We start from the raw sequence: 274,267 nt of genomic DNA, 5'->3' as shown, positions 1-274,267 counted from the left end.
TTTTTTTTTTTTTTTTTTTTTTTTTTTTTTTTTTTTAAATATTTATAAAAAATAAAAAAATTTCTATTTAATATTTTATAAAAAATAAAAAATAATATAAAATTTTTTTTTCTCTTTTCTCTTATTATATGGTTATATATTTATGTTTAGGTTTATATATATATATATAGTTTTTTTATATATGTATAAAAATTTTTTTTATATATATTTATATAGGAAGAATTAATTAAAATTAATCATTCTATTTCCCAACATGACGTTGCCGCTCGGATGCTGGGGCGCATGCGTGCTCTCTCTCTCTCTCTCTCTCTCTCCCCCGCTCGTCCGCTGGAAAGTTCCAGAAGGATCTTGACCGTTGGTTGATACACAGCCGCGACAAACAAGAAGAGAGCGGACATAAGAAAATACATTTTGTTGAAAAATAGTAACAATCTTGGTTGAATATGTAAGTAAATACCTTCCCTTTGTTACGGAACGATCGTTGAATAATTAAAAACAAAAAAAACTTACGGAGATTATTAATTAAATAACTAGTTTTCCCACTTTTCCCACTCGAAATTAGCAAAAAAAACTGCCAATTGAACATGGAATCCGGCCCGGGATTTGATCACCCCGGGTGGCCGCCGCTGAGGAGGGTGTATGGTGTTATCCACGGCCGAAACACCCGTTGATCCAGCGGTACACCACTGATGAGCGGATTCTAAAATTTAGATACTTAGCTACGTTTTAACGTCGGGGCGGTACCGCCGAACCGCTGTTAAAAACGTTATTAAAATATGGAGACAATAGGCTAATTGGTAATATATCTCTCTCAAAAAATTAAACTAAAAACAATTAAAATAACTTAAGTTAGATTTTTAACCTTATTATGACCTTGACCCTAAAACATAACCAGCTAAACTTGGAAACTTATCATAACCTTTGATTCTAAACCTAACCAATTAAATTAAGCCCTAAAATTCGCCTTAACTGTTGACTCTAAACCTAATTAATTGGGTTCTTGAACCTCACCATACCCTTTAACTCTAAACCTAACCAATCCAAGTAAGCCTTAAAATTCGCTTTAACTGTTGACTCTAAATCTAATTAATTGGGTTCTTGAACCTCACCATACCCTTTAACTCTAAACCTAACCAATTAACTTGTATGGTTGAAACTCTTGACCTTAAAACACAACCATTTAATTTTGAAACTCATTATAACTTTTATTCTAAACTTAACCAATTAAATTTGGCCCTGAACCGCATTATAATTGTGGACTCCTAACCTAAGTTTTTAGTTTTATTTTTAACTTCACTTAATCCTTATCTTTTATCTTTTATTGATTTATTTATATAAAAAAAGTTTTTTCTTCTTTCCTGTACAGTACATGACAATACACTCATGGTTTGGTTGGGCTTGTCCCACTAAACAGGCATCCACTTTGCACTTACACAGCACATCACAGATCAGGTTACTTGTTAACAATTGCACATGAACACCTATAAGACAGGGTCCAGTCATCCCGGCTAGCTGTATGATCTCGAGTGAGAGCGCACTACCTTGGATGAACCAAGATGACCGTAGGCCGGTTTATGGGCGTAAGAGAGCGGTTCAAACAAGGATCAAACTACAACCTATATCCTATTTTTAAGCCTAAGTTTATGTTGTTGTTAACCCAAGTTTGGTGATTTTTAGTTGATTGTTAATTTAATTTTAAGGAAAGAGGAAAAGAAGAAGAGGGTGCTTAACAAAATTACAAAGAAAAACAAAGAGACAGAGTAACAAAGAAAAAGAAAGAACAAAGAAACAGAAAGAACAAAGAAACAGAAACACAGAAACAGAAAGAACAAAGAAACAGAGAAACAAAGAAAACGCCTGAAGAAGACAAAGAAATGTCGAAACGTCGCGAAATAAGCAAAATGAAAACAAAGAGAAAGCAAGAAAGAAGACAAAAAGAATTCCAATTAGTAGAAAGTAAGGGAAAGAATATAAGGGGTGCCTAAAAGCTAAGTATAGTTTTTTTAAATTCATGTAAAGCACACGGCTCAAGGGGCAGGATGGCCAGTGCACTTCCAGCCTTCCACGTGGAAGGTTAGCTCTCTCCCCACACCCATCAGGGGTGGGCAATCCTGGTCCTCGAGGGCCGGTGTCCTGCAACTCTTAGATGTCTCCCTGGTCCAACACACTTGAATCCAACAGCTGAATCACCTCCTAAATACAGTCAAGTTCTCCAGAGTCCTGCTAATGACCTCATTATTTGACTCAGGTGTGTTGAAGTAGAGCTGCATCTAAAAGTTGCAGGAGACCGGCCCTCGAGGCCTGGAGTTGCCCACCCCAAAAATGTATATATGGCTCCTACAAATCTGTTAAAACTGTTTGGGTGTCCGTAGTTGTTGTTTGCCTTAGAGTCCTAGAAACCTCGCATTTTGACAACTACCTGCTGTTTCGGGCATTAAATAACTGATTTAACCAACCACTGCTACACATTGGATTGGTGTGGCCATTTAAAATGAAGCTTACTGAAAATGTGAAGATAAAAGCCTCAATATTCCTATTAAGTTAGTGCACCATGTTACCCTTTGCTATCTTGTTCTCTAAGGCTAGTGCACTAGTGCATGAACATTAGCACAAACATTAGCAGTGCACTGCCCCTCCCCCCACTAGTGCACTGTCTTGCACTAGTGGGGGGAGTGGGGCATTAGCACTAGGCTAATACTAGTGCTCTGCCAGGCAATGAACTAGCAGCCTTTTCCCTAAAATAAGTGTTTAGCTCTTTTTCTTGTTAGCCATGTTTAGCACACTGAATGTTAGATTACATGCTAATGATAACCCACATGCCACTGGCAGCATTTAGGCTAACATTAGCATTTTGGCTAATTTTAGCTCATACAATAATTTTAACATACTGAATGGCATAAGTCCATGTTAGTCAACATGCCTGTGACTCTCCATAGGCTATTGACTAAAATTTAGCTAAACTTAGCAATGATGCTAATTTTTAGCATCAGAACGCCGGGTTCCAACCGATGGGCACACGTTGGCAGGCCCCGGTTAAATTTCTTCAGAAATGTTCTAATCTTAACTCTGTTGTACTTTGCCATACACAAGTTTTAGATCATTTTTGTACCACTTGATAAATGAAAATTTAAAGCTTAATATTCTACATTTTAAGCAGTATAATTGTAAAATGTTTTATCTACCTTTTTTAGGTTTTTACAGTGACTAGAGTTGATTATCTTAACATTTCTGTTGGAGGTTTCACATCCAAAACGTCTCCAGTTGATGGTGGAACTACGACTTCCATCTTCCTGGTCTTCCAAGTTGTGGTGATGAAGAGAAGCTGGGAAGGTCCGGCTGTCAGCCGCTGTGATTAATGGCCCAGCTGAAACATTACAGCTCCAGGTATCTCCCAGAATCCACACAGGCTCGCTTCTTTGTTCTGATGGCAAATGTTGTCAGGCGCTTGCTGCTGCTCGCCCACAAACAGATAAAAATTTACTGTCATCAGAGGCCAGATTAAAGTGCACACAAACGCAGACATTGATTTCTAGGGGAGAGTGTGTGTGTGTGTGTGTGTGCGTATGTGTGTGTGTGTGTGTGTTGGGGGAACGACACATTTTGGGGAGGAAACTCATTCCAGGGACGATGGAGATACGATCAGCTTATTTGGGAGGTGGATAATGTGGAGCCCTCTCCAAGAATAAACTTTGAAAGAAATAAATTGTAAATATTGATTTGTGAAATGAACTGTCAGTCTCACTTTTTGAGATTACTGGTATCATCTTGCTGAGCGCAAAGCAATAAATTCAAGCACAAGGAGGAGGGGGGGGGACTCAAAAACAGCTTTAGCCACTTAGTGATGCTTGTTCACTTCCATCAGACTGCAGCTTGGTTTCAATCACAGGTAAAAAAAAAAAAAAAAGATCATCTGTGACATTCATCCAAATTGAAGCTCAATTGACAAGAAGATAATCTGAATATCAGATCAACTGTTTTCCTTTGATGTCTGAATGACAAAGCTGGGTATAAATGATGTTTTTGGTGGCTTCAAATGGGTAATAAGGTTATAGATGTTACACAGACTGAAGTCAGACACATTTCTACAGCATTTAGTTACTTTCACTTTCATTTATCTAGTTTTGCATTGAAAACCTGTTATAAAAATAGCTGTAAATCACTGTATGACTATTGGCTTAATCGATCTGTCTGAAGAAGTTGTCTATCAGTAACTAAGATATAAAATATATTTTTTCTGAGACTAAATGTTTATGGGTTAGGGTTAGAAGAACAGTATTCACTGTGTAACCTGAAATCTAAAGAGGCTTAAAGTCACTGTTGTAGAAAAGGTTGTTGACTAGTTATCAAATTATGTATTCTGGTTTCCAATACCAGTCTGTCTCTTTCTGTCAGGAGTTTCCATCTTCTCTCAGGCAGGACCTACTTTGTATGAGGAGAGAAAGGGGAATCAAACTGCATAAAGCTATTTCCTTTGAGAGTTTGTGACTATCAGATGTAGTTTTATGCTTCAGATCTAAATTATTATGAGACTTTCTGAACTTTCCACATGATTAGTGAAAGAAGAAATCTAAACACAGATGGACAGAAACTAGTTTCAGGAAGTTTAGGGGTTAAACAAAATGTCACACATTTTGGGGTTTTGTTCTCTTTGGAATATCCATGCTGTTCTCTCAGACTACAGATTATTGGCCATGAAAAATGAAATAAGTCCGTCTGATGTTCCTACAGCAATATCTCTTTTTAATGCAGGACCAGGTAGGGGGACTTGCACCTGACTTAGTGTTTATAGCAACTGTCAGTCAATAATAAAATCCCCTGCTGTATTCTTCCCATTATATATTGATTTGTATTCCATGTCCTTTTGGTATGTTCTGTTGTTTTATATTTTTTAACCTTTGGTACTTTGTCTTTTAGTTTTTATACTTGCTGTAACATCAGTTGCCCATTTGGGATACGAAGAAATCTAAATCTGATTCACTGACTCTATTTTTTTACAAGCAGATTTTTAACGCACACCATCTTAAATATTATAGACTAGTAAGAACTGCTTTGTGACGTTTCATTCATAGATTTAATGATGACAGTAAAAGGTGTTGTGCAGCTCAAGGACATGTTTGGATTTATTTGATACAATATTTCTGTTTATAAAGAGTTGTGTTAGAGAGTACAGATTAAAATCATAATATAATATTAGCAGAAAAATGATGTCTCACTTTGTTCCTTTTATTTCTGTTTATACCCAAACCGTCACTAGATGGCAGCACACGTTTATGAAAATCCTTTAAAGTTTCTCTCTGCTGCGTTTTACTGAGGAAACCAATCAGTGAACATTTGGTTTGTTCCTCCTCTAAACTCATCTTCGATGATGAGAAAGTAAAACTGATGCAGCTCGTTTCCTGCTGCATTCAGTTCAGTTTGCCATTCGTCTGGCGTAGATTAATAAGCGATGCCTATTCCTCACTTCTCACATCCCCATTTAAACCTGCAGAGGTTTGAACATGGAGGTGGTCTCTAACCACTTTGATCACTGTTTCCATTAAATTAATTAAAGTTAATTGATTAAATGGTAAGTGGCAGATTTTTCCTCTGTCTCCCTCATTTTGACAAATAAGAGTCAGAGGCCAGAGGCTCCCAGCAGCTGGGTCCGTTCCTACTGAAACCAAGCGAGGACAGCGCCTGCAGCACTTGGTGTCCTTTAATTGTATTTACATAGCAGGATAATCATTATTTTTTATGTCCCCCATTATCAGCCTGCTGCTCTGTCTGTCTGCTGAAGCAATGAGCTTTTTGTAAGGCCAACGTTCACATCACTAAACTATTTCAGTTGTTTAAAACATGGAAAGATTGCACTCATTTAATACATTTGTTTCTTATTTTTGTTCAAATTGTTCTTTTATAATATTTATATTTTTTTTTTATTTGCTTTGGTTTTCAGCAATTTTTTTCTTACCCTTCCAGGGGTCTTTGTGGCTCTAGTGCCCCTTATATGACAGTAGGCTGACAGGAAACAGGGAAGACATGCGGCAAATGTCGTCGGGTCCGGGAGTCGAACCCGCGACGGCCGCGTCGAGGACTCAAGGCCTCCAAATACGGGTCGCGTTAACCGCTACGCCATCATGGCACGCCCCGGTATTCAGCATTTTAAACGCGCCAAAAAGCACATCTTTTACAAATGACCCTATTTTGACCTCCAGCAGAAATGCATTGCTTATATTTTCTTATATTGTAATCTTACAGCAGGGGCGTCTACAGACACAATATCCTTCATGTTTTAGCTGTTTGTGCTCCAAAACAGCTGATTCAAACTCCGTCTTCAGTTTGTCAAATAGCCGCCGATTCCTGCTAAAGAGCCACCATTTGATTGAACCAGGAACTGAAATAAAACATGCAGGACTTTGACCCTGGAGGACTGAGGTTGGACACCTCAGTCTCAACCAGCAGTCGTCCAGTTTTTAGATGCCTCTGCTTTAGCAGAGACAGCTGCACTGCTGCTAGTGAGGCGGTCGGGCCTTTTCATTCAAATGTGGAGGACAAATGTCAAATCTAAAAGTTACAAGACTCATTTAAAGAATACATAAATACACCCCCAGAGTTAAAAACACAGGGGGTGGAAAAACAACCACATACAGAAGCAACCCACCAACAGACCAGTTATGTTGTACAGGAGAATGAATCCAACACAAAGAATAAATAGAAACTAGAAGAACTAAACAGAAAAAAGTCTGATCTCATCGAAACAACAAACTATGGGATCCAAAATAATTAGAATGAGACTAGAAACAATGATCAAACCCCACATAATTTATTTTGTTATTCAATCAAGTACTATTATTATTATTTGAACATCATGAAGATAGAAAATACTATTATCAACTTTCTGATTGTCTATGCAGGCAATGTTGCTGTTCTATGCTTGACTGAAAGCTTTTATTGCCCTGATGAGGCGATTAGACCAAAATGTGAGAAACAAGTCAAAGTATTATGATCCAGTCAAGCTGCTTTTGTTTGTCTCTATCCAGGAAAATGAGAATAAGATATATTTTATAAGCTCCATTACAATTTATTTTCAGTTTTTTGACATTAAGTATCAACTAAAGAAACATTATAAACTAGAAGAGGAAATAACTCTGACACTGCAGAATGAGCAGACCTGCAGTAAAAATAAGAAATGAACATAACTAGAAACACAACAAGAGGCTGGGAGAAAGGAGAACAAGATCAATCTAACAAAAATAAGCAATATCCAATAAAAAACTAGAATAGAATATAACCGATAAAATTGAAGAGGAACAGAAATAAACAAAGCCAAACACCCAGAGTCTTGACAGTCACAGATTCATATGTTACAATATTAATCACCAATGTTCATATATTTATTTTTGTTTTAAACTCGTCTAAATGTCGAGGGATTCCTGGTTATTCTGATCTTTTCACACTTTTCTGGAACTGCTTTTCCTCCAGCAGCTGTTCCTTTCTGCTCTCATCTGAGCTTATTAAGCTCATAAAGTTGTATATATTTATATTTTACATTTTGACTTTTGTATTGTTTTTGTCTCAAATTTATATTTTGTCTTCATAATTCCTGTTTTCCTAGTCAAATAAAATCATTTTCTGGAACAAGAAAAGCAACTTACCATAAGCACTTTTAAAGTGTTTTCTTCTTATTTGTGCATTTTGTGACTTTTACTTTTAAATAAAAGTCAGATCCAAAATTCAGTGGAACCATTTAGAATATTTTTTGATAATTGCAATTTCAAGGATGATCAGAAATCCTGATATGTGATGATTTGAGTCTAAATAAGATCTGAATCAGTAGAAATCATTATATCAGATCATGTCTGTATTGATTAAAACGTTTGGTTTAACAGTCAAAGCTGTTGCTTCTGTCCAGCAGTTCAAAGTGGATGAACTCTGAGCCCGGTTTGGATCCGTACCCGGCCCGATTTATCCACGCTTCACAGAGAAATAATGACAAATCGTCTGATGTTTGCTAATGATTAGCAGAGATTGTTTCAGCTCACTTGTAAAAGCCGTGTTTAAGAGCGACATTTATTGTTCCATTTGCACATTTTGTGAGCGTGTTTGAGAGAGAGAACTAATCGTTATTAATTAAGGTCATTGTTCTGGTGTGTGTGTGTGGGTGGGTGTGTGTGGGGTGTGTGTGTGTGTGTGTGTGTGTGAGTGTGGCCTGCAGCCTGCAGCCACTCTCTGCACACTGTGACAAAGGTCCATTACCTTGTCTGATCACAGCAGCCTGTGATCTATTAGCATCGACTAAAAGCTGCATTAGGATGAAGTGGAGACTCTGGTCAACCAGCGTTCTGATCCGGCCTCTTAATGGCTCCACTGGTTTTACTGGGATTTTTCCCGGGTTTGTAGGTTAATGCATTTTCAAGTATCCAGCAGAAAACCCTCAGCTAACAATGAGCCAGTTCATCAGCCATTTAGAGCCAAGATCCACCAGCAGCTGCTCGTCAAAACCACAAGAGTTTTATTTGAAACGCGGACACTCATTAGATTCATACCTGTTCAATATTTTATGGAATAATAACAAGTTTTAATGTTTTAATCATTGATTCAGTTTTTTTTAGGTTAAGGACATAAAATCACACACCATCACCCCTCCACCACCGTGCTCACAGCTGGTCTCAGGAACTGAAAACCAGATGCTTTCTCCTTCAATGCTTCCAAGCAGCCATACTGGTTCAGGGTCATGACCTTTGACCTTTAACCTGATTCCTTGTGGCCATTTCTCTGAGCTTCAGACTCTGAATCAGGCAGCTGATGAGGAGATTTCCTCCTGAGGATCAATCAATCAATCAATCAAATGTTATTAGTATAGCACATTTCAGCAGCAAGACATTTCAAAGTGCTTTACATCATTACAAACACAGAAACACAAAGCAACATAGAATCAATCATTAAGTCAAGTTCCATCAATAAATTTGTAATTGATTACATTTCAAATACAATCCTAACCAGGTGGGTTTTTAGTCGAGAGTTAAAGGAAGTCAGTGTTTCAGCTGTTTTACAGTTTTCTGGAAGTTTGTTCCAGATTTGTGGTGCATAGATGCTGAAAGCTGCTTCTCCTCGTTTGGTTCTGGTTCTGGGGATGCAGAGCAAAACCAGAACCAGAACCTGAGAGGTCTGGAAGGTTGATACAACAGCAGCAGATCTTTAATGTATTGTGGTGCTAAGCCGTTCAGTGATTTATAAACTAACAACAGTATTTTAAAGTCTATTCTCTGAGCTACAGGGAGCCAGTGGAGGGACTTTAAAACTGGTGTTATGTGCTCTATCTTCCTGGTTTTAGTCAGAACGCCAGCAGCAGCATCTGGATCAGCTGCAGCTGTTTGATTGATTTGTTGGACAGACCTGTGAAGACGCTGTTGCAATAATCAATACGACTGAAGATGAAGGCATGGATGAGTTTCTCTAGATCTGGCTGAGACATTAGTCCTTTAATCCTGGAAATGTTCTTCAGGTGATAGAAGGCCGACTTTGTAACTGTCTTTATGTGGCTCTGGAGGTTCAGGTCAGAGTCCATCACTACTCCCAGGTTTTAGCCTGATCACTGGTTTTCAGTTGTAATAACTGAAGCTGTGCATTGACTCTAGATCTATAGCTCTAGATCTATAGCTCTAGATCTATAACTCTAGATCTATAGCTCTAGATCTATAATTCTAGATCTATAACTAGATCTATGACTCTAGATCTATAACTAGATCTATGACTCTAGATCTATGACTCTAGATCTATAGCTCTAGATCTATAACTCTAGATCTATGACTCTAGATCTATAACTCTAGATCTATAGCTCTAGATCTATAACTCTAGATCTATAACTCTAGATCTATAACTCTAGATCGTTCCTCTTTAGGTCCAAAAATAATAACTTCAGTTTTGTTTCTGTTCAGCTGGAGAAAGTTTTGGCACATCCACACATTTATCTGTTCTAAGCTTCTGTTCAGTGATTGGATGGGGTCAAAGGTCACCTGGTGACATCGTAATGTAGAGCTGTGTGTCATCTGCATAGTTATGGTAGCTAATATTATTTCCTGTTATAACCTGAGCTAGTGGGAGCATATAAATATTGAATAAAAGGGGTCCTAGGATTGAACCTTGGGGTACCCCACATGTGACCTTTGACCTCTTTGATGAAAAGTTTCCAATTGAAACAAAGAAATCCCTGTTCTTTATGTAGGATTCAAACCAGTTAAGCACTGGACCGGAGAGTCCGACCCAACTCTCCAGTCGACTCAGTAATATGTCATGGTCAACACTGAGGTCCAACAGAACCAGCACCGTGGTTCTGCCACAGTCCGTATTTATATGGATGTCATTGAACACTTTGACTAGGCCAGTCTCTGTGCTGTGGTAACCATGGAAACCAGACTGGAAGGAGTCAAAGCGGTTGGTTATAGTTAGGAAGCTAGTTAATTGTTTAAACAGCTTTTTCAATAACTTTGCTGATGAATGGGAGGTCAGAGGTCAGAGGTCGGCCTGTAATTCTGCATTAGTGATTTGTCCAGATTGTTCTTTTTTATCAGTGGTTTGATTACTGCTGTTTTCAGAGCCTGGGGGAAAACGCCTGATGAGAGCGATGAGTTACTATCTGGATCAGATCAGCAGCAATAACAGGCAGGACTTTCTTAAAGAAATGTTCTAGAGTTATAGATCTAGGACATCCAGACAGCAGGAACTGGAGCTTATTTGACTTATAATTTCCTGTAGGGTTTTATAATTAAGTAGTTGAAATTGGGTCATTTTTCCTGTATTTGTTTTGTTTGGGCTCAGCATTGGTTCTGACTTTATAGTGGATGTTCAGATTAATAATCTGATTTTATTAATTTTCTCTGAAAAGAAGCTGAAAAACTGGTTGCAGGCGGCAATACATTGGAAATCAGGCGGTAACGTCACAGGAGGGTTTGTGATTCTGTCAACTGTTGCAAATAAAGCTGGAGCATTGTTAATGTTTTTGTTTATGACATCTGCAAAGAAAGCCTCTCTTGCATGTTTTAGTGTTAAATGATAGTTACGTAGACTTTCTTTATAGATGTCACAATGAACGTGGAGTTGAGTTTTACGCCATTTTCGTTCTGCCCTACGGCAGAGTTGTCTTGCAGATCTAACTGTTTGTGTATTTCTCCATTGAGATTTCTTTTTACCAGACACAACCTTCATTTTAATGGAATCAATAATATCTGAGACTTTAGACTGAAAATCTTTTACCAACTTATCTACATCATTACAGCTTAAGGGTGAGGAAGAAGAGTAGATTTGATGAAAAGTTTCTGCTGTGTTTTCAGTGAGAGAACGTTTTGTGATGGTTGCTGTTTGTCCAAGTGGGTTAAAAGATAAAGAACTTTCAAAGATAACAGGAAGTGATGCGACAGGCGACATCAGTTACAGAGACATTGGAAATATTCACAGCCTTACTGATAACCAGGTCCAGTGTGTGTCCTTGAGTGTGTGTTGCTTGTTTGACATGTTGTGTTAAACCAAAAGTCTCTAAAATATTAGAGCTTTTTTGCCCCTCTGTCTTGGGGGTTGTCAACATGAATGTTGAAATCACCGACAATTATTAAACAATCATAATCAATACATATAAGAGATAGAAGTTCATTCAAGTCAGTAAAGAAATTTTCCACAAAAGTTGGAGTTTTGTATAAAGTTACAGTCAAAGTTCGTTTGTGGCCTTTAACCTCAATTCCAAGATACTCAAAAGAGGTGAAGTGACCCAAAGAGATTTTACTACAATTTATGGTATTCTTAAATATCGAAGCCCCCTAACCCTAGCCAGGATGATGGACTACAGATGGTTTGGCGATGACCTTTGACCCTTCCCAGGTTGGCGTCCTGACGCTCGCCTGGAAGCTCCAGAGCAGAAAACTGTGAATACTGTTATTGTTGAAGTGAGAAAGGTTTCAGTGGTTCTACAAGCTGATTTTCTGGCCCAGGTTTTATTCCTCCAGCAAAATGTCCAAGCTCCTTTTGCACATCCACCTCCTTCAAAGCTTTTAACCCGAAGGCCAACCTGAATGTTAATGACACCTGCAGACTAATGCATGAGCTCTAACACATAAAAGAAATGTTGGGAAGGGAGAACATCGCCGATATCAATAGAACAGGCTTGAAACACGGCGGAATACATTTACAGCAACAATAAGCAGAACAGCAATTCATATCTGCTGCATGAAACCCATTAATTATTTTTTGCATCATTTCTGAGATCTTTTTGAAACTATAATAGTCGGATGAGTCTTCAGATGCGAGATGAGATGAGTTCAGACGGTTGTGTTTTTGATATGCAGAGCGGCAGAAGCCTTATTGTGTGTGAAATTAGAGAAACCCCGAGAGATCAGGCTCTGAGCCGAGAGCTGCACTTTATAGGAAATGCAAATGGCTGTCGGAAAATTGGATTCTCATAAAACATAGAATACAGGAAGTGTCAAAAAGAAAGAAAAGAAGCTGGCAGACACAACAATGACATAAAGAAGTAAAAGATGGAGAAAGCTGACAGCTCTGGCTGCGTGACAACGTGACAGACGGCAAAAGCCGAGGAGTTTGTGTTTTACTACGTGTTCAAAATGAAGCGTCCAATCAGGACTCACCTGGAGATGATTTACGCTTTGGCTTGATTTGGGCTCAGTGACGTCATCAGCCAACACTTCTCCTAATTAATAAAGAAAAGCTGTGCAGGGAAATGGAAAATAATTTTTATTTGACCTCTTTGTTGATGATAGGTATGAAGTGGAAAACAATTAAAAGGAAAAGGAAATTAAAGGAAACTTTCATCAAACTGCAGGGATGTAATTTATTTGAAAGGAACAGAAATACAGCAGAATGATGAGTTTCTGATCCCAGTTTGTTTTCAAGCCTTCAGCAAAGAGGTGAGAAAAACGCAGCGACCAGCAGAACCAGGAACAGGATCTGATGTTTCTGATCTGTGAGGAAATTAATCAGATGTGACCAAATCTATAGAAATGTTACTTTAATGCTGGAGAAATGATTGATATTTGCTGCTGGGTAGAAGTTTGACCAGTAAAACTTTCATTAATTTACAAATGTTATTTCAATAAACCTTTCAGTAATTCAGTTAAAAACTTTTATTCTATAACTATTTTATTCAGAAGATTAAATCAGAGCATTAATGTGGCTGTTAAGCTGCTGTATCCCAGAACATTAATGGAAAGTTGAGTGAAAGGAAAAAGTGTGACGTGTAATGACAGCTGTGGACTCTGGGTGAACTTCCCCAGGAACGGGACGAGTCTGGAGTCAAGCCCAATTGTAACAGCACCTCGTTTGGGCCAAGCAGAACCAGAACCAGAACCAGAACCTGGCTGCTGCTCAGGGGTCCGAAGTCTCATTCAGGTAAAAGTTTTAATTTCTTCATCAAAGAGAGGAGAGAAACATTTCATCATGTTTCTGCTGAACATTTCTATCTTCCTTGGTTCTGGTGGAGTCGGCGCCTCTGGCTGTTTCCGACCCACATGACCGTCCAGCGGCCGGCCGGGACACATCGGGTCTCAGAAGTTTCTCCCATCACTTTTTGCCACTTCCTGCTTCCTGTTGACCCTTTGACCTCACTCTTCAGATCAACTTTGTTTGTTTTCAGCATGAAAATTTTTCATCATCTCTGTTTCAAACCAATTCCTAAATAGTTCCTGTTTTTGCATGATTTCCATAAATACTCTTCAAACAATAACTGCAGCAGCACATTTTATTTATTATTAATAATTATGTGAGCTAATCTGTAGCTTCTGGTGCTCTAGAAATACGCAGTTATTTTACTTAAATTGTTGTTCAAGATGCATTTTTAATTTTTTAGGGTTTTGTTGTTTTTATTGTTCTGTCATTTTTTTAGTGTAAGTTATATTTGTTAGCCTGGGAAATAACCGGAGTTCTTAATGTTCACAATTTTATATTCAGTGAAGAAAACGAAACTAAAATGTCCTTTTTGTCCTTTTGTCCGACAGACTTGGACCCATTTTTCACAAAGACTCACCTGGATGGGAGCAGAGAGTTTTCACTCCTCACCAGCAGGCGGCGCTAATGCTCCATTAGGGGTTTGCCAAGAACCGTTAGACAGCGGAAGAACCAATCAGAGAAGACAACACCACGCCTAGCAACGGGGTCAACCACGCCTAGCAACGGGGTCGCCTCCAGCTCCTCTCCGGTTTGGTTCGGTTTACGCTCTCTGGCGCCGGGGTCAAAGGTCAGAGATCTGAACCCAGAACTCCACTTACAGAAAAAAAGAAAATGTGACAAATTTACATAATGAGCCAATTTATAAAACAGAACATGTAAAAATAAATAAACAAGTTAAGTAACAGACTGTGGTCTCTGAATGAGTCGATGTTTGGTGTGAAGAAGTTTTACACACTTTCAGATCTCAGCTTGATGCTGGAGATGATCCACAGCAGGTCCAGGTTTTCTGCTCCATCCTGTCAGGGTTAAAATGCTCTCTGCTTAACACTGATGTGAACGTACCAACAGAAGATTCAGTCTTATTCTCAGGGTTCCAGATTCATCTTTGCCTTTTCCATGAGTATGTGTGGAAAACCTGCGCTTGCTGCTGCGTGTGTAGATGTTCGCTCTCATTGGACAAATCTCCCTAGCTGCATGCAGTAATGCAGTAATGCAGTAATGCATGCATGGTGCTGTGCAGCGACTGTCGCATGTGACTCAATCTGTCCAACTGCAACCAGGAGAGTCAAAGGATAATCAGTGAAAAATATCAATTTATCATCCAGCTACATTTTATATCATTTGTTCGATTTCATGTTTCTTTATGGTTGTTTATTTTATTGCTTATTCAGTGAATCTATTTTTCTGTTTAATTTCTTTCTTCGTTTCTTTTCAGATAATGAGTCTCACATTTAGTCTCTTCTGCTTCCGGAGAAGTTTGTTTCCTTTCTCTGACTCTAGATCCGTCATTTTGACCTGATCGTGTCTCTTCCTCCCGTTGAACATTTGCATCATAATGCAAGTCAGAAGTTGTTCAGGTTTTTTCCCCATCCCGGGTTTCTTTCAGAGCCTCATAGAAACGAGCGGCAGCTGCCGCAGTTACAAGAAGCTAATTGGGACAACATGTTGGATAAACCAGGAGCCGGACGCCGCTCCTCTGATCACTTTTTAAACGTCTCACTTTGTGAGGAAGAGTCTGTTCAGACGGATGAAGCTGTGAAAAGCTTTAACCTTCAGGTTTGGGGCAGCTGAGCAGTTAATGGCCCAGAAATCTCCTCACTGGGTCGATGCCGGGCTCTCTGCCAGCACCGGCTCCACAGGGCCCCGGGCTTCGTCCCCCGTCCCTCACCAGATGCTGAGAGGAGAAATGTGGAAGCTTCAGGAACAACCAGGGGCTGAGACGGGACAGGAGAGACGGGACAGGACAGAGACTTTGCGTCCTTGATGGAGACGACCTCACTTCCTGTTGTCTTTCTTGTTTTTTATAGATTTCATAGAAGCCTGAGATTCCCATGACTTCATATTTCTTGATCTGACTTTTTCTGAGTCCGGCTAAAATAACATGTTGAATAAAAGAGTAATAAAAAATCTAACTACATTTTTGTTTTTCATCCGTGTTAAACATTGATTGTTAAGATTTGAGCTTTTTGCTGCTTCACCCTCACAGAGTAATGAAATGTAAGGAGCTGGTTGGTTAGTCAGGCTATCAGCTCTGTTAGATTCGTCATCAGCTATGAACCTTCCTGTAGAAAACATCATTATCTTAAAAAGACAGGTAGGGGGCGCTGCTTTGCTCATCACACCGTGTCTGTCCATGTTTTAGTCTAAAACACAATCAGCCGATGGTTCAGTCTGTTACCTCAGTAAGTCCAGAACAGGCTGGTGTCTATTTGGGCTCGTTTGCTGGTAACAAGCTCATAGGTTTCACTGAAAATGTTCACAGCTCTCTGAGCGTCACTGGCCTGAAGTGAAAGTCATGAATGTGAGTCTGAGTTTACGATGGGAACCCGAGGGACGTGTTGGATGTTTTCCTTCCTCTGACACGGAAGCGTTCCTGTAGTCGCTGCTGTTATCGAGTGTGGAAAGTCGACGGTTGGCTCCTTTCTGCCGATGACAGATGGTTCCACGTGTTTGGTTGCATTTTTACGGTAAAAGCCGTCTGGTATCCAGCGTTGATGATCCTCGGTCTTCCTTTGGGGTTTTTCAATCAGCTGTTTTGTCGGAGTGGTCTCGTTCCCAGTTTACTGCTCCTGTTTGTCTCAAGCTAATATGGCCGTCCAGTCAAAACCTGCCTCAGGTTTCTGAAGTTCTTCCACCTACTTAATCAGCCTCACCTGTTCCCGTTCCCAGTAATCACTTCCTACTTCCTGTTTCATCCTTCCTCTCCTGTCTCCATGCCTGCTGCACATATTCTGTCTGCACCAATCAGAGAGCGGAAGCTCCTTCAGCTCTGACTGCTATCTTTCGTTAAATAGATTTCAATATTCACATTATCAGAAACTATGGTTGGAATAAAAATGCTCATGTTTGTCTCTTTCTCTGTTTATCTGAGATTCATGGAGAAAGCAGACATTTTTCTGATCTGTGAGATTCTCCTGCTTCCTCTGATGCTTCCAGGTTTTCAGCAGAACCTCCTGATCTGATGGACCGTCATATTCTCCCTCCCCCACAAAAGAAGCTGATTGTTTTAGCTGCTTGTATCCAGGATCCGGTTCTTCCAGTCCTGGTCCACATCTCAGAACCAGAGCTCGTCCTCCTGCTCCACCTCTTAGAAACAAGATGGCGGCTCAAACCCATCCGTCACCTTTCAGGAAAGAGCCAGCGGTTTTCATTTGAATCGGCACGGCCCGGTTGTGTTGAGGAACCGTTTGTTGGGGTTGAAGCTGTTTGTGTGCTGAAACGCTGGAGCGTCTGCAGAGCTGCAGATCAGAAACATTTGAAACGGAGCAGGATGAGTCTTTGTTACTGGGGAAAAGTTCTTAGTCGGAAGAAAGATGCCAGAATGTGGGAAATTTGGGTTGCTCTGCGTTTGCTGCAGATTCACAGGAATAACTTTTAGACTTCCTGGGAAACATCCCATGTTTTCTCTCTACTGAAACCGATTTTTTCTGTTTTCAATGAGTCAGAAGAAGCAGAAATGTGGGAACCAAGATGATTATAAATGCAGATTTATTCCATCGATCTTACATAATCTTTCAGTCTCGTTCTTTTTGTTTTTAACAGATAGCTGACGGGGGCGATGGGAGGTTCTGGGGGGGACCTGTGGATGATTAGCTTCTCTTTGTCCGCTGTTTTCTTTTTTCTCTGCTTTATTTTCCCTGAGAAGATTAAATATTTCTGCTTGAGAAAATCTTTTTAAGCTGCCACTGACTGCTGTCCCGGCCCCCTGCGCCCCTCCGGAGCCCCCCCAAAGAAAACCCACAGTTCTCCCCATTTTGTCACTTGAAAATGTGCTGAAAAAATGTAATCTTCTAACAAAGAACAGAAAGGGGCGGCTATAGAGGAATTTTTTCCTTTTTTCCGCAAGTGGCCTCTTTATTGAGTGGGGGTGGGGGGCTTCTTCAGTATCCACACACAACGGGCCTCCAATCTGTCAAATAATTAGCCAGTGTGGGAGGACAAAGGTTTTTATTTGGCTGAATTTCATACATCACTGCGTGAATACATCATCACTGTATTGTGACGGGTCATGGGAACCTCTTAGACGGGACTGAAAAGACGGAGGGAGGAATCAACTCACGCAGACGAGGATGTATGATGACTTATCAGGTTCATTAGGGATGAAAACTATTCTGAAATGAAGAAAAACCTGAAATATTTCAATGTGTTATAGCAAAAATGTAGCTGAAACGAGTATTAAACAGCTGTGCTGCAACATTTCTGTGTCCTGATGCAGCTGTAAAAAATTGCTTTGGAAGCTGAACTGAAATATAGTTTGTTGAAGAGTTTGGATGTTTTTATGTTTTCTAGAGTAAAACATGAAAATAGAATAAAAGCAAAAACTAGAAAGTAGACATGAAATATATAACAGAGCAATTAGGTGAGGCAGCACTCACCTTCATGTAGGTATAAATAGGACCAACAACGATCAGAGAAAATCAATTTGTTCACTTGATTTTTCTATAAACATAAATTGCTGAATTGATGCATTTCCTGTTCAAATAAATGGAAGAAAGCTGGGATGAGGCAATGCTGTGTCTGACCTCTGGGGGCGCTGTGTCACACATGCGGATGTTCCATTATGTCTAGTATAATATTTCAGGACATGTTTAATGTTTTGGATTGGCCATAAACACGAAGAAAGTACTGTGCCGCCCTGGCAGGGGGCAGCACTGAGAGGCACAGTGGGTTACAGCAACTTTTCTTCTACGAGTCTAAAGACTGAAAACAATCGGAAAAATAGAATCAGAAGAGAACAGAGAACAACTCTCGTCCTTGGATCTGAAAGCTGCCAGACTTGGAGATGAAGCCAAACTGTTTCTGTTTTTAATAGAGATCAGAAAAAATACTTTATTTTTCTTGCTGTTGTATTGATTAAATCTTAAGTAAAAGTGTTTAAACCAACAAAAAATGTTTAGGGTCAAACTGAAACCAAAGCTTCTATTTAGGATTTTATTTGATGGAGAAGAATCTGATTTTTGATTTGGTTTTAAACTTTTAGTTTGTTTCCCAAGAGGAGAAAGGAGGAAAAACTGATGATTAAACACGTGGACAACTTGGTGTTGCTGTTATTGCTGCTGCTGTTGTTGCTGTTGCATTTTCTGGCAGATCAGCTTCTTGTTCCTGCTGATGAAAACAAAGTAAAAATGCATTTAATGAGTGTGTGTGTGTTGCCGTGTGTTGATGTGTTGCCGTGTGTTGCCGTGTGTTGATGTGTTGCCGTGTGTTGCCGTGTGTTGATGTGTTGCCGTGTGTTGACGTGTTGCCGTGTGTTGACGTGTTGCCGTGTGTTGACGTGTTGCCGTGTGTTGATGTGTTGCCGTGTGTTGCCGTGTGTTGACGTGTTGCCGTGTGTTGACGTGTGTTGACGTGTGTTGACGTGTTGCCGTGTGTTGACGTGTGTTGACGTGTGTTGACGTGTTGCCGTGTGTTGACGTGTCGCCGTGTGTTGATGTGTTGCCGTGTGTTGACGTGTGTTGATGTGTTGCCGTGTGTTGACGTGTTGCCGTGTGTTGCCGTGTTGCCGTGTGTTGCCGTGTTGCCGTGTGTTGATGTGTTGCCGTGTGTTGCCGTGTTGCCGTGTGTTGATGTGTTGCCGTGTGTTGACGTGTGTTGACGTGTTGCAGTGTGTTGATGTGTTGCCGTGTGTTGACGTGTTGCCGTGTGTTGACGTGTTGCCGTGTGTTGCCGTGTGTTGACGTGTTGCCGTGTGTTGATGTGTTGCCGTGTGTTGCCGTGTGTTGCCGTGTGTTGCCGTGTTGCCGTGTGTTGATGTGTTGCCGTGTGTTGCCGTGTGTTGACGTGTTGCCGTGTGTTGCCGTGTGTTGACGTGTGTTGACGTGTGTTGACGTGTTGCCGTGTGTTGCCGTGTGTTGACGTGTGTTGACGTGTGTTGACGTGTTGCCGTGTGTTGACGTGTCGCCGTGTGTTGACGTGTTGCCGTGTGTTGCCGTGTGTTGATGTGTTGCCGTGTGTTGACGTGTTGCCGTGTGTTGACGTGTTGCCGTGTGTTGACGTGTTGCCGTGTGTTGCCATGTTGCCGTGTGTTGCCGTGTTGCCGTGTGTTGCCGTGTGTTGATGTGTTGCCGTGTGTTGACGTGTTGCCGTGTGTTGACGTGTTGCCGTGTGTTGCCGTGTGTTGCCGTGTTGCCGTGTGTTGATGTGTTGCCGTGTGTTGCCGTGTTGCCGTGTGTTGATGTGTTGCCGTGTGTTGACGTGTGTTGACGTGTTGCCGTGTGTTGACGTGTTGCCGTGTGTTGACGTGTTGCCGTGTGTTGCCGTGTGTTGACGTGTTGCCGTGTGTTGATGTGTTGCCGTGTGTTGACGTGTTGCCGTGTGTTGATGTGTTGCCGTGTGTTGACGTGTGTTGACGTGTTGCCGTGTGTTGCCGTGTGTTGCCGTGTGTTGACGTGTGTTGACGTGTTGCCGTGTGTTGACGTGTGTTGACGTGTGTTGACGTGTGTTGACGTGTTGCCGTGTGTTGACGTGTCGCCGTGTGTTGACGTGTTGCCGTGTGTTGCTGTGTGTTGATGTGTTGCCGTGTGTTGACGTGTTGCCGTGTGTTGACGTGTTGCCGTGTGTTGACGTGTTGCCGTGTGTTGCCATGTTGCCGTGTGTTGCCGTGTTGCCGTGTGTTGCCGTGTGTTGATGTGTTGCCGTGTGTTGACGTGTTGCCGTGTGTTGACGTGTTGCCGTGTGTTGCCGTGTTGCCGTGTGTTGCCGTGTTGCCGTGTGTTGATGTGTTGCCGTGTGTTGACGTGTGTTGACGTGTTGCCGTGTGTTGACGTGTTGCCGTGTGTTGACGTGTTGCCGTGTGTTGCCGTGTGTTGACGTGTTGCCGTGTGTTGATGTGTTGCCGTGTGTTGACGTGTTGCCGTGTGTTGACGTGTTGCCGTGTGTTGATGTGTTGCCGTGTGTTGCCGTGTGTTGACGTGTTGCCGTGTGTTGCCGTGTGTTGACGTGTGTTGATGTGTTGCCGTGTGTTGATGTGTTGCCGTGTGTTGATGTGTTGCCGTGTGTTGACGTGTGTTGACGTGTGTTGACGTGTTGCCGTGTGTTGCCGTGTTGCCGTGTGTTGCCGTGTGTTGACGTGTTGCCGTGTGTTGATGTGTTGCCGTGTGTTGACGTGTTGCCGTGTGTTGATGTGTTGCCGTGTGTTGCCGTGTGTTGACGTGTTGCCGTGTGTTGCCGTGTGTTGACGTGTGTTGATGTGTTGCCGTGTGTTGATGTGTTGCCGTGTGTTGATGTGTTGCCGTGTGTTGACGTGTGTTGCCGTGTGTTGACGTGTTGCCGTGTGTTGACGTGTTGCCGTGTGTTGCCGTGTGTTGACGTGTTGCCGTGTGTTGATGTGTTGCCGTGTGTTGACGTGTTGCCGTGTGTTGATGTGTTGCCGTGTGTTGCCGTGTGTTGACGTGTTGACGTGTGTTGCCGTGTGTTGCCGTGTGTTGACGTGTGTTGACGTGTTGCCGTGTGTTGACGTGTGTTGACGTGTGTTGACGTGTGTTGACGTGTTGCCGTGTGTTGACGTGTCGCCGTGTGTTGACGTGTTGCCGTGTGTTGCTGTGTGTTGATGTGTTGCCGTGTGTTGACGTGTTGCCGTGTGTTGACGTGTTGCCGTGTGTTGACGTGTTGCCGTGTGTTGCCATGTTGCCGTGTGTTGCCGTGTTGCCGTGTGTTGCCGTGTGTTGATGTGTTGCCGTGTGTTGACGTGTTGCCGTGTGTTGACGTGTTGCCGTGTGTTGCCGTGTGTTGCCGTGTTGCCGTGTGTTGATGTGTTGCCGTGTGTTGACGTGTGTTGACGTGTTGACGTGTGTTGACGTGTTGCCGTGTGTTGACGTGTTGCCGTGTGTTGCCGTGTGTTGACGTGTTGCCGTGTGTTGATGTGTTGCCGTGTGTTGACGTGTTGCCGTGTGTTGACGTGTTGCCGTGTGTTGATGTGTTGCCGTGTGTTGCCGTGTGTTGACGTGTTGCCGTGTGTTGCCGTGTGTTGACGTGTGTTGATGTGTTGCCGTGTGTTGATGTGTTGCCGTGTGTTGATGTGTTGCCGTGTGTTGACGTGTGTTGACGTGTGTTGACGTGTTGTAGTGTGTTGATGTGTGTTGCCGTGTGTTGACGTGTGTTGACGTGTTGCCGTGTGTTGACGTGTTGCCGTGTGTTGCCGTGTGTTGATGTGTTGCCGTGTGTTGCCGTGTGTTGCCGTGTTGCCGGGTGACTCGTTGACATTCTCCCGTCTGGCTGGGGTTTCTGCTCCATGCGAAACAATGGCAGCCTTGTTTGCTAAATGGGTTTAGCCTTAATGGAGACTTATATTTCCAGGATTATATCTGTATTCAGTTGCAAATGATTGGGGGGGGGGGGGCATCGGGGGGTTGAATTAAGTGGACACCTGGTGCAGCGGCTGCGGCTCCGAGGCGCGCCGTTGACCCGCCGCCGTTGCCAACTTCCCTTTTTCCCAGCCCGGCCTTGTTCGTCCCTCAGCCTCCAGTTTCAGCTCAAACTCGTAACTTTAGTTTCTCCTAAAAGGTAAAAAAAAAACTTTGAGAGAGGAAAGAGGCTGGGGGGGGACAAACTCTTATCAATCTCCTCTTAGGTTTGGCCATGTTGGTTTGAAGGCAGCGTGTCGAGTTTCAGGGAAACGGTCCAATTAAATACTGTAAAAAGATAAAATGACAGAGCTGCAGCGTTCGCTCTTAAAGCCCCTTTTGTTGATTTATTGTACGTCGACCACTGAGCCATGCAGGGAAGAGGACATTTCAGAGGGGATTCTATTTGTATGCATCCTGCGTCGGCTCTGCACACAATCGGGCCTGTATTACGTTCTGCAAATTTATACCAGGATGTAGGTTTAGAGTGTCCCCCCCTCCGCCTCCCCCGCCCTGAAAGAAAAGGAAAGTTTTTCAAGTAAGTGTCTGCTTTCATGAGCACAAGTGATGGAGGCTCACAAACAAAGCTTTGTTTCTACACTCACAGATGTACGGCCCCGCTGCAGCTTTGTCCCGCGGCTCCGAGACGCTTTCACAGATTGCTGTGAGGGTCCAACGCGGGCTGCCGAGATGCTCCTGCAGCCGCCATCCCATAATAAGCACAGCTTTCCCAGGCCGGTTTTCACCCAGGAGGAGGAAGTTCTTTCTGACCACAGATCAGATAAAGAGGAAGAAGCTGTTTGTCTTTTCAGAGACATTGAGCAATCGTTTCTGACTCCTGTTTAATATACAGAGGAGTTACATTAATTATGTTTACATGAACATAATTAATCTTTATTCCAAACACAGAACAAACATAGAAAATGATGATAAGTTTTCCTGTTCACTAAATATGTCAGTGACTCCAAAACATGGAGGTAAATCTGACTTCACTCAGATTTAGCAATGTGCTAAAATTGAAAACTTTATTGCATTATAAAATCCAAATTTTGTCACCAAGCAGTGATTGCTGTTCTACACCAATTCATTATTTTGTCTTTAATCTTTTACCTGTAAATCATCTCACTGATTTATTTGGTATTTATGGAAGAATTTGTATAATCTTTTAAAATCATTTTGCTCGGCACCTGTTGTGTTTTGATTGCAGTGAATGTTAAATGAGCAGCAGCAGCAGTCAGTCAGGGAGGGAGGAGGGTGTCGCTGCAGCGAAGCAGGAGCTGCAGCAACAGAAACTGCAGGCAGCAATTCCTCTCTGGTTGGGCCGTTTTTGTAGATCTTCTTTTCTGTTTAGTAATAAAGAATCCTAACTTGGAAGCATTTTGACGAGTTTTTCTAGATTAGACAAACATTTCTTCCACTTTCTACATCTCTGCAATAATAATCATATTCAGACTTTATGCTGATGTGCCTGCAGCTCCAGAACCAGTCGGTCTCTGATCTTTCAGTCTCGCTGGATGACAGAGGAACAATTATGGCTCTAATTCTCTTGTCGATAGTTATGTCTCATGAGGTCGATGGACGTGTCGTTGTTGTCGCTGATCAATACTGAGACACTTCATAACCCGTTTGAGTTTGATAGGAGCTGATTTCTGCCTCCTGATCTCCATCCGGCTCTGATTGCAGGCGCTGGTCCGAATCCGCCGGCCACTCATGGATTAGCTGCTCTGGTCTTTAAGTGGCTGCAGTCGATTCCACGATGTGATGGAATCAATGATCGTCTCTTTCATTTGTTCTCGTTTGGCTGCACAGCAGAAGTGAACAGAGCGTCGCTCAAACACCAAGAATAAATTGTAAGTTCAAAGATAATGCAGAAAAACGCCGTCCTCTGAAAAACAGGGATTTTTAGAAATAAAAATTGGGAAATAACTGAGGAGGAAGGTGTGAGACATACTTATTATTTTCTAAATGGATCATTTAGAAATCAAATTTTATGTTTTTGGAGCTGAAATGATTCAGACAACTTCTTTATTTATTCTGAAAAAGTTTGAAGTTACTTAATGTCAAATTGTTTTGATGATTGGAAACGGCTGTTTAAAATCTCTGAAGTTTATTTTAATGAATGGCTGGGAACAACCTAAAGATCATTTCTTTTGTCCAAAATATTTTATTGTCGTAAACAATCATGTTTTTAAATAATTTTTTCTCCAATTTTTTAGGCTTTAGTGGCTTTTATTCAAGAGGAAATATGCAGAGAGGAAGACGCAGCAAATGTCCTGCGACCAGGAATCAAATGCAACTGCAGCTCCTGGTGCTTCAAACTTTAGATTAGGGTTTTTATTTGTTTAGCATCAACGATTTTGTATTTTCATCTATTAAAATTTTTAGCTATCTTAATTGTATTTCTCCTTTTGTTTTTGTTCAGTTTTTAGATTTTGATCAATTGATACTTCCCATTTATTTACTTCCATAAAGCGTATATTTGTCTTTTTATTGCAGGAAATCCTGAAGCCTGAAGAGCCCAGAGTGAAAGATTAATCAAATAAATGACAAGACCAGGAGCCAAGGCATGAGAGCAGCAGCTTAACGGAGTTCGAATGCTTTTAGAAAGTGACCTGACCAGAAACCAGGAGCAGCTGTGAGGGGAGACCAGGCAGGCAGGCTGGGGGAAACGTAAAACCATTCAGCCGGTTCACAGAAGTAGGACTCAGAAATCCAGGATGAGAGATAAATCCTGGCTTCATCCCGACCCGGGCTCAGAAGGAGCAGCCGTGTCGATCCGGACTGAAATGATTCAGGTTAACGTGAATCAAGAGACTTTCTGCAGCAGACCGATGAAATCGATCACAGATTCACTGGTTCTACGCTAGACAAACTGCGACAGCATGTCAAGTAGCATCACTTCTAGGCCTTTTAGTTTTCCAAGATGCATTTTCTTTCAAATGTTTTACATACACTCTTCAAAGAAAATGCACAAATAATTTACTTAAGTTCCATAGAAAGTGTGTGAATGTGGAGAATCGTTCTTTAGAGCAGAAATGTTCTGCAGTACTCCAGTCCTCGAGGGCCGCAGTCCTGCAACTTTTAGATGAGCCTCTGCTGCACCACATCTGAATAGAATAATTAGGTCATTAGCACGGCTGGGAGAACTGATCTACACAAGGAGGAGGTCATTAAGTCATTTCATTCCAGTATTTTGTACCTGTGGCACATCTAAAAACTGGAGGACTGCGGCCCTCGAGGCCTGGAGTTTGAGACCCCTGCTTTAACACATCAGCTGAAATAGTGATGAATGTGTTGTTTGGTTCTGGATGGTTGGAATTCAGTTTTATTTCAGTCATTGTTGTTATTGTCATGCAGGATTGAGAGAAGGAAAATTTTCCTTTGTTTTTCTGCAGCTGTTCTGTGATTAGTTGGTTGTGGCATCATTTCAGCAGAAACTCAAACATGGAACTGAGGATCTTCAATGAGTCAGAAAACAGGAATCTCCCCCCGCCCCCGCAGGTCCAGAACTTTGTCTATTGGATATTTGTTATCATTTCTCACACCTTTGTGAATTTTCCCCGTTCTATTTCAACCTGAGTTGAAAGTGATCTCGTTCTGCTTGTATCACGGCCTTCCTGGGCCGTCATGTGAATCTGTGAAGGACAGAAGGTAATAAGTGGGAGAAAAGCAGCAATCTGCTGAAGAGTTCTCCATTCACTCCTCTGTCCTCTTATCCAGCCTGGAAGATAAAGAAAAAAATCAATAGAGAAACATGGCAATAGATAAAAGCAGAGGAGCAGACGGCGAGCCCAGGGTCGGGAATTAAAACCATCAGAAATTTCCGGGCCGCTCAGCTTTGGGTCTACATAACCTAACAGGTTCTGTCGCTCTGCTGTCCGTCACTCCGCTCTCTGTTAACTCCTGCTTTGTTCGCCTCTGATTTCCTTCTCTGCTCGGCTTTGTGTTTGGGGATGAAGAAGCTGCTCCCATTCAGCTCCAGTAAGTGCTGACTGAAGGTTTGGGTTATTGGATCAGGGACCGGTTCTGATAAACCAGCCGTGGATCATTAGGCCTGGAACTGAACCAGACAGAGAGAAAACGGAACATTTTCTATTATTTCTAATGAGCTGAGTAGTGTCTCTGTAAAGGGGAAGTTAGTAGCACTGCTGCCCTGCAGTTGGAAGGTCTTGGGTTCAAATCCCACCTGGAGTCTCTCTGGGATTAACTGATTGCTCTAAACCTGTCCAGGGTGAACCTTGGCTCTGGTCCAATGGCTGCTGGAGACGCCTCCCCCCTGCAGGGTGGGGCCTCCTGCAAAGGTCAGGTGGATCCTTTATGACCTACCAGATGGATCATAATAGATCAGTCTGACCCTAACCGGCCATTTGGGGTTTAAAACTAAAAGAGCCAATCAGAAAGAGCTGTGGGCGGTGTCCAGGAAGAGTTTAGTTTACTCCAGGTAACCTTTGACCTTGTTGGAATATCCTCAGCATTGAATTCAGATGGGAATAATGTTGTTATTCGCAGCCACTTGGTCCGTTTTGGGTCGGTCCCATCCTGCGGTTCTGGTCAGAGACCCAGAGGTTCTGGTTCTAGGCCTAACTGCCCATCGCCGCCCACCATCCTGCATGTTTTTGATGTTTTGCTGCTGCAGCACAGCTGAAGCAGATGACTGCATCATTTCCTCTGCATGCCTCCAGTTGCTGCAGAAGCCCGTTAATCACCGTCATCGTTTAAGCCAGCTGTGCAGCAGTAGCAGCAGCAGCAGCAGCAGGGAAACACCTGTAGGATGGGTTTGGGTTGGAACTGCGCTGCTGCACGGAGCAAAAGCCACCATGACTCTAGAGGCTTCCTGGGACGTTGACGCCACTTTTCATTCAGTCTGGAGGAGAAATGGGCTTCACTGATTCAAACTGTCTGAATACAGGAGCAACGTTTCAGTCTCTGATGGTGAATACAGAGTGAAATGTAAAAAGAAAAGTGTTTCCTCTTGAAGTTCAGCTGCTTCTGGTCCACATGCATGGTGTCTCGGCCATGAATTGAACACATCAACATGTCTTCAGTCGTAGCCGCCGTCCGGGTAGCGTGCGGCGTTTTAAACTTGTGTCTCATGGCCTCAGCGCCAGACTGTCGACACGTATTAATTAAAATCCAAAGGTTGTATTGATTGTGTTATCGGGCGAGTGCAGGGCCGCCTGGCCGTATCGATCCAACCTGTGATTCATGGTCATTTTCTAGAAAAATCCTTTTGTGTGATAATATGAGAACCTGAGATACTAAAGATTTATTTAGTATTTAAATAACTTTGATTTGTTGTTTAAACCTGAACAGTTTTATTCTCAACATTTTTCTGGTTTTCTTTTAAATCACATTTAGATGTCAAACCCTCAGATTATTACTAAACTCAATTTAAAGTCTCCAGTTGTCTAAACTAAAACAGTTTCCTGGTTTCATTTGATGAAATCAAATAAAAGTCCAACATGATTTGGACTTTTATCAGGTTATGTTCAGATTTTGTGCTGAAACGTTAAAATGTTTCCAGAGAAAACCGATCAAAATAATAAAAATAACTAAAACGCATATTTTAAAATGTAAAATACACTAAAAGGAATAAAGTTACAACTAAGACAGAAATATTTTATGTGATGAATAAAACTGAAGGCATTTTTATGAATGAATAAATTCAGACTTATGCCTGGTTGTGGCAGCCAGAGTCTGGACTCAGAGCTTCTGCAGAGCTAAAGATTAGGGTGATGGCCAGGAGACCTGCTGTCCCAAACCAGTAAAGCTGTTGAAATATTAAAAGCCGAAATCATTTCTATACACTATTTTTAACAAAATATTACTAAAAACTCTGATTTTTCTTTGTAAGCTGATCCTACTTTTCTATTTTCTTTTGAGAGAAATCTATTTCAGAAACAAAATTATTGGTGACAGAATCATTGAAAGTCTAAATAATTACAATGATAATAAACTTTATTGTCATTATAGAATCTGACAGGGTGGGAAGAATTCTGGGTTAATGTGAAAACAAAAAGCTGATTTTTACATGAACATGTGCAACGATATGAGGTTATTAGTTGTCTTGTCGAGTCCCTGATTGGTCCCACCTGTCTCTTGTTCCCTGCTGGATCCTTCTTGGTCCTGCATTGTGTGCTGACCTCACTTCCTGTTTGTCTCACCTGTGGTTCCTCTTTCATTAAACCCATTTCTCCACTTCATCCTGGGTCTGACCCACAGGTGTCAAACTCCAGTCGCTGTCCTGCACGTTTTAGATGAGCCACAGGTACAAAACCCTGGAATGAAGTGGCTTCATCACCTCCTCCTTGTGTAGAGCAGGTCTCAGAGCCTTAATGACCTAATTATTCTGTTCAGCTGCTGCAGCAGAGGCTCATCTAAAAGCTGCAGGACACCCTAACCCTAACCCCAAGCCCCAACCCGTAACCCCTAACCCTCCAGGACTGGAGCTTGAACCCCCTGGTTTTACCACTTCAACCCTCATCTTCACAAAACTGTTTCATGACAACATGAACAAATATGTGAAGCATAATTCATGTCTCACATTTAAACACAAACTCAACAAGTTTTCATATAAAGTGTTGTGACACTAAACTGGAGGAGTTTCTTCAAAGCTGCATGAAAAAAATGCAGAATATTCAAAGTTATCAATTTTCATGCAATCAAGTCAATCAAATGTTTAGTTTATTTGATTTGTTTAAGATTATGGTTTCATCTTCTGCAAAGTAATGTAAGGAAATGTATTTCTTTCAAAATGGGTCCGAGAAACCTTTGGTCAATGCGCCGTCCAGAACCTGTTTCCAAGATCTGGACACAGAATGAATGATTTCAAATAGAAACAGATTTTATTTTGTGTATTAAAGTCTTTGTTCTGAGGGTTTAATGGATTTTTTTTGTATGAAGTCTTCCAGCCTGTGCAGTTTGATGATCACTGAACTCATCATCAAATCTTCTCATTGCCTCTGATTTACATAATTCAGTCATTATTTTAATCCATCTCCTGAAAATAAAACTTCTCATGTCTCCAGACTTATTGTTGCTTTGTTGGAGCGTCAGTCTTCTGGGAAAATGTCTTACAAAGAAGAAGAAGTTTATCAACATGATCTAAACCGAGCCAATCAAAGCTCTGCTAATCACCGTCATTCAACCAATCAGATTCATTTCCTCCAACAATCGGTCTTGTGAATCAAGCGTTGCTGCAGGAGTCAGCGTAGGATCTGGAAGAGATCATGGACAAGAAGCTTGGTTTTGATTGTGGGGGCGACGCCTTACAAAGAATCGATATCGAATCAAGGAGGGTCGAGTTTCCAGATAAGCTCTGGACGCTCCGGCTATTCATCATAAGTCTGCAGGAACCGGATCGGTCAGAAGAAACGATAATCCAGCAGGAGAGACGACCTCCTTATCTCCTCACAGCAGGGAGCAGCAGACGTGCGATTGATGCCAGGCTGCAGCGCAGAAACGCCAATTATCAGCAGCTGATTCTGTCCGGCATCTTTTAATGCAACAAAATTACAAGTTTGGGAACAAAGTCAGTGAAAGAGGATCCCAGCGCTGAAGTATTAGCAGACACTGTGTTCATATTGATTCAGTGATGATAGCAATGAGATAAAAATGAAGATGAATTATCATGTCTGACAACTTTTGCTCCTTAATTATTCATCTTTTCATCACATCTGAACTGGAACAAGATTCTGTTTTTAAACACATTCTAACTTTCTCAGACTAAATGCAGAAAAATGATTTCAACATAAATGTCTATGACTCATTCACCTCCAGCAAGAGGCAACATCCTTCAATCTTTTGTGGATTGAAACCAGACAGAAGTCTGAAACCTGGGAGTAGTGATGACCTCTGACCTCTGCCCTGACCCTCCAGGGGTCTTGTATATTATATTATATACATATATAATCCATTCCCTAACATTCTTGTTTATTCTGTATAATCTGTATAATATGTGCATATAGCTCCCATATTTATATTTATACACAATATCTATATCTCTTGCTATAACCCCTTATAGTCCATACATACATAGTCTTGTACATCTGTAAATAAATATCTATATCTCGTAGAGCACTTCTGGATAGATGCAAACTACATCTCGTTGCTTGTACTTGTGACAGTGCAATGGCAATAAAGTTCAATTCTATTCTATTCTATTTTATTCTATTCAGAGCCACATAAAGCCGGTTCCACAGTGGTTCTTCTCCAGCTGCAGAACATTTCCAGGACCAGAGACTAAAGTCTCAGATCAGAGAAACTCATCCAGACTTTAGTTTCTCTTTAGTGGCTTTGATTCCTGCAGCAGCGTCTTCACAGGTCTGATTGACAACCCAACGGTCCAGAACGCTGCTGCTGGGGTTCTGACTAGAACCAGGAGGATAGAGACACCACCCGGTTCTACAGTCCTTCACTGAGAGACTTTAAACTGTTAGATTTCACTGAACGATTACAGGTCAGCACAGTGGTGCAGTTGGTATCTCTGCTGCCTTGCAGCAAGAAGGTCTGTGGTTCGAATTCCGACCCGGTCTGCCTGTTCTCCTTGTGGATCAGCGGGTTCTCTCTAGTTTTATCAATCATTGCTTAATTAATTAGCCTGGTTTAAAAGTTGCTGATTGGACATTATTATTATTGTTATCCCATTTAGTTGTGCAAATGAGGGGCCGCATTCAGGCTGTAGGGGGCAGCTGGTGGGAGTTGGTGTGAAGTGAAGCAGCGGCTCCAGCAGCCTATCGCAGCCGGCCTCCGAAGAGCTAATGACGGCCTGGAGGCGGGGGCAGCGCGGCCCGCCGGAGCCTCACTCCCCCCGGGCTGCAGTCTGGGATGGGATCCAGCAGCGGACTGAGCGCCTCTTCACCCAGCCAGTGAAACCTGATCAAGTCAGTAGCTCCTGTTTGGTTTCAGGAGATTCCGGCCTGCTTCAGATGGGAATTGTTCTGAGCTCCGACCCAACCGTCCGGACCCAGCCGTCCGGAGGGCTGCGTCCCGTTTAACTCCGGCAGCTCAGAGGAGAAGATCCGGCTGGAGTTCAGTAGGAGCCAGAAGCAGGACAAAGGTTTGACCTGCTGAGGAGTTCGGGTCCAGCTCGGAGTGACCCGGTTCGGAGCCCCGCGGAGCAGTGCGTAAAACCCGCCGTGCACCGGACAGGAAGTGAACTAATTATGATCAAACCCTCATTTCAATATCTGCCGTGAGCTGCATGGACCGCAGCCAATCACCCACCGGAGGGCAGCTGCAGCCGCAGCCAGCATGATCCCCCCTCCATCATAATTACCCTGACATGCGCAATCTGCTCAGCGGCCGCCGAGCGCGCAGCCTATTTCACCGACCCCGCTGGCCCTGAAGGCGCCCAGTCAGCGCCCCATGCTCCGGCGGGAGACGGCGAAGCGCGCAGCATGTCCCGCCGAAAGCAAGCCAAGCCGCAGCAGCTCCGCTCCGAGGAGGAGGAAGAGGAGAGCCGGGGCGCAGCGCGCTGCAGGACGGGTAAGAGTCCGGGGCAGGAGGGGTAAGAGTCCGGGGCAGGAGGTCAGGCGTTCATGCGAAATGTTTCCACTGCAAAAAGTGTCAGAATAACAAACGAATCCATTATTTCTTGACTTTAAAAAGTTTTTCTAAAAAACTTGTTTTCTTCGATTAACTGATAAACTCGTTGCTTTTTCCAACAGCAACATTTTACCAGGACAATTAATGCTACATTTAGTCCTTTATTAGTTTTAATTTTCTTTCTTTTCTATCTAAAATGTTTGTCTAATTTGTAAAAATAAATAATTAAAATAAAATAAATAAAAAAGAAAGAAAAATGTTTTCTTTCTGAAAACTGATTTCAGTTCCTCCGCTGAATAATTAACGATTCTCTCAAGTAAAATGAAATTAAAATGTGTCTCTGGTTACTGTTGTTTATTTACATTAAGAAACAGATTAATTTGCTAATAATTACACCTCACTATTTACAAATGATTAAATCATTTAAATTTTTTTAATGTGGAGCAGTTTCAGTGACGCTGGATCATATTTTAAACTTTGGAGTACAAATTCATAAAAATCTGATTAAATTGCATTATTTATATTAAATTATTTAATTAATCTGCTAAATGAAACAAACTGTTTAAATTTCAGAAACGTTTTAGGCATCATCTCTAGTAATTACAGAATATTTTGTATTCCTTGTTCAGTTTTATAATAATTAATTTACTCATAACCCTGGAGTTGAGATTTTGTAATTTATTGGTCATAATCCCAGATTTTTCAGGGCTTTTTTCAGAATCATATCTAACATCTTTATTTCTGGGAGGAGGAAGAGGAAGGCCTCTCTTCGGCCCGCTGACTTGACCTTTGTCCGCCTCTCCCTGGGAGTGACGAGCGGTCCGTGTCCGGATCAAAACACAGTTAGTGTGTGTGAAGCGTGGCCCTCTGGAGCCCGGGGCCCACGCCGCGCTGCAGCTCCAGGACGTCCGGCTCTCATCTCTTGACGCCAAGAGGATGATGAAGAAGAAGCCCTAAACGTGTTTGCTGCCCTGACCGGCCACAGCAGTTGGAAATAAATTCCTGTTATATTTGGAAACCGATTTAAAGGCTAAAATCAAACCTGATCTTTTCTTTGTTTTCTGTGGAAATTAATCCCAAACCTTGGAGAGAAAATGTGGAGCTGAAACGATGAAAGTGTTCGGACCACCCACCTGGAGACTCCAGAGCTCTGATTATTTCCCTCGGATGAGTTTAGCGCTGCAGCTCGGCTCTGCTGTGGAAACAGCTGAAAGCTGTCCCTTTTTACTACTTTTCCTTCAATTTAAACTCAGTCTGTGCTGATCTGACTGAATGGAGCAACTAACTGTTAAATTTTACATCAACACACTTAGATTAAATCACTATAAACTAATGTGTGTTTAAGCCAAAGAACACATTTTATATCTTGTTCCAGAAGGAAAAACTCAATTTTCCAAAAATCTTCCAGGATTAAAGAAAACTGCATGTTTCTCACATTTTGTCCTCATTTTTCTAAACCATCATTTCTGAAGTTGCAGAACATGAAGCAATAATATTCAGCTCATCCTCCCATCTGCTCTGTTGTCTGTTTCCTAATGGAGCAACGTCTGAACAGATGCAACACTGAAATTATGAAATCTTGGCATAAGTCATCAAAAATCAGCTGCAGGAATAATTGACAAAATGAGATGAAGATGCTGAAATTGAAAGGACAGGAGAACGGACCTGCAGGCTTTGTTTGGAGCTTTTCCTCTTTCATTTTCAGCTGATGGCCTTCTGGTGTCTAAAGAAGTAAAACATTTGCAGACTCAGATCCGATCAAGTTGCTCCTGGTGCAGAACCGGAACTCTGGGAATGAAAGAAATGACTCTGAAACGGCCCAGATTCTGAAAAGCAGGCGGCGCGTTGTTTTGGACCAGTACAAAGACTTAAATCTGCAGCTTTATTGACACCATCCCAACATTTGTCCAAACTGCATACTGAGTTATGTAAATGCACAGAAAATCAATGCAAAGCTCGACATTTCATTATGTGTCTGAATGCAGGCATGTCGGCTAAATCCATCGATTTTTGGCGTTGATAATTTACATGAGTGGCTTAAAAACTTTTCTTTCATTTCTAGACTGTTATTATGAACTTTTCACAGCTGCAGCAGCTCATGTTGGATTTGGATTATGAAAAGTTTAAAACAAGCAGTTTGGGGAAGATTATATCTGTGATATGAATGAAGCAGATAAACAATTACAGTTTAGATTAAATATTTAGATTCTGTTTCACATTCAATTTTAATAAAACATAACTTCTACATGTCTGAAAATAAACGTGTGTTTCCACACTATGAGGATCAGTCACCAGCTGTTGATCTGAGGCAACAAACTTGCAGCTAAAGAGACTTTTCTGCCTGAAGGATGAAGAATGAAGCAGCTTCAAATGTCTGGAACATTTTAAAACAAGAAGGTTTTCACTTCTTGGAAGAAATAAATGTGAATCAGGAGTTTTGCATGATAGATGCAAAACTCCTTGATTTCAAATAGTTTGAAAATATTTCTATTCTGTGCAACTCAGACGAATTGAGTAAAATCATAACTTAACATACATGACAGTTAGGTCAGCTGTAAAATATGCAGAACTTCTTTTTCTCTTTAATGAGAATGAAAATAAGTTAATGAATGTAGAACAATAAGATCATGTACTCCAGAAAACATTTTTCATATTTCTTGTTTCCTGGTCATTTGCAGGTTGAAACATTTTGATGATAAACTGGAACATCGACAGTAAATCACCACAAAGTACTGATTTATGTCTTCGAAATGAGTCAGAACCCATGAGATCACTGCAACAATCTGAACATACAGTTGAGCTCAACATTATTAGTTCCTCTATGAAATTTAAAAATCATTTTCAAATATTTCTCAGGTGCCATTAAACAGATAAATGATTTTTCAGTACAGCTTTTCCAGACATCTTAGTTTTTATTTTGTGAAATTCTTGTAACAAAAGTTAAAAAAATACAACTATCAAAAATATTAGCACCCTTAAGAACTGACATTTCGTTTAGCCAAAGCATGTTCTTTCACTTGGTAAAGCTCACAGAATCAATCAATCAATCAAGGTCAAACCAAGGGTCATCTTACATTTTTACAGAATAGAAAATCCTCAGAGCAGTGTGGTTCTGGTTCTGGTCGTGGAACACTGGACCAGCTCTACACCCTGGCCAGGGTCCTAGAGGGTGCATGGGAGTTCGCCCAACCAGTCTACATGTGTTTTGTGGACTTGGAGAAGGCGCTCGACCGTGTCCCTCGGGGAGCCCTGTGGGGGTTCTCCGGGAGTATGGGGTACCGGGCCCTTTGATACGGGCTGTCAGGTCCCTGTATGACCGGTGTCAGAGTCTGGTCCGCATTGCCGGCAGTACGTTGGGCTCATTTCCGGTGAGAGTTGGACTCCGCCAGGGCTGCCCTTTGTCACCGATTCTGTTCATCACTTTCATGGACAGAATCTCTAGACCAGCCAAGGTGTCTAGAGCAAAAAGCAGGATCTCATCTCTGCTTTTTGCGGATGATGTGGTCCTTTTGGCTTCATCGGGCCGTGATCTGCAGCTCTCGCTGTAACGGCTCGCAGCCAAGTGTGAAGCGGCCGGGATGAGGATCAGTGCCTCCAAATCCGAGGCCATCATGGTCTTGAGCCGGAAAAGGGTAGAGTGCCTTCTCCGGGTCAGGGGGGTGTCCTGCTCCAAGTGGAGGAGTTCAAGTATCTTGGGATCTTGTTCACGAATGAGGGAAAAAAGGAGCGGGAGATCCACAGGTGGATTGGCACAGCATCTGCCGTCAAGCGGCGCTGTACCGGTCTGTCGTGGTGAAGAGAGAGCTGAGCCAAAAAGCCAAGCTCTCGATTTACCGGTCGATCTACGTTCCCACCCTCATCTATGGTCATGAGCTTTGGGTCATGACCGAAAGAACGAGATCGCGGATACAAGCGGCCGAAATGGGTTTTCTCCGTAGGGTGTCTGGGCTCTCCCTTAGAGAGAAGCTCAGTCATCCAGGAGGGACTCAGAGTAGAGCCGCTGCTCCTTCACATTGAGAGGAGCCAGTTGAGGGGCATCTGGTCAGGATGCCTCCTGGACGCCTCCCTGGTGAGGAGTTCAGGTCCCACCAGGAGGAGGGGAAAACCCAGGACACACAGGAGGGACGATGTTCCTCTACTGGCCTGGGAACGCCTTGGGATTCCCTGGAGGATCTGGAACAAGAGGCTGGAGAGGGAAGACTGGGCCTCCCTTCTGAAGCTGCTACCCTGCAACCCGACCCCGGATAAAACGGAAGAAAATGGATGGATGGATAAAATCCTCATTAAGGTTTTGAGCTGTTACTTGAGAGAGCATCATGTCAGAAGCAAAAGAATTCAACTTAAACTTGAGAGAAAGAATTGTTCATGATAACAAAGCAGCAGAAAGATATACAAACTTATTGCAGCGTTTTCAAGAGTGAAGCAGTGGAGAGAAAAGCTTCATCTAGAAATTCAGAGCCACACAGTACTCAACCAGTCTGGCAGAGGGAGGAGGTGAAAGAATTCAAAGACTCTGAAAAGAAAACTAGTGAGATGATTCATAATTACATCCACCAGGAACTGTTGTGTCCAATCAGAAAGGCTTTTGAGCCTTTGTAGAAATGGACTGGCCAATGGATGAAGGCCAAGAGAAACTCTTCTTCTGCAGAGGAGAAGCCATGAAGCCAGAACAACGGACACCCAGGAAACCTGGAGAAAGACTGCAAACTGAGGCTTGTGCTTTACTTTGCTCAGACCACAGCACAGCTGTAGAGTTGGGACAAAGAAGGGATAGGGTTTACCCCAAAGAACAGTCAAACATGGAGGTGGAAGTATCATCCTGTGGGGATACTGGGAACCTCATCAAGGCTGAAGGAGTAATGAAGAAAGAAGGACATGCAAAGATTTGAAAGGGAACTTCAAAAAGTCAGCAGCAAATTAGAATCTGGCGCATCACATCCAACATGGCAACCATCCAACATGCAACATGGCAGACATCCAACATGGCAACCATCCAACATGACAACCATAAAACACGCAACATGGCAACCATCCAACATGGCAACCATCCAAAACATCCATCAATCCTGGTGAAGAGCTGTCTGCAGAAAACCAGGGTGGACATTACTGACTGGCCTACACAAATCCTGAATCCTATACTGAAAATCTGTGAATTCCACCAAAGACCAGGGTTCATGGAAGAAAACCATCAAATCTGAAGGAGTCTAAAGGATTTGCCTTTAACTACAAAAAGTGACTGCATGCGGTCATCCAGCAAAAAGGACACAAGCCTGACTATTAGCATCAGAGCGGCTAAAAATTTGGATTATTTAGGGATTTTAATTCATCCAACCATCAATTATCCTAACATGCTTATCCTTGCATTGAGGCTGGTTCCCAGTAAGTTCTAGTGCATATTTCCAGTTTACATGGAAACACTGAGGGTCTCAGGATCTTTTTGTCTACGTTCATAAACATCATAGAGATATGTGGATATAAACATGTTAGAGTTAATTTTTATCCATGATAATTTAGCAGGTAATGATGGAAGGTCAGATGAAATGAAAGTGCAAGTTAAATGTGTTGTTCAGCCAACATGACAGATAAAGAAGGGAAGGTGAAGCACAGCAGCTTCCTGAACTGAAGCTTGAAGCTCTGCTTTTCAACAAAACTCTACAATCCCCAGGTTCTGTGTAGTTAGGCCCAGATGCAGAGGTAGATCTCATTGGGTTTTCTGACTCCAGAAATCTCCTGTAATGTGAAAGAATCCAGACCAGTTGGTATTCCTAACCTCTTCAGGTCTCTACCTCAAACTGACCTCCAGCCTCAGTAACTTAAACAGTTCTGGGTTAGGAGCCTCAGTATGGACGGACCTGAAAGATAGAAATGAAAAGGTGAAGAGATGGTAATGAATGATGAGTTTTTCCTCCCTGACTCCTGTGTTTCCTCCTAGTAGCTGTCGGCCTAACTGTGGAGGTTGGAGAAGGAAGCAGAAGCAGTGAGGAGATGCACATCTGTGCCAGGTGTTGTGCTCAGTTCTTCACCTGGACTGACCTGATCAGGCATCAGGGAGTCTGCACAGAGGAGCCAATGGTGCTGGTGGTGAAGGACGATCTTCCTGAGGAGTCTCCAGGCGAGGCGTCCCCGCTTCCCAGCGTAGCGTCCAGCAACTCTTCAGCGGCAGAGTCCATGGACGCTGCCTTCGAGCTGGCCAATGACAACGACAGTCTGGACCAATTAGAAGAAAGGAGGGATTGGGATGAAGCTCTGGAGCTGGAGGCGCCCAGCCCCCCTCCTCCTGACTCCTCTCAAGCGTCTGCAGCCGGCAGGATGCCGGGGACCAACGTCACCCTGGAGATCCTCCACAGCACCAGGGTGGCGGTGGCCCAGTTCTCCCAGGGGATGAAGAGCAGCGGTCTGGGCGAGAAGGCCACTTCAGCAGCCATCCCTGTAATCCTGGAGCACCTGCTGGCTCTGCAGCAGCAGCAGGTCCATCAGCTGCAGCTCATTGAGCAGATCTGCAGCCAGGTCGCTGTCATGAAGCGCCAGCCGACACAAGCAGCATTAAACCCTGCTTCCAGGCCCGTGGCTCTGGACTCCAACCTAGGAGTCATCCCTCCTCCTATCCTGCCTCTGTCAGGAACTATGCCCTCCTCCATTAATGGACAGGCTGCTGTGTCTTTACCAGCTGTGCTTGAAAAGCCACAAAGTCTCCCGTCACACTCTTTCTGTGAAAAGTCCGCCTTGATGTCCTCGTGCCCAGAAAGCTCTCCCCCTCCCATCTGCAGCAGTATGCTGCTTCCTCCCTGCAGTGACTCCAGCAGCATCAGTAGCTCCTCCTCCAGCCTGCCGTTTCTACCTCAGAGTCCTCCCAGTGGCGTCATCTTCCCCAACCCCCTGGCCAGCATTGTAGCCACAGCCAACGCACTTGACCCCCTGGCAGCTCTCATCAAGCAACGGAAAGGCAAACTTCCCAACCTGCCTCTGTTTGAAGCAAAGCCCAGCCCAGAGGAATCCTTCTTCAAGCATAAATGTCGGTTCTGTGCCAAAGTGTTTGGCAGCGACAGTGCCCTGCAGATCCACCTGCGCTCCCATACAGGGGAGCGGCCCTTCAAATGTAACATCTGCGGCAACCGCTTCTCCACCAAGGGGAACCTAAAGGTGCACTTCCAGAGGCACAAAGATAAGTATCCTCATGTCCAGATGAACCCCTTTCCTGTGCCAGAGTATCTGGACAACGTGCCAACCAGCTCTGGGATTCCCTACGGTATGTCTGTCACTCCAGAAAAACCTGTCTCCTCGTGGTTGGACAGCAAGCCATTGGTAGCAACTCTTCCTGCCACTCTAGCTCTCCCACTTTCCTCCACTATCCCCAGAGTTGGAGGCTCTACTGACCCAGTAAATGTACCAGCATTAGTTAAGTCTCCCTACCAGGCAGCTCCTGGTGAATGTGTATCTGATCCACTAAACCAGCGAGGCATCGAGGCAGGTTTCTCTCCTGTTCCAGAAACTGATGCCTCCAAAATACTGAAAACAGATGGGGTCCAGCTGCCTCTAAGCCACACTCAGTCACCAAGGGCTGACCCAGTTGGTGAGACACCCAGCCGGGCCACCACACCAGAACTCAACACCTCAGCATCTTTTGCCTCCAGCTCTCCACCTGTGTTGCACCTCACAGATTCTCTGCAAACTTCCGAAACCTCGAAGCTTCAGCAACTGGTGGAGAACATCGACAAAAAGATCAGCGACCCCAACCAGTGCATTTTGTGCCACCGCATCCTCAGCTGTCAGAGCGCGCTCAGGATGCACTACCGAGTCCACACCGGCGAGAGACCCTTCAAGTGCAAAGTATGCAGCCGGGCTTTCACCACCAAAGGGAACCTGAAGACCCATGTGACCGTCCACAGAGAAACCCCTCCGGTTCAGGTCCAGCACTCATGCCCAATCTGTGAGAAGAAGTTCACCAATGCAGTGGCTTTGCAGCAGCACATCCGTCTGCACATGGTTGGCCAGATACCCGACATGATGGAGAGATTGCAGGACATGGACAGCTACGAAAGTCTCAGTAGTAACGGCAATGAACTCACTGATGATTTCTTTATGGACGATGAGGAAGAGGAGGAAGAAAACATGGAGGAGGATATTAATTCACTTAAACCCTTCATCGTTGACTGCAGATCTCCTCTAAAATCCGAGTCCATACTGTTAGGTGCAGCAGTCCTGAACAGCCAAACGAGGATTATTGACACCTCAGTGGGTTCGAACCACTGCTTCATTGACAAAACACTTTTAGATGGAGTCAGCAGCCTGCAAAGTGCTGATGGTGTTTCATCAGAGAAAAATATGGAAAACAGCCCCCATGCATCTGAATCCTCCCGTTCTCCACATGCACCAACATCTCTTCCTCAAAGTGTCTCTGAAGGCCTGGCAATCAGTCTCCTCCAGACCGCTGACACTAGCAAGCAGGAGGAGCTTCTGGCTGCTCCAGTGAAGAGAGAGCAGTCTCCAACATCAGCACCAGATCCAAGCAAAGCCTGGCTGAAGGACGAGAGTCAGTACAGAGTGTCCTTCCAGCTGAGCCGAGAGAGAGGTAAAACTAATGTCACGTGTCTTGATGTCAACATCCTGAAAACACTGCATCTTCTCACAGTTCGCTCTGTGCTTTCAGCTACAGATCAGAGCGTCTCCAGCCTGATCCACGGCTCGTCCTCTGGTTCCGCTAAAGCTGAAGTGAGCGGCCAGACTCAGCTGAACGGCATAATGGACGTCCACCACCTGCCTCCATTCACCCTGAACATCTCTGCGTCTTACCCGGCCGCCAGCAGCCCTCGGGCCGCCTCTCTGCTCGGTCTTCCCCGGCGAACGCCCAAACAGCACAACTGCAATGCCTGTGGGAAAAACTTCTCATCGGCCAGCGCCCTGCAGATTCACGAGCGCACGCACACTGGAGAGAAACCGTTCGTCTGCTCTGTCTGCGGGAGAGCATTCACCACGAAGGGCAACCTGAAGGTATGCCGTCCTGTCAGAAACTCTGTTGAAACTCTATTGGTGCGTTCACACCAAACGCATTTCGTGCGTCTGCTTTACATTCAATGTGCAGGCATGCCGAGGGCGCGTCAGATGCGACAAAATCACTCCAGCCATTGTTTTCCGTCGCCGGCGCGGCCTCTTTGTCGGACACATTGGACACCTTGATGTGTCAAATGCTCCAAACGCTTCAAACACGCCGCAACGGGCCCTCAACGCGCCTCTGGTTTACTTTGAATGTAAACCAGACGCATTTGGTGTGAACGCACCATATAATGTGCAGCAACATCATTACTGTAACTGAGGGAAAGACTCTCACCTTAGTGAGATCCAATAAATACTTAGAAAACTTAGTTTACTACGTAAACTTAGTTTACGTAGTAAACTACGTTTTTTTGCAAATTTGAAAGAAAAATGGCAATTTTTTTAAAATTTGCATTTTCCAATATAAATTGTTGTTAAATATCAATTTACACCAGACTTTTTTTCCTTAGTTTAGTTTATCCTCTTTCCTTAGTTTCCAAATTTGACTGTTTTCCTATTTTGTTTCTTCTGTACTTCTTACTTTTGCTCTGAACCAATCAGATCTGATCTATAGCTCCCTGGCTCAGAGAAAAGGTTAAAAACATGAAAAGAAAAAATTGAAATATCAAAAAAATTAAATCCAAAGATTTTTACCCATATATATTAAAATGTAGATACATAAAATCACATCCAAAATGATAAGTAATAGAACATTTATGTGAAATAGATTTCTTCTTATCAAGTCTACACATTTATTGGATATGTATGTATGTATGTATGTATGTATGTATGTATGTATGTATGTATGTATGTATGTATGTATGTATGTATGTATGTATGTATGTATGTATGTATGTATGTATGTATGTATGGATGGATGGATGGATGGATGGATGGATGGATGGATGGATGGATGGATGAGCAGCAGTTGCAGTTCTCTGAATGATGCGTTCACTGACCCTCCGTCCTCCTCAGGTCCACATGGGGACCCACATGTGGAGCGGGGGCCCGGCCCGGAGGGGCCGCCGGCTGTCGCTGGAGAACCCGCTGGCGCTGCTGGGCGGAGAGGCCCTGGTGCTGCAGAAGGACCTGGCCAACCGGGCCGTGGACTCGGGGTTCTGGAACCGCTACGCCACGGCTATCACCAGCAGTCTGGCCATGAAGAGCAATGAGATCTCTGTGATCCAGAATCGACGCGTCTCTCAGCTCCACCCTCTGAGCATCGCCGCCGCCGGCCCGATTGCTGGACTCAATGGGACCGGAATCGACCTGGGAAGCAACCGGCATTTTTCATGCTGATTGACGACGGCAAAGAAATTGGAATCAATTAAAAATGAACTGAATGCTGAAAAAACCTCTTATGCAAATTATTCTAAACATTAAAACATTTGTCCATCATCTTAAAAAGACTTGGTTTCAGAGCAGAACGCGCTGCAGTCCTGCAGCGGAGGAAAGGCGTTCAGGTTGTTCCTGAGAATCCCTTCAGAGCTGCACACTGCTGCTCAGCTGGCTGGTGCAAAGCACACGCTGCATTCAAACACATCTGTTGTTCACTTTAAAATGATGAGACTGTCTCTGAGTCTGAACTGAATAAAAACATTAACACAGCATCTGTCCGTTTCTGTGGCTCTCTGTGACAAACTGAAACCCTTTTTGTTTCCTACTGTTTGAAATCATTTCATTTACACAACAGCTGAGCAGAAAAACAGCCAAAAGTCACAATTACAGTTATATTATTATTTAACAAGTGATGATGAAGCTCAACATCACTTTAATTCTTCTGCTACAGAAAAAGAAGGTGCAAAAAAGACTCAGCAGTTTATAAAATGTGCTTGATTGTGGTGTCAGGGTGATAATCCCAGTCCTGTTTGGACCAGAACCACCCTTCAGCATCTAACTGGGTCACAGTAAGTTGGACTCTTCCTGACCCAGTTATCATTCTGGTCCTTCACTAGTTTTTCTGTAATCAAAGTTTCTGATTTTTCCCACAGAATGATTAACTTAGAGTGATGATGGTTTTGACCCGGTGGAACAATCAGGACCTTCTGGATTTTACCAGTTTCTTCATCCAATCATAAATGTCCTTTCTGGTTTCTGACCAATCAGAGAGCAGACAGACTCTCTCATCCCCTTCCAGCAGATTTGAGCTCCGGATGGTTTGAACGATGACGCAGTCACAAGTACTGCAGCAAGAAGGTTCCGGGTTCGAATCTCATCCCGTCTATTGGCATGCAGTCTGCAGGTTCTCCATGTGCATGCGTGAGTTCTCTCTGGGTACTTCAGCTTTCAGAAACAGGACAGTTAGGTTGTGTGAGTGTGCCGCTGTGAAGGACTGAGCAATGCTCTCGCTGCTTCAGCAAGAGTTAAAAGGTTAAACAGGAGCAGAGCCAGCCCAAGGCATATGGGAGCAATGCTGCCGCCTTGGAGTCCAAAGGAACACTGAACGTCTCACAGGATGGAAATCTCAAAACTTGAAATTTGTCCTTTGACAATGACCTTTGAAATTGAAATGTAAATCTGTATTTAGTATTCTGGTGAATGAACCAGTTCTAGCTGTAATCATACAAAGGAAAATATGGTTTGGTTATGTTACCACTCACATTTGAACTATATTTGCTGTTGTCCTTTCTGTGCTCATTTTTTAGGAACAATGCATAAACAAGTAAACAAACTGGTTCCGTTCTCCTAATTCTGCTGAGCTGGGATTGAAGTGCTGCAGTCCAGAAACCACTGCAAGAACAAATGAGTAACTCAGGCAAATAATATTCTCTCCACAAAGTATCTAATGCCTTTTATTCAGCAAATAACAAAAACTGGTTTTGACTCCACATCAAATTCTTAGAGTCCATAATTCCTGGCTTGGTTATGTGTGGGAGCCAGATGCTTTTATACTATTAATGATTGACACAGCAATTTTATATTACTAATATAAAATCAGAACCTTGTCTTGGTTATAAATGAGACAATATTAATGACATGGAAAAATACTTGGAGGAAGACCAAACATCAATTTAGCCCAAACACCTCAAATCAGCTGAGACACGGTGCTGGTGGAAATTTAAGAAGGCAGTTGGCAAGAAATGTTAACACAGTAAAAGAATCACTTTACTAACCAGTTTGTTATGTTGCCAACATCTTCCCAGCCACTGGTTACCAAAATCAGACCTCTGACATATCTGCTCCACTTAGTAGCGCCTGCAGCTGTACGGCTGTACACACTGTGTGTGTGTGTGTGTGATAAACAACAGAGGAAAGCCGTTGTGGTAGATGTAGCAATACCAAGCGACTGCAACATCAGGAAAAAGGAGCACGAGAAACTAGAGAAATACCAGGGCCTCAGGGAGGAACTGGAGAGGACCTGGAAGGTGAAGACCACAGTGGTGCCTGTGGTCATCGGGGCCCTCGGGGCAGTCACCCCCAAACTGGACCAATGGCTACAACAGATCCCAGGAACAACATCAGACATCTCAGTCCAGAAATGTGCAGTCCTTGGCACAGCCAAGATACTGCACAGAACCCTCAAGCTCCCAGGCCTCTGGTAGAGGACCCGAGCTCAGAGGATAAGAACCACCCGCCGTGGGTGAGAAGGGAATTTTTAAAAAAATCTTTTATATATATATACTGTATGTGAGTGTGTATGTATATACAGTACAGACCAAAAGTTTGGACACACCTATTAATTCAATGAGTTTCCTTTATTTTCATGACTATTGACATTGTAGATTCACACTGAAGGCATCAAAACTATGAATAACATGTGGAAATATGCACTAAACAAAAAAGTGTAAAACAACTGAAAATAGCCCTTATATTCTAGTTTCTTCAAAGTAGCAACCTTTTGCTGTGATTACTGCTTTGCACACACTCTGCATTTTCTTGATGAGCTTCAACAGGTCGTCACCTGAAATGGTTTCACTTCATAGGTCAACCTGCCCTGTCAGGTTAATAAGTGGGATTTATTGCCTTATAATAGTCATGAAAATAAAGAAAACCCATTGAATTAGAAGGTGTGTCCAAACTTTTGGTCTGTACTGTATATATGTATGTATGTATGTATGTATGTATGTATGTATGTATGTATGTATGTATGTATGTATGTATGTATGTATGTATGTATGTATGTATGTATGTATGTATGTATGTATGTATGTATGTATGTATGTATGTATGTATGTATGTATGTATGTATGTATGTATGTATGTATGTATGTATGTATGTATGAGATACAGAGATACAGAGCAATAAAAACCAGGACAAATCGCCTAAAAATCAGTTTTTACCCGATGGCAATCATGGCACTAAATTCAAAGGCATAAGAACTTCTGCTCTTGACACCACTTTGTTAAAGATGTAAATTCTGTTGCGACACCTCCAGGCGCTGCAACCATCTTCTGATGTCTATTTATTCTCATTTTGTACTATTTATTTCTTTATCTTTGTATATTATGTATATACACATAACCTGCATCTTAACTCGAGTCGAGCAAAACTCAATCTCGTTGTAATCTGTTGATGACAATGACAAATAAATCTTATCTTATATATATATATATATTTGTGTGTGTGTTTGTGTGTGCAATAAAAAGCACATACATGTATGCATTTATGTGCTTTTTATTGTTTTTTCCCCTTTAATATTCACTAAATTGTGGAAGAATATCCTGTAAGTAGCTCACATACAGAATATTCGTGTAGGGTTAGAGTCTGTGGGGCAGAGCACATGTCCATCCTAAACCTAAATATTATTTCTAATTTTATTTGGCGGCTTGCCTAGAAAAACGAATAGGAAGATTTTTAATCCTCATGCAGTTTTAAGAAATTTATATCCTGTGCAGGGTTAGCCTGCGCTTTTACAAGTTTTACAAGTGACAACGGGTCACCCCATGCTTCTCCATTTACCGACCATGACATCTGCCGCGCTCTTCTCCGGACTGGGAGGGATAAACAGTTGGATGTTAACCAGTTAAATCTAGTCCAAACATCAGTCAAAAATAGTAGAAATTAACCAAACATTGTCACTTCACCTCCTCTGGAAGTCTCAGATACCCCACCTGAACCTGGGAATCTCCGTCCTCCTCGTCCCGTGGATCACATGGTTAGGCTTTGCTTTTCTGTCTTTATTATTTACTGTAATTTGTCTCCAAAGTATAAAATAGTAGGCTATGCAAGCATAAGTGTGTATGTGTGTGTGTGTCAGATCTGTTGTATCTGTGCCATGCGGATCACAGCCCTGTATTATATTTGTGCAGGTTATGCGTGTTGGGGATGCGGCTGCTTTCGTGTGGATCATGTACAATGATAGTTTAGTCTGTAATATCCTGAGGACGCCCTGGCACCACTTACTGAGGACCACCTCAATCCACGGTGCGCCCCCGCAGGTTGAGGTCATGCTAACAAGCTAACACATCTCCCCTCCCTATCCTGGAGTAGACTTGATTATTGCAACGCCATTTTTACTGGATTATCAAAAACATCAATAAGACAGCTCCAGCCTGTCCTCCGCTGTGAGAAGCCTGACTAAAACAGAGATCAGCATATCAGACCAGTTCTACTTCCTGTTGCTCAAAGAAGAGAGTTTAAAATCTCATTAATGGTTTACAAAGCTCTACACAATAAAAACCAGAGTACATTTCTGATCTTTTTCAACCCTATACCACTCAAACCTTTATGATCATCACAATCAAACCTACTAACTATTCAGAGAGTCATAACTAAACATGGTGAAGCAGCTTTCAGTTTTTGTGCTCCAACACTCTGGAATAAACTTCTTGCTCCCCCTGTGAGTTTATTTAAAACAACCTTTTTATTTGCAGTTTCTTATTCTTCTTTTTTTTTTAAATATATTCATTTCTTCACTTAACATTATATTTAAAACCTTTTATGTTTAATCTGTCTATTTTTAATCAGTTTGATTTTTCTTCTTCTTTCTTGTTATATGTTGTTTTTAACTTTTTTGTACAAGCACTTTGAATTGCCTGTGGCCGAAAGGAGCTATATAAATAAAGTTGCCTTGTCGTAAAGGAGATGGACTTCGACAGTAAACCCTGGAGAAATATTGTGTAAATTACCTAGAATGCGTTTTATTTGTAATCTAAAGTTTAAATTCAAAGTCATGTTTTCTCACTACAAACTGCATTTCATATTATGAGAAGGTTTCGCTTTTGGTCCTTCCTGATAATTCCGAGGCATCGTGAAGGCGTCGCCGGTAGAACGCTTTTAGGTGACGTCATGACGCTGCAACCCAGCCAACATGGCTGACAGCATCCCGTTAAATCCGGTTCGGAAAAGCTCCAGGAGAACCGCGAAGTACAGCTCAGCCAGGCTTTCCAGGTGCGTAGCGGGAGCGGGGACGGGCTCTGGGTGTCGGCGTGAAGAAAGGAACATTTGTCGGGTCCAGAACCTCGGTTCTGTTTCTGCAGCTGTGATGGCTTCATTGTAGCACCCGGAACCGGACATGGGTTCTGATTGTACAGCACCAGAACTACTGAAATCGATGTTTATTATTATTTTTTGATTCTGAATTTATTGTTGCAAGGCAGCAGAATCATGAACTGGACAGAACTTTGCTCACCGGAGAATTACGGTTCGTCTCAGCTAGCACACCAGCTTGTTTGGGCTTTTCCATATCAGGTCACATGATCGGTTCTGGTATGACGTCATGTGGGTCACATTGGGTACAGAGATGTCTTTTTAAATTGATTTTATTTTCGGACTGAATCATCAGCCTAAAACAAAGATAAAACCATCAGTTCACTCTTTACCTCATATCAACTTTAAAGCTAATTTAGTTTCAGAGTTTGAGTGTTAGCACAACGCCAGGGTGGAACGAAACCAGCAATGACCTCAGAATGGCAACTGTTGCTGTCCATTAACCTGGGACAGGTCAAAGGTCATCTCTAGATCATCTGAGGTCCATCACTCTCCAGAGGAAAACATGTCATCAGCTACCAACCTTCACAGTGGGTTTAGCCCAAAGTCAGAGGTCAGAGGTCAAAGAGTGAAGCTCAGAGAAATGACCAGAAACCCAGACTTCCCCCTCACTTAGCAGGTCAAAGGTCACTGAACCAGTATGGCTGCTTGGAAGGGTTGAAGGATAAAGGCCCGGTCCGATCCTCTCCCTCCCTCGTTCATGTTGAAGGTTAAAGGTCACAGTGTGTTCCACATTCTCCTCATCCGCCCTTCGCCCATTTTGGGTGCTATTTCCGCATTTTTACGGGCGTTGGCCAAGTGTATTACCCACAATTCATTGCTGTATGTGACGTTTTGAGTTAAAAGGCCAATTTATGGAAATATTTTGTTGTTTTTTTCCGTCTTGTTAGAAAATTCGAAGAAAATATCACGACAAGGCACATTAGTAACAAAGAAGTTTGATATGATAAACTGAGCAGAAAAAAGAATAAATAAAAAGAATAATCACAAACTGACTGATGAAATGAAACAAAATGTCACAAATGCAAAACAAATTTCAAATCTTAAGACATTAACATTTTTGTATAAAGAAAACACTTTTATGATTTTATTTAAGCACTCTCTAAAATAAAATGATTTCACTTTAAAATGGAGGATTAAGTATATCATAATTTAACTCTTCATCCCCTGTTACAAGACCAAATTTTATTATATTGAAACTTTAAAATGGGATAGATTTATTGTGAAATATCCACTGAACATTTTCTAATAACATTATTGAACTGGAAAATCTGTAAAGTTTGTCTCAAAATCACAGTCACAAAACGCAGGAATTTATATTTATTTTGAATTTCTTTTGCATAAAGTCAGTAGAGGGAAAACTTTATACATAATTATGAAAATAATATCTTTTGTGTGGGAGTGGAATAAAAAGCTGCTAGGTTTTATTATCATCATGATTTTTAAACAAATGTTCTCAGACTAGAGGAGCAGAAAACTGATGAATTTATTGTGACATTTTTGGTTCATAAAGTCACAACATTCATAGTTTCTTTTAAGAAGGACATTTTAGTACTGTTAGTATCTTTTTTTTTTTTTTTGGATATGCCATATGTTTGTCCTGAACTTGATCTTTGTTATTAGCTCTACTTTATACCAAATTAACTTTTAGCTGCATAAAGCAAATGGTTTTATGAGTAAAAATCATGTTTCTATTAGCCAAATGGCAGACTGATGAATTGATTATTAGTACATCTTAATGTGTATTTTTTGCCATCTTGGAATTAAGTTCACAGAGCGAGCCGTCTGTCGCAAAAACTAGAATAAAATCAGTTTTCAAAAGTAAATTATTGAAATAGTTTGTTTCACTGAACATGTGGGATTATATAGAATTTTCTGTGATCAACGAGTCACAACAAAACTAATATCTCCAGCAGAAATATCTTTACTGTACATTTAAAATAATCTGTTTTGCTGTAGTTAGGGGTTGAACGACTTCATATGTTTTAAGGTCGACTACGTCATGATAATAGTCGACTTCGACTAGTCGCAGTGATGTCATAGTGACATAAGCGCAAAACGCGTCACACCTACTTGAAGGCTTTGTCAGCTGTATTCACGGCAAATATTGACCCCCCTTCTCCCGCTTTTACCAAGTCTATTATGCAGAATTAAAAGAGCAATAAACATATCATTCTTCGTGAGCAGCAGAGAAAAGTTTGTTGCACAAAGTCAGGTCTGACTTTTTTCTTCTTCCTTTTTCCAAACACCGGCTGATGCTGATGATCTCTGGATAGCTGCAGTATAGGAGTCAAATTATTACACTGACCACCATGGTGCCTTTGGAACATCACAAACCAAACTTATTATGACCGGATCCCGTTTGGTTACAGTTGAATCCAGCGCTACGCAGCAGGACGCCCCGCTGATTAGCAGCGGCTCTCTGAACCGACATGCAGACGGCGGCAGAGATCGCCTCCACCAGATTCTCGGAGTGAAGCTTGGACTTAGTTTCAAAATGTTGTTGGACAGTATTTTTATAAGAGCATAAAGCTGCCAGGTTAGAAGCTTCAATACGCAGAGTGATCAGTTGGATGGATAAAAAAGCGCACATTACTCCAGTAGTCATGAGGATTTTTTGGCACTAGTTTATTTCACTCAGAGCGAGCGAGCGGAGCGGAGCGGGGGAGAGAGGCCTGGGCCCAGCGACCCAAGAACCGGACTCAGACTCCAGACTACCCCGGTCTAAAGTCTCTGTATGCGGGGCGCGCTAACCACTGCGCCACGCAACGCCCCTATTGCGGTAGCCTATGCTGAAATTTTCCGTTTCTCTTTGGTAATTAATTTACTTTTTTATACAATTTGAGCTGTTTGACAAAATCATCTAGTTCACCTCCTTTCATTTCCTTGGAAAAATCAGTTTTGTCACGTGATTGCGACTGGTCGACTGGCCCAGAAAAAAGTCATTGCAGCGAAAAGAATCGACTAGTCGACTAATTGGTGCAACCCCTAATCGTAGTTGGACTTTTTAGCAGCAGGATGCCTAAACAGTGACCAGTCTGCCATTTTGGATGTGACGTTACGACCCAGGGCCGTTCTGTCCCAACCCTGAACTCTGAACCCTGAACCCTGATGTGACTTTGACTGAGTCCACACTTCATAGGGGGCGCAGGGCGCTGAGCACTGGGACGGGGCCTAAGAGTCCCATCTTTAGAAACAAGATGGCCGCCAAAGTGCGGTTAGCAGAGCTGCACCTGATTAAGGACAAGACTACTAGGACAATGTGATGATGAATTAGTTACAATGTACTAAACTATTTTTGACTTTGAATGATGATGAAGAGTAAAAGGGGGCAGGGCTCCTGGTTGACTTCCTCTTGGTTCTGGTTTTGTTGGACCCATTTGTTGTTCTACATAAGGAAACCCAGCAGTGCAGTGGTCAGTTGGTCCTGCAGCAGCCTGGAGCATCATGACTACAGACACAGCTTAGGATGACCCCAGCTGGGCAATCAGCTTTATCAAAAAGGAAAGTTTTAATTGTAGTCTAGAAAGTATTCTGGGCATCTGCCTCAGTAAACTGGGTTCTGGTTCTGGTTGGTGGAAGGAGTCGGTCCTCCACTGTAATACCAGGCGTGTTTCAAGATGGTGGCTAAATCACCAGCAGACTTTTTCACTGTAGCTTTCATTGTTTTTGTCAACTGATGTTGATATCTCAGACTGCAGGAAGTGTCCTGTGGGGTCAAAGGTCAATCCCGCTCACCATGAGCTCAGCCATCCAGATAAGTGTCTTCCTCACCTCCTGTCCTTTCAGATTTTCTCTAGAAGATGAGCCGTCCAACCTGGACGAGATGCCCCTGATGATGTCTGAGGAAGGCTTCGAGAACGACGAGAGCGACTACCAGACATTGCCGCGCGCCAGGCGGGGCCAGCAGCGCCGGGGCCTGGGCTGGTTCCTGCTGGGGGGCTGGGAGGTCTTCTGCACCAGGTGAGCTAATCCACGGACCCACCTGTAGCAGTCAGTCTGGGTTAGCACCATGCTAACGGTTCCTTCTGCTGCTCCCAGTCTGGGTTAGCATCATGCTAACGGTTCCTTCTGCTGCTCCCAGTCTGGATTAGCATCATGCTAACGGTTCCTTCTGCTGCTCCCAGTCTGGGTTAGCATCATGCTAACGGTTCATTCTGCTGCTCCCATTCTGGGTTAGCACCATGCTAATGGTTCACTCTGCTGCTCCCAGTCTGGGTTAGCATCATGCTAACGGTTCCTTCTGCTGCTCCCAGTCTGGGTTAGCATCATGCTAACGGTTCACTCTGCTGCTCCCAGTCTGGGTTAGCATCATGCTAACGGTTCCTTCTGCTGCTCCCATTCTGGGTTAGCACCATGCTAACGGTTCCTTCTGCTGCTCCCATTCTGGGTTAGCATCATGCTAATGGTTCACTCTGCTGCTCCCAGTCTGGGTTAGCATCATGCTAACGGTTCCTTCTGCTGCTCCCAGTCTGGGTTAGCACCATGCTAACGGTTCTCTCTGCTATCTATCAGTTCAGCTGTGGTGGATAAGGAAACCAGGTGAGGAAACAGATCAGGTTGGTGCTGCAGGTCAGGATTGTGGGTTTAACTGAAGCAGAGATTTCAGCGATTCTTGTCTTTTTTTATGGTGGAAGGTTTATAATATAATTGATAAATACCTGCCTGAGTCATAATACCGGCCTGAGTTTTCAGTGCTGCAACGTCCCTCGCAGCAGCAAAATATGTAGATTCTGTTTTTCTTCAGAGGTCTTTTTAATTTTCGTTTCATTTTGCTTTAGCTACATTCTTCTTATGTCTACTGTATTTTCTTCAGTTTTACTGTTTTTGTTAGCAAGTCAGGAGCTGCAGAGGAGTTAAACATGAACAAGGCACAGAAACGCAGGAGTCACCTGTGTCCGGCTTCAGACCGCCGCACAACGCTCCGCTAGTCGTGCATGAAAGAGAGGATAAGGACGGGCTTTGACTGAGCTCCTCCACGCGCAAAAGGCTCTGCGGTCAGACGGATCCGGACTCTTCCTCGTTCCGTCGTCCTCTGCAGACGCCAGCAGCAGCGTTTGTCATGGCGTAAACTCTCGGGAACAAACGTGTCACCATGTTTCAGTTTACTGTTGGGGGTCTCTTCATTGAAGCTGTGTAACCCCCCCTTCCAGGCCCCCCAGACCCCCCACCCATGAACAAATGGGATTTTTCACAGCTGAGCAGTTTGATGCTTTCCAGTAATTTTCAGTTTACAGAGTGAAGGATTATAAAACCCAAATAATTCACAGTGAATAAGCCCCGACTGTTCAAGCGCCTTATTATTTAAATAGCATTCATTTGCTCAAATAATGGCTCTTATGAACCTGAACGGTGGGAGGGGGGTACTGGGGGGTAGAGAGGCAGAAAACATGGAGGCCAATGCAAACATGACTTTTTACCAGAGTTCATTTATTTAGCTTTACGTTTTGCCAACTTGCTCAAAAAGTGGAAAAGCCAAAAGTCGCTCAGCATGACGGCACACAGCGACACTGCCCCCACCTCCTCTGCCCCAGTTGCCCCCCCACCCCCCATGTTTGCATTTTGTATCAGATATGGAGATAAGCCCCATTCGTCATTAACAGGTTGAAGCAAAGTCACTCACTTTTTAAAGGTGTGGAGAAACTCTGCTCTGCTCCTGACTGTCTCTAGCAGACAGGACGTATCCAAAGCCACTGCTGGGTCTGCCAACAGGAGCTCTACATGGAGCAGAGAGAGGTCAAAGGTCACTGAGGGGAGCAGCAGTTTTATCTGAATGCATAGAAACACAAACACTGAGGTGATGAGAGAGCGGCAGAGGGTAAACATCACATCATCGGCAAAACAAACTGAAGGCAGGATAACAGACAAAACCCACAGAGGATGATGATGATGATGTCATATCCTGTCTTCCTCCCCAGCTGCTGCGACTGCCTCGCTCATGTCTGTCGGAGGAAGAAGGAGATGAAGGCCCGAACCGTTTGGCTCGGCCGGCCGGAGAAATGCGAAGAAAAGTTCCCAAAGAACGGCATCAAGAACCAGAAGTACAACGTCCTGACCTTCGTCCCTGGGGTGAGTCGGCGACGGGTTCTGATGCTCCATTCTGCATTTAATTATTCACAATAATTTGGTGACACAAAGAGGGTTCTAGTTCTGACTGGATGAAAACCAGTCAGAACTGGTTGTCCCAGTATTTCCCCAGTGTTCCCAGTGGCCCGTTCTGCCTCTACATAAGGAGTTTTCCAGTCTGATCTGATTGATCAGCAGCCGTCTGTCAGAGACGTAGAAATGATCAGAGCTGCCCTATTATTCTCTCTGCACCTAGAATTAATAAATACTAACAGATTATTACAGACACACCTAGAGGGTTCTGGTCGGTTCTGGTCGTTTCGATGCTGCGTCTCATTGTTGCAAACATCACTCAGAATTTGACCTTTGGTGAGCGTGGAGTGGCGACTGGACTGGTAATTAGCAGAGCGCTGCCGCGCCGTATCAGGGGCGGGGCTTAGCACCTGCAGGAACCTCTGAGTTCACCTGGATTTTCCTGAATGGACCTTACCAAGCTCCGCCCACAACCGACCCACCTGACCGCAAGTCTCACAAGCAAAGCCTTGCAGCGCCTTGTTTCTATGTAAACATGACTGATTAGTGCATCATTTCTACCGGATTTTCACAATAAATCAGCTACTAAATGGACAGAGGAACTAACAAGTTCATGTCATCAACTGGGAGGAGGTTACTGGTTTCTCAGTCACAAGCTGGTTGCAAACCTGAGGCCAGCAGGTGTCAGTCAGTTATGGTAGATCTGAACTTTGACCTCAATATGAGAAGCTACAGACTGATAGGAGGAACCAAAGAGCTCTGTAAAGGTAAAGGCAAATCTTCTGAAGTTGGGATATAATTCATTTAATTTCACATAATTACCGCAGTAGAAGCCATTTGTTTGTTAAAATTTTATGAAATATATTTGTTCTATTTGATGTTTGTTGTGAATGACGTAAACTCACAAACAACGAGGTAATTAGTCCAACATTTAGAAACTACAGCGGCTGTAATGAGCCACAGCAAAGGGAAACAAAGGTAAAATAACCTGAACAGGTGATCAACTCAAAACCACTCCTACCTTTTTACTCTCTCTCTCTTTGTAGTTTAAGCACACCTGTTACCGTGGCAACCGCCTGCGCCCCGCAAGACGAGCAAAGATTACGTTAAAAACATAACATTCAGTCCGTTATGGTATCAAGTTTCCAGGCTTGATATTTATTTCTCGATTATTAATCAGCTTCCCTGAACACAGCGATGGTTGACTGACTAGCTGTACTTGGTGCTAACGTGGCTAACACCAGTAACAGTTTACTCCAAAGCCTTTTCTGCTAAAATAAAATCTTTAGTGTATGTCAGATACAGACACGTTGCATATTGATCTGTTTAGCTAACGTCAGACTGTGTAGCAGACAGGCTTCAAGGTGTACAAGTTGTATCAGTTCTGCCATTATGCTGCACTTAGCTAACGGGAAGCTAAGTGTGTTTGTGAGACGCCACGCACGTGACCACGTAGAATGGGCATCAGCCAATGAAAAGCGGCCCCTGTGGTAAGGTCCATTGAGCCACAAAATAAAAGCGCTGAAGGAAGTCGGTGTTTCACACTAAATCTTCCCCTCTGAAACACATTGTGTGCTGAACAAATGGCGCCATCCTTCTGATCAAACCTATTGATTAGCTGATCAGCTCTGCTGCACGTTAACGCGACAAAAGGGTGGCAAGACGACAGTGATGACCCGGGGAGGGTCAAAGGTCACCCCGCTCTGTTTGCCGCATTATTCTAGAGTGAAAAGTGAGTGGTCTGTCCCAGCCGGTCCAACAGAACCAGGACCAGAACCTGAACCTGAAGCTGTGTGTTTGTGTCTCCCAGGTTCTCTACCAGCAGTTCAAGTTCTTCCTCAACCTGTACTTCCTGGTGGTGGCGTGCTCCCAGTTCGTCCCGGCGCTGAAGATCGGATACCTGTACACGTACTGGGCCCCTCTGGTCAGCGTCTCATTGTTGTTGTCCAGCTTTTATTTTCTTTTTACTTCATTTTGTGTAATTATGTTTTAAATGATAGAAATATTTTGAAAACAATTTTCCTCTAATTTTTTAAACATATTTTTATCCATGTTAAAAATGTAACTTTTCCACAAAAAAATGATCATTTTGTCTAAACGGAGTTTTATTTCATTTACTTTAGTTACATTTTCTATCATTTTTTTTATTTTAGAGATATAAAACATTTTCCCTCCTTGGTCGATGAATTTAAAATGCAGTTTTTAAATCTGCTGCAGATATTTTTTATCAACATGTTTTATTGAAATAAACGGGCTGCTGGTTCTGCTGGTTCTGCTCAGGGTTTCGTATTGGCCGTGACGATGGTGCGGGAAGCTGTGGACGAAGTGCGGCGCTATCAGCGAGACAAAGAGATGAACTCTCAACTCTACAGCAAGCTGACAGTCAGAGGTTCAACACAAACATTTCCGCCACGCAGATTGATCTGTTTACTGGGAGCAGGTTCAGACTTTTCACCTGACTGACGGAAGATGAGCTGAGATCTTTGTTTTTATCAGAAAATCACGTTTCAATGCCTCTTCTTGATCATGATACATAAATATCAGACATATAGAACCACTAGAAACAGCTTTAATGTTTTCCTGTTGGAGGTCAGGGTTAGAACATCAGAAATCAATACCTGATGTTTTTTCCACCGCTCTTTAAAACGACTTTCTGATTTATTGTTTCGTCGCTTTTTTGTTCCTCTGAAACTTCTTTATTTTTTCAGGTAAAGTCCAAGTGAAAAGTTCAGATATACAAGTTGGAGACCTGATAATCGTTGAAAAGGTAACATTGCCTGTTTAAATCTGTTCCTCTGGGGATATTAATGTAATGTAATCATAAGTAGTGATGTTTAGAGTTTTATACCTGCAGGCGGCCTCCTCCGCCTGCAGGGCCATCACTGGATGGTTCTCTGTTCCTGAGCAGTCAGTATCTTCCCTGGGACATGGACGTCTGCTGGTGGAGAATCGGAGGACTCAAGTATTTCATTGAGATTGGACAGTTTCTCAGCTAAAGCCCTCCTTTATAATCAGTTTGTAGCGCTGATGAGAGAAAACAGTGGTTTGGTGCTTAAATCTCGGCGACTGAATAAAAGCTGACCTGGGTCAGAAAGCGCCAGGTGGGCCGATCAGAGCGACGCATTAGCAGGAAGCAGGAGGAGCTGCTGGAAACCAGGGCGGTCTACACTTTTTGGATCATGGACAAAATTCACCAAGTTGAACAAACTCAGGACTAGAGGTTTTGTTCCTGCTAAGAAAAGAACAAAATCATTTTATTCTACATTTTACCTTCTAGAAAACGTCAATCAAATTCTTGAAGGCCTGAAAAAGTCCTTCAGACAGTTACCTTAAATGAAAGGTGTAAAAACCTTGTGGATCACAATTCAGAGCAGAAAACTCTGGGAATGTTTTCACCACAACTCTCAGTATGAATCCGGATCCAACCAGAACCACAACGGGTCAGACTCCATCAATGAATGACTGATCAGCAGCTCTGAGTCGCTTCGTCTTCATGCCTGTTAACAGATTTTATTGTTTTGCAGAACCAGAGGATTCCTGCAGACATGATTTTCCTGAGGACGTCGGAGAAAACGGGTCAGTGTCCACAGCCTGACTTGAGTCCAGAAGGGTTCTGGTCCGGGCTGGGTTAGTGGTCATAATGTTTTGCCTGGTCTTTGCGTCTCCAGGAGCGTGTTTCATCCGGACGGAGCAGCTGGACGGAGAGACGGACTGGAAGCTGAAGGTGGCAGTGAGCTGCACTCAGCGCCTGGCAGCGGTCGGGGTGCGTTAGCCGTTAGCAGGCGGCTAATTAGCGACGGCTAACTGCATGGTTTTAGTTTTTCGGACGGTTAACTGAAAAGTGCGGCTGAACTCGTTGCAGGATCTGTTCTCCTTCAGTGCCTTCGTCTACGCCCAGAAACCGCAGCTGGACATCCACACCTTCGAGGGGAACTTCACCCGGGTAAGCGGCCTTCAGCGCACAAGCTGCCGGACCGGTTCTGGTTCTGGTTCTGGTTCTGGAGGAGCCGGCAGGCTGAGTCCTGCAGCTTCTCCTGCTGGTTCCTCATGGATCTTTATATGAGCAGCAGGTGGGGGGCGGAGCTTCGGATTCCTGGTCGCTTCCTGGCGACCATCTTTAGTGATGCTACTGCTGCTTCGCTCCAGATTATAATCTGCTGAACAGATTATAAGTTTAGTTTTAGAAACGTTTTCAGGAGGTTTTCCCTCAATTTGTTTTGTTTTTTGCAACAAATTGTTTCATAAACCTGAACGGACCTAAAAATGTGACCTATGAACTTTAGCTGTGTATGAAAACATTTGAGCTTGAAGCTTCAGCTTGTTGTTCGCAGGAAGACGTGGAACCGCAGATCCACGAGAGCCTGAGCATCGACAACACGCTGTGGGCGAGCGGCGTGGTCGCATCAGGTGAGGAGGAGGAAGGATGAAGGTTTGGTGCGTCCAGGTTTCGTCTTTAGATGAATCAGCTGCTCAAGGGGCGATGACATCATCAGCAGAGAAGGTCAGGGGTCAGATGGTCTGACCCAGTGAGCTGGTACCGGCACCGGGCCTGGGGACATGAAGCTGACCTTGGAGTACTGACCTTTGCTCCTCCAGCTGTTAGTGTTAGCAGCTAACGGCTCTGCCAGCTTCATCAGATCTTCATCGCCTGCTCCTCTACCTCAGCCTCATCTTCACTTCTTGTTGCTTCGTCTGCAGCGCCTGGTGTTATTGGAGCTCATTGAATATTGACGAGTCATTATTGGACGCTAATCGGGTATTGATCTGAGTTGATGTCGGAGGCTGAGCTTCCTCTGCCTTGATCGAGCCGCTGGCTTTGTGTCCGTGTTTGGCAGGAACAGTGATCGGAGTGGTGATCTACACGGGAAAGGAGACTCGGAGCGTCCTCAACACGTCCCACGCCAAGAACAAGGTGACGCTTTCCGAGCCGGGTCTAGTCCAATCACATCGACTCAGCACTAGCGCTTCAGGAGGGTTAGCCACAAAGCTAGCACAGGTTTAGTCCGTTCAGGTCAACAATAAATGAATCGCAGTGGCGGTTCTGGAGGTTCTGGGTCGGAGGAATATTAACGTGTTTGTTCCCTCCTTGGAGGCCTGCTTTAGCCAGCAAAGCGGTTCTGGTTCTGCTAACCCTGTGGTTCTGACCGCCCCCGCAGGTGGGCCTTCTGGACCTGGAGCTGAACCGCCTCACCAAAGCCTTGTTCCTGGCCCAGCTGGTTCTGTCCGTCGTCATGGTGGCGCTGCAGGGCTTCGTGGGCCCGTGGTTCCGGAACCTCTTCCGCTTCGTGGTCCTGTTCTCCTACATCATTCCCATCAGGTGCCGTGTGGTTCTGACCCGATCCGCCTCCGGTCAGGTTGCGGAGGCAGGAAGTGAACCTGTGTTCTGATCCGCAGTCTGCGGGTCAACCTGGACATGGGGAAGTCGGCGTACGGATGGATGATCACCAGAGACGAAAACATTCCCGGCACCGTGGTCAGAACCAGCACCATCCCTGAAGAACTGGGCCGGCTGGTCTACCTGCTGACAGACAAGACAGGTGAGCACCAACCAGAACCAGAACCTGGCAGGGAGGTTCTGTCCCTTTAAGCTGCAGGGTGCATCCCGACCTTTTCTTCTGTGAGCGGGTCGCCTCTGACCCGAGCCGTGCTCGCTCCGCCCGCAGGAACCCTGACGCAGAACGAGATGGTGTTCAAGCGGCTTCACCTGGGAACCGTCGCCTACGGCAACGACACCATGGACGAGATCCAGAGCCACATCGTCCAATCCTACGCTCAGGTGAGCCGCTGGCCCGGCCGCACCCGCCTGGACCTGGTTCTGGTTTTGGTTCTGCTCTGCATCCAGAACCAAACATGGAGAAGCAGCATTCAGCTTCTATGCACCACAGATCTGGAACAAACGTCTAGAAACCAGCTGCTTAGACTCGAACAGAATCGACTGGAATATTGATCAATTTATCTGATTTGTATTGATTTTGATTGAGGCGCTCATCACAATGTCATGTTTTCAGCTTTCTCAGTTGGTGACTTTCTGACTTTTATTTTTGTGTTTTTATGACATAAAGCACTTTGAAGTGCTTTGTTGCTGAAATGATCAAATAAACTTGATTGATGGACTGATCGATCGATTGATAGTTCGTTCCATAAACTAACGATAGAAAAGTTCACCAAGCCGTTTGGAGCTGGAAAGTTTCCTGCCGCTCGGCGTCAGGCAGGGAGTCCAACAGGAAAGCTGCTCCATTCATCCCTGCGCTCCCTCAGGTTCTCCTCGCTGGGTGGTTCTGATCCGGTCCAAGCAGCTGCTGGAGCCGGAACCGTCCTCCTCCCTCTGCTAGTGAGACCAGAACTCCGCTGGGCTCGGCCTGTGGGCGGCTCTGGTTCTCCTGCTTCAGCTCAGCTTTCTGTCACGTTTTATGATAAATATTCAGTTTGGACCGGTCCTATCGCTAGCAAATGGATCAGTCGGAACCGGTCCTGAATCAAAATCCAAAGCTCTCTCAACCTTTCAGGGTCCGGCTCATTTGGCTGGAGGCGGCACCGGGAACGCTGCGATGGCGCGGAGCAACCCGCCGCAGGGTCCCAAGGTCCGAAAGAGCGCGAGCAGCCGGATCCACGAGGCGGTGAAGGCCGTCGCTCTGTGCCACAATGTGACGCCGGTGTACGAGTCGCACGCCGCCGGGGAGACGGAGTCGGCGGAGGCCGACCAGGACTTCAGCGACGACAATAGGACCTACCAGGCCTCCAGCCCAGACGAGGTGAGATGCACCATGATGTCATGACCGCCATGTTGGCGCCGTAGCGGCTGAACTCATCGAAACAGAAACCCGTAAACGGCTCTGAGCCCAAAGTCTTCAGGCAAAAGCAGCGGCCGCCCTCAGGGTCCTGAGGGTCCTGACAGCGCAGCCTCAGTGGAGCGGGGTCCTGAGCTCCAGGTGAGTCTACCTGCGGGATGGAAGGTGGGAGGAGCCTGACCCGAGAGACCGACTGCAGGTACTCTGGATTTTCCTCCAGCTGCTGGAAACATCAGACTTCTCCTCCAGGTTTCTCGTATTTATTGGCTGAAGGTCAGAGGTCATGCCCTCCTGATGGAGGTTAACCTGATTAATCCTCACTTCCTGCTTCCTGGGGATTTATTTCCTGGCCTGTTACCCTGGTTACCGTGTTTAGAGTCCAGGGTAGCCAGGGTAACTGTAGCCCTGCTGGTGGTTCTGGATCAGAACCTGGTGTCCTCTGCCTGACCCAGACGTTCCAAATGTTCTGGTCCTGCAGGTGGCGCTGGTGCGCTGGACGGAGAGCGTGGGGCTGACCCTGGTCAACAGAGACCTGACGTCGCTGCAGCTGCGGACGCCGTCGGGACAGATCCTGTCCTTCCTCATCCTGCAGGTTTTCCCATTCACGTCGGAGAGCAAGCGGATGGGCATCATCGTTCGGGTGCGCCGCCGCCACCGCCGCCGCCGCCGATCTCATCCTGCAGGAAGTAACGAAGCTCTTCTGATCTGTCCAGGAGGAGGCCACCGGAGAAATCACCTTCTACATGAAGGGGGCAGACGTTGCCATGGCGACCATCGTCCAGTATAACGACTGGCTGGAGGAGGAGGTAAGAACCGGACCTAAAGTATTCATACCCCTCTAATGTCTTGGCTCCACTGGTCTTACTGGAACTTCGTGTCCCGGCGTGTTTCCCTCCTGACTCAGCATGATGCTGCCACCACCATCAGCATGTTTCTGCTTGTTTGTGTTAAATTCATTGTTTGTTTGTGATTCGACTCTCAGGTAGAACGGATCATTTTGGCAGCTGAAGCTTCATCTGAGGGCAGCTCCTCCTCCTCCTCATCATCATCATCATCATCATCATATTGGCATTATCGAGTCATGCGGCGCTGGAGGCAGCTTCTGATTTAATTAGTGACCCAGTTGGTCTAATGAGTGTTTGTCATATTCATGATCAGAGCTGTCGGCTGTAACATCCTGCTGTCAGAGCAGCGGGCGGCGCCGCAGTCCGGCCCGATCGGCCCGTCAATAACCAATCAGCAGCTCCATCAGTGTTTTCATATCAGAAATAAAGCGCCGTCAGGCTCTCCTTGTTTATTGATTCCTGCTGGTTATAATAAGGCGTTGTTCAGCTGACCCATATCTGCGTTCATACCGGGTCGCTGCACAGAACCACCAGAACCTCTCTGGTTCTCTCCAGGTCTGGGTCAGCTCTCCGGACAATCTGGGGTTCCTAACAGAGCCCGACTTTTGGAGTCGCTGGGTTTCCCCCAGTAAACTTGGCTGGTGCGATGATGGTGATGAAGGTGGAAGGAGGTTGTACCGTGATGGGAGGGTTGCCGGTTCTACCCTCCCTGTTTGCTCTGACGTCGGTCCGTTTTATTCCTTATTTGTTGCTAATTCATCGCCTAAATTTAAGCTGAATAATTGACGGTTAAATCCTGAACAATAAAACTTGATCTGGATATTTATTATTTAGACTGTTTGCCAAGATGCTGTTTAGGAAAAATCTTTTACGTTTTGGGAGAGAGCGATACACTTGGGAGAAATGCGCATTTGTCTTTAGATATTTTATTTAGAAAATCAGAGTATCAACGTCTGAGAAAAGAAAAGCAAGAGAGAAGAAGAAGTGAAACTTAACATACAATTCTCCTTTTATATCTTATCAGTCACATACATGGTGCCTTCCACCCATCTCTCTCTGCTGTAGGGAGTTTCTCTAAGTTTCTCCCATCTCTGGTTAATTGGTACCTCTGTCCCTAAATCCATCCTGGTTCAAAGGAGTTTCGGTTGGGAAGAGAAGAAAAAAACATCCTCACTCTCTTATCGGTTCCCTAAGTTCAACACTTGTTCAGAAACCTTCATTATCGGTTCATTCTTCCCAGTAAATAAGCCAAAGTTTAATTTTCCAAGACATTTCCCTGAGACCAAAGGTTCTGTTTGGAATTGACCAAAAGAAAATCCTGTTTTTGTGAGGAAGACTGTGATGAAGGTCGTCTCCTTTGCTTCCTGTCAGTGTGGGAACATGGCCAGAGAGGGCCTGAGGACCCTGGTGGTGGCCAAGAAGTGCCTGTCTGAGGAGCAGTATCAGGACTTTGAGGTAGGAACCGCCTCCTCTATGCGACCCAAAGCTTTCATCAGGTTCTGAAGGTCCGATCCAGCAACCAATCAGCATGCAGACTGAATGCGGGGAACCGGAAATGTAACAGCTCTCTAAATATTGCACAGCTATGGATTCATGTGCAGTTCTACTTTTTCTATTTTGTCTTTCTGGTCACGTCTTGTCATGTCTTAAATCACTTTTTTGCTCAGGAAATACTTTAAACTGTTGAATTTTTTTTAATAATTTTGATTTTATAAATATATTGAAGAATTGAAATGTGGCTTAGAAATCAAACAGTTGAGACCAGAGGAACATCAGCACAAACTCTACTGGGGGATTTTTCTGCCGTAATTTGAGAACATACATTTTCAGTCTGAAAGCCGGAATTTGTGTCTTTTGTATTCAAAACTTTTCGCTTTCAAATATTCATTCTGCTTTTGCAAACTTTTCTTTCTCCACTCAAAACTTCTGCTGAGATCAAATCTCCGCTTGCAAACGTCTTTCTCTGCTCTGAATCATTTTCTGCTCTCGGTTGGTTGGAACAGAAAAGTACCGTCGCCTGGCAACCTCTCAGCCAATAGAATGAAAGTGTTGTACCGGGTGCGTTTGTTTCCTTCTAGTGGGTGTGCCTGTGTGGCTACTAGCAATTGTAGCAACATGTAGCCGCTCAAAGGAGAAATGACCTCAGCTTTCTGCTCCGTGTTACACTAAAGATCCGCCTGCAGAGGTGTTGATCGCTAACAGCTGCTGGTCGCTAACAGCTGCTGGTCGCTAACAGCTGCTGGTCGCTAACAGCTGTTGATCGCTAACAGCTGCTGGTCGCTAACAGCTGCTGGTCGCTAACAGCTGCTGGTCGCTAACAGCTGTTGATCGCTAACAGCTGTTGATCGCTAACAGCTGTTGATCGCTAACAGCTGCTGGTCGCTAACAGCTGTTGATCGCTAACAGCTGCTGGTCGCTAACAGCTGTTGATCGCTAACAGCTGCTGGTCGCTAACAGCTGTTGGTCGCTAACAGCTGCTGGTCGCTAACAGCTGTTGATCGCTAACAGCTGTTGATCGCTAACAGCTGTTGATCGCTAACAGCTGCTGGTCGCTAACAGCTGTTGATCGCTAACAGCTGCTGGTCGCTAACAGCTGTTGGTCGCTAACAGCTGCTGGTCGCTAACAGCTGTTGATCGCTAACAGCTGCTGGTCGCTAACAGCTGTTGATCGCTAACAGCTGCTGGTCGCTAACAGCTGTTGATCGCTAACAGCTGCTGGTCGCTAACAGCTGCTGGTCGCTAACAGCTGCTGGTCGCTAACAGCTGTTGATCGCTAACAGCTGCTGGTCGCTAACATGCAAAATACTTACAGGCACAATACAGCAGCTATTCCGTCAAAAGGAAAACTGAAAAACCTGCAACCAGTAAAATAATATTTAACAGTAAGGCTCTCAGTTCCATAAATTATTAGTCAAATAAATAATGTCAAGTAATATAAGGAGACATTCATTCAAAGTCAAATCAGGTTGCATTAAAATAAACAATCCTGAGTTACTAAATTATAACTTCCTGATAGCATGGCTAGCTGATTATTGCTGGTTCTGATTGGCAGTTTCTGACTGAGCTGAGTAATTCTGCAGAACACAGGAGGAGAAGAGGAGATTGATTATTTTTTAGAGATTACCTGTCTAATGTTAGGATGGCGAAAGTTTTAATGCATATCTAAAATCTTTTTTGTTGTTGATTAAGTTACATGCTGCAGCTTTAAGCAGGTTCAGTGTGAGACTTCACTGCTGGCTGGAGGTTGTGAACTAAATACTACCAGTAGCGGCGGTTCAAGAGCCAGAGCAGAACCAGCATCTTACACCGCCAGCTCGAAGACTTGGATTATTTTTCTGTTCATTTGTTTAGCTTTCTCACCGTGATTCTAATCCGGGTGAGTGTTGGTAACTGAGCTGCTTTACCTGTTTTACCTGCCGACCGGATGTCCTTTGGTTCCTGCATTAAGCCTCAATGTAGCCAAACTCCGTCAAGTGTTTGATTTTTAAATGCTATATTAGATTCGTTTTGTTGATGCATTTTGACGTACTTCACCCCCGAGGTCATTTTCCGCCGCAATACTCAAACGTCTCCGTTCACTCTGAGCGTTAAAGTTCCTCACTACAGGATTTGTTGCTGCGCGCCTGAGTGTGAAGGACAGAGGAGATGAGCTTCACACGCAGGCAACGAAGTGAGATCAATGTGATCGTTTTGCTGATCGGTCGATTATGATCGGTGGCCGATTGATCGACACACCTCTAATATAAATATGATATATAGATAGAATCAATAGGAGCCACACAGGCTCACTCACTAGAAGGAAACAAACCCAGTACAACCCTTTACAACAACATGTAGTCCACAGTTGAGAAACAAGTAATACTATTTTTGCACGTTGGAAATATTGACAGAAAGGTGTCTAGTTTTCACATTTTCAGGGCATTTGTCTCTGGATCCAAGAGGCTCTCCAGATTATAAAAGCTTGGCTATAAACAGACGAATACTTTGTCATATCTACGATTTTCTACAGTCAGAATCATATCTATAATAACCCGGATTAGTGATCGAACATCTGCAGCCAAAACCTTGTATTGTTCTGGAACCTTTCTTGGGGTCAACAAATGGCCCCAGGACCGCACTTTGGACACTCCTGAGCTAAGAACTGGTTCCAGCACCAGTTCTGTTTCCTGTCTGACCGGGCCCACTTCCTGTCTGAGCAGAGCCGCTACAGCCAGGCCAAGCTGAGCCTGCTGGACCGGGCGCTGAAGGTGGCGGCGGTGGTGGAGAGTTTGGAGAGGGAGATGGAGCTGCTGTGCCTGACCGGCGTGGAGGACCAGCTGCAGGCCGACGTCCGGCCCACACTGGAGCTGCTGAGGAACGCCGGCATCAAGGTAGGATCGGAATCAGGACCGGACTCCGGGTCGGGCCGCTCCTCACCGTCCCGCCTCTCCTCAGATCTGGATGCTGACCGGAGACAAAATGGAGACGGCTACCTGCATTGCCAAGAGCTCCCACCTGGTGTCCCGGACTCAGGACATCCACGTCTTCAAGCCGGTGCGCGGGCCCGCAGCATGACGCTGCCGCTCCGTGCAGGTCGGTCAGGCTGACTGTGCGTTTGGCTCTCACCAGGTGTGCAGCCGGGGGGAAGCGCACCTAGAGCTGAACGCCTTCAGGAGGAAGCACGACTGCGCGTTGGTGGTCTCCGGAGACTCCCTAGAGGTAGGAGAGCCGAAACCGGGTCAGAACCAGAACCGGAACTGGGTGCTCCTCTCCTCTCCTCTCTCTCCAGGTGTGTCTGCGCTACTATGAGCATGAGTTCGTGGAGCTGGCCTGCCAGTGCCCAGCTGTGGTCTGCTGCAGATGCTCGCCCACACAGAAGGCCCAGATCGTCCAGCTGCTGCAGCAGCACACAGCCAACAGAACCTGTGCCATAGGTGGGCGTCCACTGGGTCGGAACCGGACCCAGCTTCCCTCCGGAACTTCCTGTGGGATTTATTCTTCACTGTGATCTCACAGTTTGTTGCTCCTGCAGGAGAAGATGAACTTATAATTTTAGGGTTTTCACTAGATGAAGCAGATTTATGCTGTAGTTTAACATCCTGAGAAGGTCAGAGGTCAGGGTTAGAGGATCGACTTCTCCTGGGAGGATGGGATGCAGCGATCTGATTGGTTCAGCTAGGGTTGGGCAATATACACTTAAAGTTTTATCATTTTGTGGTACTATTGTGATAACAATAAAAGTGATGATTAGAACTATTTTGCTCTTTTTAGATATGTCCATTTGTAATGCACTTATTTAAGTCACCACAGAAAGACGTTTTATTGCTACACATTAACTGCAGCTATTCATATTTTCACATTGATTTTCATTTGTTAATTCTCTAATTGAACTAAGACTAAAACAATCCTGACGATATGGATTGTTTTGTTTTGATGGATTTTAAACATCGGAATTTGAAATTTATCAACAATAAATAGTAATTCTTTTAAGAAATTCACTATGATAAATGATAAAGTTCACAGTAAAATCTCACACCAGGTTATTTAAGCAGCTTCCAGACAGTAGAGCTGGTAGTTCCTCCACGTGGCCACTAGATGGCAGCCTTCCTGGTTAACCACAGGGAGTTTGGTTTGTGCTGCAGGAGACGGAGGGAATGATGTGAGCATGATCCAGGCTGCAGACTGCGGCATCGGGATTGAAGGAAAAGTAAATCCTGCTATTCTGAGATTATAATCCCGTTTACTCTGCATTAGCTTCCTGCTCTGGTTCTGACCCAGTTCTGGTTGTGTGCAGGAAGGGAAGCAGGCGTCGCTGGCCGCAGACTTCTCTGTCTCGCAGTTCCGACACATCGGCCGCCTGCTGATGGTCCACGGCAGGAACAGCTACAAGCGCTCGGCCGCGCTCGGACAATTCGTCATGCACCGAGGGATGATCATCTCCACCATGCAGGTTCTGCGACTGTCCCAGTTCTGACTCGATCTATTCCCCGGGACCGTCCTCTGAACCGCTTGTTTTCTCCTCAGGCCGTCTTCTCCTCCGTCTTCTTCTTCGCCTCGGTGCCGCTCTACCAGGGTTTCCTCATGGTCGGGTACGCACCCCTCTGCGCCCAGTACCCAAGGTCCAGCAGAACCAGAGGTCCAACAGAACCGGCAGAACTGGGTTTCTAACTGCCCTGAGGACAGCAGGTTCTGACTGGCCCAGGGTTTCAGAATAAAAGCATGAAGCCAGAATTTTCTGCTTGGCATTCGCATCAGCCCTGCAGGACGGTTCTGGTTCTGTGTGATCAGACCCAGACTGGTTCTGGTTCTGATGGTACCATATCAGGGGAGTAAACCTGTTCTGGTTCTGGTTCCAGGTACGCCACCATCTACACCATGTTTCCCGTTTTCTCGTTGGTTCTGGACCAGGACGTGAAGCCCGAAACGGCTCTGCTCTACCCAGAACTCTACAAAGATCTGACCAAGGTACCGAGCTCGGTTCTGGTGACTCCACGGTTCTGCTGGAGGTTCTGACCGTGTTTGTGTTCTCAGGGTCGCTCCTTGTCCTTCAAAACCTTCCTGATCTGGGTTCTGATCAGCATCTATCAAGGTAAGCGGTTCTGGTCCGGTTCTCCCAGCTTGGTTCTGTCTGGGTCAGCGGTCCCTCTGAGGTTCCGCCTCCTCTCCTGGTTCTGATCCTTTTCTCAGAATCTCAGCTTTCTCTCCCTCTCTGTACCGTAAGCCGATCCGAGCGAAGCCGCTAAGCTGTAGCGTGACTTCCTGCCGGCGCCCGGTTTTAATTAAAGACCCGAATGGGCCGGGCCGGGCCGGGAGGCGGCATCTCGGCTCCATGTTCCGGAGGCCGCCCGGCTGGAATGCGCCGCATGTGGGCTGATATCGCAGCAATTATGCGATCAGTTAGAGGCGGATTACGCTGAATTAGCGCGGCTATCAGGATACCGCAGGTCAGAGGTCAGACCCTTATCTTCACACTCGCTGGTCCTGCTGGGAGTTTTCCAGTGAGACGCTGGGAGTCTCGGCCGTTTACTGTCCGATCGACCGTCAGCGATCCGGAACCAACAGCTGGAAAAAACTCCCACCAGATTCCCATCAGTTAGCTCTCCGCTGCCAAACTGGGAAACCGCATTGGTTCCCTCAGTGGAGACTGCAAACCACAGCCTCACCCAGTTCAACTGAACCAGTTCAACCGACCCAGTGGGAACTCACCAGTTCAACACGGTTTTTCACTGATTTCTTTTTTATTAAGAAAGTCGACTTCAGTGAAATCCCGTTTTGAACTTTTTAAATGAGAAGCATTTCAGTCCCGTTGACCTTTGACCCAAACTCTGACATGTATCTTTGGCGCCCCCAGGTGGCATCCTGATGTACGGCGCCCTGGTTCTGTTCGAGTCTGAGTTCGTCCACGTGGTGGCCATCTCGTTCACGGCGCTGGTTCTGACAGAGCTGCTGATGGTGGCGCTGACCGTCCGGACCTGGCACTGGCTCATGGTTCTGGCCGAGTTCTTCAGCCTGGGCTGCTACCTCGCCTCGCTCGCCTTCCTCAACGAGTACTTCGGTACGGCTCCCCGGTCCTTCAGTCGGCAACAGAACCTTTCTGGACCGATTCTGGTTCCTGACCCGAGGGGGATGCAAAGAGCGGCCTATTCAGGGAACCGTCCTGAAACCAGGGTCCCATGGGCCGAGCAGAACCGGTCAGGGGTCCATAATATCTGAGCTCCGGTGGTCTGACAATCAGTGCTACCTCGTCAGATTTTCCTACCGTAGCACGAATAGATGGCTAAGTCTGTCTGTCCGTGCTACCCGTCTAAAACTGCTACCGTCATGTTTACAAACTAAAACTACATCAGGTTGTTAATGTTAAATATATTGAATAACAATATTTGAGTGACTCAAGTGGAAGCTTAGCAGTTATGGTTAGCTTAGCATCGGAACAATTTCTATCCATGACGAAACCACAAGAAGATCACTTCCTTCATCTGAATATCTACCCGTTTAAAATAAAAAGCTGTAGATGTATTACATTATTAGATGTACATATGTACTAATAATTAGAATATCCTACCTTTTTAAAAATATTTAAAATACAGAGGTGTTTGTAAGAATAAAACAGAATCGGGGAAAACAGGTTTTATTGGAATTAAATTAGACGGATGCCACAACTCTTTATTGCGCATTAATCCGTTGTATGTCTGCAATCAGATGCAGCCACAATGTGCTGATTTCACTCGCCAACATTTAGATTCCAGACAGGAAAACTCACAAAACCTCTCCTGACCAAACGTGAGGTCACAGTAAACAAACATGGCCGACTGCAGAGAAGTTATGGCCACAGTGGAAGACTTCCTGGTGCGCCACGTCGTTGTTTAGGGTTCCTCTCCATGTTTCCGCTTCTCGCTTTCTGATTGGCTACATTCAGCACCATGTGATGGCGGGCCAAGACGATCCGACAAGTTCAATATTCCCAATTTTAGACCGGAACGTCCGGATGTCCTTCAAAGTGGACCAGATCATAAAATCTCCCCAGATTATTGTTAAAATATCGCAGCAATGTAGCGTTCTGAAGATTGCTGGAAGGGGAAGCCATGACAAAAGTATCTTTAAGACGTTTGGTGAATTACTTTTATCTTACCAAGAGAAAAATCTGAGGATCCTAGAAATTCTGAGGTCATGGAGGGGTCAGGATCCAGCGAGAGGAAACTGGAAACATTTTGGTTCACCTTTTCCCTCCAGATGTTCTGAGGTTCTGTTGGTTTGGTCCTAATGATGCTGAAAAACTAGAGGCTCCGCCCATCGCTCCTTCATCTTCCTCACTGCTTCTTCTGTCTAATGTCTGCTTCTTCTTCTTCTGTCTAATGTCTGCTTCTTCTTCTTCTTTGTGATTCCTGCTCCAGGCATCGGCAGAGTGTCGTTTGGAGCGTTTCTCGGTAGGTCGTCGTCTTTTCTCTCCTCCTGCTGTTTCTGTTGCTAAAGGAGAGCTGGGTTTCTGAGACCCGTCTTGCTCTCCTGGACTTCCCTCTTGCTGGTCCTTGGGTTCAGGTTTGGGCCAAGAGCCAATGGGAGGAGGTGGGCGGAGTTTATCAGGGGATGTTATCTCCTCATTGGTCAAAGTTTCTGCAGTGATTTAAATCTGAAGCAATAACCCGGCTTCAGTTTCCGGGTTTTCTCTGACTTTGCTGAAGTCTCTGGCTGCCAGCGCTGTAAGCTCTTCGCTGGCGGTGCCATGAATCTGCAGCGCCCTCTTCAGTAAGGAGACGGTAGCAGATTGCAGTCTGAAGTGACCCAATTCCATGTATTTTTGGGGGGGGGGGGTTTGTGAAATCTGATTTTCTTTGTGGCCGTTCACACAAAGAAAGTCGACTTGACTGTGACCTCCAGTGAGCTGCAAACGACCTGAAAGTGTCCCGCATGCGCAGTAGAGGGCGCAATAACGTCACTCAGAGAGCAAGCGCAGTGTTCTGCCAGCCGCCATAACAGAAGAAGTGCTCAGGGTTTGTGGAAGTAAACATAGATGCTAACGGTGGAGCTTAGCTTACAGTGTTGAAGTCGATGTCCGACCGGAGCAGCACATCAACAACTTGATCTTCGTTACGGTTCGCCACGGTGGTTGTTTCCTTTTTCCCGCTTGCGCGTATCAGGACGCGGAATAGCGACGTTTGTCGAGTATCAAAGACGTTGGGTTGGATGGGGTTGGATGGGGTTGGATGAATGCCACCTGCCTGTACAGACGGGTTCCATTTGAAAAGATCCGATATGTATCGGATTCAGGACCACATAACCAAGTGGCCTGCGTCGCATTGGAAAAAATCGGATCCGTCATGAAAAGATCAGGAACAGGACACGTTGAGGTAAAATAAATAAATGAATCGGATGTGGGTCACTTCAGGCTGCAGTGTGAACGTAGCCTTAGACCACATCTAGAAACGTTTTAATTTGTGGCCTTCCTCTTCCTCAGACCTGTCCTTCATCACAACATGGCCGTTCCTCTGGAAGGTGTCGGCCATCACGCTTGTCAGCTGTCTTCCTCTCTACATCATCAAATACCTGAAGCGTAAATTTTCTCCTCCCAGTTACTCCAAGCTGTCATCCTGAGCGGCGCCCCTGCTGGCCGAAGAGGGAACGTGGCACCGCTTTGGGTCCATCTGCCTTCAGCTCCTTTAAATATTTCCTGAAAGCTCCAGTTTGGTTTTCTAAACTGATTTTTTTTACTGATGTTTTTTATTTGACGTGTTTACGGCTGCGTTCTGTTGAAGGACTTGAAAACTTTGAGTAATTCCTCATGTTTTCACCACAAACTCGCCATCCGGCCGTAGAACCATCAACCTTTATCCACGCTGAACTGGAAACGTCTTCAGCAGGAAGCGGCGGCACGTTTTGTGTCTCCCGGGTGTTAAATCCTGCTGAGCTCCTCCTGAAAGAGGCTTTTAGGCAGAATGAGTTTTATCATTCAGTCTCTGCTGGAACAAGCTGCTGAAAACAAACCTGGATATTTTTTCTAGGGACGGATCGGCCACAAACTGAGTTAAATTTACCGGGGTTTTTTTTTACAGTTTTCTGCTCTGGTTTTCTACTGATTGGATTGTTGTGTGTTTCTGTTTCATTCCTCATTTTGCACTGCAGTGTCAGTATTTATTTCTCAAAATGTTCTTGATTAATAAAAGAAACTGAATGCTGGCGAAACGGCTGATGTTCAATGTTTGATGAACTTCCTCTGGTGGCCACCAGGGGGAGCCAGAGGCTGATTTCTGCACACACAAGTCACATGTTGTAAAGTAAGTGCACCTTTGTTCCTGCGTGGGATTGAAGGTTCTGGTGGTTCTGCAGGAGTTCAGAACCGTTTGGACCGTCCGGACCTTCGGTCTCTAGAGTGAAAATGAAACTTCAAAAGTTTGCTGAAAATCCACTAAAACTGCAGGATAAGTTTTTGACTTTCAGGAAATAAAACATCAAACAGAAGAGTTGGATAATCTCTGCGGTCAGAACCAGTGGAAGGTTCTTTTAGGTCGTACTGGATTTGGTTCTTAGGATGAAGTTATTGAGACTTCATCTCTTCAGAATAAAAGTCATCTGACCAAATATTCACGAGGAGACCGAGCTCCTTTCTGCTTTTCTCTCTAAGTCCGGTTCGGGTCTTTGGAATTCATTCATTATTAATGTCATGTTCTGAAAATAGAATTACATGAACTACGAAGCTGGTCTAGTCAAAGTCCAGACTTCGTCCTGACTGAAATGCCTCTGGATATTTCTGCAGTTGAAATGAGCAGAACCAGTGAAACAGATAAGAAGTTCTGAAAGGTTCTGTGGGCCGCTGGTTCTTATTTTTCTCGTTATGCTAATTTAATTTTTTTAAATCGCGGCTTTGTTCTTCCCAACAGAACTTGGAGGACACCGGACCACTGGTTCTGTTTTCCAGCAGAGATGATCTGAGGAGGGAGTGAAAACTAAAACGAGCCGGTCCTGGTGTTCAGAACCAGAAACTTCCACTGGGTTCTGATGTGACTCGGATCTCGTCGGGTCAGTTGTGCTTTCTGGTTTCCTTCAGAGGAGAGCATTTGGCTTCCAGAACCTCCGACCCGTCCCCCTTCGGGCCCGGAACCTCTGAGCCACTTGGACTCTGATTAGAACCGTCTGTGTGCGTCCGACCCGCTCTGGTGCTGATTAGTGATGAATGTGATGGTCCGATGGCTTCAGCGAGTTTAGAACCGCTTTCATCTCTGTCGCTGCAGGTCCATTTGGGACAACCTGAAGTTCTGCAGGTCGGGTCTGACTCATCAGACATCTCGGTACTGCTCAGGTTGGCTTTTCTCCTGAATCTGGGTCGGTTCCAGATGAAGATGAAGTTCTGCAGGTATCTGTAATGGGTCACACGGGTCATCTGCCTTTATTTTCATGCTTTTAACTTGAAAGGCATTTTCCTTCATCCTGTTGCGCGTCCAGTTTCTCCCTACAGTCGCCGGCTGAAGGACTGAAACTCCATCTGAAGTTAGTTTGGGTTTCAGGGCCTGAACTGGATTTTTACGAACTTTTAAAGGACTTTTAGTGGAAGTTTATTTTTGTATAAATGTATTTATTTTATAACAACACAGATCTTTGGTTAGAGACAAAAGATAAATCACTGATCTTCGTGGCTGGGATCAGCGTCCGCTTTAGTTTCTCCCTGTTGGGTTAAAACCAGACTTGCTTTGGTTTAGTTGTTAACTAGTTAGTTGGGTTGGTAATGGTTGGGTTTGGATTAAACCACAGAATCAGAAATCATGTTATTTCACTTACATAATTTGATTACAATTAATAATTAGATGAGAATTTAATTTTCAAATCTGAGAATTCATTCAAAAAACTTTCCAACTTTACAGCTGAAATAAAACAAGCGGAGCAGCTCAGGTCGCTGTCCAGACCAGGAGAGCCAACACACAGAAACACAGGAAGGATTTAGCGGGAAATCGAGGAAACAAGAGAAGAGGAGGCAGAGACGGAGATCCAGACCGTCTCTAACATGTGGCAGACGCATCACGGCATAAAATGGAACAATCTCACTTTCAGACCATCGTCAGTCGGGTCAAAGGAATGTTCAAAAAAACAGATGGAAATGGGGAAAAAAAACTCCTGAATTAAACTGGCGTCCAGCAAAGGCCCCGTTGGTCCCGCTGGCTGAAAAAGCAAAAGATGCCCTCTAGTGGACGGACACAGAAGCTTCAGTAGGTCTACGTTAAATCAGGGAACTCAAATCTTCTTCCTGGCCACAAGGAAAAGCTTCAGAGCTGGTGTGTCTCAGCTGGAGGTTAACTTCGGTCAGTTTTACGGGAGTTTTTAAAAATGCAATCTTCATTGGTTTTATATGAACCCGACCGGATCGATCTTCTAATGGCGTCATGAAATGGCTGAATAAGCAAGTTTGAGGCGAGCGGGACGCAGCGTATCTGCAAACACTTGACTCCTGAACTCGACTGGCTCCGTCCGAAAGTGGGAGCAGAAACACTCAGGCGGAAAAGCTGCAGCTTTTCTCCAAATTAGAGCGTTTATTTTTCATTCCTGCAGCCGGAGGAGAACCGCCATTAAGCTATCTTGTTACTAAGTGTTGCTCTGACCAACATCCTTATGAAGACAAACTCACTGGTCTGAAAGGTCAAAGGGTCGCACAGCTTTAAAGAGACGATGCCACTCAGCACAGGAGAATTCACATTCCAGCCATTCTGCGTCCAAATGTTGCTCTGATCATGTTGCAGGTGACAAAATCAGTTAGGAGCCAGTTAGGAACCAGGTGGGAACCAGCTGGGAACCAGTTAGGAACCAGGTGGGAACCAGTTGGGAACCAGTTGGGAACCAGTTAGGAGTCAGTCTGGAACCAGTGAGGAACGAGGTGGGAACCAGTTAGGAACCAGTCTGGAACCAGTTAGGAACCAGGTGGGAACCAGTCCGTAACCAGTTAGGAACCAGGTGGGAACCAGTTGGGAACCAGTTAGGAACCAGTCTGGAACCAGGTGGGAACCAGTCCGGAACCAGTTAGGAACCAGGTGGGAACCAGTCTGGAACCAGTTGGGAACCAGTTAGGAGTCAGTCTGGAACCAGTTAGGAACCAGGTGGGAACCAGTTAGGAACCAGGTGGGAACCAGTTGGGAACCAGTTAGGAACCAGTCTGGAACCAGGTGGGAACCAGTTGGGAACCAGGTGGGAACCAGTTAGGAGTCAGTCTGGAACCAGTTAGGAACCAGGTGGGAACCAGTCTGGAACCAGTTAGGAGTCAGTTAGGAACCAGGTGGGAACCAGTCTGGAACCAGTTAGGAACCAGGTGGGAACCAGTTAGGACCCAGTTAGGAGTCAGTTGGGAACCAGTTAGGAACCAGGTGGGAACCAGTCTGGAACCAGTTAGGAACCAGTCTGGAACCAGTTAGGAACCAGGTGGGAACCAGTCTGGAACCAGTTGGGAACCAGTCTGGAACCAGTTAGGAGTCAGTCTGGAACCAGTTAGGAACCAGTTAGGAACCAGGTGGGAACCAGTTGGGAACCAGTTAGGAACCAGTCCGGAACCAGTTAGGAGTCAGTCTGGAACCAGTTAGGACCCAGTTAGGAGTCAGTTGGGAACCAGTTAGGAACCAGGTGGGAACCAGTTGGGAACCAGTTAGGAGTCAGTCTGGAACCAGTGAGGAACGAGGTGGGAACCAGTTAGGAACCAGTCTGGAACCAGTTAGGAACCAGGTGGGAACCAGTCCGTAACCAGTTAGGAACCAGGTGGGAACCAGTTGGGAACCAGTTAGGAACCAGTCTGGAACCAGGTGGGAACCAGTCCGGAACCAGTTGGGAACCAGTCTGGAACCAGTTGGGAACCAGTTAGGAGTCAGTCTGGAACCAGTTAGGAACCAGGTGGGAACCAGTTAGGAACCAGGTGGGAACCAGTTGGGAACCAGGTGGGAACCAGTTAGGAGTCAGTCTGGAACCAGTTAGGAACCAGGTGGGAACCAGTCTGGAACCAGTTAGGAGTCAGTTAGGAACCAGGTGGGAACCAGTCTGGAACCAGTTAGGAACCAGGTGGGAACCAGTTAGGACCCCGTTAGGAGTCAGTTGGGAACCAGTTAGGAACCAGGTGGGAACCAGTCTGGAACCAGTTAGGAACCAGTCTGGAACCAGTTAGGAACCAGGTGGGAACCAGTCTGGAACCAGTTAGGAGTCAGTTAGGAACCAGGTGGGAACCAGTCTGGAACCAGTTAGGAACCAGGTGGGAACCAGTTAGGACCCAGTTAGGAGTCAGTTGGGAACCAGTTAGGAACCAGTCTGGAACCAGTTAGGAACCAGGTGGGAACCAGTCTGGAACCAGTTGGGAACCAGTCTGGAACCAGTTGGGAACCAGTCTGGAACCAGTTAGGAGTCAGTCTGGAACCAGTTAGGAACCAGTTAGGAACCAGGTGGGAACCAGTTGGGAACCAGTTAGGAACCAGTCCGGAACCAGTTAGGAGTCAGTCTGGAACCAGTTAGGACCCAGTTAGGAGTCAGTTGGGAACCAGTTAGGAACCAGGTGGGAACCAGTCTGGAACCAGTTGGGAACCAGTTAGGAACCAGGTGGGAACCAGTTAGGGACCAGGTGGGAACCAGTCTGGAACCAGTTGGGAAGCAGTTAGGAACCAGTTAGGAGTCAGTCTGGAACCAGTTAGGAACCAGTTAGGAGTCAGTCTGGAACCAGGTAAAAATCTATCAGGTCGACCAGAACTGCAACATTGCTGACATGAGTCGGTCCAGAACCGTTCTGAAGGCTGACCGGGTCGAACTGGACCAACTGGACAATATCAAGATGACCTAAGAGTTTTGCACAGTTTGAAACGTTGGCTCTGTGGCGCCGCTGCTCCGAACTCCTGGATCATTTCTGCGATATTCTGGTTTCATCGGATCGGGTCGCGGCGCGGTCCGATTTGAACAAACGGGAAACCGGAAGTCCTACGGGAAGCAGGAAGTCCTAAAGCAAACTACAGGTAAGTCCTCACGATCAGAAGTTCACTTAAATATTGACATTATGAAATAGATTTATTTGTTACAATAGCAAACACTGAGCTAAACCTATAAATAAACCGGATATATGGAGATAAAAAATGAACAGGACCTGACAAAAGGGGTAACTACAATACCACAGAAGAAGAAATAATGAGGCGGGGCTCCCGGTCTTAAAGTTACACGGTTAAAATAATGACGGAGTTTTCCAAGGTGCTTCAGGAAAGACAATCCGAAAAGAGAAATGCAGCCCGGTTATCTGGGGATGAGGACTCTCCCCTCCTCCTTCCTCCTCCTTCCTCCTCCTCCTCCTCCGCGTGCGCGCGTGCTGCGTCAGAGCGCGGAGCGGCTCGGGGTGATCCCCGGGTTTATAAGCGCAGGAGTTTCTCAGTGCGTCACAGCGAGCCGAGCAGCCAGGATCCCCCGGCCCGGTCCCGGTCCCGCTCCGCCCGGGATAGAGAGAGCCAGGAACCGACCGCCTGTTTTCTGCCAGCGGAGAGTTTTCCTGCTTTTGGACTTTGTTCTGGTTCGGAGCAGATGCCGTGGTTCTGACCCGGTTCGAACCACGCAGCAGCTGGAGCAGCTCCTGTATGGAGGATCTGAACTTTTACCACAGAGGAGATGAAATCTGCAGAGGAAGGTGAGTTCACCTTTTCCTGTCTGGAGTTTGGACTCTTTGGACCCGGTTCTGGTTGGTTCTGGAAAACCCAGTTGGATTCCACCTGGAGCTGAACCTGGGGTTGATCCGGTCCCAGTGGGCGTGGTTCGGTTGAAAATGGTCCCGAACCTTTCCTGACGTGTCAGAGTGGCTGATGCTTTGTTTGGACCAGACAGGCATGAGGCTGGTCAGAACCGTCTGGACCCGGAACCTTGCTGGTCGGATGTGAAGTTGGCTTCAGTTTTCAGCAGTTTGCGGTTCTGTTCAGTCTGGGTTCTGTACCGGACCTCATTGTAACATTTCTATCAGAGTCATTATTAGCTTTGTTTGAGCCCTGAGCATGATACTGCCGCCACCGTGTTTTCCTTAGCGCTGGTTTCCATGGAGATGCTAACGTCTCCCTGCTCTCCCACCAGATGCCTTCGGCTTCTTGCCCAGCGTCAGCCTGTCCGGCCCTCTGGCCTCCCAGTTTCTCCAGTCCAGCCCCACCATATCCGTGTCCGTGGCGAAGTCTGAGACCTTTGACCCCCGTGACGACCCGCAGACAGCCGGCTTCTACCCGCCGGTGTGCCCGGACGCCGGCACGGCCCTGGAGGGCCCCCGCATCGAGATCACAGCCTACGGCCAGTCGCCCGAGGACGAGCCGCAGCGGGGCGGCATCCCAGCCGCCCGGCGGGTCGCCTCCATCATGACGCTGCCGCTACCCGGCGCCGACCTCTACCGCGACCCCAGCTGTCTGAGCCCGGCCAGCAGCGTGTCGTCCCGCAGCGGGCTCTCGGACGCCTCTTTCGAGTCCGGCTTCTCCTACAACTACGACAACTCGCCCCAGAACTCGCCCTGGCAGTCCCCTTCCGTGTCCCCGAAGGGCTCCACCCTGGCCCTGCCAGAGGACGCCGCCGCTACCTCCCCCCGCGCCGATGCGACAGACGACGGCTGGACGGTGCCACGAGGGTCCGGGCCCGGCTCGCCCTGCGGAGCCAAGAGGAAGTACAGTCTGAACGGCTTCCCGCCGCCGCCCCCCAACCCCTCGCCCCGCGCCTCGCCTCGCCTCAGCCTGGCGGAGGACAGCTGGCTGCCCATCACCAACCAGTACACCAACTCCGCCATCTTGGCCGCCATCAATGCCCTCTCCACCGACGGCATGGCCGACCTCGGCGACGGCGTCCCCATAAAGGCCCGGAGAACCAGCCTGGAGCTCAGCCCCACCGTCGGCCTGAAGCTGGAGCCACAGCAGGACGAACGCCCGGCCCTGAAGAAGGAAGGCTACTTCCTGGACGTTCCTCAGAACCCGTTCGGCTGGACGAAGCCCAAGCAGTTCCTCAGGTAAGGCCGGCGTTCAACCAGCAACCTGGACAGGCTGGAGGGTCAGGAGACCAGAACACAGATCCATCTCCTGGCCCGGTTCTGATCCTCTCCCTCCTGTTGCCCGGTTCCAGCCCGTCTCTGCCGGCGCTGGACTGGCAGCTGCCCAGCAGCTCCGGCGCCTACAGCCTGCAGATCCAAGTCCAGCCCAAGTCGCACCACCGGGCGCATTACGAGACGGAGGGCAGCCGCGGCGCGGTGAAGGCGCTGGCCGGCGGACACCCGGCGGTCCAGGTCTGTATTCCTCGGGTTTGTTTGTTCTGACGGCAGGTCCGGTTCGGTCTCTGCGCCCGTCGTGAGGCGGACCCGTCCGCTTCCTGTCCAGACGACGGTGACTCATGGTTTTCCATGACATCTCTGAGCGGCGCAGACAGAAATGCGGCGGGCCGCAGGAGCTGAGTCATGGTCCGGCTATAAACCCGTCTCCTCGGTTCTGGGGAAAGTGAAGCAGTGGACTCTGAAAACGGCTTGAGACATTCCAAGCAGCTTCACAGGCAGACGCTAATTAAACAGCTACAAGAAAATAGAGCTTCAGAAATGAGCCTTATGAATACTGCTGAAATATATAAATACTAATGAAAAACTCTTAATGCTGCTGAAATATTTCTTGAGGTACAGAACTAGAAAACTGTTTGAAACACCTGAAATGTGATGAACAGAAAGTAGAAAAATGATTGTTTGAAGTCTGTTTGCAACAACAACAACATGGAGCCAACATGGAGTCACGGTAACCCAGGGTTACCGTCCAGGTGAAGTGACGCAGCCTTTGGAGCTGCTGCAGTAAAAACTTCCTGGTTTGAATCCTGCTGCAGTCCAGACCCAAGCAGAACATCTGACCACTTTACCTCAGTCTGGATGGGAGCAGGCTACCTGTGTGTGAATGCATCATTCATTCATTCATTAATTCATTCATTCATGGACAGACGGAAGCCAGATCTCACACAAACGGAGCTCAGACCTCCAGAACAGGAAACTCTGAGTCCACACGGGTCGTAACAGGACGGTTCTGTTCTAGAGCCTCTCAGTCCAGAAGTTTTTCTGCAGCGGCTGAAACATCTGGAAACGAAGACATTTCCCAGCAAGCGGCCGACGCTCGGCTCGTGTTCCTGAGAAGGTGCTAACGATTTAATGACGGGCTCCTAGCAGCCGCCCTCCCCCCCTCCGCCACACAGACCACCCTTTGTTTAGGCCACTTCCCGCCTGGCTGACATCATGGCGTCCTGCGGAGGAGGCGGCAGCTAACCGCAGCGCTGACTCAGCCCTGCTCCTGTGGTGGGCTCGGGGGGCCGCAGCCCCAGGCTGCTGGGCTGACCGCAGCTGCTCTCGTCTCTGAAGCTTTAGTTCTGTTTCACGTGGGGTTATGCAGAGGACTGAGGAGGAGTCACTATCCTACTGCAGAATATGGAGGAATGAAACGTCCAACATCCACTGAAATACCTGCAGACATGATATATTTCTCTGGAACAGCGCCTCCTGGTGGCAGCGTGAGGGAACTGCTCCTTTGGTTCTGATTGGTTCTGTTTCACACTAAATTTCATCATTTTCTGGTTGAATCGTTGCAGTTTGGACAATATTCCCTCGGGTTCTGCTGATGCATAACCATGGCAACAAGGTATTGCTTTTCTAACTGGGAGCAGCCGATTAGCATCTCAAAGCCCAGATACCGCCTGAACTTTGACCCCTAACCCCAGAGGAGTTGAAAGGAGGCGCCTTGGATACCGAGAGAGGAGGAAGTTCCAACCGTCTCTTCCGTCCATCTTGATCTCTGGGTCAGATCTTTGACTCCAACGTGTTTCTGACAGAGCAGCAAAGGCAAACGAGGTGGATCAGCAGAGCTGCTAACAGCTGCTGCAGTCATCCAGGACGTGTCGCTATCATCTCTGCTAGCATGTTAGCATATCAGCACAGTGTCTTCAGTTAGAGGCCTGTCCAGATACGTTGCAACATTTACTGCCCTTCATTACAAACGTTTGCAGAATTGCGTTAATATTTTGCTGATGTTGAAAAAACAATTTCACAATCAAGCTGTTTCCATTACATAAGAAATCAAATTAAAATTTCATGTGAATAAGTTTGTTGATGCAATAAGTCATTAAAAACAAGCCGTGCCGTCATCCTCCTGCCACTTCCTGTCGTCTTCTTCTTGTTTTCCACCAGCAGTAAAATCCGTCTGCTGACTCCTCAGCCTAACCTCAGCACCAAAACCTATTAAAACATGTTAACCCAGTTTCGTTACAAATGTGTCCGTCTCCAATCCATTAAGCAGATTTATTTTCATCCATTTTGGACAATTAAACGGCCAATGGGAATGCAGCTAATGAGCGCTAGCAGAGAGGTCCAACATTTCATGTCCCTTTGGAAAAAATGAAGGATTTATGAATTGAATAAAAGGTTAAATCAAATAAACTGAGACGTCCTTTAGAATAATAAATGTTGATAATGCTAATGCTAGCATTTTACCTCCTGTAGCCAGTAAAACTAGCCGCTGGTTCCAAACCGTTCCTCTTGCTCCGACTGGACCTGCTCTGGACTCCTGGAGCCTCACTACTGGCTCCAGGGGCCCGCAGTGAGGCTCCAGGGGCCAGTTTTTCTTCTGGAGGTGATCATTTAAAGAAAATAAAATTGCACCAAACAATCTTCAGAGCTGCAGCAGCCTCTTTATTAAAGTCATGAAACAGATCAGATGGGAAGAAAAACCTCAGATTCAGGTTCAGGTTCAGGTTCTGGTTCTGGTTCAGGTTGCAGCTCAGACAGAAGGAGTCTGTGAATAAACCTCAGTTGCTGGTTGTTGCTAAAGAGCTAAACCTCCATGACCAGCAGAGTCTGACTGCTGGACACAAGAACGTCTTTGCTTCAGGGCTAGCAGCTAAAACAAGCCGCTGGCTTTGCTTCGTCCACAGGACCCTGACACTTCACTTCCTGTGAACTCTGTTGAGGTTTTAAATGTTACCCAGTGCTAACGTTTGCCTGTCAGTTTTGCAAAGCGCCAGTTCAGCGCCAAGAAAGTTGCCTGCGGGGGCGTGCCGTGGTGGCATAGCGGTCAGCGCAACCCACATTTGGAGGCCTCAAGTCCTCGACGCGGCCGTCGTGGGTTCGACTCCCGGACCCGGTGACGTTTACCGCATGTCTTCCCTCCTCTCCTTCCCCCTTTCCTGTCAGCCTACTTCGTAAAAAAGGGACTCTAGAGCCCACAAAAAAGACGCCCTGGAGGGGTAAAAAAAAAAAAGAAAGAAAGTTGCCTGCGCCGCAAACAACTATCATCCCCTAAAGAGAGAAGAGCCAATCAGAGCGATGCAGCTGTTTATATAAATTCAATGTTTGAATATTGACCAACACAGACTGAACGTCTTCCGCCACCATCGCTAAAACTACAGGCAGACTACAGAAAACGCACGGCATCATTCATAACTTCTTCTGTTCGCCGATTGGCCCAGTAGAAAATCTACTGGAGGGAATCCACTTCAATGGGAAAAATTCCAGACAGAGGACTGAAGAGAGATGAGAATCGTGCGTAATAGCTCAGGAAGGCAACGGCTACGCTAGTACAGGCAATCACCTGGAGACCAAATGGCATCATGGAGGAACACAGCAACAGTTCAGGGAGATTCTGTTTCTGTTCAAAGCAGCATTCGGTTCAACCACAACAACCCAGCTTTCAACATTTGTTAGAGACGTGGAGACAGGAAGTCCTGGTTCCTAACACCCACTCTTCTCTGTCCTTTCAGCTCCACGGCTACATGGAGAGCGAACCTCTGACCCTACAGCTCTTCATCGGCACGGCTGACGACCGGCTGCTGAGGCCCCACGCCTTCTACCAGGTCCACCGCATCACGGGAAAGACGGTGTCCACGCCGAGCCACGAGGTCCTGCACAACAACACCAAGGTGCTGGAGATCCCGCTGCTGCCGGAGAACGACATGCGCGCCATGTGAGTAGAAACAGGAAGTAGAATTAAAAACCAGCAGCTAACAAGCTAAAGCTGCCTCAGGATGAGGAGGGATTATGATGATGATGATGATGAGTGGGCTGATGAAGAGCATGGGTAGGATAAGAGCGGAGATGAGGAGGATCCGGTCCGGTCTGGTCCTTTCTGGGTTTAACACCAATGTCTCCAGACCTCGCTGCATGGTTTCTGTTGAGCTGTTGGTGTTTCGTAAAGTGATCCAGGTCAGAATTCCGATGGATCCGGATCATTGCCAACTGGTTTGAATATGAAATCTGTTGGGAAAGTCTGGCCTAACCCGTAACCGTAACCCGTAACCCGGCCTTCAGACCGTCGATCTGTGTCTGCAGGACTCGGCTCTCGGCTTCCACACCTGATTGCTTCACCAGAGCTACAGACAAGAATGTAGGGAGTGTTGAAATGTGTGCAAAAGTTGACATGAAGTAGCCTTTAAGGAATGCACCATGGAGCGGCTCCACAGCCGAAAAGCCAGAGACGGTTTGGAGCGACTCGCAGAACGAAAGCAGTTTGATGGGAGCAGCAGTCAGACGGGGGGAAACTCCAGGAAAAACATTTCCAACCCCAAGCAGATCCAGAAAGGAAGATCTGTTGGTGCTGATGTGCGATCTCACGCCTCACTGAGTTTCTCTCCCGACAGAATCGACTGCGCGGGAATCCTGAAGCTCCGTAACTCCGACATCGAGCTGAGGAAGGGCGAGACGGACATCGGCCGGAAGAACACGCGCGTTCGGATGGTGTTCCGGGTTCACATCACCCAGCCGGGCGGCAGGACCGTCTCTCTGCAGGTCGCATCCAACCCCATCGAGTGCTGTGAGTCACCGTAGTTCTGTCCTCTGCAGCCAAACCAGTCCAGTCTGGTTTAACATAGTCCAAACCGGTCCAGTTCAGTCCAAACCGGTCTAGACCAGCCTAATCTAGTCTAATCTGTTCCAAACCGGTCCAGTTCAGTCCAAACCGGTCTAGACCAGCCTAATCTAGTCTAATCTGGTCCAATCTGGTCCAAACCGGTCCAGTCCTGGTTGAAACTCCTGAAGAACTCTCTGAACCTCTAGACTCAGATGATCCTTAAACATGAAAATGTGTGAAATGAGGAAATGGATCAGCCAAAGTAACATGCCCTTCCTGACACAGCGGGACACTGTGAATCCCAACACTTCCACACTATTCAGAACAGGAAGTTTATCATAGGTGATACACGATGCTCTGCGGTTTCCTGTCTAGACTCACGTCAGACAGGAAACAGGCAGGCAGCAGCTTGAACTGTTTTAGCGCTTAGCGGTTACCTAAAGCAGGCGAGGTTTCCCTCTCAGTCAGATTTTAGATTTTAGATTGTTGGTTCCAGAAAATCAGTGATGTGTTGGTAGAAGAACATGTTGAGCTGACTGAGGTTCTTCTGGACCCTTAAGAGTAAAACTCAGTGAACTTTTCCTGGACTCCAGCTGACCTTCAGCACTGGGAGTTGACCTCTGTGATGTCAGCGGTGAAACGAGCCGCTGTTCGTTCCTCAGTTCCGCTCTGAGCCGCAGAAGAACCCACAGGTTTCCAAACAGGGAGAACTTCATCATAAGCAGAAGGGTTGAAGGAAACCCCCTGAACCTTAAACCAACATCTGGAGGCTGGACTTTGACTGGGCGCCTTGGTGGGACCCAGTAAAGGTCCAGAGGGCTTTCCAGCAGAAACCAGTGAGGCAAAGTTAGCAGCACATGTAGAGCAGAGCCTGCAGCCGCACAGCGCTCTGGATGCTCAGGCCCGCATGGGGAGTGGGTGTGGATGAGCCGTGACCGGGTTCCCGTCTCCTCCCGCAGCCCAGAGGTCGGCGCAGGAGCTGCCGCTGGTGGACAAGCAGAGCCTGGAGACGAGCCCGGCCCCCGGGGGGGGCACCATGGTGCTGGACGGACTCAACTTCCAGCACGACTCCAAGGTGCTGTTTGTGGAAAAGGCTCAAGGTAAGAGGAAGAGCTGCAGCTCTCTCTGTGTGTGTGTGTGTGTGTGGGGGGGGGGGGTTGTGTGTGTGTCTCCCTTTGCTTTTGGAGAAACCCCAGGAACCCCCCCCCCCCCACCCCCGCAAAATATGGTCTCTCTGCCAGAGCGCCACATGTGGAGCAAATTACTGCGGCGTATTTTTAACCCAGCAGAAGTTTCCATTGCCTGTTGAGAAGAGGAATGATCATAACAGAGTGTGTGTGTGTGCGTGTGTGTGTGTGTGTGTGCGTGTGTGTGTGTGCGTGTGTGTGTGTGTGTGTGATGTGGATGCAGACCCTGCTGCTCAGTTTCGGCTCCCAGATGTTCAGCTGAGGTTTATAAACAGTAATTAGCATGATTAGCTTCAGCGGCGCTTCACGAGGAGTTGGGTGGAGCTACAGTTGGGTGGAGGAAGTTTTGGGTGGAGGCAGAGCATCGTAGAGATCGGATTCTTAGTCACCATGGCAACGGAGAAACCGGCTTATTGTTTGCTTTGTGAGGACGGGAATTGAAAACTTCTGGCTGTGGAGCCGTCAGAGGGAATGGAGAGACGCTGACCTCTTGACCTCCTTCATATCCTTCATATCCTTCTCCATTTATCACTGAGACCTTCACAGCAAAAATATGTGAAAAGAAGAGAGGCAATTTCAGAGCAGAAAACAGGATGAAGGATAATATTTTAGCAAAATAAAGACAAAAGCTTATGATAATTAACTTTAAGATTCAAGTAAAAAACATTAAATCATGGAAAGAAATTCAGCTGCTGGATGGGAGACAGATCTGGAAGATTTAAATATAAAGACGCCTCATAAATATACGTGATTTTATTAACAGGAAAGAATTCAGTTTTACAGTTAAATACTTCAATCTACAAACTTGCTAATCTGGTAATACATGACTAAAACCACAGAGAAAAAGATAAAATGATGAAGAAACTAAAACTAATGAAGGTAAAAACTGTAAAAATATCAAATGTTTTGCTGTTTAGAGACACTAAATATTATCACTAGATTCTGAGAGTCAGCTGAAATAGTTTTGTTTTAGTTAGCCTTTAGCCACATTTAGCTTAGCTGCCATTAGCTAGCTAGCAGGATGTTTTGGGACATTTTGAAAACTATGTAACTCAATGGCATAAAAACGATATGAAATGCCAAGAGATAAGCTCAACCTTACAGAAGTGTTGGTGATGACAACACTCCCCTGAATGAGGTTTTAACTGACCAAACTCGATAGCTGGCTTTAGCTGCAGCCTGCTCCTCTCAGGACAGTTCTAATGTTTAATACAAAGACGTCTTAAAACCGAAGCACCTAAATTTATCATGCTAAGCTATTATTGCCACCCAGCCACCACATACTGTGAATAAAGCTGCGATGGACGAGAAGAGCTTAGGCATTCTGCGCGCTACATCTGAGTCAGGAGCTGTTAGCTGCTCGGCTAGCAGCTAGCAGTAGTCCGTGTCAGGCTGGCGTTAGCTAGCATTGCTAGCAGCTAACAGTGGTCCGTGTCAGGCTGGCGTTAGCTAGCATTGCTAGCAGCTAGCAGTGGTCCGTGTGAGGCTGGCGTTAGCTAGCATTGCTAGCAGCTAGCAGTGGTCCGTGTCAGGCTGGCGTTAGCTAGCATTGCTAGCAGCTAGCAGTGGTCCGTGTCAGGCTGGCGTTAGCTAGCATTGCTAGCAGCTAGCAGTGGTCCATGTCAGGCTGGCGTTAGCTAGCATTGCTAGCAGCTAGCAGTGGTCCGTGTCAGGCTGGCGTTAGATAGGTGTGCAAGCAGCTAGCAGTGGTCCGTGTCAGGCTGGCGTTAGCTAGCATTGCTAGCAGCTAGCAGTGGTCCGTGTCAGGCTGGCGTTAGATAGGTGTGCAAGCAGCTAGCAGTGGACCCTTTCAGGTTGACAGACAGCAGTAGCTGCTTCTCTGCAGTCATAGCTGGTGTCGCGTTAACACAGCCGGAAGCTGCAGAGCTGCAGTCTGAACCCGGCGAAGAACAAACCATCTTTGATCAGGAGGAAGAAGATGAAGGAAGGAGCCGGTTCTGACAGGGACCGGATCAAAACTTCAGCTCTGCTCTGAGTTCAACATTCTTCCATCAGCTGCTGCCTGAATATGACTGTCTTTAGGACCTGGAGCAGCTGCTGCCGGGCGTTCCCTGTTTGTTTTCATGAGGGTTTCCCTCCATCTGGCACCAGCTCTGGAATCCTGGGTAATCCTGGCATGGAAACACCCCATAAACCACACACACACACACACACACACACACACACACACACACTCTCTCTCTCTCTCTCCCATCCCGCGCATGGAGCCCCCTCCCCAAACCCCTGCGTTGCGTCGGTTCCGATGGATGTCGGATCGTTTCCAGATTGGATACGTTTCTGCTCTCAGATGAGATTCTGGAGGAAACACCCTGGTTTTCCTTCAGATAACTTTTCACAAGTAGGATGGACAAATTACCGTTTATATTTTATGATTAGTTAATATTACTGTAAGATGATTTATTTTTCCTTTTCAATTAATATGGTTTTATGTGAGATTGGTTATTTGCTGGGGATGTTGCATGGATGAGTGGGGGCGCTGTGCCTTCCAGAGGATATATTTCTTTCTTCTTCGAGGTTTTTTTTCTCTCTCTTCGTTGGGGGGCTTCTTTTCTGATGAGGGGCGGAGACGTTAGGCTGTTCGGTTAGACGGTTGAATAAAAGTCTGCAAAGCTACGCTATTCCCGCTCAGTGTCTGCTCTTTCTCCACCCACGACCTCTTATTTTATGGTGACACAGATTTAGATATCACTACGCAGTGTTACACTGGTGGCAGCGGGTTGTGGACGCTTTCAGCGATTGAAGAGGTGAGCACATGCTACCCATGCTAACCACAGATAGCTCATGCTGCACGTGCTGAGCGGCGTATATAGCGGCTGCTGAAGACGGACTTTTTTTTTTGCCCTGTCTCTCATCCTACTGCCGGTTACGGAGACGAATACACAGCTATGGCGAGTACTTTTTGGGATCAATTACCTTTTCATTCTACAAGTAGCCGCACCAGGCCTCACTACAGCCACATTTTCATGGGGGATGGAAAAGAGGATTTTTCAACATGGTGCAGACTTTTTGAAGTGACTGTTGCTGCTGATCCTGATACCACTGAGGACAGTTTGGTGAAGCTGCTACCTACATGTTTAGGAGGTGCTGCTTTTAGTTACTGGGATAGCCTGTCTGATGCAGTAAAAGCTGACTATTCCGCCACAAAGGAGAAGCTGAAGAGCGTTTTTGGACAAACTGCTTATTTGTCGACTTTCCAGAGCTACATTAATGCACGCAGTCGCCTTCCTGGTGAAGCCCTTCCTGTGTTTGCTGCTGAGATTTGCCGTTTGGTTGAAGAAGCTTTTCCGACTTACGGTGATAATGCTAAACAGGGCGAAAAATTTCGACGCTTTATTGCTGGTCTTGACCCATACCTTCAGCTGCGATGTCACGAGCAGGGTGTTGATACACTGGAGACTGCTCTAAAGTTTGCTATGCAGATTGAAACTGCTCACCAAGCTAGTAGAGTGTTCACTACCACACCTCCTGTGCAGTCTTTGTCTACATCATCAGTTTACCCTGCTGTGCCACCTGTGTGGTCTACTCAGGTTCCTTCACCCACTCCTCTAGGAGTCCACTCAGCTACTGCAGATGATTTAAAGACGATGGCAAAGACTATTGAAACACTGTCGGACAGAGTTAAACAGCTGCAGCTGGCAGTTGACCGCCAGCGCGAGAACACACATCGCCAGGACAGGCGAGACTATGGATTTCGTCATCGGAGCCCCACTCCAGGTGAACGCCGGGGTGACCGATATTCATCAGATGGCTACTATGGATCTCCTCCACGACGTAGAGACTCATCAAACGACCAAAACACACCTAACCACAGTTCCAGTTCATATGTGAAGGATGGACACAACCAGCAGGGTCCACGTACCCTATCTGGATCATCTGAACGCTACACGCAGGGCTACAGCTCTTCAAACAGAGGCTACGCTAGTCGTGGCCGCTCTCCTGACCGCTATGAAAGGGGCCGACGTAATCACTCTCCCAGCCCAGGGCGAGTACGTTTCCGGTCTCCTTCACATTCGAACCATGATCAGGTAAACTAGGAGTAGCTGACAATGAGGGCAAATTGCCAGCTACTGACTTCGCCCTAGCCCAGACACACAATGACACCTACCATGACACCGTTACTAGTGACTTTACAGGTTTGGCTGATGTAGAGAAGAGATATGTGTCAGTTGTTATTGAGGACACTGTAGTGCATGCTTTTCTTGACACTGGAGCGGACGTTTCAGTCATTAGTGAGGACTTTAGAATGGCTACACCTGCTCTTCACAGGAAGCCCATTGTAAAACGGTTTATTCCTCTCACTGGTGTCACAGGTGACCCCCTTGACTCTGTAGGCTCCATTTATGTGAACCTAACTATTGCCGATAAGCTCATGACACACACACTTCAAGTTGTCAGAAACTGTACAAAGCCAGTCATTTTAGGTTGGGATTTTATGGTGGCAAATGGCATTACAGTTGACACTCGAGACATGACTTGCAAGGTAGCAGGTACAGCTCTGCCACTAGTTAGTCCACATCTGTATGTTCCCTGCCTGACTGCTGTTTCAGTATCATCCACCGTTAGCATTCCTGCTATGTCTGAGAGGGTCATCACTGCTACTCTGGATGCACCCCAGAAAGGGTTGTTACCTAGCGGCTACATTGGTGTGTTTGAACCACATTATACCGACCAGTCTGCTGCGGGTATTGCATGGACTGTGGCCAGGGTAGAACGAGGTTCTATTTGTGTTAAAGTAGCTAATGTTTCACATAGTGATGTCATGTTACATAGTGGTACACAGGTGGGCCACTTTCATGCTGTCTTAGCAGAGGGCCAGAGTGAATTCACCATTATGGACAGTTCTATCTGTAACATTAATACTCAGACACCTGACGGTCCCAGAATAATCCCTCTTACAGATAGTACAGACTCAGATCTGACACTTCTGCAGAAAAAACAACTGACAGAGACTTTGACTTCTTTTGCAGATGTTTTTAGTCAACACCCACATGACTTTGGCAGGACTGACATAGTGACACACAAAATTACTACGAACTGTGACACCCCAATCTCACAAAGAGCCTACCGCACCTCTCCGGCCATGAAGGCAGAAATTCGCCGCCAAGTTGAAACCCTTAAATCACATGATTTGATAGAGGACAGTTCAAGCCCCTGGGCCAGCCCAGTAGTTATGGTGAAAAAGAAGGATGGCTCTTACAGGTTTTGTGTAGATTTTCGTAAACTGAACTCTGTCACCATTACTGACGCTCACCCCTTACCGAGAGTTGATGACAGTCTAGATGCGCTTTCTGGTTCGCAGTACTTTTCTACCATGGACATGTCTAGTGGGTACTGGCAAGTACAAATGGATCCAGCAGACAGACAGAAGACTGCGTTTACGACAGGTGACGGCTTGTACCAATTTAAGGTCATGCCAATGGGGCTTAAAAACTCACCTCCGACCTTCCAAAGGCTCATGGAGCTGGTTCTGAGAGGACTGCACTGGACGACTTGTGTCATTTATTTGGATGACATCATTTGCATGGGAAAAACCTTTGAAGATCACCTAGGCAATCTCACAGACATTCTCACTCGTTTTCGACAAGCTGGTTTAAAGCTAAACCCAAAGAAATGTGACTTTTGCAAACCTGCTGTGAAGTACATGGGGCACATTGTGTCTCGGGATGGACTGGCATTGGACCCTGTAAATAGTGAACGCATCAGAAACTGGCCTGTTCCACGCTCTCCAACAGAGGTACGTGCCTTTTTGGGACTGTGTTCATATTACAGACGTTTTGTACATAAATATGCCTTTATTGCTCAGCCTCTGCATAGGCTTACCCAAAAACAAGTGGTGTTTGAATGGACAGATGACTGTTCTGCTGCTTTTCAAGCACTTAAGGATGCACTGACTTCTCCTCCAATAATGGCATTTCCCAACTTTGACCAACCATTCATTTTGAGTACGGATGCATCTAATTTTGCAGTTGGTGCTGTACTGTCTCAGACACAACAGGGACAAGAAAGGGTTGTATCTTTTGCAAGTCATGTACTTTCAAAAACAGAGAGAAAGTGGTCTACATATGACAAAGAACTGTATGCCATTGTGTGGTCAATTAGACACTATAAACATTATCTGAGTTGCAATCCTTTCACAATCATCACTGATCATCGTCCTTTACTCAGCTTAAGGAAGATGGACGTCACGCATGACCCTACCGGACGCAGGGGTCGTTGGGCATTGGAGTTGGACCCGTATCAATGGAAAATCACTCACAAAGATGGCAAGAAACACACAAATGCCGATGCCATGTCACGTATACCATTGGAGCAGGATTCAACTGAGGTGACAGTTTCAGCACTGCCTGATGGTCACTCTTCTCCTTGCGATACAGAAAAATCTGTTTCGCCGGCTGAGTTGCCATGTTCAGGCCCTGAACGTTCAGAGATGACCAATGTTGTACCACAAGTGTGTTGTGTGGACAATGATAGAACACATGTCAATATGGGGTTTGCCACATTACAACAGACATTATCCAATCAAAACATGGACATTGTATGTGCACAACTCTCTGATCCTGTTTTCTTTGAAGTGTATACCTGGGTGAAAAACAAGAAACGTCCCTACCTCAGACAGGTAGAAGGTAGAGTTCAGAGAAAACTTTGGTGGCAGTTTCCTAAGTTATTACTATGTAATGATTTGCTTTGTCGCAAAGGTCAGAGTGCACCGGGGAAACCCGAGGTCTATCAAGTGTTAATTCCACCTGCACTTGTTACAGAAACAATGCATTTTCTGCATGGTAATCCTTGTTCTGGTCATTACAGTGCTGAGCGTACATTTAAGAAGGCATTGACAGTGTGTTATTGGCCAGGAATGAGATCTGATATTGAAAACTTCTGTAATCTGTGTAAGACATGTGAAGCTTTCCGAAAAGCTGTACCAAAGCACAGAGCCCCTTTGCAATCTATCCAGACTGACAGACCATTTCAGTTGGTCTGTACGGACATTACTGAACTTCCGGTTACCTCTCTTGGTAATAGATATGTGCTTGTGGTACAGGACCATTTTACCAAGTATGTAAACGCCTATGCTATGTCTGACCAAAAAGCTGCCACAGTAGCACAGTTACTGTGTGAACGGTATATACCTGAACATGGTGTACCTGAGGAACTGTTGTCAGATCAGGGACGACAATATGAATCTGAAATTATTCACACAATTTGTCAGAGATTACAAATGACAAAGAAAAGAACCTCTCCATATCACCCAAGAGGGAATGGTATGGTAGAACGGTTTAATCGGACTCTGAAAGAGCAGTTGGCCCGACTCATTCAGGACTACGGAGGCGAGTGGGACCACTACCTCCCTGCTGTGGTACTTTCTTTCAACTCTACTCCTCACTCGAGCACAGGGTACTCACCATATTTCCTTGCTCATGGACGAGAACCCCGACTACCTGCTAATGTCCATATTTCATCGCCAAAGGTTTCTGATTGCCCACAAAACTATGGTTCAGAACTGGCTACACGGATGGACGCTGCTTTTGAGACTGTTCTTCTCCATCGCGAAGAACAAAAACAAAAACGAGAGTACTATTACAACAAGGACACACGGTTTAGGCCTTATGCTTATGGTGATCTGGTATGGATAGATGACCCCACCACACAACGACAAAAGCTTTCCCCAAACTGGACTGGTCCATTTAAGGTTGTGTCTGTGGATGAAAAGGGGCTCCTTTACAAGCTGGTGGATGTAAAATATCCTCAGGCTGCGACCAGAGTCATTCACTATGATCGTTTAAAACCTTATCGTAGCTCCACAGACACATTACCCACAGATGTCTCCCAGTCTGTATTTCCTCCAAACAGGGACACACTGCCGAGGTATACTGCTTTGTCTGGTTCATTGCCCTGGCTTTTTGGCCAAACAGCGGCAGCCCAGACATCAGGAACCACTAGGTCGTTGCCATCTTCACCAAGGAACCCAACAGGACTCATTTCCCATCAGCCTACACAACCACCCCCCAGCTTGCCGCCTTCTGGGGGTGCAGTTATTACCAGGCATGGGCGTACTGTGCGGAAGCCACAACGACTGCTGTTATGAGATAAATGATCTACAGTTGTTGTTCTTATTAGGGGGTTAAAAAAAAAAAAAAAACTGGTTCCGTTAAACCCAAACATGTTGACCGTTGTTCTTTATAAAGGTCTTATTGTGAGTTTGTGTCCTTGGTTTTGTAACCCCCCCCCAGGTGATATGTGACAGTCTGGAAGGATTGTGCTTTGGTGAAATTATTTTTTTTTATGTAACAACTTCATTTTGAAATGAGGACATTTCATTTAAAGAGGGGGAAGTATGTAAGATGATTTATTTTTACTTTTCAATTAATATGGTTTTATGTGAGATTGGTTATTTGCTGGGGATGTTGCATGGATGAGTGGGGGCGCTGTGCCTTCCAGAGGATATATTTCTTTCTTCTTCGAGGTTTTTTTTCTCTCTCTTCGTTGGGGGGCTTCTTTTCTGATGAGGGGCGGAGACGTTAGGCTGTTCGGTTAGACGGTTGAATAAAAGTCTGCAAAGCTACGCTATTCCCGCTCAGTGTCTGCTCTTTCTCCACCCACGACCTCTTATTTTATGGTGACACAGATTTAGATATCACTACGCAGTGTTACACTAAAAAAAAAAAAAAAAAAAAAAAAAAAATAAATCATCTTACATTACTATACTGTGTTTATGTCCACCGGCTGATATTAGCTCGGGTAACACCGGGTTCAGCCCCACTAGGAAGGCTCACCCAGATTTAGTCAATCTTAAAGTTAAGTGGTAATTAGTCCCTAACATTAATTTAGATGATCTGACACAAGAGTGCTACATTAGAAATAAAACAATATTATTATAAATATATTATTATTGTAATATAATGTTATATTCACATGACTATTATTTATATTATATTATTTCACTCTGTACAAAGTAAGATAGCTCCCAAATCTCCCGTTTTTGTTCTGAATGTTTCTTAAAGACTCGATGTGATGAAGAAATGAGAAACGGATTCACTGCACAGGATGAATCTGCTGAACCACTCTGAAGGTAGAATATATATAACCTAATATATATTATTCAGTAATAATCGTTATTTAGTCACAGCTGATATATTTCAATGATTCTTGAGAAGTGGGACAAAATGGGTTTAAATTCCCCCCCATTTTAATTTTAATTATTCCTCAAGCTTATGTACACAAATATGACGAATAATGTTTTGGAAATATAAAGATAAGGTGCAGGCTCCCAGTTGCAACATTTTTAATGGACCTGACCCAGAACTTTGTCAACACCATTTGACAAAAATAAATATAACATTATGTTTTAATGACCCTATTAGTGATATTTTTACTCAGTTTTACAGACAAATGTTTCTCAAGAAACAAAAGAAATAAAACAAAAAACAACATAAAGTCCATGTGACGGAGTTAACACAGAACTGAAGGTTTTGACAAACTAGTGAGTAAAAAGAAAAACGTGATACATGTGAAGTAATGACATTTATGTAAAATGAATGAAAATGAACTAACTGCACATTTAAGTGAGATTTGTCAACATTATCACTGAAAGAGTCACAATGTCAGTTAAAAACTGATGGAGTCGACAAAATGCCAAACTACCTCAATACGATGTTATTCTGAAGGAGGCCATATTGTAGCTCATCAGGTCCATCAAATCTTTACAGTTTACCGAAATTAAACATTTAGTTCACAAAACTTCATCAAAATTTAGTAAATTGTCAGTTATGGTGTTGACACATCATGGTTGTGATGAACAAGTTAGGAATAAAACAGAAGAAAATACTAAATGATAACATAAGCTAACTAGCCTAGCCTAGCCCTGTTAGGAAGACGGGCGTGCCGTGATGGCGTAGGGGTTAGCGCGACCCATATTTGGAGGCCTTGAGTCCTCGACGCGGCCGTCACGGGTTCGACCAAGTCCACCCAAGCCCACCTCGCTGCAGCAAACAGAAAGGGGCGGGGACGGACCACTGTCAGTCTCATACCTTATATGGAAATGGGACTATTGCATTCCGGAAATGAAGGGGGCGCTAGTGACACTATTTCCTGTACCGACCGTGTTATAATAATTATACTAATAATAACGTATTTTATTTGACAACGCCTTTTAAAACCCAAGAAGACTTTCAACATTAAAAATACAAATTAAAGAGTAAAGAAATGGCTACATAACGTGATATGTCACGTGGTAAGTCCCTTTTTATTTTCAAATCTTTATTAAATCTTTATTTAAAATTATATTAGTAAGAAACAATCTAGAATAAGCAACAATAAGGAAACATTATGGAGATGTATTTATCTATCCTTACACCCTATCTATCTCAAACAAAAGTAATAAAACATGAATCAAATCAATATTTTGGAGACAAATGTACATTACATTAAGAGCACATTTATCCATCCATTAATTATCATGAATTATCCCTATAGTGGGTCATGACGGCTGCTGACCCTGGACAGATGGCCAGTCCATCGCAGATTAAGAAAACAGATATAAACAAATGAAGTTCAAATAATATATTTTGATGTTGTGAATGGTACTCTTAAAATAAATAAGTTACAATCTAAAATATAATAGCCTCTGGCTTATTAAATAAGAACTAGATGGAAAAGAGGTTTGGTCAGTAAAACATTTAGTCAACAATTTTGGCCAACTTAGTACGTCCATTCACAGAGCACTTTTGTTGTTTATTTGCCAAATATTTTTCTTTACAAACAAACCAAAGGACTTCTGAACTTCTAACAAGTGCCATTCAGAAAACTAGAATATTTTTGGTTGCAGGTGACCTGGCTCAGCTGTTATCATTGTTTACCATAATGTCTCATTGGAAACTTTTGCTATAAGGACTCCAGTTCAACCAGTAAACTGACTGGTGTCCCACTATTCCATTTATAAATTCCATATCAATTCTACCAATTGCAATCGATTCATAAAATAAAGACCTTAAATATCCAATTGTTGCAAAACCCAAAGAGATTAATTAAAACTTTAAATGTAGCTTCAACCTGGAAAGACTCACACAGAGAGAAAGTTTTAGAAAGTTTATTTGACAAGAAATAATCTTTGGGACTCGGACCCCGGCAGTAGACACTGCGCTGGTAACTGCCAGAGAGAATGATCTTTTTTCTATATGAAAACCTTTTTGAATAAAGTCACTGGTTACATAAATTAAACCAGTGTGTAATTTCTAACTATAACTGTCTTCATCTCAGCTGCTCAGCCAATCACCTGATCAGGTGTCTCCATCCCAGCCTAACGGCGCCGGGCTCATCTCTCTTCATAAAGTCAGGATACCTTTAGTCTTATGTTTGTATTATGACTTTGTAACTGAACAATATGTTTCTGTATGTGCTACTTTATTACAAAAACCCAACAGTTGATTCTGTTAAAACATAAACTTGGCTGTATGTCAGGTTTGTAAAGAAAAATTGTATTGATTCCAGTCATTGTTCAAAAAGTATAGGAAACATTGTATTTACACATATAAAATATTGCAAGTTATTAGCTTTGCTTGCATTTAAACATTTTAAAACAAGGTTATCCTATTGTTAAACAACGCTGTTACAATATATTTACAACTACTTTATTGGTTCTACTCTCTCCAACAAATTACAGCCACAATGTAACTTTGTGTGGAAACGGCACCATTTCTATGAAAACTAAATAATGTAAATCAACTGAGCTACAAGAAAAGGAACATTCAAAAATGTAAATAATATTGAAAGAACACATTATTAAAAAGGATGACTGCACACGTCAAAAGGCAAATATTCTTCAGCAGAAATGATTTAAAATGGCTTGTCACAAAAAAAACGAACAATGTGTGACAACTGAAATGTGTGAAAGATTGTGGAAAGCAACTAATATTCTCCTTGCATTCAGTATTGACAGCCAGTGCAGTGACCAGGTCGGCCATCACAGTAGTTACCAGGGTACTCTCCTCGTCTTCCATCGCCGGTGAAGCCCACAGTCTTTATATTACCGGTGGCAGGAAGAACACGTTACAACCGCAAAAGGAATCCGGTTTTCTGCCTTGAATGTTTTTGAAAATTTGCCCCAGTTGATCTCACCTGTTAATGAAAAATTGATTTCACGTAGTTGAAATTTAATTTAACATGTTTTAGGTGAAAAAAGTCAAAGGTCCTTACCATCCAGCCAAGCAAAGTGAGTCTTCTTCCTGAAAACTGGGTCAGACTCAACGGCTTCAAAGCACCTGCAGGTCGATGCCAAGGTGAGGTAAGCTGAGTCTCCCTGTGCTAGCGCCACCTCCTGGAGAACAGCTTCAAGAACATTCAGAGGCATCTGAAAAAAACAAACAAAATAAAAAATCACATTGCACATTATGATCAGTAAAACAGTAGTTAATAATAGCCATTTCACCAAATACTTTGTTACTCTTACTAGTGCAGTTTATTGCAGTTACTTACTGTTGAGATTTAAACTCGACGGACCCAAAACGTGTGAGCACACGAACAGGAAATCAGCCAACACAGAATAATCAGAGTTTACTTATTTTATTCTTTTTAGCGCTGAAAAGAGAGAGACGCTTACCCTTACAGGCTTATGTGGAGGTCAAGTGTAAAGGCCCGAATCTATACAGATCTGCTCAAACACGGAAGACACCTTGATTATATCCTAAAGTCCGCCTCCTGGTCTGCTGGTGTGTTACGTCACTAAGGTCCTCCTAGTGGTCAGACGATGAGCTAAAGTTAAATTTAGTTTCTACAGAAAGTGTCCGTGGTGCCCTGCGGGATAATAATTAGCTATGCTACATGCTAAAATTAGCCTTCCCCTGTATGAATTACAAATTTCACTAGTTTACAGATGTTAATTGTATTTTCAACCTAATCTAGAAAAGCGTATTGATTTACTATGTGAAAAAAATTTAAGAAGGTAAAAATATATTTTGTTGACTTTGTGAGTTTTGCATTGTTGATCGTGAGCCGAACACCAGGTGGAAGAACCTTTCTTTCTTCTTCCTTTCCTCTTAACTCCGCGTCTTAAGTTATTTATACTAGTGATTATGAAAATAGCGCCCCCTTCATTTCCGGAATGCAATAGTCCCATTTCCAAATAAGGTATGGGACTGACGGAAAGGTCCGTCCCCGCCCCTTTCTGTTTGCTGCAGCGAGGTCCTTCTCGGTTCGACTCCCGGACCCGGCGACATTTGCCGCATGTCTTCCCTCCTCTCCTTCCCCGTTTCCTGTCAGCCTACTTTCGTAAAAGGGACACTAGAGCCACAAAAAGACCCCCGGGAGGGGTAAAAAAAAAAACTGAAAAAATATTTAAAAAGAGAAAGGAAGACGTCATGGGGTCCTCAGGAGTTCTGATGCCCCCAATAATGCCTGATTTTTTTTACATTCTTTTTCTGACGGTGTTGACAAAAACCCTGGGACAAATTTCAATAAAGTTGGAAAATATATAAAAATGATTTTTAATTCAATTTATTGATACTTTTATCATTATTTATTTGAATACTTATACTTAATTGTTTTAATATATGATCTTAGTATTCTTTTAATTATTTTAAACTATTATAATGTATTGAGTTCTGCTCCAGGACAAGGGATTTTACAGACACCATCCACCTACTACAATGTTTAAAATAAAAAATATTCAGCAAACACCAGGAAAACATACATTGTTATGCTCACATGGCCCAGGTTAGTCTAGTCAGATATTTGAAAAAAAATTATTTTTGTGTATATTTTATTCAAATTTTGTGCTTTGTCCATAGGACCTGTTTGACCCTCTTCTCATGAATCACTGACTTGTATTTTGTGTTTGTATATTTATATAAATATGTATTAATATTACTAAAAAATTTATGAGTGACTGTGTGCTTTGTAAATTACTCATCATATATCATATCAGAATATTATATTCCTATTCTGTTTTCCCCACTAAGAATGTTTAAATATGCTGAACCATGTGTCAATACAATTCAAAAATACTTGAATAAATAAATATCCTTGTACATGTCGCTATAATAACTGTTTGAATGAGTTTTCCAGTAAAAAAGGGTTCAAACCTGTTTAGCGAGTTATTATTGATTAAATGCGCTGATCCTTCATTGCGCTTCATAACGCTGAGTGGAGCAGTCGCCCTCTCCAAGATGGCGGCTGGACGTCTTGTCAGATAGACAGAGCGGCCCATGAGTCCTTTAATGATCTGCTGCGTTCCTCCATCTTGGAGAACTTTGTCTCGGCCGTCTTGTCCTCCATCCCGGTGCAGCTCTAACCGCAGTCCGGCAGCCATCTTGGTTCTAGAGAGTAGAGACTTTCAGGGTCACGACTTTGACCTTTGACCTGCTAATTGAGTCCTAGAGAGTCTGAGATGGACTTCTGGGTTTTTTGGTAATTTATCTGACTTTCATGCTCTGACCTATGACCTCAGGTTGAATGTGCTGGGAAGACTGGCAGCTGATGAGATGTTTTCGTCTCTGAAGAATGATGGAGGTCAGAGGTCAAATACTCCTGCCTCATATCATGATGAGGAAGAACTTAAAGGTCACTCTCTGCAGGAGAAGCTGCTCTGGACAAGAGGACTCATTGCAGAACCAACCAGAACCTGCCTGAGGGTCAACATGCTGGTTCTGTGTATTGTTGCCATGGCGACCCTGTTCCGGCGGCTCTCAGCAGTCGGCGGCACCGCTACCTGCTGAACCCGGTCCGGCCAGTGGAGGACAAGCAGCTCTTTGAGTCGCAGCTCATGTGTTTATATTTACCATCTGCTGCAGGCTGGGCGGTCCTGGGCGGTTCTGGGAGGTTCTGGACGCATGCCGCTCACAGCTCCACCCAGCTGCAGCACAAAGAGCCGCTTGAGTCCAGTTCTACACAAAACATGACAAATGACTGAGGCGCGTTGTCTGATCCCTCGCGCCGAGAGCCTCACAGGAAGGATTGGAGTAGGCCGCGGAGGCCGGGAGGCGGCCTGGGCGCAGCGGGAGCGGCAGAGGAAACTGGTTTACAAGCTGGCTGGACTGGGAGCGGTTTTCTGGCTCCGCCGTTAAACTGGGGGAACTGGAGGCAGTCCAGCACAGCGGACTGGGAACCACAGCTGAAGGTTGTTCCCTGGATCAGAGCCGATGAACCAGGGATCCAGAGCCGGAAAATTCCGGAACATTCTGGAAAATTCTGCGGTTATTAAACAGCTGAGCTGCAGAAACGGCCGGAAACAGGCGGCAAAAAGAAACAGAAAAAAAGAAACAGGCAGTAATATATGTAGAAAACTGGGTCAAGTTCAATCTGCTCCAGGAGAAACGGAGAACAGCGGCTTTCTGTCCTGGTCTCTGGGCCGCATCAACTTGCCGACTGTTTCAGCTCCTGGTTTTACCAGTTGAAACAGTTGGTAACAGGGCCGTGCAGAGACCTTTGGAGGGTCAGGGGCTCAAAGTTAAAAAGGGCCACATTGAACAAAAACTCTGTACAACATCATAGCAACAATCCATAATAATCTAACTGGATCCTACTGGATCATCGCCATCATGCAGGAAATGCAAAGCAAATCTAGTCTCTATTTTCCCCAACAGGTAAAAAGTTTCTGTTTCTGCTACTGAGCTGATCTGAGACTGTAGCTGTTAAACAGACCAGAGGAGAGAAGGTCAAAGGTCATGAAGTTATGAAATAAGCTAATTGGCTGCCATTTTACTAATGAAGCCCTAATAATATCTATTTAACCTCTAGAACAACCTGATTTATAGATCAGAAACTCAAAGGGGTTAAAACTATATAATAGTTTGATGTTAAACCTCTAGATCTAGAATTATAAGAGTGGGATATCAAGGCAAAGAAAACTCAGTAGCTGCTGGTAGGGGCCATTCAGGGGCCTCCAGTCACTCAGGGGCCTCCAGACACTCAGGGGCCCCTAGAAATGGTCTAATTGTACCACAGACCATAGATCTAAACCTGTAGCATCATTTATAGAGAATAACAATGTTATTACATTTTATTTAATGCATCAGCTGAGAAAAATAAATAGTACATTTAGGATTTAACTAGGACGTTTACTTTGTAAAAGTTTAAAGAATCATCTTGATAGTTTTTATTGTTGTGTTACCATGGTTACAATATGGTGTAATCTTTGTGTTTGTTCACAAATACGTCACAGCAAATAACCAATAATCAGTGATTGATTTTAAACCTGGTCTCCCCTCACAGATTCACCTGATCGACATTTAAACATGTTAGTGATGCTGAGGTTCTTAGTAGGACGGGGGGTTCTGGCTAAGGCCCCATATTACCTTGGGCCGGCCCTGGAGGAACAGCTGCTGTGATGCACATCTCTGGAATCCACCTGGAATCCACCTGGAATCCACCTGGAATCCCCCGGTGGTCCCTGTCAGTCCCCCGATGCTTTGGAGACATTTTGGTTCATTTCATTGTGGCATATTTGGCTTTTTGCTGCGGTTCTGATTATTGCTACAATATTTTCTCTGATGTTTATTTCATGAACTCTAATTGGGCCGAATCTTTCTTTAACACTTGAGGTTCTGCAGTAACTTCTGTTTACAGCCCAGAACCTCCAGCGGCTTTAACCCGCCTGGTAGAAACGGTAAGGAGAAGCAGAGAACAGAGAGCAGGTGGTACCGGGTGGTACCAGATGGTATCGGGTGGTACCGGGGCTTTGAGCTGCGTCGTGACTCGCGGTGTCAGTCGGTACCGTGTCTTATATCAGGATGTCTGATATAAAGACAGATATTCTTTCTATCTGTCAGTGGACCGACCCAGACTGCCTGCAGCGAACCGAACCGGGCTTTTAGCAGAATGATGAAGTTAAAGTCAGAAGTTTCTCTGCAGCATTTCTGAGTTTAGTGGTGAGGCGGGTTTTTTCCCGCTATTCTGAGGACAATTACAAAAATATAAATAAACAGTTTTTGTAATGTCAACATCAGACCTACGTTTTTATTCACAAACCAGTGTATGAAAAAATATTCTTACCCATAATTTGATGGTTAGAGGCACAGATCCTCCTCCTCCTCCTCCTCCTCCTCACCATGGACCCGGAGTCTGAACAACATGGAGGCTCGGAGAGTCATTATTAGACTGAGGGCAGCCAGTTTATTTTGCTGAATTATATTTAGGTAAACATTATTGCTGAGGGGCACAAGCAGGCCTTCTGACAGACAAATCAATAAAATAAAAAACTGAAAAAAAAAATTATTTTTGAAAAAAAACAACTCAAAAACAGCACTGGCGGCCTCAAGGATAAAAGGGGCAGAGGGTCAAGCCCCCTTTGTCCCCCCCTCTGCACGTGCCTGGTCGGTAAGCCCGGTCCGAAACAAAAAGTGAAGCTCCGAGGGTTTGATTAGGAACGGCTGGCCGAAATTAGCGTTCATAAATCGGAACATCCAACTTGAAAACAACTTCGCTGCGGTAGTTTTAACGGCACAAAAGGAGACTAACAAGGAGCCCACTTTGGTTTGTTTTGGAGCAAGATGGGGGGACGGTGAACTCTGGATGACCTAAAAAGATGTTTAATATCTCAGAAACCAGAGCTGCACAAACGAAGCAACAACCGCTCAGACTATTTGCTGGATTTTTTGTGGGTGGAGTCTCAGCTTCTCTCAGCTCACCGGCTGACCGAGCATCCAATAAATTGGGTTCAGAAAAGTTTTACTGACGCCTGATTGGCCAGTCGCCTCGGATCACCTCCAATAAAACGCAGCAGGGAGACCCGGTCGCTGATTCCTGTGAGAATAGACGGCGAGTCGGGTTCCGGTCGGGTCCGTCAACGGGCCAGGCAGCTGTCGGGGTTCTGACCGCGGCGCCGGGCTCTGAGGAACGACCCGATGTATCCGCCTGTGATGTCACGGTTTTCTGATCCGCCATGTTGTCTCCTGCAGACGGCCACCATGTCTGGGAGAGCGAGGCCGCGGTGGAGAGAGACGCGCTGAGGCCGGTAAGAACTTTTCATCTCATCTGTAAAATAAACCAAACTAAAGATTCTTCACGCCAACCCACCGAGTCACTTCCTGTTGGACACAAATCAGCGACTTTCCGTCACATATTCAGTTGTGTTGTTTCAGTTAGCAGCTCTGCATTCAGAAACAGGCTCGTTTATCAGCAGCTCGCCGCTTTTACACGCAAAAGAAAACAGAAAACCTGAAGATCTGAGGAACAGGAAGAGAAATGTTCTGAAGTTCCACTTGATCGGTTCAGCTCTAACAGCACTCACTGTTTCTGCTCTTCAGTTTCCTGAGAAGAACCTCGCTGCAGCAAACAGGAAGGGCGGGACGGACCGCTGTCAGTCTCAGACCTTATATGGAAATGGGGCCATTGCACTCCGGAAGTGAAGGGGGCGCTATTTCCTATATTCTCCGCGGCCTCCTGTTTTTATTTTCTTTTAAAATCTGTCATATATCTTCATCTTTAGGAAGGATTTTCACTCTCAGCATGTTTTTGAACTTCTCTCTCTTATTTACTTCAGTGCAGCTCACAGTTCTTAACAGATTCTGTAGCTTTTTGTGAACTTCTACATCTGCTCCTTAATAGGATATTTTCGGGTCTGATACTGCCTCTAGTGGTGTGGGGGTGGTAACACCACTAATGTAATTACATTATTATATCAGAATACCACAAAGTCTTTATTATTAATTCTGGCATTACTGGAACCGTAAAAGATCAATTTCCTCACTAAAGAACATACCTTTTCATTTTCTTAAGGAAGTAGAGCTAATTAAATGACATAAACAAAACCTGAAAGTGATTCCAGTTTCACTCGATGGCCAACCTGTTGAAACTGTGGTAAATTTTAAATTCCTTGTCGTTCCTGGACAGTCAGCTCAGTTTTGCTGAAAACACTGGCTATATCTTTAAGAACTGTTTTCAGAGACTTTATCTTTTTAGACCCAGAGATCTTTGGGTTACCCAACCAGAGGTTGTGTACAACCAGTTAGTTAGAGGTTGTTGAGTTAAAATGTTAAAACTTAACATTCTAACTTGAGTTTTAACTCAACTCAAGTTTTAACTGTTGACTGTTTTAACTTTTCATCTTTTCAGCTGGTTTGGTCACATAAGCTGCAGAACAACAGACAATATTTTCAGAATATTTTCAATGGCGGGTAAAATAATAAGTAATAGTTTGAGCTCATGAAGGCCTTACTGTTTTCCTCTGGTAACTAAGAACATTGATTAGAAGAGATTTATTGACAGAGCAATAATTATTCTTAGCCAAACTAAATGATAACATTTACCTGTAGCATGCTAAGTGTTTCACTTGACGCACAAATTATTGATATTGTGATTCTATGAAAGAGTTTTATTTTATCATTTTAGAGTTGAAGAAATATTTCCACCTTGGAAGACTAAATAGTTTAACCAGATTTTTTCCTAAATATAAAACTCTACCAACAAAAAGTCTCAGAATAATATACATGGCACCATAAAAACAAAAATGTGAATTTTTGCTTGTATCTTTTTAACAATCCTGGTTGTAACAAACTGGGTTGATATTCTTCTGTGAACCTAATTAATTTGTTTATTGACTTTTGCTCAATTAAATTTCTTATGTATACATAAGAAACGGAGAATATAGGAAATAGCGCCCCCTTCACTTCCGGAGTGCAATGGTCCCATTTCCATATAAGGTCTGAGACTGACAGCGGTCCGTCCCGCCCTTCCTGTTTGCTGCAGAGAGGTGGACTTGAGTTTTCTGGAAGTTTGTTCCAGATCTGTGGTGCATAGAAGCTGAATGCTGTTTCTCCATGTTTGGTTCTGGATGCAGAGCAGAACCAGAACCTGAGAAATTTGACATTAGTCCCAATATTCTGTAGCTGGTAGAAGGCTCTGGAGGTTCAGGTCAAAGGTCAGATGGTTTCTGGCTGGAATTACTGTGTGTTGATTCTAGATCTACAACTTTAGATTGTTCCTCATTAATAACTTCATAAAGTTTTGTCTCATCCACACTTTGATCTGTTCTTAGCATCTGTTCAGTGATTGGATGGGGTCAAAGGTCACCTGGTGACAACGTAATCCAGGACAAATAAAGCTAACATTGTTAGCAGCTAGCATTAGCTGTTAACAATGTTAGCTGCTAATTTGGTCCAGATTGTATGGTTTAGTGAATCAACGGGTTTTCATGCGTTTGTTTGGATTCTTAATAAATAAATAAAACATTATTATTAAAGGCAGGTCAGAGGTCAGCTGGCCGGTTTCCAGGCTGCTGGACTGGTCCCAGTTTGACCAGCGACTCTGTCTAATCGGCCCAGTTCCACTAATCGGAGCGATGAAACGTTTTCCTTGGCTGTTGATTCAGGAAGTCGAGTTTTCTGACAGGAACAGGAAATGCTTTGTGCTGCAGAACTCGCTGCTGGTTGAAATCCCGCCGTACCGGACGCAGCTCCTCACCGCCCCCGTTCACGTCAACTTCTACGTCAGCAACGGCAAGAGGAAGCGGAGTCAGCTGCAGCGCTTCTCCTACGTTCCCACCAACGGTGAGCTGCCCAGGAAAACTGGGATCAGATCTGGACGTGTGAATTTATTGTTTTCTATTATCTTCCCACTGCTGGAGCAGGAAGCCCACAGCATGATGCTTCCACCACCTGGCTTTGGGTCCTCCTCTGGTCTCGGCTTCTTTGAAATAGGTTTAAACTGGTTCTGCGGCTGAGACTGATGGCACAGAACTGGTTATTGCGCCCCCCACAGGCAGAATCCTGAACATTTCCTCTTTAATTTTCATTTTCCTGTGACATTAAATAAAATGCAGCAGACAAATTCATGTTTTTGTTCCAGGTTTTAGTTTTCTTCCTTTCAGCCATAATCGTTTCCATGACGATGCCGCAGGCGGCCATGATGGAAACGAGCGTTGGTTATTCTGTCATTCCTCTCGGCTCCTTCTGGTTTCTTGATCGTCCGTCTCAGACTAATTGGAAACATTGCTTCCCCCGCGCCGCGGCGGTCAGCCTGGGAGGAACAAAGCAACACTTTTATTCATCCATTGTAAAACAGAAATCATAAAATGTGTTCTTTTCCGTACCTGTAGCTTCGTGTAGCGGGTTGGGAGCGGCCCGCTTCCCGCCCGGCTAAAAATAAACCCTGAGCCGCCGCGGATCGCCCCGCAGTCTTGGAGAAAAATGCAGTGGGCGGTTCAAAGCTGCAGCAGCTCCCTGCTGTGAAAGCGGAGCATTGTCCAGAGGAACGGCAGCAACTGGAGGAAACGCAGAAATGAGCAGAAGCTGCAGCTCTTCAGGAAGCAAGTGGAGAAGTTTCTCTGTGTGGCTGCAGGTGTTAAAATGCCAAAGCAGATTTATTTTGAGACGTAAAGAAATAATTTTCACTTTTGCTTCCGTTTGCCGACTGTTTCCTCCAGCGGCTCGCTCACTTCCTGTTCACTTCCTGCTCACAGTCCTGGGTCAGAGCTGCCTCTGCGGTTCCTGTCACAAAGCGTTTCCAGATTTTCCTTGGTTTGAGGCATTCCGACTCAAACCAAGACCAGAGCATCTCGGTTCTGATCCAGTTCTTCTTCTTCTCCTTTCAGTTCCGACGATAAAGACGGAGCCGCATGACGACTACGGCGCCGCCCTGCCGTGCAGCCAGCATGCGCCGCTGCACCCGAAGGCATATTACGGCGCCCAGGTCGCCCCCCCGGTGACCTCCGACCCCAGGCCGTGCGTTGTGGGCGGGGCTTACGGCCGCTCGCCCGCCTCCAGCCCCAAACTGCCGGATCTGTCTCCGTTCTCCAGGCCGCCGCCCGCCCACGCCTCCATCATCCAGGAAGCCCCCCGCCGCCTCCCCTCGCCCACAGACTCTCCGACCTCGACCCCGTTGCCCCAGACCCCGGCCCGGCCCGCCGGCCCCCAGCAGACTCCTGAACCTGCAGGGCGGGTCCGGGAGGGGGGCGTCAGCATCAAGGAAGAGCCGCAGGAGCTGGACCAGATGTACCTGGATGATGGTGAGAGGAAGCTTGTGTTCTCAAGGGTCAGAGGTCAAAGGTTCTGATTCAGGAAATCAAGCAAGAGTTTCATCAAACATTAAAATCTGTTTATGGATTTAAAACGTTTCTTGAATCCAGACGATCATAATCCTATTGTTATTGTTTCTGCTGCCGTTGGGTAAAATGGAGCTGCAGAAAGGAAAAGCTCGACCGTTGACCGAGCTGCGGGTCAACCATCAGAACCGGCTGCTAGAACCCGATGGAGCAGAATCTCTGAAGAACCTTCATCATGCTGAGGAGGAGGAGGAGCAGGACGGACTGCCTGCAGCCCTCTGACCCACTGACCCAGGAGTTGCAGCTGCTTCCTGTTGCCTCCCGTCAGACCGATGACCTCAGCGTGGCGGCGGCGGAGGAGAAGAAGAAACGCCAACCGGCTGCCATCAGAGGAGCGAGCGGCGGCCCGTCTCAGTCCAGATCATCAGTCCGACCTCCGGAGGACGAAGCTGCAAAACGTGTTTTAGATCCTGACGCGTCTTTTCTTTGGGAAACAGAAATAATAATATTATTAATAATAATAATTTAAAGTTAAAATCTCCAGATTATCTAAAGTCGATGCGGCCCAAACAAGCTGCTGGTCCGGTTTTGGATCCATCCAACGGTTCCCCGGACCAGAATTCCCGTCTTCCAGTGAGAGCTGAGAGAATCCTGGATCCCCGCAGATCCTTAACGAGATAAACGAGCTGATTGGTCCTCGGCCAATGAACTTGAACATGAATATACTTTATTAATCCCAGAGGAGTTCTGCAGGTTCTGGTCCGACCCGAAGCGTCTGATCCACCCAGCAACAAACTTCAGAAAATGTTTTCTCAGCTGAACATTGGGAGTAAAACGTACATAATAAAATTATTAAATAGTCACATGAAAAACAAACTTTATTAAAAATGTTCTTAATGAGATTTTTTTTTTTAAGTTTTAAATTTTGAATAGAATTTTGCAAAGATGAAAAAGTTCTTCAATGTTTGTGAGAAAATGAGTCTTTAGTTTTGGTTGAACCTGAAGGTTTAACTGCGTCTCTGTTCTGCTTCCAGTCAACGAGGTCATCAAGAACGACCTGAGCAGCGACCCCGCCCACAGCCGCGCCTAAGCCCCGCCCACAGCCGCGCCCATCCTGACATGATGCTCCCCCTGCAGCCTGCAGGAGGAAATGCGACCAGATCGACTGTGACGGTTCTCCAGGGTCCAAATGTGCCTTCAGGTTCGGATCTTCCATGTTTTCCGGTTGGTTTTTCCCAAATCCACTCCGTGAGCGACCGGTCCTCACAGCGGATGATTCTTTCTGAAGCGGTTTTCGCCGCAGCGCTCTGAAAAGTGCCTTTAAACTGGAAACCAGGAGAAACAAACTGGACAGTTCCTGTTTGGATCAAAGGAACCTCAGTTCTTCTGAACATCAGTTCACTTAGAGCTTCTTTGGTTCCTGCTGCCGCCATGTTTGTTTCGTCTGCTGGGAACTAAAACGTGAAAAAAAAGTTTCCCTTCAGCACCAAAACACGTCCAATCAGGGCTCAGTGTCCACCATGAAACCTGCATGGTCCGTCCAGCACAAACTGGCCTCCTTTGCACATGTTGGCGTCGTCCTCTGCTGGCTGGGAGGCAGAATGCAGCTGCAGAGGAAACTAAATAATAAAACTTAACTGATTTAAAACTTCACTAAATTTTGCAACAAATCCAGAAATTCAAACATAAATATGTTTTGTAAACACAATAATTCTCATTCAAATTTTTGAAAAACTAAACAATTCTCTTATAATTAGCTGCTTGGATCAAATTAAAATAATTAATTTGAACTGAATTCAAAATAAAACGGATGGATTTCATGTTTGCTTCTTTATTTATTTAAAATTGTTTGCAGATTAAAATAATTTATCTGTAATGAAACTAATCAAGCAATAATTGACTTTTCAGGAAACTTGGAGTTTGTTTCTATAACAAGATGATCATTTTAAATGGACTGTTGTTTTTTAGATCTTAATTAATTAGATTTCCTGATCAATTTATCAACATCAGGGATTGAATATTTTGATCTTAAGGTTTCTGCAGTTTCTTGTCCTTCAGTCTGTTTTTATACCAACCTGCATTTTTATACTTTTCACATCATTTCAAAACTTCAAAGCTGCAAAGTTTTAAAATCTTTGAACTTTATTTTTGTTTCTTTTCTCTGAATTTGTGAGTTTCTGAGATGAATCTGGTTTTAATGATTGAATCTGTTTGCACTGAAGCAGTTAGTGACATGACCTTTACCAGCCACCGTACTGCGCTTTGCTTTTTCTCCTATAAATATTCTTAACAGGAAGAGGAAGTGATGTCACATGTGGATTTCAAACTGATTCTTGAAAACTTGACCTGCTGCTTTTCTAAAAGCTGATGTGGAGATTTTACGACGCAAACGGCAGTTTAAATACTTCATGTTTATCATCCTGTATTTATGAGTCTTATTCTGTTTAATGTCGCTGATCAGGATGTTTCAATAAAAACTAATTCATGTTTCATCTGAACTTTTCCTCCGTTTATCGGCTCTTTGAGTCGATTCTTTACTTGGATTCGTTTTCCTCCTTATCAGCCTGAAGCTGCATATTTGTTTGCTGCCAGTCGGATGCAAAGCTCAGCTGATTTATTGGGAATTATTTTCATACTTTCAACAAATAAACAAATGTTTAAAAGAAAAATGATGAATTTCTGGAAGCTTCAAGAATCTTCAGGAAATATAAAATCTGCTTTCTGATGCAGATCAATATCAGAACAATAAAACAAAATGAAGAGAAAGTAGAAAAGTTCAGTGTGAAGAATCTAAATCTGATTCTGGCAAAATAAAAACGGATGAAAATAGCTGCACAGAATTTCAATAAGCCTTCAAATGATCTCAATGTGAATAAACATCTAAATTTATCTTTAATCTTAGAGAAACATTTAATTCCCTTTGAGATCAAAAGTATTTTTGAATTGAATTCATATCAATCCTGATTGTAATAAATCCTTAATAGTCGATCATTTAACAAGTTTTATATTTTCATTTAATTTCTGCACAGAATCAGAAAACTTTCATTTTTATTCATACATATAGAAAATGTTTCAGTTTTCTAAAACCTAAACAAAAATTATTTCAGCCTGAAACACTAAACATTTATTTATGTTTTATTTAAATAAACCCAGATGTAAACTTATTTCAGATTCTGAGATTTTTTGTTTTGTTTTATGATCCGCTTTGATCCTGATCAGCTGATCGATCCTCCATAATCAGAAACTAGTTCCTCCTCAGAACCGGACAGAGTTCGGCCTAGTGGCCATCAGTGGTACTGCATATTCAAGATCTTTCTTTTAAAAGAAAAAATTAGGATCTTTTAAATTAAAAAAAAAAAACAGACCGACAGAATTCGGATCTGATCGGGCAGAACGCTGCGACGTCAAACTTTGGAGCAACAAGGAAGTGGAAGAAGGAGAAAGGAAACTTCTCTCCTGATGACGTCGGTTTTCCTGGAGGGAATCTTCCTGCAGCAGGAACCAAAATTCAGACATTTTTCTGTCTGAAACTCAGGATCCATATTTGTGTTTTAGAAATGCTTCTTGTCACAAGATGAATTCATGTTTTGCTGTTATGAAAATCAGGTGTGCTGACGTTGCTCAGCTCTTAGGGAAATCAGGATCAGATCGAACTCAGTCCGGTTTCAGCCTCCAACACCGTCGGTAAGTTTGGGCTCATTTTCATCTTTAGATGGTTTTAATAACTTTTGTTTTTAATCAGGAGTTCAGGCCGTTTATTTGAGATAACTTCTCGCTCTATCCCATAATCAGAAAAGCTTTTGTTCCTCTGATAAATTCCTTGTTAATTTGCTTCCTCTGGTTCTGGATGCTGAGCAGCTGGAAGGATTTTTGCTCTTACTGTTTACACAGTCGTGTAACCATAGCAACGAGGTATTGTTTTTACAACCGAGATCAGCTGAGTAGCATTGCAAAAGCTCCAGTGACCTTCAGCTCTGCTGTGTTCCTGGTTTCAGCGGGAGGAGATGGCGGAGTCCTACACCAACCGCTCTGACTCTGGTGGAGGGGAGGAATGTTTGCTGGAAGGACGATACCTGGTAACTCTGGCTCTGATCAACGTCTTCACCTTCGTCGTCGGCCAGCCGGTAACGGCCAAGCTGCTGTGGATCTCCTTCACCGCCAACAAGGCCGCAGATATCCTCAACTGCAACTTGGCGCTTTTCCACAGCTTCCTGTACCTGGTCTACCTGCTGAACCTGGTCTTCCTCTTCCTGTACCGCCGCCACCAGTCCGCCTTGCTCTCCGTCATCCTGAGCTACAGCCAGGTCGGCGGCCCCATGAGTTTGTGCTTCATCTGCATGGAGCGGTACGTGGCGGTGCTCCACCCCACGGCTTACCCGCTGCTGAGGACCCACCGCTGGCGGGAGGCATGCGCTGCGCTGGTCTGGCTCTGCTCGCTGTCCGTCGCCATGACAACCACGCTGGTCAGCGACGACACATCCTCGCTCTCCGGCGCCGTGATAAAAAGCGTCCCGTTCGCAGCGATGGTGATCCTGACCCACCTGATGGTGTGGGCCACCGCCAGGATCGCCCGGGCGCTCAGGACGTCCAGCCCCGGCCGGGACCGGCTGCATCCGGTCAAGAGGAAGAACAAGTGGCGGCTGACCGACACAGAGAATGCTGGGAGTTTTCTCAGACTGCGGCTAGAAGAAGAAACCACGTGTCGTTTTATCCATTCTTAAAAAGTTGAAGTTTTATTTTTATGTTTCAAAAGCAACTTCAGCAAATCCAACGACTGACGATACACTGATGGACCAGAAAGAGACCAAATACAGAATATTTATTAATTATTATTAATTAAATTATTTATAAAAATGTTATGAAAATTTAGTTTTTTCACCAAACTCAGATTCTTTAGTGATGCAATGAAGAAACTGAAAGAAAAGCTTTGAAGGCGACTGGGTGAGAAGATTCCTGGAGATTTTTATTTTACTGTCATAAAGGAAACAATGAAATGAAAATAAATGCAGTTAAAACAAAATTATGACAAATGTGCAGATTTTTAATAAAACAAAAGAGCAAAAAACTAAAAGAGTGCAACATTTAAACCCTTTGGATTCATTGGGGAACCTTCATGGGTCCCCCTGATGGTTCCCTCAGGGGCAACTGGTGCTGCATGGGTCCCCGGAGGAGAACAGGCCGTAGACGCTGACCAGAGGGAACATGGCGACGGCTCCCAGCAGGGAGCCGAGCTGCACCACCGCTCCGCACCACACGAGGGCGCTGTGACCTTCGTCCCGCAGGATCACCCCGATGATGATCTTCACGTAGGACAGAAAGAAGATGAGGAGGATCCAGGCGAGAACCTGGACAGAGGAAGGTCACCATCAGAACCACCAGAACCATCTGGACTCATCAGAATCTCCTGGACCCACCATGATCGCGGCGCCAGAACCGTCGTTGACCAGAAGGGGGCAGGGACTCAGCGCCGCCATCAGCATTATGTACGAGCCGATCAAGGTTCCCAGAACTGTCAGGAAGCCCAGGAACACCAGCGACCTGCAGAACCACAAGCAGCTGTCAGGAGCATCCAGAACCAGAACATGTCTGATCCATACAGGTCAGAATTTTACATACACCCCATAAGGTGAGATGCTTCCAAACAAAACAGTTTATGTTGAATCGATCAAAGCAGGAAGTTGATTAGGAAAAACCAAAACTTGCCATAACACTTCCTCCTGACTTCCTCCGTACTTCCTCCTGACTTCCTCCGTACTTCCTCCTGACTTCCTCCGTACTTCCCCGACTACCTCCGTACTTCCCCCTGACTACCTCCGTACTTCCCCCTGACTACCTCCGTACTTCCCCCTGACTACCTCCGTACTTCCCCCTGACTTCCTCCGTACTTCCCCCTGACTTCCTCCGTACTTCCCCCTGACTACCTCCGTACTTCCTCCTGACTACCTCCGTACTTCCCCCTGACTTCCCCCTGACTACCTCCGTACTTCCTCCTGACTTCCTCTTGACTTCCTTCTTCAAGTTTCAGGAAATCTGGATGAAAGTTCCTGTTTGTGATAAACTATTTAACAATCTTCAGACTTGTTTTTTTGGAGCAATGGCAGCAACGGTTGCAGGACTTTGTCCCTCGGCGGGTTGCCGGTCCGATCGCCACTCTGTCATCGTGTCTTTGGGTAAAACACTTCACCCTCCTTACCTGCTGCAGGTCAGAGCACCCAGCAGGGGGTGCCGGTGCATGTCTGCCTGACCTCTGTCTGACCGTCAGCTACCGTCTAGTAGCTCTACCGTCAGCATGTGGATGACTGAGTGAAGTGTGAAGCGCTCTGAGCTCCTCTGGACTTGATGAAGTCCAGTAGAACATTTTCATCATTTCAGTCCTGAGAGAAGAAAATGATTGAACGGATATTTAATTATTGATCAGTTATTAGTTCCTGGCTGACCTGATGGAGACGAACATGGCGACGAAGCCGGCCAGCGGGTTGGACACTGCGGCCAGCGTGGCCGACAGGTGGTAGGCGCCGTTCCCGTAGGGCAGGCAGGAGTAGGACTGGACGGACGGCAGGACCGTGTTGCTCAGGGCATTGACCCAGCCCAGAACCACGAAGATGAAGATCAGCTGCTTCTGGCTGCAGGAGCTGGAACCCAAGCTGCTTCTGGGTTTGTGGTTCTGGGGCCTGAAGAGGTCCATCATGGGCCTCTGCTCGGCCCTCTTCCGGCTGCTCCGGAACCTCTCCCTGGACCTGGTGGAGTAGCGCGGGTCTGGCTGCTGCCGGACCACGGCCGGGTGGAGGTCCAGCAGCAGGAACGCTGCCAGGCTCACCAGCATCATGGCGCTGAGGAAGAAGAAGAAGACCTCGGCGGAGAAGTTGGAGGGCTGGTACTGAGCCTCCAGGCGTCCGGTACCGTGGCCGCTGTGGTTCAGGGACCGGCTGCCGTTGACGCAGCGCACCAGGCCGACGCCCTGGACCAGAGCCGCCAGGGCCGGCAGCAGGCCGCTCAGCCCCTCCCCGACGAAGTAGGAGGTGAGGAAGTGCGGCTGGAGGTGCATCATGAAGGGCAGGAAGGTGACGGAGGAGGTGCAGTCCACAGTCGCCAGGAAGAAGGTCAGAACCAGCAGAGCCAGGCTGCGGGGGCTGCCGGCCACCACCACCGTCTCCTTCCAGAAGAAAGCCAGCAGGAAGCTGGCCACGGCGCCCACCGCCACGATCACGTAGATGACCGCCGCCTCGTTGAGGACGCCGGGCCGGAGGCGGTGCATCAGGGTGACTACGAGCGGCCCGACGTTGGCCGCCTGGATGAGGACGGACAGGTAGGAGGGCAGGTACCATCCCTCTGGGACCTGCGGCACGATGAGAGGAAGCTCCACCCACAGGCCGTTGATGGAGACCCAGGAGCCCACCCCGAAGAGGATGGCCAGCAGGTGGGTGAGCACGGCCATGGTAGAGGCGTCCTGCGGGGAGGCGCCCGGACAGCAGGGTGTCAGAGGCTAGGGGACGGTTCTGGTCCAGCTAAAGGCCTTTATACGTTGATTTCATACTAGAGTTGTCAGTGAAAAGGTTTATAATAAATATCAAGTCATATTAGTTGATATGACTAATATACATACAGTCAGAAAATTGATTAGTGAAAACTTTATGAATGCTAAATTTGATCTAATGCATTGGGACCAACTACAGTCATCATTATTATGAACTAATATTCAGAATTTCAGTAAATCTGGGTCAGATTCTCTGCAGTCAACTTCAAATGATGCAGAAAACTATTTCTTTACAACATGTCTGAGATGTCAAGGTTTTATAAAACGGATCAAACTGTAAGTCCAGATTAATGTGTCACCATGAGGAACGGATCCGTCCAACTAAAGGTGCACTGCGTGAATTATTCCCATCTTCTGTCAATGTTCACAGATTGTTTGTTGTGTTTGGAAACGCTGAGCAACACCGACTCAAAACCATCTCCAGAAAAGTTTTAATGCATGTAGATCATCAGAGAAGTCAAATTTAAACTATATATGTTAGGAGCTCAAATCTGTTGAAATCTGATGAAAATCAGAAGCTGTGGATGGAGACGCTCTGCAGAGACTCACCTGCTTCTGGCGGACGCGGCGTTTTCTGGAGCCAAAGTCCTGAGCAACGACAACCGGCAGGAGCGTCGCGTCGGGGTGTAAGCCCTGCTGGAGGCGGGTCCTGCAGAAAGCCTGGTCCTGATTGGCTGATGGCCGTCTTCACCTTGCAGGGCAGCAGATTCTCCTTCTGGTCGCTTCGTAGAGAATCTGCAGAATTCAGCTAATTCTCCTGGAGCGGATCAGGAGGCTGCAGGTCGCTCAACAGAAAGTCCCGTTTGAACAGCTTTGAGGAACCGGCCACAGGTTAAACAAAAGCTCTTCTAATCACAGCGGTCTACAAAAACATTTCTACTTCTCAGCAAATATTGGGACAATATGGAAAATGCCAACAAGACCAAATATAAACCATTTATTTTCATTGCATGTCAGAAAATCGGAACGTTTCAGGTTTTTCTCTGGACTCAAAGGAAAACCTGCATCATGGCTAAAGTTTATTCCAAAAGAACAAAAATGTTATAATTTAGCTGATTTATGGAGGAATGTTGGAGGCCATCACCTCCACCCAAACTAATCAGTTAATGATTGATCAATTACTGGAGCAGAAACCAAAAAAACTAAATATTAACATTTAAAATGAAAAACCCTGATTTCACCAAGCTGTTGCTTTATTGTTAGCAGGTGTTTATTGTTCTGGTGTGAAGCCACTATATTGTTCAACCAGCTTCAGTTTTCTTTCTTTGTTGACGTTTGTCAGCTTAGCTCTTAGCTGACCCGTTTCTGTCCGACGATACGCTCTTGTGCATTAAAAAGTACTTACTAGTCCACACAAAGTCTGATGAACGACGGACATTACATAAGAATCTTGCACAGCATTCCACATTTTAACGGTCAGAAACTGTGTAGAGCTCAGTTGACCAAACCACATTCAATGTTCTTTCCTGAACTAAGTGACAGAGAATTTTCATATATTTAAATTATGTCCTTTAGGTGGCGCTTTTCTACAAAAGAAAAATACTAGAATAAAACCTTATTGCTAAGAAAATATCCAAATATGCAAAAAGCATACAAAACAACAAACAATGTTCAAACTGACATTTTTGGCTCTCACAGCAGGAATAAATAGGATGGTGTCTTTAAAACCTCTGGGGGTCAGAGGTCAAGCCTCAGTGTGAGCATCTGGCATCGGCTGCTTCTGTCTGTCAGCAGATCACAGAAACAGGAAGTGAGCGTTGGAATCAGATCTCATTCCCAAAACGGTAAAAAGATTTCAGTAAAATGTTCCAACAGAAAGAAAAGTGGAAGGTCAGGCGCAGGCAGCCTTCCTCCTGAGGAAGAGCTTCCTGCTGCCGTCAGTCCAGAAACGTCCGGAGCTCAGGATCAGCAGCGCCCCCTGCTGGAGGAGCTGCAGTCCTGTTGCTGCAGACGTCCACGCAGTCGTGGGCGCGGGCGAACAGCTGGTAGACGTTGACCAGGGGGAACATGGCGAGCGCGCCCAGCAGGGAGCCGGCCTGGATGGCCACGCCGGCCCACAGCAGCGCGCCGCGCCCGGCGCCGTGCAGCAGCGCGCCGACCGACGCCTTCAGGTAGGAGAACAGGCCGGTGAACAGGATCCAGGAGCCCACCTGCAGGGGGCGCACATACGCAGCCGGTGAGCCATGGCAAGGGACAGCCATGTTTCCTCTGGGTTGCTTAGCAACAGAAACAGGATTTTCTCTCACAGTAAAACTGTTTCATTGATTTCTATTGATCAGCTGTGGCTGAAATAAACTTTTTCTCAAAACTTTTAAGTGCTAAAATTTTTCATATCAGTCGTGTTTTGCATCAGAACCAACATCCGGACCCAGAACATCCAGAACCTACTGGGTTTTACCCATCTCTCCACCCAACCCCTCTGCTGAAGGACTTCCTGGTTTCTGACCAATCAGAGCCCAGAGAGCAGAGAGACACGCCCACTCTCATTCACTCCCAGTAGCTATGGTTCTGATTGGTTCTGGAGAAACCGGACCCTTACAGACCCGGAGTTGTTCTGATCCAGCTCACATTTTTAACATTGCTGCCAGAGGAATGAATGGATCGCCATGGAAACCGATTAAATCCTGACTCTGATCGATATAATTAAACTGACAATCAAGGTTCTATAGAGCCAAGTCCAGACTTTCAAAATAAAGGGTTAGGGTTAGGGTAGTCATATTTAGCCAAGAACAAGAAGTGGTTCCGGTTCTGAGCGTTCGGATCAACCTGGACCTGCCTAAAGTCACACATCCAGAACTTTTTATCAAAATAAAAGCCTCCAGCGGAAACTCACCACCAAGGTTTTCCCAGCGAGGCTGGCCTGCAGCGGCGGGCAGGGGCTGAGCGCCGCCAGCGCCAGCAGGTACGCAGCGAACCCGCCCGCCGCCAGCGACACCAGGCCCAGGCCTACAGGGGACCTGAAACACACCAGAGGGTCAAAGGTCATGCTCTGTGCTACTGTCCTGACCCAGCCCTCACTCTTTAGGTTCCTTAAGCTCCTCCAGAATTTTTGAGATTTTTTTTGCTCATTTTTACTCCATTTCTAGAACCTGACATCCTGTATTGTTACTGTGTCACCAGTGAACTTTACCCAGCTGGAGCTACACAGGAAGTAGGGCCAGAGAGGGCGCAGTCAGACAGGAAGTGGTCCGGTTTAGACACGGCCACGTCCTGGACTGTCGTCTCCATAAAGGTTGCAACTGTTTGACCTCTGAGCCACTTGGGGCCCTGACCTCAGTCCTGACACTATTTTGTGAATTTCTTTTTTAGCATTTGAACTTTAAGGAGAGAACAGGATCAGGGGGGAAAACTCCACCTTTAAAGGTCAGAAACGCCTCCAGTCTCACCTCAGCACCACAAACATGGCCAGGAAGCAAGCCAGGGGGTTGGCGATGTTGCCGAGGACCACAGAGAGGTGAAAGGTCATGTTATTGTAGGGCAGACAGGAGAAGCTCTGGATGGACGGGAGCACTCCGTTGGTGAGGGCGTTGGAGGCGGCGAGCAGCGCCAGCAGGTAGATGTTTCGTCCCGTCCAGAACCTGGGAGCGGGCGGCTCCGGGCCGACCGGCCCCTCCGACGCCGCCGTTCCTCCGTTGTACAGCCGGTGCGTCTCTTCTCCGCTCTTCGCCGCCTCGGCGCCGTCGGACTCTTGGGGCGGCCTCTCCTGCTGGGACTCGGCCCGTCTTTGTGTCAACGCCACGAAGCTCAAGGCCGAGATGGTGAGCATCACAAACAGGAACCAGAAGAAGTTTTGGGCAGGAAAGTTCTCCTCCAGGTACTCCGGCTTCACCGTGTTGTTCTCGGTTTTACACTCCAGCTTGCCGACGCCCTGACCCAAAGCCACCACGCAGGGGAACAAGGCACTGAAGCCCTGGCCGATGAAGAACGTGCGGATGTACTCTGGAGGATAGCGGAACATGAATGGCAGGAAGGTGACGGTGGAGGTGCAGCAGACCAGAGCCAGGACGAAGCTGAGCAGCAGGAAGGGCAGCGACCGCTCCGCTCCTGCGATCGGCACCCGGCGGGACCAGAAAGGGGCCAGGAACCCCGACGCCACCACCGCCAGCGCCAGGATGCAGTGAATGGCCACACGTTCGTTCAGGCGACCCGGAGCGCAGTGGTGCGCCACCGTCACTGCGATGGGACCCAAATTTCCAAAAGCGATGAGCACCGAGAGGTAAGCAGGAAGGTTCCAGCCTGGAAGGAGACGAGAATCGGATCAGAAACCACCTGGTTCTACAGCGCCCGGTTCTAAGTCACCCAGTTCTATGTTGCCCGGTTCTACATTCCTTCACTGAGACTTCCAGTCCACCTGGCTGCAGCAAACAGGAAGGGCGGGACGGACCGTTGTCAGTCTCGTACCTTGTATGGACTCCGGAAGTGAAGGGGGCGCTATTTCCTATATTTTCCGCGGCCTCCTGTTTTTATTTTCTTTTAAAATCTGTCATATATCTTCATCTTTAGGAAGGATTTTCACTCTCAGCATGTTTTTGAACTTCTCTCTCTTATTTACTTCAGTGCAGCTCACAGTTCTTAACAGATTCTGTAGCTTTCTGTGATCTTCTAAATCTGCTCCTTAGTGGCATCTTTTTGGGCCTGATACTGCCTCTAGTGGCGTGGGGTGGTAACACAACTAATATAATTACTCCAGTTAACTATTGATTGATTACTTTATTAGTTGACAATTCAATAATTGATTAATTGTTTCAGGTTTAATCTGGATAATCAAATCTAAAGTCAAACAAAAGCAGATATTGGTCAGATATTAGAAACCTGATCAGTTTTTCAAGCTTCTTTTCAACTAAGATTTTAAATGTTATTTTCACCTGTAAATGTAAAAATGTACCTCTGAGCTGCTGTTACTTTTACTGCTGTGACATATTTTCCATCAAGCATTTATATGAACGGTTTTCCAGTATTGGTAGTTATCTTGTGCTGTGGTGAGCAGCGTGCCCAGCCCGGCCCCCCAGGTTTGGGATGCAGGGCGGGCCGAGGACCAGGGGTTGGGAAACACCGAGCCAGAGGACGTGAAGGGCCGGACTGACGCAAAAACAAGTTCATGTTCAATGAAAGGGTTATTAATCTATAACAGTTTAATAACAAACATAATGCGTCTGTAAGCAGCTGATGAAAAGGTTTATGAGAACAGGAGTCACTTATTACCGCTTGAAGTGATTACGAAGTTACTTGGTGTTGTGATAAATTGGCAAACAGAACCGGGTCAGGCGGACCGGGAACGGAAGAGTTTTCCTCCGGAGATGAGGACTGACCTTCGGGCAGCTCTCTGACCACCACCGGCAGCTCGACCCACAGGCTGTTGACGGAAACCCAGGAGCCCATGGCGAACAGGGCCGTCAGGCCGTGGCTCACCGCGGCAGCGCGCCACCAGCTGCCCGGCATGGTTCCGCTCGGTTCGGCGGGGAATGGACCGGATCTCTGGGGTGATGTGGTTCCGGGAGCCCCTCCACACGCAGCGGTGGCTCTTACTTTGAGCAATGGACTATTGCGCAAGGTTTCCGCCCCTTCTGCTGCCTTCACGGACACTCAGAACTTTTAAAATCAGAGTGAAATTTCCTTAAATTTAGCATCTTTACCGTTTAATATTCGGAACATTTTACTTCCAGAAGCATGGCACTAAGACGGTAATACTGAGAGTTATTTATGTGGCTATTTAATTTATATATACATATATATTATATATACATATATACATGTATACATAGAATTTGATGTACATCAAATTCCGATGTACATCACACCTGAGCTCAAAATTGCAACCTAATGTAAAATTTACCAAACTGAAACCTAATTAATATTATTTCTGCATACTGAGGGTCACTTGTCCTGTTTTCCTAAATAATCTGTAATTTCTTACAGCAGTGAAGGCATCAGCCACAGAAATCATTGAATAAATGAGAGCTGGTTCTTTATCTGTCAGATTAGGACGGAAAACGCGGGTCGAAGTTCAGGAAACATGAAGAGGCTTTAAAGCAAAGCCGGAAAGAAAAACCCGTTTAGTGGTAAACAGAATCCGGGTTTTTCCTTCATGTGAAAGGTGGATAAAACTGGACAATACGCCTCTTTACTTAAGAGTCTAAGTAGTGGAAGAACTCAGCTGGAACTATGGTAGACATCTAACTTTTAACACAATTTTAATTAGCAAAGGCAAACAGCACAAGCAACCAGATTTATTATAATGTCCTCCAAAGAAACGGGAAGAGAAAGCTTTGTTTGGAAAATTTGACGTGTCTGAACAGACATTTCAATTTCAGCAGAGTTTTGGTTAAAGTTTGGAGGTGTAATGCAATTACCTAATCAAATGAGAAAATATATAATATTCCATTCAGAATTTTAGGAAAAAATATGAATACATCGTTGTAGTCGATTCCATCCATCATCTTCCTCTTAGCCTGGGGTCGCAGGTCACAGGGTCGGCAGCCAGGGAGACCCAGGTTCCCCCAGCCTCCTGGTCCGGCTCCTCCATGAATCCCAAGGGGTTCCCAGCATGGGGAACATCGTCCTGGTCTTCCTCTGGGTTTCCTCTCGGTGAGGAGGAACAGCAGCTCTACTCTGAGCCCGGATGACCGAGCTGTGATCCGCTCCAGTGAGGCAGGAGCAGATCACAGCAGAACCACATGCCGGATCCCAACGGCACCAAAATGATCCTACAAGGTCTTCCCCCAAAAACTTCTAAACGATTCCAACAGGTCTGTCCAGACAGTCTTCTTGTTTTCCTCCTTGTCTCAATCTACACTTCTAAAAATCGCTCTACTGCCATTCTAGCTGCAGAGTAAGAGAAACAAACACCTTTAAGCTCTTAACCTTCATTGCCCAAAGATTACTCAGCTTTACTTCCTATAAATGTTTAACTTTCTTTTAGATTTTAGTCTCAAAACATTTTATTGCTGTAAAGAATACCTAAACAAAATCAATACAAAAAGAGAAAATGTTTATTTTGACACAGGAGAACAAGTTTGAACTACGAACTACGAAGGTTTCATTTCCTGAAATGTTTGCTGCGGCTCCATGCTAACATGGAGTGGCATAGAATTTCACATTTTCAAGACCGAATGTTAGTGTGGAAAATCTGAAGTCTTTGTATGGTTTCAGCTCAGCTGGTGATCCCGACCTCCGTTGAGGAAGAGTCCGGATTCATTTCTCCGGACGGCAGCAGGCCGCCTCCGGCAGCCGGAGCGGCTCGGTCCTCCGCAGCGCGCCGGCCGGAGGGCCTCAGCTTGGTCTTCCTGGGCGCCAGCACCAGCGAGTATCCAGGTTTGACACGAGGGAGAGCAAATTTTAGCTTCAGCGCCATTTGGGTGGAGTTGAGGCAGTGATGGTCCAGGTGTGGGTTCGTGTTGTTCAGAACCATCTTCTGATACAGGATCTCGCAGCGAAGTCCTTCCCGTTTCTCCAGTCGCGACTTCCCATCGAAGCGCAGCAGCATTTTTTCAATGTCCTGCTGGGTTTTGCAGGGACCTCCGTTTCTGGTCACTGTGGCGATAATGTAGTCCCTGTCCATGTTCTCCTCCTGCTCTTCCTCAGGGACTCTTCTGTAACCTTTTCTCGCCTGAGGGCTTTGCTCCTCTTTCTGGCCTAACTGGGAGCTGTTTCTGCTCCTCGAAGCTTCATCAGAGCTGTTGCCGGATATGCCTTCGTCTTCCTGTGAGCTGTCCAGCTGGCTCTTTGAGGAGTTCTTGGACAGCTTGTCCGGCCTTTTCTTCCTGTATGGATACGCATGGCCGAAAGGATACTCTGCCATCAAGACGGAGAACGTACAGCTGACCAACTCCAAGCACACATCAGTGGAAGGGATCTGGGAAAACATTCCTCCAGGTAGAAAGTTCTTCAGGTGTTCCTCAGTGACGGCAGCAATCACCTTGATGGTCCTTTTCAGACAAGCTCGGATCAGGTCTCGGTTTGTGTGCCACTCGCCACAGAAGCTAAACACCCCGGTGAAGATTTTCTCTTGCAGCGGGAACTGCAGAAAGACGTTGCTGTCCTCCTCCGGTGCCAGCAGCGTGGAGGGATCTTTGGACCAGTCGATGAACCTTTGGTACAGACACAGCAGGAACTGACTGAAGAACGCATACTCTCCTCCACTCTTCAGGAGCTGCCAGTACGGGCCGAGGATCTTGCAGTAAATTATGGCCACGACACACACGAAGCTCTGGATCATGGAGTCATTTGCGTCTGCCGCAACGCTTTCCAGGATGATGTTCGGACATGGGTCGTTGGCAATCGACAGCAGATCCGCAAAGAAGAGCGCCGTCTCCTTGTGATGGTGGATAAGACCTGCTGCTGCTTCAAAGTAGTTATTCAGTCTGTTTGATTGGTTCACAGTGAGTCTGGAGGGGTTTCCCTTCTCCTCACAGAACGCCACCCAATGCTTTCTGTAGTTCGGTTTCTCCGGGCTGATTGGGCTCAGGATATCGCAGGCCATGTGGATGTAACGTGACGTGGCGCTTTCTGGCAAACTGACAAAGTTCTTGAACTTGGGAAGATTATCTCGGCCCAGTTTCACTCCTGTGGACAGGATGATCTCCTTCTCAAAGCTCATGATCTGTGCCTCCACCGCATCGTGCAGATCAACAAGGTAATTAGCGTTGTAGTTTAAAAACACCACCGGGTGCACGAGGGAAGTCTCCTTCCGAACACCGGACACCTTTTTCTCAAACTCTTCCATGGCTGGATGCTCTTTGTAGGTGAGAGCGTAGTGATTCTTCAGCAGATCCAACGAAACGCTTTTGCACGCTTCAGTTTTTCCGCCATAAACACTGGACAGCTTCTGGACGGACAGCATGGCGATGTCCAGCAGAGTCAGGGATTCTCCACGGTCAGAGCTGGATGTCTTTCCGTCATCCTCGCCTCCCACGTCAGCATTTCCTCTCTGCAGCGCAGTTCCTACTTCCTCCCTGTGCACCTCAAGACCTTCACCTTGGGAGATTTCTGAGCACTCATCTTCTTCTTTGACTGTAACCCTTTCGTAATCTTCCCTCCTCAGGCGTTTCTTTACAAAAAGTTTTGGTGATTTCTTTGGAACCAGTTCAAACGGACTCTGAAGCACTTTTTCAATGGCTGCATTCTTCCTGTGACTCCTCGTTTCATAGTTGCGACAGTAAACTTTCAGCTTCTTTATCCTGGACCGAAGGAGCTTGTATGCTTTCTGAATGGCTCCACTCTTACAGTACTCTGGGTTAAAGTTTCTTAGCCAGGAAACAATGACTACTGGGGAAATTTTTTCCCTGGCAACAAAGTTGCTCAACTCCACAATCAGTCCATTTGTGACTTCGATGGACCGTGCCCGCTCTGAAAAATCCCTGAGCTCCAGAAGGTGCTGGCGCTCCACTCCGATACTGTCGCATATCGGGCCAACAAAGTTGAAGTTGACATCTGAATCCAGAAAGGCAAACCTGGCTTCGATGCCCAGGCTCAGCGTTGTTGCAATGCCTCTTTCAATCAAACAGCGGAAGTCAGCTGACTGATGAGCGGGGAAGATCTTCTTCAGCCACTCTGTGATGGCGAGCCAGGGAAAATTATTGTCCTCCCTCAGAAGTCCAACTTGGACCATCAGTCTGTTCTTGCACGGCCCCTGGTTCAGGTCTAGTCCCTCCCCTGTTTGAGGACCAATGAAGTCTGCAATAAGCTTCCAGTAGTATTCGTCTCCTGGAAGCAGAAAAGTTGGACAGAGGTAAGAAAAATCATTCCTGGTGAAAACAATTAAGTAAGAGTTTGGTAGAGCTGCACAATATGCCATATATTACATTGGATGGATGTGTGCAATGTCCAATCATATTATTTGGATGCAACAATTGGCTGGTTATATCATTTCAAACATTGTTGCTAACATTGTATTTGGTTTGCTCACATTAGAGCTGGGCAATAAAATGACAATACGTATCATGATAGACACGTGATCAATATCGATAGAAATATGTCTGACAGAATGCTGATAACATCCCTGAACTCAGACCCACAACCGCACAGCATTCTGGGGGATGTAGGCAGAGGAAAGGCTATCTCACTCACTCTTTGGTTACCTAGCAACAACCTGTTGCCATGGAAAACGGCTCGATGTTGCGTGCGCCACCGTGCCGTTGATATGAAGACAACAACGCGTGAGCGCAGCGCTCTGTGCGGCTCGGACAGGTGAGCAGCATTTGTCCTGCAGGAGAAACAGCCGAGAAACTCAGCTAGCTTAGCTAACTAGCTAGTGTCCATTAGGATTGTGGGAAATGAAGGAATTTGTCAAGAGAAATGTAGGCAATTTGTAGACTTGACTATGAAGTCAAGTCTACAGACTTGCGCAGAACGTCGGCGAATGTGGGAGCAGTTTGAGGTTTCGCCACCGCCTCTCATAGCTGCTGAGAAATAAAAATGTTTGGGCTGAAAAGAGATCATGACAGCTCAGAAATTACAGATAAGAGGAAAGGACGTGTCACAGGTTTGGCGTTGCAACAGCAAACAGAGCCCAAAGAAAAGTCCTGAGTGATTTTCAGAAAGCCTGGAGAAGATCAGGACCTTCCTGTTGTCCTTGACCTTGGAGGTAACAGGAAGGTCGAGCAGTTTGGAGGGAGAAATGAGGTTTGATCAGGTGATCAGACTTACTCAGATTAGCATCATTTACTACCGCTTTCCCATGGAGGGAAAAGTCCTGACCTTCCTCCATGTTATCCTGAAAGAAAACACAGATAGAAGTTATTCAAAGCCACAGGGCAACACAGTCTAGGAAGAAATGTCTATGTTGCTGGGAGAAAATGTCAGCAGAAGCTGCAGCCACCAGCTGGCATTCAGCCATAGGTTTTTAGCCCCAGCTCCAGAGGAGATTAGCTAGGGGCCACTGGCTTATTTTGGGGCAGCAGAGTAAACAAACCTTTATGCAACATTTCAAATAAAATAACCATTTATTAATACACAATAAAAAGGACATAAACAGTGACATGTATAAAATGTGTAATTATCCTCTAATTTGCATAAACATGAGCTCATATGCTGCAGAAAACTAGGAATCAAATGTTTCCAATCTCTGACGTCTATTTCTTTAAATGTAAAATCAATCTACTCAAGTAAGAGTAGCACTAATAACATTACTCAATAAAAAAGTACAGTGTAATAAAACTACTCTTATAACACAAAGCTGAAGTTGGTTTCCGATTCAGGAAATGGCTAAAGGGCGATTCCACCTCATTTTTCTTTACCTTCAGCATATTTGATCTATTTTAGTTAAAAAACTACAACATTGAGACTCTTCAGACCTGGACTGGGTTATTCTGCTCTAATAGCAGAATATTTAAAACCAACTTTGTGATTTGTGAAACTTCAATTCAAGGCAATTTCAGCTAATTTTTCACTACCTTCAGCATTTTCTATGAGAGAAAATAACAAGCTAACAGCAAAATAATGAAAATTTCAGAGAAGGAGCAGTTCAGTTCAGAAGGAGTCACCCCTTCTTGAAGTTTCACAAATCTCAAAGGTTTCACTAATCCCATACATAGTTTTAAATATGTTGCTATGAGTTGAGAATAACCTAGTCCAGGTTTGAAAAGTTTAGGTGTTGTAGTTCAGGAGCTGCAGCAGCAGTTTAGCGCTCAAGTTGCATTTAAAGGCGCCTCGGAAAAACACGTTAGGACGCGTTAATAATGGATTCAACTTTGTAAGGGCTGAAAAAGCCACGGGAGACAGAAGGCGCAGATATGGGAGCCCCTCCTGTATCAAACAGATAGGAATAACAGAAAGTTGACCACTCTGACGTAAAAAACAACAACAAAACAAAAACAACAGCTTCCAGTCCAGGGGGGGCACGGCTGACTCTGTGGACGGGAAATGCCCCCCAATCCAGCCCTCGCTGCCAGGCCTGGTTTTACAGCATGCCATGGCCAAAACACCTCAGTGGCATTTAGCTCCAAACTTTGACTATGCCCCTCAAGAGATGGGCTTAATTTCAGATTATTATCCCAAAGATGTGACGTTAGGCTTAAACAGCCCAGATCACCACACTGCCACCACCATGTCTGACAGTACGTATGAGGTTCTGGAGAACCAGACTAATCATCTGTTAGTCTGGAGTTTCCGGACTAGCAGATGATTCGTTCCTCTGTGTTTATGTATTTCTGAACATGATTTGCTGCTTTTTGAAGTCTACTTCAAGGGTTTTCAACCTGTGGTTCCAGAGCCACAAGTGGCTCATTGGATCTTCCACAATGGCCTTAGTAAGTTGGTTAAAAAGTCCAGAATAACCAATTTCCATTACATGATTTTTCACAAACATCAACATCCTACAAAAGAAGATTCGTCAATCTTCTTTTTGTAATTCTTTGATGTTTTTCTTTGTTTTTTAAAACCAAAAGCAGAAATAAACTGGAAGTTCTTCAAAAATTATCATACATTTCCTATTAAAATATTTAAATTGACTTTTGACAAAAGGTTCACATAACATTTGTGGCTGTAAAGTTTTTTTAGCTGGACGGAGGGTAAAAGTGTCCGCAGAGTGACCTCTGGTCTACTTCATGTTGTCAGTCAGGTTCTATTTAAGTGACTTTTTATTTCTGGAGGTCTGCGAGAAATTGCACTAAGAAAATGTGTTTATTCATGTTTAAGTCCCAATTAAACAAGGAGATGTGTCAACATTTTCACATTTCCAGTGAATCTGAAAGGTTTTATTCCCTAATAACTGCATAACAGAACATTTACATTTTACAAACTCTCTCCGTATTTATCAGACCTATTCTTCTAACATTCCTGCAAAGTCAACTTATTATGGTTCACTTTACAGCTTCTGATAATTTGCACAGAGACAAGAAGATTTGCCTTGGTTTAACAATGAACCTTAGGAAAAGCAGAAACAAAGCATTAAATCAGCCATTCTAGGTGTATTTATGAAGTATAAATATAAAGGTTCAGTTCTGAAAGAAAAAAGAAGAAACTATCCAGGATGAATGGATGTCTATTATGCACTATTTTTATACTAAAACAGCATAAAAGATAAAGGGGTAAAATGTTTCTCAACTGGTCTCTCAGTGCAATTGATCAAATTTTCTCGATGAGAAGTCTGGGCACAGCAGAGCCCTCTTGTCCTGCAGGGATTCACCCTGGATTCATTCATGATAACAGGATTTCTGCTGTTTGGTGCTTGCAGATTCCTGGCTTATCGACAAATTTGTGACGTTCTTGGCCGAACTAGCGAACATTCAGATTGTTGGTTGGAGAGAGACACAAGTTGGATGCAAGTCTTGCTGAGACTCGCAGCCCAGCTGAGGACTCCAAAACTCACTAATGGAAAGGAATCCATCTTGGAGAAGTTGCTAGTTTCGGCTCAGTGGAACAACCAAACTAATTTGGATGTTTGGGAACTGAGATGTATCGGAGAGACTTTAGGGAAGATTGAAATTTATAATCTACCCAACCTAAGACATTCTGTATCTGAATTAGTTTTCCCCGTGTTGCCTTGGAAGGGCTGCATATTTCCAATCTCCTTGAAGATATGTAAACATAACGCTCCTTCCCACCTCAACCTCTCCTATTATCCATGCAGCTGTGGAGCTGAGCGCTCCCAAGGACACGCCTCGATAACAACAACTTATCGGACTTCTGCCGGGAGGCTGAGAAATGTGGTTTCATAGCCCTGTGATGTCACAGAGGATATTTACTTTCACTTCTAGCAACCCAGAACAGGGATTAGAGCAAACTCAGAATCCAGTAAAACTACCTTAGCAACTACTTTTAGACTCCTATTCTTCCAACCAAGAAAAGGAATTAGACCAGAGGATACTTGCTAATACTTATCTAGCCTGAATAGGAGTATCTAGTTTATATATTTTGGATCAACATTATTAGATTATTTTCTTTTTCCTTCTTCTTTTGCTGCTTCCTTAGTTATTTTGTTTGTGCTTCCTTTTAATTTATGTAAAGCACCTTGAATTGCCTTGTTGCTGAAAATGTGCTACATAAATAAAATGACCTTACCTTTATGAAAACACTGTCACATGGAGAGAAATCGGGAAATTCAAACACTATCTAATACTCTCTTAGATAGTGCAGAGCCCCTAAAGGGACATGGAGAAAGAAAAAAAAAAAAGAAATCCCGACTTACTTTCTCGAGATCCAAAAGGTCAGAGACATAATGAAATAATCGCAGCGATGGAGGAGGTTCATAGGTTTTCTTTTATAAACATCCGATCAGTGCTTGACAGAAGGTTTTCATATAAGTGAGTCATTAGCGGCCATGTTCTGAATATCTGTGCTACCCAATAATCCTCCTGGTGGCAGAGCGCAAAGGAAAATCTGACGATGGCACAGATCGTCAGATTGTCATACTATAGCAGCGCATCTAGACATTTATGTCGGGGTTACCTTTCAAAAATCGCTACCGTCACGCTTACAAAACCATAGCAGTTAGTAAATATAATCGGAAATCATTCTTTAAGTGCCGGGGTTTAAGTGGCGCTTAGCAGTTAGCATTTAAAAAAAATATTTAATATTTAAAAACCACCAGATTCCTTCATTTGAATATCTTAATAAACTATAGACTGGCGACCTGTTCAGCGTGTCCCCTATTCGATGCACTAAATTATTTCATCAGAATGTCTACCTGTTAAAAATGTGTGATTATATCGGTGCATTAAAACCCTGCATCACAAAAGTCCTCTTCGGTAGCGCAGTTTTACTATATCTGAATTTCAAACAAAATGTGTTGTAAGAATAAAACCGTATCAGACATGCAAACACGTTTTTATTTAAATTAAATACAGACATCTAATCCCCGTAAATTCCTTTTTTTGCACATTAATAAGTTGTCTGGCAGTTTTCAAATGTAGCGCACCGTCAAAATGTATTAATCAAACTGCACAGGTCGCTGCACCTGAAATGAAAGGGTAAAGCTTATTCATATGCTGCTTAATAATATAGACACTCATACATATATATTTGTGTGTGTGTGTGAGCAGAAGGTGACTCCATAATACACAGCTTCAATCACTCCTAATACCAATATGTTTAGCAGGGTTTAATAAAGAATGTATTGTTAAACCAAAATATTTAAAAGGGGCAAAATAGCTCACAAAAACAACATTTTGTTCTCTTGGTTGAAGGGACTTTCTTGTTTATAGAATGGTAATTAGACTAAACTAAAGCGATTACAACCGCCTGTCATGTAAACCTACAACATGAAGTAGCAGAGCAGCTTGAGGAAAGCCAATTCTAAATCATTTAAATAGGGCTTACTGTAATCTTCGACGAAATAAAACGGACGGAATTTCCACAGGTAGGATGTATCGATAAGGAAGATGCTGAGTATGCAGACGTAACATCTGCATGCGGATTGACGAGGAGCACAGACAGTCAGAACAGCGCAAGATCTCGAGAAAATAAGTCGGGATTTCTTTTTTCTTTTTTTTTCTCCAGGGGGGCTGCGTACTTTTCGCTTGTGTAAAATCCAAGCCTGGAAAAATACAAAGACTCAATAATGGCTTTTAGAGTTATTCCTCTTTCCAACACTTGGAACTTAATTTTATTTTCTCACTCACCTACACAAAAGATGAAAATATCATTAAGATATTTAAACCCGAATAATTAAACAGCAGACTGAATTGTAACTGTTGTTCTGCAGGAATGCCTATCCACAGGACCATGAGTTAGCGCCGAGGAGCAACAGCTACTGTTAGCAGCATTTTAACTGGAATAAACTCAGCTAACTTAAACAACGTAAAGCCGATTTCGCAGACAGGCCGTTATATTTAGTTTGCTAATGAATAATTATAGATTTTAAAGGAGTGGAAATAAACTTTCACGAAAAACTCACCCTGCAATCAGCCCAACTCGACTTGCTGCTTAAAAAAAACGAAAGATTGGTGCTGTTCCGTGATTGGTCAGATTCGCCTAAAGGCGGGCGGTTGTTAAGGTCTTGACCAATCAGAATAGAAAGGCGGAATGCATCCTGGGTCTGCTGCAGCTTTTAGAGCTAGCATCAGAGAAGGTGACGTAAATGCTTGCTTTTTCTCTTCAATAAGCGGCGTGTGTTGTATATAGTACCTGCCGGATATGAACAGCTTCCGGTCCGTGTCGCCTTAAGATATATTATACAAAGTCATTTTGTTCAGTTATCGAAGTTAGCTGATGCTAGTTAGCCGGTGCTAGTTAGCCAATGCTAAGCTTCGGGTTGTAAACAAGCAACATGCGCGCGCAGCTTCATTGGAACTGAAAGGAAGGGAAAACGAGTCTTAAAACATTAGAAATAAACCAGTAAAAGTACAAATTTATGGTATGAGGACAGCTTTAAACTCAGGAACTTTAACTCAACTGGAAAGATTATTTTAGGTTATGCAAACAACATAAATATTCAATAAAAATCACCAACTACTGATTTGAAAGCCCCAGAGAATAAACACACACTGTCTGTCCTTTCTATTTCTGGCAAAAAATAATCATGAACATGACATTAAGTCAACTATCCACAATTTCAAAAGAAAAGAAATTTTGACCAAAGTGAGTGAGTGACTGAGTGACTGGATGGATGGATTAAAGGTAAATGGAAGCATGCTGATTCACACGTAGTCAAAAAATATAAAAACAGTAACAGAAACAGGTCAGTAAGAGCAAATTTACAGAAGAAATAATAATGTACAATTATTAAAAATAGATCAAACTAATTTAAAACGGAGTAGGTTAATTTAAAGAATGTTAAAAATGAGCATATGTAACCGGATAACTTTCTGCGTTGTGCTGGTTTTATTGAATGGTCAGGCCATGACGCGGTTTGTCTTTAAATGGATGGTTTCTGAATTTGTTCTGACGAGAAAAACCAACAGAAAACAACCGCCCGCTCCAAGCCTTACACAAAACAAAAGTACATAACAAAACTAAAGTTAATTCCTGCTATTTTGCAATTGTAGGTTCACTTAAATGTTTATATCACAGAATGGATTAATATATTACAATGGTGATAACAAAAATTAACTTCTAGATCTATACATAAACTGGATGTATTTACATGAAAAATATACAGCACACACCTCTCTGGCAGGACAACATGACAAAAGGGGCGGGGCTAAGGGCGCAAACAATTTACAGACAATACCACAGAAGAAGACATAAAAAGGCGGGGCTTAAAATCTTAAAGTTACATGGTTAAAACAATGACAGAGTTTTTACAGGTGTTTCACCCAGGTAAGGAACAGCATGAATAACCAAAACAAGACATTTTGTGTAATTATAACAAAAGAGAAATACAACCAGGTTACAGATGGATATTTATAGAAATATTAAAACAACAGAGTTGACATGGAAATGCGTAAATAAGAGCTGGTTAGACTGGGTTTGGAAGTGGAAGCTGCTGGTGGGACTGGTTTATCCAGAGTGAGGTCTAGGGAACCCGAAGGCAACACCTCAATTTTATGTTTGTTGACATAAGTGGCTTTCCGTCAGGACCTACCTGAAAAAGAAATATGTTTTCACATTTGTACAAGTTGCAGAGCATGATATGATGCTACTTTGTGAATTCTTATCTTTACTCTTTTCTTTATAATTTGTGGCTTTTGCAGAACATCTGTAAAGTTCTGGAACTGAGAATAAAATTATTCAAGCTCAAATCAAAGCAGAAACAGATTACACTGTTAAGATATCTGAAGGATAATTAAAGTTTTTTTTGCAAAATGATCTCCTTTTTATAGGACAAAGAAGCAAGATTACAATTTAATGTGCTTGAACTTGACCGTGTGAAAAATGTCTAATCAATTAATTTTCTGTTTTTGTGTCCTTCCTGCTGACCGCTGCTGTTCTGGGACGATTAAAATCAGGACAGCAGCAGCGATGGACGCCTCAGCCCAGAGTGGAGGAGCGGGCGGCGACGCAACGGCGAGGAAACCAGCGCCGAAAAGGAAGGCAGGCAAAAAAGCAAGGAAAGCCAAAAAGGCCAGAGTGTCCCAACCCGCATTCACCATCCAGCAGGGCGAAGACATGCTTCTCTACATATCCAATACTTCGTCTCAGTCTGAAGGCTTGCTTTGGACTAGCAGGAGGAAAAAAGTTCTTAAAGCAAAGTTGCTTAAGAATCAGAAAAAGAAGAAAAAAACAGTCTGTCCTAAATCTAGACTGGAAAGGAAAGCAGTGAAGGAGGAAGAAGACAACAGATTTCCTGAGGAGGACAGGTGGGGACAGCTTTTACCTGAGGAGGTGCTGGTCAACATCTTCCAGATGTTGGTTGTTCAGGACGGCGCGGTGCCTTTCCTATGCAGGTATTAACAGCATTTCACATGAGGAGCTGCCTTCAGTCTGTGGTTGAGTGGATTCAGAGTTTGGGGTCCGACTCGCTGTTGTTTTTGCGGTGCAGGGTCAGCAGAGTCTGTCGCCTGTGGAACGCCGCCGCTGCCACTTTGACTCTGTGGAGGAAGGTGGCGGTAAGTCAATGCTGGATCCAACCAGCGAGAGGTCAGACCGAGAAGACCTCAAACAGGATAAAGGAGACATTTACCTGGCTGGCCCAAAACAGGTCAGGGCTTCAGACGGTTTAATTACTGATTTATATCCAAACTAAATAGCAAACCGCCTGATACCCTTAAATATGAGTCGTTGTTCTTCTTTAGATTCTCCCAGCTGCGTGACTTCACTCTCTGTCACTGGGCAACCAGCGTTGACTTTGCTTTAGAGGTAATGCTGAAACAAAAACAGTTTAAATCTGCTGCTTCCCACATCATCTGAAAAGCCACATCAGTTATTCTCCACTTGGTTATCAAAGATTACAAAATACTAACTACACATTTTCTAAACTATTGATAATTATGTTTCTCTTATTTCTATCTCCTTCAGACTGTCTCAGAGTTTTGTCCTCACCTGCGTTCAGTCCACCTGTCTTACTGCAGAGGTATGACAGGCAGCGGCCTGCGCAGCTTGGGCCTGCACAGCCGCACCCTGCAGCGCCTCAACCTGCAGCATTCAGAGGTTGGTGGGATTGTTGGTGGCATGGTTGGTGGGCCAGTTTGTGGGACAGTTAGTGGGATTGTTGGTGGGTTGGTTGGTGGGATGGTTGGTGGGATAGTTGGTGGGATGGTTGGTGGGCCGGTTGGTGGGATTGTTGGTGGGTTGGTTGGTGGGATTGTTGGTGGGATTGTTGGTGGGATGGTTGGTGGGTTGGTTGGTGGGATTGTTGGTGGGATTGTTGGTGGGATTGTTGGTGGGCCGGTTGGTGGGCCCATTGGTGGCATGGTTGGTGGGCCAGTTTGTGGGACGGTTGGTGGGATGGTTGGTGGGACTGTTGGCGGGCCCATTGGTGGGATTGTTGGTGGCATGGTTGGTGGGCCAGTTTGTGGGACAGTTAGTGGGATTGTTGGTGGGTTGGTTGGTGGGATGGTTGGTGGGATAGTTGGTGGGATGGTTGGTGGGCCGGTTGGTGGGATTGTTGGTGGGTTGGTTGGTGGGATTGTTGGTGGGATTGTTGGTGGGATGGTTGGTGGGTTGGTTGGTGGGATTGTTGGTGGGATTGTTGGTGGGATTGTTGGTGGGCCGGTTGGTGGGCCCATTGGTGGCATGGTTGGTGGGCCAGTTTGTGGGACGGTTGGTGGGATGGTTGGTGGGACTGTTGGCGGGCCCATTGGTGGGATTGTTGGTGGCATGGTTGGTGGGCCAGTTTGTGGGACAGTTAGTGGGATTGTTGGTGGGTTGGTTGGTGGGATGGTTGGTGGGATAGTTGGTGGGATGGTTGGTGGGCCGGTTGGTGGGATTGTTGGTGGGTTGGTTGGTGGGATTGTTGGTGGGATTGTTGGTGGGATGGTTGGTGGGTTGGTTGGTGGGATTGTTGGTGGGATTGTTGGTGGGATTGTTGGTGGGCCGGTTGGTGGGCCCATTGGTGGCATGGTTGGTGGGCCAGTTTGTGGGACGGTTGGTGGGATTGTTGGTGGCATGGTTGGTGGGCCAGTTTGTGGGACGGTTGGTGGGATTGTTGGTGGGTCGGTTGGTGGGATGGTTGGTGGGCTGGTTGGTGGGATTGTTGGTGGCATGGTTGGTGGGCCAGTTTGTGGGACGGTTGGTGGGATTGTTGGTGGGACGGTTGGTGGGGTTGTTGGTGGGCCGGTTGCTGGGCCCATCGGTGGCATGGTTGGTGGGCCAGTTTGTGGGATGGTTGGTGGGATTGTTGGTGGGATGGTTGGTGGGACTGTTGGTGGCATGGTTGGTGGGACTGTTGGTGGGATTGTTGGTAGGATGGTTGGTGGGATTGTCGGTGGCATGGTTGGTGGGATTGTTGGTGGCATGGTTGGTGGGATTGTTGGTGGCATGGTTGGTGGGCCAGTTTGTGGGACTGTTGGTGGGATTGTTGGTAGGATGGTTGGTGGGATTGTTGGTGGCATGGTTGGTGGGATTGTTGGTGGCATGGTTGGTGGGATTGTTGGTAGGATGGTTGGTGGGATTGTTGGTGGCATGGTTGGTGGGATTGTTGGTGGGATGGTTGGTGGGATTGTTGGTGGCATGGTTGGTGGGCCAGTTTGTGGGACGGTTGGTGGGATTGTTGGTGGGTCGGTTGGTGGAATGGTTGGTGGGCCGGTTGGTGGGATTGTTGGTGGGATTGTTGGTGGCATGGTTGGTGGGCCAGTTTGTGGGACGGTTGGTGGGATTGTTGGTGGGATGGTTGGTGGGCCGGTTGGTGAGATTGTTGGTGGCATGGTTGGTGGGCCAGTTTGTGGGATGGTTGGTGGGATGGTTAGTGTGATGGTTGAACTACTTCAGGAGAAAATAATCTATTCTTTTATGTATTAACTCTAATCTTTCGAAAGAGAGAAGTGTGAGTAAATAGTCTTAGATCCAATGTAGTCGTTCAGAACAAGCATCTAATAAAAGCTTTATAATAACTGATTTACTGTGATTTAATCATGAGCTGGTTGATCTGAACAGGTTCTCAAAGTGTTTTTCCTTTGCTGCAGTTTCAGGTGGAGGGACTGGTGGACTTCCTGGAGGAACATGGGAAGCAGATTAGGCAGATGCTCTTCACCCGCAGCCACAGGAATGACAAAGTCCTGGCAGCAATTGCTGTGAGGTTCATGTTTTTATGCCTGCCTACTGCTCTGAACTCTTCTTACAGATCGATGCGCTTGTCTTTGCAGAAAGGATTTTGTCCTGATCTGGAGCTGCTGGAAGTTAATAAGAAGCTGGACAGTAAAGACACAGAACTGTCTGTTTGCTTTCAGTCGCTACAGAAGGCCTGTCCCAAACTGAAGGTCATTAAAATCTAGTTTTACTAAATGATTCAAGCTGAAGTTTTCTGTCTGATGAAGAACTCCTCTGTGCTGATTTAAAGCAAATGTTAGTCACAACTTTCCAATGGCTCTTCACACATCGCATGGTCTCCAGACCAACCAGGATCAGCTGTGATTGGCTGTGGTTGGTTGTGATTGACTGTGATTGGTTGTGATTGGTTGCATTATTGGGACACCTCCAAATGGAAGGCAGGCCACCCTGAACGCCTCAGACAAGCTGGATCTGCACAGTTCCCATGTATTTCACAGAGGAGGTTTCTGCACCGTCATCATCAGTTCCAGTCCTGCTGTGGAAACCATCAGAGACCTGATGTGAAACTATGAAGGAGAGTTTTTCTGCCTTCCTGTTGGATAGATTCAAACAGCACTCTGCGTTTATCTCTAAGTGAGTGCAATCAGACGGACATAAAGTCCAAAGTCAACAAGCCTAAAAGCTTATTTTAACGGCACCTATTAAAAATTTCCTCCTCATCACTGAATTATATGCCAGGATTTCTCTTTAAAATCAAGTTTTTAAAAAAATGTACCGTGAAAAACTTGCTGCTGTTAACTATCTAATAATGCACAATTTGGAGGTGTGTGTGTCTGGTAGTTCTTGCAGCTCTCTGATGATGAACCAGCATCACGTTTAGTGCCTGGAGGTCTGGTCTTACTCAGACCTCCAGAGTCTGATTTCTATGTTACGGTTGGAAGGGAGACCCAGTAAATCAAAAACCTTCCAGATATATTGAGCTTAGTCTGCGATGGACTGGTGACCTGTCCAGGTGACTCCGCCTCTCACCTGTTGACCTCTGGGGATAGGCACCAGCAGCACTCACAATCCCACTGGGGATAAGCATGTTGGATGATGGATGGATGGATGGATTTAACTTTTATTCCACAGAAGGAAAAATGTAAAGCATGCAAACAAATGTAAAAGAGTTTTCTACTTATATTGATTTGTTTTGTACGGCAAAGGACTTTTTTTCCCCATTTTTAAATCTGGTAATCTTGTTTTCTCACTTCCTTTCAGATTTTCCGGATGTTTAACATCCAAATTCAGCACAAGGCGATGCGTAAAAGAGACGAGTCAGAAGCCGGATTCCCGCTGCTGGATGAGTTTTGTATCGCCAATACAGAGTATTCCTACATAACTGACCAGGTTCTGCGGGACGTTCTGTTCGGCTCCACCAGACTGCGAGTGCTGGACCTACGAGGCTCCACACGGATCACGACTTTTGGTCTGGCCCAGTTACCGTGTTCAAGTGCGTAAAAGACGCCACATTTCTGCCTTTTCTTCATACATGTTTACTGAGCAAATTATTGAAGCAACGTTAGGAGTCACTAGCTTAGCTCTGGAGATAACTTTACAAATAGTACTTGGTTCATTACTAGCCCTGTTCAGTTCGCTTCAACCCAACTCCGGTCCGTTTGCCTAGTCAAAGTCCAGTTTAGTTGGTGAGGTGTGAATGCTAATCGACCTCTGACCTCTGGCCCTCCAAACCTGGGTCTGGGTCAGGTTGAAGTAAACTCTGGTTCGGTTTGAATTTGTTGTTGGAGCGGAGACCGCTCCGACAGCAGGAAGTGGACTACAGCACTGATCTCAAAAAATCCTCCAAATTATTTTTATAATTTAAATGTTTTACGTTTATATTATTGCAGTGAGACTTTCTGACTTTGAAGTAAAACATTGTTATATCATATTAATTATATTCCAGTGTATTGTATTATATATTACATTACTGTTATTATTATCATGTATTAATTATTTCTTACATTTAAATAGATTATTTTACATTATAACAGAACCAGAAAAGGCATTTAAAATAGAGCAAAGCACATTATAGGCAATAAAATGTCTTACAATAATTAACAAATTAATTTTACTTGCTGCAATCTAAAAACACCTTAAAGAGTTTGGATACCTGTTCCTCAGGTCAGTCAGGTGAACATATTCATACATAATAATACATATAAGACATTAGCCAACGCTCTGTTTGCTAAAATGAGCAGCTGAAGAGTTTCATTGTAAAAAATGATTAAAGTTTGTGCAGGACAGTCAGCAGACTGTTCTACTGTAGCTGATATGAGACATTTGCTTATCAGTTTTGCTTTTTAAAATATCTTCCAGAGCTTGAGTGTTTGTTCTGGGGTCAATATTTTACTAAAAACATCGGATTCACGTCAGTGAAGAAGAACCTTCAGCTGCTGATGGAGAAGTGGGGTCCGACGCTGCAGCAGCTCGACATCACCAATCAGCCATTTACCGAGGCCGACCTGGAGGTGGCGCTGACGTTCCTCACTCAGGTTGCTGAAGCTGACACGCTGCTCTCGTTGAACCTCAGTGGCACCAAGATAACAGCGCAGGCTCTCAGGTAAGCCATCCATCACCAGACCTGTGGAGGAACTCTTTCCGTCTGATTTCATGCAAAAGGAGCCAGAATAACACCGGCAGCTCCTTCAACTCTGAATGTATCAGAGGCAACCTGTTAGGATTTGTCGGCGGACTGCAGTGGTTTCTTCTGAAGATTCTTTGAAATACAGATACTAAACCAAATATGCAATATTCAGTGCTCACTGTAATGATCTTGGTCCTTGTGCTTTAAAAGTGTCCTTTGACTGATCCATTCTCCTTGCTGGGTCGCAGGGGGTTGGTGGATTTCTCTAGGAGTGATTGTGCAAGAGGCAAGGTCAGCAGACTATTGCAGGAAAACCATCATGCATGCAGTGGGAGAACATGCAGACTCCATGTGCAAAGAGCCCAGGCTTTTACCCCCTCACTGGGGCAAATATTTCACACTGCTGTTTATTACTATAGTATCTGTTTATGAGCGGTATGTCTGGAATGAACATAAAATTGATAAAACAAAGGTAGAAACATGTTTTCACTCACTTAAAAAAAAAACAAGGAGTTAAAATGTAAATATAGAAACTGAAAAATAAGGTATCACAAAGACAGAACCTTTTAGAAGCTTCCTTCTGCTATTTTACAGCCTGTAAATATTGCTGTAGATTACTGGATTCATCCTTTTCATTATTTTTGTATCATTTCGTGTTCTTCCTGTATCTTTAATATTCATCACCTTGCTTTTCTGGCTGGCAGATATCAGTCATAAGTGATTCTGCTGTTTTGCTTTTTGTTAAAGGTTGTCTACATTTAATATAAAGTCCAAAAAATGCAGTAAATCATACGCAGTAAAAACTTTGATTCACTTGATGCTGTTCTTCTCAAGCCCTGCAGTTGCTAAGTCCTTTTCTCTTCTCTGCACCTCTTCCTGCAGGCCGGTCATCGAACAAATGACGGCTCTGGGCTACCTCAATCTCTCATCGTGTCGCAACCTTCCAAGAGGAGTGAAAAAGATTTACCGCAGCCAGGAAGAAATCCGTGAGCTGTTGGCCAATCTGCACTGAGTCTCTTATTCAGCTGAACATTTGGTGCTTCGTGCCTTTGATAATGTTGGAGAACTGAGTTTTCTTTCTGATTCTTTTCTAAATGTTAAAAAATTAAAGCTGTTCCAGAAGGCATGGGAGGTGGTAATAATAATGCATTTTATTTAAAATACCCTTTATGTATCAAATTGAAATAACAAAGGGCTCATTACAGGGCGAGCTCCCACCAATACTGCACTCACTTCACTCATGCGTCTGGCTTTATTCCCAACACACTCCGGTAGGAAGCGGTTCAGACCTATGGGCTCCTGGGCTTGGATCATTTTTATTTGAAAATATTTTTAATACGTTTTAGAATGTCTGACCAATTTTTTAATAATTCCTCGTAACTAAAACATTTTACAAGTGAAAATAAAATGTGTTTCTACAAAAGGTGTTATATTATTTTGTTCCACTAGAAGGTGCTATTTTAAGGAAGAACAGAACAGACATTTCTCTGAACTTCCTTTCTGGAAAATTATTGAAAACAGTATAAACAGACTTATTGTTGAACTTCATGTTTTTTCTGGTGGCTAAAGTGTGAAAGCCTCGTTAGCACTAGACCCTAAACATAAAATATAACAGTTGCTCGTTAAAAGAACAATATTTAAGAAAAAGGTAAACATTGCATCATTTTATTGGACCTCATAAAAGGTGGAAAAGGGGAAGTCTTCCCTTGTTCCAATTACATCCACAAAAAAATCACATTTGACCCCAGAGAAGAAACTGAAAACTTTATGCAAAGAGAACTATGTGATTGCATCACAGAACAACAATAACCATCATTTCCAAGACAAACAAAACGTGGAACCCTTTTAAACAGTTAACAAGCAGATTATTAGGAAATAGACGCAAAAACAAATCCCTTTAATTTTAACTTTTCCTTTGACATTCGAGTACTCATGAAAAGTGTTAAAGCTTCATCTTATTCACGACTGTAATTTATGACTAACACAAACGTAGGAATTTTCTATCACAGATAAGATCTGGTTTGGATTCCAGCTCTGGTGAAATGAAATAAGTAATAAGAAATAATAAAGTTCAGACTGAAAGTGACAATACTTGTTAGATTCACTTGTAATTTTGAACTGAATTTACTTTTTTAATGATAACAAACTGAGACCTGTAGCAGGATCTGTAATACATCTCTCGATCAGCTGGAGGTATGTAAGGTTCTCCTTGGTGTTGGGGTCAAAGAAACCCTTGGTGTCATCATCTGGATCAGATAAGATATGGTTCATCTCTTCATCAAAGTAACCTCTTTGGTATGCCACCTGTACAGGCACCCTGTGACTGTGGACTGGATCTATTATTCCTCCTGTTGCAATCTGCGCCTCCAGAAGACGGATCCCGTGATCTTTAACAATCAGATCTTTCTTCAGGGCCTGGAACAAAGAAATTATGTTTCCAGTGTAGGGATCTTTGTATCCTGTGACTGCTCTTTCTGCTGAGAGCAATTTCTTCTTCCATTCTTTCCCAACTACTCCTTGATCAACAGCTTCCTCTACTGAAAGTTTCTTATTGTTTACTGGGTCAATGACAAAGCCAGTGGCGGCTTGGGCTTCCAGCAGAACCAGAGAGGTACCAGGAGTCAGTAGACCTCGGCCTTTGGCTTCATAGATGCTCAGCGTCTCCTTGGTGGACTGGATGTACACTCCTGCAATGCTGTTGGTTCCTTCAAGGTATTTACGTACTGAATCCATTTCACTGACTTCAGCCACTGTGACATCTTCATCAACAATCTTCTTGTAGAGTTCCTCATCAATAATCTTTGATTCAACTAGTTCAGTCAAGTTGACATCTTTTCTGATTCCCTTGAAGGTTTTTTCCTCAGTAGTCTCTGTGATTGTTGTTGTTGTGGTGGTGGTTGTTGTTGTGGTCTTCTGCTGAATGATGGACAAGATGATTTCCAAGAAGTGGTCGATGGTGAGTGTTCCAGCTTTGAACTGCTGGACAAGATCTCTCCTCTTTTCCTCAGTGATGTATTTGGAGTAAAGCAAATCCCACAGAGAAACTGTGGTACCTTTGTATTTTCCTCCAGCTTTGGTTGTTGTTGTAGACTTTAGGATGACCTTTGTGGCCTCATCAACAAAGAAGTAGAACTCGCCTTTCTTTACAATGACCAGTAAACTGAGACCTGTAGCAGGATCTGTAATACATCTCTCGATCAGCTGGAGGTATGTAAGGTTCTCCTTGGTGTTGGGGTCAAAGAAACCCTTGGTGTCATCATCTGGATCAGATAAGATATGGTTCATCTCTTCATCAAAGTAACCTCTTTGGTATGCCACCTGTACAGGCACCCTGTGACTGTGGACTGGATCTATTATTCCTCCTGTTGCAATCTGCGCCTCCAGAAGACGGATCCCGTGATCCTTAACAATCAGATCTTTCTTCAGGGCCTGGAACAAAGAAATTGTGTTTCCAGTGTAGGGATCTTTGTATCCTGTGACCGCTCTTTCTGCTGATATCAGTTTGTCCTTCCATTCTTTACCAACCAGTTTTTGACCAACAGCTTCCTCTACAGAAAGTTTCTTGTTCTTTACTGGGTCGATCATGAAACCAGTGGCGGCTTGGGCTTCCAGCAGAACCAGAGAGGTACCAGGAGTCAGTAGACCTCGGCCTTTGGCTTCATAGATGCTCAGCGTCTCCTTGGTGGACTGGATGTACACTCCTGCAATGCTGTTGGTTCCTTCAAGGTATTTACGTACTGAATCCATTTCACTGACTTCAGCCACTGTGACATCTTCATCAACAATCTTCTTGTAGAGTTCCTCATCAATAATCTTTGATTCAACTAGTTCAGTCAAGTTGACATCTTTTCTGATTCCCTTGAAGGTTTTTTCCTCAGTAGTCTCTGTGATTGTTGTTGTTGTGGTGGTGGTTGTTGTTGTGGTCTTCTGCTGAATGATGGACAAGATGATTTCCAAGAAGTGGTCGATGGTGAGTGTTCCAGCTTTGAACTGCTGGACAAGATCTCTCCTCTTTTCCTCAGTGATGTATTTGGAGTAAAGCAAATCCCACAGAGAAACTGTGGTACCTTTGTATTTTCCTCCAGCTTTGGTTGTTGTTGTAGACTTTAGGATGACCTTTGTGGCCTCATCAACAAAGAAGTAGAACTCGCCTTTCTTTACAATGACCAGTAAACTGAGACCTGTAGCAGGATCTGTAATACATCTCTCGATCAGCTGGAGGTATGTAAGGTTCTCCTTGGTGTTGGGGTCAAAGAAACCCTTGGTGTCATCATCTGGATCAGATAAGATATGGTTCATCTCTTCATCAAAGTAACCTCTTTGGTATGCCACCTGTACAGGCACCCTGTGACTGTGGACTGGATCTATTATTCCTCCTGTTGCAATCTGCGCCTCCAGAAGACGGATCCCGTGATCCTTAACAATCAGATCTTTCTTCAGGGCCTGGAACAAAGAAATTGTGTTTCCAGTGTAGGGATCTTTGTATCCTGTGACCGCTCTTTCTGCTGATATCAGTTTGTCCTTCCATTCTTTACCAACCAGTTTTTGACCAACAGCTTCCTCTACAGAAAGTTTCTTGTTCTTTACTGGGTCGATCATGAAACCAGTGGCGGCTTGGGCTTCCAGCAGAACCAGAGAGGTACCAGGAGTCAGTAGACCTCGGCCTTTGGCTTCATAGATGCTCAGCGTCTCCTTGGTGGACTGGATGTACACTCCTGCAATGCTGTTGGTTCCTTCAAGGTATTTACGTACTGAATCCATTTCACTGACTTCAGCCACTGTGACATCTTCATCAACAATCTTCTTGTAGAGTTCCTCATCAATAATCTTTGATTCAACTAGTTCAGTCAAGTTGACATCTTTTCTGATTCCCTTGAAGGTTTTTTCCTCAGTAGTCTCTGTGATTGTTGTTGTTGTGGTGGTGGTTGTTGTTGTGGTCTTCTGCTGAATGATGGACAAGATGATTTCCAAGAAGTGGTCGATGGTGAGTGTTCCAGCTTTGAACTGCTGGACAAGATCTCTCCTCTTTTCCTCAGTGATGTATTTGGAGTAAAGCAAATCCCACAGAGAAACTGTGGTACCTTTGTATTTTCCTCCAGCTTTGGTTGTTGTTGTAGACTTTAGGATGACCTTTGTGGCCTCATCAACAAAGAAGTAGAACTCGCCTTTCTTTACAATGACCAGTAAACTGAGACCTGTAGCAGGATCTGTAATACATCTCTCGATCAGCTGGAGGTATGTAAGGTTCTCCTTGGTGTTGGGGTCAAAGAAACCCTTGGTGTCATCATCTGGATCAGATAAGATATGGTTCATCTCTTCATCAAAGTAACCTCTTTGGTATGCCACCTGTACAGGCACCCTGTGACTGTGGACTGGATCTATTATTCCTCCTGTTGCAATCTGCGCCTCCAGAAGACGGATCCCGTGATCCTTAACAATCAGATCTTTCTTCAGGGCCTGGAACAAAGAAATTGTGTTTCCAGTGTAGGGATCTTTGTATCCTGTGACCGCTCTTTCTGCTGATATCAGTTTGTCCTTCCATTCTTTACCAACCAGTTTTTGACCAACAGCTTCCTCTACAGAAAGTTTCTTGTTCTTTACTGGGTCGATCATGAAACCAGTGGCGGCTTGGGCTTCCAGCAGAACCAGAGAGGTACCAGGAGTCAGTAGACCTCGGCCTTTGGCTTCATAGATGCTCAGCGTCTCCTTGGTGGACTGGATGTACACTCCTGCAATGCTGTTGGTTCCTTCAAGGTATTTACGTACTGAATCCATTTCACTGACTTCAGCCACTGTGACATCTTCATCAACAATCTTCTTGTAGAGTTCCTCATCAATAATCTTTGATTCAACTAGTTCAGTCAAGTTGACATCTTTTCTGATTCCCTTGAAGGTTTTTTCCTCAGTAGTCTCTGTGATTGTTGTTGTTGTGGTGGTGGTTGTTGTTGTGGTCTTCTGCTGAATGATGGACAAGATGATTTCCAAGAAGTGGTCGATGGTGAGTGTTCCAGCTTTGAACTGCTGGACAAGATCTCTCCTCTTTTCCTCAGTGATGTATTTGGAGTAAAGCAAATCCCACAGAGAAACTGTGGTACCTTTGTATTTTCCTCCAGCTTTGGTTGTTGTTGTAGACTTTAGGATGACCTTTGTGGCCTCATCAACAAAGAAGTAGAACTCGCCTTTCTTTACAATGACCAGTAAACTGAGACCTGTAGCAGGATCTGTAATACATCTCTCGATCAGCTGGAGGTATGTAAGGTTCTCCTTGGTGTTGGGGTCAAAGAAACCCTTGGTGTCATCATCTGGATCAGATAAGATATGGTTCATCTCTTCATCAAAGTAACCTCTTTGGTATGCCACCTGTACAGGCACCCTGTGACTGTGGACTGGATCTATTATTCCTCCTGTTGCAATCTGCGCCTCCAGAAGACGGATCCCGTGATCCTTAACAATCAGATCTTTCTTCAGGGCCTGGAACAAAGAAATTGTGTTTCCAGTGTAGGGATCTTTGTATCCTGTGACCGCTCTTTCTGCTGATATCAGTTTGTCCTTCCATTCTTTACCAACCAGTTTTTGACCAACAGCTTCCTCTACAGAAAGTTTCTTGTTCTTTACTGGGTCGATCATGAAACCAGTGGCGGCTTGGGCTTCCAGCAGAACCAGAGAGGTACCAGGAGTCAGTAGACCTCGGCCTTTGGCTTCATAGATGCTCAGCGTCTCCTTGGTGGACTGGATGTACACTCCTGCAATGCTGTTGGTTCCTTCAAGGTATTTACGTACTGAATCCATTTCACTGACTTCAGCCACTGTGACATCTTCATCAACAATCTTCTTGTAGAGTTCCTCATCAATAATCTTTGATTCAACTAGTTCAGTCAAGTTGACATCTTTTCTGATTCCCTTGAAGGTTTTTTCCTCAGTAGTCTCTGTGATTGTTGTTGTTGTGGTGGTGGTTGTTGTTGTGGTCTTCTGCTGAATGATGGACAAGATGATTTCCAAGAAGTGGTCGATGGTGAGTGTTCCAGCTTTGAACTGCTGGACAAGATCTCTCCTCTTTTCCTCAGTGATGTATTTGGAGTAAAGCAAATCCCACAGAGAAACTGTGGTACCTTTGTATTTTCCTCCAGCTTTGGTTGTTGTTGTAGACTTTAGGATGACCTTTGTGGCCTCATCAACAAAGAAGTAGAACTCGCCTTTCTTTACAATGACCAGTAAACTGAGACCTGTAGCAGGATCTGTAATACATCTCTCGATCAGCTGGAGGTATGTAAGGTTCTCCTTGGTGTTGGGGTCAAAGAAACCCTTGGTGTCATCATCTGGATCAGATAAGATATGGTTCATCTCTTCATCAAAGTAACCTCTTTGGTATGCCACCTGTACAGGCACCCTGTGACTGTGGACTGGATCTATTATTCCTCCTGTTGCAATCTGCGCCTCCAGAAGACGGATCCCGTGATCCTTAACAATCAGATCTTTCTTCAGGGCCTGGAACAAAGAAATTGTGTTTCCAGTGTAGGGATCTTTGTATCCTGTGACCGCTCTTTCTGCTGATATCAGTTTGTCCTTCCATTCTTTACCAACCAGTTTTTGACCAACAGCTTCCTCTACAGAAAGTTTCTTGTTCTTTACTGGGTCGATCATGAAACCAGTGGCGGCTTGGGCTTCCAGCAGAACCAGAGAGGTACCAGGAGTCAGTAGACCTCGGCCTTTGGCTTCATAGATGCTCAGCGTCTCCTTGGTGGACTGGATGTACACTCCTGCAATGCTGTTGGTTCCTTCAAGGTATTTACGTACTGAATCCATTTCACTGACTTCAGCCACTGTGACATCTTCATCAACAATCTTCTTGTAGAGTTCCTCATCAATAATCTTTGATTCAACTAGTTCAGTCAAGTTGACATCTTTTCTGATTCCCTTGAAGGTTTTTTCCTCAGTAGTCTCTGTGATTGTTGTTGTTGTGGTGGTGGTTGTTGTTGTGGTCTTCTGCTGAATGATGGACAAGATGATTTCCAAGAAGTGGTCGATGGTGAGTGTTCCAGCTTTGAACTGCTGGACAAGATCTCTCCTCTTTTCCTCAGTGATGTATTTGGAGTAAAGCAAATCCCACAGAGAAACTGTGGTACCTTTGTATTTTCCTCCAGCTTTGGTTGTTGTTGTAGACTTTAGGATGACCTTTGTGGCCTCATCAACAAAGAAGTAGAACTCGCCTTTCTTTACAATGACCAGTAAACTGAGACCTGTAGCAGGATCTGTAATACATCTCTCGATCAGCTGGAGGTATGTAAGGTTCTCCTTGGTGTTGGGGTCAAAGAAACCCTTGGTGTCATCATCTGGATCAGATAAGATATGGTTCATCTCTTCATCAAAGTAACCTCTTTGGTATGCCACCTGTACAGGCACCCTGTGACTGTGGACTGGATCTATTATTCCTCCTGTTGCAATCTGCGCCTCCAGAAGACGGATCCCGTGATCCTTAACAATCAGATCTTTCTTCAGGGCCTGGAACAAAGAAATTGTGTTTCCAGTGTAGGGATCTTTGTATCCTGTGACCGCTCTTTCTGCTGATATCAGTTTGTCCTTCCATTCTTTACCAACCAGTTTTTGACCAACAGCTTCCTCTACAGAAAGTTTCTTGTTCTTTACTGGGTCGATCATGAAACCAGTGGCGGCTTGGGCTTCCAGCAGAACCAGAGAGGTACCAGGAGTCAGTAGACCTCGGCCTTTGGCTTCATAGATGCTCAGCGTCTCCTTGGTGGACTGGATGTACACTCCTGCAATGCTGTTGGTTCCTTCAAGGTATTTACGTACTGAATCCATTTCACTGACTTCAGCCACTGTGACATCTTCATCAACAATCTTCTTGTAGAGTTCCTCATCAATAATCTTTGATTCAACTAGTTCAGTCAAGTTGACATCTTTTCTGATTCCCTTGAAGGTTTTTTCCTCAGTAGTCTCTGTGATTGTTGTTGTTGTGGTGGTGGTTGTTGTTGTGGTCTTCTGCTGAATGATGGACAAGATGATTTCCAAGAAGTGGTCGATGGTGAGTGTTCCAGCTTTGAACTGCTGGACAAGATCTCTCCTCTTTTCCTCAGTGATGTATTTGGAGTAAAGCAAATCCCACAGAGAAACTGTGGTACCTTTGTATTTTCCTCCAGCTTTGGTTGTTGTTGTAGACTTTAGGATGACCTTTGTGGCCTCATCAACAAAGAAGTAGAACTCGCCTTTCTTTACAATGGACAGTAGATTTAGGTCTGTACGTGGATCTTTTCCACATCTTTCAATCAGCTGGAGGTATGTGAGGTTCTCCTTGGTGTTGGGGTCAAAGAAACCCTTGGTGTCATCATCTGGATCAGATAAGATATGGTTCATCTCTTCATCAAAGTAACCTCTTTGGTATGCCACCTGTACAGGCACCCTGTGACTGTGGATTGGATCTATTATTCCTCCTGTTGCAATCTGCGCCTCCAGAAGACGGATCCCGTGATCTTTAACAATCAGATCTTTCTTCAGGGCCTGGAACAAAGAAATTATGTTTCCAGTGTAGGGATCTTTGTATCCTGTGACTGCTCTTTCTGCTGAGAGCAATTTCTTCTTCCATTCTTTCCCAACTACTCCTTGATCAACAGCTTCCTCTACTGAAAGTTTCTTATTGTTTACTGGGTCAATGACAAAGCCAGTGGCTGCTTGGGCTTCCAGCAGAATTAGGGAGGTACCAGGAGTTAGTAGACCTCGGCATTTAGCTTCATAAATGCTCATAACGGTCTTTGTTGATTCCAGTCTGACACCCGCTATGCAGTTTGTCGCTCCAAGGTACTTCTGAATGGACTCAATTTCAGTCACATTTTTCTCACTTATTTTGCCCTGCATAATTTTGTCGAAAATCTCCTTTGAGATAATTTTTGACTCTAACAGTTCACTAGCTGAGACCTGTTTTCTTAGTCCTTTGAACTTTCTTTCTTTAGTTGAGAGTTCTGTGATGATAACTGTCAGGATTTCAATGATTTCCTCTAATTTCAAAGCTCCTGTTTTGTACTGTCGTATCAGCTGCTCTCTCTTTTCTGCTGAGATATATTCAGAAAGCAATAACTCCCACACTGTTATTTCGTTGTTTTTAAATTTTCCTACATTCAGGGAAATACTTTTGTTTTTGAAGGCAAGCTCCACCTGCTCATCTGTATGAAACTCCTTGGACTCATCAACATCCAATGGCAGGAGAAGGAGTCCAGTTTTGGAATCTCTTTCACATCGACTCATCAGTTGAACGTAGGATAAATTTTCATTGGTATTTGGGTCAAAGTAACCCCTTGCATCATCACTTGGGTTTTGCAGGATATTGTAAGTTTCTTCATCAAGGAATCCTTTTTTAATAGCAACTTGAGCAGGTACTCTGTGACTTTGATTTGGGTCGATAATTCCTCCAGTTGCCATCTGTGCTTCAAGAAGATGAAGGCCTTCACTTCTTTCAACTAGTCTTTCTTTCATCGCTTCAAACAGGGATATGGTGCCGTCTGTGTAAGGATCCTTAAAGCCAGTGACAGCACGCTGTGCTGAAAGAAGTTGCTCAAGGACATCTGTTCCAATTACCATCTCCTTTGCACCCTCATCAACTGAATAGAACTTATTGCTGACAGGATCAATCACCCATCCTGTTGCGGACTGTGCTTTAAGCAGTACAAGTGCAATGCCGGGAGTCAAAAGATTTTTCTGTTTTGCCTCATAAATGCTCATTACATCCTGGGTTGGATAAATTTTGATTCCAGCAATGCTTGCAGTTCCCCAAAGATATCTTGTCACAAATTCACTTTTGCTTACTTCTTCAAAGTCTAGCTTTCCTTCTTTAACCTGTGTGAATGTGGCCGAGTCAATAATATCAGAATCTAGGAGTTGTTGTGCAGATACTTCCTTTCTCAGCCCCATTGTCACTTTGGGGGTTTCCCTTTCCAGTTTTTCAATTGTGGAAATCACTACTGTGATTATTGTTTGGGTGTTCATGTGCTTTGTTCTTACTTTTTCAATAAATTCTAGCTGCTGATCTTCAGTGAAGTAACAAGAGTGAATCAAGTCCCAGAGAGAAACAGATTTTCCCGAATACCGTCCCACACTTACGCTTACAAATGTCTTTTCAAACTCTTGCCTTATTTCTGCTTCTGTGTATGTCTTGTCTGTTTTTGCTGATGTCTTTGGTGTGCCATTAAGTGGCAGAAGAAGGAGTCCAGTGTCTTTATCTTTCACACATCTGCTCAACATTTCCATATATGTCAGATTTTCTTGAGTCTTTGGGTCAAAGAAGCCCTTTGTGTCATCAGTGGGGTCTGTTAAGATTTGATTGAGTTCTGCATCAAAATAACCTTTCCTGTATGCAACCTCTAGAGGTAAATGAAGGCATTTCAATGGATCAATGATACCACCAGTAGCAATTTGGGCCTCGAGTAAACGAATACCATGCTGCTTGACAATAAGATCCTTTTTCATGGCTTGGAATAGAGAGATCTTTTGACCTGTGTATGGGTCTTTGTAACCAGTGACGGCCCTCTCTGCAGACAACAGCTTTTCGTACACTTGTGGACCAATGACCTTTTCTCTTAGTGCTTCTTCCACTGTAAGCTTTTGGTTTTTTAGAGGATCTACAATGAATCCTGTGGCCGCCTGTGCTTCAAGGAGACAAAGGGCAGTGCCTGGAGTGAGGATGCCCATTTTCTGTGCCTCATTGATGCTTAGTTTCTGATTGGAGGGTTGTAGTATCAATCCTGCTACACAGCTTGTCCCTTGGAGGTAGGCACTTATTCTGTCCATCTTCATTACATCAGTACTTGAAAGCTTTCCATCAATCATACTTTTGTATGTTTTTTCATCTACAATTTCAAGATCCAAGAGATCCACAACAGACACCTCTCCCCTGAGACCTTCAAAGTTCAGCTCTGCTTGCTGTTTTATCTCCTTGCTCTCAATGATATCTATAATGGTCACTGTCAGTTGCTCAACAGTGATTTTCCGGGACCTGAAAAGTTTGAAAAGGTCCTGTCGTTTGTCTTCAGACAGATATTCTGAATTAATTGCTTCCCACAGAGTTGTGCTGCCCTTGAATCTGCCATACTTGACAGTAATTATTGTCCTATGGAAAATTTCCCTCATGTTGTCATCAATATTTATTTTGGTGCTCTTGCTTTTCAGAGGTAAGAGGCACAGGCCAGTACTGGGATCTTTGACACATCTAGCCAGGAGCTGCAAGTATGTCAGGTTCTCATGGGTATTGGGGTCAAAGAAACCTTTGGTGTCGTCACTTGGATCGCTCAAAATCTGATTCATCTCCTCATGGAAGTATCCCCTCTTATAGGCTACATGTACAGGGATGCGGTGGCTGTTCACCGGATCAATGATACCACCAGTGGCAATCTGTGCCTCCAGAAGTCGAATCCCATGATCTTTCAGGATCAGGTCTTTTTGCATAGCTTGGAACAGAGAGATTATTTTTCCATCGTGTGGATCTTTATACCCAGTGACTGCTCTCTCTGCTGAACGCAGCTTCTGACAGACATCAGGTCCCACAATTTTAGCTTTGACAGCATCATCCACTGAAAACTTCCTGTTTCCAATGGGGTCAATAATGAACCCAGTAGCTGCTTGTGCCTCCAGCAGAATCAGGCCAGTTCCTGGCATCAGCTTTCCTTTTTGTCTGGCTTGGTAGATTGTTATAACTTGGGAATCTGGAAGCAGAATACCTGCAATGCTGTCTTTTCCCTGTAAGTAAACATTTACATTTTCATCCTCTATTACGTCCTTTATTGACTTTTTTCCATCTTCCAACTCCTTCATCACTTTCTCACTGATGATTTCTGCTTCAACAAGCTGCTTGGCTGTGACAGTTTCCCGTATACCCTCAAAGACGGTTTTTGTTGCTTTTACTGATGTTTCTATGGTCTCCAAAATCATCTTAATGATTGTAGAGATATTTAACTTCCCTTCCTTGTATTTCTGAAATATGTCTTGCCTCTGGTGTTCATTGAAGTACTCTGACATCAGTAGTTCCCACAAAGAGACTGTCATTCCTATGTACTTCCCACATGTCACTTTGACTTTTTCAGTTTTGAAGACAGTTTTTGTTTTGTAGTCAATAAAGCTAGAATTAAATTTGCCTGATTTGTCATGTAGAGGAAGAAGGCACAATCCAGTGCCAGGATCGGTGACACACCTTTCAATCAGCTGAAGGTATGTAAGGTTTTCTTCTGTATTTGGGTCAAAAAATCCTTTCGTGTCATCGCCTTCATCTTCCAGTATCTTATTCATTTCTTCATCAAAATAGCCTCTCTTAAAGGCCACTTGAGTGGGAAGTCTGTGGCTGTTGATTGGATCAATTATTCCACCAGTGGCAATTTGTGCCTCCAGTAGCCGGATCCCATGTTCCTTAACGATGAGATCCTTTGACATTGCTTGAAATAGGGATATGGTCTCTCCTGAATAAGGATCTTTGTATCCAGTCACTGCTCGCTCAGCTGAAAGCAGCTTCAAATGACATTCTGGGCCAATAAGTTTGTGCTTAATAGCTTCATCCACTGTGTATTTCTTGTTTCCTACAGGGTCAATCATGAACCCAGTTGCTGCTTGTGCTTCCAGCAGAACAAGTGCCGTGCCTGGCATCACTATCCCTTGCTTCATGGCTTGATAAATGCTTATTCTCTGATTGGTTGAGAGATCAGCAATGCCTGCTATGCTGCCTTTGCCTTCCAGGTATTCTTTCACGGTTTCCATCAACATCACATCCTGGGTTGTGGTCTTCCCCTTTTGCAAGTCTTCATATGTTTCTTTGTCAATGATCTTTGACTCCAACAGTTCACTGGAGGAAATACCTTTGCGCAGACCTTTGAAGGCAATACAGACAGGAAGGAGCAACAAGCCGGTTTCTGGCTCCACAGTGCATGTTTCCAGAAGGTTTTGGTAGTTAAGATATTCTTGTGTGCTTGGATTGTAAAATACCTTCAGCTCAGACATTTGGTCACTAAGCAAGGCCTTTTCATAAAGGCCCTTTTGGATCGCGGCATCAGTAGAGATGCTGGTCTTCTCCACAGGGTCAAAGATGCCTTTGCTGGCTATCTGTGCTTCCAGTAACCTCAAGCCATACTCTCTGGGGACTAAATCTTTTTGCATAGCCTGGTACACAGATATAATTTGATTGGTGTAGGGGTCTATGTACCCACTAATGGCTTTCTCTGCAGTGAGAAGTTTCTCCCTCATTTCTGGACCAACTACTCCTTCTTTAACAGCGTCTGCAACAGGAAGTATACGATTTCCTATCGGATCTATGATGCCCACAGTGGCTGCTTGTGCTTCAAGTAGAGCTAATGCCGTTCCCGGTTTAAGCAGACGTTTTTTCATGGCCTGATAAATGGTGAATTTCTCCCCTGTCTTCTCCAGAAATATGCCTGCCACAGGTTCATGGACTTCATTTCCATTTTTCTTCATGGCAGTGTTCTGACTGATGGACACCATCCTGACCTCAAAAGAAGTGGTAAAACATAAACAGTTATTGAAATTGCTTTATTCTGTAGCTAACTTTTATTTTAGGGAATGCAGCACCTAGAAGAAATGACCTGATTTGAACATAATTTCATCCACAATCAAATCAGCGATGGAAATGTGAATGATTTCATTTGCAAGTTGCTGGCAGAAGCTGATTCAAGTGTTATCAGACATTAAAAAAGCTCCAGCAGTCAAAAATACTACATGAAGGTGAGCAGAAATGGAGGATTTCTTCTATACTCAGGGTGGAGTCCTCCACCCAGCTGATGGAGTTTAATCTGGCTCTCACATTGGGTTTACATGAGATCAGGTATCTAAATAGTGCATTTGGAGAGCATTAATGCAGAAGGTAATTTGATACTTTGATTTATTCTCTTGGTCCACCTTACATCCATACTGTACCATTCCTTCTAGGTGCTTAGATTTAGTCTCCTGGTTCGTTTCTAACCTTTTGGTTTGGTTAAGAGTCGTAGAAGTAGATCCTCAGCTGCTCCAGTTGTTCCACAGTTCAGGAAGACGGATGCAGGATTTAATGGTCAGAGCCGCTGAACGTTTAAGGTTTACTCCTGAAAGAGAAAGACAATAGTTTTATTTTTCTCACACTGCTATCAGTGAGATGGTTGTAGTTTCATGACGTTTCTTTTTATCATGGGTATTTTAAAGCCCTCTGTTTCTTTGAGTACCAGTGCTGTAGCCGAGACCAGAACCAGCACCTCCCGCTACATGACACAATAAAATGTGAAACATGATCAAAATTGCTCCAATGGCTCTGAAAGATCCACGTTCCCATAAAAATACCTAGATGTTAAATTTAATCATCATTATCAATTCAAACTCTTTGTTCTGCTTTGCTTCCACCTGTCTGCCACAATCCGCTCAGTTCGAATGCTGCACAAACCAAGTCCTGCAGCCAGTAGAAATACAGAGGAAAGCTGTTACCATGGAGACGGATTTAAATACCAAACTACTCAGCTCCCATCAGTTTCTGCTCCAGAGCTGGAACAGCTACAGTAGAAGTGATGAGACTTATGGCTCTTCAGGATCCAGTCGCTTCAAGGAACCATTCAGATGATCCAGTTTGGAAACTAGTCATCTTTGTAAGAACAAGCCATTTCATCAATGGTACCACATGGGTACCAAACTGAATAGCTTGGTACCCATGTAGTTTTTACAAGTGTTGGATTGATCAAAAAATGACTACTATTTGTACAATGTAAAAAAAAAATAATAGAAAATGCAACAAATAGCAGACGAAGAAAGTGGACGTGAGTTTCTTTCTGGAAACAATTAAGACAACGCACAAACGGTAAACATCAAATATGAACAAAAACCCTGGAGCAACGTGACTGTTTTCAGCTAGCAGCCTGCTAGCCAGTGACGTGCGGTCAGGGGAGGCAGGTGAGGCTCTGCCTCACCTGTAATCATGGAAAAATAATAATGATAAAATCATTTATATTGCTATTTTCACCCTGTGGTTTGTACTATACCTATTTTTCATTTAATTTAAAAAAGTTCAGATTATTTTTTCTTCAAAATCGCTGAATTTCTGCATTTTCCCATTCAAACGCTCGGAAGCGAAGCTGGTGAGGCAGCAGCGAGCTGAGCCTCACCTGGGATTGCGCAACCTCTCGCTAACTGCACTGGCTGCCATTCTGAGAGCATGTTCCTCCTGTCTGTACGTCGCCAATAAAATGGCTAAAAAACATTTCATGTATGAGCTGATTTTCCATAATTTAGCTTATGTATATAATGTACAGTGTTTTTTTTGTCACCAACTGTGTGCGTAAGGTGTTTCATGTGCTGAAGAGCGATCAAAAACGAGGTGAGGCAGGCAATTCTCTTGCCTCATGGCAGGGGGCGCTCATGATCCCAGACATTGTGACTCCACAACTGCAGAGTAAGATACTGTAAGCGAGCTAGCCATGGAGCTAGCCATACAGTAAAGTCAAGTGCAGCGATATATTTATAGTTTTCTCCTCTTACCACAGCAATTAAATAATAATCGCAAAAATAATACTAAAACAATACTACTGCAACAGACTGAATGTTCTGCTTTTTGCGTGGGAAATATTTGAGTGTTTTTTATTGTGGCGTTGTTGTCAGTTGCTATGGCAACGAGTCTGCGCGTAGCTGCGCGGATACAGAGAGCGACAAAGACGTGGTTTTGAGTTGGACTTTAACGGTTTTCCCTTCGCTGCGGAGCACAGCACAAAATGAATAATATCTACATGTCCAAGTTTGATTGAGTGAACGGAAATAGTCTTTTTGTCCTCCAGCCTTGTCCACATGCGCGTAATTTCCTTACATAAACAATAACATGGAGGGGGTCTATATTTGTAAATCTGAAGATGATTAAGTCAGAGCCTCACCAGCTATGAACCTCACCGCACGTCCCTGCTGCTAGCATGCTAACTGTCAGCCACAGAGAGCAACGAGCATGCGCTCTGTGCGCTTATGTTCCTGTACTTTATTTAAATAAACATAATTTTGAAATACATGGTATTATAATAGCTACTGCAGTGTGCGAAGAGCATAACACAAACAAAGAACGACTCACTGAGACTCCAGTCATACCGTTCATAGTAAAGGGCCGTTCAAAAGAATCAGATCGTTCATTAGTGTATAATGTGGTCTTTGGTCACATTGTTCTTGGACATTTTGTTTTCTCATCGCAAATTCAACACGGTCACTGTAGATCAGGGGAGTCAAACTCCAGGCCTCCAGTCGCTGTCCTGCAGCTTTAAGATGAGCCACAGGTACAAAACCCTGGAATGAAACGGCTTCATCACCTCCTCCTGTGTAGATCAGAACCTTAATGACCTAATTATTCTGTTCAGGTTCTGCAGCAGAGGCTCATCTAACAGTTGCAGGGCTGCGGCTCCATGGCTGGAGTTTGACACCCTGCGGCAGAGCTAGCTTTGCTAGCATCACACACCTAGCTTACCTTTCCTCGAGCTTCGGTTTGAAATGACGGTAAAAATTGGACGTAGTCCCCACCGTCTCTGAAAGCGAAGCGCTGCAGATTTACGTGTCTCCATGCTTTCTTTTGGATGTTTTCCAGAAACATGATTTTTGTAGCAGAATTACTGAGGATTAGTCAGAGGAGCTGCGTGCGAAGAAAAGGGCGCGGGGGGCAGACAGCCGCAAGAAAAACACGCAATTAGCGTTGAGTCACGGATTTTAATTGGTACGTTTTCCAATGAAAACAAAGATATAAAGTTATTAATTGGACAATATTCTGAAATTTTAGTCATATTTCCATAGTAATAGTCTTGATATAAAATCCCGAGATCAAATGCGGTGGAGTCCGAGACGAAACCATAATGGTTTCTGGCATCATCACTGTTTCTTCTGGGTGTGATACTTAAACAGGTCACAGTGGAGATTTAATGAACTATTTCTGTTTTTTAACAAAACATGATGTGTGAAAACTGGAAGAGCCAGTAAGTCCATATGGTGACAGCAAGCACAGAAATAAAGAATCAAACAATTGCAACTGTATTATGAAGACCATTAACAAAAGTAAGACTAATGTCTAAATCACAAGCTTTCAGAAACAACGAGCTAGCTGAACAAAGAAGCTCACACCCACTACAGAAAGGAAAATGTCTTATTAATGCTTTCAGGATACAGACACTCCTTTCTAGGAATCTTCTCATTTCTCTGAGGTTTGTGAGGTTTTCTGAATTCAGCCTGATCTATGGATGTTTTTAAAGGAACGAGAAACTTGACTACAATACTTTATTCATTTATTTCGATGGATATTTACTCTTCATTTTAATAACAATAAAGAAGCTTCCAGCAGGGGGCGCCAGCAGGATATTATCACCGCACCTGAACCACAACTGCATCTCCAACGCACATCATGTGTCACACAAAACCAGCACAAGCCTGAACCACACAGATACAGAGCGTAACGCTGGGCTGTTTTTTTTGTTGTTTTTTTTACAAATTATTCTAAATACTGAAGACATAAAAGCAAACCCTGTCTGTGTGATCCAGTAGGAGGGAGGAGATTTTCTGGTTAGGGTGGCGTCTTGAGACTCCCAGAGGACAAGAAGGTGAAGCAACAATGTTTGCTTCATTTCTACTCTTTTGGTGAACATTTCAACTAGATTTAACTGTTTACCCCGCAGCGCTAAGAGTGCAGGCTTAGTGCTGTGCCAAGACGCTCAGTCTTAGCGCCACGCTCAGGAAGACGCGCCCAGATGTCAAGGTCAAGAAGCATAAATGACTCCTTTAAGGAATATTATCAACAACTATACATGTCCAAAAAGGAAACGTCTTAAACTGGCTCAAAGATCTAAATGTCGCAAACATCACTGTGGAAGAGATCCTAGATGTAATCAAATCGTTTCCCGAGTTCAAAGGTCAGGTCCAGATGGTTTTGGAACTGAGCTCTATAAAAGATATGCCAGGAAGATCGCTCCTCTCCTCCGCAGGATGTTCGCTCACTCTCTTGATTCAGGAAGAGACTCGTATGCATGAAGCTAATATAACAGGGAGGAGACAGAGTTTCATCATATCTTCCTATTTCATTACTGAATTGTGACATTAAAATATTCGCTAAAGTTCTGGCAAATAGGCTACATAAATATATTTCTCCTATTGTTCACCCGGACCAAACGGGCTTTGTCCCTAAAAGGTTTTCATTTTTTAATATCAGACTGTTGATGAACATTATGTATCGTAAATATGACAGTAAGTTTAAGGGAGCTGTTCTTTGCCTGGATGCTGAAAAGACATTTAACCAATTGGAAAGGCCTTACATCCTGACTGTACTTGAGGAATTTGGGTTTGGTAGTAAATTAGTGTCTTGAATTAAAACAACATATGCTCAACCATCTGCCTCAGTCCTCAGACCAGGACAGGCCAGAACCTTTTCTCCTACAGCGGGGAACCGCCAGGGTTGCCAACTTAGTCCTCTGCTTTTTGTGGTTGCTATGGAGCCCCTCGCCATTAGTATTAGAAAACACTACTACTGAAAATAATCAAACCGATTCAATTGGGAAACATTGACCATCACATCTCATTGTATGCTGCTGATGATGTTGTTTTTCTATCACATCCTGAGCAGTCAGTGCCGACTCTCCTGGACCTTATTCAGTCATTTGGTGAGATTTCGGGTTATACTATTAACTGGCAGAAGAGTGAATGTATGTCATTAGGTGCAAGCCTTGCTTCTGAATTCCTTGATAATTTAACATTTAAGATAACTGACAAAGTGAAATATCTTGGAATTATTTTGCCAAAAGACGCCAAACAAATTTTCAAATTGAACTTTAAAGAAAAAGTGGACAATCTTGGAAGGATGATCTCAACGATGGGCCGCATTATGCTATTGACATGATCTCCTTGCTTAAATTTTTATATCTTTTTCAGGGTCTGCCTATCTTTTTAACAAAGGCCTTTTTTTAAATCGTTGGACTCAATAATTTTGCCTGTTGTCTGGGGCTTTAAAGCTCATAGAATATCAAAAACTCACTTACATAAACCAAGAGACATGGAGGGATTAGGATTACGCTGCTTTCAGCACTATTATTGGGCAGCGAATGCCAGGGCCTCAGTATACCGGCAGGAAGCTGAGGCTCCAGAAATGTTTGCAGATAATCCTTCTTGGGTGGCTATTGAGAGGAACAGAGTTACGGCACTTCTTTTCTCAGCAGCAATATCTCCAACAAATACTGGAATAAACAGCTTGATTGTTTTAAATTAAGTTTGAAAATATGGAAACAAATTAAGTTAGACTGTAGTTTACCGGAGACCTCAGTTCATGCCCCAATTTACCGTAACCATGCGGCAAATTGGTTACCGCATGGTTACCAGTTATCGGATTGGTAATCCAATAATTTACCAATTATCGGATATATCATTATCCGATAATTACTATCGGATATATTATTTAAAAATTGGAGAGTAAGAGACTTAACTGCACTTAAAAAACTGTATATCAACAAAACGTTTGCTTCATTTACAATGTCGAGGGACTGTTTCTCTCTTCCAGATGCAGATTTTTCAGATATTTGCAAATTAGAAATTATGTTTGAATTAACATCCTGAATTTTGCATATCTTATCTACTGAAAGAAGAAAAGATATGCAAACTGCTGGTGCGATCTCCAATCAAAAAAAAAAAATTATTTCAGGCTTTCTTGACATCTTTGCAGTGCAAATGAATTTTGCCACAAACTCCTTGAGGGCTGCATGGGAGGAGCTGGTTTGCAGATTGGGGTCTGGGAGGATCCAGTCATGTTCTGTCAGTGTAAAGCACCAGTTCATTCAGTTCAGTTCATTCAGTTCTGTTCAATCAGTTCTGTTCATTCAGTTCAGTTCAATCAGTTCTGTTCATTCAGTTCAGTTCATTTAGTTCAGTTCATTCAGTTCTGTTCATTCAGTTCAGTTCATTCAGTTCAGTTCATTCAGTTCTGTTCATTCAGTTCAGTTCATTCAGTTCTGTTCAATCAGTTCTGTTCATTCAGTTCAGTTCAGTTCATCCAGTTCAGTTCATTCAGTTCTGTTCAATCAGTTCAGTTCATTCAGTTCAGTTCAGTTCATTCAGTTCAGTTCTGTTCAATCAGTTCTGTTCAATCGGTTCTGTTCATTCAGTTCAGTTCAATCAGTTCTGTTCATTCAGTTCAGTTCATTTAGTTCAGTTCATTCAGTTCTGTTCATTCAGTTCAGTTCATTCAGTTCAGTTCATTCAGTTCTGTTCAATCAGTTCAGTTCAATCAGTTCTGTTCATTCAGTTCAGTTCATTTAGTTCAGTTCATTCAGTTCTGTTCATTCAGTTCAGTTCATTCAGTTCTGATCATTCAGTTCTGTTCAATCAGTTCTGTTCATTCAGTTCAGTTCATTTAGTTCAGTTCATTCAGTTCTGTTCATTCAGTTCAGTTCATTCAGTTCTGTTCAATCAGTTCAGTTCATTCAGTTCAGTTCATTCAGTTCAGTTCAGTTCAATCAGTTCTGTTCAATCAGTTCTGTTCATTCAGTTCAGTTCATTCAGTTCAGTTCAATCAGTTCAGTTCATTCAGTTCAGTTCTGTTCAATCAGTCCTGTTCATTCAGTTCTGTTCATTCAGTTCAGTTCAGTTCAATCAGTTCAGTTCAGTTCTGTTCAATCAGTTCTGTTCATTCAGTTCAGTTCAATCAGTTCAGTTCTGTTCAATCAGTCCTGTTCATTCAGTTCAGTTCATTTAGTTCAGTTCATTCAGTTCAGTTCTGTTCAATCAGTTCTGTTCAATCAGTTCAGTTCATTCAGTTCAGTTCATTCAGTTCAGTTCATTCAGTTCAGTTCTGTTCATTCAGTTCAGTTCATTTAGTTCAGTTCATTCAGTTCTGTTCTGTTCAATCAGTTCAGTTCAGTTCAGTTCTGTTCAATCAGTTCAGTTCATTCAGTTCAGTTCAGTTCATTCAGTTCAGTTCTGTTCAATCAGTTCTGTTCAATCAGTTCAGTTCATTCAGTTCAGTTCATTCAGTTCAGTTCATTCAGTTCAGTTCTGTTCATTCAGTTCTGTTCATTCAGTTCAGTTCATTCAGTTCTGTTCAATCAGTTCAGTTCAATCAGTTCAGTTCATTCAGTTCAGTTCTGTTCAATCAGTTCAGTTCATTCAGTTCAGTTCATTCAGTTCAGTTCATTCAGTTCAGTTCAATCAGTTCAGTTCATTCAGTTCAGTTCTGTTCAATCAGTCCTGTTCATTCAGTTCTGTTCATTCAGTTCAGTTCAGTTCAATCAGTTCAGTTCAGTTCTGTTCAATCAGTTCTGTTCATTCAGTTCAGTTCAATCAGTTCAGTTCTGTTCAATCAGTCCTGTTCATTCAGTTCAGTTCATTTAGTTCAGTTCATTCAGTTCAGTTCTGTTCAATCAGTTCTGTTCAATCAGTTCAGTTCATTCAGTTCAGTTCATTCAGTTCAGTTCATTCAGTTCAGTTCTGTTCATTCAGTTCAGTTCATTTAGTTCAGTTCATTCAGTTCAGTTCTGTTCAATCAGTTCAGTTCAGTTCAGTTCTGTTCAATCAGTTCAGTTCATTCAGTTCAGTTCAGTTCATTCAGTTCAGTTCTGTTCAATCAGTTCTGTTCAATCAGTTCAGTTCATTCAGTTCAGTTCATTCAGTTCAGTTCATTCAGTTCAGTTCTGTTCATTCAGTTCTGTTCATTCAGTTCAGTTCATTCAGTTCTGTTCAATCAGTTCAGTTCAATCAGTTCAGTTCATTCAGTTCAGTTCTGTTCAATCAGTTCAGTTCATTCAGTTCAGTTCATTCAGTTCAGTTCATTCAGTTCAGTTCATTCAGTTCAGTTCATTTAGTTCAGTTCATTCAGTTCAGTTCATTCAGTTCAGTTCTGTTCAATCAGTTCTGTTCAATCAGTTCAGTTCATTCAGTTCAGTTCATTCAGTTCAGTTCTGTTCAATCAGTTCTGTTCAATCAGTTCAGTTCATTCAGTTCAGTTCATTCAGTTTAGTTCTGTTCATTCAGTTCAGTTCATTTAGTTCAGTTCATTCAGTTCAGTTCTGTTCAATCAGTTCAGTTCATTCAGTTCTGTTCATTCAGTTCAGTTCATTCAGTTCTGTTCAATCAGTTCAGTTCAATCAGTTCAGTTCATTCAGTTCAGTTCTGTTCAATTAGTTCAGTTCATTCAGTTCAGTTCATTCAGTTCTGTTCATTCAGTTCAGTTCAGTTCATTCAGTTCTGTTCAATCAGTTCAGTTCAATCAGTTCAGTTCATTCAGTTCAGTTCTGTTCAATCAGTTCAGTTCATTCAGTTCAGTTCATTCAGTTCTGTTCAGTTCATTCAGTTCAGTTCATTCAGTTCAGTTCAATCAGTTCAGTTCATTCAGTTCAGTTCTGTTCAATCAGTCCTGTTCATTCAGTTCTGTTCATTCAGTTCAGTTCAGTTCAATCAGTTCAGTTCAGTTCTGTTCAATCAGTTCAGTTCATTCAGTTCAGTTCATTCAGTTCTGTTCAGTTCATTCAGTTCAGTTCATTTAGTTCAGTTCATTCAGTTCAGTTCTGTTCAATCAGTTCAGTTCATTCAGTTCAGTTCATTCAGTTCAGTTCAATCAGTTCTGTTCAGTTCATTCAGTTCAGTTCAGTTCATTCAGTTCAGTTCATTCAGTTCAAGGTGTTTCAGAAACTCCACTATTCTAACATTAAATTGCACAGAATATTCCCCTCAATATCTTCACAGTCTGATAAATGGGAGTCTGCTGATGGTTCTCTGTCTCATCTGTTCTGGTCAAACCCCAAACTCTTCCAATGTTGGTGTGAATGTTCAACTGGTTCTCAGTGTAGAGGTCCATGCTGGTTCTGGACCCACAGTTTTCATTATCAGGATATTTTCCTTCACTTCGGAACTGCAGTATTTCTGTGGCGTGTGGAATGGAAATAGCCAAGATTCGTGGAAACCTGACAAAGTTCCTCAGTTTAAAATGTGGTTAGCTGAATTTACTGAGATTCTTCATTTGGAGAAACTGCGGTATGATGCTGTGGGCTCCACTAATAAGTTCTGTAGTACCTGGCGGCCGTTTCTGGACCTTCTTCCTCAGTCTAAGACGGACCCGACGCTCGGTCAACCTCTGGGTCTGGACAGATAGAACCTGTAAACGGTAATAATAGTAATCAGTTCAGTCAAACCAGTTATTTAGATCAAATAAAAATACCATTTTTTACTCTGTTTTTCTTTAGTTGTTGTATGTTGTATTTTGAAAACTTAATATATATATTTAAAAAGACGTGACAGTCAGGCAACCGGGTGACTACAGGAACGGAGCGAGAAAACCGGTTCTGAATGTGGAACCAACAGCAACAACCGGACTCAGAGCTACAGAACCAGTTACTGGACCACACAGTGACCAGGTGAGTCTCATTCATTGTTTCATTATGAACCTGAAGGCAGCAGCAGCTGATACGGACAACTCTTCCTCTTCCTCTGTTTGCTCCTCCTCATCATCACCTCGTTATTTCTAGTTCTGATCGGTTTCATTTCGCACCGGTTCAATTTGAAAAGACTTAATAACGTTACTCATCACTGTTTTGACAGGGGGAGCCAGGCAGTTGGACCATTACACGTCATTTACCCAAAATGCATTGCAGCGGGAGCAAGATGGCTTTTGGACACCAACCAAGCCGGTTCAGTACCTGTGAATGCAGCTGGATGGCGGCGGACAGGAAGTGACAGGAAGAGGCGCTGCAGACTGACGGACGGTCCTCCCTCTGATGGGGAAAGATGGCGGCAGAACAACCTGAGCAGGAGACAAACATGTTTACTGAAAACTCCCACAATACACCGTTTCCGGATCTGGTTCTGATCTCTGCCTGACTGGACCAGGAACCTACTGACAGCATGAAGCAGGCTTCATGTTCTGACCTTTGACCTCAACACACTCAGGAGTAATCAGCGACCCACCAGAACCAGAACAACATCCTTACTAAGGCCAGAGGTCATGATTTAACAGCCAGAAACAGGAAATGCTCTCCAAAAACCTCAGAGACAACAAAATGAAGGTTCAGGAGTGGCCTAGTCAAAGTCTGGCGGTTCCTGAAATGAGCCTCAAAAATAAAACCAACATTTTAATTTGGACAAAAAATAAAAACAGGAGGAAATTTTTCAGTTTCTGCTCCGTTTAAAACCATCTGGAGGTTCAGATCAGAGGGTGTCAGGTGAGGTCACCCTGAGGTCACCGTGAGGTCACAATGAGGTCACAATGAGGTCACCCTGAGGTCACAGTGAGGTCACCATGAGGTCAACATGAGGTAACCCAGAAGTCACCCCAAGGTCACAATGAGGTCACCCTGAGGTCACCGTGAGATAACCCAGAGTTCACCCTGAGGTCACCCTGAGGTCACCGTGAGGTCACCCTGAGGTCACCATGAGGTAACCCAGAGGTCACCCTGAGGTCACAGTGAGGTCACCATGAGGTAACCCAGAGGTCACCCCAAGGTCACAATGAGGTCACCCTGAGGTCACCGTGAGATAACCCAGAGTTCACCCTGAGGTCACCGTGAGGTCACAATGAGGTCACCGTGATGTCACCCTGAGGTCACCGTGAGGTCACAATGAGGTCACCCTGAGGTCACCGTCTTGGCGTTGACCCAGCAGCTGGTCGTCCTGCAGCTGCTTCCTGTTTGCTCTTCGTATCGTAAAGCAAACATCCTGACTCTTCCTCTGCAGACCATCGTCATCATCACAAGACGGACGGCAGCAATGTCTGTCAGTCAGGGTCAAAGGTCATCTCCAGGTCCATCACCGTCCAGAACCAGCAGCAGATCTACTAACGGCTGACATGGAGAAGAGTCGGCCTAGTCAAAGTCCAAACCTCAGTGACCAGAACGTCTCCATGGAAACACACACGTTTAATTTCCACACCAGGATCAGCTGCTGGTTCTGGTTCTGATGGACTGAACTTCCTGAGCGCCAAGCAGTCGGAATCGAACCCACAACCTGCCAGTCAGCAGACGACTGCTCTGGTTCTGGTTCTGGTTCTGGTAGCAGCAGGTTGGTGTCCATCGTGAAGTCTGATGGATTTCTAAAGCTTTTAATCATCCTGACCCAAACGTGGCGCCGAGGTTTGGTTAAATCACCGCGGATTCCCAAACTTCTTGTCTCATGGGATCAAAATCATCGACTCAGACGAACTGCAGCGCCAAAGAAAACGATTTTCACATCTCAACAATAAAACAAACTCACAATACTTCAAGATTTTTCCAGATTTCTTGATGGGAAAGGATGAGGAAAATATTCAAGATCCAAAACTTTAAAAGGATTCTGAAAATTTGCCTTAAATTTTCTCTGTGTCAGTTAGAAAAGATTAGATTCTAGAATCGATTCTCCGTTTTCTGCCAGGTTTATTTCTCAGGAAAAGTTCAAGATGAATCCGTTTTGTCCTAAACAAAGTCTCCATCTGCCAAATCTGTATCTTGTCCCGCAAACGGCCCCCGGACCGCACTTTGGACACCCCTGCCTTAAACCAACAGTGAGGTCAAAGGTCATCCTGGAGGAATGTTTGTATCTGGGGAGAGGCGCCTCCGATCCTGGCTTTACTGCAGCGCTTCACTCCATAAAGAGTTCAAAGGTCAGGGAGGAACAGAAACAGACGCAGATCAGAGCGAAGACGTCTTACCTGAGCAGGTGAGTCTTCTGGCGGCAGAGCGTCGTTCTCCTGGCGAGGCTGAGCCGAGCTCTGAGCGACTCCCCGCCGCCGCTCCTTTATCTGCTCCTCTGGGAGCCGCCCCGTCCGCTACGGCGTCAGGATGCCACAGATTCCTGACGACTCCTCAGACAATCGGAGGGGGCGGGGCTTCCTCCTTCAGGGGCGGGGCTTCGTTAGGCCAAACCTGCGTCAGCAGAAAGAACATCTGGATCTGCAGGAACAGGAGAGGAAGAGGAGTCACTGCTCATCATACCACTCCTCCGCCCATAACAACCCCCCAACCCTCCCAGGCTTGGGGGGTTGTTATGGGCGGAGGGGGGGTATCAAAGGTGTGGGGGGGGCATCAAGCGAGAGGGGGGGGTGTCTCTGCAGAAACTGATCCAGAGCAGCAGAACAGCTGTAAGTTTCTGGAGGAACCGGATTCCCTGCAGGTTCTGACCTGGTTCCTGATCCACTCGGCGTATGTAAACTTCTGGTTTCAGCGCAGGCAGACCAGAAGTTTACATACACTCTATGGAAACACGCTGCTTCCTGTCTGACAGGAAACCAGGCCGAGCGTTTCCTGTTTGGGTCCTTCATTGTTCCTGTTTGCTGTTAATAACGAGGGAAACCTGACTACACGTTGCCATGGTTACCATCTTTTCTTTCTCAAAAATATCCCATCAATGAACCAAATTAAAAAATTTTTAGTTTTGAGTTTAAAAACTAAAAATGTTTTAGTTTGCAAACGTCTAAAACTAAAATCACAAAAAGTTTAATTTTTTTCAGCTCAACAAACTAAACATAAAACATTTTAGTCCCATTTTTGGTAGGAAAGAAATGAATAAATCATCCAAAACTTTCATGTTGACAGAAAGTGAAACTTTATTCATTTATTTTGGACTCTGTTTTACAGTGTAAGTCAAACAGATGTTGTTCTATTTACATGAAATTAAAGGGAAAGAAGAAAGTTTGGTTATTAGAAGATGAATAATTTTAGTTGTTTCTAATATTTTGGTTAAAAAATTTGAATTAGTGAATCATCATTTCTTTCCCAATTAACCCACAAATGCATTGACCAGCTGTGCCAGTGGGGACAGTTTGTATCATTCAGGGGCCACAAATGGCCCCCAGGCCACACTTTGAACCCCCTGCATTAATCATTAATAAGATTTTCTGCTCTGCCAATTGTTTTTCTATGTTTCATGTTTCCAGATGTTTTCTGACCCAAACTATGCATCTGTTCACATGTCCAGAGGCTAAAATACCAACAGAGAGAAAACGTGGTGGAAGGCAAAACTCCTCCTGCATTCTTCTTCTTTATTTAAACATGGATGCCAAATCAATCAAGCTGAATGTTTAGAGAGGAGCTGAAAGGACAAGTCTGGAGCGTGTTAGCTCAGCATGGTAGCAACGCATGCTAATACTGCATGCTAGTGCTACATGTTAACACTGCATGCTAGCGCTGCTTGCTAGCACTGCATGCTAGCATGCGCTGCCAAGAGTCCAGATGTGTCAGAGTTCTTCCATGTTGCAGCAGAAACATCAGGAAACTTTGATTGTTGAATTCTTATTCATATTTAAAAATGTAGATTTAAAAAATGTTTTTCATGGAGTATCTGACTTTGTTGGTCTGTTTGACTTTTGCTTTTCATGAAAACATGATCTGATCTTGTTGGACGTTTTTCCTTCCAGATGACTTTCTAATGTCCATCTTTAGCTAATGATGTTGTGTAAACGTCTGCTGTTAGTCCTGCTCTGATATTATGGGATGGATTTTCGTGCTCAGCACACGACTTTTGTTCTAACTGAGGCTAAAAATTATGACTTGAACTCTCAGGTCAGCCTGAGGCACGACTTTCACTGGGAACCCAGAACCGCCAATAAAATCATTTCCATGTCAAGAAACATCCAACATTCAGGGCTGATGGTTTCCTGACAGTGACAGAGAGAGGTGGTTGAACCGGCAACCTTTAGGCAGCCGCAGCGATTAGTTCACCTGCTTTTATCTGTTCATCCGATACCAGAGTCAGAAACTCATCGGTGCGAGAAAACAAGGTGTGGCATTTCTGAAGAACTGGGGAGGTTTGTAGAAAAATGCATCAGTGAGAAAAACTCCCAACATGTTGGAAAAGTCTAATTCATCAGATTAGAGTTCTGGTGAAGATCTTCATCAGAACGTTTCAAACACCTGCTGAGATCCAGAAACGTCACTGGAAATCTGCAGATTCAGAAACAACCAAGTTTGTTTCAGGTGAAGTTTGTTCAGTCTTCATGTTTCCTCCAAATTTCAACACATCTGTTCTGGTAACATGACTAAGTTATGTGGCGGCTCTGTCATGGCGTGACAAAGCTGCTGAGGTGTGGCGGCTTCAGCAAACTTTCCTTTTGACACCTTTTATTGGTCTGATCGCAACAGGTGAGCTCAGGTGTTCCAGAAGTTGCTCATGTAGAGCGGCGTGTTGAAGGGGCGCAGCTAGCGAGACATTAGCATCATTCCTGCCTGATGAGGTGAGCCGTTCTCTGATTGGCTGGTGGAATATGAGGCATGGTTCCAGCAGTTGGGACCTGCTTGCTGGAGGTGGGTGGAGGGTCTGCAGGCAATAAAACTGTCAGCGTCTGTCAGCGAGTGAACAACGACTCGTCCCTCCTTTAATGACTGGAGGAGCTGAAACGGCGGTTCTCAGGTTCTTCAGGACCGGTTGGGTCCGCCTGCAGCGAGATGTTTGATAATAATGCAGAACATGAGGTGAAGCTTTTGGGCTCAAAATAAGATCACACCTCAAAATAAATGTTTTACTGCATCTGTAGTTTGGGTGGAGGCTAAGGAATCTGATTTACACGTTAAGCTTTAATTTGCCTCTTGTAACTTCCAGATCAGGCGACGAGGCCCGACTGTCACGGTTCCGGTTCTGCTCTGAGTGCCCAGACAGCCAGTACTGACCCGTCAGAGCGCATCCCCCTCTAACACACCCAAACACAAGTCCCTGGCTGCAGAACCGCGGGCCACTGGGGCCCACCAACCCAATACCACCACCCCCCTTCTAGTTGGTGTTGGTTCTGTTGGTTCTGTTGGTTCTGTACCCCCTTCAAGACGCAGGACCAGAATCGCCTTGAAACCATATTGTAGTTGTTCTCCATGACATCTCCAAACTCCTCCCACCCCGAGTTTTTCCCTTAGCATCCACCCAGCCGCATGGTCTGCCGGTACCCATCAGCTGCTTCTGGGGCCCCATTGGCCAAAAAGGCCCGATAGGACCCCTTCTCCAGGCTGCAGCGTCACCAGCAGGTTCAACGGTTCTTTCCTTGCTATATAAATCAAGTTTCGCTTCCTTCCTGTGGATCTTTGGTTTGTGGGTAAAAACTGAGCCAGTCGTTTGACTTGGTGGGTCAGAGAGGAAAACGTGTCGCATTTTAAACTGCATGTTGCAACAAACCCAGTCAGTTTGTTCAGTGAGACCAAGAATGCTGATTATGCAACAACATGGAGAGAAAAGCAACAGAATAAAAGAATGTTCCTCCCGGTTCCTATCCGTTGGCATTACTCGATTATTAGAAAACAGCAGCTCTTTGCCAGATTTTAAAATGTGTTTGAAGTTCCTAAGAATGAAATGCGATCCGTTTCCCTGACAGGCGTCTCTTCCTGGAGGAGCAGGACGTTTTCCCGCGGTCCGGCTCATTGTTCTGGTCCAGCAGGATATTGCTCTGCTCTTCCTGAAGCCAAGGCTCCGGGTCAGAAATGTTTTTAATGAACATGTTTCTGCACCGCGTCCTGATCGGCTGTTCCCTGGAAGCACTGGAGATGAAAGGTTTGGACTAGGCCATGCCCTGCAGCAGCTCCTCTCCTCCACTTCTCTGCTGCTAAAGGAATTCAAACTGCTGCGTCTCATCGAGGCGTGAAGAGACAGAAACTGTCACCGCAGGCAGCAGCAGATTCCTGGACCAGACGTCTGTCAGCAAGTCTAACTGCTGCATGCCGGACCTGAACGGGTCCGTCGGGTCAGAACCCAACACGGGTCACAGCAGTTACTTCTGCTGCTAGAAAACTGTCCAAACGCTACAACAATCCAGAGGTTTACTTAGAGCAGCACATCCTGAAGCAACATGTAGTTTGTTTTGCATTCCTACTGCGCGTTGAGCCGGTTTCCCTCTGCTGCTGTTATCTCAGACACACCCACTGCACACAAAGGTTCTGGCAGGTTCTGTTGGCAGAGACTCACTGACAAGCAGGATCTGGTGGTACAACGGTTACGCAACTCAGGCTGCAGTCTGGTGCTTCTGAGTGCAACAGTGTTGCTGCTCTGCACCGACAAAGACACACATCTAAGAGATAAAACGCTGAGGGGCAGCGGCGGCGGCCCTCAGCGGCGGCGGTGGCCCTGAGCGGCGGCGGTGGCCCTCAGCGGTGGCGGCGGCCCTCAGCGGTGGCGGCAGCCCTCAGCGGTGGCGGCGGCCCTCAGCGGCGGCGGTGGCCCTCAGCGGCGGCCCTCAGCGGCGGCGGTGGCCCTCAGCGGCGGCGGCGGCCCTCAGCGGTGGCGGCGGCCCTCAGCAGCGGCGGTGGCCCTCAGCGGCGGCGGTGGCCCTCAGCGGCGGCGGCCCTCAGCGGCGGCGGCGGCCCTCAGCGGTGGCGGCAGCCCTCAGCGGTGGCGGCGGCCCTCAGCGGCGGCGGTGGCCCTCAGCGGTGGCGGCGGCCCTCAGCGGCGGCCCTCAGCGGTGGCGGCGGCCCTCAGCGGTGGCGGCGGCCCTCAGCAGCGGCGGTGGCCCTCAGCGGCGGCGGTGGCCCTCAGCGGCGGCGGCCCTCAGCGGTGGCGGCAGCCCTCAGCGGTGGCGGCGGCCCTCAGCGGCGGCCCTCAGCGGTGGCGGCGGCCCTCAGCGGTGGCGGCGGCCCTCAGCGGCGGCCCTCAGCGGCGGCGGCGGCCCTCAGCGGCGGCCCTCAGCGGCGGCGGCGGCCCTCAGCGGCGGCGGTGGCCCTCAGCGGCGGCGGCGGCCCTCAGCGGTGGCGGCGGCCCTCAGCGGTGGCGGCGGCCCTCAGCGGCGGCCCTCAGCGGTGGCGGCGGCCCTCAGCGGCGGCGGTGGCCCTCAGCGGCGGCGGCGGTGGCCCTCAGCGGCGGCGGCGGCCCTCAGCGGCGGCGGCGGCCCTCAGCGGTGGCGGCGGCCCTCAGCGGCGGCCCTCAGCGGTGGCGGCGGCCCTCAGCGGTGGCGGCGGCCCTCAGCGGTGGCGGCGGCCCTCAGCGGCGGCCCTCAGCGGTGGCGGCCCTCAGCGGTGGCGGCGGCCCTCAGCGGAGGCGGCGGCCCTCAGCGGTGGCGGCCCTCAGCGGTGGCGGCCCTCAGCAGTGGCGGCGGCCCTCAGCGGCGGCCCTCAGCGGTGGCGGCGGCCCTCAGCGGTGGCGGCGGCCCTCAGCGGTGGCGGCGGCCCTCAGCGGTGGGGGCGGCCCTCAGCGGCGGCGGCGGCCCTCAGCGGCGGCGGTGGCCCTCAGCGGCGGCGGCGGCCCTCAGCGGTGGCGGCGGCCCTCAGCGGTGGCGGCGGCCCTCAGCGGCGGCCCTCAGCGGTGGCGGCGGCCCTCAGCGGCGGCGGTGGCCCTCAGCGGCGGCGGCGGTGGCCCTCAGCGGCGGCGGCGGCCCTCAGCGGCGGCGGCGGCCCTCAGCGGTGGCGGCGGCCCTCAGCGGCGGCCCTCAGCGGTGGCGGCGGCCCTCAGCGGTGGCGGCGGCCCTCAGCGGTGGCGGCGGCCCTCAGCGGAGGCGGCGGCCCTCAGCGGTGGCGGCCCTCAGCGGTGGCGGCCCTCAGCAGTGGCGGCGGCCCTCAGCGGCGGCCCTCAGCGGTGGCGGCGGCCCTCAGCGGTGGCGGCGGCCCTCAGCGGCGGCCCTCAGCGGTGGCGGCGGCCCTCAGCGGCGGCGGCCCTCAGCGGTGGCGGCCCTCAGCGGTGGCCCTCAGCGGCGGTGGCCCTCAGTGGCGGCGGCCCTCAGCGGCGGCGGTGGCCCTCAGTGGCGGCGGCGGTGGCCCTCAGCGGTGGCGGCCCTCAGCGGTGGCGGCCCTCAGCGGCGGCGGTGGCCCTCAGCGGTGGCGGCGGCCCTCAGCGGCGGCGGTGGCCCTCAGCGGCGGCGGCGGCCCTCAGCGGCGGCGGCGGCCCTCAGCGGTGGCGGCGGCCCTCAGCGGCGGCCCTCAGCGGTGGCGGCCCTCAGCGGTGGCGGCGGCCCTCAGCGGTGGCGGCGGCCCTCAGCGGCGGCCCTCAGCGGTGGCGGCCCTCAGCAGTGGCGGCGGCCCTCAGCGGCGGCCCTCAGCGGTGGCGGCGGCCCTCAGCGGCGGCGGCCCTCAGCGGCGGCGGCGGCCCTCAGCAGTGGCGGCGGCCCTCAGCGGCGGCCCTCAGCGGTGGCGGCGGCCCTCAGCGGCGGCGGTGGCCCTCAGCGGCGGCCCTCAGCGGTGGCGGCGGCCCTCAGCGGCGGCGGCGGCCCTCAGCGGCGGCGGCGGCCCTCAGCAGTGGCGGCGGCCCTCAGCGGCGGCCCTCAGCGGTGGCGGCGGCCCTCAGCGGTGGCGGCGGCCCTCAGCGGCGGCGGTGGCCCTCAGCGGTGGGGGCGGCCCTCAGCGGCGGCGGCGGCCCTCAGCGGCGGCGGTGGCCCTCAGCGGCGGCGGCGGCCCTCAGCGGTGGCGGCGGCCCTCAGCGGTGGCGGCGGCCCTCAGCGGCGGCCCTCAGCGGTGGCGGCGGCCCTCAGCGGTGGCGGCGGCCCTCAGCGGTGGCGGCGGCCCTCAGCGGTGGCGGCGGCCCTCAGCGGTGGCGGCGGCCCTCAGCGGTGGCGGCGGCCCTCAGCGGTGGCGGCCCTCAGCGGTGGCGGCGGCCCTCAGCGGAGGCGGCGGCCCTCAGCGGTGGCGGCCCTCAGCGGTGGCGGCCCTCAGCAGTGGCGGCGGCCCTCAGCGGCGGCCCTCAGCGGTGGCGGCGGCCCTCAGCGGTGGCGGCGGCCCTCAGCGGTGGCGGCGGCCCTCAGCGGCGGCGGCCCTCAGCGGTGGCGGCCCTCAGCGGTGGCCCTCAGCGGCGGTGGCCCTCAGTGGCGGCGGCCCTCAGCGGCGGCGGTGGCCCTCAGTGGCGGCGGCGGTGGCCCTCAGCGGCGGCGGCCCTCAGCGGCGGCGGTGGCCCTCAGCGGTGGCGGCGGCCCTCAGCGGCGGCGGTGGCCCTCAGCGGCGGCGGCGGCCCTCAGCGGCGGCGGCGGCCCTCAGCGGTGGCGGCGGCCCTCAGCGGCGGCCCTCAGCGGTGGCGGCCCTCAGCGGTGGCGGCGGCCCTCAGCGGTGGCGGCGGCCCTCAGCGGCGGCCCTCAGCGGTGGCGGCCCTCAGCAGTGGCGGCGGCCCTCAGCGGCGGCCCTCAGCGGTGGCGGCGGCCCTCAGCGGCGGCGGCCCTCAGCGGTGGCGGCCCTCAGCGGTGGCCCTCAGCGGCGGTGGCCCTCAGTGGCGGCGGCCCTCAGCGGTGGCGGCCCTCAGCGGTGGCCCTCAGCGGTGGCGGCCCTCAGCGGCGGCGGTGGCCCTCAGTGGCGGCGGCGGCGGCCCTCAGCGGCGGCGGCGGCCCTCAGCGGTGGCGGCGGCCCTCAGCGGTGGCGGCCCTCAGCGGTGGCGGCCCTCAGCAGTGGCGGCGGCCCTCAGCGGCGGCCCTCAGCGGTGGCGGCCCTCAGCAGTGGCGGCGGCCCTCAGCGGCGGCCCTCAGCGGTGGCGGCGGCCCTCAGCGGCGGCCCTCAGCGGTGGCGGCGGCCCTCAGCGGCGGCGGCCCTCAGCGGTGGCGGCCCTCAGCGGTGGCCCTCAGCGGCGGTGGCCCTCAGTGGCGGCGGCCCTCAGCGGCGGCGGTGGCCCTCAGTGGCGGCGGCGGTGGCCCTCAGCGGTGGCGGCCCTCAGCGGTGGCGGCCCTCAGCGGCGGCGGTGGCCCTCAGCGGTGGCGGCGGCCCTCAGCGGCGGCGGTGGCCCTCAGCGGCGGCGGCGGCCCTCAGCGGCGGCGGCGGCCCTCAGCGGCGGCCCTCAGCGGTGGCGGCGGCCCTCAGCGGCGGCCCTCAGCGGTGGCGGCGGCCCTCAGCGGTGGCGGCGGCCCTCAGCGGCGGCCCTCAGCGGTGGCGGCGGCCCTCAGCGGTGGCGGCGGCCCTCAGCGGCGGCCCTCAGCGGTGGCGGCCCTCAGCAGTGGCGGCGGCCCTCAGCGGCGGCCCTCAGCGGTGGCGGCGGCCCTCAGCGGCGGCCCTCAGGGGTGGCGGCGGCCCTCAGCGGTGGCGGCCCTCAGCGGTGGCCCTCAGCGGCGGTGGCCCTCAGCGGCGGCGGTGGCCCTCAGTGGCGGCGGCGGTGGCCCTCAGCGGCGGCGGCCCACAGCACCACCATCACAGGTTCAAGTCCTGGCTGTTGATTTTTTTAAGGTTTTTTTGTCTCGTCTGAGATTCAACAGGGAAGCAGGTTGAGAGACGAGACTCGAGCCGTAATGCATCGCTGGGCAGACCGACAGGTCAAAGGTCATCCATCAGCTAAACCACAGAGATGGTGACTGACTTAGCAGAACCGCACCTGATAAAGCGGAACCGGGTTAGAACCGGGTCAGCCTCACGATGTCAGCAGCAGCATCAGCTGTAAGGCACGGCGGTGGAGGGGTGATGGGACAGAGCCTGCAGGTGGGCTACTGTTTCTCTGGGATCTCACTTCCTCTCAGTCCACAAACACAAAACATTCATCTACATGTCCCCAGATATGGAACTGTGTCCCTCTGTCGTTTGGTGATGGACTGGAGACGTCCAGAGACGGTCCCACACCTGGAGACGGTCCCACACCTGGAGACGGTCCCTGTTGAAGGAGGATGGGGAACCGACACACGATGACACCCAGAATGATGACGTCTTCAGAACCCAAGCCTTCTCTGGATCTTTTCTGGGTCAGAACCAGGACCTTCAATGTGACAGAAAGTTCACCCAAGTCTTAAAAAAGAGGAACATTTTATAACAATAATTTTCTCAAAAACGGCCACCATCTTGAAAAATGTCCAGTGGCTGATGGGAAATATGAAAAACATCCACGCTAGCATGCTAAAGGGGTTAGCATGCTAATGTTTATGTTTTTACAGCAATCTGCTGCTGCCAAAGGTTTCCCAGTTTACAGCAGCGGTTCTGTCAGGTCAAAGGTCACCAGTGGGTGACTTGGAGGAGCAGATCTCTGCGGGTCACACCCCGGTGACAAATACCAGAACCGAGCACAAAGCCGAGCTGAGTCAGCGACCCTAAACCGGACAAAGGTCATGATGACGCTGAACCAGCAACATCTTCTCTCTATAAACAAGATGGCCGCCGGACGCAGGAGACAAGATGGAGGGAAGCAGACACATCGGCTGTTACCTGCTGGGAAGCACGGCGGCGGAGGGATGATGCTGTGGGCCGCAGCCACATGGTGCTGCAGAACCATTCAAGTTTGAAAGTTTGGAGCTGAACTTCCTCAGCAGCATTTAAACGACCGGACCCCGGATCAGAACCAGATCGTCCTCAGGACGGGGCTGTGAACCCGGCCGCCCCGTTGGTTCCGGTCCAAATTCAGCGACTCGTCTCGTTCTCTCTGTGGTGCAGCTGCAGCCGACGTGTTGCTGCTATGGAAACATTTTATTATTAATGTCACAAACTTTCATCCACAGGAAGTCGGGTTTACATTTGAACCTTTATTACGTAAAAACACAGAAATAGATGCTAGATGTTCTCTGATGGACCGAGCCAAAACCAGAGGTTCTGCAGAACGGCTGGGTCCAGTTGGGAAGTGCAGACTGAATGGAACACTGTGCTACTACGCCCCCTGCTGGACGGACCTATGAAACACCTGGGAACCGGATCTAAATGAGGCCTCAGAGGTTCTGGACCGCTGATCAGAACCAGGCAGAACCAGGACATGGTTCTATGCAGTAACCCGTGAATTCCAACAGAACTAACAGCGGCTCTGGCCCAGATTCGGTTCTGTGAGCCAGAAACCTGCAGCAGAGAACCAAACGGAGCGGATCCTGGTCATGAGCCACAGCTCTGCATTTTATTTAAGGTAACAAACTTTCAGTTTAACCCCCTCTGAACCAAACAGCGACAACAAAAAGTTTGAACTGGAACAGGAACAGGAAGTGACGGACAGAAGCCGCCGATCCTTCAGGCTCTGCTGCTGGACCCACAGCCTGCAGGGGGCGCTTCAGGAGCAGGGTGGAGCGGGAGGAAGACCAGCCTGCAGTCCTGAGAAGAAGAACAGACCGGAAGCAGCAGGTGAGCTGAGCCTGACAGCTGAGCAGAGCGAGCAGAGCGCTGCAGCCTGACCTCTGCTGGCGGGGCGGGGTATGACAGGAAGTGCGGGATCATCAGCGGCCTGCAGAGGTCGTCATACAGGCCGGAGGGGAGCGCAGGTAGGAACGGCAGGTGGAGCAGGAGGTCAGGGGGCGGAGCCAAGGAGGAGCGGGACGACAGGGGGGGGAGGAGCTGAGGAAGAGGAGGAGGAGGAGGAAGACCTGGCAGGAGCAGGAAATGATGCTCATGTTAGGACTCTTATTAAAAATAAAATATGGAAACACAATATTTACTTCGTTATTTAATCCACTGATCATCAGACATTTGTGTAAAACTACAGTTAATAATTCTGTTGGCAAATAATGAAAACAAATTCAATTAATTCACATTCTCTCCTGTTTTATCCCAAAATGATGAATTATTATAAAAACAGAATTTAAGTTGAACTGAAAGCTGGTTGATCGTCACTCCAGCTGAAAAATATTCACTCCTAAATATTTAAATCTTCCTGCATTTAGCAGAAATTTATATTTTAATTCACTTTATGCTCATATTGATATCTTGACTGATTTACTGAACTGATTCTACTTTATACTTAATATTTACCTAATAAATGGAGTGACTTTAATTCTTAATGGTTTTTCTTTTACTGAAACATACAATCAGGTTTTTAGGCTAAAATGAATAAAAAATAGAATAAATGTTTAATGTTTGTTTTTTAGCTCAAATGTGCAGAAAAAACCGAGAGTTTGTTTAAAAATAAGTTTTTAACTGAATATCGTGTTGGAAGTTCTTACAGGTCGGAACATCTCTGCCGTCCGGACCGGAACCGGGTTCTCCTCTCGGGTCCGGCCGCTGGTTCCGGACATCTGGACCCAAACCGTCCGGGTCCCGGGTCCCGGCGGCAGCAGCGGGGTCTCCCGCCGCCCTGCGACCGGCCCGCGGCTTCGGGTTCCGGGGCCGATCTCGGGTTCTGCTCAGGTTCCGCTGGAGCGCATTGACCTGGGTCCGCCGGGTGATCAGGCCGCACTTCCAGCACTCACAGCCGGAGAACGGGCAGCACCTGCTGTGGCCCTTCTTCCGGATGATGAAGCCGTGGTGCCGGCACCGGGAGCATTTGGGCTGCCGCGGTTCGGACATGGCGGGAATCATCCAGCCCGCTCCGGTTTAGCTTTAAATCACCATCGAGTCTCTCGTTGGGAAAGTATCAATGTCCCACCGAGCCGACCAATCAGAGGCCGCCCTCGTCACCATGGTACCAGCTGCGGGGATTCCCACCCAGTCCAGGTGTGGAGCCGGGGCCAGAGGCCCCACGTGGGTCCCGGCGCCTGATTGGCTGGAATTCTGATGGTCGTGACCCTCATGGCTCCATCCAAACAAAATATAAAAATGGTTCCGACCAAAAATGGCAAATATATGGTCATTTTATTACATTTATTAATACAAAGATTTCATTGATAATAAAACGTGAACCTTTCTCACGCTAGCATTAAATAAAGTCAATAAAAATATTAAAAGTATCTCAATGCGTTTCTGGTCATCAAAACAGAACATAATCAGATTTAGTCACAATAAACATTCATCTTTAAGGATTTTTATTCTGTGCAGTAACATATTTTATTTCTATGCATTTAGAAATAAAACAAAGTGAGAACGCCACAGCTGATTTTACAGAAAAGATCAAACCAAAGCCTCAGATTAAGACGGTTGCAGGTATCATCTTCTGTTGTGGCTGAACTAAAGTATAATCCAAAAAATATTGAACATCATCACTTCTAATCTCCCAAAATAAAATCATTTAAGTGCAAAAATCTGATCAAAGTTTTACTTTGATAGGTAGATTTAGTTTGGTTTGGTAAAACCTCAGACTGACTCTGGTGTAAATAAAAGGTTTCAGATGAAATCATTTTGTTGGACTGTCTGGCAGCGGCTCAGAAAACATGGCAGCTTTAAATGGTTCATCCGTTCATCTGTTTGTTTCTCCATAGCGACCGATGACAGGGTGAGTCTTTTATATAAACAGCTTCTTTTTCAACAAACTCAGAGACATAAAGAACAAAGACAACCGAACATTAACATATCTTACAGAATATTTTAATATAACATAATATTTTTTAGTGTATTTCTTTTTTTATATATAACTTCTATAAAACAGCAGAAATATTTAAGTATATGAGACTTTAAACCATTAACATCTCCAAAATATGAAAAATATTATTTGATCAAAATATTTCAGGTTAAAAGAAAAAAACTGCAAAAGTATAAATATTTAATATTTTTACATATCTGGGAAGCAGACTATTGTTTTATCCAAAGAATATAAAGTTTGCCTTTAATCTGTATGACTTAATAGAAAATAAATAAATGACATTATAATGATTATCTGTTTAAAATGAAAAATGTGGCAATTTATAATATTCTTAGTGTTGATTCTAGAAAGTAGGCTCCTACATTTTGGACAATACAAATATAATAATAATAATAATAATCATTGACTACTTTGTAAAAATGTAACTATTCTTAATAACAGCCTTTAAGGGTTAAATCCCCCAGAATTTATTTGAATATTGTTGATTGATGTTTAAAGTGGAAAACATAAAAATATATTATTTCAACAGCAGTTTGTGAGACGTGGACGTCTTGTTGAATGGTTTCATTTGACCGACATTTATTAGAAAAACTCAACTTCAGCAGTGATTTTTCAGTCTTTATTCATACAGCAAACAAAACAAAAATAAAGAAACAGATTTAGTTCTTTTCATTTGTGTGTTTATTTACAGGCTTAAGGTGTAACAATAAATGTTCTCGTCCCATTTAGTTATAAATACACCAAACAAGGCTGGATGACTCCTCTCTAAAATACATCCTTCAAACCTCAAACACAGCAAAAAAATAAGCTTTTAAAGGATATAGCTGTTATGTCTTTAATACGTTAGTAAATCATGCGAAGCAGAAATATAGAGTATGAAAATAAAAGGAGCTATAGATCAAATGTGCTGCTTTACAAAAAAGATCTACCATCAGTGTCAAATATAAAAACTGGCTGAGCTGCGAAGCTTGAAGATCTTTCTCAAAGAAACATTTTTACTAATCATCGCTACAGTCGCCATACATCGCCTGGGAAATAAAGTCAATGTTATGATCTTAATCTTGGTTAATACATTTCGGTGTTTCTTCTGCAGCCAGACTGGAAACCTGCTCACCTTTCAGTCAGGCACCAGTTTGAGGTCTGCAGCTTCTCCCAGTGAAAGTTAGCTAAGCAACCAGACCGAGCAGCAGAGCGGGGAGTTTCAGTCCTGAGGAGCAGCGTCCACTGGAGTCCAGCGGCGACGTCTGAGCAGAGAGACCAGCTGAAGGCTGAAGGAAGTTCCTGGAACAGAACAAAACATCAGATTCCAACAATCTGGCGTCAGATCAGAAATGCTTCTCTCTAGATTTACCTTTCTGCCATCCAGAACAGCAGGGATTTATTGGTGTTGGTCAAACCAGGTCTCTCTTGCTATGTGTCCATCTCACAGTGTGCACATGTTGCTCCGACTGCAGGGTTTATGGTTATGAAGTTGAGTTTATAGTGTAAATATGGCAGTGTGGCCCATGAGAGAGAAGATCTTGAAGCTTGGCGTTCTTGAGGCAGACTATCGATAGACTCCATCTTCTGCTCTGCAGAGAAGCTTTTTGTCCTTTCAGAAATATACACATGTTCAGAAACCCTAGTTTGTACATCCAATCTGGTTCTGCTAACAATTTTTCTAGGAAATAAATGAGTGTTTCTGGAAGACTAGATCCTTATTTTATAATTGTTAGTCAGGTAGGCTGTAGGTGGTCGGCTGTACTGCTTACAGTGCATGATAATGGATCTGATGAGGTGCCATACAGTGTAAAATATACAATAAAGTGAATGAATATATTGGTGGAAAAAGGAACGTTTTGTAACACCCCCATGCAGAGCAGAATAAAGGAGGTCTTTATCCCACAGGGATGCAGGCATCTGGTGAGCGTTGCTCCGCCTCCTGCTCAGTAACGCCGGCTGTAGCTCGGCGAACCAAAGGATGACGACGAGAAGGTTGTTGTGAAACTCGACCCTGTGGCATCAAAGCTTCCTCTCCTGGAGCCGGATCTGGAGCCGGTTCTGGAACCAGAGCGGGATCCGGTCGCAGAGCCAGAGCCGCTGATGCTATATGGACTGTAAAGGCCTTTGGTGGACTGAGACGAAGCTTCGAGCAGCCGCAGACCGGTTCCTTCCTCGATCATGCTTCTCTCCATGGCGTCCTTGTAGGAGATCTTGAGCTTGGTTTTGGGGCAGGTGAGGTACTTGGAATAGGCACTGACATCTCGTAACTTCTGGGCAGTGCGGGCGTCTAAGGTGCCCTTCTTCACAGCCTCATCAATAGAGACTCTACCAGAAGCATCTGGTTCAATCAGCCCGCCGGTGAGATACTGGACCTCAAGGAACCGCTGGCCGGCTTCGTAGTAAAGCCATCCTTTCTTCAGAGCTTGAGCAGCAGACATTTTGCTCTTAGTTCGGGGATCTTCAAACCCATTGTGCGCCTTCTGGGCTAAACTGATGCGGTCCACCATGATCTTATCCACCAGCCCTTTATTCATTGCATCAGCCACAGAGAACTTCTCTCCTGTGTTCGGGTCAATGATCCCTCCAGTGCAGGCCTGCGCTTCCAGCAGCCTTTGACCTGTTATGTTGTCCACAAGATTTCGGTGAATGGCCTCTGTGATGGAAACCTTCTCCAGCGTGTCTGTGTCCAGTATCCCAGCCACAGGCCCGGTCTCCTCAGTTGGGTCGTTCCATGTGGTTGCGGGTGTTTTTATGGAAGGCACCGGGCTGGCGGTGTAGGAGGAGGAGGAGCCAAAGGAGGATGAGCGTGATCTACTGCCACTCATGTTTCCAGACAGCATGTCTGCGAATTCTGTGATGGACAGGGTTCCGGCTCGGTACTGATCCAGAGCAGACTTATCTATCAGGCCTCTTGTGATGGCATCGTCAATGTCATATTGCCGTCCAGACCTTCTGTCGATGATCATGGACTTTACGACTCCATCCGAGGAGGTTATCGTTATCTCCTCCCACTCACACTCCTGCTCTGAAAGCTCTATATAGGTCTGGTGATCAATCAGTCCTTTTTGGTATGCTTCATAAACAGACATTTCTTTGCCTGATTCTGGATCGACAATGACAACCCTTCGCTTGCGAACCGAAGACTTGGACGACGTCTTCCTCTCGCGTTTCTTCTCTTTCAGCAGCAGGAGACGAAGGCCGGTCTCTGGGTCTGTCATGCATCTCTCCATCAGCTGCAGGTAGGTGAGGTTTTCCTCTGTGTTTGGATCAAAGAAGCCCTTTGTGTCATCAGAGGGATCAGTGAGAATCATGTTCATTTCCTCATCAAAGAGTCCACGTTCATATGCTGTTTCAACGGGCAAACGGTGGCTCTCCTGGGGATCAATGATCCCCCCGGTAGCGATCTGGGCCTCCAGCAGCCGAATGCCATGGTCTTTCAGAATCAGATTCTTTTTCATAGCCTGGAACAGAGAGACTACCTGGCCAGAGTAAGGGTCTCTGTAGCCTGTGACGGCTCGTTCAGCTGAGAGGAGTTTGTCTTTAAACTCTGGGCCAACCACGGCCATTTTAACAGCCTCTGTGACATTCAGTTTCAGGTTTTTGATGGGGTCAATCACATATCCTGTAGCAGCTTGAGCTTCAAGCAGCTCAAAGGCGGTTCCCGGCCTGATCATGTTCTTCTTCATTGCTTGGTAAATAGAAAGACGGTCTTTGGTAGATTCGACATAAACGCCTGCTATGCAGCTGGTGCCCTCAAGGTACTTCTTCAGATCTCTGCTGACCTCCTCCACTGTGATGGTGCCTTCAATGAGCTCGCTGTAGGTCTTCTGGTCAATAATCTGTGAACGGAGGAGCTCATCTGCAGGGATGGTTTTTCTGAGACCCTTGAAGAGAAGTCGTCTGTCTGCCAGGGAAAGCAGCCGGAGTCCACTTTCTTTATCAACTCTGCATCTCTTCAGCAGCTGAGCGTAACTCTGTTTCTCATCCGTTGTTGGGTCACTGTAACCTCGGACGTCTGCTGTAGGTTCAGTTATCCTGTCAAGGGTTTCTTTGTTAATGTAGCCACGCTGCATGGCCACATCCAGGGGAAGGTGGAAGTAGTACTCCGGATCCATCAGTCCTCCAGTGGCATTCTGGGCTTCCAAAAGCCTCAAGGCATATTCTTCGGAAATCAGGTCTTTCTTCATGGCCTGGAAGAGAGAAATGACTTTTCCGCTGTACGGATCCTTGTATCCTGTTACTGCACGCTCAGCCGAGAGCAGTTTATCATGGATCTCAGGCCCAACAAGGCCCTTACGTACAGCTTCATCAACGGTTAGGAGCTCGTCTTTTACAGGGTCGATCATGAATCCTGTTGCTGCCTGCGCCTCGAGAAGTTTCACAGCGACTTCAGGCTTAATCTGGCCGTTCTTCATAGCCTGGTAAATGCTGATTTTAGGAGGACTGTCTGACATGATTCCCGCAATGCAACCTGTTCCAAAGAGGTACTGCTTCACTGACGGCATCTCCATCACCTCCTGGACGCTCATCTTCTCCTGTTTCAGGAGGTTGTACGTCTGCAGGTCAATAATCCGAGCACTGTACAGGTCCTCAATAGTAACCCTTCTCCTGATCACGTCACATGACATGCTCTGCTCTAGCTTCACAGTTTCTCTTTGCTCAATGATTTCGATGATGATGATGAGCATCCTTTCCTTTGTGATTTGGCCCAAGCGGTACTGCTCCAGGAGCCGCCGCCTCTCCTCTTCAGGAAGCATGTTTGAGTTCATCGCCTCCCAGATGGTCAAGCTCTTTCCTGCAAAGCTCTGATGAGGGATCTCAATCTGAGTGTTGGCTAGGTCTTGTTGAGCTTGCTCCTCTGTGTACTCATAGGACTTCTCAGCCACTGCAGGAGCTTCAACTTTCGACAGAGGCAGGTAGCACAGACCGGTGTTGGGGTCTCTTCTGCATTTCTCCAGCAGCTGGCTGTAAGTCACCTGTTCATTGGTGTTGGGGTTGGTGAAGCCTTTGATGTCGCCTGTTTGTTCGCTGAATGATTTCAACATTTCTTTACTGAAGAAGCCACGCTGGACGGCTGTGTCATTGGGAACCCGATGGCTGCTGACTGGATCGATTATTCCACCAGTTGTGATCTGAGCTTCTAGAATAGGAATAGCATGCTCCCTTAACACCAGTTCCTTCTTCATGGCCTGGAACAGGGAGATCTTGCTGCCAGTATATGGGTCTTTGTATCCTGTCACTGCTTTTTCAGCTGATAGAAGTTTCTCATGAAGCTCAGGACCAACAACTCCAGCCTTCACAGCATCATCCACAGAATATTTCTGTTTTTTTACTGGATCGGTTATAAATCCGGTACCAGCTTGGGCCTCAAGAAGAGCCAGACCAGTGCTATGCTGTAAAATACGCCGTCTCATAGCTTCATAAATGCTTAGCTTCTCATCTGAGCCTTCCATGGCGACGCCATCGATGCGGTCAGTGCCATGCAGGTACTTTCTGACTTTGTCAGTTTGACCAACCTCTTTGGGAGCCTTCTTCCCCTGCTGGAGTTGGTCAAATGTGGCCTTGTCAATGATGTTGGAATCAAACAGAGAGCTGGCGGTGACTGGTTCTCTTAGGCCTTCAAAACAAGCTTCTTCCTTTGTTTTGTCCTCTTTTTCATCAATGGTTGTTATCACAATCTTTATGAGCTTCTCAATTGTTACCAATCCCATTCTGTACTGACGGATCAGCTCCAGTCTCTGTTCCTCATTGATGTACTTAGAGTTTATGATTTCCCAAATTGTGACTTTTCTTCCTTTGAAGGGTCCATATTCCAGCTCCATTGTCTTCTGGCTTAGGGTCTCTTTCGTTTTGGCCTCTGTTATTTGTTTGTCCTCCTTAGGCTTTGGGGCCTTCTTTGACAGAGGAAGTAATGGCAATCCAGTTTCTTTGTCTGTGACACATTTATACATGAGTTGTGCGTAGGTGGCATCCTGCTGTGAGTTGGGATCATAAAAAACTTTTGTCTCGTCTGTGTTTTGATTCAGAGTCTTGTCGATTTCTTCATCAAAGTATCCTCGCTTGCAGGCGACCTCATTAGGGATGCGACAGCTTTTAATGGGATCGATAACTCCTCCCGTTGAGAGCTGAGCTTCCAGCAGACGGATGCCTTGGTCTTTCTTTACGAGGCCTTTGCTCATGGCTTCAAAAACGGACACCTTTTTCCCTGTGTAGGGATCTCTGTAGCCGCTGACGGCTCGCTCTGCTGACAGGAGGCGTTCGTGCAGCTCTGGACCGACAAGACCTGATTTAACGGCTTCATCAACAGGCATACGCTCATTTTTCACAGGATCTATCATGAATCCTGTTGCCGCTTGAGCTTCGAGGAGATTCCCAGCCGTCTCTGGGGAGAGTAATTCCTTTTTCAAGGCTTGATAGAATGGCATTTTCTCTTTGGTTGGTTCATTCAGGAGACCTGCGATGCTGGGCGTTCCTTGCAGAGCCTTCTTCACGGCATCCATCTCAGAAACTTCTTTAACTGAGATCTTCCCATTGCTCAGCTTGTTGAACAAGTCTTTGTTTATAATCTTAGACTCTAGCAACTCAGTGGCGCTCACTGGAGCCCTCAGACCGTTGAAGACATTTCCACTATCCTTCTCCTTGTCTTCCACAACAGTGATGACGATCTTGATGACCTTCTCTACGGTGATCTTGCCTGTCTTGTACTGGCGAATCAGTTCTCTTCTTTGCTCCTCTGTGAAATACTCTGAGTTTATCACCTCCCAGATGGTGACGGTCTTTCCTTTAAACTTTCCAAACGGAACATCAACATTGGATCTGCTGAACACCTCTTTAGTCTCCATATCCGTGTAGGTTCTCTCTCTCTGACCGGCTCTTTCCGTCACCGGTAACATCAGCAGGCCGGTGTCTGGGTCTTTGGTGCATTTCTCCAGCAGCTGTTTGTAGGTGAGTGGCTCCTGACTGCTGGGGTCAGTGAATAACTTGGACTCTTCACTGGGATTCGTCAGTTTCTTGTTCATGTCTGCATCAAAGTGGCCTTGCTTGTAAGCTGCCTGAAGCGGGACTCTGTGACTGTTGATGGGATCCACTATCCCACCGGTGGCGAGCTGCACATCCAGGAATTTGGTGGCTTGCTCTTTACCAATGAGGCCCTTCTTCATGGCCTCAAACAGAGAGATTCTGGCTCCAGTGTACGGATCTCTAAAGCCAGTGGCTGCGCGCTCAGCAGAAAGCATCCGGTCGTGGAGCTCAGGCCCAACTAACTCTTCCTTAACAGCTTCGTCTACAGACAGAAGTTTATTTCTCACCGGATCAACAATGAAGCCTGAAGCTGCTTGAGATTCCAGAAGCATGGCAGCAGACTCCGGAGTGATCTGGTTTTCTGTCATGGCGTTGTAGACGCTCTTCTTCTCCTTAGATGGAGTCAGGATGCCTCCGACGCAGTTCTGGCCCTTCAGACACCATCGAACTTTGTCTGTCTTTTCCAGCTCCTGCACGGTGACTTTGCCTTTTCTTAGTTTGTCCAGGTCCTTCTTGGTCAGGACACCGAGGTCAAAGAGTCTCTCTGCAGGAACCTTCTCCCTGATTCCATCAAATGCATAGGGAGATCCTCCATCTTTCTTCACCCTGTCCACTTCGACAGCACCATTCAGAACCTTTCTGGTTGTTCCCACCATCGTCATGGAGACCAGCTGCTCCTCGGGAACGTCGTCCGTCTGAACTTCCATTTCCTTAGTTCTGGTCGTTCCCGTTTTAGAAGTTCCTTCCAGGCTCTGGAGTTTCTCTCTGAGCTTTTTGTTCTCATCCTCCAGGAGTTTCTCCTGTTCCATCCTCTTCTTCTCAAGCTCCTCCACCTCCTTCTGCTTGGCTTTCATCTCTTCTTCAGCCTCTTTCTGCTTCTTCACAGCCTCGTCCATCACGGCCTGCAGCTTCTTCCTCTCCTCCTCCATGAGAGCGCGCTGGCGCTCCTGTTCTTCTTTGAACGCCTTGGCCTTCTTCACCTCATCCTCATACTGCTTCTCCAGCTTCTTCTTCTCGTCTTCAACGGCTCGCTCTCTCTTCAGCAGCAGCTCCTTCTCGCTGAGGAACGACTGCTGAAGGATGACCTTCTGCTGCTCAATCTGCTCCTGCTGGGCGGTCGCCATCTGTCAGACCAAAGGAAGATTAAGTTGGTCAGAGAAAATCACTCGTGACTTCTAGTCATGAACTAGTTTCTGTATTTTAATAACTCTACCTGCTGGGTTTTCTTCTGCAGCTCCTCAGCATCTTTTCTCAGCTTCTTCTTCTCGTCCTCCAGCTCAGCGATGGCTTTCTTCAGATCATCGGCCTCTCTGGTGCTCTGCAGCCTCTGCGTCTCCAGCTTCTGCACCACCGTTTCCGTCGCCTGTTTTTCGGTCTCCTGCAGACGAGCTTTGGCTTCATCGGCTTGCTTCCTGAACTTCTTGGCCTCGTCCTCGGCTTTCATCTGGGCGGCGCTGAGCTCCGTGACTCTGAGCTTCAGCTTCTCGGCCTCAGCGGACGCTTCCAGCTGCCTGGAGCGCTCCACTTCCAGAGACTTCTGGAAGTCTTCGGTGTCCTTGTGGAGGCGCTGCTGGATCTGCTGTTTGTCCTGCTGTAGTTTTTTAGCCGTCTCCTGGGCCCGGTCCTTCAGCTTCTGCAGCTCCTCAGCTTCAGCCTTCAGTCTTGTGGCCTCCTGGATGGCCTGCATCTTCTCCTTCAGCATCTTCTCGGCGAGCGCTCTCTGCTCGGCGAGGTCTGCCTCAGCCGCCTGCCTCTGCCTGGCAGCATCTTCGGCCTCCACTGTGAGCCGAGCGGCCTCCGCTGCCAGGTGCCGCATCTTCTCGGCCTCCTCCTGGAGCAACTTCTGAGTGCTGTCTTGGTCTTTCTGCATGAGGAGGCGGTTTTGCTCCTCGATCTTCAGTTTGACTTTGAGGAGCTCGTCCATCTGATTCTTGACTCTGGAGAGCTCTTGCTCCACCTGCGCTTTCTGTTTGACGGCGTCATTGACTTCTCCTTTAACTCTCTGCAGCTCAGCGTCCAGAAGCTCCTTCTGCTTGTCTGTTTCCTCCAGCTGCAGCTTGATGGCTGAAAGCTCCTTCTCTACCTGAGACTTCTGCTTCAGCGCCTGCTCCGCCTCTTTCTTGTGTTTGGCCATGTCTGCGTCCGCCTGCTGCTTCTGCTGCAGCGCCGCAGCTTCGGCCGCAGCCCGCCGCGATGCCTCCTCCTCTGCCTCCTTCCTCAGTCTCTCTGCATCTTGTTGAGCCCTGGCCTGTTTCGCGGCTTCTTCTTCTGCAGATTCTTTCTGCTTCTCTGCCTCCTGGGCTTTCTGGCGAAGCAACGCCGCCTCTTTCTCTGCCTCCTCTTTGGCCTTGTCAGCGGCTTGGGCGAGCTTCTTTGCATTGTTAAACTCGTCTCTGAGCTTCTCCTGAGCGAGGACATCCTCTTTGTTCTTGCTCAGGACGTTTTGGGCCTTCTGCTCTGCAGCACTGCATTTCTGCGCCGCCTCCTTGGCCAGGACCACCTGCCTCTCCGCCTCTTTCTCGGCGTTGCTCCTCTGCTGATTGGCTTCCTCCGCCTTCTTCTTGAGCCGCTCCACTTCCTGCTGAGCGGCCTTGCATTGGCGAGCCGCCTCTTCTTCTGCTGCAGTGACCCTCTTCACCTTCTCCTCAGCTTCCTTCCTCTTCTTCTCCTCCTCTGCTGCCAGTTGTTTCAGTTTCTCCGCCTCTTCTTCGGCCTTCAGCCTGCTCTTCTGCGTCTGCTCTGCAGCGTCCTTCAGCTTCTTCAGCTCCTGCTCCAGGCTGGACTTCTCCTTCGCTGCTTTCTCAAAGTTGAGCCTGATGATGCGGATCTCCTCCTCCACCACCGTCTTCTGCCTCAGAGTTTCCTCCACCACAGTCTTCTGTCTCTCCAGCTCGGACTGGGACGAGCCCTTCAGCTGACTCATCTTCTCCTCGATCTGCTGCTTGTGCTGGGCGGCCTGGTCCTCCAGGAGCTTCCTCTGATAAGCCTCTTCCTCAGCCTTCCTCTTCAGCCTCTCGTTCTCGGCCTCCTTGGCCTTCAGGGCGATCTCTGCCTGCGTCTTCACCTGCGTGGCCTCGTCCATGGCGGCCAGCTTCTCCTTGAGGATCTCGTCTGCCTCGGCCCTCTGCCGCGCCGCCTCTTCCTCGGCCCTCTGCCGCTGCCTCTGGGCCTCCTCGGCGACGGCTCGGAGCCGCGCCGCCTCCTCGGCCAGCCGCTTCATCTTCAGAGCCTCTGACTCCAGCAGCTGCTTGCTCTTTTCCGTCTTGGACAGCGTCTCCTGCTCAGCTTTGACCTTCATCTGCAGCAGGGCGTCCATCTCTCGGCGGACCCTGGCCAGCTCGTCCTCCAGCTGTTTCCTCTGGCTCTCTGCGGCGCTGACCTCGTTCTTCAGCCGCTGCAGCTCACTGTCCAGCAGCGTCCTCTGCTGGTCGGCGTGCTCGAAGTTGGCCTTGAGGCGGATGCACTCCTGCTCGGCGGACAGCTTCTGCTGAGCGATCTGCTCTGTGAACTGCCGCTGCTTCTCCAGCTCCTTCTCGGCGCCGTCCTTCTGCTTCAGCGCCGCCTCCTCCGCCTTGGTCCTCCGCTTGGCGTCTCGCTCGGCTTCCACCTTCTGCCGCTCGGCCTCCTGCTGAGCCTGGCTCTTCTTCTGGGCTTCCTCCTCGGCCTGCAGCCGCAGGCGCAGTGCCTCGTTGGCTTTTTGCCTCCATGTCTCCACCTCCTGCTCCGCCCGCTGCCTGGCTCTGTCGGCTTCGTCCTGCAGCTTCCTGAGCCGCTCGGCTTCCTCCTGCAGCTGCAGCACCGCGCCCTGCTCCTTCTTCAGCGACTCCTCCAGCTGGCTGGTCTTCTCGGTGAACAGCGAGGCCTTGGTCTGCATTTGGGTGGCGGCGCTCCGCTGTGCCACCTCCTCCACCACCTTGACCTGCCTCAGCTGCTCCTCCTCGGCCTGCTTCACGCGCCGCTCTGCCTCCTCTGCCTGCATTTTGAACCTCTGCAGCTCCTCCAGGGCTTTCTGCTTCTGCTTGGCCGCCTCCCTCTCGGCTTCTGCTTTGCGCATCAGCTCTTCCTCTGCGGTTTTCTTCTTCTGGGTCTCCTCTGCCACCTGCCTGCGGAGCCGCTCCGCCTCGTCCTGAGCGGCCCTGCGGAGCGTGTCGGCCTCGGCAGCCCGGTCCCGGAGGCTCTGCAGCTCGGACTCGGCGGAGGTTTTCTGCCTCACGGTGGTCTCCAGCTGGATGCGGACCAGGCGGATCTCCTCCTCGATCTTGGAGCGGCTGTCCAGCGCCTCCTGCAGCTGCTGGCTCTTGGACCTGGCCTCCTGCTCCGACAGACTCCTCAGCTGCTGCAGCTCCTGCTGGATGTTTTTCTTCTGCTGCTCGGAGTCGGCGGCCGCGCCCTGCCTCCTGCTGGCCTCCTGCTGCATCTGCAGCTTCAGCTCCTGCGCCTCTTGCTCCGCTCTGGCTGCCGACTGAGCCTGAGCTTCAGCCAGCCGCTTCTGCTTGTCCAACTCGGCCTGAACCTCAGCCAGCTTCCTCCTTTCCTCTTCTTTCAGCAGCTCGGATGTTTTCTGGTTGGGTTGAAGCAAAGAGGACGAAGATTAGAGACGTGCAGCTACAGAAACACGCGGAGGCTTTATGTCCTCCATTAAATCATTTCTAGGAGGTTTTCTCAAGAAACAAGAGAATCTGGCATTAAACAAGTTTCATTGAGCCAGAAAGAAAATCAACACAAATGACATACTTTTATATCTTCAGATAAAGAGAAAAAAAATGTGGTTTATTTCTCACTCCTCATATTAATAAAAATATTTCAAGATGTTTTATTTTAACACAATAAAACTCAAGATAATGACAATGTATTTTGTCATCTTAAGATATTTATTTCAGGAAAAATCAACAAATCTGAGAAAAGTTACAAATATGAAATCATCTTCAGATAATTGCTTCTTCGGTTTTCTTAAATAATTATCTGAAGATAATGAGATAATTTCTTTCTGAGGAAAACATAAATGAAATCTTTTTCTCATTATTTTATCACCTACAGGAAATATCTCCTTCCACTTCACATCAGCTTCTCATTTCCTCATAAGAGAAAAAAATATCAGAATATGAAAGTTTTTGGAGGAATTTGAAAATCTTTTAATCTAGAATTGATTAATTTTCTAGTCATTTATGGTCCCAAAATGGGGAATATTTTGGGTTGGGGAGAACAAGATTCACAAATAAATAAATATCTTAAATATATACAAAAATGCTTTTTTTAGAGAAAACATTTGCTTCTCTTACTGATAAAATATCTGAATATTATCTGAAAAACGACCAGAAAATACCCCAAATATTGAGAAATTTTTCCCCGGAATTATTTTCTCATCTTGAGACAATATTTTTCTCTAAATAAGAAAATCGCTTTTCTTCTAATGAAACTTTATTTTGTTTTCTTGTGTAAGGAGGAAGATATCAGAAGGAAAACTCAAAGGTTTTATTGGCTCTTTATTTGATAGTGAATTGACAGGAAAGTGGGTAACGAGAGAAGCAAAGGTCAGCAGGCCGGGAATCGATCCTGCGACGGCTCCGTCTGTGGAAGCTGCTGAACCGCTGCATCCACTGCACCAGGATGTAAACTAACTTTTAAACTTTGGGGGAAAAGTTATTTTTCGAGGCGTTTAAAGCTGTGCTGTTTTGGGTCGACTCAAAGACCTTTGACCTTTTAAAGCTCCTATGGGCGATGACGGTGCATTCAGGAACCATCTGTAAACTACTGAGTTTCTGGTTTTATCTTTTTATCCCGTCCAGCAGAACTTCTTGGAACTGTTTAAAGCTAAGGAAGAAAACTCTGGATCTGTTCAGAAAACCAAGATCAGTGGAGCCACAGTGGGTCCTGGAGGCCCGGCAGGCCCGGCAGGCCCGGCATCCTGCACACCCACTGCAGCTCCACTGACACTTTGCTCACTTGCTTCACCACGTTTTCCTTCATTGGCTGTTCATTGTTAATGTGAACTCAGAGTGCAGGCAGCAGATTAGGATTACAGTCTGAAAACATTTGGGTTTGGCATCAAATTGCTGGAAACTCTTATTTTCTTTCTGAAGCTTCAGAAAACAACCAACTAGACCTGCAGGATTACAGCTGAGAGGTTTTATGAAAGTTAATCTTCAACTTTCTGCTCATAAACTAAACAGGAAGTTCAGGGAATAAACTATAATCCAGATTAATAATTTATTCCAGAAGCAGAGCAGGGATGGAAACGTTGGGTTTGTCTGGTTTCTGATATTTTATGACGTCTGAACAGCATAAAAACTTTTTTCTTTTCAAAACGGAGTCCGGCGGTTCGGTTCGGACCGGTTCTTGGATCCGATGCTTTTCAAACAGATTTCAGTGGGAATGTCACGCCGCAGTTCCTCCTGGTCGTTCGACACGGACTCAGGCAGGAAGCGTTGAAGGATGAAGCTGTCATGACTGGACCGCTGGACGTTTCGGTTACCGCCTGGTACCTCCACCACTGCCTCTAAACCCGGTTCTGCTGCCCCCTGGTGGACAGAAGATCAGATCATGTCCAGTATGTGGGTGATCTGCATCTGGTACAGCTCATTTCTGAATCATGAGTTGAGTTCTTGAGACGTTTCTCTCCTCGCTCCATCGTCTCCTGGATTTCCTCCTTAAAGTGAAAGTCGGCCTACAGGCGGATTCTGGTACCGGGTCAGACCCAGAAACCGGCAGGGTTCTGTTTGGTTTCGCACAAAGCTCCAGATATCGGATGTTTAGAAATATTCTTCCTTCATCTCAGAACCATCCTGATGTCAAACCCAAACAGTTCAGACCAACTCTGAGATGTTGCTGCTTTACACAGAAAACTCTTTAAATCAACTTTTGATGAAAAGCTTAAAATAACCAGCAGGAAGTTCTCAGCATCATGCAGACATGGAAAAAAACTGAAACTAAACTCCCAGCAGTTTGAACAAAACTGGTTTTGAGCAGCAAACGGAGAACAAATGAGAAATCCCACACTGACTGAGGACATGAAGGCAACACGCAGGCAGGAGAACGAGCTGAATGGAACAAAGAAGTTCAGCATCTAGAAACCGTCAGATCCTCCAGATTCACCAAACCAGTTCTCTGAACCAGTTCAACGGACCAGTTCACTGAACCAGTTCACCGGACCAGTTCAACGGACCAGTTCACTGAATCAGTTCACCGGACCAGTTCACTGTTTCAGTTCTTTGGAGCAGTTCACTGGACCAGTTCTTTGGAGCAGTTCTCTGAACCCGATCAGTTCTGTAGTTCAGTTCTGGACCTCCGCGCTGAAACAAAGTTCTGGTCCGGTCCAGCTGAGGAGGAACCATAAAGTTTCCTGTTTGGTTCTGGTGTCACGGTTTAAAGTGTTCCTGCAGAACGCGGCACTAGGGGTCGTGGTTCCTCACAGAAACATTCGGAATCTGCCGGACCGGGTCGGAACCAGCAGCTCTGAACCGGACCTTCTTGGTACCACTACGGTTTGTTGGATTTGTTCAAGTTTATAAACATTAAAAAGTGAATAATTCTGACATAAGGAAGCTCAGATTTTATTTCTGAAAGAAAACTAAAAACTTAAGTAAACTAAGAAGATAAAAACCGAAATTACAGATTTAAAAAATAATCAATATTTCAATAACATGAAAGTGGATCTGAAAGATTTCTGAGATTTCTGAACTTTCCCCACAGACAGGAAGTGATGTCGTTGTTAAATACCTGTGTGCTGGGGGAACATTCACCATGCAGCAGGTCAGAGGAGCCAAACAGAAGAGAAAGTTAGAAACCAAGGAGAACCGGCAGGAAGGGGCGGAGCCAGCCGGCCATGTGACCCACCGGCTTCCTGTTTGCCGACCGGGTTACATGGTCGACACAGAGGACGGACGGTTTCGCCGCGGCGAGGCGGGAACCGGTTCCGTCGGCCGGACCCGCGGGTCCAAACGGCCTGGTCGGCGGGAGCTGCGCTCACCTGGTCGGCCTCCAGGCGGCGCTGCGCCTCGGAGACGAAGTGGAGGCTCTGTGCGGCGAGCGTCATCAGCTCGCTGTAGCGGCTCCGCAGCGACACGTACTGCAGACACACAGACACATCAGGTTCTGGTTCTGGACCCAAATGCCTCAGCAGGCCTCCTCCCCCCTCGCTTTAAGCCCCGCCCCCTGACCTCCTGGATGACGCCGTCGGAGGACGTCTCCATCCGCGGTTTCTTCAGAGGAGAAGACGTGGGATCCTGCAGCGCTCTGTAGGTCAGCACCAGCAGCTCGTAATCCTTCAGAACACAAAGTCCAAACGGGTCAGAACCGACCGGAACGCCGGTTCCGCCGCACGGCAGCAGCTGCTCAGCGACCCTCACCTTGATGGAGTCGATGTACGCTTTGGCGTTATTGTAGCAACTCTCCACTTCGTCTCGGTTCTTCTTCATTTCCTCCAGGAGTTTCTGAAACAAAGTTTTAAAAAATATTACTATGATTGATATTTATAAAAGCATTTCTGTGGTTATTGTCTGAGTTTTTAAATAATATTTATCTTTCATATTATTTATCGTTTCATGCCATAACCCCCCACCTCCTCCTGGGCCAGCCGGTCCCGCAGCGCCGCTCCGTCTCCGATGGCGACGTCCTGGACGTCCTGGTGTCTCCGCCGGACGTCTTCCAGCCAGCGGCTCAGCGACTCGCAGCTCTCCCTGTGGCTCCGCATGCGGCGCTGCAGCTGCTGCAGCTCCCGCAGCCGCAGGTCCGCCTGGGCCAGCAGGTTCTGCCGGCGCTCCAGCAGGCCGGCCGCCAGCCGCCGGTACCGCTCCAGCTCGTCGTCGCGTTCGCCGTGGATCCGGCTCGTCCGGTCGCCGACGGCGGCCGCGCGCCGCAGCTCGTCCTGCAGCCGGTCGAAGACGGCCCGGTCGGCCTCGGCCTCGCCGCACAGCGCCTGGGCGGAGAGACGCGGCGGTCAGCCGGAGCGCCGGGAAGACCGGAGCCTGCGAGAATCTGGACGGATCGGGTCGGTACCTTCAGCTGGCCGCGCTGCTCCTCCACCTCCGGCTCCGACGCCGGAACCTTGGCCACGTCCCGCAGGCGCGACTCCAGGCTCTGCAGCGACTCCTCGGCATCGTTGGCGTTCCTGATCACAACGTCGATGGTCTTCAGCCTGGAACGCCGGAAACAGATCAGGAAACAACAGGAAGCTGTGTGGAGCCCCTCCCACACCTGTTTCTGCAGGCTGCTGGTCAGCTGGCTGAAAGCCTCTTTATAAGAGATGAAAACTGTTCCCGACCCGAGCAGAAACCAGTTCTTCAACATTTACATGAAATATATAAATTTATCTGTCGGTTTGTGACAAAATGAAAATATTTGAATGGAAAAATCTGCCGAGTTTTTCAAAACTGATAAATGCTGGAAGCCTGAGAATGGTGAAAGCTGACTGGTCCTCACCTGTCCAGGTAGACGATAGACAGCCCGTAGACGGCCTCCATCTTCTTCAGGGTTAGGTCCAGCTCGGAGCGCAGAATCGGACCGGCGCCGGCCGGCTGCGGACCCGCCAGAACCGCCTCCGTCTTGTCAGAGACGGCGCCGAGCTCCTTCTGCAGGCCCTCCAGCTCGGCCTGGACCTTCTGCACAGACACAGAACCGGGTCAGAACCAGAGCAGAACCGGAGCAGAACCGGGTCAGAAGCAGCCGGTACCATCTGCTCGGCCGTCTTGGCGGCGCAGGCCCACAGCGGCTCGCCGTCGGCCGGCTGCCGCAGACGCGTCAGCGTTTTGTTCTCGCAGCGCTCCAGACGCAGACGCAGGTCCTTCATCTGGGTCAGGAAGGTCTGACACAGCGACTCGTCCTGATCACCTGGAGGGGGCGGGGCACGAGACACAGACAACACCTGAGCAGGAGGGGGGGAGCAGAGCTCTGGAGAGGTCAGAGGTCAACATATACATATATATATATATATTTTCCCACTTGCCATCAGACTGCTGAACTCTTAACTGGACTGCACTCAAAAAACTGGTCTCCACTTCATACCTTGCACATGTACAGAGCTAAATAACTTCCATTTTACTGTCATTCCTGCACTTTATATTTTATATTCATATTTTATACTGTATTTTATTTTATTCTGGAGTAACCTCACAACATTGGAAGCTCAAAACATTGTTCTGAGCCGTATGCAACGAAATTTGGTTCTGTATTCACCCTGTACATGCAAAATGACAATAAAGTCAGTCTAAGTCTAAGTCTATCCTGCAACTGCCAAGTCCCCTGGGCTGCAGACCACAGAGTGGGCGGGGCCTGATGTCAGGGTTCACTCTGTGCTCCTTTCATTCCTTTAGTTTCTCAAACTTTTCCAGGCTGAAGACGCTTACCGCCTTTACCAAACACTCGGACCACCGAACACGACATGCGAACATCTACAGCCTGAAATGAAAACTTTAGTATCTTAACTCACTGTGGTTGTTCCTCCTAACCTGAAGGAGGCGCTGTTTGGTAAATGTGACTGCCAGGATAAAACCACGGTTCGGTGTTTTGAGTTATTTACAGATTCTGAAAGTGTGGATTCTAATCTTTCCAATTATAGGAAACACATCAAAAAAGTCCTTCAGTGCAACTGTTTGGTGCATTAATAACATTTTATTTGTAATTTCAAAGCATAAAAAAGCAACATAGATTTGAGTTGCTTTGGCAAAAACATTTTCTTTCACCAGTAGACAGTCCAACATAATTCATTTTATTTCAGGTGCTAAGATGCAGTTGGTCAGCGTGGGGTGCAGCGCTGTCATACGGCATTCAGCACAGCTGCATGTTTGCAGATCTATGTCTGCAGATCTATGTCTGCACTGCATCCTGAGAAACCGTCCATCGGTCTCTTCAGGTTTTCTCTTTAGCCTTCAGCCATTTATCTATTGGTGATTTTAAACCCAATCCTTTGGTAAGCTAACTGTAAGCTCACCTCATCCCAATAAACACTGGTTTACATGCAGTACCATCTGGACCACTAGGAGGCGCCTGCGGACCACTAGTGGTCCTGGGACCACAGTTTGAGAAAGACTTATGTAGTGAATTTAGTTTTAAATTGGAAATTAGACATTTGTTATTATTATTTAATGTATGGAGAAATAATTGATCATGTATTTCCAATTGATGCATAAATTTTTATTGATTTTTGAGTCTCTCTGTTTGCATCTTTTGACCAAACAATTTGCTGAAAATCCCTAAACGAACCAACATGGAGTCTGGCTGAGCGCCGTGGCTGCTGGGGGAACCAACCAGACATCTGGAGCCAAGGAGGATTATCCAATCAAAACGCTTTGAGGTGGATGTCAAACCCTGCCCACTAGCTGGCCCCGCCCACAGACACGCCCCGCCCCATTCCCCGGGCTGCAGCTGGTCCTTTCTCTCTGTTTCTTCATTTCAGGTTTTTCATCCTTCATGTTAGTGACACATTAACAGAAGTTCAGAAGAGTTTATCTTCCAGTTATTACAGAGTTATTGATTATAGATAATAATCAGCTGCTGTAAAACATGCAGACAATAAAACCTGATCAGTGATGTTAGGGTGAATTAAATCAGTGAAGGTTATTAATATCAGCGATTTGATGCATGAAATGCCGCAACAGGCGACGGAGCGCATTCATTCCTGCTCAGCCAATCAGAAGCTGCCGCTGCCTTACCTGCTCTGGGCAGGACGAAGCCTGCAACAGGAAGCCAACAAGCATTTCACTGTCAGGTAACCAACATGTTCACCAGAAATGATGATGATGATGATGATGATGATGATGATGATGATGATGATGATGAAGGGAACTGAACGGACCTTGCTCTGCGGCGGTGACCATGGTCTGGTAGTGCTGGCTGGCCCGGTTGTAGCTGGACTCCACCTGCATCCGGTCCTCCGCCCCGAACATCTGCGAGTCCGGACTGTCCCGCAGGAAGTCCTGGTAGTGCTGCTCCAGGTTCCGGAGCGCCAGCCGGTACTCGTCCACCCGCAGAGTCTTAAACTGGAGGAAACACAGCATCTGTTAGCATCCCCAGCTAGCATCCGTTAGCATCCACAGCTAGCATCCGTTAGCATCCCCAGCTGGACCAGTTCCACACCAGTTAGGGATGCTAACAGTCACCCTATTTAGGGCCAGGGCCAAAAAAGTGTACATTTGGGGGGAAAAAAGGGCCTTTTTCTAAAAATTCTGGAGGGCTAACCCTAGGTCGTAGGGTTACGGGGTCACTCTCTAAAAATCCGGTCATCCCTCGTTACCCCTATGACCCACCCTACCGATTTTTAAGACCCCCGGTCTCCCCGTCAGAGACCCCCAAACAGGACAAACTTTTCACAAAAATCATGGTTTTTCCTCCCTCGTGGCAACATTCGCTGTAGTAACGTGTTTTTGCCACCAGATGGCATCGTTGCCATCTCGGTGTTTCTCTCAATGGGGAAAACTGCCACTTGGGTATTGGACCCGAACTTGCCACATGGGTATTCCATCAATGGGGGTGTTGCCACTTGGGTATTTCTACCCATACAACTGACACTTTGTCACATTTCACTCCATTGGGGCTTGCCAATTGGGTGTTTATGACAATGGGGGCTTGCCACCTGGGTATTCGTGAACATGGGGGGTTGCCACTTGGGTATTCGTGAACATGGGGCTTGCCACTTGGGGGACCAAGGGTTAAGCACCGTCCGAACCTGGGTACCCAAACTTGCCAAATGGGGGTATATGACCACGGGGGTGTTGCCACTTGGGGGACCAACACTTAAGCACCATTCGAACCTGGGCACCCACACTTGCCAAATGGGTGTTTATGGCAATGGGGGTGTTGCCACTTGGGGGACCAAGGGTTAAGCACTGTCCGAACCTGGGCACCCAGACTTAAGCCAAATGGGTGTTTAGGACTATGGGGGTCTTGCCACTTTGGGGACCCACACTTAAGCACCCTTTGAACCTGGGTACCCCACACTTAAGCACCCCTACGCGGACTACACCCACCAGTCCGCACGGCCCAGAGTCTCGTGCCCCTGGTAAGGCTCCCTTTGTGGACATGGCTTGCCACCTGGGTGTTTATGTCAATGGGAGGGTTGCCACCTGGGTATTCGAGTACATGGGGCTTGCCACCTGGGTATTCGTGAACATGGGGCTTGCCACCTGGGTGTTTATGTCAATGGGAGAGTTGCCACTTTGGGGACCAACACTTAAGGACCGTTCGAACATGGGTACCCCACACTTAAGCACCCCTACACGGACTACACCCACCAGTACGCATGGCCCAGAGTCTCGCGCCCCTGGTAAGGCTCCCTTTGTGAACATGGGCTTGCCAAATGGGTATTCGGCACCATTGGGGCTTGCCACATTTCACTATAAATGCTCTGCCATCTGGGCACACTGACCCTGGCTTCCCTGTGGCACAATGGTGGTGCCTACAACCCGGGAGAGCCTGGTTCGAACCCAGCTTGGGACGCCGACCTCCTTTTGCCATCTAGGAACATAAAGGAGTATGCCCAAATAGCAGTTAAGTGATTGGTGCATTGTCGGTGCCTTTTCTCAGCAGAGATTTCCTTCTGCCTTTCCGGGGGGGCAGTCGAACCACAAATACCGTGCCGTTTGGGCGGACCGACCTTCACTCCCCCGTGGCACAATGGTTAAGAAGCTTGCCTCCCACCCGGCAGAGCCTGGATCGATACCAGCTTGGGACGCTGAGCTACAGGACTTGCCATCCGGGTATCACTTTCAAATGCATTGATGCCAAATGGGAACCAACATTCACGGGGGCTTTAAGAGGGGGTCCCGCGCATTTATTGGGCCAAAGGTGGGCTCGGGTCATCACACACACTTGGAAGAATAAACGAAACCAGGCACAACCTCCTCTGATGACCCCCTGCTCTGGGGGGGCTTTGCCAAGGAATGGAGCACCATCACCCCGCATGGAGGTTGGGAGACAGACCCCTTGGACCTCCAGACAACCAGGGGGGACTCATGGAGCTTCTGTACCCAGGAATGGAGCACCATAACCCCGCATGGAGGTTGGGAGACAGACCCCATGGACCTCCAGAGAACCAGGGGGACTCATGGAGCTAAAGTACCCAGGAATGGAGTACCATAACCCCGCATGGAGGTTGGGAGACAGACACCTTGGACCTCCAGACAACCAGGGGGGACTCATGGAGCTCATTTACCCAGGGCTAGGGCACTGAAAGCCCACATGGAGGGCAGATGAACCACCCCCATGGACCTCCAGAGAACCAGGGGGACTCATGGAGCTCAAGTACTTGGACCTCCAGAGAACCAGGGCACATCATGGAGCTCAAGTACCCAGGAATGGAGCACCATAACCCCGCATGGAGGTTGGATGAAACAGCCCCTGGACCTCCAGAGAACCAGGGGGACTCATGGAGCTTAAGTACTTGGACCTCCAGAGAACCAGGGCACATCATGGTGCTCAAGTACCCAGGAATGGAGCACCATAACCCCGCATGGAGGTTGGATGAGCCACCCCTTGGACCTCCAGAGTAGTACCCATGAACCACCCCCATGGACCTCCAGAGAACCAGGGTACATCTTCACTGAACACTTGGACCTCCAGAGAACTAGGGCACATCATGGAGCTCAAGTACCCAGGAATGGAGCACCATAACCCCGCATGGAGGACACATGAACCACCCCCATGGACCTCCAGAGTAGTACCCATGAACCACCAGCACTCAGACACTTAGCAAACAAAGCTAAGCCACTTTGCCACAAGGGAACACCGGTCAGAACACCCAGGTGGCAGGCCTCCCCTCCCCCACACTAGCCAGGGACCACACTACCCATGAACCACCAGCACTCAGACACTTAGCACACCCAGCTAAGCCACTTTGCCATGAAGGAACACCGGTCAGAATACCCAAGTGGCAGGCCTCCCCATCCCCCACAATGCCCGTGGACCACACTACCCATGAACCACCAGCACTCAGACACTTAGCAGACCCAGCTAACCCACTTTGCCACCTAGGATCACCGGTCGGAACACCCAGGTGGCAGGCCCTCTGAGCTGAAAGTGAAAATCTGACATGATTCTATTCCTAATACAAGAGCTCCATCCAGGGGATTTTGCATGAACTGCATCTGCACCCATATGGCTCCAAAAGCGCCCAAATGGCCCATTCAAAGGAATACCGAGGTGGCAAACTAGCTCTTGCAGCCACTTAGGCATAGTGGCAGAACACGCCGGTGTCAAAGCCTATGGGAAAATTTTGCCACTTCGGACCGTGGCCCAGAGTTTAGCTTTAACCTCCTAACATTTAAATGGGTTCAGCTTCCAAACAGGAAACTAGTGATGATTAAAGTCATTTAAAATAATCAAAGTGATTATTGATCAGCTCAGAGAGCATTAGCCGTGATGCTCACTGAGCCGATGCAGGAGGAACTAATGAATCATCAGAAATCATCAGGTTCATTGATCCAGAGCTGCGGCTTTATTATTTATTATAGAGACAATAAATTCATTGGAAATGTTGGAACTGAGACAATCTAATTCTGATTTCTTCTTATTTTCTCAGTTTGATTCAATTCAAACTCGTTTTCTTTAAAGGTAACATTTATCCAAACCAGAGTTAATTTAACTCCTAAATCTTCTCATCACCACGTAGACAGTTGAACTAGCGGAGGAAGCTCCGCCTCCTGCGGCGGTGCTGTTACCATGGTGACGTTCCAGGAGTTGATGATGTGGACGTCCCTCATCAGGTACTGCCAGGACAGCAGGCTCTTCAGGTCCACAAACAGGGTCTGCCACATGGCCAGCAGGCGCTGCAGGTTCCCGTCCAGCCTGGGGGACAGGGCGGGTTAGAGCGGGTTTGGACCGGACCGGACCTGTTGGGCTCCAAAGGTTTTATCATGAGGCCAAACGAGGCATTCTTTCTGTAATCTGGCCAAATTGAAACAAAATTTTTAATTTTTATCAAACATGAAGTTGCAGTTTGAGGGCCGACCCTCCCCCGACCCCCGACCCCTGACCCCCGGCCGGTCTTACCCGGCGACGCTGTTCACCGCGTCCTTATTGGTGGGCGGAACCAGGAAGCAGACGGACGGGACCGCCGCCTCGCTGCCGCGGTCGTTCAGAACCCGCCAGCTGAACGGCTGGGAGTTGCTGAGCAGAGCGCACTCGTCTCCTCTGTGGACCGTGATCTGCAGGAGGACCAGAACCGGGTCAGAACGGGGTCAGAGAACGGGTCAGAACCGGGCCAGACGGGCTGCTCACCTCCATCTGCTTGAAGTCGCAGACGGCCTGGACCGGCAGCTTCCCCTTGGTGGCGCTGGCCGGGTTCCTGGGCTTTAACTGGACCACGGTCTTGGCCCGGCGCTTCAGACCCTCCAGGTGGGTTTGAAACTCGGCCAGCTGCTCCTTCTCGTCCTGGAAGAGAAACGGGTCGGGATCCAGAACCGATATGCTGCTGAACAGAACCGGTTCTGATCCAGTTACAGAGCCGATATCCAATATTATTATTGCCTTTATGGCCGATATTTATCAATATTATAGATTTTAGGGACGCCTGAGATATCGGGTTGCTATGTGACAGAGATGGTGATGCAGCAAAGCATTATGGGAGTTTAACTGAAGCACAGATGCAATGGTGACATAAGGAATACGATATCGGTACATATCGGTTATCGGCAGCAATATCGATATGGACATAAGCCCAGACCTTCATATTGGAGCGACCTTATCGGACAACCAGACGGTACCGATACGTCGCACAACAATGGAACACACTGAGCGGCCGAACTAAAACCCAAAGTGGACCCGACGTCCGGCAGTGAAAGCGTCATGAAGAACTCCAGAATAAAAGCATCAAAACAATAAAAACATGTTTGATTCTCAGATGGAGCTGAAGCCGATGGACTCACAGCGGCGTCCTGCAGCAGGTCCTCCAGCCGAGTCACCGTGACGGAGCGGTCGCAGATGTACTTCCTCTTCATCACTTCCTGCATCTTCCTCAGCCTCTCCTCAGCCTCCTTCACGTCGGCAAAAAACTGCAGGAAGAGTTTGGAGCTGAAGGAGCAGACTGACCTCAATCTGACCTCAGGATGACCTCAGGATGACCAGTATACCTGGAAGTAGGCGGTGTTCTCCTTCAGGTGTGTCTCGATGCAGCAGCAGAGCTGCAGCAGCCAGCTCCACTGCGTCTGCAGCGCCGCAGTGAACGCCTGCGGAGGGAAACCGTGTTTCAGTCGATTTCTCTACATCGCCGCTCGCTGTGCGGCACTGCGTCTCACCTCGATGGTCGGCCTGGCCGGGTGTCCGTCCCGCAGAAGCTTGTCTCCAGAGGCCTGGACGCCGTTCACCTTCTTCTCCCGCAGCTCCAGCTCTCGCATCAGGCCCTGCAGCAGACAAACAGCCGGGTTCTTATGGCCGCAGCGCCACGCGGCGGGCCGCACGTAGGCGCCAAACGCTTACCGAGTAGCTTTCCTTCTTGGAAGCCATGTTGGAGTTCTTGTCGCTCCAGTCGTAGTTGATCTCTTCCTCCTCTTTCTCGTTCAGCCACATCAGCTCCTTGGTGGCTGCGCTGACGAAGGCGTGCAGCTCCACCAGGTGGCGCAGGCGAGCCTTAGAGGCGCTCTGCAGAGAGGAAGAGGGTTTGTGATGGTGGAAACGCTGGGAGGCAGACAGGAAGTGCTTGTTGTGTTGCTCACCAGCAGCTTTCCGTACTGCAGCTCCAGTTTTCCCAGATATTCCCGGTACGCAGCCTTACTGGCCGGAGAAATCTGACCCTGCGGAGTCAGAAACAACGAGATGAAGACTCCTCTTCCTCTTCCTCACCATCAGTCCTCAGCAGGTCTCTGTCCGCCGTACCTCGTCGGCCTTCGCCCTCTCGATCTTGGAGCGAAACTCCTCCACGGACTGGTGCAGGCCCCGGTGGCTGCCCAGCTGCGTCTCCACGTTGGGCAGGTCGGAGCCCCACTCGCCCTCCTCCACCCGCTTCTGGTTGTCCTCCACCCAGCCCAGCAGGTCCAGCACGTAGCGCAGCGTGACCTCGTCCAGCTCCGGACGCACCCTGGAGGACTGCTGCTGGACCTGGGAGTGGACCTGAACTGGGATCTGGGTCATGGGGATCTGGGTCATGGGGATCTGGGTCATGGGGATCTGGGCGGTGGTCACGCCTGACTTCAGCCGCAGGTTGTACTCACTGCGGACGTTTACGAGCCTCTCATGGAGACGATAGACTCTAAAAGAGCCCAGAAATGATCACATCAATGTCTTGAAGGAAGAATTTCAGTAAAACTCTCCATCAGCTGGCAGCAGGAGCAGCGCAGGATGAAATGCTGCAGCCTTCAGGTCCGTCAGAAACAGCATTTACCTGCGATACATCTGTTCGGCCTGCAGGTGGCGTCCATCTTTCAGCAGCTGGACGTCATTGAAGAGCAAGCGGATCATTCCCTCTGCTTTCTCCAGGTCTGCCTCCACCTCTGCTGTGTGCTGAGTCGGTTTCCCAGAACTCATCATCCTCACATCCTGCAGCAAACAGGAAGTTCAGCAACCTGACGCGCTTCACGCCGTGGGACGGAAAACTCTCAAGATTTCTCCCTGATTCGCCTCACTGGAAAACACTGACTGCTGAGGACGACTCCACACAACCGCCTCTTAAACTCACCTGATCCCTTAAAAGGCTGGTTGGTAAAAACAATAAATTCATTCAAGGAATTTTAAAAATCTATTTCTATTTAAACGAGTCAGTTTTTCTTAAGCAAAACCTTTTCAGTCTGGAAATATTTAAATATGACTGGAATTTATGAAGTGATCAATTTCTAATTAGCCATTGAGTCTACGCCTTTTAAACCGAGTGTCTGATTGGTTTAAAGTGTGCTAGCTCCGCCTCCACACTTTGATACGTGTGACTGACATCAAATAAATTCTTGAAGTGCTGTAGTGCCAAAATGCAATAAATAAATAACTGATTAAATAATTCTTACAATATTTATTGTTCCTGTGCTGAAGAACACAACGAATTAATTCAAAGATTAACATTCAACCATCAGACTCAGTGGGCGGGATTAAAACGGTTTCTTTTTTTTTTTCCTTTTTTTTTCTCCGAAGAGTTTTTGCGGCGCTAGCGGCTCGTATCTCTTCCACAGCAGGCAGACAGGAAGGAGGGTGAGGAAGACATGCGGCAAAGGTCGTCGGGACCGGGAGTCGAACCCGCGACGTCCGCGTCGAGGACCAAGGCCTCCAAACGTGGGGAGTGCTAACCCGCTGCGCCACCACAGCACCCACCATTAAAATGGTTTCTATAGAGACCCTGACATCTGATTGGCTGCTTCAAAGACTTCAGAAAGTCTTGTTCCCAGTCTGCTGTGGCTTTGAGGGCAATATCTGTCCTGAAAAGTGTAAAAATAACTTGTACAACATAATTACTTTAACTTATAAAGTTTTAAATGGATTAGCTCCCCCTTATCTTCTGGACCTTTTAAAATTTCAGTCTGTGTCCAGAACCCTACGTTCAAATTAGGGTTATTCCGGTGCCAAAGAAACCTCAAGTCACCTCTTTCAACGATTACCGGCCTGTGGCACTGACTCCCATCATGATGAAGTGCTTTGAAAGGCTGGTAAAAGAACACATCGTCTCCAGACTCCCCTCCACATTCGACCCGTTCCAGTTTGCCTACCGCCGAAACCGCTCCACTGAGGACGCCATCTCCTCCGCCCTACACCTGAGCCTGGCTCACCTGGAGGAGAAGAACACTCATGTGCGGATGTTGTTCCTGGACTTCAGCTCAGCGTTCAACACAATCATCCCACAGCATCTGGCAGGAAAACTGGGACACCTGGGCTTCAGCACCCCCCTGCGCAACTGGCTGCTAGACTTCCTCACCGACAGACCTCAGTCAGTCCGGATCGGACAACACACCTCCGATGTCATCACCCTCAGCACAGGCTCCCCTCAGGGCTGCGTCCTGAGCCCTCTGCTGTTCACTCTGATGACACACGACTGCGTCCCCAGGTTCGCCACCAACCACATCGTGAAGTTCGCAGACGACACAACGGTGGTGGGCCTCATCAGAGACGACAACGACCTGGACTACAGAGAGGAGGTGGAGCAGCTGGTGGACTGGTGCAGAGACAACAGCCTGATCCTGAACGTTGACAAGACGAAGGAGATGATCGTCGACTTCAGGAAGAACCGGTCCAGCCACGCTCCACTGCTCATCAACAGCTCGGCTGTGGAGGTGGTCAGCAGCACCAAATTCCTGGGGGTGCACATCACAAACGACCTCACCTGGACTGTGAACACCACGTCTCTGGTCAAGAGGGCACAGAAACGCTTGTACTTCCTGCGGAGGATGAGAAGAGCACACCTGCCCCCGCCCATCCTCAAGACGTTCTACAGAAGCACCATAGAGAGCATTCTGACCAGCTGCCTCTCTGTGTGGTGTGGAGGCTGCAGCGCCTCCGACTGGAAGAACGTGAGGAGAGTGGTGCGGACAGCAGAGAGGATCAAAGGGGCCCCCCTTCCCTCCATTCAGGACATTTCATCCCAGCGCTGCGTGTCCTGAGGCCGAAACATCATCAGTGACCCCTCGCACCCCCACCATGGACTGTTCTCCCTGCTGCCCTCTGGAAAGAGGTTCTGCAGCATCCGGTGCAGGTCCACCAGGTTCTGAAACAGCTTTTTCCCACTTGCCATCAGACTGCTGAACTCTTAACTGGACTGCACTTAAAAACTGGTCTCCACTTTATACCTTGCACATGTACAGAGCTAAATAACTTCTATTTTACTGTCAGTCCTGCACTTTATATTCTATATTCATATTTATATTCATATTTTATACTGTATTTTATTTTATTCTGGAGTAACCTCACAACATTGGAACCTCAAAACATTGTCCTGAGCCGTATGCAACGAAATTTCGTTCTGTATTCACCCTGTGCATGCAAGATGATAATAAAGTCAGTCTAAGTCTAAATAATCAGCTGTTACTGACAGTTCCTCGGACCTGACTTCAGAGGAAAGGAGATCGGGCTTTTTCTGTTGTTGCTCCTCTTCTATGGAACAATCTTCCTTTCCAAATTAGATCTGCAAACAGCCTGGATCATTTTAAATCGCTTCTTAAAACTCATTTTTATTCCTTAGCATTTAATTGAACTAGTGTTTTGAAACTCTGTTTTTATTCATTTGTGTTATTGTCAGTCTTGTACAGCACTTTGGTGCAGTTTTATGCCTGTTTTCAAAGTGCTATATAAATAAATTTGACATTGACAATTAAATTGGTGTTATTTATTTACCACAAACTCACCCAAAAAAGGTTTTGGATGAGCTAATATAGTTAATATAAATATCAGCATATATATTAACTAAATGCTGAACTATTTTATCATTGTTTTATGCAGGAGGACAAACTACTTGGATTTAGGTCTTAGCTTGCTGTTTGAAGCAGCCAATCAGACGCCAGGGTCTCTTTAAAAGCAGCCAATCAGACGCCAGGGTCTCTTTAAAAGCAGCCAATCAGACGCCAGGGTCTCTGTAGAAGATGCTCTGATCCCGCCCACTGAGTCTGATGAGTGAAGTTGACAGTTTAAATGAATTTATGAAAAATTATTAAATCATTAAATATTTATATGCAGTTTTAAAAATTAAATCAAAACATTTATTTGTGGCACATATAATTAATTCTATATTGGATCTATTATTTCTGTATTTCTATCTTAATAAATTAGTGACACATTTAATAATTAAATAATAAAGAATTAATTTTAATATTCTACGGCATTTTTATTACGACGTATCTAATATTATTGTTAATAATTAACCCTCCTGTTATGTTGGTCTCTGGGGTGCAGCAATAATGTTCGTGGGTCAGTTTGACCCGTTGAGTCTTTAATCATGAAATAGTTTCGGAAACCAAATAATTCCTCCAAAACACTTTTGGATTTGACTATTAACTCCAATACTAACCATTTCAATCAATATTTGTGCAATGATGTTTTTTATTTCTAACAAATTAAGGATCAATGATGACAACTTACTCATTTACTCATTTGGACATAAAAAATGTAATTTACATTTAACCCTAACCACTGAAAAAACCTACACAAAAAACAATAATTATCCTTGAAATGGATCTTTTGTAAATTCTTTTATATTACATTTTGAATTTTTTTCAAGAAGTGATCTTTATAATTGAACTTGAGACACATATAGTGTTCTGGGTCAAATTGACCCGCTGATTAAAATCAAGACAAATGAGTCATGAAGAGATTATTAATGTTTCCTCCACTTCTGCTGAGTGGGTGGAGTTTGGATGAACAAGTGAAGTAAAGAGAATAGTGACAAAGTGTGTGTGTGTGTGGGGGGGGGGGTGTATATATGTGTGTGTGTGTGTGTGTGTATGTGTGTGTGGTGAAATATGTCTCATAGCTGCAAGGAAACATATAAATTAAACATAGAAAAAATACATCCAACTATTTTACTTTAAAATTGGTTAATTTGACCTGCACATTAACAGGAGGGTTAATCATACATGATTTGTCTTTTATTTTAAGTACAGATTTACAATTTTATCTGAATGACCAAATTTACAAATATGTATCTATTTCCTTAATGAACGTAGCCCTCTGCTGCCCCCTGCAGCACCAACGAGGCATTACAGCAGCACAGGTGGACGTGTTGGAGTTGCTCACCGTCTGCAGCAGCGTCTCCACCTGGTTGAGCTGCTCCTCACACACCCCCGACTCCATCTGGACCTTACTGACGATCCTCTGGAGTCGCTCCAGCCTGCAGCGAGGAGAAGAGGTCAGAGGTCAACATACATCACAGAAAAGGAGGAGGCAGAGGAGTGGGCACTCACTGCGTCCTCCTCTGCAGCACATAATGGTAGCCCTGATGCAGGAAAGCCATGATGTGAGTCTCAACTGAGCGCGGCCGAAGCCACAGGGCTGGAAGCGCCGCCCCGCCGCCATGTGACGAGGAAACGTTTATGTTTTCTCCATGGCGATGAGACAGAGTTATGTGCTTCCTTTAATTTGATGTTTTACTTCCTAACCAACCAAACAATGTTTGATGTGTTTGGACTCATCAGGGGATGAGTCACGGTCCGGTGCCGTGTGGTGGTGAACCGTGTTGCTCTGCAGCATGTGACTCTGCGTTGCGTTGCCTGCGGTGCCCCTACCTCTCGAACTCGGTCCGGAGGAGGCGCTCTCGCTCCAGGATGCCCACATGCAGACGCCCCCACTCCTTCTCCACGTCCAGCGGATGGTAGCCAGGAGGAACCTTCACCAGGCCGGTCTGCACGGCGCCCTGCGGACAGAAACGCCATGAGTCCGGGTCCAGGTCCTGGTCCGGGTCCGGGTCAGGGCCGCTCCGTCGGGGGAAACAGGGGAACTCACCTCAAACGACTTGAAGATGTGTTTGGAGCGGTTCTTGTCCGCCTCTTTGGCCGGCAGCTCGGTTTCCTTGAACTTCAGGAACTGGCGCCAGAGAACCTGAGGAGGAGACGCAGACGTGAGTTGATCATCCGGCTCCTGGTTCAGGGCGAAGCCGGGCGACGCGGCCACCTCCATCTCCTCGTAGCTGCTGGGGAACTTCCTCTCCTGAAAGACCAGGATGTGGTGGCGGATCCACTGCAGCAGCACCGTCACCACCTCGTAGAACTCCTGCCAGCGCAGCTCCAGCTCCTGCTCACAGACAAACCACTTTACCTCTCCAGGAGAGACGGGAAGACCAGAACCAGGACCGGTTCTGGATCCATAAACACACGAGGTTCAGATGCTGCTCATCTGCTGACAGATTTCCAAACATCTAGCTCCGGTTCATCTACCAGCGCCTCCAGGAAACGGATCAGAACTCACGTTGGCCTTGACCCCGTCCTGGACGTCCGGGACGCGGGGCGTGGCGTCGTACAGCGAGGAGACGTACGTGATGATGGACTTCTCATCTGGGTGGGGAACGTCCACATCTGGACAGGAACACGGAGCGGTGAGACCCTGCCGGACCCGAACCCTGCTGGGAGGTTCTGGTTCTGCTCACCTTCTGGGTCCAACAGCCTGGTGACTCCCAGCTCTCGCTCGGCCACGCTGAAGGCCTGCTCCAGGTTCTCCTGGTTGGTCTGCCGGTACACCTGGTTCATGTCGATGAGGCCGGGCCTGCACACAGCCAGAGAGGCGCCGCACCGGGTCAGAACAGAACCTTTAACCACCCGACGCCAGGCGACCCCACAGAGGGTCAGTCTGACCGGGAAACCAGAAACCAGGAAGTCCTCCAGCAGTGGGACACGGGCAGCCCTCCGACCGGATGGAGGAACCGGTTAAATCCAGAGAAACAAGATGCTACAAAAAGATTAATTATCACTTTAATCCAAACTTTAACAATAATAATGAACCAAAGAGAAAAATTAATGTTTGAATTGAAGCTCAGAGCCATTAAACCCGAAACAAAACCAGTTGGTTTCTATTGATCACCAGCAGGATAACCAGTGAATTTAATCAGATGTGCAGCTTAACGCCGTCTAACCTGGACTTTAGTAGCACAGTTAGCATCAGCGCTGCTGTGGCTTGTTGCTATGGTAACGTTGCGGCGACGATGCAGCGACTCCGAGGGAAGTTCAGAAATATTCAGAGCTGCAGAGGAAGGAGCTTCTTTCCACTGAACCCAGTATCGCTACTGCTTCCTCAATATAAGGAACTTTTCCTGCTGCGCTGCAGCAGAACGTCCAGAACCTCTACCAGACCCGGTCCGACTGCATGGGAACCATGTTCAGGTCAGATTACAGCCTCCGAACCCGCAGTGACCAACACCGGACCCTGAAATATGCACGACGTCCAAGAGCAGATCTCTAGCCTCAGAACCAGACCCGGTCCAGACCGGTTCTGGACCGGGTCTCACCTGCTGTGGCCTCACCTGTGCCTGTGGATGACGGCGTTGAGCAGCCGGCCGTCCCTCCAGCTGGTGGTGAAGTTGTCGCAGCGCAGCCCCTGGTAGCCCTCCACCATCCGCTGGGCCCACAGCAGCAGACGCTCCTTGGCCGTCATGTCGGCCGACTGGCCGTTCACCTGGATGTCCGAGATCTGGGGAGACCAGCAGCACACGGTCAGAACCGGAACCAGACCCAAGTCTGGAACAGAACTACCACACTACGTTTCTGCTGAACAAGGTCACGACTTCCAGCTAATCGGTTTTGAGAATCGGCCATTTTGTTTCCTGTCGGTGATTTTGTAGTCCAAGTTCAGTTGTGCTGAAGTTGCAGGTTAGCGAGTCGAACCGTTCAGTAATGCGTGTATTAACGCTCAGGAGTCTCACATCGCCGCCGGCATCAGAGCCTCTTCTGGTTAATGTCAGTTTTCTCAGGAATGTTCCCACATCAGAGGGGAAAGTCCGTTTTTGGACTGAAGGACGAGTGTTTCAGGAACCTCCGCCAGGATATCAGGAGGGATTTTCTGAAAGACTTGGTCTGATTGAGGGTCAGTTCCTTCTCTATGGAAACGAGAGACACGGCGAAGCGCTAAGCTGCTAATAACGCTAAAGTGACAGCAAAGCTGATTTCAGACACGAATGCTGTGTTGGTAATGACGTCCTGGCCATTGGTCAGCATTGAGCCTCCTGTTAGCGCTGTGTGCTAGCTGCTAGCTGCCTCCTGGAGGATACAACTGTTCTGCATGCTTTGGATATAATTATTAGTTTTTGCTGATTTTGTCTTGGGGAACAAAAATGATCCAAATGCATTCGGCGACGTCCTTCGTTTAATGCATTCATATTGTGGTAGCATTAATATGTGAATAGTTATCTGACATGCATGGGCTGTAGTTAAACTACGCTCCATATTGTAGCTAGTTGGTGTGGATGCAGAGGGAGTAAATCCAGTCACACCATCACTGCCATGCCTTCATGTGAATGCGCGGTTCTGCAGGTTCTGCTGCTCTGGGTCAGACTCTGGCTCCAATATGTAGAAAGTTTCTCTGCCGGTAGATAATCGCTGCTACCGAACTACAGAAATGGCCGAAGGGGGTGGAGTGGAACCTGGAGGGTGGAAATGTCTCCTTCACATTTAAAAAACCCAGTTTCTGTAAAACGCCTCAGAACAGGAGAAACGAGGAATTCAGACCGAAGCATCGCAGTTCTACTGTCTACAGAGCAGAAGGGAAGGATTTCAAGCTCACTTTAAATCTGCAGTTTGAAATCGTTTGACGCTCCGGACGGTTCTGCCTCCATCTTCATCTGGTTTTCAGTTATTTATGATCCAATCCGACCTTTCCAGAACTCATGACGCCCATAAATCTGGCCTGGCTGTGTTGTGATGAATCGGAACCAAACAGAACCTGGAAGTGTGAGAAAGCGGGCTTTGTTTTCTGAGCTGCAGCGTTTAATGCGCCCACAGGCAGCCGCTAATGGCTGCTGGACCGAGAGACGGGAAAGTTTTATTGGTGCTAGGAGGAAAAACTCTGAGTCACACGAGAATCCCAACGGAACATTTCAGAGAACAAAAACAACTTTCTGAGGTTTTTCCAGGACTCTGAGCTTCTGGAACCAGTTTAATCCCAGTGCTTTGGAGAGTTTAATCTGGATTATTCCTGCAATGAGACATAACATCTAAAACTCTCAGTTCAGGTCTAATTATCAGTTTCCAGCTGCAGCTTCAAAACATTTTCATCGTTCGGTTCATTTAACAAACTGCTGAAACCTGCAGAGACTTCCTGTTTGTAGAGATCCGGGAAAGTGGAGGCGACTGGGATTATTCCCCGCAGGCGGATAATCTCCTCCTGCTGCCGCTCTCGACCGGTTTCGTGGCTGAGTCAGAGCATAACTCATCACTTTATATATAAAACAGGAAGGGCGGAGACGATGGGAAAGGAGGAAACCCCAAGCCTGGCCGGGTCCAGAATGAACCCAAACCCGATCCGGACCTGGGAGCAAAGCCGGAGCTAAAGGGACTCTGCCACGTTGGACCGGTTTTCCGACAGAACCTCTAAGATGTTCTGATCCGTTGGAGGTTTGGGATTTATCGCTCTGCATGTCCGGGTGAAACCTACTGGAAGGATCTTTCCAGGCAGCCCGACTGGAGCTGCGGGTCGACACCAGAACCGGCACTTCCTCCAGGCAGGAAGTCGACTTAGAAACTTAGAAACCGAAGTTCAGGGAAACGGCGTTTTTTCACTTTCAGCAGGCAGAAAATGGGATGAAATGGAAATGTAGAAAACACTTTGGGAGTGGTGGGACTTCAGACATTCTGGCCTGGTGAGGAGAGCTGGATGAAAACCAGGAAACCTGGTTAATATGTGCCCTAAACTCCACTAGGAGGTTTCTGCACCTCCACCATCACCTCCACCTCTCTGTGAAGCAGAAAAACACCTTCAGTATTTTCATCAGTATTTTGTGCCAAAAATTTCTCCAGCTGAACAAAAACAAAACTGAAGTTATTATTTTTGGACCCAAAGAGGAACGATCTAGAGTTATAGATCTAGAGCTATAGATCTAGAGTTATAGATATAGAGTCATAGATCTAGTTATAGATCTAGAGTCATAGATCTAGTTATAGATCTAGAATTATAGATCTAGAGCTATAGATCTAGAGTTATAGATCTAGAGTTATAGATCTAGAGTTATAGATCTAGAGTTATAGATCTAGAGCTATAGATCTAGAGTTATAGATCTAGAGTTATAGATCTAGAGCTATAGATCTAGAGTTATAGATCTAGAGCTATAGATCTAGAGTTATAGATCTAGAGTTATAGATCTAGAGCTATAGATCTAGAGCTATAGATCTAGAGCTATAGATCTAGAGTTATAGATCTAGAGCTATAGATCTAGAGTTATAGATCTAGAGTCAATGCACAGCTTCAGTTATTACAACTGAAAACCAGCGATCAGGCTAAAACCTGGGAGTAGTGATGGACTCTGACCTGAACCTCCAGAGCCACATAAAGACAGTTACAAAGTCGGCCTTCTATCACCTGAAGAACATTTCCAGGATTAAAGGACTAATGTCTCAGCCAGATCTAGAGAAACTCATCCATGCCTTCATCTTCAGTCGTATTGATTATTGCAACAGCGTCTTCACAGGTCTGTCCAACAAATCAATCAAACAGCTGCAGCTGATCCAGATGCTGCTGCTGGCGTTCTGACTAAAACCAGGAAGATAGAGCACATAACACCAGTTTTAAAGTCCCTCCACTGGCTCCCTGTAGCTCAAAGAATAGACTTTAAAATACTGTTGTTAGTTTATAAATCACTGAACGGCTTAGCACCACAATACATTAAAGATCTGCTGTTGTTGTATCAACCTTCCAGACCTCTCAGGTTCTGGTTCTGGTTCTGCTCTGCATCCCCAGAACCAGAACCAAACGAGGAGAAGCAGCTTTCAGCATCTATGCACCACAAATCTGGAACAAACTTCCAGAAAACTGTAAAACAGCTGAAACACTGACTTCCTTTAACTCTCGACTAAAAACCCACCTGGTTAGGATTGTATTTGAAATGTAATCAATTACAAATTTATTGATGGAACTTGACTTAATCCTGTGTTTTGATTATTGATTCTATGTTGAAATTGCACAAAAATCTGTGAGGGACGACGGAGTCCCTGCTCCACATTCAGTGAAAGAGGTGAACAGAACCTGGTGCCAGAAGCCCATTAAAATTCTGTTTACATTGTTTTAAACTGTGTGATTGTGAGTGGGAATAAAAATAGCAACAGGTATTTTGTTCCATATAACACAGTAGGAGTGTAACAGGTAAACCTTTATGGATGCAAACTCCACTAAAAACCCACCTGTTTAGGATTGTATTTGAAACATAATCAATTACAAATTTATTGATGGAACCTGAATTAATGTCGTGTTTTGATTACTGATTCTATCTTGCTTTGTGTTTCTGTGTTTGATATGATGTAAAGTTCTTTGAAATGCCTTGCTGCTGAAATGTGCTATACTAATAAAATTTGATTGATTGATTTGATTGATCAACACAGGACAAAAACCAACTACCCGCCATCTGGTTTACCAGGACTAAAAGGTGAGCGAAGGACGGCTGAACGGATTTATCACCAGGAAATCGTAACAAACTTAAAAACACAGAAGCTTAAGCAAAAACGGAGCATTTTATCACAAGAAAGCCGAAGAAATCTGGAGTTTAAACGTTGCAATTCTCCTGGATTACCTGGAAGTGAAGGATGATGGTCCATATGAGGCCCAGGGTCAGCTTGGGGTTTCCATCTGCGATGTCATCGTTTCTGATGTTAACCAGTTTGACCTGAAAAAGGGGTTGGGGTTAGAGTTAGGGTGAAGAGGGCGCCGTCCGTCCAGAATGACCCTCACCTGTCTGTGCTTGAGGAAGTCCAGAGCGATCTGGACGTTCTGCAGCTTGTGGAAGCGCATTCGGCCCTTCTCCCGTGGCTGCAAGAGACCACAGAGGACACAGACTAAACTCTATGGTCCAGTGGCTAGCTACACTAACAACTATGCTAGTCATGGTGCTGGAGGTCAGAGGTGAAACTCTGCATGTTTGTGGTCAGATCTGACACAGAGATGCATCACATATGGAGCCAAGATGTCTGCGGGTGACAGCATGAAGATGGATGAGAAACATTCCAAGATTCTCCAGATCACAGGTTGGTTTCCCTTAGAAACCAGCCTGGTATTAGCAAGTATTAGCTAACCCGGTTTCCCTTAGAAACCAGCCTGGTATTAGCAAGTATTAGCTAACCTGGTTTCCCTTAGAAACCAGCCTGGTATTAGCAAGTATTAGCTAACCTGGTTTCCCTTAGAAACCAGCAGCTCTCCGCTGTGTCTATCCGGAGGAAAAACCATTCCCTGTTTCAGCAGCTGCAACAGATTCCAGAAGGATCTAAAGCTGGACTGAAGCGTCTCACAGCTGCACTACTGAATAATAATAATAATGACAATAATCTCACATTAAAATCATTATGGTCATAAGCCTATGATAAAGGGTTGAGATGTCTGTGGTTGAACTGGTTTCTCTAGATCTTGTAAATGATGGAGCATTTTTGAATTTGGTGAAATAAAGAAGATGATCATCAGCGTACGGCTGAACTTCACTGGCTCGTTCAGGCACAGTCTGACTCTAAACTCTTAGATTATTTGGTTTATTAAAAATCTCAGAATGGTGCTAGCATCTTTTTTTAATTTAACATAAGTCAAAGTGAAAAAGGAAGAAACGATTTACAACAACAAAATCATCTGTTAAATCAGAACGTTTTAACTGAGCTCAGAAAGCACAAAATAATAACAATAATTATTTCTTTTGGTTATATTCTAAAACCAAAAGAAAAACATGAAAATCTTCATATTGCCTCATTCATCTCATTGTTTCTGAATATCTTCATTTAAAATACACTGCTGCTCATTTTTCTGTTTTGGGATTAAAATCAGCAGCAGTAAATTAGCATCAATATTTCTCCTTGGATCTTTTAGTTCTGCTCTAGTTTTATTTCTGATTTGATCTTCCAGTACCATCTGAGTTGACCTTTGACCCTCTAACATGCCTCCTGATGCTGCCATCACCAGTGATCAGAGGACGGTGAGGATGAGGGTTTGGGGTGACGGCCAACATGCAACGACCGGCAGAACGCCACCTGGTGGTGGCGCATGCCACGCCCGCCTCCCACCTGCAGTCCAGGCGCCACTCACCAACCGCACGCTCCTCACAACGTCGCGCTCCCTCGGCTACAGCCGGAGCGTCGCGAGACGGGAAGGCAGAGGGCAGAGGTCAGAGGTCAGGGTAAGCAGACAGCAGTTAGAAGAAAGAAAAGAAAAAGGCTCAAACAAAGACAGAGAAGTGCAGAACGGTTACAAGATGGAAGCCAGAAATGAAATTAGTGTTTCAACGTGAGCTCAGCCTCAGCAGGACCTGAACAGATCTACAAGTCATGCAGATGTGGAGACAGGGCCGCTGCTGACCGGGGGCCTCCAGGGGGACAGAGACACTGGGGGGACAGAGACACCGGGGGACACTCACCAACGTCTCTCCAGACAGGACCTCCAGCAGGGAGATCAGGTTGTGTCCGTCCCTCAGGTCTTCATAAAGGTCGGTGACGTGGCGCTGGGCCTGCAACAAAACACCTGACGGGTCAATCACCTGTTGTTACAATGTTATTAGCTAACCTGGTTATTAACCTGTTATTAGCTAACCTGGTTATTAGTCTGTTATTAGCTAACCTGGTTATTAACCTGTTATTAGCCAACCTGGTTATTAGCCTGTTATTAGCTAACCTGGTTATTAACCTGTTATTAGCTAACCTGGTTATTAACCTGATATTAGCTAACCTGGTTATTAGCCTGTTATTAGCTAACCTGGTTATTAGCCTGTTATTAGCTAACCTGGTTATTAGTCTGTTATTAGCTAACCTGGTTATTAACCTGTTATTAGCTAACCTGGTTATTAGTCTGTTATTAGCTAACCTGGTTATTAACCTGTTATTAGCTAACCTGGTTATTAGTCTGTTATTAGCTAACCTGGTTATTAACCTGTTATTAGCTAACCTGGTTATTAGCCTGTTATTAGCTAACCTGGTTATTAACCTGTTATTAACCTTGTCTCATCACAGCTCCAAACATGATCCAACAGGACACAGACAGCTATTAGCTCAAATATATTCATACAGCCTCGACCGCTGATCAATAAAAATAGAAATTAGATTCCAACTAGACAATGGTTATTTGTCTAGTTGAATTTGTTAATCACTCAAAGACATGAAGGAACTAATGTCACAAAAAGCAAATCAAACTAAATATAATTCAAATTGATTTTAGAGTTTTAATAGACGGACAAATTAAAAACGGACTCCGATTAAATCACAGGTCTACGTCCGACTTCAGGAATGAAGAAACTAAGCAGATTTTCATGTTTTCATTTACGGTTCAGCTTCTCATCTTCAGCGGATAAATGGAACAAAACTGCAGAAAATTGTCTTGAAGATGTTAGACAGCAGGAAAAGAGGGAGGTTAGGCGGGTCAGGGAGAGGCAGACATGCAGGCAGGAGCGACCGGGTCCTACCTCGGCCTTCCAGTGCTGATGGGAAGGAGGGATGGAGGAGGACAGGAGGAATGAGAGGATGAGAGAAGAAACAGTTTGCTGTGAGAAGATGGAGAACCTCATGGAAATGTTAAAGAAACAGCACAGACAGTGTTTCTGTTCCAGATCTGCTTTAAAACTTCAGGAAGAGCCTGAGATGAGAACCGGCTTCCATGTTTCGTCCTGCGACTGCTGCAGGCAAAACCCCCGAAAAACCTCACCAAACTTTGCTGCACATAAAAAAACTGAAAATATTTAAATTCTGCTGCTTTTTTCCAAAGAAGAAACGTTGGAGCTTAGTGCTGACAAAACTTTTCCATGAATCCGTCAACTGGACATATTCCAAAAGGTTTTCCTTTCTGAGCCTCTAAGACTCGTTGAAACGCCAAGGTCTGCTGCGCGGGCTCACACACATACACACACACACGTACTCCCCCCCGCACACACACACACACACACACAGATGAAACTGTCTGGTGTGTTTAACAGTTCTCTATTGTTCAGGTCCGTTTGGGCCCGACTGCAGATTAGCCTAGCTGTAACGTTAGCGCTTCCTTTTTATGTTTAGCGTTTGTCCAAAGAAACGAGACAGAGCAGTGGAACGGAGCGGTTCTGGTCCAGGTGGGAGCGGGCCGTATGCAGAGACAGCTGGCTGGTCTGGACCTAGCAGAGTCAGTCCGGTTCTACAGGAACCGGACTGACTCTGGAGCAGTCTCTGGTTCGCTTGGCGTTCACATTCAAACCTAACCGGAGTTCACTTTGAACGGACCCAGACCGAGGTTTGGAGGACCAGAGGTCAGAGGTCGACTAGCGTTCACACCTCACCAACCGAACCGGACTTTGACTAGACACACGGTCCGGAGTCGGGTTAAGGAACCAGTGGGGACGGGTCCTGGATGTGAGATGACCGGTCCGATTTCCAGAGGTTTGGCTCCAGATCAACTTCTGGTTCAGAACCAGAGAATTTCCTTTATTTTAACAAACCATCCATGGATTTCAGGATCTTTAATGTCTAAGTTCTGCTGCCAGCTGCTTAAAACCAAGTCGGCATTTGGCATCTTCAGCTGGTTGGTTCTGTTTTGGTCTGGCTCAGTGGGTTTGGACTTTACCTCAGATGAGATCAACGGTTTAAGATTTTAAATGATAACATAACTGGTGACTTTATAAATAAAAGCAGAGATACTGACTTTGGACCATCAAACCCGAGTTAACCAGAACCAGAACCGAGCTGCAGCAGATGAGATGGGGGGCATCAAATAATGCTTCTGCATGTTGATGTTCCCACTAAAGCCTTTTTTCTGCACCTATTTTCCCTTTACGACAATCTTCCAGTGTGTGGTGTGTGTTGGTGGTGGTGTGTGTTGGTGGTGGTGTGTTGGTGGTGGTGTGTGTTGGTGGTGGTGTGTGTTGGTGGTGTGTGTTGGTGGTGGTGTGTGTTGGTGGTGTGTTGGTGGTGGTGTGTGTTGGTGGTGGTGTGTGTTGGTGGTGTGTGTTGGTGGTGGTGTGTGTTGGTGGTGTGTTGGTGTTGGTGGTGTGTTGGTGGTGGTGTGTGTTGGTGGTGTGTTGGGTGTGTGTTGTGTTGGTGGTGTGTTGGTGGTGGTGTGTGTTGGTGGTGGTGTGTGTGGTGGTGTGTTGGTGGTGTGTGGTGGTGGTGTGTGTTGGGGGTGTGTGTTGGTGTGTGGTGTGTGTTTGGTGGTGTGTGTTGGTTGGTTGGTGTGTGTGGTGGTGGTGGTGTGTTGGTGGTGTGTGTGTTGAGGGTGTGTGTTGGTGGTGTGTGTTGGTTGGTGGTGTGTGTTGGTGGTGTGTGTTGGTGGTTGGTGTGTGTTGTGTGTGTTGGTGGGGTGTGTTGGTGGTGGGTGTGTTGTTGGTTGGTTGGTGTGTGTGGTTGTGGTTGTTTGTGTTGGTGGTGTGTTGGTGGTGGTGTGTTGGTGGTGGTGTGGTGTTGGTGTGTGTGTTGGTGGGTGTGTTGGTGGAGGTGTGTGGTGTGGGTGTGATGTTGGTGTTGTGTTGGTGGTGGTGTGTTGGCTTGGTGGGGTGTGTTGTGTGTGTGTTGGTGGTGGGTGTGTTGTTGAGTCGGGTGTGTGGTGGTGGTGTGGTGGTGGGTGTGTGTAGTTGGTGGTTGTGTTGGGGTGTGTGGAGTGTGTTGTGGTGTGTTGGTGGTGGTGTGTTGGTGGTGGTGTGTGTTGGTGGTGTGTTGGTGGTGGTGTGTGGTGGTGGTGTGTTGGTGGTGGTGTGTGGTGGTGGTGTGTGGTGGTGGTGTGTTGGTGGTGTGTGTGTTGGTGGTGGTGTGTTGGTGGTGGTGTGTGTTGGTGGTGTGTTGGTGGTGGTGTGTGTTGGTGGTGTGTGTTGGTGGTGTGTGGTGGTGTGTTGGTGGTGGTGTGTGTTGGTGGTGTGTTGGTGGTGGTGTGTGTTGGTGGTGTGTTGGTGGTGGTGTGTTGGTGGTGGTGTGTTGGTGTGTGGTGGTGTTGGTGTGTGTTGGTGGTGTGGTGTTGGTGGTGTGTGTTGAATATTCTACATGGTCTCGGCCCGATTATCGCAGGTTTTCCCTGACTGAACGCAGCCTGTTCTGATCAGGTAGCCAATCAGAAAGCGCGGTGACATCAGAACGACGGGGAATCCTAAGCAGTTGTCATGGCAACTGAGAGTCTGGTGGTCATCGGAGGTGATATGTGGAAATGATTATTACTATATGTAAAGGTCATTTTTATATATGTTTATTATATGTGGTTATGATTATTCAGTTAAAATGTTAACTATGAACAAACATAACTCACCTCCAAATCATAGAGCAGCACATAGAGCGGCTGCTCCGCCATCTTTTATCAAACATCTTTTCTTTTTGTTTCGTCTTTTATTGCTTAAAATGAGCCACAAACTATCACTGTTTGATTATTCTACATTTATGTTTGGTCTGTTGGGGGTTTTACTGGATTTTCTTCTGGAATCGGTTCTGTGGTGTGTTGCTGCTGGACTCACGAACCGACCGAACCTGTTGGACTTTTATCGGCTCTGTGGTCACAGAGGTTTGGAAAATCGGCCCACAATCCTTAAATGGTGTGAACCAGACCTAAAACTCACAAGCTCCTCTCCTCTCGTCTGTCCACTGCCCTAACGCTCTCTGACTCCGTCGCTATGGTAACGTTTACATATCCCTTCAAAATAAGATACAAAAGCGCCACAAAAACAAACATTTTACTTTGGTGAAAACTTTAACTCAGGGTAACGACTAATGGATCCCTGAGCTTGTTTCTCTGCAACCAGACGGTCCATCTGGGAGAGATGAGAGACGATGAGACCGGAAGTGTTTCTGATGCTCAGGGTTCTTGGTCTCTAGTGGAGAAGCAGCTTGAAGCTTCGTTGCCTCATTAACATCCGGTCACCATATCATGCAGAGCTTGGACTGTGGGAATCACCTGCCGGGATAAATCCATCCTCCTGGCTCTTCTCTGGGCCTTTTCCCTTCACAAAGAAACTTTCCAAACAATCTGATCCGTTTCTGACTCATTTTGCTGCTTGTGGTTCCATGTTGGCAGCAAGACGGAACCGAGAGAGTCCGGTTAAAGGATTTTCAACATAAAAGATCCTCCAGACTCAAATAATACATAAAATGGAAATATTTAATTATTTACAGGGTTTCCCCCAGTGTACCATAAGCCTGGTGGCCCGCCATGCTTTACTAGCCCCCCGCCAGGCAAACGTTGCTTGTTTTTGTTTATAGGACAATTATAATAAAAGAAAAAACCGGATACAAACATAAAAAAATAGCTTTAATTTTTTACTTATTGTTTTAAGCCGGACTGAAAGCGTCTCTGTTAGGCTGAGCCTTTCACTGGCGGAGCAGAATTATTCCTAAAATATAGATTTATAGAAGACAAGTTTATAGTTTACGCATTTAAAGCCAGCAGCGCGGACCAATCAAACAGCTGGTGTCTCCGCGTGTTGCCTCCTAGCGTTGCTGCTTTATTTCTTAAGTTGTCTCTGAGCGTTGCTGCTTTATTTCTTAAGTTGCCTCTGAGCGTTGCCTCTGAGCGTTGCTGCTTTATTTCTTAAGTTGCCTCCAAGCGTTGCCTCTGAGCGTTGCTGCTTTATTTCTTAAGTTGCCTCTGAGCGTTGCCTCAGCGCGGATCGCGCTCCTCCTGTCACTCAAACTGGACGCAGGCTGACCTGTATGGATATTTACATCAACCTCCTGTGAGGAATCATGTTTCTTTGGCGAACTCCACATCAAGGTCAGAGTTCAAACCCGCCGCGTTAGCTCTGGTTGTGCAGCTCTATGAACCGCAGGAATAACTTGTAGTGGCTTTCAGAGGAGCGTTGAGGATTTATCTTTGTGAACAAAGAATTATGCAGCGTTTCCATCTCAACAGCTGCCCAGCGTGTGGCGCTGTCTGCCTGTAAAGTTCATGTCTGTGTCCCGGTTGGTCGGAGCGTTAGCGGTTAACTAACCAGCGCTAACCTCATCATGCAGGTTCAGCCGGTGAGGAGCTTTCGCTCGTAGTCACGCATCACGCTGGTTTGATATTATTTTATTATTATTTTTCCGGTTACACGAAGCATCAAATCATACCAAATGTTTTGTCCACTTAGTCAGACAGAGTTAATGCGTCCTGCCGCGCGGAGATCTGAGAAACTCGTCCCATAAACTGGAGCAACCAAAACAGTTTCTGTGACTCTTATTAAAACTCAACAGACAGAAATGTTAGAGCTGCTAAAGCCACATTAGCAGCATTGAATTAAATCTCAGTTTGTTGCTCATCATCAGTGCAGCAGATTGAACTCATCCTGCAGGGCCGGTCCAAGGCTGCATGAGGCCTGGGGCAGAATCTGACCTAGGGGCCCCTCTTGCTGCTAAAACCATCAGCACCTCTAACAGCTTCTGGGTTGATTTAATCTGGGAGAGAGAGAGTAGATTAACTGGCCAACCTGAAAACAATCAGTTATAATTACAGTTTATTCATTTGTATTTGTGAACAAACAGCTCAAAGTCACAGATTAAACTCACAGCATCAGATTGTTGCTATGGTGACAAAATCATTTGAACTTTTACAAAGTAAACAGCTCCTTAAAATCTTACATTTAAATGTTAAACAATTTAAAATCTTTTAATTTATGTTGAAACCATTAAATCAAATTTAGCAGCATTGATAATCTCAATAAATAAATGTTACATTTATGTATCTGTGTTAAAATATGATCATTTTGGCCCCTGAAGCCCTGAGGGCCTCATGGAGCCGCTGACTTCATTTGGATTAAACAGAAGTGGAAATAATTGATATTCATTTTAATTGTATTTTTTGATCTGTTGGTTTTAAGACTAGTTCTGGGTTTAAATATCGTTTCACTGGTTTTGTTTTCCATAACATTTAATTACCCAGTAATATTTTGATGTTTCCTGTCAACTTAACATCTTTTATTATAAAAACACGGTGGACCGACCGCCGGGCTGAGCTGGTTTACTGGGGGAACCTGCATTAAGAACCCAGAGACACGGTTCTGTCCCAAAATCTGTCAGATTATTCATCAGATCAGGATCATCTTACCTTCATCAGGTGCTTGTTGACCCACTTAGTGAAGGTCTTCTTCTGAACCCGGTCCCGTTCATCTGTGGAAACACCAGTCACAGAATCAGTTCAGTTCCTTAATGCTGGTCAAAAGGTCAAGGTTCACAGCAGGAAACATCATAAAGAGAAGATCCAACAGAACCGACCGGTTCAGCAACAGATGGTGTTGTAGTGAAGACCGCCTAACCCGAGACCGGCGCCCCGCGCTACATGATGCAATAAAATGTAAAATATGATCAATTTGAGCAGCTTCTCAAATTGATCTGAAAGATTCACATTCCCATCAAAACACCTAGATATTAAATGCTTAGAGTTGAAATAAATTAGAATGATCAATTCAAGTTCTTCTTTCTTCTGCTTTGCTTCCATCTCTGTGCCACAACCTCAGAGGTCTCATGTCGCCCCTAACAAGTTAACGCCCTGGGTGGTTGCTCATGTGGCCCATGTCAGAATGTCTGAACCCTTAAACACAGCAATCATGACAACGTACCAACAGTAAGCAACGCTCAACTATGAACAAGAGCTAACCAGGCACAAGGTGACCCTGGAGGATCAAAACTGACATAATAAGAAATAAAAGCATAAATATATATTTAGCTTTTCCTTGTCCTTACACACAAGTTTCCGTCAAGAAAAGTAGATATTTTCTTTATTCAAGCCCTCCTTCCTTTGTCATTGTCTGCCGTCTGTCCAGCTCTGCTATTGGCCAGTAGATCAGTGGAACCAGCATCACGTCTTACAGGCCACAGACCAAAACAAACTTTATCCCCATGTTTTTATTGTTAAAACCCAAAGCTGATTGGTTAAAATCATTTATTACTCAGAACCAAAGGAACGGTCAGGACCAGAGGTCAAAGGTAACAATGGATTCTGTGAACAACCCGATCAGAACCAAGGAGTTCTGATCGGGTTGTTCACTTTTAATTAAAACAAGAAATAAAACCACAGGACCACTAAAGATTTTTCCCATGGACCCAAAAGGGCAAAAATCTGAAAAATTAACAGAACATTTGAAAATTCCTGTGTGTGTGTTTCCGTGTCAGTGTGTGTGTGTGTGTGTGTGTCGGTGTGTGTGTGTGTATGTGTGTGTCGGTGTGTGTGTGTGTATGTGTGTGTCGGTGTGTGTGCCGGTGTGTGTGTGTGCCGGTGTGTGTGTCGGTGTGTGTGTCGGTGTGTGTGTGTGTATGTGTGTGTCGGTGTGTGTGTGTGTATGTGTGTGTCGGTGTGTGTGCCGGTGTGTGTGTTGGTGTGCCGGTGTGTGTGTCGGTGTGTGTGTCAGTGTGTGTGTCAATGTGTGTCGGTGTGTGTAAATCCTGATGGAAACGTGTCCCACCCTGCAGGAATCAGCTTGTTTCAGATTTTTCTAACCAGCTGCAGTTTCTCCTGCTGCAGCAGCACACACACACACACACACACACCCCTGCAGCAGCACTCAGCCAAGCAGTTTCCTCCGGTCTCCATCAGATGATGGTCCGATTACAGGAAGCAGAAGTAATCAGAGGGAACCGAGCAACGACTGGTGGTGCCGACGCCCAGCCCGACCCGACCCGACCCAGTTCAGGCTGGCACCGCGCCGATGACTCACTGACACGCTCACAACTTTCTAAACACAGAAGTGATGAAGCAGAGAAACAGGAACAATCATCAGTCTGAAGGATTCTCTACTGAGAGAGGCTGAGAAACATCCAGAACCAGAACCAGTAGTTAGTCCAGTTGGATCCAGTAAACTCTGAATGTGACCTGAAACAGCAGTTAAATTCCTCTGTTGGGGTCAGAACCGTTCGGGTCAGAACTTCTCTCCTGAGGCAGAACCAGGCTTTCCTGTCAGGAGAACAGAGGGTGCGTCTGGGCAGGTCAATCCTCTGACCACCACAGAACCAGAACCAGAACCAGAACCGCAGGCCGACCCTGCATCTGGAAGCAGAAAGTATTCCCACCCTTCCTGTGGTCGGTGGCCCGCAGCATGCCGTGGTAGAACGGCTCCTCTACGAAGAAGCCATCGCTGCCGTCTGACGAGCCGCTCCAGAACCGGGCCTCCATGGTTCTGATCCGCTGGGCCCAGCAGAACAGCAGCTCACTGATCCAGACTCTCAGCTTCTCTCCCTGCAGGCCTGCTGCTGCTCAGCACAGCCTGGCATTGGCCCCGCCCACATGGCCCCGCCCCCGTTTGCCCCGCCCACCGGGCCGAGCCAGATGCCCCGAGGAAACAGAAAATGCATTTAAAGAATGAAAGTTGGAACAACGACAAAACAAGTTTTGAGCCGTTAATGTTTGACAGCTGAAGCTACATTTTCACATTTTATTCTCTAGTAAAATAAAATCTGATTTAATGTTATTTATATTCTTGAGATCAAGTTTTAAGAATTAAATTTTTTCTTTGTCTGTGTTTTACAGATTCTGTTTCACACCTCTGAGGGCAGGACGATGCAGAGAGGAGTTCCTATTGGTCGGTGTGCTAACAGCGAGCATTCCTATTGGTCGGTGTGCTAACAGCGAGCGTTCCTATTGGTCGGCCTGGACAGGAAGTTGCGAACGTCAGTTTGTTTCGATATCAGACCAGATTCTCTTGGTTTGGTCAGACGCCCAGTGGATCAGAACCTCAGGGTGTTAGGCTGGTTCTGGAACCATCGGGAAGGTTCCCATGCAAACCGGGTACATCATCAGAACCATCAGCTCCAGAACCAGAACCAGGTCCTGCAGCAGTGGAGCAGCAGATGTTTGGGATTCCAGCAGAGCGAAGCGACGTGTCGGAACCTGGGAGCTTCATCAGGTGAACATTCCTCAGCGGAAAGCTGCATCTTTGACCAGAACCAGAACCATCGGAGAACTGGAAACGTCTCCTGGTTTCATCAAGTTCTGCTGAATAATCAAAGATCCAGAACTGAAAGTTTACTTCTGAGTCGGTGCCGAGCTGAACGTGTTTCTGATGTTTCTGATAATTTATGGGTCCAGATTCCAGCGCCGCCGCACACATGCTGCTTTGGGTCGGAGCAGCATGGAATGCTGGGTAATACCATCTGGATCACACATAATGGAGGGAGGAATGAGAGGAATGAGTGCCTGCAGGGCATTCTGGGAAACTCCCAGACTGAGGGGGCGGAGCTTCTCTCCACCTGCAGGCTGAGGGGGCGGAGCCTGGCTCAGAGAAAACAGAGACTTTATTCACGTTTACATTGTTTCTGTGAAAAGCAGCTCTGTGTGGAAGCTGATTGGCCGATTGAATCAGAGGAGGCGGGGTCTGAAGATGGAGAGACTGAAGGAAGGGCAGCCATCTTGAAATCTGCTGTGTTGCCAGGAAACGATAAACAGAGTGATGATGATGATGATCTGACCTTCATCTGACTGTTCAGTGCAGCAAGTGGTGAAACATGAACCGGTTCTGCCCAGTTCAGGGTGGTCCACCGGGCTTTTGTTTTATAAGAAGTTGACAGGAAACGTAAAATATTACTGGGTAATTATGATGCTGGAAGACATTGCCGGCACTTAAACCCACATCCACCCACCCATCCATGTCCTTGCCCTCTGACCCCGGGGGGTCGGGAGGAGCTGCTGCCTCTCCAGCGAGACATTTGGGGCGAGAGGCGGGGTCACCTGGACGGGTCGCCACCCTGTCGCAGTAAACCCACAACTATAGAATCTTAAAAACAACAAATAAAAATACAATTAAAATAAATATCAATTATTTCCACTTTTGTTAAAGCCCCCAAGTCAAACTCTGCTCCGGGCCTCATTCAGTCTTGGACCGGCCCTGTATGATGAGCCAGACCAGCTGCACAGATCGTCTCTGCAGCTGGATGTAGAGGTTTCATTTATGTGGCTTTAATAGCTGAGTTTTTAACAGGCGCCACAGACACTGCTTCGGTTGCCCGATGGGCCGAGTTGTTCTGATCCCCGCGCAGCAACTCTACCTGACTTCAAGAAGACAAAGCATTCGATGAGCATTGTGTCGCCGCAAAAATAAAGCTAAATAAAACCAAGCCAGCGTGCTGCGCTAGTTAGGAGGTGAGCGTGAAACCACCGGTCCGTAACGGGCCGACTCACTGGGAATCAAACTTTACCAGCGCAGACAGTCGTCACGTTGAGACGTCGACACACACCGCGTGTAACGCTTCGTTCACAAAGACGTTTCCTCACCTCACCTCTAAATGTGGTTTTCTTTTTAATAAAAACAAAAACACACGACGCGTAGCGTGGCGGCTGGGTCGGTTCTGCCGGGTCGGCTCTGAGGATAAACAGTGAAATGTGTCTAAGGTTCTGAATCCTCTGAATACAGAAACTTCTCAGATTAAATCAATAATCAATAATCATCTGAAGCAAACATTCAGCTTCTATTCTCCACAGATCTGGAACAAACTGCCAGAAAACTGAAAGCTGGCGAAACACTGAGCTCCTTTAAATGAAGGCTAAATTTATTCATGATGGCTGGAATATTGATCAGTATATTGGATATGTATTGACGATATTGATCAGATATAAAGTTTGTTTTTATGAAGTAAATCTCTTTAACAAGTGGAACCGCTCCTCTGCAGTCTGTGTTGCTCCGCCCTGAGTTCCCTCTGACAGCAGCTAACATACTGACGGCTCGGCGCCGCTCCACATGACCACCGACGATGAAATGTGGAGTAAATCATCCGCTCATCTGGAGATCGTTTCGTTTTCTGCTGATTGATTTCTGGTTTGGAGCCAGAAAACGAGACGACCTCCTGCAGCAGTTACCATAGCAACCAGATGATTTATGACCCAGATGCTGGAGATGATCGATAATCGCAGATCCATTCGCTCTCTGGCTCCCTCTGCTGGCCGAGCCCACAGAGCAGATTACACATAATCTAGAATATTTACAATAATTGTGTTTCCATGGCAACAGCCACTGAACCACAAACGCAGTAAAGTCCAGAGGCGGTTCTGGTCCAAAACGGCTTCATCAGAGCAGCACCAGACCCTCCGCCAGGGTTCAAAGGTCAGACACTAAATCAGAAATAAAAGATTTTCTTTAAACTTTGGAAGAAATTAAAAAGTCGAAAACTGAAAAGGTCTGACTGGTTCTGGTCCATAAAGAGGTTCCGTTAGTAGTTCGCTGGTTCCGTCCATCAGAACCAGATGAAGCGGACCCATCCCGGGTCTCCGGACCTACCTGCGCAGCACATCTGGCTGTACAGGTGGAAGCCCACGTCCTCGCACCGCATCTCGTGGATGAAGTCGGTCCGTCGGTACCGAAAGTCCCGCTGTAGGGCGGCGGGCCAGGCCGGCACCGCGGTCAGAACCGAGTCCTCCGCTGCGGCCATCCCGAATGTGCGCGGCGGCGCGACGCGCCAGGCTGCTGGAGCCGCTGGAGCCGCGCCCCCCCCTCCTGCGTGGATTGGACCGGGCCCGCAGGTTCTGCCCGTCCTTTCACGGAGCCAAGAGGACGGAGCGGAGAGGAGCCGTGTCGGGTTGCACTGAAGCCCGACCCACCGAGTTCCTCCCCGGGATACAAACTGCGCCGCGTCGCGTGGAGGGATGCGCGCGCGCGCGCGCGCGCGTGTGTGTGTGTGTGTGTGGGTGTGTGTGTACACACTCCCACTACCACCCAGCCCGAGTTTTCCGAGCCTCTCTCGTGTTACACAACCGTCCGGAACCAGAACCCGGAGCAGACCTGCTTTTATTGTTCTGGGCTGCGCAGAGCGGCCACAGATCAGCTCATTCTGCGCATTCTTTAGTTTCCAAACTGCCGCTAATAAACCCTGAAAGCCGCAGCAGCTGCGCGCCATAAATCACTCTGACAGAGCAGTCTTGTTTTCGCTGCTCTTTGCGCAACTTTGCGCCATACTTCACTCTGACTGACACATTTTTGGCTGCGCAAAACTGCGCGTTTCATCACTTCATCTGCGCAGCTCTTCTCTGAACTTTCTGCATAGAAATATGATAATGCGTTTGACAGTGACGCCATGTTTCCACCATGTGCAGTTCGGCGCAGCGGAATGTTTCTCTGCGGCTCAGAAAAACATTCAGATGGTATGAAAATGAGCCGCGCCCACATCTGGATCACAGAGGATCCATTCAGCAGCTGGAGAGCCGGAGCTGGATCTGCTCTCCGTCCAGAACCGATCGAGCCGCGGACCCACAAACACGTTTCATGGCCGAAGGTTCATGAAACAAACTGACCGCTAACTGGTGCCAGTTAAACCATTACCCAAAGATCCAAACTGGTTCTGGACCAGACGAAGCTCAGCTCATCAGTTTCACTAACTGGTTTCTTTCTGGCGGATCACCGAAACTACAAGGAGACAAAATGCTTCCAAACCTTCGCTAGTCTGGGATTGACGCTCTAATCCAGGGAGATTAAACTCAGCAGTGGCAACAGGAGTGAATCAAACCCGACCCGGTTCTGATCCAAAGCGTCGTAGTGGTGGCCCGATGGAAGACAATCAAACTGTTAGCAGAGCCGAGGCTAATCTGACCGCTAGCATCGGATCAGTAAATAATCTGTTACTGACCGACACTACAGATCCAGAACCAGAACCAGAACCAGATCCACATCCAGAACCATATCCAGATCCAGATCCAGCCTAACGAACGCGGCTTCCTGGCCCGATTAAAGACAATCTGACTTAATGCTGAGAACAACAAACCTCCTGATCCTCAGAGACTTCAACACTAAACCATTAAAACCATTAAAACCATTAAAAGCAGTCTGACTCGTCCATAAAAATCGTTTAATTTTTTTAGTTATTTTTAAATCAAGCTGGATTGCAAGTGTCTCTGTTGCACTGAGCATTTCACTGGCGAAGCAGATTTATTCCTAATAGATAAGTTTATAGTTTATGCATTTAAAACCAGCAGAGCAGATCAGACAGCAAGCGCCTCGGCGCGCTGACCGGTTGGTCGGAGCGTTAGCGGTTAACTAACCAGCGCTAACCTCATCATGCAGGTTCAGCCGGTGAGGAGCTTTCGCTCGTAGTCACGCATCACGCTGGTTTGATATTATTTTATTATTATTTTTCCGGTTACACGAAGCATCAAATCATACCAAATGTTTTGTCCACTTAGTCAGACAGAGTTAATGCGTCCTGCCGCGCGGAGATCTGAGAAACTCGTCCCATAAACTGGAGCAACCAAAACAGTTTCTGTGACTCTTATTAAAACTCAACAGACAGAAATGTTAGAGCTGCTAAAGCCACATTAGCAGCATTGAATTAAATCTCAGTTTGTTGCTCATCATCAGTGCAGCAGATTGAACTCATCCTGCAGGGCCGGTCCAAGGCTGCATGAGGCCTGGGGCAGAATCTGACCTAGGGGCCCCTCTTGCTGCTAAAACCATCAGCACCTCTAACAGCTTCTGGGTTGATTTAATCTGGGAGAGAGAGAGTAGATTAACTGGCCAACCTGAAAACAATCAGTTATAATTACAGTTTATTCATTTGTATTTGTGAACAAACAGCTCAAAGTCACAGATTAAACTCACAGCATCAGATTGTTGCTATGGTGACAAAATCATTTGAACTTTTACAAAGTAAACAGCTCCTTAAAATCTTACATTTAAATGTTAAACAATTTAAAATCTTTTAATTTATGTTGAAACCATTAAATCAAATTTAGCAGCATTGATAATCTCAATAAATAAATGTTACATTTATGTATCTGTGTTAAAATATGATCATTTTGGCCCCTGAAGCCCTGAGGGCCTCATGGAGCCGCTGACTTCATTTGGATTAAACAGAAGTGGAAATAATTGATATTCATTTTAATTGTATTTTTTGATCTGTTGGTTTTAAGACTAGTTCTGGGTTTAAATATCGTTTCACTGGTTTTGTTTTCCATAACATTTAATTACCCAGTAATATTTTGATGTTTCCTGTCAACTTAACATCTTTTATTATAAAAACACGGTGGACCGACCGCCGGGCTGAGCTGGTTTACTGGGGGAACCCAGTAAATTGGTACCTGGCTGCAGGTCGCACTGCGTTCCTGTGGATCAGCCTGAAGGTTTGTTGTGAGCGTCTCCAGGAAACGCTCCTCAGCTTACGGCCATCATGTGACGATCCAGGAGCTTTTTATAAACCTGGCTCCACACTCAATCCCTTTTCCCTACTTTCACCCGCCATCCTAGAGCAAAGGCACCTTGTAGCTCCCGCTAGCAGCTAGCAGCTGGTCTGCAGCTAGAGCTGCAGGCCAGCTGCTGCAAATGCAAACAAACCTGCAGCTGAGACAAGAGAAAAGGCTGTGGCTCTCAGTGTTTGATCTGAAGAGCAGCTGGAGGCTCAGAGAGAGCAAACACCTGGACGTCATGCTAGCATCATGCTAACGTCATGCTAGCGTCATGCTGCTCTGCAGGGAGCTAGCACAATGTCAGGGCAGAAACACACCAGCAGGGACCTCAGAGCAGTAACTGGTGCTGCCCATCAACCTGGGAAAGGTTATGAGAAGAAAACATCTCAGCAGCATCAGCCAGGGTCAGAGGTCAGAGGTCAGAGTCTGAAGCTCAGAGAAACAACCAGAAACCTGTGATCCACCGCTGACTCTACAGGTTAAAGATCAATGGTAACTAAAATGTTAGCTGGACGGACCCATAAAGTGCTAAGTATAAAGAGCTCCATTAGCTACAATATGGTATTCAGCAGAAGCTAATGCTAAAGCGCTAACTTCAGCCATGTTTCATACACGTGTGAAAACAAGCTTAGATATTAGGATTATAGATATAATATGTAGATCTCTGCTGGACATGTGTTAGTTTGTTCATGTTTCAAATAAAGTTATTAGGAGAAAAAAACAAAACCTGAGGAGAGGAAGTGGACCTGCTGTGTACACAGTCTTCAAAATAAGAGCATGAATATAAACGTCTAAATGGTTGAAGAATTCTTAACAGTCAGAAACCAAAACACTCGGATGCTGAACTTTGTCAGTCTGAAAGTTTACAAAACAGTCAAGAGAATTAACGCCAGAATTTATCTGGAAAAGTTAGCTTAAGAGAAGCTAAGTGCGCTAACCAATAGAGTTAGCAAAAATGCTAAAGTGCTCAGCTAAAAATTAGCTCCGCTATTAGCACATTAGTGGAAGTGTACCCACCATGGGTACTTGGAGAGGTTGAAGGAGAAACCCCCTGCTCTCTACAAACAAGATGGCCGCCGGACCAATACTTCTGGAACAACAACCAACCAAACAGCAGCTCAACACCTCATGCTATCTGTGCAGCACGGTGGTGGAGGAATGGTGATTTGGGCTTGTTTTCACATTAGCGAACAGAAGGACTAGATTTCTGTTACCAGGAAGTTAGCAGAACCAGCAGGAAGTTATCTGAGGCGCTGGGTGTGTCCGTAGCGATAAGCTGGATGTAAATTTCTTCACCTGCGGCTGCAGAGCCACCAAACAGGTTCCTGCTTCACCTGAACAGATTCACCTGGAGGGCGTGTTCCTGCTGATGTTCGGAACACCTGGATTAAAGTCTGAGAGCAGCAACAGGTTGGGCCGGTGCGTCGCCATGACAACAGAGAAGCAGGGTTAACCTAACCCCAGCAGAGGAATCGGCACTTACAGGGTTAACGTCTGAGGAGAACCGGAAGCCGAGGTGGAGGAGGGGGGGGGGTGCAGCAGAGGAGGAAGAGGAGGAAGAGGAGCAGCTTACCTTCCCTCCGCCGCCGCCGCCAGTGCCAGACGGCGACCAAGCTGACGACATGACCCAGAACCACCAGGGCCGGGAAGGCGGCGGGTCCGGCCGGCATGGGCCCACGGTACGGAGGACAGACCCGGACTGGGAGCACTGGGAGCACTGGGTGGGGGCAGCGGCGCTGTGGGTGTGGTGCCGTCCCGCACTTTAAAACCAAAAGCCAACTTCTCTCTGACTTTAAGTGCACGCTGCCGTCCCCCCTCCCCCCCCGCTGCTGCCGCCGGCCCGGTGACTCAGTGCTTCCTCCCTCCTCCTCTTCCTCGCTAGTAAAACTGATCCGGCGCTCCAGGCGCGCAGCCTTGGAGCCAAAAATAAGGCTCAGTCTGTCTGGGTCCAGAGAGCGAACCGGGCCGGACCGACTGCTGCAGGCTATCTGCGCAGGTTAATAATACATGAGACACACACACCTACACACACCTACACACACACCCCGCTCCGGGCTGATAAGAGCCAGCCCAGGATCACCTCCCAGGAATCCGGCTTAACGAGCCGCAGATGATCCAAATATTCCGACCAGAACCTGCATCCCATAATAACCACCGCTCACTGCGCAGCTAAGTGCTTCCTTATGTTCAGAACCAGAACCGTTCCTGAGCCAGTCTTCACTGACGGCCGGTTCCGCTCAGAGGAGCCTTTGGACCGGTCCAGTTTCTGACGGTACCTGGTTCTGATGACGTTCCTCTCAGTTTGTAAATTTACACCTTCAAAAACTAACTGCAGTAATTTATTCCTCCTGCCAGTTTATTTTCAGTCATTTTTCACCAAATACTTAGCTAGCACGCTAGCCTGCTAAATATCTCCTTTGCTATCTGGATGTTTAGCGTTCTAGCTAAATATTTAGCTTCTTGTAGCTAAATGTTAGCAAGCTAGCATGCTATCTCAATAGTTAACTTGCTAGCTAAATATTTACATACTTGGGTTGCTAACTGAATATTAACTACATATTTAATTAGGACACTAAATAATTAGCTTTCTAGCTAAATATCTGTTTCAAGATAAATGTTGTGTTTTGAAAATTAAAGCTTATTTTCCCTAACCGAATATTTAATTTTCAACCAGCTACATATTCAGCTGGTTGATGAATGAATGAATAACATGGTGAAAATATGACTCTGGAAAATGAACATTTTATTTTGTCAGGCTAAATAAGCTGAAATATTGTTGCTTTTTGCACCCGGTTCAGAAGTCAGAACCGGGTCGGATGAACGAAGGCTGGAAATGTCAGAAACTCAACACCAGCCGTGTTTACATCAAAGCAGCGCCAGCGGAGCAGATGTCAGGCCTCAGTGACCTCACAGGTCAACCTGAAAGGTCACATGACAGGAAGACCCGCCCCCTTTGGGTTCATAGCCAATATTTACAGGAAACAAACCAGGTGTCATAATTTATTACATAAAATCCAAACGTTGATTCAGACAGAGCAACGGAGAGACTCAGTTCACCTCCAAAAACATTCCCACATCACCATCCCTCCACCACCGTGCTGGACAGCCTGACCTGCCTGTCTGGTTCCCTCCACCGTCTCTAAGGCTTTCTGGTCATTTCTGAGCTTCACTCTCTAACCTCTGACCTTGGAATCAATCTGCTGGGGATTTACACTCCTGGGAAGTTCTGATGGACTTCAGAAGGCCTGGAGATGACCTTTGACCCCCCCAGGTCATTGCCGATGTCTCCCCACCCCGGTGTTGCAGAGCAGCAACCGATGACCTGGTGATCAGGAATCAATGATGTGAGGCTGATAGTTTGTTACTTTCTGTCTTGATTCCAGCAGAAACAGTGAGAGGAGATTCTGTTTCTGCCTCCGGTTCTGGTTCTGGTTCCTCCTGTGAGTCTCAGAGGAAACCAGATGATCTGTTTGTGACTCAGACAGGAAGCTGCAGAAAACTCCAGGAAAGTAAGTGGCTTTCTGAAGAGACGGTGTTAAAATGTTCCAGTGGGAGTAAATCTGAAACGTCAGCAGCAGCAGATGTGGAAAAACTCCCTGAGTGGGCTGGGCCCGGCCCACTCCGGCTGCCAGGATCCCCACTGAAGCTCAAGATGTTTCAGGAAAACCAAAGATCCCAAATCTGAGTGGTTCAAACAAACGACAAGAAGCGGAAAGAGAGCAGAGAACCGGGCCGACCCGGCTGGGAGTAATGCAGAACACTGCAGGAGTGATGCAGGGTTCCTGCCCGGCATGCGGCGGCTGCAGTCAGACCTACCGTCCGGCTTGGCGCGGCAGAAGCAGCAGCGCAGATCCATCGTCTCTCTGGAGGAAGCAGAACTGAGCCGGAGCCGCTCTGACCTCACGACATTGTTCGGATCAGAACCGAGGGGGGCGTGGAGGAGGAGGAGGAGGGAAGGGGGGCAGTCAGCTTTTCCTCTGGAAACATTTTCTCTGATTCTCACGTGTGCCGAACGCAGCTGGACCGGCGCCACAGCTTGAGCCACCCTGGGTCACATTTTCTTACAAAGAGCGGAAAACAGATTTGAAGCAGCGGTGCTCTGAGGTCCACACATCAGAACCAGAACCAGGGGAGGACGGGTTCTACCAGAAACAACCTGACTAAATGATTCTCAAAGCGGGCTCAGCTCCCAGAGTTTGGGTCGGAACCAGGCTGCGTCTCTGTCAGTAAAATTATGTTAAAGTGTTTCTAATAAGACCTTCAGACAGATTAAAGCTCCGTGTTTTATTGGGTCAGAACCGCTGTCACTTCAGAATCACCCCAACCCCCAAATAAATTATATATAGCAGTTATATCTGCCGTCACGTGGTACAGTCAGACTGTCTCCTAGCAACAGGTGCGGCACTTTGCAGCAGTGACTGCCATAAAGCGAGGCAAAACGCGGCATCAGCCTGAAGTGAGAAGCGTTAGAACAGCTGCTAACTTAGCGACTCTTTTCATGAAAAGCCTCAAATTTAGAAACTTTCTCTGGTTTACGGGAGACTTTAACCACAAAATGTGAAAGCAGCGATAGTCCTGCAGCTGTAGCCGGTCTGACCGGCCGCTTCAGAGCCACTGTGCTCCGTCTGAATCACGCAGCTGATCGGTGTGGATTAACTCATGTTTTTATTACACCAAAATAAATTCAGACCAGCTGAGAAAAACCATCCATCCATTTTCTAACACCTTGACCCTAAAGGGTCAGGAGGAGCTGCTGCCTCTCCAGCTACGTTCTGAGCGAGAGGCGGGGTCACCTGGACAGGTCGCCAGTCTGTCGCAGGGCAACACAGAGACAGACAGGACACACACGCACACACACACACACCTAGGGAGAATTTAGAGAGACCAATTAACCTGACAGTCATGTTTTGGACTGTGGGAGGAACCCAGAGAACCGGAGAGAACCCACCATGCACAGGGAGAACATGCAGACAGAAAGACTTCGGGTCGGGAATCAAACTCAGGACCTTCTTGCTGCAAGGCAACAGCTCTACCAACTGCGCCACTGTGCAGCCCACTCTAGAAATGCTTCCAGAATATTTGTTGTTGCAGTTTGGCCTCCATCCAGCACAGGGCGCTGCCGAGCTAGTTGATGCTGAAATAAGCATGGTGGAGAGTCCGTACTAGGAGGGAAAGAGAAGCGGTCCAAACAAAGTCCGGAGTGGGATGGAAAATAGCCTTAGCGCGGTTCTAAAAGCTGCTGATGTTTGAAACTATGAAGGAGAGAAAAGCCGAGAAATTAACAAATATGAAATAAATCAACTTTCTCTGTTCAGTCAGGATTTTACACAGCTGACTCAAAACGTTCAAACTTCATAATTTTTTTAATTCAGCAAACAAACGGTGCCGATCCAAGGCCAACTTCAGATGAATCAATCACTGACCTGTGGAGGCCGAGTCATGCTGCGGGCTCAGATTAAAACTAAATATTTAATAGCTTTTTATTCTCAGTCCTCCAGATGATTTCTGCAGATCCTACCCACGGGTCCAGAGGTCAGAGGTCAACCTCTGATCTATGCTGCACCAACATTCCCACCAGCAGCCGTACTGGGAACCAGTGGAGGCGTTTGAACAGGATGATTGTTCTGGAAAAAAACCTTCTGATGGAAAAATGCTGGAGCCGAGCGGGATCCCTGAGGAGTGATATGTTTCTGATCAGAACCAGAGCTGGATCAGAACCATACCCGGATCAGAACCAGAGCTGGATCATCATGAAAGGAATGAAAACTATTCCAGACGGTTTTCATCCACAGGCTGCACCCATCTGAGGAACAACAGCAATCTGGGAACCGGGTCGGACCAGAACCCACACACCCACCTCTGGTGTGAACTCCGGCCCGATCCCAACCTGTTCCTGTCAGTGAAAACGGCTGCAGCCACCCAACCGTTTCCTATCGGGTCGTCGGTCAGAGCCGGGTCGGTTTCTCTGAACCCCAACATTCAGCAGATTCTGTGACAGCAAACCGACGTGGCGTCTGAATAGTGCGGCATGCATTTCCTGTGACTGCTCTAAGGAACAGGAGTCACTACTAGTCAAACTCGGTTCATCACCTGGACATGGAGAAGGACCGGCTGGATGGGATGCTTTGGATCAGAGCCCATTCATGGGTTAGAATGGCCTAGTCAAAGTCCAGATATGAATCTAACAGAATCACTGAACAGACTTGAGACGTTTAAACCAGAAGACCTGCAGCCAGCAGATTCTACTGAGTTCTGATTCAAATACCTGCCACACTTTTCAGACCATAATGTATGTACAAATAGCACAAAATTGTTAAATAATCATCCTTCACCTTTTGATTGAACTACGCCATTCTGCTCCATCTCATAAAACAATAAAATACTTTGAAGGTCCAGAAAGAATGTGAGAAAATGAAGGTGTGAATACTTTTATATGTATGAAACGCTGAGTCAGCAGAACGAAACGCTGAGTCAGCACTCAGTGACCTGAGTGAGTCTCAGCTAGCTGACAGGAACCACGGCCCCGAACGGAGCACGCTCAGTAGGGACGCCGGAGGAAAACCAAGATGGCGGAACCAGTGTGCTGGCTCAGCGGTGCAGACGGACTCACCACCAAGCAACTTTTAAAGGAGCAGAAAAACAGAACGACGGAGCAGGAAGCGTTCGGCTTTTAAAACAGGTTTAACCTTTAAATGGAGACCAGTGACATCTAGTGGCAGCATCTGCAGATTGCAGCCAACTGAGCAGCTCAGGTTTCTACATCCTGATTACAAATCTTGTTTCTGTCAACAGATCCTAATGAATGATGTGGATGGAAACTCCAGAGAGGCCTGTGTTGAGACATGAGGACAAAAAGCTTCTGAACCAGGAACTCTCCAGGGAACGCCGCTAAGATGGCCGACAGAGAGCAGCTAATGGCAGCAGGCGAGACGCAGAGTAGCAGCCTACAGGAAACTCCGGCTGCAGCTTCAGGATGGGAAACTCTGCAGAAGAAGAAGACAGAAAGCGGAGGAAGGAAACGTGACTGCTGCAGTGAGTCATCAGAACCGCTGACAGGGCGTGGCCGGTCCGGTATGCCTGCTGCCATGGCAACGGACACACCACAGAAACATGAGCACACACACACACACGGCAGCGACACCATCAACACACACGGTTCCTGGAAGTGAGACTGAGTCACAGAACCAGAACCAGAACCTAAATATATCCAAAAAACCTCCTGAGATCAACCACAAAAAGAAAAAACCTAAAGTTATTTCTGCTTCTTCAGTAACAAAACATAAAATCATAAAGTTATGATTTAAAGCAGCTGCTTCAACCAAAAACAGTTTATTCTGAATTCACCAGAACATGTAGAAAACCTGACAGGTTTTATCATCCATCAGCAACCGCAACGCGATCTGGACCGAACCGGACCGAACCGCTAGACCTGCCATGTTTACTACACTACATTACACATAAAGCAAAACCCTCTGTTGATGAGGAACCAGTGCCTAATGTTGACCTGAACCGAAGGTTTTAATCGGTTTCATCAGTGAAAACCTCAAACAGCAACATGAAATCAACCAGAGGGCCAGAAACGGTCCCCGGGCCGCACTTTGGACAACACTGCACTAGTTATTAGCCAATAAGCGCTAAGCCATGTCTTAGCTAAACCTGCTAGTGGTTAATAGAAAATGTACCAAAAAATGTGCACAAAATAGCTAAAACTAGCTAACATATTTACTAGCTACTATTAGTAAATGAACAATTAGCTAAAAACTAGCAAACTGTTAGCATAAAAATGGTTAGCATGATGCTACATGAACAGACCGCATTAGGATCTTTAGCTTACAGCAGGGGTGTCCAAAGTGGGTCCTGGAGGGCCGGCATCCTGCATGTTTTAGTTCTCTCCCTGGTGGTACCAACAACCTTCTTAGCAGGTCAGTGTTCTCCTAAGGCTCCAAGGAGCCATCATTTGATCCAGGTGCTTTAAACCGGAGAGAGAACTAAAACACGCAGGATGTCGGCCCTCCTGGACCCACTTTGGACACCCCTGGCTTAGAGGAAAACTGCCTCACACACAGAGACGCAGTTATGGGTGCGGCCTGCTAGGGGGCGATGGTGTGCTATTTCACACACTGCCTGCTCAAAAGACAATAAGAGAAAAACTGAAAATAAAACATGCAGCCAGGCTCTGTTAGGGCGGGACAGGAGGGAGGAATCTAAACCTGCTGGGGGAAGATTTATCATGTTACACCAGTTAGCAGTAATGCTAACTGGTGTATGGGGAGACAACAACACAAACAGCCACCAGATAATGTTTTGTTTTTTAGTCCAGTTTAACTTCTGGAGATCTTCGTTGTGTTCAGGAGCCAATATGGCTTCCTGCCTCCAACTTTAACTTCAGTTTCCCAGACAATTAGCAACTGGATTGTCCAGAAAACATAACAAGCCTCTGACTCCTCCCACACTGCTCTGCCTGAACTACAAGTATGACTCAGCGCTCTGCTTCAAACCCATTCTAGTTCCTGAAGGAGAAGAAGAAGAAATCCCTCACATACAGTAAGTTTCTGGATTATAATAATCTGGTTTAATGACATGAGCATAAAAACTGCTTTTACAGAAAGCTGTTTGTTCAGCCCGCTAATCGCCTAGCCTGCTACTAATCGACTAGCCTGCAGCTAATCGCCTAGCCTGCAACTAATTGCCTAGCTTGCTGCTAATCGCCCAGCCTGCAGCTAATCGCCTAGCTTGCTGCTAATCGACTAGCCTGCAGCTAATCACCTAGACCAGCGGTCCCCAACCTTTTTAGTGGCGCGGACCGGTCAGCCCTTCGCAATTTTGCTGCGGACCGGGGGGAGGGGTGCGCCACAGCACTCCGATGTTGTTTTGTTACTCATTCTGCTGCAAGCTGGCCCAATTTTGACGCGCAAGACGTAACCGGTCAAATCCGGTTTAGGATTTTCAAAATAAAAGATCCAGAAGTAGTTCATTATTTCTTGCGCGGCCCAGTACCAATTAGTCCGCGGACCGGTACTAGTCCGCGCCCCGGTGGTTGGGGACCACTGACCTAGACTGCAGCTAATTGCTTAAACTGCTGCTAATCACCTAGATTGCGGCTAATCAACAGAGAGATTGTTGCCTGTCAGACGGTTGCTGGGTTGCCTGTTATGGAGTGAAATCTCAAAGTCCTGCAGTTGAACAGACTTCCTGTCTTCCTGAACATTTGCAGCTCTGATGTATCAGCTCAGGTCAGGGGACATTTGTTTCCTTTCCTTAGTTTCCATGACGATGCCTGGGCTAAATGCATGCCACACTTTTCAGGTTTTTATTTTCAAAGTTAAAACCAGCTTCCTGTTGGTTTATCACATAAAATCCCACTGAAATAAAGATCTGTCAGGTGCCAGACGGGTTTGGCTCTGAATTATAATTGTTTGTATTTTTAAGAACAGAATTAATAAAACCTGAGATGCTTTTATTTTCTTATTTTTCAGTTTTTATTGGTCAAACCAGAAACAAAATGTTTTAAACCAACAGGCTTTGTGTTTTAAACACAAACTCTAGATGAATATGAACAGTTTCTGATTTTATTGTGACTCGCTGTAAATCGCTCGTTAGCACATGAGTAAAGTTCTGTTCTTCTGGTTCTAAGGGTTTGGATCTGTCCAGAACCACCTGCAGGTCCAATTCAGTTCTCAGAGGAAAAGGAGGAGAGACGTGATGAAGGTCACAGGTCAACCCAGAACCTCCGGCTGGACCTCACAGGTCTGCCAGAACCGGGCCCAACAGAACCTGCGATGGTAAAACTGGAGCTGAACATCATGAAACCAACAGAAAGAGCCAGAAACGTTCCGCTGCTGCTACACCGCCCCCTGCTGGCCGCTACCGGAACTGCAGGTAGAACCACCGGCTGAACCGGATCCCGTCCTCCAGCAGAACCCAAAGACTGCAGAGGAGGAAGAGGAGGAGGAGGAAGAGTCTGCAGTGAAATTCACTTTAATGGATCCGACTGGAACCAACATGGCAGACAGACAACTAGGCAGAACCAAGATGGAGCAACCTTTGACTGGACCAGACAGTCCATTTGTCCAGCAGATGGAGCTTGGACCAAACCGGGTCAGAACAGAACCAGGAACCTCCACAACAGAATGGCCTAGTCAAAGTCCAGCCCTGAATCAGCTGAAAGCCTGAGGTGTGACCTGATGATGTACATCTGATCTGGAGGCACGCCGCACTTTTCAGATTTGATCTATGAGACGATCTGATTGGTTCGTCCCATCACAGACAGAACCGGGTTCTGTTCAGGTCCAACGGGCTCAGAACAGGTTCTGGTTTCGCTCAGGCTGCCGCAGTCACAGCAGCTGACTCAGAACACAGCCCAGAGGATTTGGGTCGAGGCCGGAACCGGGTCAGCCGGAACCAGGTCACCCCACATAGACTGAGGAAAGCCCGACCCGTTTGCTCAGCAACCAGAACCGAGCCATTATCCAGACCCAAGATGGAGCTCAGGAGGGTTCTGATCCGATTCTGTACAGAACTCCAGATTACCGGTTCTGAGCCTCCAGAACCGGGTCGGACAGGTCCGCAGTGTTTTGGGTCGCTCAGTGAAGAGCGTCACTTTGGTTCTGTTGGGAAACATTCTGAGCCAGTTGGACCAGGCCTCAGAACCAGAATCATTTACCTTCCTCTGGAGCGACCCGATTCTGACCCGATTCCAGTTCTATCAGCCGAGCCAGACCAGAACCTAGATTTCAAAATAAAAACCAGTCTGTTGATACAGAACTCTGCAGAACTCTGGTTGGATTCTGGTGAACCCGGTTCTGTTTGGACCTGCATGGTGCTCCACCAGAACTTAACTGGGTCACAGAACCTTGGACTTGAGCCAGTTTCCGCTCTCAGGAGGATTGTTCTCAGCGGTTCTGACCCGGTTCAGCTTACAGGACCAACCAATCAGAGCGTCTCCCACCGCCTGACCACTTCCTGGTTTCTGACCAATCAGAGCTCAGAGTGTTCTGGTTCAGGTTGACCCCCCCCCGGAAGGGATGGCAACCAGTGACTCAGCAGAACCGGATCCAGAACCAAACGGTCATTCTGGATGAAGTACGCGTTTCCATAACAACTCAAACTATTTCAGCTTCCTCACGCTTTGCAGCAAAGCATTATGGGAAAAACCAGACAAGAAACACCACAGAACAGCAGCTGCCCCCTGGTGGTAACAGCTGCATGTTGTCTCCAGAGCAGAACTTCTACTGAGATTAGATCTATAATCTGACCAGAATATATCTGTGATCGTCTCCAGAAACTCGGACTGACACAGAATGGGTCAAAGGTACTTAAAGGGCCGGCGTCATTAAATAAACCTTTGGTCTCTCCATCATGTTTCCCTGCAGTGTTGTTCTGATTCTTTCATGTTAGAGAAATCCTTTAGTTTCCATGGCAACCATTCAGCTGCTAAAACGTCTGGGTGGACCTAGCCCCGCCTTCAAGGCGCAGCTCCTCCCCCACTCAACTCCTTCAGACTAGCTAGCAGAAATTAGCAAACAGCTGCTGATCTCATTATAGGAGCTGCTGCTCAGAGCAATGCTGGTAAAAACGCTAAAGGGTTAAAGAGGAGCCATGTTGGGACGACTTCCTGGAGGCGGAGCTTCAGAAAGAGCAGGAGCTTTTAAAGAGACATAGGCCCAATTTCAGTTATGAAGCTACATTGATTTTAATATATTTATATATAAAACATTTTTATAACGACTGGTGGAAACATAGTTACTGTGGAAAACACATGATACCGGCCCTTTAAGAGCTCAGTCAGAACCAGAACCATCTCCGGACCCGGCCTCAGCCTCATTAAAGCTTTCTGCATTCCACTCACTAATCTGGATATAATCTGGACATCCATCAAAACTGCCATGTTTGCTCTGCTGCTGAGTCTCTGACCCGGCAGCATCTGAAGCCCCCATGATGTTACCGTGGCAACGCGCCAGCCATCAGTCGCATTCAGTGTCGCATGCTGCAGCAGCATCCGCTGCAGAGAGAGGGGCATTGTGGGAAACCCAGCCCATACCTTTAAGAGAGCTGATCTCATGCTGGATGGAGCGGGCGGGGTCCATGTCCTCCAGACCGGTCCGGACCTGGACGGCTCTGTGATTCTGACCTGATCCTGGTTCTGCTGCTGCTGCTGAAGCTCAGCCGTGGCTCTGATGGAGTCAGCAGGGCGGAGAGCAAACCTCCTCCCCCCTCCCCGGCCTGCTGCTGCCCCGCCTACAGGAGGGGGAGGGGGCTCCGTCTCTGAGCATCAGCCAATGAATGGGCAGAATCGGACCCACATGATCCGCATCTGAAATGGGTTGAATTTTTTTTCCTGCTTTATTTCATCATTATTCCAGAATAACAGTCAGTTCAGATCAGTTTGGGGCTTTTGAACAATCTGACTCATCGCAGATTTAATCTGAGTTCATCATTGATCAACTGCCATGGACCGGATCCATCAGAACCAGAAGAACCATCAGAACTATCAGAACCAGCGCCACACCTTGGGTTGTTCTCACACCTGGAAGTCGCCATCAGATTATTTCAGATTATTCTGAAATGCCTCTTCATCACTACTCTTCCTCATCCTGACAGGAATCACTTTCATCTCTAAATGGAAATGGATCAATAATCAATGAGGATCCAGTTTCAGCTGCACCAGAGCCCCCAGTAACAAACCAGTAACATTTACACTGTTACTGGTTTGGCCTGAGACGCCAGTCTGGACTCCAGTTTGGACCGGACCGGACCGGGACAGCTCAGGTCCATTAATGAGGAGAAGCTTCCAGGTTCTGCTGCTTCATTAACTGCTGGTTTCAGTTACAATGGGGAACTGAGCTAGCTAGCTAGTTAGCTAAATAACTAGCTAACTAGATAGCTAGCTAGTTAGCTGCAGAAAACTTTCTCCAGATTAATGAGGATCATCATCATTGATCCTGGATTAAACTCCTCCAGATTAATAATCTGCTGTTTTCCTGCAGCAGGTCCAGGAAATGTTGACGCCGCCGCCTGCAGAACTATTTTAGAACGTCGGATCCGGTTTCATGGAACTGATCCGGGGGGGTTCTGCACGCGCTCAAACAATCTGAGCCTCCAACACGGACCATCATGCACTGCTGCAGCACAGGAGAACCAGACGCGCTGTGGCTGGTTCTGCAGAACCTTCTCTGTAGACCAAGACCTTCTGGAGTCCAACAGTCAGAATAGAACCAGGATCCAAACAGCACAATGGCCTAGTCAAAGTCCAGACCTTCTGCATGTATCTGCAGGGTTCATTGAACAAAAAGTTCTCCAGAACAGGATCCCACCACCAGAACCAGGCTGTTTCTAGGTTTAATCAGAACAACCCAGAGCTAAAGGTTAAAGGTTGGTCAGAACCAGAGAAGAACTCAGCAGCAAATAGAACCAAGAACTGTTTACCCAGCAGAAACCCGAGACCTGGTACCAGAACCCGACCGGAACCAGAAGCCGACCCGGTCCAATGAGGTTCTGCCTCTGCAGTTCAACTCATCATGAGATCCAGAGAAATATTCATAATGGCTGAAATGCAAACTGCAAAAAGCACTGAAAAAAAACCTAATGCGACAGAAGAAGAGCAGCAAACCAGCCGCACTAAACAGAAGCTTGACCAGCGGGGGGCGTTGAGTGCCAGATCATCTGGAACCAGACAGAATCTCTAGGAGAAAGTTGGAGGAAGGAAGAAATGTGTTTTACATACAGAACATCAGGATATTTACCTAGGTGATACTACCTGCTGCAGACACCCCCTAGAGGTCTGGAGGACTTCCATCGAACAGGATCTCTCATTCTATTTCCTGTTTTCTATCATCCAGCTGTTAGCAGCTTGTATGAACTTGCAGGCCACCGTAGCGGTCACATAAATCTCACTGATAAAACCAGAAAACAGCTTTCTGAAAATCAATAACCGACATTACATTGTGACGAGTGTCATCATCTAAATCATCAGATTATTGATCAATGTTCCAGTTATTGATCAAGTCGACTCCAGTCAACTGGGTTTATAGATGTAAAGGAACTCAGGGTTTTAGTTTTCTGTTCCAGATCTGTGGTGAATAGAAGCTGAATGCTGCTTCTCCATGTTTGGTTCTGAATGCAGAGCAGAACCGGAACCAGAACCAGCAGGTTGATCCAGCAGCAGCAAAAGATCTTTAATCCGTTCTGTGATTTATAAGCTACCAGCAGTTTAAAGTCTCTGAGTGAAGTAATGTAGAACTGGGTGGTGTAGAACCAGGTGGTGTAGAACCAGGCGGTGTCTCTATCCTCCTGGTTCTAGTCAGAACTCCAGCAGCAGCGTTCTGGACCGTTGGGTTGTCAATCAGACCTGTGAAGACGCTGCTGCAGGAATCAAAGCCACTAAACTAAAGCCTGGATGAGTTTCTCTGATCCGAGACTTTAGTCTCTGGTCCTGAAATGTTCTGCAGCTGCTAGAAGATCCACCGTGGAACCGGATTCTCACTGATCCAGGAGGCTGAAACTGATTCATCAGCAGGAAGCCATGCAGCATCCTGACAGAAAGTGATGCGGAGTGACAGGAAGTGATGTAGCAGCAACCACATGGACACACATGGAGACCAGCCTGACGCTCCGGCAGAACCAACAGAACCAGAACCAACAGAACCAGAACCATTGGCGTTGTCTAAACCAGCATGTCTCCTCCACTAGTCCAGAGAACAGCTCAGGTCCATTAGCTGGTTTCATTCCTGGATGACCAGGAATGAAACTTTGCTGTAGAGTAGAGCTCATCCAGACTGACCAGAACCAGAACCAGCTCCATCTGGACCCATTTGGCCTGGTTCCCTCCGCTGCACCACGCCTCAGAGGTTCTGTCAGAACCCAGTAGAACCTCACATTACCTTTATATTTCTCTCTGACGTTCTCGTAGGCCCGGACAAAGTCCTGCTCCTCCGGCTGGTGCTGACCCACTTCAGGTATCGGCAGGGACATGACCCGGCTGGGTCTGGACCGGGTCAGGATTCTCTTGCCTCAAACTTTCCTGTTTCAGAACCAGTTGACCCGTTTCTCCTCAGTGCTGTTAAACCCCCAGCTGTCGGCTCCTCACACACACACAGATATACCCCCCGCCTCCCCCCCCACACACACACACACCCTGCCACAGCCTCACTCCCCCTGCCCGCTCTTAAAGGCACAGCGCCCAAAACACAGAGACACGACCGGCTGGCAGAAACCAGAGGCGGAGCAGCAAGGGGTTCTTCTACATCCTGTTTCCAGTAGAACCCAGCCTAGCAGATCCTGGCCCAAATGGACCCAAGTGATGGAGCAGAACCTCCAGCTGGTCCTTGAACAGACCCAGATCCATGGACTCCATACTGCGTGAGAATGAAACCGGGCCAGAACCAGAACCTGACACCAGACGAGACAAACTCCTTCAGCTGATTTAAAACTTTCTTCCAGATCGTTGGGAGGTTCTGGTTTCTTCTTCTGCAGCAGACGTTGTGAAGCGTCAGAGGAGCCTGGGGGTCCAATCCCAGCTGAACAGAACCAGTCTCTGATCGTCTGGTAGTCCGGTAGACTCAGTTCTGCTGTCGTTCTCTTTCTCTCTGCTCTGAGTCTGTTCCCCTCCCGGCCTGTGGGGGCGCTGCCCCAAGAACCACTGAAGGAAACGACACAAAAACCTCTGAACCCAGAACCAGCACCTTTCTGACAGCACTCCACCACTGCGGGTCAACGCGATGGTGGAGTGTGTGACGGCAGCATCACATTATTTGCTGCAGACGGTGAAACTTTTCCCACGGTAACAGCCAGAGGGTTTCCTGTAGCTCTGGGCTCACAAATAAAATAATCTAGACATAGAACTGAGATAAATGCAGTAAAACCTGGAGAACGGATCAGAACCACGACAGGGTACGGTAAAGTCCAGGTTCTGTGACCTGTTTAGACTGACTGACGGTTCTGATGGACCGGATGGGCGAGGTCCGAACAGAACCGGGTCAGTCTCTGCCAACAGAATAACAGCAGGCTCCGCTATGTGGAGAAACCGGCAGGGTTCAACATTCCCATCAGGAATGTGGGAAATATTTCAACATGGAGCGATCTGATTGGCTGAGGAGGAGCAGCCGGGGTTACAGTTGCCTTGGCAACCAGTGAATCATGAGGTGAGAAGTTTCCCAAATCTTCCAGATTTAGTTGTGATTTACCTGACAACTAAAACTTCAATGTTGTTTGCTAAGGTTTTATGTGATTAGCTTTAGCGCATGCTAAGGTTTTATGTGATTAGCTTTAGCACATGCTAAGATTTTATGTGATTAGCTTTAGCACATGCTAAGGTTTTATGTGATTAGCTTTAGCGCATGCTAATGTTTTATGTGATTAGCTTTAGCACATGCTAATGTTTTATGTGATTAGCTTTAGCGCATGGTAAGGTTTTATGTGATTAGGGTTAGCACATGCTAAGGTTTTATGTGATTAGCTTTAGCACATGCTAAGGTTTTATGTGATTAGGGTTAGCACATGCTAAGGTTTTATGTGATTAGCTTAAGCACATGCTAAGGTTTTATGTGATTAACATTAGCGAATGCTAAGGTTTTATGTGATTAGCGTTAGCACAAACTATGGTTTTTGTGATTAGCGTTAGCTTCTACTCAGTTTTTATAGCTGAAGCTATCAGCATAAGATAAGATTATTGTTTAGAGCATTAGTAGTGAACCTAGTTAGCTGTGGCTAATAGCTAACTATTAGCTAACTACCACATGATTGTATTCTCCATTACACTCATGTCGGCCATATTGAAAGTTGGGAAACACATGGCTAAAGTATGAAGGCTAGAAATAGAATCCCCAGCTTGGATTTTCATGTAAATCAAAGTTTAAATATTTAAAAAAAAATAAAAGGAAAGAATGAAAATAGTTAATGTTTTCATTCCCTAAAAGGCCCAGTAGAACCAGAACCCAGCAGAACGGTTGTTCACCTGGTGCGGAGTAGAACTGGCCTCGCTCCAAACGGACTGAACCAAATCAAATTCTGGGTTGGGAATGTTTCATTTTGCTGTGAAATAAAAACAGAAACCGCTGCGCAGATAGAGGTCAAAGGTCAGAGGAGCCTCTGAGTCTCTCTAGGCTTCCTCCTGGACCGGACTGGACCAGAGACGGCTTCCCTCTGGTCCAGTCCGGTTCCCCCACTAATTAAACCCGACCAGAATCGTTCTGTCCTCTGCAGGAAGAAAGAACGAGCTGCAAGCTGATGGGCTGGAGGTTCTGGTTCTGACCAGATTCACCTCCACATGCTGACCCCTGGTGGCCGTCCTGATTACTGCAGCGAGGTGAGAACCCAAACCCGGGTCTACACTCCGCTTTCTGCTCCGCTTCCCCAGAACCAGAACCATGTAGAAGCAGCATTCAGCTTCTATGCTCCACAGGTCTGGAGCAAACTTCCAGAAAACTGAAAAGCTGCTGAAACCCTGAGCTCCTTCAGCCATTCAGCTGTTAGGGCTGAATTTATTATTGATCGATGGATTTTACTTGTATTGATGATTTATTGATGGCACTTGACAAAATCTAATATTTGTTGCTTTCATCCACAATTGAAAACTGTTTTATGTTGATCTGGAGACCCGACCCAGAACCAACACAGAGAACCTCCAGACTCCATGCAGAAAGACTCCAGGCTGGGAATTGAACCCACAACCTTCCCACTGCAAGGCAGCAGCTCCAGCAACTGGATCATTCTTAGAAACCAGAACTTTTAAATGTTTACATACCGGCTCAGATACGATCAGGGATTAAACCTGATTAAACAGGGAGCTATGAGAAACGACTGAAATCATCACAACAGGAACATGCTAACAGGAACATGCTAACAGGAAACCTGCTAACCAGAACATGCTAACAGGAAGTCAGCTAACTGAAAACCCACTAACAGGACCTAGCTAACAGTAAGCTAGGTAACTGAAAACCCACTAACAGGACCTAGCTAACAGGAAAACCTCTAACAGGAACATGCTAACAGGAACCCGCTAACAGAAAAACCTCTAACAGGAACATGCTAACTGAAACCCACTAATGAAAACATGCTAATGGAAACATGATAACTGGACACCCACTAACAGGAACATGCTAACAGGAAACCTGCTAACCAGAACATGCTAACAGGAAGTCAGCTAACTGGAAACCCACTAACAGGACCTAGCTAACAGGAAGCTAGCTAACTGAAAACCCACTAACAGGACCTAGCTAACAGGAAGCTAGGTAACTGAAAACCCACTAACAGGACCATGCTAACAGGAACCCGCTAACAGGAAAACCTCTAACAGGACCATGCTAACAGGAACCCGCTAACAGGAAAACCTCTAACAGGACCATGCTAACAGGAACCCGCTAACAGGAAAACCTCTAACAGGAACATGCTAACTGAAACCCACTAACAAAAACATGCTAATGGAAACATGATAACTGGAAACCCACTAACATGAAACTCGCTAACAGGAAGCCCACCAACAGGAACATGCTAAGTGGAAACACACTAACAGGAAACCTGCTAACCAAAACATGCTAACAGGAACATGCTAACAGGAAACCCGCTAACAGGGACATGCTAACTAAAACCCACTAACAAAAACGTGCTAATGGAAACATGATAACTGGAAACCTGTTAACATGAAACTCGCTAACAGGAAGCCCACCAACAGGAACATGCTAAGTGGAAAAATGCTAACTCTAGCCTGCTAACAGGAAACCCGCTAACTGGAGCGCTGCGTAAATGGCGTCTGTCAGTCTGGCATGGTAGCCGCCGCAGCGCCTCACCTGCGATCCGGATCACAGCCCGCTCCGCCGGATCCAGAACGTCCCCCGAGGCCGACTTGGACCGCTTCATGCGCTGGTGCTTCTGCAGGTTCCAGGGCAGCGTGTCGCCCGGCAACGGGCAGCAGCCGCCGGAGGTCGAGTCGCTGGCGCTGTCCTCCGATGCGGCCCGGACCAGAGGCCGCCGCCGCCGCGCCGCCGCGCCGTCCTCCATGTTCTGGATCGACACACAGAGGGTCAGAGGTCACTGTGACTGCAGGTCACATGACCCGGTCCTCATAGCTGACCCGGCCCAGACATCCAGTTCTGTAGTCTGGGCCGGTTCTGAGCTGCGTTCTGTTCCCACTGAAAGCGGGTCAGAACTCTAAACGGTTCCGTGGCGCCGGGCCAGAGCTAAGCATTGACCCAAACGGTTCTGTTCAGCCCAGATTTGATCCGGATCACCACAACCAGCCGGATCAGAACCAGTTCTGGAACGGCATGGACCAATCAGGACTTGCTTTACTTTGACCTTTAACCTCTGGTTCTGGGTCAGAAATGCTGAGTCAGCAGAAGATAGTCTCTGGGTCGGAACAGAACGGTTCTGACCTGCAGCCCAGGTCCAGACGCCAGAACCAAAAGAACATCCAAAAGTTCTTCAGAATCAGAACCAGCAGAACCCTCTCAGTAACCGGACCGAACTGGGTCTGGTGGTTCTGGAAGATGAGACTCTGCCACCTTCAGCTGACCCTCATCGGGATTAACTGGACTCTGATCCGGGTTCAGAACCTCCCGAATCCAGCGGGGGAAAGTTAAGGCTGCAGAACCCAACCTCACTCAGCCGAACCGGACCGGACCTGGTTCTGTTCAGTCTGCAGAACTCCCGCAGATCCAGACGTCCCTCTGCAGCAGCCACACCTGAAACCAGAACCGGACTTGAGCCGCAGAGGCGACCCGGCTGGCTCAGGCACCGGTCCATTTCTGGTTCCGTGCTCCATCGGAACCAAGCCTCGGTGTTCGGCTGTACTCACACTGCGGGCCGCGGGACTCCGGCTCCAGGTGAACCTCCGCAGCGGACGCTCCGCGGCGCAGCCTTCGCCCCACTTCAGCCCGTCCGGACCGGGACTCGGACTGCCACCATCCTCCTCTGCAGAGGCGGCCGCGCCTGCGTACTGCGGCTTCCTACCGGCGAGATGCTCCGGAGCTCCGACCGGGACCGGTCCGACCTGCAGGCTGGGGGATGCTGCTGCTGCAGCCCGCATTCCTGCCCCTCCTCTCCGGTACCGGTCCGGCTCAGCTGCCGCTAATGGATCGCCTGCGCGTTCATGTGGAGACCCGTCTCATGCTGACGGGAGCGCGCATTGCCGCTGTGTTTGTTGCTGGTTGAAGAACCAGCTGCCAGAGCCCGGTTAAAGTCTGATCCTAGCAGCTGTTCAGAACCCGAACCGGTCCGGACTCAGAACCTTCTGTCGGTCCTTCAGGGACTTTAGCTGCTTTTCAGTCCAGTTTGTTCTGATTTATTCAGCGGAACACAAATGAAGGCCCAGTTCACCAAACAGAACTTTATGAGGATCACGGACCTTCAACCGAACCGAACATCACTGCGTATAGTAGCATAAACATTAGCATGCTAACCCCGGATGTTTTCCAGATTTCCCATCAGCCGGTGGATATTTTTCAAGATGGCTGCCGTTTGTGAGCCTCAAACAATAAAACGTTTCCCATTTTCATGACTTGGATGAACTTTGTGTGTCATCAATGTTTCCATTTTGTTCATCCTGTTCATATGATGTTCAGTGATATTATGCAGAATCTGAAACTGGTTATTATATTTACACAACTTTAAAAGTAATATAGCAAAATCTGAAACTTAGCCGTTAGCGACTCTCTTACCAGTCGTCAACTGGAAGGAGATGAAGATGAGAGATTTTTGTTTAGTGCTAGCTTCCGCTAACGGTTTGTGCCTAGCGGTATTGCTTTAGCTTCTGGTGAAAAAAAATGTAAATAACATTTATACTTGTTCGCTATTATTTGACACCAAACATGTTCATCTAATTGGTGATTTTAGTGCAAATCTTTACATTCAGAGGAAACCATGCGGCTTTATTGAAAAAATTAAACATCAATAAATAGGAGTTCTGTGTCCAATTATGTATGATTTGACACCAAAAGTAGTCATCTGATAAATATTGGTAAATTTAGTAGAAAAATATATTTTTCTTGATGACCATCTTGAAAATCTTGAATTCTCCAGTAGCGAGCAGTTTGTTTGTTTTTTTCAAAAAAGCAATTCTCTGAAAATATCTGCACCAAAGGTTCTGGATCTGCATACGAAAGATTTATCTGAAATGATCTGCTGCATTATTAGAAAAGAAAACCCAGCAAACATCTGCAGAGCCGAAGTTCATCATCATCTGTACTAAATAAAGACAGAAGAAGAAGAAGAAGCTGCGCCAACCTGCTGCCAACAGGAGGTTTTACATCAAATATTGCCATGTTGGGTTTCAGGCTGGGTTAAATAAGGTTTCCATGGCGAAGTTAATTAAAAGGTGGATAAATGTAGAAGCAGAACCAGCAGGTCCAGACCAGAAGGTTCTGATCAAATAAAGCTGATCAGTTACTGATGCTAATATTTAACATCCATTTTCATTTTTACCTCCCAGATTTTCCACTTCTTCTGGTTTCAGGTTCCTCCTTTCTGTCCAGAACTTCAGCAGAGCAAACTGGGCCGCACTCAGCTGTTACACAACTCCCACAGAGCTTGTTTGTGTAGCACTGGGCCATTGTTAGTCTCCCAGTGAGCACTGGGAGCTGAACTGGGAGGGGGCATGAAACCAGTGGCTGATTCAGTCCAACAATGTTCAGCTCCACCGGTCCAAACGGATTCACCGCAGAGCAACGGAACCAAAGACCGGATCTGCTGGACTGAAGCTACAACCGCTCAGGCATTTTACTTTGTTATTTAGAAACTAAATCAAACATTTTACTTTGTTATTTTTAATTTTTTTAGGTGAAACTGACAGAAAACAGACAAAAGCTAAATAATTCCAACAAAGCTGAAACCGATTTTGTCAGGATAAAAACATCTAATTTAAATAAAGAAATAAAACTAAATTTTAGTATTTGTGTGTTTCATCCGGATCTCTGAGGTGTTCTGGTTCTGTTTCACCTGAAACCAGTCAGTCTGAGGTGGCTGCAGCTTTCACTGAGGAGTGGAGGAAAACGTGAGCAGAAATCAGAGAGGCGTCTGTAACCCAACGGGTCAGAACCGGTCCTGCAGAAACAACCCGGCCCGATGGTTCCGGACTGAAACTGAACCACATGCAGATCCAACAACCTGACCTGAAGCATGACCCCAGGGCCCACTGAAAAATTCAAGATGGCCGCCATTTTTCACAATAATTCTCAAGGTGTCAACTTAATATTTTGCATTAAAACCTCCAGTTAGATGAGCGTGTCACAGCGTTCATGTTTTGAACCATAGAAATCATATTTTATTGTTCTGGTGGACATTTTTAAAATGGCCGCCTCGGTTGTCATGGAGAAAATAATGTTTGCACTAAAATCTGCATCAGTTATTAGCTACAGCTAACTGTAAAGTCCAGCTCACTTACCACTAAGAATCTTAGCTAAGCTAATGCTAAACACATAATAAAATTACTACTACTTCAGCTCAGCATTTAATACCATACTTCCCCAACGTCTGGTGTCCAAGCTAGCAAACCTTGGGCTCCCATCAGCCACCTGCAGTTGGATCCTGGACTTCCTAACAGGTCGCTCCCAGAGGGTCAGACTGGGCCCCCACACCTCCACTGCTCTGAGCCTGAACACCGGATCGCCACAGGGTTGCGTGCTCAGCCCACTTCTCTACACCCTCTACACTCATGACTGTGTCTCCAACCACCTCAGCAACAAGATCATAAAGTTTGCAGATGACACGACTGTTGTTGGTCTCATCTCAGGCGGGAAGGGGGAGCTGGAGTACAGGGATGAGGTGAAGCGGCTGTCAGAGTGGTGCAAAGTCAATAACCTGCTCCTCAACACCTCCAAAACAAAGGAGCTGGTGATCGACTTCAGGAAGAACAAAACGGACATCCAGCCTCTCACCATCAGTGGGACCTGTGTGGATAGATTAGATAGATAGATAGATAGATAGATAGATAGATAGATAGATAGATAGATAGATAGATAGATAGATAGATAGATAGATAGATAGATAGATAGATAGATAGATAGATAGATAGATAGCATTTATTGTCATTGAACAGAATTCAACGAAATTTCTATTGCAGCTCCCGTGCAAAAGGTCAAATATATACAGTATAAATAAGCAAACACACAATAATAATAATAACAATATATACAACTAAATTAACTAAAGGCACTCAACCACACCAAAGAAGTAGCAGCAGGTCCAATTATGGCAAAGTACAGATGATGTGACAGTGCAAAGTGCAGAACAATATGGCTGTGTGGGGGTGGGGGATATGTATGTGTGACTGCGAGGTTATGATATGTGTGGGAGGGGGGGGCGGCAGGGAGTAATGGCTCTGACGGCTGTGGGGAAGAAACTGTTTCTCAGTCTATTTGTTGTAGTCCGTATATTCCTGTACCGCTTGCCTGATGGCAGCGGCACAAACAGTCTGTGGCCCGGGTGGCTGGAATCCATCGCTATGGATCCAGCTCTCTTCTTGACCCGGTCTGTGTAAATGGAGTCCAGGTCTGGGAGGGGGCATCCCACAATGCCTTGTGCTGTTCTCACCACCCGTGTCAGTTGTTTCCTCTCCAATGCTGTGCAGCTACCATACCACACAGTCATGTTGAGGCAGAGGATGCTCTCGATCATCGCCCTGTAAAAGTTCACGAGCAGCCGTGAGGAAAGTCCAGCCCGTCTCAGTTTCCTGAGGAAGAAGAGCCTTTGTTGTGCTTTCTTCACCAGGTGGGAGGTGTTTGTGTTCCAGGAGAGGTCAGACGTGATGTGGAGGCCCAGGAACTTGATGTTGTCCACACGTTCCACCACTTCTCCATCTATGAGAAGGGGAGTGTGATCCGTCCTCCTGGACCTTCTGTAATCCACAATGACCTCCTTGGTCTTCCCTGTGTTCAGCACCAAGTTGTTGGCTGAACACCACTGAGTGAGCTGCAGAATCTCCTCTCTGTAGTGGGTCTCGTTGTTGTCTGAAATGAGACCCACTACTGTTGTGTCGTCCGCGTACTTCACGACTGTGTTGGTGGGGTGGATGGCCACGCAGTCGTGTGTAAACAGGGTGAAGAGAGCTGGGCTGAGCACACAGCCCTGCGGCGTGCCTGTGTTGAGGACCAGTGGGGACGATGTTGAGCCACTTATTCTCACCACCTGAGGCCTGTTGGTGAGGAAGTCTCTGATCCAGTGGCACAGTGAAGCGGGCAGCCCCACCTCGAGTAGCTTCAGCACCAGCTTGTCTGGGATGACGGTGTTAAATGCTGAGCTGAAGTCTACAAATAGCATCCTGACGTAGGTGTTGGGATGCTGCAGATGGGTCAGGGCTGTGTGCAGAGTGATGGAGACAGCATCCTCTGTTGACCGGTTCGCTCTGTAGGCGAACTGAAGGCTGTCCAGGTTTGCGGGGATGAAGTCTCTGATGTACCTCAGAAGAATCCTCTCAAAGCACTTCATGATCACCGGGGTCAGAGCGACGGGCCGGTAATCGTTCAGGCTGGTGATGGACCTCTTCTTCAGTACAGGGATGATGGTGGAAGACTTGAGACACTCAGGAACCATGGCGAGCTGCAGGGACAGATTGAAAATGTCCAGAAACACTCCTGCCAGCTGGTCGGCGCAGGTTTTCAGCGTCTGGCCTGACACCTTGTCCGGTCCTGGAGCTTTGTGGGTGTTGATCCTCCTCAGGGTGGACGTCACCTGATGCTTCTGTAGGACGAGGGGCTGGTGCTGCTCTTCCAGTCGGGGTAGATGTACGGCTTCTCTGCTGCCCGCCGTGTCAAAGCGGGCAAAGAAACTGTTTAAGGTGTCAGGCAGGGTGGGGTCGCGGCTGGTCAGCTGAGTGCTGTGTTTGTAGTCCGTCATGGTTCTAATGCCTCTCCACATGCTTCGGGGGTTGTTGTTGATGAAGTGTTCCTCAATCTGCTGTTTGTACTGGAGCTTGGCCTGCTTAATACCTTTTTCAGTTCCGACCGGGCCCTGCTATAAGCCAACCTGTCTCCAGACCTGTAGGCAGCATCCCGGGCTTTCAGCAGGGCCCGTACTGTGCTGTCCAGCCATGGTTTCTGGTTTGGAAACACTTTTATGGTCTTAACAGGGAGCACAGCGTCGGTGCAGAACTGAACATAGGACAGAACGGACGATGAGTATTCCTCCAAGTCTGCGCCGTCCCTGAACACACTCCAGTCTGTATGCTCAAAGCAGTCCTGAAGTGCAGAGGAGGCCTCCTCAGTCCAGACCTGAACTATTCTGGTGGTCGGCTTAGTTCTGCAGGCCAGAGGCCAGTGTTCAGGTTTCTGGGCATGGAGTTGGAGGACAAGCTAACCTGGAGCACCAACACCAAGGAGCTGCTGAAGAAGGCACAGCAGAGGCTGTACTTTCTGAGAATACTCAAGAAGAACCGTCTCCCCTCAGACCTGCTGCAGGCCTTCTATCACTGCTCCATAGAGAGTGTGCTCATGTACGGTCTGTGTGTCTGGTACGGCAGCAGCACATCCGCGGACAAGAAGGCGCTCCAGAGGGTTGTTAGGGCAGCAGAGAGAACCATAGGCTGCCCCCTCCCCACTATGGAACAGATTTACACTTCCAGGCTCCACAAGAAAGTTTTGGACATTTTAAATGACTCTTCACACCCTGGCCATGGTCTCTTCCAGCTGCTGCCATCAGGCAAGAGATACAGAGCAATAAAAACCAGGACAAATCGCCTAAAACACAGTTTTTACCCGATGGCAATCATGGCACTAAATTCAAAGGCATAAGAACTTCTGCTCTTGACACCACTTTGTTAAAAATGTCAATTCTGTTGCGACACCTCCAGGCGCTGCGACCATCTTCTGATGTCTATTTATTCTCATTTTGTACTATTTATTTCTTTATCTTTGTATATTATGTATATACACATAACCTGCATCTTAACTCGAGTCGAGCAAAACTCAATCTCGTTGTAATCTGTTGATGACAATGACAATAAATCTTATCTTATCTAAAATTAGTAGAAGCTAACGCTAACATTAAGATAAAAGTGTCTCATCTTCTTCTCCTGCTGATGGTGGGATGAGAATCGCTAACTGTCCTCCGTTTTTTCTGTACATCGTCACTGTCAGGTAGTTTGAACAGGAAGAACAAAGAGGAAAACATCCGATGAGACACAAAGTTCATCCGATTCACCAAAACGGGGAACGTTTATAAAGCTCAACGGCGGCCATCTTGAAAAATCCCCATCATCCAGAAATTTCAGTGGCTGATGGGAAAAATGAAAAACCTCCGACCTGATTCCACTGTTGGTTCTGGAATCGGCCCGGTTGGCTGGTAGAGCGTGGTTCTGACCCGGCTCTATGTGTTATCTGGCTGTCAGCCTCTCTGGATCAGAACCAGCGGAAAAAGCGACTCCTCACGTCAGAGTCCATCCCGTATTCAGGACGCCTCTTCTTCTTCCTGGCTGCTGCAGGACCCGGATCCTCCAGAACCTCCTCGGACCGGGCCGCAGCATCCAGAACTTCCTCGGACCGGGCCGCAGCTTCTTCTTCAGCTTCTTCTTCCTCTGAACCCAAATGGGCTGTTAGTTGGTTCTCAGAACCGGGTTTCCTTCAGTGGAAAACCAGAAGTGGAACCAACCAACGCTGGGTTTCTCTGACCTGCAGAACCAGAACCAGAGCCAGACGGTTCTGCTGCGTCATGTCTCTGTTTCAGCAGATTTTATTTACCAGCAAGCTGGGACAAAGGTTCCTTTAACTAGGCCGTTTTATTGCTCCGTGCAGCTCAATGAGCTTTTCCCTAAAGTGGGATGAAACCCAACCGGCCGGTTCTGATCAGTCCAGGTCGATGAAACCCAACCTGCCACCTGATTGGCTGAAGGTTGAACAGTTCACTAAAAGCTGAACCAGGAACTGACTTCCTGTTGCTCTAACTGCAGAGGAATCGTTCCTTCATATTCAGGAGGAACGTTTGGATTTGACCTCTGACCTCTGACTATCCCCAGACGCTTTAAATGAGCCAAACAGAATCTTTGGACAAACGGCGCCGGCCCGATAACGGCCCTTTGTCTGCCCGCCGGGGGAAATGGACCAGAACTGACAACTGAACAAAGAGATCCAGTCATGGCAGCGATTGACTGGACCTCATCAGCAGGGCCGGCCCAAGGCAAAGCAAACTAAGCAGTCGCTTAGGGCCCCGGTGCCGTTGGGGGCCCCCTAAGTGGAACTGATTGTTTTTGTTGTTTTTAGTAATGATTTCTATGTGATTATATTAATAAAAATACATGAATTCATTCTAAAGTTGTGTCCGTCAGGCTACAAGCTGCTACATGATGAGCTGCTCTAGGCTGCAGTTGGGTTTTGTTGTTTGCTGCTGATAATTTATGCATCTAAAACAAACATTATTTTTACATCAACTTCTAAGTTATGAGAAACTTCTGTTAAAATCATTTGAAGGCTCAGAATCAGCCCGGTACCGGTACCAGTACCAGTACCGGTCCATATTCTCAGGGGAGAAAGTCTCACCTGGTATAAATTACATTTTTAGCTGTTGGAGTAACGCTTAAGAGAAATTAATTTAATGAAAGTAAGTCATGAATATGTGTAGAGCTGCACCGATTGCAGTTTTCTGGCCGATCCCTGGTTACCGATCTTTAAAAGCCTGACCTGCTGATTTTGATTTTGGCTGATATGAATTTTTTTTTGTCTGAAATGTTGCTAAATGTAGCAAGAAAGTCACTGAGTTACTAACAATGGGGTGAATATTGTTAGCTGTAAACGTTCAGACCTGGTGGGTCAGTCAGTCAAACGTCTCACTGCAGAGCAGAAGAGGACAGAGATGATTTATAAACCTTTGCTGATGAAGATCAGATCAGCTTCACATGTAAGTATCGGCCAATCACGATGCCCCAAAATTAAGGAAATGGGCTCCCAGAAATCCACTGGCCAATAAATGTATCCTATATTATACATGCATAGGATATAATGTAAACAGCACCATAAGAGATGCAGTAAGTTCATAGCAGGTGTGTGAATGATCGAAAATTCTAACTGTTGATTGCAGCCGGTCCACATTGTCAGCAGAACCAGAGGGCCCCAAAACCACATTTGCCTTAGGGCCCCATGGAGGCTTGGGCCGGCCCTGCTCATCAGAATTCATACCAGAACCGCCACAGAGCGGGACGAGGCCCGTTCAGGCAGAACCAGAACCTTCACTTAAACTATAATCTGACCCAGCGGTTCCCAAACTAAACATGCTAGCTAAATATTTATCTTCAAGCTAAATATTAAGCAATGTATTGAGCTAGCAAATGAGACGTAGCCTGGGGTTGCTAGCAGCCAGGATTTCCAGTAGCTTTAGCAAAACTGAACTTTTAGCTCTTTCTCTTATATTTTCAAGTCTGTAATTTGTTCTTCCAAACACTAGATGGCGCCGCAATCGACTCCCTACTTAACTTGATGGTGTCATGTTCCGTGATTTTCTGTTTATTTGGAGTTTTCTGTGTCTGTGTCTCCGCGTTGTCCTGTTCTCCCCTCGGTTACTCCCAGGTGTTTCTCGTTCCCTAATTACCTCCTGTGTATTTAGGGTCACCTGTGTCTCTGTCCGGTCCTTCGTGTGTCCAGTCGAAATATCAGTTGCTACCGACGTTGAGCCCTGGCTTCCGCTCAGTCTGCTGCCTGTGTTTGTGGACAGTTCTGGATTTTGTTCATTAAATCTTCATTATTCATCTCATCCTGGGTCTGCCGCACCACAACGGTTCATGACAGATGGAGATCATGTGTGGAAGTAGAAAGGGCACAACTGTTTTCCAGTCACAGTCAACTAGAGCGATTTATTTTAGAAACATTTAGAAATCAGCAAATAAAAAGCGAAATGAGTGGATGAAGCTGAACAGCTGTTCTGTCCTTTTAACAACACTTTTTATTAAACCTTGCTGAATAGATGTTAGCGATACTATGTGAGACTGAAGTTGTAATAGCCGTGTGATATTAGTGTATATTAATCATATCCCATCATTCCAGTGACCTGCGCAGTTCGCTGCCACTGATAACAGACATATAAAGTATTAATGAGTTGCAGTGATCTGTTCAATTTACTTCCCTGTCTGATACCGTTTTGTTCTTACAAACGCCTCTGTATTTAAAATATTTTTAACAGGTAGGATATTCTAGTAAAAGGATTAGATTAGGTTTCATCATGGATAGAAATTGTTCCAATGCTAAGCTAACCCTAACTGCTAAGCTTCCACTTCAGTCACTCAAATAATGTTATTTAATATATTTAACATTAACAACCTGATGTAGTTTTTTTATTTGTAAACATGACGGTAGCAGTTTTAGACGGGTAGCACGGACAGACAGACTTAGTCATCTATCCGTGCTACGGTAGGAAAATCTGACGAGGTAGCACTGATAGTCGGACCACCGGTTCTGCTGGGTCGCATTCAACTTGACAGAAAACTTTAACCCAGCAGACATGAAGAGGTTCTGCTGGCAGCAGGGACGATAAAACCAGGACCAGAACCGCTCCAGAACCAGAACCCGCCCGCTGCCTCTCTCCACTGCAGAGCGTCTCAGGCTGCAGCGGCCGTGCGCCACCGCCGCCATCTGGTGGCCAAATGAAGGAGCTGCAGATCCAGAGGAACCAAACATTTAATGCAGGACAAAGTTACATAATAATCCATAAAAACTGAATAAATTAGAGACACAAACACAAAGACCCAGCTACTGGTTAAACTGGTCATGATCAGCAGATGTCATTAAAGCCGTTTGGATCTTCATGGAGGACGGGTCCGGCTCAGTAGAACCCAGAGTCCTGGGCGGCCCAATTAGGAGTCTGGAAGGAGGAAGAAACAGAAAATGATGAGAAAACAAAGAAAACCCAAATAACAGAAGATTCCCGGTCAGAACCACAGAACCGGCTCAAGCCTCACTGGTACTCAAAGAAGCTGCTCTGAGCCTGACTTGTGTGACCAGAACCGGGCCTGCCGGGTTGGCTCCTCTAAGATACAGATAAACATCTGGAGCCTCATGAACTCAGACGTCTGGTTTTACATATACACTGAAGCCCCGCCCAGTCCCAATTAAGCCCCACCTCCAAATTAAGCCCCACCTCCCAATTAAACCCCACGGAGTTCCGATTAAACCCCACCCAGTCCAATTAAGTCCTGTCCAGTCCCAATTAAACCCCACGGAGTTCTGGGTTAAGCTCCACCCAGGCTCAATTAAGCCCCGCCCAGTCCCAATTAAGCCCCGCCCAGTCCGGGTTAAGCTCCCCCCATTCACAGCTAAGCTAAGCCTCGCCCAGGAAGCAGGAAAACACTAGCGGACACGCTATTGGCTGGCGTATTTTAAACCAACCAATCCAGGAGCTCTGTTTGTTTTCCGTGATGATGATTGACTGAAGCCTGTATGGATGTATTGATGCATATTCAGGTATATTTAGCGTCGTGTGTTTTTGGTCTGGTCTGCTGTTTGTGGATTTTCACTGGGGATCTGCTGAGTAAATAATATTAACATCTAATAAATGCATCATATTTCACCAAACAAATGACTCTTATTACAGTTTAATGCTCCAGTTCCAATGAATCACATTTGACAGATTGAGGGTTTTCTGTGTAAATATGTAAATGTCCTGCAGGTGGCGCCCCGTCTGCATTTATAAACAGAAAGGTTTGCTCCAAACTACGCTGATTAGCTTTGACCTGTGTGGTACACGGTGGTGGCTCACCTCGTTCCTGGTGCTGTGGGCCGCTTTCTTCTCCATGTTCATGGCCAGCATCTGGCTGCGGAACGACAGGCTCTTGGTCTTCTCGATCACCTGCTGGTACGGCGACACGGCGTTGTTTCCCATGACGACGTGACCCTGAACACAAACTCCGGTCACCATCAGAACCCGAGGCCCGGTCCGATCCCAACCAGAGGACGGTTCTGTTCGGCCCGGTCCAGGAGCCTCACCAGTTTGGAGTCGATCTTGGCGTCCAGCCGGGCGTTCCTGATCAGATTGACGATCCAACGCTCCGCCTCTTCAGGAGACATGTTGAGTTTATCAGCCAGCATGCTGAGGAAGAGGAGGAAGATGATGATGAAGATGATGAAGCACCACCCAAACCCAAACCCAGTTGGATCGGCTCCACCGGCTCATTTACAGCAGAGAAAACTTTCCCAAACCCTTCCTGCTCCAGTGAATCTGTACAGTTTGTGTTTGAGAGAAAACGCTCCAGAACCAGATCTGGACCAGAACCAGATCTGGGCCGGTGTGGTTCTGCTCTCTGCTCCATCAGTAACATGTCGCCTGGTTGTTTCATGTTAACAGGATTTCTGCAGCACCGCCCCCTGCTGGTCACTCCTCACCAGTCAGAGCAACGCGTTCACATAGAGCTGGTACTGACCGGGTCTGGTGGGTCCGATCGGTTCTGACCTGATGCTGATACACTGATGAATGCGACAGAACGTCTCAAAGATGAAGAGCCGCGCGTTCTCGATGAAATCCTCCAGACAAGCAACCAGGAAGAAATCGTTCACCAGAACCTGGAAGATACCGGCGGGTCCAATCAGATCGATCAGAACCATCAGATTAACAATAAATGGCTTCAAAACAACAATATCGTTTATTGCAAAGAACTCGATTCACTGAAACTTATCGTATCAGCCTGACTGGAATCGTTTCCAACCAGAATTCAGGAATATAATCTGAGTTTATTGATGGTTTTATTGATTTATTGATGAAATATCTGAGCTCAGTTTTTTCTGGCATCAAATATGAATCATAATTCTGTGAGTCTGAATCTTCTCCGCTTCAGATTACTCAGGTCCAGGGCCGCCGCCAGGAATCTTGGGCCCCATGAAAAACAATTCATTTGGGCCCCTCCACCAGCTGCTGTTACAATTTCTTGAGTTTATCTGAACCATCAAAAGCGTCACAATTTTAAAGCCTTGCTTTCTTTGGTCCAGTACTGATAACTAACACAATATTTACTGCTCATGAATTTCACATCCAACAGTCCACATACAGTTAGCAGTAGGTTCCTTCATTTTAGTTTTAGATACTGAAATGTTTCCCCACCAGCAACAGTCAGAGGCAACATGCAAAATATACACGAAGCATCCAGTCTTCTAAAAAATGCTATGTTGTTGCATTTTATTCAAGCTGCAGTTTGTAACTTTAATAAAAAATATGTTTTCTCCATATTTGTTAAAACTGCCATCATGTCAGATAATCTGTGAAAACAATCAATCTCCTCCACCTGCTCCCTGAACTGCTATTGCTAGCTAAAGTAATGCAACGTTCTGACCCAAACAACCAATCAGAACCAGGAGGAGGGTCTTAGCGCTGTCAATCATCCTCATTCACTCGCTGCTAAATATGCTAATGGTGGAAAAACAACTTATCATTACAGGAAAAATGTTTATCTGCTGTCACTGGTAGCTATGCTAACTAGAGTAAGCATTCACAACAGGCTATGCTAGCTGCAGCATAGGGATGAGCAGCAACACATGAGATTGTGATTGACAGCGCTAAAACTCTCCTGTCTCTGATTGGTTGTTTCTAGAGAGAACTGGGAGAAAGCAGAGGACATAGATTTTTCACAGGTTATCTCTCATACCGTACTGTCACAACATAATGACAGTTTTAACAAATATGTCAAAAATATTTTTATAAAAGTGACATAGTGCAGCTTTAATTTGACTAGGAGAGGAGAGAGGACGGGTCAGGAGGTCAGAGCTGCTGCTGACTGACTCACCTGTTGTTAAGAGGTAAAAGGTTCAAGTTCAATATATGAATATGTTGATAATTTCTTTCCTTAATTCATTAAATGTTAGTGAAATGGAGGCCAACAGTCTGTAGCTAAGCTAACTATGCTAAATGTTGATAATCTCTCAGTCTACTCACCTCTCAGAGAAAAACTGGGTTATAAATTAACACTTTTACCTTTGTCTCTCTCTGTTTCTCCATTTTTGAAAACCTAACTTTATTATTTTTCTTAGCAGCATAGAAACAGCCACAGTCGTTCTTGGTTTCCACTGACTGCTGCTGAACATCGTCACCTCAAGCCTCCAAGCAGGAACCAACCAGTTCCTGCAGATCCAGGAGGTTTAGGGTAAATATGTGTTTTTTGGTCTGGAAGGGGCAACATTTGATTTTTACTGCTAAAAACAATCTTTGAAAACACAATATGATTAATTTTGTAATTGACAGGGCCCCATTTTTTTATTTCTATGCACAAAAAATAAAAAATAGCAGAAATAAATAGTGGAGGCCCCCTGTTGGTCAGGGGCCCTTAGTATTATCATAACTTCCCCCCCTAAACGGCGCCCCTGCTCAGGTTAGTGTGAGGATGACCAGCAGGAGGTGCCAAACTCGTTCTCTGACATGCTGCCATGACTAGCCGCTTCCTCCTTCAGGGGGAGGAGGCATCATGCTGTGGGACCAGAGCTAACCAGAGTTAGCATTAAGCATGTTTTCATCTCAGCAGCATCAATCCTTCAGGATGTAAAATGACTCGTCTCTCTGCTCCCACCGAGTCGCCTGCTGACCTGTGAATGGGAGGAAGAGCGCCCAAATAAGGGCAGGCGGGGTTCTGCTGCGTCATCGTCTTTATAAAGCTTTAAACAGCCACAGCTGGAGCAAAGTGCTGAGCATCTGAGATAAATAAGAAAGAATGAAAATAAAGTCACAACGATAGACACACAAAATTCAACCCAGTAAACCGACACAGTTCAGCAGGTAAAAGCTCGGCTGGGGGTCAATGAGCCGAACGCCAGGCGGCCATCTTTAAAAACGCACTCACCGACTCACACTCCCTCAGCTTCCTCTGAGCGCTGTCGAAGTCAAAGTTCACATAGAGACACTCCACGAACTCTGTGATCGGGTCCTTGTACGTGTACGACTCCTGGACCAGAGACGAAAACAGTTAACCCAGTAACCGGAGGCCCATCTCCCAGAATAACCCAGTTAACCCAGTAACCGGAGGCCTACCTGCTGGATGACCTTGACCAGGTCCTTCAGAACCTGCCGGCGCTTTCGCACATCCTTGTTGGTGATGACAGCGGTGGTGAGGTAGCGCAGGATATGAGGACACATGGTCTGGATGGCGTTCAGGTACCTGGAACACAGACACAGTCAGCTGCTGTTCCCCTCCCGGCCTGCGGGGGCGCTGTGACTCAGACACAGTCAGTGCTGTTCCCCTCCCGGCCTGCGGGGGCGCTGTGACACAGACACAGTCAGCTGCTGTTCCCCTCCCGGCCTGCGGGGGCGCTGTGACTCACTGTGGCTGGTAGAGGAAGAGGTCGATGATGTTGTCGCGGCCTTTGGGGTGGTTGAAGAAGACGAACAGAGACCAGTGGATGAGCCAGGTCCTCTGCTGGAGCGACTGCAGCGGGGAGCTCACCGACTGGAGGACAAACAGGAAGTCAAAGAATCACTTCCTGTGGCCGCAGCACTCTAGAATCCGACAGCAACTGAATGTTTCTCTGCTCCGTGTGAACTGTTTATTCTTACGTTGTTGTCGACGGTCTCCCGGAGTCGGGTCAGGTCCTCCATGGCCGCCTCCCAGTTCTGCATCAGGATCTCCGAGGCCAGTTTCCCCCACAGCGAGCTCAGGGCGTTCCGGTCTGTGGACGGAACCTGCAACCGGCAGGAAGAACCGTCAGGACTGGGCCGGACCCAAACGGGTCTGTGGCTGTGTGGGGCTCTCACCAGGACCCGGAAGAAGTAGAGGTATTCTGCAGCGCCCGAGTAGTTCCCGCACTCGTACTGGAACTTGGCGTACCTGTAGAGCGTGTCCAGGTATTCCTGTCGGAACTGGGAGCAGAAACAAAACGAGTTGATAAAACCTTAAAGTAACATGGAGAGTACAGCAGCACATTAGCATCCCTCAACCGTAGATAAGAGCACAAACATTAGCATGCTAACCCATCACATGTTTTTCAGATTTTCCATCTAAATTTCAAAATGACGGCCAATTTTTCCAGGTGGCCCCCCGTTTACTTGGTCCCCATTTTCATGACTTGGATGAACTTTGTGTCACATTGGATGGTTTAACTTTGGTTTAACCCTAACCCTAACCCATCCTGTTCATGTAAAGCAGTGCTCAGTCCTCAGGCCCCCTGCTCTGCATGTTTCAGCTGTACCCCTATTTCAGAACAGCTGATCCAAATGATTGCATTACCTGTTCTGCAGCCATCAAGTACTGCAGAAGCCTGTTAATCACCCAATGATTCAATCCAGGTGTGTGGCAGCAGTGAAACACCTAAAACATGCAGGGCAGGGGGGCCTGAGGACCGGAATTGAGAAGCACTGATGTAAAGTGATAGCAGTCGTAGCACTAGGGGCCAGTCTGGGTCTGGGTCATTGAGGACTCGGGATTTTATTTCAAGACCAGTCAGGACCACAACTGTAAAAATATCATTAAATTGTCAGCATATTGTCCAGTTTATTTAACATCTTTGTTTTCACTGGATGCAAAACATACCGATTAAACTCCAAGCAATAAAATGACTTTTACTAATTACGTGTTTGTGTTTCTGCTGCCACGCGTCGCTTCCCCTTTAACTCGCTTGCTTGAATTGATCATTCTAATTTATTTTAAGTCTAAGCATTTAATATCTAGGTGTTTTGATGGGAATGTGAATCTTTCAGGTCAATTTGAGAAGCTGCTCAAATTGATCCTATTTCACATTTTATTGCATCATGTAGCGCGGGGCGCCGGTCTCGGTCTCAGTGCTAATATGTAGCAGAATCAGAAACTGAGGACTTTGCTGTTACTGAGTCTCACACCAATCGTCAACAGGAAGGAGATGAAGATGACGGTCATGTTAATGGTTAGCATTAGCGTCTGCTAATATTTTTATGAGTTTAACGGTTTGGCTTTAGCTTCTTCTACTTTTCTTTTTACACGTTTGGCCCATGAGAACATCTGTGATCACTTTCAGGTTGCTGTCATAGGATGTGAAGGATTTTTCTGAAATACTCAATCATCTGGTGCACCAAAGAGAATCCATCTTTCTGGCAGCAGCTAATGATTAATGGACATTAACCGTCCAGAACTTCCTGCGGTTGGGTGGCGTCCAGGCGATGTGTGATGTTTCAGGAAGAAGGCCTGACTCCAGGATTGCTACTGGGAACAGATTAGCTTCAGGGGGCTGAGAGGGACTGCAGAGCCTCACAGTTGATCCTGGATCATTATGGCCGCAGAGGCAGCTGGTTGCTATGGCAACGTGAGCACACGCGGCGCGTTCCGAGGCGACAGAATAAAAACTTACGTTGTGTTTTTCTGACAGGTAGTCGAACAGCATCCTCCCATCCCTGAGGAGCAGACAGAAGACAAGAGGGTCAGCAGGTTCTGCTTCCCATCATGCAGCTGGGCGGGGGGCGGGGCCTGGTGGACCTGGTGGACTGCATCTGCCGGGTCGTCTCCGGGTCCTCAAACATCTTGACGATGGGCTCGGTCTCCGACTGCAGCTGCTTGAGCTGGGCCACCACGTTGCTCCTCTTCTCCCTCAGCGCTGCAGGACAGACAAGCAGCAGAGCGTCTGGCGGCCATCTTGATTTGCTAACATGTTTCACAGTTTCTACTTATTAGGGCTTTTAGTCCCAGTTGACTCCCACACTGAAATAAAAAGAAGTTTTTGAAAATATTTTCTGTCATTTGTAGTTTTTTCTTCAGAAAACAAATAATTTAAACTCAAATCAGAGATATAGGGGGCGTGCTGTGGTGGTGCAGCGGGTCAGCACGCTCCACGTTTGGAGGCCTTAGTCCTCGACGCGGACGTCGCGGGTTCGACTCCCGGTACCGACGACCTTTACCGCATGTCTTCCCCCCCTCCTTCCTGTCTGCCTACTGTGGGAAAAAATATGAGCCACTAGCGCCGCAAAAACTCTTCGGAGAAAAAAAAGATTTGTGAGATATTATCTTTAACCTGATTTGCTCCATCCTTTTTCATATCACATTCACTGTTCGTTATCTGACTAATTCATTATTTGTGTAGATTTTCCCACTCTGGCCCTCCGTACGCCTCTGCGGTTGCATCGTGATGATTCTGAAGATCTGCTTTTGACCCTAAACTTGGTGTCAAACTCTCTTTGGTTTTGGGTCAAATCAGCATCATGAAGGCTCTTAAAGGGCCGGTTGTGCCAGAATGTATTGATAAAACCAGTTCACAAACTGTTAAATTATCAATACATTTTTAAAATTAAATATTGTAGAACATATTTTCAGTCCCTCTAGGATTGCGTGATTCTTTTTGTGATTTTTTTGCAATAAAAATCAAATGTTTGTGGTAATAATTTGGAAATATTTGCGCGTATTTATGTCAGTAAATGTGACTTTTTATTACTCACTGTATCATGGACTATAACCTGACATCAATTAAAGCTGAGGCAACTGTTTAGTACAAATAAAGTTTTTGACAATTTTTGAGAAAAATCTGTAATAAACTCCTAATTATGTATTAGTGCAAAACAGTGCGGAGATTTGTTGATTTTGTGTGAATTTCCATGATAATTCTCAACAAACTGGAGGAACTGACTGATAGAATTTGGCAGTAAACAGCTAAAAGCTGCATTGATAAAATAATATTTAAGCACACTTTGTGTTTAGTCTAGAACTTAGAGGACCACATAAACAGCTGTGGCGGGCTGGATTTGGCCCACAGGCCTTCAGTTTGACACATGTGACGTAGGGGGTCCCAATCCCTACTTTGGGAACCCCTTGTCTAAATGCCATGGATTAATAATCTGAGAGTTTATGATCAGACATCTGACCTGAAGCATCATACACCGTCCTCAGCTTTTATTTTGAAATCCGTCCTCCCAGCTTCTTTGGAAAAACAAACTCAGACCAAAACTCTTCTGGAAGCTGTCAGACTTTCTAGTTTCAGCTTTAGTCATAAAGGTTCCTCCAAGGTACCAGCGGACCAGACTAGCTTTTAAATGGCTTCGCAGGGTGCCGGATTGCTAATTGTCCAACCTGCTGCCCACAGATAATATTTCTTCCTTGAATAAATCCCAGTTTTTTCAGAGCCATTTAAGATTGAATAATCCCAGAGTGCTAATTAAATGTGTTTCAGTCCTAATCCGGGTTGTCAGTGGATCCTGAAGAGGCGTCTGACCCCAGATCAGCTGCTTACAGTGAGGGATCTCCTTGTCTGGGTACAGGTTCTTGTAGACGTCCATGGCGAAGTCCACCATGTTGGTGTCGCTGAGCAGGTCCAGCTTCCCCTGCAGCAGCTCCTTCTCATTGTAGATCTGAAACAACATTTATTTATCACTTATCTGAGACGATATTTCCAACTTTTCTTTAAAATAAATTGAGCACAGACATTTGAAATGTTTTCCTGCTTCCCAACCCAATAAACTCTGGGATAAAACCAGAAACCCGTTCAATCTGTAGCTAAACATCTATTTAAAAACAACTTATAATTATTTTTTTATCTTGATTTCAGAATTTAACAAATAGTGGCGTATTGGCTGAACATTGTAGTTTTAATAGAGTAAAACATCAGCTGAGTTAGGGTGGAATAAAGCCGGTTTTATGTTTGTTGGCATTAAAAAATGACAGCTTATCATTTCTGCTTATCATTTACTGTTAGGAAATTAGCTGTAATTTTGAAGAGCCACTATTTTATTTCTGTGTTCAGGCTTAAAAATAAATCATAATAAAACACAGTGGGATGTTATTTGTAGAAAACGATGTAAAAATAAAAGTACATAGTTTGCAGTCTGATGACAAGAAAATGTGTTTAATATGAAAAGCCATAATAACTGTTGATTCTTGAATCAATTGAGGATAATCAGAATCATTTAACGAATAATGTTCAGAAATCAGCCGATTTCAAACTTTCCGTCATTCTCGGTTGAACCAGAATTACGTCACAGATTAAAGCTAGTAATAAGCGTCATAAACTACATCCTGACACATTTTCCTCTTATTTTTCAGCCGAACATGAACTCAGACGTAAAAGCAGCCTGTTAGCTCCGCGGCTAATGCTAGCAGCTAGCCTTTAGCCCACCTAGCATGACTGAGCCAAACCTGCTAGAATCCGCCATTAACTTCCCACATGAACAAACAGCTTCACCTCCTTCACGGACAGGAACTCCAGCAGAGGGAAAACCAGGTGTCGGTCCAGAAAATGAGCTATTTTAGTCGTTAGATCGTATTCCGCCATCTTTACCGGCTTTCTACTGACAAACGGAACAGACGCCAGCTGGCAATCACGTGACAACCATACATTGTTTTTATTTATTTATTGAAAATATTTTGCTCTTATTCTTTTCATTGTTATAAAAATCGACCCTTTCATTAATTATCCAGTATAACATTAAATACTTTGTACTTTAGAACCACCACTGCTCCCAGTAAGTCTCCAGTTTCCATTCCCTGTGAACAGTCTGATGAACAGGTTGTAGATTTTCGTGAATTATTTTTACTCAGATGGGTTCGGCTGAATCAGCTGATTTAAATCCTTTAACTTTCGCCTTTAATCTGCACTAATTAAATTTTATGTTGATGAGGAAAATGGGAGGAAACGCAGATTCAGTGTGAACTAAATAATTCTGATCTTAGCTTTAAAAAAAGTTTCAAAATTTGTATTTAAAATGTTAGAAAGAAAGAAATGTTTCTGGTTCTATCTGGTGCTGACCAGCTTCGTCCTCTAGGTGGCGGTATGAGCCTTCATTTTCTTATTCTTTATGCAATCTGCGGGTTTATCAAGGTTACTTTTTCTGTCATGCATTCATGTATTTTTCAGGGACAATCAGAGCAGGAAGACACGGATCAGGATTATGATTCAAATCACAAAACTTAAATAAAAGTTGATCAAACTGCGATGGAAACGGATTGATATTGAAACAAGATGCTGCTGCTGCTGCTGCTGCTGCTGCTGATGATGATGAATAAATCAAAAGGAGCTCATTCATCTTTCTGCAGAGGGAGTGATGGCGGTTATGTAATGCCCCGCCCCCACCTGTTACCAGAGACTCGGAGCTTCTTGTGAAGCCGAGAGTTGGCAGAACCGGTACCGAACTCGGCCCGGTTCCTGCAGAATCTTCTGCACAGTTGGTGAGGAGGAGAGATTCCCGCCTCCGCAGCTCGGTGGGGAGGAAGAGGAGCGATGAAGGCCGGTTCTTCTCAGCTCTTTATTCCGGATAATAATCAGTTAAATGCGTCGCCTGGGAAACCAGCCTGAACTTTAACCTTCACAGCGCAGCAGGCTGAACCACCATGGTGAAGATGAGGATGATGATGGAGAACAGAAACTTTAATTAGTGAAAAATATCGACTGACTCAGTTTTCTGATAAAGAAATATGGAGAAAAATTTGTTCCAATATTATTACCACAAAGAGCCTGTTTAAAAATGCATTTCAAAAATGAATCTTTGAAAAAATCAATCAAATTTCACATTTTGAGTGAAATTAATCTTTGCAACAGTTTAACTTATATTTATGCAGTTTATTTTTTCAGATTCTTTGAAGGAGTTTTATGAATTTCATCCTTTTCTACGGAAGCCTGTTTCCGCTAAAAATAATCTCATTATATTGAGATCAATGAGCTACTATCTCATTATGAGGTGCCATAATAATAATAATATCTGGTAGAAACGGGATTCCATTGGGGGCGGGACTTCCGGGAATTCATCTGATCAGATGTTAGTAACAGGCGTTTCAATTGGTCAGCTTGGACACGAAGATACGAAGTTCTTTTTCTGATCGTTCATTCGCCTCTGAAAGTTTATTTTTCACTGAATCTATGGAACAAATTTCTCTCCATAAAGATTTAACATTTATTTTATCTTCTGATAAACTATCTAAACATCATTCAGAGAAAATGACCATAAACTTTAACAGTTTCCTCCAAGATCAAACTGAGCTGGAAAGAAAATCAACTTTCTTTATGCTGCACCTTTTACACGTCAGAGAACACAAAGTGATTTGTGACGTATAAACCCACAGAGGATAACACAGCAGATAAGTGACATAAAACAATAACAAACTGAATTAAAGTGAATCTGATCAATTATCTTCTGCTGCTTTTTAACAGAAACATTTTTATTCCAAAGAGCAGAGCTGACCTTTACTCTGAAGTAAAGTTATGATCAGTTCTCATATTTTCGGATGGATGAAAGTCAATCATTTTCATTCTCCAGTAAAAGTAGAGTTGCTGCAGCAGCTGCTGCAGCTTCTCCTTCTCCTGTTTTCCACTGATGAGGCGGACTGAGTGACAGCCGCTCCGCTGCAGGCAGTGAAGGGTTAATCCCAGCTCTGCGTAGGAGAGCGCGTGCCAAACGGAACAAAACCCAAAGCGCCATCTGTCCCACACACACTTGGTTCTGGCGCCGCGTATTACGCACAGCAGCGCCGCGCCGGGCTGCGGGAAGCTGCGGGAAGCTGCGGGTGATCAGCTCCACTCAGATTTGACCAGGTTCGGAGTTTGATCAGGTTCGGTGGTCCTGCTGCGCTCCTCGCTGGCGCGTGAAGGGAACCAGAGGAAGGATGGAGAACTCCTCCTCGTCCCCTCCGGACCTGGACCAGAACCAGAACCGGACCTGGACGGACCACAGCGTCCAGTACAAAGTTGTGAGCAGCCTGCTGCTGCTCCTCATTTGCGCGCTGGGCATCGTGGGGAACGTGATGGTGATCCTGGTGGTGCTCATCACCCGGCACATGCGCACTCCGACCAACTGCTACCTGGTGAGCCTGGCGGTGGCCGACCTGATGGTCCTGACGGCCGCCGGGCTGCCCGCCATCCCGGACAGCCTGTTCGCCTCCTGGGTGTTCGGCCGCTGCGGCTGCCTGCTCATCACCTACCTGCAGTACCTGGGCATCAACGCGTCCTCGTGCTCCATCACCGCCTTCACCATCGAGCGCTACATCGCCATCTGCCACCCGATCAAGGCCCAGTTCCTGTGCACGCTGTCCCGGGCCAGGAGGATCATCCTGCTGGTTTGGGTCTGCACCTCCATCTACTGCGTCATGTGGTTCTATCTGTCCGACATCGAGCTGCAGGTGTTCGCCAACGTCACCGTCGTCACGTGCGGCTACAGGGTCCCCAGGAAGTTCTACCTGCCCATTTACTTCTTCGACTTCAGCGTCTTCTTCGTGCTGCCGCTGCTGCTGTCCGCGGTTCTGTACGGCCTGATCGCCAGGATCCTGTTCCTCAACCCGCTGCCCTCTGACCCCAAAGGCCGGGGGAAGCGCGAGGCGGCCTCCGCCAGCAGCGACCAGCGCAGCAGCTGCAAGAATGCGCGACACTCCAGCTCCACCGCGACGTCGCGCAGACAGGTGGGCTACGCACAAAATCCCTCAGATCTTTGGTTTCATATAAAAAATGTCCAAAAGAGACTGAACTGACGGAGAATATGAAACAGAAATGTAAAATTAATTTGTCTAAAATAGCCACTGCTTTTTGTAAATTTGCTATGAATGTTTTTAATGTTTTTGTTATTTTTGCTGCTGGAGAACAGAGACTAACCCAAAACCAGCAGTGAGCTGAGAGAAGCTGCTGGGAGGAAATGACGTCATTTCCCTCAGCTGAACCCTGACGTTTAACGTTCACACTTAAAGTTCAGGTGATTTTTGTTTCACTGATTCTCAGTAAATGTTGCGTTTAAAAACTAAACGAAAAGCATCAATTCCGTCGAAACGATTCCAGCTGATCCTGGTTCAGAAACACAGACCTTCTGCCTGAGGTCTGCACTTTGACTAGGCCATGGCAGCACTTTGATTCTTTTCTTTTTCAGCCATTTTGTTGCAGATTAGTTTCTGAGTTTGGGATTATAATCCTGTTGATGACCCAGTTTGGACCCAGAATCAGCTGAAGGACAGATGGACTCACATCTGACTGAAGGTTCTGGTCCCCAGAGAAGGTTCGGGTCCAATCAGCTGACAGGGACCAATCAGCTGCTCTGTTTGCTTCACATCAACTCAAACTACATCAGAATGAAGAGAATCAAACTTCAGTTAGGAAGTCCTGAAGGAAAAGCCTCTCTAGAAACAAGATGGCGGCACTTTGGACTGATGAGCCCAAAGTGGAGACGATGGACCAAGATGGACAGAACCAAACAATTCCTAAAACTTTAAAAAGATCAAATGCAGCAGAATCAGAAAGTGAGGATTTTTCTCTTAGTGAGTTTCAGACCGACGTCACCTGGAAGGAGAAGAAGACAGACAGACATCTTAATGGTTCCTCTAATGTAGTTAATATGTTTAGCAGTTAAGACTGTTATGTGGTTAGCTGTGGCTAATAACTACTCAGTGCCAACATACTGTATATTCTCCATTACAACTATGGCGACCATTTTGAAAAACGTGACATCCACCAGAAAAAGGAAACACAAGATAAAAAAAATAAGTATGATTTCTATGGTTCGAAATATGTAGGCTATGACTTAACGCCAAGCACCAATTCATCTGGTGATTTTATAGCAATGACAATCGTGGCGGCCATCTTGAAAAATCTAAAAATTATCAGTGAATATGATTTCTATGGGTCCAATTATGTATGATTTGACACAAAAAATATTAATATGTGATAAATATTGGCACATTAGTGCAAAACTACATTTTCCTTCACAATCATCTTGAAAAATAGCATCCATTTTGAATGTTTCAATGGTTAGCGGTTGGTTTGTTTTTAAAAAAACCTGGACCATTTGATCCACTCTATCCTTCGTCTCATGGCTGGCTGCAGGTGACCAAGATGCTGGCGGTGGTGGTGATCCTTTTCGCCGTGCTCTGGATGCCGTACCGCACCCTGGTGGTGGTCAACTCCTTCCTGGACCAGCCCTACCTGGACAACTGGTTCCTCCTTTTCTGCAAGATCTGCATCTACCTGAACAGCGCCATCAACCCCGTCATCTACAACGCCATGTCTCAGAAGTTTCGCGCCGCTTTCCGTAAGATCTGCCGCTGCGGGGCGAAGGGCTCAGACAAAGCGGCGGCGTACAGCGTGGCGCTCACCTACAGCGCCGTCAAAGACACTTCGCTGGTGGAAAGCACAGATCACTTCACCACAGAGCTGGAGGAGCTCACGGTCACAGACGAGCTGCTGGCGGACCAGAAGGTCACATTCTCCGACTCATGTGGATGTGCAAAGGTGAACTTCAGTCAAGACTGGTTGGAGGCCAGTGAGGCGACTGGTGAGTCTCCTGAGGACTAAAGACCTCCAAAGTGTTGCCTAATGGACTCCCTTAAGTGGGAATATTGTTTCCTGAGTGCTTGCTGACCTTTTTAAAGCCAGGCTGCTGCAGGTAGAGATGTAAACACAGATTACAGCCAGTGGAGCGCAATGAGAGCCTCTGAGGCTCAAAGCCAAACATGCTGTTGGCCGAGAGCGATGAGACGTCGTAAAGCCACAAACAACCCGACAGATAAGAGCTGCCATTACGCAGCTGTTATCGTCATATGTGAGACCGGCCCACACAAGGTGTTTGAGTCAACACGGCCAGACTGGGAGCAAAAACACCTTCCCCACTGCAAATATGTCCCAGCTCTCACATTTATGATCTCTGCAGCTGAGACAGCAGCAAGTCACCCTCACGCCTTCACACGGCATCCCACATAAAAACAAGGATCCTTCGTTTTCACCGGCAGGCTGCAGGAAAGCAGCGGCACCGCGGTTTGAGCCACGCGACCAAAACCCACGAGGGTCAGCACCATTCAGAGGAGCCGGACATCCAGCAGCTGGGGGTCCAAAGGAACCCCTCCGGTCCCCAGGAGCCAACTCTGACCTCCAGAGGTCCCATCAGCAGAACTGGTTCTCCACGTACTGGATGGGTTTCATGGTCGGTCACAGCAGGGGCGGAACCAGCTGGTATTTACCGAGCTGCACCAGATTCAGATGCTCGTGTTCAATGAAGCATTTGCTGCGATTATTGTGATTATTTGTATTTCTGAAGCTGCTTTTCATGATCATTATTATCACAGATTTAGAAACGTTGCTTTGTGTCGTGATTTTGTAAAGTTCTGCTTTTCTTACCTTATTGTAATAATGGATTGATCCTAAATTAATTTGTACATTTCATCTTCATACTTGAAATAAAGTTTTTGAATGCAGATTTATTGTTTCTGTTATTAAGCTTCTTTCTTCGTCTTCATTTTTATTTCCCGTTCCCTGAAAACTTCAGTCAGGAAAAACCAGCTGTGGTTTGGAGGAACCTGTGGACAGGAAGCCGGATTATTCCCGACTTCCTTCCCAGATTTGAACCCAATCCCAGCCTGGCACAGATCCAGGGAACATCAGAATAAACCAGTAACACGTCAAGTTCAGGATGCACAGAACCAGAAGGTCCGGTTCAGGTCCCAGTTATTAAATAAAAAAATAATCATATTTCAAATCAGCTAATGCTAGCTACCTACCTGGCAACCACGTTAACCAACGAGCTAGCCAGCTAACTAATTGAGCAACAAGGCAACTTTCTGTTGAAGAATTTCTCATTTTGGT

The 274,267-nt window shown here is 46.4% G+C and overlaps 11 protein-coding genes and 3 long non-coding RNA genes across 33 annotated transcripts; 7 read left to right on the top strand and 7 right to left on the bottom strand.

Moving 5' to 3' along the window:
- Nucleotides 1-30,765: 30,765 nt before the first annotated feature.
- On the top strand, nucleotides 30,766-42,178 carry LOC102236964 (sal-like protein 3). Of its 2 annotated transcripts, none has more exons than XM_023345341.1 (4): nucleotides 30,766-31,478; nucleotides 37,474-40,107; nucleotides 40,186-40,526; nucleotides 41,544-42,178. In XM_023345341.1, exons 1-4 carry the CDS (start codon nucleotides 31,391-31,393, stop codon nucleotides 41,865-41,867), a joined length of 3,387 nt encoding a protein of 1,128 aa, XP_023201109.1. In that variant the 5' UTR covers nucleotides 30,766-31,390; the 3' UTR covers nucleotides 41,868-42,178. The 2 variants fall into 2 exon arrangements, with proteins under 2 accessions (XP_023201109.1, XP_014330111.1); XM_014474625.2 differs by having other exon boundaries at nucleotides 37,471-40,107.
- Nucleotides 42,179-46,788: 4,610 nt separating this feature from the next.
- atp9b (ATPase phospholipid transporting 9B (putative)) lies at nucleotides 46,789-71,386 on the top strand. 5 transcript variants are annotated; one of them, XM_023344563.1, is made up of 30 exons: nucleotides 46,789-46,899; nucleotides 50,788-50,961; nucleotides 52,917-53,067; nucleotides 54,908-55,021; nucleotides 55,378-55,486; nucleotides 55,806-55,864; nucleotides 56,622-56,673; nucleotides 56,766-56,860; nucleotides 56,960-57,040; nucleotides 57,429-57,504; nucleotides 57,939-58,009; nucleotides 58,254-58,414; nucleotides 58,492-58,634; nucleotides 58,761-58,873; nucleotides 59,604-59,849; nucleotides 60,364-60,525; nucleotides 60,599-60,691; nucleotides 62,102-62,185; nucleotides 64,930-65,100; nucleotides 65,165-65,263; nucleotides 65,339-65,428; nucleotides 65,499-65,643; nucleotides 66,352-66,416; nucleotides 66,504-66,659; nucleotides 66,734-66,798; nucleotides 67,066-67,174; nucleotides 67,241-67,298; nucleotides 68,061-68,264; nucleotides 69,601-69,633; nucleotides 70,777-71,386. In XM_023344563.1, exons 1-30 carry the CDS (start codon nucleotides 46,820-46,822, stop codon nucleotides 70,977-70,979), a joined length of 3,462 nt encoding a protein of 1,153 aa, XP_023200331.1. In that variant the 5' UTR covers nucleotides 46,789-46,819; the 3' UTR covers nucleotides 70,980-71,386. The 5 variants fall into 5 exon arrangements, with proteins under 5 accessions (XP_023200331.1, XP_023200330.1, XP_014330112.1 ...); XM_023344562.1 differs by having other exon boundaries at nucleotides 57,933-58,009; XM_014474626.2 differs by having other exon boundaries at nucleotides 57,933-58,009; nucleotides 70,662-70,969.
- Nucleotides 71,387-76,339: 4,953 nt separating this feature from the next.
- LOC102237484 (nuclear factor of activated T-cells, cytoplasmic 1-like) lies at nucleotides 76,340-108,677 on the top strand. The gene is made up of 10 exons (XM_023344989.1): nucleotides 76,340-76,820; nucleotides 77,255-78,161; nucleotides 78,275-78,434; nucleotides 81,926-82,128; nucleotides 82,802-82,974; nucleotides 83,970-84,110; nucleotides 102,104-102,159; nucleotides 104,560-104,692; nucleotides 105,736-106,149; nucleotides 107,220-108,677. The coding sequence occupies exons 1-10, from the start codon at nucleotides 76,802-76,804 to the stop codon at nucleotides 107,273-107,275; spliced, it is 2,262 nt and encodes a 753-aa protein (XP_023200757.1). The 5' UTR covers nucleotides 76,340-76,801; the 3' UTR covers nucleotides 107,276-108,677.
- LOC111610528 lies at nucleotides 95,287-102,091 on the bottom strand. Of its 3 annotated transcripts, XR_002753688.1 has the most exons (4): nucleotides 101,199-102,091; nucleotides 98,291-98,524; nucleotides 96,408-96,561; nucleotides 95,287-96,329 (listed from the first exon to the last, which is right to left on the bottom strand). It is a non-coding gene; the product is annotated as an uncharacterized LOC111610528 (long non-coding RNA). The 3 variants fall into 3 exon arrangements; XR_002753687.1 differs by lacking the exon at nucleotides 101,199-102,091 and having other exon boundaries at nucleotides 98,291-99,796; XR_002753686.1 differs by lacking the exons at nucleotides 98,291-98,524; nucleotides 101,199-102,091 and having other exon boundaries at nucleotides 96,408-97,361.
- A 2,564-nt stretch (nucleotides 108,678-111,241) lies between the features above and the next one.
- Nucleotides 111,242-114,537, bottom strand: LOC102222737 (riboflavin transporter 2-like). Of its 2 annotated transcripts, none has more exons than XM_023345154.1 (4): nucleotides 114,269-114,537; nucleotides 112,623-113,718; nucleotides 111,600-111,723; nucleotides 111,242-111,530 (listed from the first exon to the last, which is right to left on the bottom strand). In XM_023345154.1, the coding sequence occupies exons 2-4, from the start codon at nucleotides 113,618-113,620 to the stop codon at nucleotides 111,321-111,323; spliced, it is 1,332 nt and encodes a 443-aa protein (XP_023200922.1). In that variant the 5' UTR covers nucleotides 113,621-113,718; nucleotides 114,269-114,537; the 3' UTR covers nucleotides 111,242-111,320. The 2 variants fall into 2 exon arrangements, with proteins under 2 accessions (XP_023200922.1, XP_005815153.1); XM_005815096.2 differs by having other exon boundaries at nucleotides 112,623-113,632.
- A 104-nt stretch (nucleotides 114,538-114,641) lies between these two features.
- On the bottom strand, nucleotides 114,642-119,381 carry LOC102223770 (solute carrier family 52, riboflavin transporter, member 2-like). Its single transcript, XM_023345153.1, has 4 exons — nucleotides 119,029-119,381; nucleotides 117,106-117,955; nucleotides 116,553-116,676; nucleotides 114,642-115,869 (listed from the first exon to the last, which is right to left on the bottom strand). Exons 1-4 carry the CDS (start codon nucleotides 119,156-119,158, stop codon nucleotides 115,597-115,599), a joined length of 1,377 nt encoding a protein of 458 aa, XP_023200921.1. The 5' UTR covers nucleotides 119,159-119,381; the 3' UTR covers nucleotides 114,642-115,596.
- Nucleotides 119,382-120,686: 1,305 nt separating this feature from the next.
- On the bottom strand, nucleotides 120,687-129,614 carry LOC102223516. Of its 3 annotated transcripts, none has more exons than XM_023345201.1 (3): nucleotides 129,552-129,614; nucleotides 124,364-124,430; nucleotides 120,687-123,421 (listed from the first exon to the last, which is right to left on the bottom strand). In XM_023345201.1, the coding sequence occupies exons 2-3, from the start codon at nucleotides 124,422-124,424 to the stop codon at nucleotides 120,870-120,872; spliced, it is 2,613 nt and encodes an 870-aa protein (XP_023200969.1). In that variant the 5' UTR covers nucleotides 124,425-124,430; nucleotides 129,552-129,614; the 3' UTR covers nucleotides 120,687-120,869. The 3 variants fall into 3 exon arrangements, 2 of the variants coding, with proteins under 2 accessions (XP_023200969.1, XP_023200968.1); XM_023345200.1 differs by lacking the exon at nucleotides 129,552-129,614 and adding an exon at nucleotides 127,845-129,540; XR_002753720.1 differs by having other exon boundaries at nucleotides 123,329-123,421; nucleotides 123,785-124,430; nucleotides 129,552-129,596.
- A 54-nt stretch (nucleotides 129,615-129,668) lies between these two features.
- On the top strand, nucleotides 129,669-138,787 carry fbxl6 (F-box and leucine rich repeat protein 6). 4 transcript variants are annotated; one of them, XM_023345204.1, is made up of 10 exons: nucleotides 129,669-129,725; nucleotides 131,545-131,982; nucleotides 132,078-132,236; nucleotides 132,331-132,394; nucleotides 132,554-132,685; nucleotides 134,659-134,766; nucleotides 134,839-134,952; nucleotides 136,004-136,235; nucleotides 137,102-137,345; nucleotides 138,252-138,787. In XM_023345204.1, exons 2-10 carry the CDS (start codon nucleotides 131,558-131,560, stop codon nucleotides 138,379-138,381), a joined length of 1,608 nt encoding a protein of 535 aa, XP_023200972.1. In that variant the 5' UTR covers nucleotides 129,669-129,725; nucleotides 131,545-131,557; the 3' UTR covers nucleotides 138,382-138,787. The 4 variants fall into 4 exon arrangements, with proteins under 4 accessions (XP_023200972.1, XP_023200971.1, XP_023200973.1 ...); XM_023345203.1 differs by having other exon boundaries at nucleotides 129,678-129,725; nucleotides 131,550-131,982; XM_023345205.1 differs by lacking the exon at nucleotides 129,669-129,725 and adding an exon at nucleotides 130,828-130,915.
- Nucleotides 138,788-139,018: 231 nt separating this feature from the next.
- Nucleotides 139,019-164,089, bottom strand: eppk1 (epiplakin 1). 3 transcript variants are annotated; one of them, XM_023345199.1, is made up of 6 exons: nucleotides 163,996-164,089; nucleotides 162,014-162,117; nucleotides 161,391-161,472; nucleotides 152,332-152,449; nucleotides 140,537-151,854; nucleotides 139,019-139,522 (listed from the first exon to the last, which is right to left on the bottom strand). In XM_023345199.1, the coding sequence occupies exons 5-6, from the start codon at nucleotides 151,851-151,853 to the stop codon at nucleotides 139,494-139,496; spliced, it is 11,346 nt and encodes a 3,781-aa protein (XP_023200967.1). In that variant the 5' UTR covers nucleotide 151,854; nucleotides 152,332-152,449; nucleotides 161,391-161,472; nucleotides 162,014-162,117; nucleotides 163,996-164,089; the 3' UTR covers nucleotides 139,019-139,493. The 3 variants fall into 3 exon arrangements, with proteins under 3 accessions (XP_023200967.1, XP_023200966.1, XP_023200965.1); XM_023345198.1 differs by having other exon boundaries at nucleotides 139,019-151,859; XM_023345197.1 differs by having other exon boundaries at nucleotides 139,019-151,854.
- An 8,176-nt stretch (nucleotides 164,090-172,265) lies between these two features.
- LOC111610572 lies at nucleotides 172,266-175,136 on the top strand. The gene is made up of 4 exons (XR_002753721.1): nucleotides 172,266-172,627; nucleotides 172,702-174,023; nucleotides 174,091-174,235; nucleotides 175,044-175,136. It is a non-coding gene; the product is annotated as an uncharacterized LOC111610572 (long non-coding RNA).
- Nucleotides 175,137-176,947: 1,811 nt separating this feature from the next.
- LOC102237135 (plectin) lies at nucleotides 176,948-226,417 on the bottom strand. Of its 3 annotated transcripts, XM_023345194.1 has the most exons (35): nucleotides 226,003-226,417; nucleotides 220,848-220,909; nucleotides 214,252-214,341; nucleotides 213,924-213,959; nucleotides 212,592-212,669; nucleotides 212,434-212,526; nucleotides 208,183-208,349; nucleotides 207,313-207,428; nucleotides 207,135-207,241; nucleotides 206,841-206,960; nucleotides 206,673-206,768; nucleotides 206,456-206,583; nucleotides 205,968-206,061; nucleotides 201,649-201,803; nucleotides 201,144-201,516; nucleotides 200,984-201,061; nucleotides 200,748-200,909; nucleotides 200,567-200,671; nucleotides 200,402-200,497; nucleotides 200,198-200,323; nucleotides 199,551-199,703; nucleotides 199,323-199,477; nucleotides 198,992-199,118; nucleotides 195,133-195,316; nucleotides 194,990-195,010; nucleotides 193,012-193,169; nucleotides 192,762-192,940; nucleotides 192,339-192,477; nucleotides 191,902-192,258; nucleotides 191,690-191,773; nucleotides 191,501-191,605; nucleotides 191,311-191,409; nucleotides 184,558-187,905; nucleotides 177,694-184,468; nucleotides 176,948-177,623 (listed from the first exon to the last, which is right to left on the bottom strand). In XM_023345194.1, exons 1-34 carry the CDS (start codon nucleotides 226,151-226,153, stop codon nucleotides 178,268-178,270), a joined length of 13,743 nt encoding a protein of 4,580 aa, XP_023200962.1. In that variant the 5' UTR covers nucleotides 226,154-226,417; the 3' UTR covers nucleotides 176,948-177,623; nucleotides 177,694-178,267. The 3 variants fall into 3 exon arrangements, with proteins under 3 accessions (XP_023200962.1, XP_023200963.1, XP_023200964.1); XM_023345195.1 differs by lacking the exons at nucleotides 194,990-195,010; nucleotides 213,924-213,959 and having other exon boundaries at nucleotides 226,003-226,416; XM_023345196.1 differs by lacking the exons at nucleotides 194,990-195,010; nucleotides 213,924-213,959; nucleotides 226,003-226,417 and adding an exon at nucleotides 222,806-222,952.
- A 4,058-nt stretch (nucleotides 226,418-230,475) lies between these two features.
- Nucleotides 230,476-240,375, top strand: LOC111610573. Of its 2 annotated transcripts, none has more exons than XR_002753723.1 (4): nucleotides 230,476-230,892; nucleotides 235,689-235,928; nucleotides 237,404-237,440; nucleotides 238,531-240,375. It is a non-coding gene; the product is annotated as an uncharacterized LOC111610573 (long non-coding RNA). The 2 variants fall into 2 exon arrangements; XR_002753722.1 differs by lacking the exon at nucleotides 230,476-230,892 and adding an exon at nucleotides 233,805-235,575.
- A 17,745-nt stretch (nucleotides 240,376-258,120) lies between these two features.
- Nucleotides 258,121-268,058, bottom strand: LOC102228408 (eukaryotic translation initiation factor 3 subunit E-B). Of its 2 annotated transcripts, none has more exons than XM_023345184.1 (13): nucleotides 267,905-268,058; nucleotides 266,957-267,074; nucleotides 265,216-265,333; nucleotides 265,091-265,133; nucleotides 263,526-263,630; nucleotides 263,328-263,453; nucleotides 263,096-263,220; nucleotides 262,806-262,932; nucleotides 262,618-262,719; nucleotides 260,247-260,356; nucleotides 259,784-259,886; nucleotides 259,557-259,691; nucleotides 258,121-258,662 (listed from the first exon to the last, which is right to left on the bottom strand). In XM_023345184.1, exons 1-13 carry the CDS (start codon nucleotides 267,992-267,994, stop codon nucleotides 258,624-258,626), a joined length of 1,341 nt encoding a protein of 446 aa, XP_023200952.1. In that variant the 5' UTR covers nucleotides 267,995-268,058; the 3' UTR covers nucleotides 258,121-258,623. The 2 variants fall into 2 exon arrangements, with proteins under 2 accessions (XP_023200952.1, XP_023200953.1); XM_023345185.1 differs by having other exon boundaries at nucleotides 267,859-267,911.
- A 1,686-nt stretch (nucleotides 268,059-269,744) lies between these two features.
- On the top strand, nucleotides 269,745-273,881 carry LOC102228160 (thyrotropin-releasing hormone receptor-like). The gene is made up of 2 exons (XM_005815515.2): nucleotides 269,745-271,107; nucleotides 272,516-273,881. The coding sequence occupies exons 1-2, from the start codon at nucleotides 270,319-270,321 to the stop codon at nucleotides 272,981-272,983; spliced, it is 1,257 nt and encodes a 418-aa protein (XP_005815572.1). The 5' UTR covers nucleotides 269,745-270,318; the 3' UTR covers nucleotides 272,984-273,881.
- Nucleotides 273,882-274,267: the final 386 nt, after the last annotated feature.

This window comes from Xiphophorus maculatus, chromosome 13 (genome assembly GCF_002775205.1).
Source record: "Xiphophorus maculatus strain JP 163 A chromosome 13, X_maculatus-5.0-male, whole genome shotgun sequence".
Classification (NCBI taxonomy): domain Eukaryota; kingdom Metazoa; phylum Chordata; class Actinopteri; order Cyprinodontiformes; family Poeciliidae; genus Xiphophorus; species Xiphophorus maculatus.
The sequence above is the reverse complement of the archived record's forward strand: the minus strand, read 5'-3'. Positions and strand labels throughout refer to the sequence as shown.

Coding starts and splice junctions, on each gene's coding strand:
- LOC102236964 (XM_014474625.2), top strand. CDS start 31,391: ATGTCCCGCCGAAAGCAAGCCAAGCCGCAGCAGCTCCGCTCCGAGGAG. Junction 40,108..40,185: donor CCAGCTGAGCCGAGAGAGAG/GTAAAACTAATG, acceptor CTGTGCTTTCAG/CTACAGATCAGAGCGTCTCC. Junction 40,527..41,543: donor CCACGAAGGGCAACCTGAAG/GTATGCCGTCCT, acceptor CGTCCTCCTCAG/GTCCACATGGGGACCCACAT.
- atp9b (XM_023344562.1), top strand. CDS start 46,820: ATGGCTGACAGCATCCCGTTAAATCCGGTTCGGAAAAGCTCCAGGAGA. Junction 57,041..57,428: donor TCGAGGGGAACTTCACCCGG/GTAAGCGGCCTT, acceptor TGTTGTTCGCAG/GAAGACGTGGAACCGCAGAT. Junction 65,264..65,338: donor ACATCCACGTCTTCAAGCCG/GTGCGCGGGCCC, acceptor GGCTCTCACCAG/GTGTGCAGCCGGGGGGAAGC.
- LOC102237484 (XM_023344989.1), top strand. Junction 82,129..82,801: donor GAGAACGACATGCGCGCCAT/GTGAGTAGAAAC, acceptor CTCTCCCGACAG/AATCGACTGCGCGGGAATCC. Junction 106,150..107,219: donor CCAGATGTACCTGGATGATG/GTGAGAGGAAGC, acceptor TTCTGCTTCCAG/TCAACGAGGTCATCAAGAAC.
- LOC102222737 (XM_023345154.1), bottom strand. CDS start 113,620: ATGGCCGTGCTCACCCACCTGCTGGCCATCCTCTTCGGGGTGGGCTCC. Junction 111,724..112,622: donor GCCATGTTCGTCTCCATCAG/GTCAGCCAGGAA, acceptor GTGGTTCTGCAG/GTCGCTGGTGTTCCTGGGCT. Junction 111,531..111,599: donor GTTCTGGCGCCGCGATCATG/GTGGGTCCAGGA, acceptor TCCTCTGTCCAG/GTTCTCGCCTGGATCCTCCT.
- LOC102223770 (XM_023345153.1), bottom strand. CDS start 119,158: ATGCCGGGCAGCTGGTGGCGCGCTGCCGCGGTGAGCCACGGCCTGACG. Junction 116,677..117,105: donor GCCATGTTTGTGGTGCTGAG/GTGAGACTGGAG, acceptor GGTGTGTTTCAG/GTCCCCTGTAGGCCTGGGCC. Junction 115,870..116,552: donor TCGCTGGGAAAACCTTGGTG/GTGAGTTTCCGC, acceptor CGCCCCCTGCAG/GTGGGCTCCTGGATCCTGTT.
- LOC102223516 (XM_023345201.1), bottom strand. CDS start 124,424: ATGGAGGAAGGTCAGGACTTTTCCCTCCATGGGAAAGCGGTAGTAAAT. Junction 123,422..124,363: donor AGTAAATGATGCTAATCTGA/GTAAGTCTGATC, acceptor TTCTGCTTCCAG/GAGACGAATACTACTGGAAG.
- fbxl6 (XM_023345202.1), top strand. CDS start 131,471: ATGTCTAATCAATTAATTTTCTGTTTTTGTGTCCTTCCTGCTGACCGC. Junction 131,983..132,077: donor GCGGTGCCTTTCCTATGCAG/GTATTAACAGCA, acceptor TTTGCGGTGCAG/GGTCAGCAGAGTCTGTCGCC. Junction 134,953..136,003: donor AGGCCTGTCCCAAACTGAAG/GTCATTAAAATC, acceptor ACTTCCTTTCAG/ATTTTCCGGATGTTTAACAT.
- eppk1 (XM_023345198.1), bottom strand. CDS start 151,853: ATGGTGTCCATCAGTCAGAACACTGCCATGAAGAAAAATGGAAATGAA.
- LOC102237135 (XM_023345194.1), bottom strand. CDS start 226,153: ATGGCCGCAGCGGAGGACTCGGTTCTGACCGCGGTGCCGGCCTGGCCC. Junction 201,517..201,648: donor GCCGAACAGATGTATCGCAG/GTAAATGCTGTT, acceptor GGGCTCTTTTAG/AGTCTATCGTCTCCATGAGA. Junction 187,906..191,310: donor GCCGCCTGGAGGCCGACCAG/GTGAGCGCAGCT, acceptor CAACCCAACCAG/AAAACATCCGAGCTGCTGAA.
- LOC102228408 (XM_023345184.1), bottom strand. CDS start 267,994: ATGGCGGAATACGATCTAACGACTAAAATAGCTCATTTTCTGGACCGA. Junction 263,454..263,525: donor TCTACTTCTTCCGGGTCCTG/GTGAGAGCCCCA, acceptor TGCCGGTTGCAG/GTTCCGTCCACAGACCGGAA. Junction 260,357..262,617: donor AGCTGAGGGAGTGTGAGTCG/GTGAGTGCGTTT, acceptor GGTATCTTCCAG/GTTCTGGTGAACGATTTCTT.
- LOC102228160 (XM_005815515.2), top strand. CDS start 270,319: ATGGAGAACTCCTCCTCGTCCCCTCCGGACCTGGACCAGAACCAGAAC. Junction 271,108..272,515: donor CCGCGACGTCGCGCAGACAG/GTGGGCTACGCA, acceptor GGCTGGCTGCAG/GTGACCAAGATGCTGGCGGT.